General features: G+C 40.9%; 2 protein-coding genes and 1 pseudogene across 2 annotated transcripts; 1 reads left to right on the top strand and 2 right to left on the bottom strand.

Moving 5' to 3' along the window:
• Nucleotides 1-23,344: 23,344 nt before the first annotated feature.
• SPPL2C (signal peptide peptidase like 2C) lies at nt 23,345-25,599 on the bottom strand. Its single transcript, XM_001375969.5, has one exon. It carries the CDS (start codon nt 25,522-25,524, stop codon nt 23,491-23,493), a length of 2,034 nt encoding a protein of 677 aa, XP_001376006.2. The 5' UTR covers nt 25,525-25,599; the 3' UTR covers nt 23,345-23,490.
• Nucleotides 25,600-57,842: 32,243 nt separating this feature from the next.
• LOC130457694 (U6 spliceosomal RNA) lies at nt 57,843-57,956 on the top strand (annotated as a pseudogene).
• Nucleotides 57,957-73,707: 15,751 nt separating this feature from the next.
• CRHR1 (corticotropin releasing hormone receptor 1) lies at nt 73,708-204,861 on the bottom strand. The gene is made up of 13 exons (XM_007482503.3): nt 204,064-204,861; nt 149,759-149,843; nt 133,027-133,146; nt 117,641-117,726; nt 102,984-103,090; nt 97,043-97,163; nt 95,437-95,590; nt 94,740-94,800; nt 80,733-80,805; nt 79,942-80,027; nt 79,535-79,670; nt 77,893-77,934; nt 73,708-77,380 (listed from the first exon to the last, which is right to left on the bottom strand). Exons 1-13 carry the CDS (start codon nt 204,094-204,096, stop codon nt 77,240-77,242), a joined length of 1,245 nt encoding a protein of 414 aa, XP_007482565.1. The 5' UTR covers nt 204,097-204,861; the 3' UTR covers nt 73,708-77,239.
• Nucleotides 204,862-227,500: the final 22,639 nt, after the last annotated feature.

Genomic DNA, 227,500 nt, shown 5'->3' with positions numbered 1-227,500 from the left:
ATCTAGTCCAGGACTTCAAGGACATCCTGTTTAAATGAGGGAGGCAACTTGTACGTATATAAAACTACATAGAATACCTACAAAATTAATACAAGGGAGGGGCAGCTGGGTAGCTGAGTGGATTGAGAGCCAGGCCTAGAGACAGGAGATTCTGGGCTCAAATCTGGCCTCAGACATTTCCTAGCTGTGTGACCCTGGGCAAGTCACTTGACCCCCATTGCCTAGCCCTTACCACTCCTCTGCCTTGGAGCCAATACACAGTATTGACTCCAAGATAGAAGGTGAGGGTTTTAAAAAAATAATGCAAGATATTTTGGGAAGAGAGACCACTAGTTGCTGGGAGAATCAGAATGGCCTTCATGGAAAATATAGAATTTAAGCTGAATTTTGAAGGAAATTAGGAATTCTTAGTGGTAGAGAGAAGAAAGACGTGCATTTCAGGCATGAGGGACAGCCACTGTGAAGGCCTGGAAGCAGGAGATAATGCCCTCATGTTTCAAGAAAAGTAAATAGGCCAGTCTGTCTGTACTGAAGATTTCAGGAAGGGGCAGCTAGGTGGCACCGTGGAGGAAACTGAGGCAAACAGGTGAAGTGATTTGCCCAGGGTCACACAGATAGTCAGTGTCTGAGGCTGGATTTGAACTTACAGAGTTGTCTTCCTGATCCTCTTTGCCTCAGTTTCCTCATCCATAAAATAAGTCAGAGACGGAAATGGCAAAGTACTTTAGGATTTTTGACAAGAAAACCCCAAATAGGGGTATAAAGACTCAGACATGACTTAAAATGACTGAAAACCAAGAAGTAATACATAGGAATACTGGAAAGAGAGGAAGGGGCCAGCATGTGCTGAATTTTCAGTGCTAACCAGAGTAGTTCCTATTTGATCCTAGGGTTCATAGGAAACCTCTGGAGTTTATTGAATAGGAGCGTCATATGATCAGGACTGTCCTTTGGGATAATCACATTAGTGGCTTTCTGGAGAATGGATTGGAGGGGAAAGAGACCAAAAGGCAGGAAGACCAAATAGGAGGCTATTGCTGTAGTCTAGGGAGAAGATCTAACCCTAGGATGATGGATGTGTGGATGGAGATAAGGGGACACACGTGAGAGCTGCTGCCGAGATAGAAACATGATTTGGCAATTAATTGGATATGTGAAGTGGGGAAGAATGAGTTGAGGTCATCTTCTTGGAGCTGGCAAACAAATTTAGGGACTGATTGCCCTGCAAGGCTCATGTCCATATTAACTAGGTACTCCCCTATATATTTGTCTCAATCTCTGTGACCCCATTTGGGGTTTTCTTGGCAAAAATCCTGAAGTAGTTTGCCATTTCCTTCTTCAGCTCATTTGACAGATGTGGAAACTGAGGCAAACAACTGTTACATGAATTGTCCAAGGTTATACAGTCAGTAAGTGTCCAAGGGTGGATTTGAACTCAGGAAGGTGAATTTTCCTAACTATAGGCTCAGTGCTCTATCCACTGTGCCAATGAACTACGGAAAGAAATGGCAAACCATTCCAGACTCATTGCCAAGAAAAACCTAAATGGTGTCATAAAGAGTGGAACAGAGGGGCAGTTGGGGAGCTCAATGGATTGAGAGACGGTCCTAGGTTCAAATCTGGTCTAAGACACTTCCTAGCCCTTGCCACTCTTTTGCCTTGGAACCAATACATATCACTGATTCTAAGGTGGAAGGCAAAGATGAAAAAAAAAAGGGTTGGACAAGCTCAGGATGATTGATCAACAAATCTTGTTTTCTTGGGTAGTTTTATGTAGGCTCAGGCAGTCCCTTGGGCTTTTACTCCTTAAAATAATTGAGACCTTGATCAAAGATACATGTAAAACCCAGTGGAATTGGCTATAGGAGGGGGGAGGGAAAGAATATGAATCATGTAATCATGGAAAAATATTCTAAATTTCTTAAATAAATTAAAAAAAATAAAAGATGAGGAAAAATAATTAAGACCTTTTGTCCCCCCAATTATAACTTTATAAGATTAAGTGACCACCCACTCCCAAATGACCCCATGGTACTTGAGAGGCAAACAAGTGAGATAAAAGAGAATTGAGAACCATGGAGATATCACTGGCTTTAGAACCAGAGAACCTGAGTTCAAATCTTGACTCTATAGTTAAATCCTTCATGACCTTGTATAACCAGTTCAATTTCCTCATCTGTAAAATGGGGTGTGCATGTTGGATTTGATGATTTCTGATGTCCTTTCCAGCTACAAACTGATTCCCTGATCCATTCCATCCTACCTTCTTATCTAACCCCAAGTAGACTGGGAAGCATCTGAATCCCATATTGTCACCTCCTCCAGAAATTTGTTGTCATTCAGTTATGACCAACTCTTTATGATCCTCTTTGGTGTTTTCTTGTCAAAGATACTTGAATGGTTTGCCATTTCCTTTTCCAGTTCATTTGACAGATGAGGAAGCTGAGACAAACAGGTTAAGGGACTTGCCCAAGGTCATACAAATAAGACATGTCAGGCCAGATCTGAACTCAAGTCTTCCTGACTTCAGGCCAGGCATTCTATCCACTGTACCCCCTCACTGCCTAGCAATTTTGGGACTCAAAGAACCCAGCTCTAGAAGCAGAGGTAGTAGATTATAGTTTGTTCCCTCCTATTCTGGAGCCACTGAAAAGGAGGGAGCATCCCCTATACTCATCAAAGAAGGGACTTTCCTTAAATAAAAAGAGAAAGCTGAGAAGACCATATAGTGCAGTACCAGGTCTGATGTAAGAGGACTTGAATAGGAAACTGAATGCCCATTATACTACCTGTATAACCTTGGACAGTCTTCTTAACTTCTCTGAGCCTCAGTTTCTTCTTCTATAAAATGGGATCATTGGACTACATGACCTCTGAAGTTCCTTCCTTGTTTCAATCTATAATCTTTTGAACCCTCTTATGGGAAACTGCCATACCATCACCCCTCTCTGTATGCAGTATCCCCTCTTCACCTTTAGACCTACTGAGGCTTCAGTCATCTGTCCAGGTTATCTTTTAATGAATCTCATTTGGCTATGTAAGTCTTGAATGTGGGTTTTCACCTTTCTTGGAAAGGTTTGCCTTTAAGGAAGTTAAGGAGGCTGCTCTTGGCTTTTAGTGATCTAGAGGGCTAGAAATTAAAAAAAAAACCCTCAGTCAATGATTTAGTATCTCTGATGCTTGGCAGAGTTCCCACTGCCCTGTGTTGTTATTATTACTTTTTTTATCCCGTGTTACCATCCTGGGGTAGGTTGAAAAATAGGGAAGCAGTAGTTTCCCCTCCCCCCCAAATTACATTAATTTGATCATTTGTTACCAGTAATTTGTTGTATTTTTATGGTCTATACATATCTCCTTGCATTCTTTTTAAAAATAGATTTTTGATATCTTTTATTTTTATATCACTTAGCTTTTTTCACCTCTATCCCTCCCCCAACAACTCCTTCCACAATGCCATAGCTTAGAGCTTGGCCAGACACTGAAGTCGCCAAGGTCATCCACTGAAGTTGCCAAGGTCATCCACTGCATCCTGGGCCATCGCCAATTGTCTTGACTCTCATCTAGCCATTGGATTTCGAGGACCCTGGAAGAGAGTGAGGCCAACGATTTCGGGCAACTCAGCTATGCTTAAATCCAATTCGTATGCAAGTCAAGACATCTCCCTGTGATGTCATTGGTCCTTTTTGAAAATGAAGGACCAACAGGGACAGCTTTTCACTGAAGTTACTCATCTTTTTTGTGTCTTGTACCCCTTTGGCAGTTTGGCAAAGCTTATGTACCCTTCCTCAGAATAATATTTGTAGGTGTATAAAGTAAAACACACGGGATTATGAAGAAATTAATTAGATTGAAATAGTCATCAAGATAATTTTGAAAAAAACTAAGTTTATGGATGCAAGGTTAAGAATCTGGCCTTATATAACAAATTGTTTTAATTTAAAAAGGGAAAAGATAGAAGAGAAAAAATTCAGCAAAACTAATCAACAGTGAAAAAAATCTGGCAATATATCATCGTCTGTCATGTTCTCAATACATGGACCTCTCCTTTTCCCCCTCCCCACTTCCATCTTCTGTCTCATTGCAGGTCTAATTTTGTTTGCTCGCTGCAATCTAATCCCAAGCCTGAATCACTGAACTGACCTGAGAAAATCTTGTCTTTCAGAATAGCTGCCAAATGTAGGGTTTGAAATGGATCTGTAAAACTGATCAAGCCACCACATTTAAAAACCCCAACTCACACAGAAAGCTCTGACTGGGACTGTGGCAGTGAGGAGATGATTCACATTTGGTCACAGTGCATTAGCAGCTGTCAGCACCAGAGTCCAGGTCTCTCCTAACTCTGCTCCCAATGATCTTCCTCATACCTTATACCTTACCACAGATCATGGAGAGAGAGAGAGAAATAGAGAGAGACAGACAGACAGACAGACAGAGATAGAGAGACAGAGACAGAGACACAGAAAGAGAGACAGAGAGAGACAGAGAGAGAGACAGGAAGAGACAGAAAGAGAGACAGAGAGAGAGAGAGAGACAGAGAGAGGGGGAGGGGGAGAGGGAGAGGGAAAGAGAGAGACAGAGACAAAGATAGAGAGACAGAGAGAGACAGAGAGAGAGACAGGAAGAGACAGAAAGAGAGACAGAGAGAGAGAGATAGAGAACAAAGATAGAGAGACAGAGAGAGAGATAGAGAGACAGAGAGAGGGGGGAGATGGAGGGAGGGAGGGAGAGAGAGAGGAAGGGAGAGACAGAGACAGAGACAGAGAGAGAGTCAGAGGGGGGCAGGCAGAGAGAGGAAGAGAGGAAGGGGGAGGAAGAGAGAGAGAGAGAAATAGAGAGAGAGAGAGAGAGAGAGAGAGACAGACAGACAGACAGACAGATAGACAGAGACAGAGAGAGACAGAGAGACAGAGACAGAGACACAGAAAGAGAGACAGAGAGACAGAGACAGAGAGAGAGACAGAAAGAGAGACAGAGAGAGAGTCAGAGAGAGGGGGGGAGGGGGAGAGGGAGAGGGAAAGACAGAGAGACAGAGACAAAGATAGAGAGACAGAGAGAGAGATAGAGAGACAGAGAGAGAGGGGGGAGATGGAGGGAGGGAGGGAGAGAGAGAGGAAGGGAGAGACAGAGACAGAGACAGAGAGAGAGTCAGAGGGGGGCAGGCAGAGAGAGGAAGAGAGGAAGGGGGAGGAAGAGAGAGAGAGACAAAGGGAGAGAGGGGAAGAGGTGGAGAACAAGAACAGAAAGACAGAAAGAGAAAGAGAGAGAGTGACAAAAACAGAGAGAAGTAGAGAGACAGAAAAAGAGAGAGAGAGGAAGAAAAAGTGGTCTGAAGATGGTATGAATGTCAACACTGTGATGGAAATCTTTCATTTTATTACATATATCTGGTTATATATCTGGTCATACATATATCTGAATATCTGGTTGACTCCTGAAACTTATTTCCTGTTAATATTAACCTTCCCTCACTACAAAAAAACCTGACTCATGGCACGATAGTATTAAGGAAAGACTTTTAATATTCCAGAGGTAAGAAACTAAATGAGAGGGGGAAAGGAATACAATGTTTTTTAAACATTTAATCTTTTTCCTAATTACATGTAAAATTTTTTTTAACATTAAAAATTTTTTTTGAGTTCCAAATTCCTCCCTCTTTCCCCTCCCCACCTCATAAGGCAAGCAATTTGATACAGGTTATACAAGTCATGCAAAACATTTCCATTTCAGTCATGTAGATACATCATTTAAAAAAAACCCTTCCTCAAAGATTTTAAATGTAGAAGAATTTCCCTGATACCTAGTCTCAGTGACAAATAAATCCCTTTTCTCAATTAGGCCACAATGACTTTTTGAAAATATAATCTTTTAGTTTTGTAAACATATGATTTTGCGATCTCAGTGTTTTATCTGTAACTTGATTTGGTTTATCTATAGAATGAATTTAACTAGGCTTGTTTCCTTAGGGGAAGGCATGAGATTCTGATTTTGTTCTAACTTAGTTTGTCCAAACTTGATTGAAGGAAGCAAAAAAATAATGAATCTTTTTGACTAGACCTGTATAACCTTTATGGCATAGGAGATCATAAAGATTGTTATATGTTTTTTTTTTTTATACCCTTACCTTCCATTTTGGAATCAATACAATATTTTGGTTCCAAGGCAGAAGAGTGGTAAGGGCTAGACCATGGGGGTTAAGTGACTTGCCCAAGGTCACACAGCTGGGACGTGTCTGAAGCTAGATTTGAACCCAGGACCTCTCATCTCTGTACCTGACTCTCCATCCACTGAGCCACCCAGCTTCCCCCAAGATTGTTATATATTAAAAAATTATTTCTTTTATGTTTTTTTTGGAGCATTTTCTTGTATATCTTCTTCTATCTGCTCTGTATTTTGTATTTTGGCTCCATAGAATGTGTCCAAAGTCGCCCCTTTCTTCTTATTTTTCTTGGTATTTTGGGGCTTCTGTGCTTCTGTGGAGTTTGCCATCTCTGAATGTGGAGGATTAGCTTTTCTTATCTCTGTCTGGTGTTCAGAGGCTTTAGTCCTGGGCAGATTGTCGGTTCTATGAGCTTTCCCTGGGTTAAACTGAATATGCCTCACTGGAACTGGAATGGAAGGGTCGGACCACGAGGCCACACTCTCCCCCCGGCTCTCTGGGTCGGTTGCTTTCCGGAAGTTGCCTTCAGAATCGCTGGCCGTGAGGCTGTTTCCTCGGCCTGCGGGGGGATGGGCTGCAGCTTCCCCAAGCTCCGAGGGCAGGGACTTTCACTGAGACTTGGATAGCAGGATCCAGCCCCTGAGGCTGTCTTGCTACAGGCAGTGACTTTCACTGGGACTCGGATAGAAGCCCTGAGGGTTGTTGTTCTGAGGACCCTGCTCTCTGAGCCGGGAGCCTTGGACTCTGCGCTCCTACCCCTTAGGTCCGAGTGTTCTCGGGTTCTTGCTTTTGAGGGGGGCTGTATCTTTTGATCCAGGTCCAGGTCCAGGAGGAGGGTTCCCAGGGTCTGTGCTGTTGATCGGTTTGAATTTCGGCGCCTTAGGAGCTTATGGTTTGAGATCGGTCGGGAAGGGTTTTCCGGAGATCTGAACTTTAGCTTTCTCTAAGCCGCCATCTTAACCGGAAGTCTTTTATGTTTTTTTTTTTTTTGAAACCTGTATCTGTGTTTAAGCATCATGAAACCTAGGGTTTTGCCTCACTAATTTGTCTTGTGCTAGATTTATTTCAGCAGCAGTAACTGAGAGGACACAAGATTTGAAGGGGGCAGACTATCCCGCCAACTCTGCCAATTGTAAGGGGGCAGATTGTGCCAACTGCCAGGGAGGGCCCAGGGTCACCTGCAAGTTCTCCCAAGGGATAGTTGGAGCTTCTTTGCCATTTTCAGGTAGTTTCCATTCTCTGGCTCCCACCATGTGGTAACTAACCAGACAAACTCAACGTGGAGATATTTCTCCCATAAGAGCATACACACAGAGTCCACATAAGGCACAGACCCCGGAGGCCTTTAGAGATCTTTAGAGGCCTTTAGAGAGCCCCACAGGTATGCTCAATGTCCAAAGTTTTCAGGATGAAATAAATCCTTCTCTTGTCTCAGCCCAGTTTTACCTTTCCAAAATGGTAGAGGGAGTACTGTGTTTGGACTGGGGAGAAACCAGGGTTCAAATCTCACCCCTGACTTAACATTTGTGAGACTCAATATGTCACCTCTCAGTTTCTTCTTCATTAAAATGGGGATAATGATACTTTTGTTGGGGTGGCTAGGTGGCTCAGCAGATTGAGAGTCAGAACTGGATATGGCATATGTCCTGGGTTCAAATCTGGCCTCAGACACTTCCCAGCTGTGTGACCCTGGGCAAGTCACTTGACCCCTCTTGCCTAGCCCTTAATGCCCTTCTGCCTTGATTCTAAAATGTTAAAAGAGTTAAAAGAAAACCAAAAACCTTTTACTATCTGCCTCTGAGGGTGGTTATGAGAAAAGGACTTTGCCACGCAATTTGTAAATGTATAAATTATATATAAATGTGTACACTATCATGCAATATATAGGTGTGAAATAATTTTATTTCCCTCTCTGACACATCCTGGCTGTGTGACTGGGTGAGAAACAACCCCTCCATGGTCTAGACAGTCTAAGTTTCAACCTGCTGGAGTGGGAGAGAGAGTTTTCTCATTTGGCAGTTCCCCATACCAAAGAAATCACTGGTTCGCTCCCCATTTCCATCGTTTCTGGTAAATTAATCTCATTTTTTTCACCCATTCGGAAACAATGGGACATTGCATAGTGTCTAGGGCTCTCCCTCCCTCTGTAAGAATATATTCATGTCTTTTGACCCAAACACAGAACAGACTGGGAAAGACTTTCAGATTTTAACATATTAACTTTTATATTTTAACAGAGAATATGGGATTTGCTCCTCTTCCAATCAGCCAATGAATCCTGAGTGAGGACTTCCACAGACAACTATTCACTATGATTGACAAGCAGGATAGGTCCCCAGCTTGTTGCATCTTGGCTTACAAATCCTCTCTCTCTCTCCATGCCTCTACCACAGTGCCAGGTATGGAGTCAGGAACTCCTCTCCCTGAGGTCAAATCTGGCCTCAGACACTTCCTAGCTATGTGACCCTGAGCAAGTTATTTAATTACATTTTATTTATTTATTTACTTATTAATTACATTACAATTTAATTAATTACATATGTAAAAAAGAGCTGGAGAAGGAAATGGCAAAAAATAGAAGTATGCTTACCAAGAAAACCCCAAATGAGGTCACAAAGACTTGGACACAGTTGAAAAAAACAAACTGAACTGAACTCCCCCAAACTCAGTTTTATAATCCAAGTTCCTAAAATCATAGAATGTCCAACTCCTTCATTTTTATAGAAGAGGCAACCGAGGCCCAGAGATGGCTCTGGGGACACTAAATGTTTTATGTAAGGTCACACTCAGTTAACTGAAGAGCATTTATTTATTGATCCATTTACTTATTTATTCTTTAAAACACTGCTTTTCTGTCCTAGAATCTCACTTGGAAGTGTTAGTTCCAAGGCTGAAGAGCGGTAAGGGGTAGGCATTTGGGTTTAAGTGATTTGCCCAGGATCACATAACTAGGAAGTGTCTAAAGTCACATTTGAACAGAAGATCTCCCATCTCCCACCTGGCCCTCTGTTGACTGACCCTGACTTGATTTATTGTTTTGTTGATTGCCTAGATTTAAGAGAACAATAGAGATTAATAATGCAGATTCAATTTAATTAATTAATTAATGTAGATTAAGATAAAGGGTGGGGGAAGGGGATTAAACCTAGAACCTCTGATGTCAAGTGTCAAGTCTTTCTCCACTACAATCACTTCATTTTTCTAGTTCTGGACCAAAAACCCAGTAATGAGATCTCTAGGTAGAGAGTTGGGAACTTCTCTTTCCAGAGTCACTTCCTTCTTTTAAAAACCTCAGCACTGATACAGGACGCTTGGTGGGTATTTCCCACACTCAGGGGTCTGGGATTAGGAAGGAAACTTTCCTCATGCCATCTTGCCCTCTTCTTAGCTGTGCAACCTTAGGCAAATCACTTAAACTCTGCCTGCCTCAGTTTCTTCTTCTGGAAAATGGGGATGATAATAAAAGCACCCACTTACAAAGATTGTCATGAGGATCAAATGAGATAACGATTGTGAAGTGCTCAGCATAGTCCCTGGAACATGCAATAGAAGGTGCAATATAAATGCCAGCTATTATTATGACTCTCCCTATCCCCCTTGACTAAGAATGTCTTCCTCCTTCTCTGCCATGAACACCCCTTCCCTTGACACTCACCTTCTCCATTATCACTCAGAGACTACCCTGTTACTCTGGGTCACCCCAGGGCTCACATGTCAACCCGTGTTTATTTACATCAACTTTTAGCAGCCAAAGGGATCCCGTCTTCTCTGAGACAGGATAAGTGGTATGATTCCTAGTTTACAGAGGGAAGGACTGAAGTCCAGTGAGGTTGTCACACTTAGCTTGTGACAGACTTGGGACTAGAACCCAAATATTTTGTCTCTTGATTTACCAATAGAGATTGCTTCATAAGATCATAGATTTAGAGATAGAAAGGATCTCAGAAGACATTGAGTCTGATCCCTCATTTTACAGATGAGTAAACTGAGGCATAGAGAGGTGAAGAGATTTGCCCAGGGTCATACAAGAGGTAAGTGTCTGGGGCAGGATTTGGTCTCCACTATGACATCTAACTGACTCATTCATTAGCAATGCCTGGCACCTAGTAGGTGCTTAATAATTTCCCATTAGTTCACTTATTGGTGGAAAGCTCTTTCTACTGCCCCAAATGGTTTCTTTCTGCATTGCTTTGTCATAGTTTTCCAGATGATCCATGAGTCTCCAGTAAGACAATGAGTTATTCCAGGAAATTATCCCGATAACTAAGTGACAGTGGATAGAGTACTGGGCCTGGAGTCAGGAAGACTCGCTTTCTCGAGTTCAAATCCAATCTCAGACTCTTCCCAGCTGCTTGCCCCTGGGCAAGTCAAAACCCTGTTTGCCTCCATTTCTTCATCTATAAAATGAGCTGGAGAAGGAAATAGCAAGCCTCTCCAGTAGTTTTTCCAAGAAAACCTCAAGTGGGGTCACAAAGAGTCAAACATGACTGAATAACAACATCCCACACTCAGCTTGGTCCCACAAACTCCCAACATAGCAGATATTCAACATTTGCTTAATGAAGGAATTTTGTACTTGTGTAAAATCTGGTGTGTGTGTGTGTGTGTGTGTGTGTGTGTGTGTGTGTGTGTGTGTGAGAGAGAGAGAGAGAGAGAGAGAGAGAGAGAGACAGACAGAGAGAGAGAGACAGAGAGAGACAGAGAGAGAGATAGAGAGAGACAGAGAGAGACAGAGAGAGACAGAGAGAGAGACAGAGAGAGACAGAGACAGAGAGACAGAGAGACAGAGAGACAGAGACAGAGACAGAGATAGAGATAGGGAGAGGGAGAGTATGTTTGTGTAGCATGTGCTGGGATCAGGGAAAGTGAGACCTAAAACGTCAGGGTCCACAGGGTCCTGAAAAGGAAGCTTACTTCCAAACTGAAGCTCAGTGTACAGGACTTAAGAGTCAGAATTTGCCTCCAACAGTTACCAGTTGTGTGATCCTGGACAAATTATCTAACCTCTCAGCCTCAGCGTCCTCATCTATAAAATGAGGGATTCAATGGCCCCTTAGGGCTCTTCAAGTTCAGCTCCCTGCACCAGGGAAAGGGATTGACACAGAAGATGGGGTAGAGTGGTTTGGGAAAGATAGAAGATACCAGAGACAGAAAGAATTGAACAAGTGGGTGGTGTCATTAATGAGGTCATTGAAGCCACTTCAAAAGAGACCCTACAGGATGGAATATCAATAGTCAAGGGCAAAATGCAGCCCCAAGGGGACAGTAAAATGGTCTTTACACATAGACCAGCGACTATAATGGGAGGAAATGGTCTAAGATTTCATAGAGAAGGATTGAGTTCAGTTCAAGGCAACCTTTCTTTTCTATAGAATTTTAGCTAGAAATTAAGTCAAGAGGGAAGGCACTGTACAGAGGAGAGCTTACTCTAGGTGCAATCAAATTGGAGAAGAGTTGTCTATCTCCTGTTCTCCTTAGAGAGCCTGGCTCATACCCTCATAGTATGGTTGCTAATTCCTGACTCCTATCCACCCGGTCCCCAGTCCACCTGCACAGTGGCAGAGGAAGGCAGTCCAGGAGAGGGGGAGTACAATGAGTGGATCCTTCAGGGAGTGGTTCATGGTTATCAAGAGACCAAGGGTACCAATAGAAGTCTATAAGACACAAGAAGGAAGTGTTTTTAAATTAAAATAAAAAGGTTTTATGTTTTAAAAAAATCAAATTTTAATAAAAAAATCTGTCTTCTGGCATGTCACAACTCTAGGACAAAGTTCTTTGGAAATGATATCTGTTTAAAAATACAGATGTTATCATATGCAAAATCCCTTCATTCAGCAAATGTTGAGTTTCTGTTGTGTTGGGAGTTTGTGGAGTGGGGTAAGTGTGGGATGTTGATATTCAGTGATGTCTGATTCTTCATGGACTCTATTTGAGTTTTCTTGGCAAAGATATTGGAGTGGTTTTTCTTCTCCAGATCATTTTACAGATGAGGAAACGGAGGCAAATAGAATAAAGTAGCTTTCCCAGGGTCACACAGGTAGTAATAAATAAGTAAATTGCCTACCTCTCCTCTTCTTCACCTCCTCATGGGAACCTCAGCTAGCATAGGAATCCCCAGCCCTTAAGCTGGAACACCAGTCTAGCCCATCATAATTCTTGGTTCTGAGGGTTTTTTAGAATCTACTGTCAGTGAGGCTAGACTGTGAATGTGGAAATATTCTGTGAGCCCTCATCTCCTTCACAGATAGATACTAAGACATGGGACTGATGATGACAGAAGGCAAAGCGTTGGTTGCTTAGGGACATTGGTGTGAAGAAATAGTAGAATGTGTACAAGGAAACTTCATAAAGCTGAGAGGCTGGGGCGTTTGGACTCAACCAATGCCCCCTCTCTGGGGAAGGCATGCACCCAGCCGGCAAGAGTCAAAAGCAATAATTAGGTGATGATGTGGATAGCACACCAAGCCTGGAATCAGGTAGACTGGAGTCTGAATCTAGACTCTCAGCACTTACTAGCAGTATGACCCTGAACCAGTGGACAAGCCATTTAAATGTTTATCTGCCTTAGTTTCCTCATCTGAAAATCAAGAAGGAATAATCACTAGCTAAATATATTTTACAATTATTAACTCATTTGATGGAGATAATGATAGCACTGAAGACTTGTCATTCAATCATTTTCAGGCTTGTTCATTTCTTCATGATAGCGGCAGGGGTGTGTGTGGGGGTGTTTCTTGGCAAAAATGCTGGAGATTGCTATTTCCTTCTCCATCTCATTTTACTGATGAGGAGCTGAGGCAAATAGGGTTAAGTGACTTGCCCCCAGGCCACATAGCTAGTAAGTGTCTGAGATCAGATCTGAAATGAGGAAGATGGGTCTTCCTGATTCTAGTCCTTGCTCCTAATTCTTTCCCCTGGGACTTGGGGCTAATGGGGATGGAAATCCCAGTGTACCATATACTTGGCTCCATGCTTATGCAAGATAGGGCCTAGTGATCACTGTGGTGTTGGATCTGAGTTCAAATTTTGGATTTAACAATTATTCTCTGAGTGACCCCAGGCAAATCTCTTAATTTATCTATAGTGCCTCGGCTTCTGTAAAATGGGGATATAATCACCTTCATAGGATTGTTGTGAAGAGAAGGTTTTGTAAGCCTTAAAGTGCTATAGAAATATGCAGTATTATCTAGTGATCTTCTGTCTTAGAGATACAATGATTATCATGGCAAGGATAAGCCTGTAAGAGATGAAAGTTCTATGAAGTAAGAGAACTCTAATCCTTCTACTCCAGCACATTGGATTTTTGTTCTTCCTCGGGGGCCTCCTCCAGGGACTTTGGTGTTTAGGAATGGGGTATCCTATCTATATACCCCCAGGAGAAGAGGAACCTTCCATTTTGGTGTCAGGCTGGGCTAATTAAGCTTGAAGCTGAGAGGATTTCCCTGAGGTTCTTCTTCCTCCTTTTCAGAGGGAACTAATTAACTATATACTCGGGGACTTTTTGAGCCATTTAGGGCAATTGGAGTTTTGCCTCAGGGTGATAAATTTAATGGGAGCTGAGCAATTGTAGAGTTTAAGTGCACTGGGAATGAGCTCTTTTCCCTACCCTCCCATGGCCTCAGGGCAGCCTCTTGAATAGTGGTTTGGCCACAGTATTCTGAGCTTTTTGAGTTCTTCTAGCTAGGTGGTTCAGGGGATAGAGAATCTGTCCTGGAATTAGGAAGACCTGAGTTCAAATTCGGTCTATGATGTACAATCTTGGGCAAAGGCAAGCCTTTTAATGTCTGCCCAATTCAGTGTCTTCTACTGTAAAATGGGGATAATAATATTACCAACCTCCTGTGGGGTGCTTATGATTATCAAATGATGTAATATTTTCAAAGGGTTTAGAAAAAAATTACAGAATGCAAAATAAATACTTTTGATTACATTAAATTAAAAAGCTTTTGTACAAACAAAACCAATGCAATAAAAATTAGAAGGGAAGCAACAAATTGGCACAAACTATAACAAAAACCTCTGGCAAAAATCTAATAACTCAAATTTATAAGCAGCTAAATCAATTGTACAAAAAATCAAGTCATTCCCCAATTGATAAATGGGCAAGGGACATGAAAAGGCAATTTTCAGATAAAGAAATCAAAACTATCAATGAATATATGAAAAAGTATTCTAAATTTCTTATAATCGGGGAAATGCAAATCAGAACAACTCTGAGGTATCACCTCACACCTAGCAGATTGGCTAACATGTCAGCAAAGGAAAGTAATAAATGTTGGAGGGGATGTAGCAAAACAGGGACATTAATGAATTGCTGGTGGAGTTGTGAATTGATCCAACCATTCTGGAAGGCAATTGGGAACTATGCCCAAAGAGTGCTGAAAGACTCTCTTCCCTTTGATCCAGCCATAGCACTGCTGGGTTTGTACCCCAAAGAGATAAGGAAAAATACATGTACAAGAGTATTCATAGCTGCGCTCTTTGTGGTGGCAAAAAAATTGGAAAATGTAGGGATGTCCATCGATTGGGAAATGGCTGAACAAATTGTGGTATATGTTGGTGATGGAATACTATTGTGCTCAAAGGAATAATGAACTGGAAGAATTTCATGTGAACTGGAACAACCACCAGGAATTGATGCAGAGTGAAAGGAGCAGAACCAGGAGAACAATGTACACAGAGACTGATACACTGTGGTACAATAGAATGTAATGGACTTCTCCATTAGTAGCAATGCAGTGATCCTGAACAACTTGGAGGAACTTATGAGAAAGAAAACTATCCACATCCAGAGAAAGAACTGTGAGAGTTCACAGAAGAAAAACATCTGCTTAATCACATGGTTTGATGGAGATATGACTGGGGATGTAGACTCTAAATGAGCACCCTAGTACAAATATCAATAATATGGAAATAAGTCTTGATCAACGACATATGTAAAACCCAGTGGAACTGTGTGTTGGCTATAGGAGAGGGTGTGGGGAGGGGAGGGAAAGAACATGATTTTTGTAACCATGGGAAAATATTCTAAATTAATTAATTTAATAAAATTTTCAAAAAAAAAAATATTTCAAAGGGCCTGGCATATAAAGTAGTCAGTTAATAAACGCTTGTTTCCATCTCCTTACAGTATGGCACCCTTACCTATGACATCAACATGCTAAGGAGGGAGACAATTCCTCTTAATGCCTTGAAATCTTCCATTGGCTCAGGCCCCATTCCAATTTCTTGTCTGACCATGGAATGCCATCATCATTATCTTGGCAATCTGGTATCCTTCTCCTTAGTTTGGGCTCCTCCTCTTTTTTACTATGACCTTTCCCTAAAATGAATTTGCCTTGGGTATAAGAATTTCTAGTTACAGTTCTGTCCCTCTTTTCAGCTCCTCTCTCACTATCCCTACAAACTGCAGCTTTTCTAAGATAGTAGATGGTCTCAGAGAGTTGCTGTGGATGAAAAACTCACCACCCTTTGACCACTCTGATGATAATAATTAGCAACATAAATCTTTGCATAACAGACATGAATTCCATCATAAGGCCCATACTCCCACTGTTCAAGGCTTGACAGGAATTAACAGGACTCACATGTGCATCAATGACATAGCCCCTTCAGAGCTCACTTATAAAAAAATGGGAATGTGCCTGTTTGTAGAAAAATATTTATAGCTGCACTTTTTGTGGCAGCAAAGAGTGGAATCTAAAGGAATGTCCTTCAATTGAAGAATGGCTGAACAAATTGTGGTATGTGGTGGTGATGGAATACCATTGTGCTATAAGAAATGATGAATGGGATGATTTTAGAAAGAGCTGGAAAGACCTATATGAACTGATGCAGAGTGAAATAAGTAGAACCAGAAGAATATTAAACACAATAACTGAAATATTGTGGAACAATCAAATGTGATAGACTTTGCTACTAACATTACAATGATTACTAAGCATTACAATGATCCAGGACAATTATGACAAAGAATGCTATCCACCTCTACAGAAATAATTGTTGGAGTAGAAATGAAGATGAAAATATATGATTTATTACTTGTTTTTGGGGTATATTATTTGAGGTTTTGGTTTTATATGACTATTTACTTACAAAAATGAATAATATGGAAATATATTTTGTATGATGATATATGTATAACCCAGACTGAATTGTTTGTACATTCTGGGAGGGGGAGAGGGAAGAAGGGAAGTAGACAACATGAATCATATAACTTTGGAAAACTTATGTGGTAATTTATTAAAATAAAATAAAAAATAAAGATAAAACATTTAAAAAAGAGCTCACTATCATGATCAGAGTGGTGAGGCATTAGGATTTATTGATGATGACAATATTAAAGGAGCATCAGAATATGAGTGGCGCATGTGTACAAAAATATTTATAACAGTTTCTTTTTGTTGTGGCAAAAAACTTAGGTAGTGCTCATCAATAGTTGTTTAGTTGTTTTACTCATGTTTTACTTATGTCCAATTCTTTGGGACCTCATTTGGAGTTTTCTTGGCAAATGATACTGGAGTGGTTTGCCACTTCCTTCTCCAGATCATTTGACAGATGAGGAAATTGAAACAAACAGGGTGAAGTGACTTGCCCAGGCTTACATAGCTAAACTGTAAGGGTCTGAAGCCAGATTTGAACTCAGAAAGATGAGTCTTCATAACTCCAGGCCTAGCACTCTATCAACTGCATCATCTAGTTGTCAACCAATAAGGGAATGGATAAACAAATTAAGGTGTTAGAATATAATCAAATACTGTTGGATTATAGGAAACCACTAAAGAGAATTTCAGAGAAACCTGGAAAGACTTGAATGAACTGATACAATGAAGTGATCAAAACTAGGAGAACTTTTATACCACAACAATTATATTATACAAAAAAAAATGTTAAAGACCTAGGAATTCAATCAAAATAATGATCAATTATGATTTTAGAGGAGCCATTATGAGGCATATTCCTCACTTCCTTTCAGAAAGGTGATGGACAAATTATATAGAATGAGAAATATATGAGGGTATGGACAACACAGGAATTTGTTTTTCTTGAATCTGCATGTTGGTTACAGGAGTTTTGTTTTACTTTTTTTTTTCCAGTAGGAAAGGAGGTGAGGAGAGGAGGGAAAGTTTTTAAATTAAAAAAATAAAACTTTAATTTAGAAAGAATGAATCCAGTCTTTTTGTTTGGTCTAGCCATGTGATTACACATTGAAATGGATCATTACCAGTGTGGAAGACCTCTCCATCAATGCCGATTCATAGCATCATAGATCAAGAGCTGGAGGGGATCTTAGGGGCCATCTAGGCAACCCTCTCCTTTTATAGATGAAGAAATTAAAGCCCTGAAAATTTGAGTTGGCCAAAGATGTTGTGATTGTTGAGTCATTGTTAAGTCATGTCCATCTCTCCATGATCCCATTTGGGGTTTTCTTAGCAAAGATACTGGAGTGGGTTACCATTGCCTTCTCCAATTCATTTTATAGATGCAGAAACTGAGGCAAACTGGGTAAAGTGTCTTGCCCAGGGTCCCACAATTAGTAAGTTTCTGAGGCTAGATTCAAACTCAGGAAGATGAATCTTCCTGACTTTAGGTCCTGTACCTTACTCAACCAGTTGTGGTAAGGGAGAAAAAGGGGTTATTTTTTAAAGGGTTGGACTTGAATATTTAAAAATGGTAGTTGCCAGGAATTTAATTAATTCAAAAGAGATTTTATTTAAAATTTATTTATAAAATGTAGAAAGAGTGAAGCAAGAAATCAGAGAGAGGATAGGGTAAGATATCTAGCCTGAGCACTAAGTAATTTACTGGTCCCTCCAGGCAGGGAGAATTAGTTTCAGCTGGCCTTGGCAAAGCCGGGGAATCGGGCAGTTTCTCAAGAGGATAGGTCTTTCCTGAGGCCTGTCTCTTCAGAGAAAAGCCAGCAGTTGAGTCAGCTTTTCACTCACCACATGTCAGTCCAGTCAGCAGATCTTTCTGCCCCTCACCACCAGCCTCAAATCAAAAGCATGAAGAATTGAACTCCTGCAGAAGTGGAAGTCCAAGTTGAATTCTGATCCAGGAATTCCCAACTCTGTGTAGCACTCTTTCTTTTAAAGGCATTTTCTCTTGTGTCACTTCCTCTAATTCCACATCTACCAATCACAGCTGATGCACTGCTCTAGGGACTGCCCAGAAGGCAGTTATTTGATTCTGATTCATTACCCACTATCACACAGGTGGGTCACAAACCTCCTACTTCATGATTAAGTGGGATATTTGCACTTTTTGTGATTAAATCTAAAAATAGGCAGGTCTCCATACTTAACTTTTTAAGTAGGGTTTTTACACTTATGGGGATTAAAATCTAAAAATAGACATGAGTTACAATTTAAATCTTCACAATCTGGGAAGAGCTAAGTACCTTCATTGTTACAATCAGGGGAGAATCAAATCCAATCTTCATATCGCGCAAGGTTACACAAGCAGTTAATGACAAGAGTTGGGTTTCAAATTCAGGCCCTTTGACTACATGCTCCAGTCTTTTATCTTTATGCTTCCTTAGTGAGATTGACAACCCATCTGAATATGCCTGTGACCTTACAGAGTAGTGTGGGGCACTAAGAGGTAACTTGGCTGTGGTTATACAACTAGCATGGGTCAGAAGCAGGACTTGGACTCTGAGACTTCCTGACTTTAAAGATAGCACTCTTATAATTTCTAGATCTAGGGGTGGATAGACAGGGCTGGAGATGGGAGGTCCTGGGTTCAAATCTAACCTCAGATACTTACTATCTGTGTGACCCTGGACAAGTCACTTAACTCCCACTGCCTTGGAACTGACACTTAGCATTGACTTATTTTTAATATTGTTTTTAATTTAGAGTATTTTTCAATGGTTCCATGATTCATGATTCCCCTCTCAGAGCTGACAGGCAGTTCCACTGGGTTATTGTTCTTAGCATTGTTCTTAGCATTGACTTTAAGACAGAAGGTAAGGGTTTAAAAAAAAAAGAAAAAAGAATCACTAGTCCTCATAGAATCTCTGTCTTCCTTCAAGGCACAGGTCAAGTATTACCTATTCCATAAAGCCTTTCCTGGTGTCAACTCCTAGCATTCCCCCCTCCAAACTGCCTTATATTTAACTACTTCATATTTCTTTGTATCTCCATCCTTTTATGTATTTTCCGACTCATCAGAATGTAAGCTTCTGGTGATTAGAGACTATGTTATGAAGTGTTTGCATCGCTAGCACCTAGCACCATGTCTGGTATGTAGTAGTTGCTTAATTAATGCTTATCAATTAACTTATTAATTAGACCATCTTGCTTTTTCTATGTGCAAAGAAAGCTGTGATTCAGTGATTAAGAGCATTGGAGTCTGGAGTCAGGAAGACATGAGTTCAAATCCAGCCTCAGGCACTTCCTGACAGGCACTTCTTAGACAAGACATTTAACCTCTGTATGACTAGGAGGCAGTGTGGTGGCTCAGTGGATAGAGTGATGGGTCTGGAGTCAAGAAGATCCAAGTTCAAATCCAGTGTCAGACATTTCCTGGGCAAGTTGCTTGACCTCTGATTGCCTGATAAAAGGATCCACTGAAGAAGGAAATTGTAAACCATTCCTATATCCTTGCCAAGAAGCAATGGTCCATGGGAGCATGAAGAGTAGGACATAACTGAACAATAACAAAAACAATGCCTTTCTAAGTAATTTCTACATGAGAGCTTAATATATAGATATTGAACAAATAAATCAATGAGCCATATAGCCTAGGCTAATAATTAGATTATATCTATTATTTATTTATCATATATTTCCATCAGTTATTACTTTATGCATTATTTTATCATATTATTTATTTATAACATGATCATTAATAATTTATTAGTCAAATAATATATTATTTATCTTCTGACTTAATAATGACAGCTGGAATTTGTATAATAATTTATGGTTTATTACAAGGTAATTTAGATAAAAAAGAGGAGACAAACATTATAGGAAATTGGGCAAACCTTTATCTCAGATGACTTCAAGATGAGACAACAAGATATAATCTCAGTGGGTAGTTTTGGTAAACAGGGTTTGTCTAGGACACAGTCCTTAGGGACTCCCCATTCAGTCTCTAGTAAGTTCCTGTCCTTGGGACCCTTGTATAGATTCATGACTTTTCTATAATAATCCTTTGTTCAAACAGCTAAACCTGCTGCCAGAGCACGGATACAAAGTTGAGAGGAGGCACAAAACCCTACTATCAGATGAATTAATAGCTCGGACCTCTTTGAATAGGGGCCTTGCCAGAGAGATGGGGATGGATTCTTGCAGAGTCAAGAAGGAGGAAGGACAAAAATACATGATGTCAAGAGGACAGGTCTCAAACCTGAAAGCAAGTGAAAATGAAGAGAGCTCACAGGACTGCCACAAGAAAGCAGGCCACCTTTGGATGGAATTGATGGCACATGGTGTAATTCAGAGGCCTGGGCTCCTCTGCCCATTTCTTATGGGGAAAAGGAGCATTCCCTAAGTGGGGTTTTAAGGCTGTGATAGGATATCTTCTTCCCTCTGATGACTCCCCTTTCCTTCCCACTCACAACTCTCATGCAATGTCCTTGGACCCCAGCTTCCTCAGGCAGCTTCCTCTCTACCCCTTCTCTTGTGAAACCTGATTTGCCTCCAATTCCCTAAGAGAGCTTCCTGGTCTAAGGCCTTAAAAATGTCCCAGCCTCAGGGCAATCTAGTCCTCTCAGATTTGGAGGATACCTGAGACCACATGAGTCTCTGTGCCCTGATGACTTATTGACCAGGCTTTTCCAGATAGAGATGAGGGGAGCTGGTCTCAGAGAAGCTCATGCCACCATATCCTTGCTGTATTAGGGCAAAGAAAACCTCCTCTCTTGTTAAATGTTCAGTGACCCACGAGTACCTTTCATCCTAATGTTGAACCGGAAACAAGAGGATGATGGCTTTAGAACCATGCCTATGGCATTTGGCACAGTCCTAGCAGGATAGGATGAGAGGAGATGGCTCATGGCTCACATCATGGCTTACCTGAGGGAAGAACTCTGCAAATTTGGATGGTGGAACCATGCTTGTCTCCCTGTAAGCAGAGCCCTCCTGATCCTATGGGAAATCTTGTTGGGATGGGCAGCAGGCTTCTGGCCAGTATTCCTTGGTTGTTGTTAACTGTGCCTTAAAGTTGGACTACCAGAGCAGTCAGACTGAAAGGATTATGGGAAAATATCCACATATACCAAGGCTAGAAATTCCCAAAGGCCTTTTGACCATTTCCCCCTTCCCACACATACCATGTCATGGTACATAAAGTACCCAGGGTTATTCCTAGAGGGGGAATAGCTGTTTGTACCTGGTCTATAATAGCTAGCATTTATACAGTCTTTTAACATTTACCAAAAAAACCCTTTACAAATATTCTCATTTCAGGTGTCAGCTCAGGAAGATGTTTAGTTATTTCAGTCATGTCTGACTTTTTGTGACCTCATTTGGAGTTTTCTTGGCAAACATACTCAAGTGATTTGCCATTTCCTTCTCCAGCTCATATAATACATGAAGAAACTAAGGCAAAGAGGCAAAGACACTGACTGGCCCAGTGTCTCATAGCTAGGAAGTGTCCAAGGTTAGATTTGAACTTGGGAAGATGAGTCTTCCTGACTACAGGCCTAGCAGGCTATATACTGTGCCACTCAGCTGCCCCACTTTATCCTGGGAAGTAGATGCTATTATTATTCCCCATTTTACAGATGAAGAAATTGAGACTGAGAGAGCTCAAGTGATTAAGCCAGAATCACATAGCTAGAAGTATTGGAGGCTAGATTTGAACTCAGTTCTTCCTGTCTCTGAGCCCAGACTTCTCTCTATCCCACTGCCAAGATGAGGTCCCAACTAGCTATCCCTGTTAGTAGACAAAGTCTTCTGGAGAGCATTTTATCCTGGCCTACTTACATTTAGTGGGCTTAATGTTCCACAGTTAAGATGCTGACCTTATTCTTCAAAAAGGAAGAGGAAGTTGGAGACCCCCAGAGATTCTTCCTTTTATAGGTATTATGGTAGAAGCTGGGAGGGAATTTAGCTCTTATATTTTATAAATGGGAAAACCTGAGACCTCAAAAGATAAAATCAGGTAAAAGATAAAGAAAGAACCTTTCATTTTTTACAGAGATGGAAACTGAGGCCCAGTAACTTCTCTAAGGTCATAAATACAGTGGTAAAACCCAGACCAGAACTTGGGTGTGACTCTGACCCTGTGTTCTTTCCATTGTATACAAAAGGCTTCTTAGTAACATTACATTTATTAGTTGTTTTTCATGACTTTGTGGACCTCATTTGGAGTTTTTTTTTTTTTGGGCAGATACTGGAATAGGTTTGCCATTTCCTTCTTAGAGTCATTTTAAAGATGAGGAAACTGAGGCAAACAGGATTAAGGGACTTGCCCAGGATCACACAGCTGGTGCACGTCCTCCTGATTCCAGATCCAGCACTCTATCCACTGAACTACCTACCTGCCCTTGGGAAGTAAACATTAGAACTGAATTCATTACCCTGATAAATGTGCTAATGATTTGAGTTCAGGAAAACCATATTTCAAATACAAACCCTGCCATTACCTCCTTGAGAATGATCATGGATAAGTTACCATTTGTGAACTGTTTCTCCCCTTATAAAAATGAAGAATTTGGATTAGATTATCTTTGAAGGCTCTTCAACCTCCACCCAAATTTAGGATCCCATGACCTCTAATAAGAGATTGAAGGTGAAAAAGAGGTTTAAAAAAGAGGTCACTATTAAGGGCAGCTACCCACTGGACTTCAAGTCAAGAAGACCTGAGTTCAAATCCTGATTCTAACACTCTTTAGCTACGTGACCCTAGACAAGTAAATCACTTAACTCAGTTTTCTCACTTGTAAATGTTGATCTTCAGTAATTTTTCAGCTATGCCCAACTCTTTGTGACCCCATTTGGGGTTTTCTTGGCAAAGTGGTTTGCCATTTCCTTCATTTTACAGATAAAGAAACTGAGTCAAACAGGGTCCCACAGAATTACAAAGGGCTGTTCAAGGGATCTAAGAAATCTGGGGGACAACGATGGCTTGTCAAGGCCAGTCTTCTTAGAAGGCCACTCTGTGCCAGAACGTTCATGTGGGGGGCCTGTGCAGTTATTTCTGGGTCCTTACAAGAAACCAAAAGCAACAGACTTTCTTGCCAGGTGGGTAATGAACCTTTTTAATGCCCCGATTTCCTGTTGCCATGCATGGCTATTCTCTGTGATATTCTACCATTCCTCTTTAAAGGCAAGGATGAAAGGGAGCCTCTGAGGTGGCAGGGGTGGTCAGTTTCTAATTTAGAGTGAGGCTTGGGCTGATAGGCTTTTCTTGACCTTTAAGCCCTTTCTTTTGTGGAGCCCTGTCCAGGCAACAGTGTCTTCAGGGGCATCGTTCAGTTCCCCCACCTGTGTGCCCGGGGTCCCTGGATTTTCATTTGTCCCAAGTGGAGGGGTGGGCAGCTCTTCTGGATCTAGGTTGGCATCACTCCAGCCCTCAGAGCTATCGGTGAGGCAGCATGGGCTGGTGCCTCCATCCTCAGCAGGCAGGAGAGTCTCCTCTGAGTCCCCCGTAAGGCTGCTTTCCAGGAGGCTGGCCCCCTCCTCATTCAGCTCCTTGGTCTTCACAATGGGCTGGATATCAGTATGTTCTTCTGACTTCTGCTCTGGCGATGGAGATGGCTCTTCAGCCATCATTCTATTGTCAGGGGAAGGAGGTGACTGGATGACGGGGTGCGTGGGTGGCTTAACAAAACCCTGACCAGTCCAAAAGAGGGAGAGCTCTTGGCGACAGACAGCAACACCCAGGCTGGTGATGAGTGTACAGGATACTAAATAGAGCAGTGCTGGCTGGCCCATCTGCATGAGAATCATGGCGAGAAAAGTGACTAACAGGCCAACAGCATAGGCCAAGGTGCAGGTCATGTAGTAGACTCGAGATGAGCGTACCTGGATGTCAAAACGGTGGCAGTAGGCCACCAGAAAGCCAGGCACCACGATGTCCCCAAAGCCAAGGATGGAGAATGGTCGGTCACAGAGAGTCAGTGGGGAGAAGCTGAGGCGAGGCACCTTCAGCACCATGGGCAGCTTCTCATGGCTGGTGGAATCGGAAGGGCCAGAGGCCACTTCCACCATGATGCTCTCGCCAGTCCTAGTGAGAAAAGGGGTGATGAAGACGAAGAAAACATCGAAGGCCAGCAGGGCCAGCAGGAAGGAGGCACAGCTCCGTAGAGTGGGCAGCCTCACTCGCCTGAGCACAAAAAGGCAATAGGCTACACCCAGTGTGTCTTGTAAGAACCAGGCCCAGCGCTCCTCATTGCGGAAGATCATCCAGATGGCTGTGATGGAGGTGCACAGGCCGGCCAGCAGGATCAAGGACAGTTGCAGGTAAGTCTGCAGGCCTGGCAGGATGAGCTGGTAGTGCCCCAGAGGCAGGCGGCGAGCCAGGGGTGACAGGCAGCTGTAGAGGCCGGTGCCGGCGCCCAAACCAAAGACGCCAATCATAATGTAGACAAAACAATCGTAGAAGAAGTAGAGCAATAGCATGATGGAACAGGACATGAGGACCACCGCTCCTGTCATAGCCGGTGTGAAGTCCACTGGCTCCTCCTCCTCTTCTTCCTCTTCCGCCACCCCTTCCGCCTCCTCGCTGATATTGGCAGCTCCTCCTCGACGCTCTCGGCGCCGCTGGAGCCTCTCCGCCTCGCTCATCCCGGCCCAGTAGCCCCCCACAGCCACCGTGCCCACGGCCAGGATGAAGATGATCACCATGTTGTAGTCAAGGACTGGCTCTAGGGGCACGTACATGGCCACCCGGGGAATGGCCCTTCCTCGGGCCTGGTTCAAGATATCCAACATGTCATCGTAGCGGAGTACCGCTACGGGGATGGTCAGGTCAGGGAGCAGCCCTTGGCTCTGGTAGGTCACTGGAAGAGGGGTGGTGTCCGAACACTGGAGGTCGCCAGCACGGCTGACAATGAGAAGACCGTAGGCACCCTGGCCTTGGGCCAGGCGACCCTTGGCGTAGAAGCTGCAGTTGCCCCGGAGCACCATGGCAGTGGTTTTGCTCAGTGGTTTCTGGGGATTGGTGCCTTGTGGGGATGACTGGTAGGTGTTCTCACTGGGGCACCAGGGTGCTTTGGTGCCATCATGCAGGGGCAGCAGAGGGGCATGGTGGAGATCCCGGGGCAAGGTGACATACTCAGAACTGAAGAGGGCGCAGTAGTCTTTGCTGCCCTTCCCTGATACCACGTGGACCACGCCGTACTCTCCGTGGGCTGGAGTAGCCACGAGGAGTAGGAGGACTAAAGGGAGGAGGAGGTCCATCGTTGCCATCCTCCTCAGCCACCTGCTTCAGCGTCCTGCAGGCTTGAGTTGCCTTGTGAATGGGCTTTTACCCCCCAACACATTTTGCTGCCCCTCTGCTGCCCCTCCCTGTCACAGAGCTAGGCCCCTGGAAACCAGGGCCCCGCCCGCTTCATCATAAAACCCTGGGCAGGAGAGTCGGGACCAGCCGGACGGGAGGCCTCTTTCCATTCCCAAGTGCCTGGTAGCCTCCACTCCACAGTTTGCCCCTAATCCGGGCCCTCCTTCGCTCTATCTGGGGGGCTGGTTTAGTCTCCCGTTCTTTGCCTAATACTTTAGGACTGATATGGGACAGGCTGCTGGGTTTGGCCACAGATAGAGCTGACAGAGTACGGCATTATATAAAGAACTCGGGACGGCAAAGGGAAGTCAAGAAACCTGGTTTCTATTTCTGGCTTCCCCATTAAATAATAAGCCCAAATGACCTCAAAAAAATTCACTCCCCTGCTCCAGACTCAAGTAAGAGGAGGGCATTGGACTTGGTGGTCTCCTGGGGTTCCTTCTGGCTCTGACATTCTATGAAATAGCCATGAGTGAGGGTGAGTGAGGGTGGAGACCTTGCGCTGTCCTTGAACCTCAGTTTCCTCATGTGTAGAATGGGCATAATAGGCGAAGGTTGTGGGAATGATGAAATATGTAATACCTTGCATTGAGCGCTTCTAATTATTATAACAATATTTTATGTGTTATATATGATATGACTATTATGATAATGATATCAATAAATGGTCACAGTCTTCATATGGTATCAGACTGATTTTTACCTCTTAAGCATTTATGGTGGCCAGCCCACCCCACCTGTCCTCATTGTTCTTCCCTTGTTTTTGGTCTGCTCCTACTTATCCTAGGCTGACTCCCCATGATTCTCCTTCATCCCTGATGGTTAAGACCAAAGAATTACACCCCTGCAGCACATGTATACAATTTCCCAGGTCTAGTTTGAATCTTGTCTCTGGAAAGCCCAAATCACTTTATGATCTCAAAGATCCCCCTCCCCCTCAACTCCTCTTTGTCTCTGAGAACAACTCCTAGATATAGGAGGAAGGGGAAGTTTAAGCCAGATATAGAAGAGCCAGTTTCTAGAAGGAACTGGTTGAGGATGCCAAAGGACTAAACTTTCCTCAACACAGAGGTGGACTCTTACTTGGGGGAGGAACCCAGGGTCCTTTGAGCTCTCTGTTGCCCTACCCCCATGAGGCAGTGGTTAAAGGGAATTGGAGGAAATTACAGAGAAGCAGATATTAACAACCTCAAGGAATACCTTCCCACAATTAAGTGGGCTCCTCCATTAAGAAGTTATTCTCTGAGTTTGAAAGGAAACTGGATAACTACCTATTAGGGATAGTGGCAAGGAGATTCCTGTTCAAATATGAGTTGGTGATCTAAACCATCCTTACCATAAGGCCATCAAGACCTCTGATGTCCTTGTGGCTTGAAAAATGGAAGTGGTGGAAGAAGGGTGAATGCAAAGGAGTTCTTCTTTGAGGTCCTGGCAATGATGAATTGCAGGAATTTTGAACCTAGTACAACATTTCCACTCAGTTGCAAGCCCCTTCTCTAACCCTTCCTCCCTTTCTCAGCTCCCCAAGGTGTTTTAAAAGAAATGTCAAAACAGTCTTGTTTCAGTTTCCAGTTTAGAATGAAGGTGATCTGGAGCCTTAAAGAGCAGGGGAACCCTGTGTGTTGAATAATAAATATTTGTTGAATATTGAATAGTGAATGCTGAGCACTACCCCCCAGCAAGTCATGCCCTATCAGTGCTGTTATTATATTCACGGCACCAGCCTGATTACATCCTGGAGTTGTCTGATTTCATATCCCTCCCTCCCTTTCCTCTCTCTCTCTCTCTCTCTCTCTCTCTCTCTCTCTCTCTCTCTCTCTCTCTCTCTCTCTCTCTCTGCCTATCTCTTTTTCACTGTTTCTTTTACTCTGTCTTTCTCTGTATCTTTTTATCTGTCTCTCATTCTTTCTCTCATTCTGTCTCTCATACTCTCTCTTCTTTTTTCCTCCTCAATATTGTACCTATTTATCTGAATAAGATTACATTTAAATTAATTTAGATTTGACAATTAAAAAACTTTTCAAAGCCCTACAGCTCATTGTGGATAAAAATATCCTAAGTTGTTTGTTGTGGAATGAAAACACAGAACCCACAAAAGCCTCAACACATGTCTAGTGTTCAGGGAGGAGTGGAGACCCAATCTGCTTTCTTGAGTCCCTTCCCCTTACCACATCCAATATTTGGGAAAGATCTTTTTTTTTAACCCTTACCTCTTGACTTGGAATCAGTTGGTTCCAAGTCAGAAGAGTGGTAAGGGCTCTGCAGTTGATGTCAAGTGACTTGCTCAAGGTCACACAATTAGGACGTGTCTGAGATCAGATCTGAACCCAGGTCTTCCAATATCCAGACCTAGTTGTCTATCCAGACTGAGCCACCTAGTTGCACCTGAGAGCTTTGTTTCTTGAGGAATTAATCATCCTCCTCTCTATCCCAACCCACCTCTCATACACACAAGGGTCAAGGGTAGGACATAGATTGGGGTAGTAACATGGGATTCTGAGAATATTCTAGAGAACTGGGGAATAACCTTGGGGAAGTGGTAAGAAAAAAAGTCTGTGAATATCTTTGATATCATAATGACCCTCATTGGCAGAGGGAGGGAAACTGAGAGTTTAAGAGGAAAGAATGAAGCCTTTAGTAATAATAGCTCATATATACATAATGCTTTTTAGTAGAATATTGCTTCTCAAAAGCAGGGATGACTTTATTTGTGTCTCTATACCTGGCACCTAGCACAGTGCCTACCACACGCTTGAATCAAGGCTTGTTGAGTTGAATTATAATTTACAGAATATTTCTAGAAATAGTATTTCATTTGGGTCAATAACCTTGTGAGGTTGCACAAGTACTGTGGCTACTACTATAGCTATGAATCTGTAGGATTTTTTGTTTAAGGTGGAAAAATTCACTTGCTAGGCCACTAGGAGAAGGGAGAAATGATCACTCTCTCCTTTGACCCCCACCTTTGGAATGTAAACATCCTTATCTAGTCATTCCTCTTCCCTTCCCACTAGGCAGGTTCTACTTCTTAAGGCAGGACACTTAAAGAGAGAGTTCTCTGTGCAAGCAGAAAGGAAACCAATAAAGAAAGCATGATGACTTACCAGTGCCAAGCCATACTCTCCAAAGCTCTTCCTTTCCAAGCAAATTTACTCTATCTGCTTCCTTACTGTCCTCTGAACCTCGTGTCCTGATGCAATCCTTCCCCTTTCAATAGTCTGTTCTTTCAATGCTGTCTCTTTGAGAATTGTATCTCCCAGAAATTCATGTAATAAAAGCACTGGACTCTACCTGCTTTAACTGATCTTCAGATGCTCCATGAGATTATTGTCCAGATTTTTACAGCTTGAGAAACTGAGGCCCAATTTGTGTTAAAGGACTTTAAAGGATATTATCCCGTATACTTATTTCATTTTACAGGTGAGAAAACTGAGTCCCAGAGAGATGAAAAAATATCTTGAGAGAAATCACATAGCTAGTATCTGGGAGAACCAAGACTCCAAACAGTTTATTTGACTCTTTTTTGAGCCATACTGTTGCCTGCCCTAGAATTCAGATTAAGAGAGTGGTGCCATGGTGGTTGTAGGAGGAGGTTACTCTAAGGCTATTTACACTGGGCTTGACTTACCTACCCCATAGGAAGGCGAGGGATTTTTTGGCATCCATTGCAATTTCTTTTTAACCTTACCTTCTGTTTTAGAATTGGTACTAAGTATTGATTCCAATGCAAAAGAGTGATAAGGGCTAGGCAATGGAGCTTAGCTGCTCCCAAACATATGCAATTTCAAAAAAATTATCTTCTGGGGGCAGATGGGTGCCTCAGTGGATTGAGAGCCAAACCTAGAGATGGGAAATCTTGGGTTCAAATCTGGCCTTAGACACTTCTTAGCTGTGTGACCCTGGGCTTAGCCCCCATTGCCTAGCCCTTACTGCCCTTCTGTCTTAGAACCAATGCATAGTATTGATTCTGAAATGGAAGATAAGGGTTAAAAATTATCTTCCCCTCTGTGTCTTCACTCCTGAACAAACTTTGCCCTGTACCCCCAAATTTTACTAACCCACCCTAAAACAGTAATCTCTGCTTACCCTCTCCTCAGAGGACTTTGCTTGGAGATCATGGAGAACATCACTTCCAGTTCCTATTGCCTCCTTTCTTGCTATGGCAGAGATCAAGTTTTCATTCTTTGAAATCCCCCTTTGACACTGTAGGACTCCTTTAAAAGGGATAAAAAGTCTGGGGCGGGGATGGAGTCAAGATGGCAGAGTAGGAAAGAATGCATGCTCTCTTTTCCATAAACTTCTCCAAACAGATTTAGAAAATGCATTAGATTGAATTCTCATGGGGAAATTCAGACGAAGTCATAGTGAATCATTTGTCTAGCCTAGCTTGGCATAGAGAGGCAGATAGAAAGGTCTGTGGACCCTGGGCTTGGGGTTGGGCCAGGATCACACCCAGTGAGCGCTCTCTATGCTAAGGAGAAGCTTATAGCAAGGTAAGAGGAAATCCCACACCTTTAAGGGTAGACCAATAGACTCATAAGGGGGAAGTATAATAGGAACTGGTACAAGCTAGTAGCTTTGTTACTACCCAGATCGGGGTCAATGATCCAGAGTGGAAGGAAAACTAAGAAAGAGACCTGTGTGAAGGGGTAGTGTGATTCTGTAAGATTCCCTCAGGTGGTGTAATGAGAAAGGAAAATGCTCAGAAGCCAGCAACAGTAATGGTGTGGCTCAGATCCCAAACCTAGAGCAGAGTCTCACTTCTAGCATCTAGCTCAACTTGTAGAGGAATAAACAACACAGGAATTTCAGACCAAAAGGGAGCCCACAATTCTGCCATTTTAAACTTAAAGAAGTTTCCAGCTGGCTAATGGGGTAGAATCCAGCAGCAAGTTTACTCTTGCATACACCTAAATCCAGGAGAAGAACTTGCAAAGCTAAGACAAGGTAGGCAGCAGGTAGATTTTGCCTTGGATTAAGTCCTTTTGTGAGCATCGAAAGCTTTCAGGTTTCCAGGATGTCCCTGACATCCTTGAATAACAACACATCACTCAATATTCCAAGAAAGCAGTAAAAAGACCAGCCCGATCTTTCCTTGAAAAGTGCTTCATAGCCCAGCCCTACCATCAAGTCTAAAGTGAGGAAATAGGCAAACTAAAAAAGAACCCCACCATAATGAGCTACTATGGTGGCAAGGACAATCCAGATAAAAACACAAAAGGAGAGAATGACTCTAAAACACCTACAATGCCTCAGAGAAAAGTATAGTTTTGGCACAAACTCAAGTAGAATTTGTGTAAGAAATGAAACAAAAGTTTAAAAAAGTTATGCATTTTTTATACATGGAATTAGAATGCTTAAGAAAAACTTAGAAAAGATATGAGAGATATAAAAGAAAGAATTGGAAAAAGAATTAACAGCTTGGTACAAGGGATATAAAACCTTTACCAAGCAACAAATTATCTGAAAATTAGAATGGGCCACATAGAAGTCAATAAATTCATGAGGCAACAAATAATATTAAAGTTGAAAGGCTGAAAAATAGAAGAAAATTTAATAAATCTGATAGCAAAGGCAATAGACCTGAGAAACAATTGAGGAGAAAAAAATTTAAGAATCATTACACCTTCTGAATTTCATGAGCAAAATAATAACTTGGACATTGTATTTGAAGAAATCATTAAGGAAAATTGCCCAGATCTCTTAGAATCAGAGGGCAAAGGGGAAACAGAAATCCCTGGTTACCTTCAGAAAGAAATCCCCAAATGGAAATTCCCAGGAACACTATCAAAATCCTGAACTTTCAAATAAAAAAAAATAGGGGGCAGCTGGGTAGCTCAGTGTGTTGAGAGCTAGGCCTAGAGACGGGAGATCCTAGGTTCAAATTTGACCTCAGACACTTCCCAGTTGTGTGACCCTGGGCAAGTCACTTGACCCCCATTGCCTAGCCCTTACCACTCTTCTGCCTTGGAGCCAATACACAGTATTGACTCCAAGATGGAAGGTAAGGGTTTTAAAAAAAATACTGTGAGCAGCTAGAAAGAATTCAAATATGGAGGAGCCACAATTAGGATCACACAAGATTTGGCATCCATCACTAGAAAGAAGAGTAGAGGGGGCAGCTGGGTAGCTCAGTGAATTGAGAGCCAGGCCTAGAGATGGGAGGTCCTGGTTTCAGATTTGGCCTCAGACACTTCCTAGCTGTGTGACCCTGGGCAAGTCACTTCACCCCTATTGCCTAGTCCTTACCACTCTTCTGCCTTGGAACCAATACACAGTATTGATTCCAAGACAGAAGGTAAGGGTTTAAAAAAAAAAAAGTAGAACTTGGGATGTGATATTCCAGAAAGCAAAAGATATGGGCTTTCAGCCAAGAAAAATTTACTCAACAAAAAAGTATCAGTTTCCAGGAAGGGAATTCAATTAGATAAAGCCTAAGAGTGATTCTGTTGTGCCTTGATGATTTAAAGAAAAGAATAGAAAAAGAGAAAAATATATGGTAGTGGAGAAGGGAAAAGAAGGTTATGGAAAATTATCTCATGTAATTGGAATCCCTGAGCAGACATACATATAAATGAAGAAGACAGGATTGGTGGATAGAGGGGGAGTGGCTGATGCCTCACCTCACTCTGAATTTGTCAAAATGATTGAAGAACACACACAGAGTTGGGCAAAGAAATAAATTTCAATCAATAAGGAACTAAAAAAAGGAGGACAAAGGGGTGGGGGAATTGGAGGGTACATTAAGAGGATTAATCCTAAGCAAAACAAACTCTAAGAACATGTAAAAATATTTATAGCTGTTTTAAGAGTGACAAAGTATGGGAATCTGAGAGAGTGCCTATAAATTGAAGATTGGATGAGCAGTCATGGTACATAAATGTGTTGGAATATTATTGTGCCAAACTCTAGTCAGCATAATGACCAACCAAGATTCCTTCTTTTAGAGAGGTGAAGAACTCAGAATGTAGAATGGGACAAAATCTTTTGAACATGACCCATCTGGAAATTTGTTTTGATTGACTGTGTTTGTAATGAGTTTTATTTTTCTTGTCTTTTCAGTTGGAAAAGGTTGGGGTGGGATAGGAGGATGCCAAGATGGAACTTTGCTAATTAAAACAAATAAAATATTAAAGAATATAAAAATGGTTTTTAAAAAAGACTATCAATACTCCTAGACTTAATTGAATCAAAATAACTAAATACCCTGCTAGTTATTGAATGTCAGATCTGGAAAGAATATTAGAAAATACCTAGTTCAAAACTCTTATTTTGTAGAGAAGAAAATTGGGTCCCAGAGAGGGAAAGTGATTTTCCCAGGGTCATACAGTACATTAATGTTAGACCCAGGAACAGTAGATAGGAGAGCTATAACTGGAGTGGGGCAGCTAAAATTTTGCTCTAGGGCATCAAAGTAGCCAGTATCTCCCAAGCATGATTCCTTCCAGCACTGGTCATCTGCCTATGCAGCCAATTCCACTCCTTCAATTGCTCACAGATCATTAATCCCAAGAGGGTGCTGTCACCAAGTGTTTCTTCTCCTAGAACTTCCTCCTCCATCTACCACCACCCTTAACCATCTTTATTTACCTAGAAGTTGTTTCTCTTTTGTTTTAGAAGAGGATCAATGCTAACATGGGGTGAGTGACCCTGGTAGTTTCAATGCCTAACTACAGCAGCTGGCCAGCAACCGCTGCACAAAAGAAATTCCTAGTGGGTGTAACTTGAGGAGGAGAAAGAAACCGGGAGAAAGGATTGCTAAATTGAGAGACACAGACAGATTAATTGTTAAAAGGGAAGGCGCTTGCCCCTTTGATATCTTCCTTTATAGGGTATTCAGTGAAGGAAGATATAAATAACAAGGAACACGTGGAATAGGAGATTCCTAGATAGGAATAGAGATCAAGTGTGAGGATAGAAATCAGAGTTACAGGGGAGAAGCTTCCAAGCAGGAGGAAACAAAGGGTAAGGTCTTTAGAGACCATAGTGGGGCTCCAGAGAAGGAGCTATCCAGATGGCAGAAAGCCAGTCAGAGAGAGAAGAGGGAGGAGTCTTGCCCGTTCCTGCCTTTATTAAGGTAATGAGTGGGAGGCACTTAATACATATGTAACAATGCATAGTGGATTTACATTGGCTTGACATGTTAATGACATACAAGCTAGAGGCGTGAGTAAATTCAGCCCAGGCTTTCCAAACTCTTAGAACAAAGACCGTGTGGCCTGATCATAAATCGTGCATTGGAATGCTGTTTGACCAGGCCAGAGCTAAGCCCTCTGTGGCTCAGGTCCAGAGATTCTTCTGGCCTCTGAGCTGTCTCATTAACTGCTCTGATCAAGTATAATATAATATTAATACATCAACCACATTTTCCAGATGTATATGCCTGGAATCCTACACTAACCAAACTATAAGTGCTTGACAACACATGCTTCAGCTGCCTTCATTGCTGTTGGGACAAATTGTTCTTATCAGCTTCTTCTGCCTTGAGACATCTTTTTATGCACTGATGGGTTTGTGGTCCATTGGCTACCCTCAACCATATGTTGAAATGATTTACCAGGGTATGGCCACTGCATATGTTACAGCTTCTTTTTAAAACAATTATTGTATATTTTTTATTTTAATAACAAAGCTATATGATCCAAATTGTCTCTTTCCCTTCTTCCCTCCCCACTTCCTGAGCTGGCAAACAATTCAATCTGGGTTATCATACAAAACATACTTCCATATTATTCATTTTTGTAAGTGAGTAATCTTGTAAAACCAAAATCCCCAAGCATACCCAAATAAATGAAAAATCATAGGCTTTCATCTTCACTCCAACAGTTTTTTTCTTTGGAGGTGGATAGCATTCTTTTTCACAAGTCCCTCAGAATTGTTCTGGATCATTGTATTGCTCATAGTAGCAAAGTCTGTTTGATTACCCCACAATATCACTCTTACTGTGTACAATATTTTCCTGGTTCTGCTTATTTCACTCTGCATTAGTTCATGGAGGTCTTCCTGGCTCTTTCTGAAGTCATCCTGTCCACCCTTCCTTATAGCACAATATCCTTCCTTCATCATTATATACAACAATTTGTTCAGCCATTCCCCAACTGAGGGACATCCCCTTAGTTTACAATTCTTTGCACCACAAAAAGATAATATTTTTGTACAAATTGGCCCTTCCCCAGTTTATTTTTATCTCTTTGGGATACAGACCCAGTACCAGTATTACTGAATCAAAGGGTATGCATTCTTTTATAGTCTTTTTGGCATAATTCCAAATTGTCCTCCAGAATGGTTGGATCAGTTTACAACTCCATCAGCAATGCGTTAGTGTCCCAATTTTGCTGCATCCCCTCCAACCTTTATCATTTTCCTTTACTGTCAAATTGACCAACCATTTCTCTAATCAAGAGGGATTTAGAACATTTTTATATGATTATTGATAACTTTTATTTTTTTCATCTGAAAATTGCCTGTTTATATCCTTTGATCATTTATCAGTTGGAGAATGACTTGGATTCTTATAAATTTGACTTAGTTCTTTTTATTTTTGACAAATGAGACCTTTACCAGAGAAATTTGTTATAAAAATTTTCCCCCAGCTTGTTGTTTCCCTTCTAATCTTGATTAAATTTGTTTTGTTTTCACAAAACCTTTTTAATTTAACATTAAAAAATTGTTCCTTTTACACCTTATAACGTTCCCTGTCTCTTGTTTGGTCATAAAGTCTTCCCTTCTCCATAGATGACAGATAAACTGTTCTATGTTGCCCTAATTTAATTAAAATATCACTCCTTATGGTTTAAATCACATACCCATTTTGATCTTATCTTGTATAAGGTGTGAGATCTAAACCTAATTTTTGTCATATCTTCCAATTTTCCTGGCAGTTTTTGTCAAATAGTGAGTTCTTATCCCCAAAGCTGAGATCTTTGGGTTTATCAAACACTAGATTGCTGAGTTCATTTACCCATAATCTGGGTACCCATAATCTGATCCACCCTTCTATTTCCTAGCCAGTACCAGATTGTTTTGATGATTACTGCTTTATAGTATAGCTTAAGATCTGGTACTGCTAGGCCATATCATCTTTCAAATTTTTCTTCATTAGTTTGCTTGATATTCTTGATCTTTTGTCCTTCCAAATAAATTTTGTTTTTATTTTTTCTAGTACTAGAAAATAGTTTTTGGTAGTTTGATTGGTATGGCACTGAATAAGTAAATTAATTTTGGTAGGATTATAATTTTTTATATTAACATGGCCTACCCATGAGCAATTAATGTTTTCCAATTGTTTAGATACAACTTTATTTGTGTGAAAAGTGTTTTGTAATTGTGCTCGTATAATTTCTGAGTTTGTCTTGACAAATAGATTCCCAGTATTTTGTATTGTCTAGAGGAATTTTAAATGGCGGTTCTCTTTCTACCTCTTGCTGCTGAGCTTTGTTGATAATATATAGAAATACTGATGATTTATGTATATTTATTTTGTATACTGCAACTTTGCTAAAGTTATTATTTCAACTAATTTTCTAGTTGATTTTCTTTTTATCATTACTTTTTTATTTGGTTAATTTCAAACATTATTCCTTGGTTACAAAAATCATTTTCTATTCCTCCCTCTCCTACTCCCACCCCTCCCAAAGCCAAAGCACAATTCCACTGGGTTGTACATGTGTCCTTGATCAGAACCTATTTCCATGTTGTTGGTGTTTGCACTAGGTTGTTCATTTAGAGTCTACATCCCCAATCATATCCCCTCAACCCATGTAATAAAGTAGTTTTTGTTCTTTGGTGTTTTTACTCCCACAGTTTTTCCTCTGAATGTGGATAGCTTTCTTTCTAATAAGTCTCTCAGAATTGCCCTGGATCATTGCATTACTACTAGTAGAGAAGGCCATTACATTTGATTGTACCACAGTGTATCAGTCTCTGTGTACAATGTTCTCCTGGTTCTGCTCCTCTCACTCTGCATCACTTCCTGGAGGTTGTTCCAGTCTCCATGAAATTCCTCCACTTTATTATTCCTTTGAGCACAATAGTATTCCATCACCAACATATACCACAACTTGTTCAGCCATTCCCCAATTGAAGGGTATCCCCTCATTTTCCAATTTTTTGCCATCACAAAGAGTGCAGCTATGAATATTCTTATGTCTTTTTCCTTATTATCTCTTTGGAGTACAAACCCAGCAGTGCTATGGCTGGATCAAAGGGCAGACAGTCTTTTATCGCCCTTTGGGCATAGTTCCAAATTTCCCTCCAGAATGGCTGGATCAATTCACAACTCCACCAGCAATGAATTAGTGTCCCTACTTTGCCACATCCCCTCCAGCATTCATTACTTTGCATAGCTGTCATGTTAGCCAATCTGCTAGGTGTGAGGTGATACCTCAGAGTTGTTTTGATTTGCATTTCTCTGATTATAAGAGATTTAGAACACGTTTTCATGTGCTTATAATGGTTTTGATTTCTTTGACTGAAAATTGCCTATTCATGCCCCTTGCCCATTTATCAATTGGAAAATGGCTTGATTTTTTTGTACAATTGATTTAGCTCTTTGTAAATTTGAGTAATTAGACCGTTGTCAGAGGTTTTTGTTATGAAAATTGTCTCCCAGTTTATTTCCCTTCTAATTTTGGTTACATTGGTTTTGTTTGTACAAAACCTTTTTAATTTGATGTAGTCAAATTTATTTATTTTACAATTTGTGACTCTAAGTCTTGCTTGGTTTTAAAATCTTTCCCTTCCCAAAGGTCTGACATGTATACTATTCTGTGTTCACATAATTTACTTATAGTTTCCTTCTTTATGTTCAAGTCTTTCACCCATTCTGAGTTTATCTTGGTGTGGGGTGTGAGGTGTTGATCCAAACCTAATCTCTCCCACACTGTCTTCCAATTTTCCCAGCAGTTTTTATCAAATAGTGGATTTTTCTCCCCAAAGCTGGAATCTTAAGGCTTTCCATAGACTGTGTTGATGAGGTCATTTACCCCAAGTCTATTCCACTGATCCTCCTTTCTGTCTCTTAGCCAGTACCAAATTATTTTGATGACCACTACTTTATAGTGTAGTTTGAGATCTAGTACTACAAGGTCACCTTCCTTTGCATTTTTTTTCATTATTTCCCTAGGTAAACTTGATCTTTTGCTCTTCCAAATGAACTTTGTTATGGTTTTTTTTTTCTAATCCAGTAAAAAAGTTTTTTGAAAGTTCTATGGGTATAGCACTTAATAAATAGATAAGTTTGGGTAGGATGGTAATTTTTATTATGTTAGCTCGTCCTACCCATGAGCAGTTAATGTTTTTCCAATTGCTCAGATCTAGTTTTAGTTGTGTGGAAAATGTTTTGTAGTTGTGTTCATATAGTTCCTGTGTTTGTCTTAGCAGATAGATTCCTAAGTATTTTATATTGTCTAGGGTGATTTTGAATGGAATTTCTCTTTCTAATTCCTGCTGCTGAGATGGGTTGTAGATATATAGAAATGCTGATAACTTATGTGGGTTTATTTTGCATCCTGCAGCTTTGCTAAAGTTGTTGATTATTTCCACTAGCTTTTTAATTGATTCTCTAGGATTCTTTAAGTAGACCATGATATCATCCGCAAACAGTGATAGCTCAGTCTCTTCATTGCCAATTTTAATACCTTCAATTTCTTTTTCTTCTCTAATTGCTACTGCTAGTGTTTCTAGTACAATGCTAAATAATAAAGGTGATAATGGGCATCCTTGTTTCACTCCTGATCTTATTGGGAATGCATCTAGTTTATCCCCATTGCAGATGATGTTGTCTGATAGTTTTAGATAGATACTGTTTATTATTTTTAGGAAAGACCCTTTTATTTCTATACTTTCTAGTGTTTTCAATAGGAATGAGTGTTGTATTTTGTCAAAGGCTTTTTCTGCGTCTATTGAGATAATCATGTGATTTTTGTTGGTTTGCTTGTTGATATGGTCAATTATGTGGATAGTTTTCCTGATATTGAACTATCCTTGCATTCCTGGTATAAATCCCACCTGATCATAGTGAATAACCCTCCTGATTACTTGCTGGAGTCTTTTTGCTAGTATCTTATTTAAGACTTTTGCATCTATGTTCATTAAGGAGATTGGTCTGTAGTTTTCTTTCTCCATTTTTGACCTGCCTGGCTTTGGAATCAGTACCATATTTGTGTCATAAAAGGAATTTGGTAGAACTCCCTCTTTGCTTATTATGTCAAATAGTTTGTATAGTATTGGGATTAGCTGTTCTTTGAATGTTTGATAGAATTCAACTGTGAATTCATCAGGCCCTGGGGATTTTTTCTTAGGAAGTTCTTTGATGACTTGTTCAATTTCTTTTTCTGATATGAGATTATTTAAGAATTCTATTTCTTCTTCTGTTAATCTAGGCAATTTATATTTTTGTAAATATTCATCCATATCACCTAGATTGGCATGTTTATTGCCATATATTTGGGCAAAATAGTTTTTAATGATTGCCTTAATTTCCTCTTCATTGGAGGTGAGTTCTCCCTTTTTATCTATGATACTGTTAATTTGGTTTTCGTCTTTCCTTTTTTTTATTAGATTGACCAGTACTTTGTCTATTTTGTTTGCTTTATCAAAATACCAGCTTCTAGTCTTATTTATTAGCTCAATAGTTCTATCACTTTTGATTTTATTAATTTCTCCTTTAATTTTTAGGATCTCTAATTTGGTTTTCTTCTGAGGGGTTTTAATTTGTTCACTTTCAAATTTTTTGATTTGCATGTCCAATTCATTGACCTCTTCCCTCCCTGATTTGTTAATATATGAACACAAGGATATAAATTTTCCCCTGAGTACTGCTTTGGCTACATCCCATAGAGTTTGAAAGGATGTCTCATTGTTGTCATTTTCTTCCATGAAATTACTAATTGTTTCTATGATTTGTTCTCTAGCCAATTTTAGAGAATCATATTATTTAATTTCCAATTAATTTTTTATTTGGCTCTCCATGTATCCTTACTGATCATTATTTTTATTGCCTTATGATCTGAAAAAGTTGCATTTATTATTTCTACTTTTCTGCATTTGTTTGCCATGTTTTTATGACCTAGTATATGGTCAATCTTTGTGAATGGACCATGTGCTACTGAAAAGGTGTATTCCTTTTAGTCCCTATTTATTTTTCTCCATATATCTATTAACTCTATTTTTTCTAATATTTCATTCACATCTTTTATCTCTTTCTTATTTATTTTTTTATTTGATTTATCTAAATTTGATAGTGGTAGTTTCAGGTCTCCCACTAGTATAGTTTTACTATATATTTCTTCCTTCAATTCTACTGGTTTCTCCTTTAGAAATTTGGATGCTATGCCATTTGGTGCATACATGTTGATTAGTGATATTTCCTCATTGTCTATATTCCCTTTTATCAGGATATATTTACCTTCCCTATTCCTTTTAATCAGGTATATTTTTACTTTGGCTTTGTCAGATATCATGATTGCAACTCCTTCCTTCTTTCTATCAGTTGAGGCCCAATAGGTCTTGCTCCAACCTTTAATTCTTACCTTGTGAGTATCTGCCCATCTCAGGTGTTTTTCTTGTAGACAACATATGGTAGGATTTTGGATTCTAATCTACTCTCCTATTCGTCTACATTTATGGGGTGAGTTCATCCCATTCATGTTCAAAGTTATGATTGTCACTTGTGAATTTCCTAGCATTTTGATATCATTTCCTAGTTCTGTTCTTTCTTCTTTTGCTATATCCTTTTAAATCAGTGGTTTACTTTTAATCAAACCCCCTAATCCCCTCCCTTGATATGCTTCCTTTTCTGGTCCCTCCCTTTTTGTTCCCTTCTTGGTTTTTTTTTAGGGTCTGTTAAGTTCCCTTCCGCCTCTCCTTCCATCCCTTTTTGTACTCCCCCCCCCTTTGTTTTCCCTTCTCACTTACCCTGTAGGATAAGATAGAATTCAAGATCCCAATGGATCTTGATGCTCTTCCCTCTCAAAATTGATTTCACTGAGAGTAAGGTTTAAGTATTACCTATTAGTACTCTCTTCCTCTCCTTCTTATAAGAGTATTCTTCCCCTCCCCTTCCCATGTGTATCTTTGTGTGAAAAAGATTATCCTATTTATTTTATTTCTTCAAGTATCTCTTGGTACTATCTTTGATTCCCCCCACCACCCTTTTTCTTTTTTTGTATATCATCTTATAGCCCTTAATGCCCCAATATTTTCCTATGAGTGATTCTTCTAATTACTATAATAATGAATAGAATTTTTGAGTTACAAATAACATTTTCTCATATATTAATATATACACTTTGATCTAATTGTATCCCTTAAAGAAGAGAGTTTGAATAAAAAAATTCCTCCTTTTCCCTCTCTTTCTTCTTTACCTTTTCATGTTTCTCTTGATCTTTGTGTTTGGATATCAAGCTTTCCACTTAGTTGTGGTCTTTTCTTTACAAATATTTGGAAATCTTCTATTTTGTTGAATGTCCATACTTTCCCCTGGAAGTAGATAGTCAGTTCTGATGGATAGGTGATTTTTGGTTGAAGACCCAGTTCTCTTGCCTTTCCAAATATCGTGTTCCAGGCCTTGTGGTCCTTTAGTGTGGAAGCTGCCAGGTCTTGTGTGATCCTGATGGGTGCTCCTTGGTATCTGAATCTTGTAGAATTTTCTCCTTAGCTTGAAAGCTCTGGAATTTGCAATTACATTCCTGGGAGTTGTCTTTTGAGGATTTAGTGTAGAGGGTGTTCTATGAACTCTTTCAATGTCTATTTCCCTCCCCCCTCCCCCCCTTGTTCTAGAGCTTCAGGGCAGTTTTCTTGGATGATTTCTTGCAGCATGATGTCAAGATTTCTGTTTATTTCTGGATTTTTAGTAGACCAATGATTCTCACGTTATCTCTCTTTCCTCTGTTTTCCTGATCTGTCACCTTGTCAGTGAGATATTTTACATTTTCTTCTATTTTGTCAGTCTTTTGACTTTGCTTTATTAATTCTTGCTGTTTTGTAAGATCATTGGTTTCCAGTTGCTCAATTCTGGTTCTTAAGGCCTGTTTTTCTGCTTTAATCTTTTGATTTTCTGCTATAATCTTTTGGTTTTGTCCTTGAACCATTTCCCACTTCTCTTGCCAGAAGGCTTCCATCTTTTTGCTAAGCTCCAATTTAAATTCTTCCAGAGATTGTTGACAATTTCCATTTTTAAAGAAGGTTTTGTCTTCGTTTGAATTTCCTCCTGTATTTCCCCTGTAGCCTGGGTTTTTCCTCTGTAAAAATTTTCGAGGGTCACTGCCTTTTTTTGTTTTTCTTGGAGGGTGTTTGCTCCTGTGCACAATTTGCCATCACTGTAGATGTTTTACCTTCCATTTTTAGTCAGAAATCTAAGTGAGATGGGCAGGTTCTCTGTGTATGGAGTTAAGGAGCAAGCATTTTGCCTGAGGCAAGCTCTCAAATCTCCTCAGCCTCAGCATTTTGTGGCTTTTCTGTGTGCTTCCTTCCCAGTCGTGCCCACAGTCTGTGCTCCCCTGCCCACTGGAGTTTCAGGTGTAGCTGCTCTCAGGGGTAGGTCTTTGGTGGTCTTAGTCAGCTCTCAAGGACCTATAGGTGCCCCTTGCTCGCTCTAGAGGTGCCCCTTGCTCACTCTAGAAGTGCCCCTTGCTCACTTGCTGATTCTGGCGCACACTGGCTCTGACTCTGGCTCCATAGGTTGGGTGTGGGAGGGTAGATCAGCTCACATTTGGGTGGGAACTTTTTCACCCCCTTATAGTGTGGAAATGTCCAAATCCCATGTACCTTCAATGCTGCACCCTACTGTAGAGTCCTTTTGTACTTATGAAAATGTTTTTTTTTGTTTTTTTGAGGTAGTCTATGTCGGTGGGGGCTGAGGAGAGGAAGCGTCCTGTGTCTAGACTGCCACCATGCTTACCCGAAAGTCTCTAGTTGATTTTCTAAGTATATTCTCATAGCATCTGCAAACAGTGATAGTTTAGTTTCCTCATAACCTATTTTAATTCCTTCCATTTCTTTTTCTTCTTTAATTGCTAAAGCTAGCATTTCTTGTACAATATTAAATAATAGTAGTGATAATGGGCATCCTTGTTTTACTCCTGATCTTATTAGGAAGGGTTCTAACTCATCCTCATTGCAGATGATACTTGCTGATGTTTTAAAATAAATATTAATTATTTTTAGGAAAGACCCTTTTATTCTTATGCTTTCTAATGTTTTTAATAGGGATGAGTGTTGTATTTTATCAAAGGCTTTTAAAAAATCTATGGAGATAATCATGTGATTTCTGTTTGTTTGATTATTCTTAGGGGAAATTATACTGATAGTTTTCCTGTATTAAACCAGCCTTGCATTCTTGGTATAAATCCCACTTGGTCATAATGAAAAATTCTTATGATATATTGCTGTAGTCTCTTTGCTAGTATTTTATTTAAGATTTTTGCATCAATGTTCATTAAGGAAATTGGTCTGTAATTTTCTTTCTCTGTTTTTGGTCTCCCTGACTTGGTTGTCATTCCCATTTACATTGACAGTTATGATCACCATCTGTGTATTCCCCTCCATCTTGTTTTCCTTTTTTAATCCTGCCCTTCCTCCTTTCATTGTCTTTCCACACAAGCATTTTGCTTTTAATCATTCCCTATCCTTTATATTACTCCCTTTTCCACCATCAACCTTCTTATTCCTCTCCTACTCCACTATAGTCTTTTAATCATGCCCCCCCACAACTTCCCCATGCCTTATATTACTCTCCTCCCCACCACCCCCTTTCTTATTCCCCTTCTACTCTAAAAGTAAGATAGGATTGTATATTCCAATGAATCCGGCTGTTTTCCCTCTCTGAGCCAATTCCAATGAGTTTAAGTATTACTTGTCAATACCCTCATCTTCCCATCTTCCCCTCCACTGTAATATTCACAGTCCCCCAACCCTAGGCCTCTGTGAAAAGGCATTTAAATTCCTTTTGTTCTTTTTAACTTAATCAAGCAGGGCCTTGGACTTCCCCTCCCTCTATTTTAATTAGGGATCTGGGGGCCTTTTTACCATTGAGATGTACAGAGATAAGCCAACTCACAGTGAAAGGAGGTAGAAACCAGAGATAGGAAAGAGAGGTGGGAAAAGAGCTTATAAAAGGTGAGACTGAAGAGCTAAGCATTCATTCTGTGTTGGTGACTTTTGCTGAAAGAGGGATTCTGGGTTGGTGGCTCACTTGGGTTGAAGAGACCCTGGCCAGAGACACTGGCTTTTCAGCTTTTCTCCTGTCTTTGGTGGGATGCTCTCTTTGGTTAGACTCTCCTGCTCTTCTGGCTAGATATTGAAATGTTGTGGGGGGAATGAGCTAGATTTCTTCAGAGCAGACTTAGAGTGGTAGTCTAGATAATTTCCTATCTCCTTCCTACATTTCCCTCTCTCTCTCTCTCTCTCTCTCTCTCTCTCTCTCTCTCTCTCTCTCTCTCTCTTTTAAATAAAAACCCTTACCTTCTGTCTTGGAGTCAATACTATGTATTGGTTCCAAAGCAGAAGAGTGGTAAGGGCTAGGCAATGGGGGTCAAGTGACTTGCCCAGGGTCACACAGCTAGGAAGTGGCTGAGGCCAGATTTGAACCTAGGACCTCCCATCTCTAGGCCTGGCTCTCAATCCACTGAGCTACCCAGCTGCCCCCTCCCTCTCTTTACTACTCTACTTTATTATAATAAAGCTACTAATACACTCATAGTTTAATTTTTAATTATTATAAATGGTATCCACAATTTTTTAAACTCTTACAATTTGGACACCCTTTTAAATTATTTCACCTCTCTGTGTGATATAATTTACCCCATTTTACTTCTCTCTTGACATTTCTTTTAGCATAATCCTCTTTTTTCCCTTGACCTTTTTAAAAAAAATTTTTTTTAAACCCTTACCTTCCATCTTGGAGTCAATACTGTGTATTGGCTCCAAGGCAGAAGAGTGGTAAGGGCTAGGCAATGGGGGTCAAGTGACTTGCCCAGGGTCACACAGCTGGGAAGTGTCTGAGGCCAGATTTGAACCTAGGACCTCCCATCTCTAGGCCTGACACTCAATCCACTGAACCACCCAGCTGCCCCTTGACCTTTTTTTTTGCATATCATCCTAAACAATTTACTACCACACGTCTATGTATACTTCTTCTAACTACTATGATAATAATTAAAATTTTTAAAAGTTACAAATATTATCTTTCCATATATATGAATATGAATATATATGTAGGAATATAAACAATTTGATCTAATTGAGACCCTTAATTTTTTTCTTATTCTTAGATACCTTTTTACACTTCTATTGAATTTTGTATTTAGATATCATATTTTCTGTTTTAGTGTGGTCTTTTCTTCAGGAATGCTTGGAAATTTTCTATTTTATTAAATGACCATATTTTCCCCTGAAAGAATATACTCAGTTTTGGTGGCTATTTGATTCTTGTTTGTAAACCTAGTTCCCTTGCCTTCCGGAATATCACATTCTAAGTCTTCTGGAGCTCTTGAACTTGGCTATAACATTCCTAGGAGTTGTCATTTGGGAATTTATTATAGGAGGTGATCTGTAGATTCTTTCAATTTCTATTTTATCCTCTTGTTCAAGAATATCAGGGAAGTTTTCTGGGAAATTTCTCTTGTAATATGATGTCTAAGCTTTTTTATCATGACTTTCAGGTCATTAAATAATTCTTTCTCTCTTTTTTTAAACCCATACCTTCCATCTTGGAGTCAATACTGTGTATATTGGCTCCAAGGAAGAAGAGTGGTAAGGGCTAGGCAATGGGAGTTAAGTGACTTTCCCAGGGTCACACAGCTGGGAAGTGTCTGAGGCCAGATTTGAACCTAGGACCTCCCATCTCTAGGCCTGGTTCTCAATCCACCAGCTACCTAGCTGTCCCACCCCCTCAATAATTTTTAAATTTTCTCTCGTGGATCTATTTTTCCAGACCAAGTGTTTTTTTAATTAGATATTTCATATTTTTCTTCTATTTTTTTTCATTGTTTTTATTTCATTTTATTGTGGGTTTTTTTGATGTCTCATGAAGTCATTAGCTTATTTTCCCAATCTAATTTTTAAAGACTGATTTTCTTCCATGACCTTTTGATCCTCTTTTTCCATTTGGTCCATTCTACTTTTTCATGGAACTCTTTTTCTTCATTGGATTTTTGTGCCTCTTTTCCCACTTGACAAATTTTGCTTTTAAAGCTGTTATTTTATTTTTGCATTACTTTAATTTTCCCCCATTTTTCTTCTACCTGTCTTATTTGATTTCTTAATTCCTTTTTGAGTTCTTCCAGTACCTGAGACCAACTGACATTTTTCTTTGGAAGTTTGCATGTGGTTGCTTAGATCTTATTGTCCCCTATTGATTTTCTTCCTTGCTTTTTGTCTCCATAGAAATTCTCAGTGGGTAGGTATTTCTTTTGCTATTTGCTCACTTTCCCAGCTTTTTTTTTGTCTGTGGACTGGGAATTCTGAAATGCTAATTCTATCTCCTCTGTTGATAGCTTGGAGGACTCAGCACTCTCAGCTATTTTGCCCTGTGGCTAGGGCTTCACTGTAGCACAGGCTAGAAAGGGCTGAGGGCTATGGGATTATGGGCTTCTCTGTAGGCTGGTGCCAGGACTTGAGACTTCAAGGGGTAGGTTTGGGGTGTGCAGTGCTCTGTTGTTGGTGGAGGCAGTGTCCCAGGATCCCAAAGTTGGCCTATTCTTAGGCTCAGTACCTAGTGCAGTATGTGGGGAATGGTCAGCCAGCACTCTTCTTTGTGCAGTTTCACTTCCAGTTCCCCCTTAACTGGAAATTAACTGTGAAATTCAATTCTCTCTGCCTCCCTTTCGAGTTTTTCCCCCCTGCAGGAGAGCCCCTTCTTTCTGTCTTGCTGTTGGTTTTTGACTCCTATCATTTTGAGGTGCTTTTAGAAGATTGTTTTGGAAGGGTTGTCAGAGGGTTTCAGATTTTGCTACTACTAAGCCACTTCCTATGGCTCCATGCCCTTCATATCTATGCTACAGCTTCTTGAAGCCGATGGTGAGAGCTGGGTGGCAGGTGGACACCAAAGGAGAAAAGTAGCCCTTCACGCCAGAGGTGCTAATTTTTCCTGAACACCCTGTACATCCCATCTAGGGGTAAGATTATGAGTGTGTGTTTGAAGGGATGGGTGAAAGAAAGATTATCATTCAATGTTTGGTAATGCAAAGATAGTGTTGGGCTTGGAAAGTGAAGACTGGATTCTGACACTTGTATCTATATGACCCTGAGCAAATCACTTCTGAGGCTTAATTTCCTTATCCTTAAAAAGAGGTAACAATACTTGCTCTGTCTATCTTACAAGAGCATGGTGAGGGAGAGTATTTGATAAACCTTAAAGAGTCATAGAAATGTTTTCAACAAGGACTTGATGATGAGAAATTAATTCATATAAGATATTAACGGTTAGTTAATGATTTGATGTGTTATCTCTCTTAAAGGGAGACTCATGCTTTAAAATACAATGGCTGGAGGCTAACAGATGAATTGTAGATCAGATACTGGAAGAAATTGGAGTGGAAAAGGAAAGCTATTTGGGGGAGCCAAAGCCTTAGAGGTCCTGCTCTTCCTTAATCCATCCACATGACTGATGCTGTGTGGGCAGAAACATCTTGGAGGGATTCCCATGCTCTGGTGAGAATTTCAAACAGAATGTGATGCTACGTGGGCAAGAACATCTTGGAGGGATTTCTATGCTCTAGTGAAAAGAAGCATGTGGGCTTGTCACCCAGCCAGACACACTAATCCCTCTGAGCAATGGGCCTCATTAACTTCCTGCTTTTCTCATGCTTATTATCTGGGGACATTGCCTAGGAGGTTAGTGGGGCCAGACCAAGGCCCTTGCTGGTCCTGCTTCTATTAGATTGTAAACTCCTTGAGGGAGGGCAGGGATTGCTTTTTGCTTCTTTCTGTATTCCTGTGGCCATGAAGGTGGCTGATGCAGGCTCTGTGGAGTGCTTATAGCTTGGTCAGACATGGAGGATACCAAGGCCATCACTGCATCCTGAGCTATCACCAGTCATCTTGACTTTTGTCCTGCCACTGGACGTCAATGACTCTGGGAGAGAGAGAGAGGGTCTGAAGACTTTGTACAACTCTGCTTTACTTAAATGCAAATCACTGGAAAGTCAAGACATCACCACCATGATCGACACTGGTTCCTTTCTAAACAGGACAAACAACAACAACACTAGGGCTTAGCACAGTGCCTGGCCTAAAATGGGTACTTAGGTGTGCTGTGGATAGAGCACTGTGCTTAGGATCAGGAAAACTCCTTCGTGAGTACAAATTTAGTTTCAGATACCAGCTTTGTAACTCCGGATAAGTCACTTAGCTGAGCCCTTAGCTTCCTCATCTATAAAATGAGCTGGAGAAAGAAATGGCAAGCTATTCCAATATCTTTGCTAAAACAAACAAAACCCAAAAGAGGTCACAAAGTCAGACAACAACAACAACAACAACAACAACAAATGTTTATTGATTAAGTAGTTTTTGCCATTCATTTGGGAATGCAAAATTCTCCTGACAGAAGTTGAGAAGCCAAATAGCATTATGGAGAACATTTTAGTCAGAAGATCCGAGTCTGAATATAACCTTTCTGATTTACCCTCTGTGAGAAGAGAACATAGGCAAGACACTTTCTTTCAGTGCTCAGTTTCCTTATCTGTAAGATGAAGGAGTCAGATAATTTCTGGGATCCCTTCTAACCAATGCTTTATGTGCCAGCCAGGAAACTAGAGTCAGTGATACTGAACTATTCTGGTGGATAATTCTAAATGGGATTTTCTGGCTTGGTTGACTAAAAATAATGCCATTAGACCGGTAGTTTACTTTGTTTCCTGATTTAAGATTCAGTGCTCTAGCTGTACTCCTGTGCAATTAGAATGCTAACAATGAGATATCATTGGAGGTGGATGTTGTACAACCGATCCATAAATTAGCTTAGAGGATCCCAAGTCTGTACTGATTTTACTTCTTATGTGATAGATGCAACTTGCATGTCATACTTACATTTCTATTTTCCAGAAATGGTCTTAGCTCCTACCTAAGATATTTATATTTTGTTTGTCTCATTAGAAGGTGAGCTCCTTGAGGGCAGGGATTCTTTGTTTTGCTTTCATTCCTTTTTTTTTTAAATATTCCCAGGACACATTGTCTGGCACATGGTAAACACTTAATAAATACTTATTGACGGAGTCAACTGACTACCCTTTCTTCCCTCCTGAGATAAGGCAGGCATGTACCATTACTCTCCAGCCTTGTCGTATCACCTTAGAGATACTTTGCAAGGTCATTTCAGAAGAGATAAATTGTGTTCTTAGGCTGGGGAAAGATTTACTATCACTCATGCCCGGCTCTGAAATGGCCAATGAACCCCCTTTGGATCGATGGATGGTACGATACAATATGTTGTTTCTCCTTCTTGGCTACAGTCAACATCCTGTTAATTATAGCACAGATTGTTGATTTATGTGATCATCTGGCTGCCCAGAACAAAGTAAGGAAGGAACTTGCCCTTCCTCGTTGACCTGATGGTTATTCCATGTGCTGGACACACTTCTATAAAGGAGTTAGCCTCAGGGCTTGTAATTATGTTGGAGACTTTAGAGATGGACCAATTGCCATGGTGGCAAGTTGTCTGTATGAGTTGAAGTTGGGCTTTTGGATACTTCTTATTCTAATGAGGTCATAGGAGTTTGTCAGCTCATAGTTGGTGCTGGCTCTTGGCCATTGCTAGAAATATCTTTGTAGTGAGACTCAGAGTGTAAGAATCGGGAGCCTGGGGCAGTTGGTACTAAATATCAGGGCTTCCTCTTTAGGACTAATGGGATTGGACTAAGAGGAAGGGGGTTTGCACCTGACCCAGGGCCACATCAAAGTTGTCTCCGCTGACACAAACTACATCCAGTCTGTTTTCTTAGTAGAGACATCTACAATAGAATTGTCCAAAGATTAGAGAGATATGCCTTTGTTCTCAACACAGCCATAAGTACCAGAGGTGGGCTTTAGTCAGCCAACTTCTACTACTAAGACTCTACTACTACTACTACTACTACTACTACTACCACCATGCCAGAGAATCTTGTATATCCTTCCAAAAAAGTACTTCTTGCCTTATAAACAATAAGTGTCTTTTTTTATTTTTTCTTTTATTTTTTCTATTTCTAGCATCTTAAAATTTGAATCTGAGAACTGATTAATGGTCTGTCAGGCCAACATAGTACCAAGAATGAAACAGGTAAAAATTATAGCAGAATTCAACAAAGAGAAGTCAGTGGGGACTGTAATGATTAAGAAGGCTTCATGAGGGGACAGTTGGTGGCTTAGTGGATAGAGCACCAGGCCCAAAGAAAGGGGGTCCTGGATTCAAAGGTGTTCTCAGACACTTCCCAGCCGTGTGACTCTGGGCAAGTTACTTAACCCCCATTGCCTAGTGTAAAAAATAGACTCGAATACAGGACTACAATCCCCACAAGCCTTTGCTCCACTTCCCCAAAATGCTTTGTAATCTCACGGGAATTCTGAGGTGGGCTGAGATCGAGGAAGGATTTAAGCTGGTGGCAAAGGTTTTTGGGTTCTCTCTTTTTTTGGACTTCCGTTTTGGAGCAGACACGTCTCTTGCGTGATGTGAGGTTATTTTGTCTAGACCTCTGTCCTAGGCACATGTTTCTTACTTGTCTATTCTTTAATCTTTAACCTTTAATAAACCTTTAAAAAATATAATACTCCTTGCAGAGAGAAACTAATTTCTACCTGCCTCAGTCTCCCCATATTCCTAAATTTTAACTGTTACACTAGCCCTTACCACTCTTCTATCTTGGAACCAATACACAGTATTGATTCTAAGATGGAAGGTAAGGGTTTAAAAAAACAACAACAAAAAGATGACTTCATGAACCAAGGAGACTTGAGTTGTTGTTAAGTTGTTTCAGTCATGTCCAACTCCTTCTGACCCCATTTGGGGTTTTCTTGGAACAGATTCAGGAGTGGGTGGCTATTTCCATCTCTAACTCATTTTACACGTGAGGAAACTGAGGCCAGCAGGGTTAAGCAACTTGCCCAGGGTCACATAGCTAGTAAGTTTCTGAGGCCGGATTTCAGCTTGTATCTTCCTGACTCCAGGTCCAGCACTCTATCCTTTGAGCCCTCTAGTTGCCCCTACTCTACTCTATCTCTACTTTACCACAAATGTTTACTATGCAACAGTGAGATGATTTGCAGATAAGGAAGCAGACTCAGAGACTTGTTCAGGACCATGCAGATAAGTGTCAGAAACAGAATCCAAAGCCAGATTTTTCTGACTCTAGGTCCAACACACTGCTCACTATATCCCAAGGGTTCTTTATCTTTTTTTTATGCCATGGATCTTTTTGGCAGTCTCATAAAATCTATGACACCTTCTCAGAATAATATTTTAAATATATAAAAGAATACTATATAATAAAATATCTGTTGTGAAATATATAATATAATGAAATATAATCACATTTTTAATGCATAAAAGAAAATATATGTTAGTTTTTATTGACTAATATTAGTCAGTTTTTAGAGCTCTGGTTAAGGTTTTTACTTCTTGCCAAGAAGAGGAAAAGGAAAAAATGGACAAAAATATAACAAAATTGGAGCTAGAGTAATATAAGGTTGCTCAAGCTATAACCTTCTGAACCCAGAGTTCTTCAGAAGCAGATGAGATTAGCAGTGGAAGGGGTGAGTGGGGGAAAGGGAAAAGAATTTTAAACAATTCACAAAATAATACCATGAACCCAGTTGTTTAAGCAACCCTAGGAATAGGACATGACTCTTGGTCCTGAGGGCACTGACAATACCCATCAGGGTGTCAGGACCTGATATTTCTGTTAGGAAGACATGACACTTTCGGTGGGCCCCATCCAGCTAGAGAAGCCTACAGACCCTACAGACAAAAGAAGACAGCTAAAGGAGCCTCAGAGAAAGTCTTTAGATATGCTAATCACAGACATTTAGGACTTCCAAGATTGGAATCTTTCTATTCAGAGAGACAGCAGGGACCCAGCATCTTTGAACCTTCACTCAATTTCAAGAGAATCACAGAAGCATTGGAGCTGGAAGGAACCTTGGGGACTAATTCACCCCCCCCTCCCACCCCCTTCATTTTACACGTGAGAAAACAAGGCCTAGAAAGGTTATCAAAAAAGTGAGAAAATCAATTTACAACACTAAAAGCCAGGGAAAATCCTCTCCCTTCCTTTCTGTTTATTTTTGTCTCTTTCTCTCTTTTACTTTCTTTCTTTGGACATTTTGTAGACATTTTAGCCCAAGAAGTCTTGGAATGTTAGCAAAGTGCCATTTAATGCAATATAAATGAAAATTCTCAGGTTTAGAGTTGCAAAACTGCAACACCACAGTGAACCCCCAAAGTTTGTTCAAGACTCCAGAGACACTGTCATCTCCCCCCTGCTCAGGAGATTGCAAGACAAGATTTACTAGGCCTCACTCACAGAGGCATTGTCATAAAAACTTCACGTGAATCCCGCACCTCCTCCTCCCATCTGCCCCCCACCCCCATCCCTCCTGCCATGGCTAGGTTAAACTACCAAGAGTTCCCAAGGTTCCTGAGTTCCTTCCTAGCTTTCAAGTTTTCTTACACTTGACTCCCTCCCTATGATTGGGCTCTACTGGCCTCCCTGATATATTAGCTATTTCCCATGCTTGGAATGGACTCTCTCCTTATTCATGCCTCTTGGCATCCTTTGCTTTCTTTAAGACTCAGCTCAAATGCTACTAGGAGGCATTTTCCAGTGTACCCTTCCCCTCAATTTCTACAGTCTTTCCCTTTAAGATTATAATCTGCTCATTCTGGATATATCTTGTATGCACTCATTTATTTGCATATAATCTTCCCACTTATGTGAGTTGATGCAAAGTATAATGAGCAGAATCAGGAGAAAATCATTGTACACAGTAAGCAATATTGTTGGGGAGGGCAGCTGTGAAAGACTCGGCTACTCTGATGAAGACAGTGCTCTAAGACGATTCCAAGGACTCATGATAAAAAATGGTGCCCATCTCCAGGGAGAGAACTGGTCACCTCTGAGTGCACATTGAAGCATATCTTTTAAACTTTATTTTTCTTATTGTGTATGTTTCCTTTTGCAACATGGCTAATATGGAAATTTGTTTTGCATGACATGACAAGTATAATTAATATCATATTGCTAGGCTTCTCAAGGGATAGCACTGTGCTAGGAGGGAGAAAGAATGTGGAACTCAAAAATCTTTAAAAAAGAGTGTGAAAAATTTTCTGGGGGGAATATTTAGTGAAATAAAAAAATTTTTTTAAAAACATATAGCTTTTCTATTAAAATGTGAATTTCTTGAGGGCAGGGCCTGTCATTGTCTTTCTTTTGTAACTTCGCATTTTAGCAAAGAGCCCGACTTGCTTGATAAGTGATTGTAGACTCTTGGGATGACTACATGGACTTTTAAAAATAAGCCATTTGTCATAAAGTCCCTCAACAATTGCTCAATGAGTCCTTATTAACTGCCTACTTTGTGCCCAACATTATAATAGGCACTAGAGTTGGAGAAGGGTTTACAAACTATTATTTTGCAGTCATTTCAGTTGTGTCTGACTCTTCCTGGGCCCATTTGGGGGTTTTTCTTTTTTTTATTCCAAAATATTTTACTTTCCCAATAACTTATAATAACAATTTTCAACATGGGGTTTCTGAAATTATAAGATTCAAATTGTCTTCCTCCCTTCCTTCTCTCCTCTTAGAGATGGTAAGCAATTTGATCTGGATTATACATATATTATCATGCAAAACACATGTCCATATTGGTCATTGAGAATACTTATATAACACCTAAACCTCCAAATAAAACCATAAATGATATAATGTGAAAGATAGTATGCTTTGATCTGCAACTGACTCCAAACAATTCTTTCTTTGGAGGTAAATAGCATTCATCATAAGTCCTTCAAAACTGTCCCAGATCATTGTATTGCTGAGTAGCTAAATCTTTGACAATTGACATTATACAATGCTGCTGGTCAACTGTGTAGAATGTTTTCCCAGTTCTGCTTATTTTGCTCTGCATCAGTTCATATAAATCTTTCCAGCTTTTTCTGAAATCATCCTGCTTATCATTTATTCCTGCACAATAGCTCCATTCCCAATAATCCTGTTATCCTCTCCCCTTGCTCTCCTACTTCCAAATTGGCCCACCCTTATCCTTTGCCCCTTACCTTTATTTCTTATTTTACCCACTTTCCCTAAAATTGTTTCCTTATCCCCCAGCTGTGCCCTTCTACTTTTTGATTCCCCCTATCCCCTCATTTTACCTCCCTACCTCTTTATATCTCCTCTAGGTCTTTCCCTCCCTTTTCTTATACCTTTGTCTTCCTTTCTCTTCCCAGTTCCCTCCTGTATCCCAGTTACCTTCCCTCCTATTTCTCTGTATGTTGAGAAAATGTTTACTCTTTTAATTGTGTATGTTCTCTTTTTATCCCAGGTGTGATGAGTGTTGGGTTTTAGTACTCCCAGCCCTCCACCCTCTCATCCCCTTTTCTGTGGCAGTTCCTCCACTCATTCCTTTTCCATATTAGGTAGCCATTCCACCCTGCCTCCTCTTGCTCTATTCTACTACCATGTTGGCTCATTCCATTATATTCCCTTGAGCTCAAGACTGCCATCCATACCCATCCTTTAAAAACACCCAGGGCAGTGCTGGATCTCTTTTTGGGGGGCAAGGGGTGGTTTTTCCCCCTTAATCTTCTTACAGTGCTCTTATTTTCCCCCCTAATTTTTCTTCCACCTCTCTCATTTGGTTTTTGAGGTATTTTTTTTTCTTTTTTCTTTTTAAAACTCTTGCCTTCCATCTTGGAATCAATACTGTGTATTGTTTCTAAGGCAGAAGAGTGGTAAGGGATAGGCAATGGGGGTTAAGTGACTTGCCCAGGGAAGTGTCTGAGGCCAAATTTGAACCCAGGACCTCCCATCTCTGGACCTGATTCTCAATCCACTGAGCAACCCAGCTGCCCCCTTTAAGGTCTTTTAAAAACTCTTCCAAAAGCTATTTTTGAGCTTGTGGTTCAAAATTGCATTTCTTTGCTATTTTTGAAGTAGGTGTTTTTTTTTCACTGTCCTCTGAATTTGAGCCGAGATCTTCTCTGTCTCCCTAATAGTTATCAACAGTTGGGTTCTTTCTCCTTTGCTTGATCATATCTATTTAATTAAAATTTTTTTAGCAACCAGGCCAATAGGCATAATTATGGCTCCCCCCCCCCCCCCAGCCCCAGGGTTCCTATTTTGTTGATGTATATTATCTAAGGTTTCAGGATTGTGTGTGTGTGTGAGTGTGTGTGTGTGTGTGTATTTTCCTGGATTCTGTTTAGTTATTGCAATTTTTATGGTTCAGAGTCTGGTTATACATACTCTCCATCCCAACTCAAGTAGCAGTGATTGATCTCAGGTGCTCGAGCCAGAGCTCTCAGGCAGTTCAGCTACTGCAACTGCAAGGCAGCCAGTCTGCCTCCTCCTGTGGCAACTACCAGGGACTTCTCTCTCCCGGAAGTAACCATAGCTGATAGGCCCCAGGACCTCAGCAAACATACTCACTGTTGTGCTCCTTCCTCCTCTTTTCGCACAGATGCAGTCCTAGACAGAGCAAGTGTCCAGTCAGTGTTTTTCAGGCCTCCAAAATCCCTTGTTTGTTGACAATGAGATCTGAGTTCCTGCCCTCGGGGCCTGGCATCAGCCCACTTCGAGGTGACCACTCAGTCCCTTCAGTCCCCAGCTTTGGGCCAGCCACAGCAGACATAGCTGCACCCAGGCCCTAAGACTTCTGATTCAGATTCCGGTGTTAGCCTTAGGCTACCCCTGGCTCAGCAAACCAAGAGGAGGCCCCTAATCTTGCCCTCCAGGATTGCCTTGTGGATTCCCTCTGTTTGTTCTGTTCCTTTCCCCAGGACCTATGGATGTGGGACTGAGGGCAAGGAAGTTAGAAACCTTCCTCCCTTGTTCTTTGCTGTTCAGTTTAACTCTGGACTCCTTTTTTTTTTTTGCCACTTTTAATGTTGATTTTATGGAGTTATTTTTGGTTGTTTGTGGGCTTTTTTTTTTTTTAGGAAGGTATAAAGCTTCCCACAATGGTCTTGCTCCTCATTTCTTATGGCACAATAGTATTCCATTACAATCACGTGCCACAACTTGTTTAGCCATTCCTCAACTGATGAACATCCTTTCAGTTTCCAGTTCTTTGCCATCACAGAAAGAGCTGTTATAAATATTTTTGTACATATAGGTCTTTTTTTTTCTTTATCTTTGATCTTTTTGGGATAGAGACCCAGTAGTGGTATTGCTAGGTCAAGGAGTATGCAGTTTTTATGACCCTGTGGGCATGATTCGAAATTGTCCTGCAGAACGATATCAGTTTAAAGCTCTACCAACAGTGTATTAATGTCCCAGTTTTCCTACATCCCCTCCAAAAATGTATCATTTTCCTCTTTTGGATCATATTAGCCAGTCTGATAGGTGTGAAGTGGTACCTCAGAGTTGTTTTAATTTGCATTTCTTTAATAGTGATTTGGAGCATTTTTTTCATATGACTAACGATAGTTTTAAGTTCTTCATCTGAGAATTGTCTGTTCATATCCTTTTACTGTCAGTTGTCAGTTGTCAGTTGAGGAATGCTTTGCATTCTTATAAACCAAAGGATTCTTGATGAAGAAAAAAGTGCTATCCATCTCCAAAGAGAGAACTGATGAACTCTGAGTGAAAATTGAAGCATCATTTTCTCTGTTTCTTTAACTTTTTTGCTTATTTTTGAAATATGGCTAATATGGAAATGTGATTTGCATGATTTCACATGTGTAATTCATATAACAATGCTCACCTTCTCAGTGAGTGAGAGGTAGAAGGAAGAGAATTTGAAACTCAAAATTTAAAAAGAAAAGAATGTTGAAATGTTAAATAATGTTAAATGTTAAATAATATTAAATGTTAAAATGTTAAATGTTTTAAAATATAATGTTAAAAAGGAATAGCTTTTTAAAAAGTAAAAAAAAAAAGACACCAAGAGGTACATTACCCTAGTTAGGAAGAACTCATCAAGTTCTACATAGGATTTCCCTACTTCTTCATTCTTTGCAAAGGGAAGTAAGCTGCATCTTTTTTTCATATGTTCTTTTTAGCTTATGTTCATCTTGAGCAAACAGAGTGAGATTACCCAGGGTCCCATGAAATGGTCATTCTTATGAAAATGATGAAACTGGCTGAGATCTTTTTTATTCACTTCTCTAGGGAGAACCACCCTCCTATTTAGTAGTAACTTCTTTTTAAAAAATATTATTTATTTTTAACATTCTCTTCTTTTAAAATTTTGACTTCCAAATTCTCTCCTTCCCTCTACTTTCTCCTCCATCCACTAAGAAGCAATATGATATCAATTACATATGTGAAATTGTGCAAAACATTTCCAGATTAGCTATGTTTAAAAAAGAACATGAAATATAAAGAAAGTGAGAAGATTATACTTCATTTTTCACTCAGAGTTTATCCATTCTCTTTTTGGAGGTGGATAGCCTTTTTTTTTTCATCATGAGTCTTTTGGAATTGCCTTGGATCACTGTACTCATCACAATAGCCAAGTCATTCATAGTTGGTCATCATTACAACATTGCTGTTATTGCACAATGATCTCCGGGTTCTTCTCATTTCACTTTGCATCAATTCATATAGGTCTTGCCTTTTTTTTTTAAACCATCCCTTAAGAGTAAAGCCCTTACCTTCCATCTTGGAATTGATACTATGTGTTGGTTCTAAGGCAGAAGAGTGGAAAGGGCTAGGCAATGGGGGTTAAGTAATTTACCCAGGGTCACACAGCTAGGAAATGTCTGAGGCCAGATTTGAACCTAGGATCTCCTATATCTAGGCCTGGCTCTCATTCCCCAGAACCATGTGCCTGCCCTACCATCACATAATACTCCATCACAACCATATACCACAATTTATTCAGCCATTCCCCAGTTGATGAGCATCTCCTCAATTGCCAATTCTTTGCCATCCACAAAACAACTATTATAAATAATTTTTGTACAAATAGATCCTTTCCCTCTCTCTTTGATCTCTTTAGGATACAGACCTAGTAGTGGTATTGCTGAATCTACGGGTATATACAATTTTATAGCTCTTTGAGCATAGTTCTGAATTATTCTCCAGAATGGTTGGTGCTTGCTTTGTCAGCATATATACTAAAACTGGAATGGTACAGAGAAGATTAGCATGGCCTCTGCACAAGTATGACATGTAGAATGCTTGGACTAGCTTAGTGGCAACTTCTTTAAGTCTAGACATGTCATTTATAGAGAGACTATCATCCATGCATGAGACTATCAAGTGCTTAATAAATTTTTAAAAATTTAATTGAATGTGTTGAATTATTCACCAATCCTGCCGCTGTCAATGAAGGCTTTCATAAAGAAAACCCAAGGGAAGCCTTGAGTGTTACTTAAATCAGTATCATTCAAAACCTGAGAATACCACTTGACACAGTCTTGCTCCTAAGAGGTGGCACAGACTTAAAATTGACATAGGTTCAAGAAAGATTTACATAAATTAATGAAACCTAGAACTACAATCAGTCAGTCATCCCTCAAGTATTTCTGAGTCTTTGATATGTGGCTAGCACTGTGCTCAGTGCTGTGGGATCCTAAAGCAAAGAACCTATAATAATTTATTCAGGGAAGCTTAGGATAACAGTGGTGGAGGTGGATGGGTGACACCCATAACCTTAAAGGTCTGAGGTGGAAGGTACCTTTTAGAGCATATAGTCCAACCACCTTCTTTATTTTACAAAAGAAATATGAGGCCAAAGGAAGAGAAATATCCAGTTACACAGAATATTACTAAAATAAATATGTTGTTGGACCAACTTTGATCTTCTGATTTTCAATTCTGGTGCTCATTTTCTTCTTTTTTTTAATTGAAAATTTTTAATTAATTTAGAATATTTTTCCATGGTTACATGATTCATGTTCTTTCCTTTCCCTCCCCCTTCATCCAAAGTGCAATTCAACTGGGTTTTACATGTGTCATTGATCAAGAACTATTTCCATATTATTAACATTTGCACCAGGGCGATTGTTTAGAGTCTACATCCCCAGTCATATCCCCATCGACCTATGTGATCAGGCAGTTGTTTTTCTTCTGTGTTTCTGCTCCCACAATTCTTTCTCATAAGTCCCTAAGAATTGTCCTGGATCATTGCATTGCTGCTAGTAGAGAAGTCCATTACATTTGATTGTACCACAGTGTATCAGTCTCTGTGTACAATGTTCTCCTGGTTCTGCTCCTTTCACTCTGCATCAATTCCTGGAAGTTGTTCCAGTTCACATGGAATTCCTCCAGTTCATCATTCCTTTTAGCACAATAGTATTCCATAATTTGGTGCTCATTTTCTTTAGATCATGTTGACAGCCATTCTCATACCATTCTTCTCTGTTACTCATTCTCCAGATTGTTCAGCTCTCTCCTGAGTCCCAGACTGTGCTCAGAGTGGCTTCCTCCTTAATCTTCATCTTACCTTTGTGAGTTAGCTATGTTGTGCAGTAAATAGAGCAATGAGTTTGGAGTTAGGAATACCTGAGTACAAATCCAACCAAATAAAACACTTAGTAACTGTGTGGTCTTGGGCAAGTCACTGCCTGCCTCAGTTTCCTCCATTGTAAAATAAGAATAACAATAGCACCTACCTCCCAGGGTTATTAGGAGGATCAAATGGGAAAATATTTATAAAGGGCTTGGCACAGTCTGTAGCACATAGTAAGCTCTTAATAAATATTTGTTTCTTTCCCTCTTCTGTTCTGAGTCAGTATAATGAAGAGGACTGGCCAGTGAGGGGTCAGTCCTTAGAGCATGCACAATCTTCTGACTGCTGCATACTGACTGAGACTGTTGTAGAGCTTGTTTCCCAAAAGGTATAATGAGGGGTATTGTTCTACAGTTCAGAACTTTCACATATATTCTGTGACTGCTTGATTTGTGTAGGCTTAATCAAGGTGAAGTGGGGCCTCATGGTTGGCCACTGATCAAGAACTAAGAACTAAGAGTTGAATACAAAAGATTCCAGGGGAAAAATTCTCCTTTTCTTCCCATTTGTTTCAGGGTGTAAAGTTGAGTCTCTGAGCTTTAGAGTAATGTGTGAGTGTGTGTGTGTGTGTGTGTGTGTGTGTGTGTGTATGTGTGTGTGTGAGAGAGAGAGAGAGAGAGAGAGAGAGAGAGAGAGAGAGAGAGAGAGAGAGAGAGAGAGAGAGTATATATGGTGAGGAGGAAGGAGGATAAGGGGGTGAAGTTCCTTTCTCTCCCATTGGACCAGCTAGTGAGCACATAGCCTCCTAGATCAGTTATGGGCAACCTTTTGAGCTTGGTGTGTCAAAATTCGCCAAAAAACCAAGCATAACTCAGGTGGTGTGTCACTTCAAGAAAAAATCATAATTTTGCAATATTTATTGTTTAAATATCAAAAATACACAATTGTAATATATAATCATATTTAATAAACCAAAAACTAATTATTTAACTTACCTGCTTAGTGACTTCTTTGTCCATCTGTCAGTTGATTTCTTTTGTTGGTCTTGATATTATTTAATTTGTGTGGGGTGCCATGAGCTAAGATAAATCTAATCTGCCCATTAGTGACTTTTTTTGTTGTTGAATTTCATTGGTTAAATCTTCAATTGAAGATTGGTATTTTGTACACTTCCAGGTCAAGCAAGTGCTACTAACTTCATCTGTCAATCTGTTTCTTTGGTTGGTTTTGATATTATTTAACTGCCTGCATGCGTGTACTCCTTCCCCATGGTTCACTCCTCCTCTCTGCCCCTGTGGGAGTCCCACACACTCCAGATGCCTGGCGCCTGTGGCCCACCACTTACCGTGACACCCACCCCCACCCCCAGCTGGGGCATGGCCACAGCCATGGTGGCTCCCAGGCCCTGAGACTCGCTGAGCCCTTGTTCAGCTGTGTGCCATCAAAAATGGCTATGTGTATTGACACACGTGTCATAGGTTTGCCATCACGGTCCTAGATAATCCCATGTCTGGCTCCTCCCTGTTTGTGGCTTCTTTCTTTTGTTACAAGACCTTACATGCTTCAAAAGGTCAGAAATGGCTTTAGGGATTCAGGAATTGGAGTCCATACTGTTGCTGTTGTTGGTCCTTCATTTTTGAAGATGACCAGTGGGATCAGGATATGATGTGTTCTGCTGTAGCTGATCATCTACCACAAGTTGAGCCCAAGAAGTTCATTAGAACACTTGGGAAGGAGATGTCTCTGGATTTGGGCTGTTCACATTTCCTTTGTAATCCTGTGATTCTATTTTGCTCTTCTATTCCTAGGTACTGAAATAGTAGAAGAGAAAGTGGGCCCCACATAGGGGGAATAGGTTTATGTTCCTGTCCTTGCTATATTTTTCAATAAATATCTCTTTGTAAAAGCTAATTAATGTACATTGGTTATTGTTGACTTGAAGGGATGCAGCACCTTCTTTCATGTGGGTATGCTGTGCTGGCCAGCATCTCCCATGTCTCACAATTGAAACTAAAGTTCTTCAGAGATAGTTTGAGAGTTCTTCTTCTGCCCCTTGTGTGAGCGGTTGACCTGTGTGTGAGTTTTCTATAAAAGCCGTATTTTAGGTAAGCATGTATTTGGCATTTGTACTACATGGCCAGTGAAGTTGTGCTCTCTGAAGTAGTATTTGAATGCTTGGCAGTTCAGCTCAAGAGGGAACACCAATGTCTGGTATCTTGTCTTGCCAGGTGATCTTCAGAGTCTTCCTCAGAGAATTAGAAGCAGTTCAGTTTTCTGGCATGGTGCTGATAGACTGTCCAGGTAGTTTAGCTGAGCCTAGGATAGCAGGAAGTCCTGGGAAACAATCTGTTTAATCTAGTTGAGTAGTGGATTGGCCTGGCAGCCAAGACACCACATACTCCAAGCAAAGGAATTACTTCTCTTCATTGGTAATGCCACATTTAGAAGTGAATTTGGTAGGGCAAATGCTTCACAGAAAAGTGTAAGTCTTTAAGACTGAGGCTACTGTCCCTGGATATCAAAGGAAAGTGTGCCCCAAGTTTGAGGGATGTGTTTCTGCGTCTACTCTTGCTCTTGCAATAAATATGCTCTTATAAAAGCTAATTGATGTTGATTGGTTATTGTTGATATCAAGGATATATCAACTGGTTAAAATGATCCAGGAATATTAATTATGATATTAAGGATATATTATCTGGGTCTGGTGATTGATATTGAGAACACAATGGATTAGGGGCTTGAGCCAGTAACATTAGAAGAAACTCTATAATCCTAGAAATTGCTTTTCCAAGTTTCTCTTGGAAACTTAATTTTTTCAGTGATAGTGGGAGTTGGAATAAGACTATCAAAGTCCATTTATATGATCTACATAAGAATCAGAAATCTTTTCTCTCAGGAGAGAATGGAATTTCAAGTCCTTCCTGAGCCATGGTATTCTCTGGAGACCATTTCTCTACCATTCATTTCCTTTTTATTTCTGTTTAAAACCCATTGTTCTCAGCTATTGGGATGGAACCAAAGGAGAGGAGAAGAGTCAACACCATGCCAAACTGAATCCATGGTGGCAGTGTTGTGCACTGAATTTAGAATAATAGAACTTGAGGTTTTTTAACTAAATTTTTTTAGTCAATGCATACCCCATCCCTCTTTCTCATGTCCCCTTCCCAATTTAGGAAGAAAGAAAAACAAAATCCTAGTCAAGAAAAACAAATTGCCATGTTGGCAATATCCAAAAAAACATGCCTTAATCTGCCCTCTGAGTCCATCACCTCTCTATTAGGAGATGAGTTTTATCATGAGTTTCCTGGAGTTATTATGATTGGTTATTGATCAGAGTTCCTAAGTCTTTCAAAGTAATTTTTCTTTATAATATTGTTACTGTATAAGCCATTGCCCTGATTCTGCTCACCTCATTATGTATCAGCTTACATAGGTATTCAAAAGTTTCTTTGCAACTGTTATCTTCATTTCTTATAGCATGGGAGTATGCTATTACATTTTGTAAGGGTTAAAAATGAAAGGTTGGACAAAATTTATGAGAAACATGGTTGCCAAAATTAATTACTCAAGTCAGAATGACTTTTTATGGTAGTTTATTTACAAAAGGAGAGAGTGAAAGTAAGGGAAATGTGAAAGAGGATAGAGTAAGATATCTAACCTAATGCACTAAGTATTTTGCTCTGGCCCAAGGCTCAACCCAGGAAGGGCTAATTAGTCCTCAGACAGAGGGTCCTTAGCCTTCAGTTGAGGGCCCAGTGATGAATAAAGCAAGGGCTCCAGCCATGAAGCCTCTTCCAAGACGGGCGTCTCTGGAGGCTAGTCCCTCCAGAAAGCCAGGAAAAAGAGTCAGCCTTTTCACTCACCCACATGGTAGTCCTAAGGGAAGATCCAAGAGCTGCCTCACCCATGTCAGCATCTCAAGTCCATGAAATAAATCCTTCACTAGCCTCCAACTCCAACTCCAACTGGAACTCAAACTCTGAACTCCAAAGAAGTCTCCTCATAGGAAGTTACAACTGCTTTTAAAGACACTTCTTTGTGTCACTTCCTGTGCTTTCCTCTACTTTACGTGGACAAATTGCATCTTATAATTTTCTTAGGACTACCCAGGGTCAGTAATTTCTGATTTGTCACCCACTTTTAGCACATATGGGTTATAGACCTCCCCCTACTCAAGCATAAAGTGGGGTAGATATGCTCTGGTGATTAACCCCCCTATGATCCTTTGGGAGACTAGTCTCCCCAATGAATCATTTGACATAATCATCTTGAACCCCTAAAAATCTTCTAACTACAGGTGCATCCAATATTGCACCTTTCTAAGGGAAAACTATAATAGAGATGAGGGAAACAGAAGAGAGAGAGAGTGAAACCAGTGTTTGCTAGGTACAGTGACAAGAAGCCATTTAGGGGACAGTCCCCTTTGGCATAAGAGTGTACATTCAAAATAAAGGTGTTCAACCCCCTTTAGTTCAAACAACTGCACCCCAAAGTTCATTCTGGATCTTCTGATGCAGTGTAGGTTTCTGCAGATATCTTTCTCCAAACAGTTCATTTTCTTGATTCAAGGAGTTAGCAAGCTTCTTTCCCTGAAAATTTTCTTCCAAAAATTTTAAATTGTGAATAAATACAATATTGAGAAGATGGGATTAACTCCCCCCTGCCCATTTTTAGATATATTAATAATAATAATGGCTAGTGAGTAAGATGGGTACCAAGGCCACTGCCAATTATTTTGCATGTTTCAGAAAGAAAATATTATAAGTACTAAAAGCTAATATTTACATAGCACACTTTAAGCCTTGCAAAGTGCTTTATAAACATCTCATTTGATACTCACAACTCTGGGAGGTAGATTCTATTACTACCTCCATTTTACAGATCAGGAAATTCAGAATGCTGGAGGTTAAATAATTTGCTTAAGGTTACACAGCTAGTCTGAAGCTGGATTTGAACTCAGACCTTCCTGATTCCAGGTCAAACTCTCTCTACTATACCATCTGATTGTCATGGTCTTGGGACCTAGTTACAGATTCCTTTACATTTAACTTTACTTTGGCCTATGAGGAAATTCTAGGAAAAATAAGGGTAAAGAAAGAAGCAGTGTGGTATAATAGATATTCTGTTCATGAATCCATGAAGATCTGGGTTCAGATCTTCCTTCTAAAACTAACTTTTGCAGGAGAATAAATATGAAATTACTAAGAAAACAAAGATTCAAATTTCTAAGTATATTGATTAATTAAATGATGCATGCTAATTGCACAACAAATTGAGACCAGGTCTCCTTAGCCTGGCACTGGACCCTGAATACAAGGGAAGAGAGATTTTAATGAATTAAAAGCAATTAATCAAATAAGACCAATTAATTAAAAGAAAATAATTAACCAGGACACAAAATTAGATAATCTTATTTCTAATTGAAGGAAAGATTAAGGATTTTCCAAGGCAGAAAGGGATGAGTGAATAGGGACAATTCCCTGAAATCATAAAAAGAGGTGTCCCATTCTCCCCAAACATTTATACACCATCAAAGAAACATGGAAACAATCACTGGGCATGAGGCCAATTTTCAGGTAAGACATAAGGATTGCTTGAGATATATAATTGTGAGAAGTGTCCTTGCATCATATTTCAGATCTGACCAGGTTATTGGTTAGTATAACTGGGTCCTTAGTTAAGGATTTCTTGGGGCTAGGTTCAAACAATGCCAATAAGGGTTTATTCCAATTTCTACAACTAAAGTAAGTTTTATCCCAAAAAAAAATTTGCATTAGGCTCATAATTGAATAGAAAGGGAACTGAGCCAGAACCAAAATTGAACCACAAGATGGAGACAATGTGGTTCACTCAGTTTCCACAATTCCTTCACTACAGAACCATGGATAAATTACATAACCTTTCTGGGCCTCAGGGAGCTCTATAAGACTATAAATAATAAATCAGTGATGATTTCCATGAACACATAGCTTGGGCGTGATACAGATTTATAACTAAAGGCTCTTCTCCCCATCTCAATAAGTCACAAGCATCATTGGGATGCTCAAAAAGATCTTGTACAGTCTTTTTCAGCTGTACCAGACTCTTTAGGACCCCATTTGGACTTTTTATGGAATAGTTACTGGAGTTGTTTGCCATTTCCTTCTCCAGCTCATTTTACAGTTGAGGAAACTGAGGCCAATAGGGTTAAGTGACTTGCCCAGGATCACACAACCAGGAAGTATCTGAGGCCAGATATGAGCTTATGAATATGAGTCTACCTGACTCCAAGTCTAGCACTCTATCCACTCTACCATTTAGCTGCCCCTAAAAGATCTTAAAGAACATTTAATTCAACCTCCTCATTTAATGGATCAAAAAACTATAAAATCCAGAGACATAAAGTGATTCATCCATATTTAGAGCTGCAAAGGACCTCAGAAACCATCGAATCCAGGGTTTCTTAACCTGTTTTTATTTCATGGGCCTCATTGACAGTCTGGTGAAGCCTAGGAACTCCTTCTTAGAATACTATTTTTGAATTCATATTATAAAATTCATGGGATTGCAAATAAAACAATTATACAGAAATAGCGATCAAAATAATAAAAAAAATTCATAAGCCCATTGAAATATATCTGTGGATCTCTTGGGGGAGGTGGTCTATAGACCCTACATGAAGAACCCCATATCAAATCCAACCCCCTCATTTTGCAGATGAGAGAAGTAAGACCCGGAGAAGTTATGTGTCTTATCTGAGGGCACACACCTGTGCCAAACATGGGGGGAAGATGGCAGCAGGGGAGGGGGGGATTGAAATCAGGGTCTAATTTAAGAGCTGGGGATCTTTTCATCATACCATTGCTGATTCCTACTGGGTCACACAGCAGGCTAGTAAGGGGCAGAGCCAGGGCTAGAATCTACACACAGCTAAGTTATTGATCCAGAGAAAAATGGAAATCTTTAAGACTTTTAATTGAACAGAAAAAAAGACAAAGCAGTCAAGACTTCACTGATAGGAACGCCAATGATTGGGGGGAAAGACTCGGGAAAGATGGGCTTTGTGATTTACTGGAAGGTAATCACACTGTTAAAAAACTATTTTTTCTCCTGCTTTATCAGGAGGCAGGAGAGGACATAAAGACATCAAAGGGAGCGAGCCCAGTAGGTAGTTAGGCATCTAACTAACCAGCAATGCTGGGAAGATCTAGCAAGGTTGTGCCTCTTGTTAGCTCTACTAGACTGCACAGAATGAATAATTGTCTACAGTTATTGAGAAGAGGAGACTCTAGAATCAAAAACAAGATGTGGGAACAGCATATCCAAGACTCCTCCCTGAGTATGGCTGGGAATCCCAATGGTGGTCACATCTGTACTATTTAAGTTATTTTTTTTTCTTGCCTGTGTGAAAGGTTGCACAGGAGAGAGGTTTAGGGAGGACTTCAGAATGGTTTTCAGAAAGGCTTGTCTCTTCCCCTGGCTCACCTGCCTAAACCCCTAATCATTAATAACAACTTGGTAGTCAATACTGATCAGATCTCAGCTCCTCCCCACCCCTTCAATCTTTCCTCCTTTTATTACAATACCGACTTCTTACTTGCTAGCCTTCATTGTGTTTAACTTGACTGTTCAGCGGAATAACTGTACCCTCAGCACTCCTACTCCCCAAACACATCTGTTCTTATTGAATAGAACTTTGAAAGAAGCAGAATTGGGAAGGTTGATGACCTCTTAGATCCAGAGACTTGGGACCTGGAGTCAAGAAGACTCATCTTCATGAGTTCAAATTTGGCCTTCCCAGCCCTAGCTAACCCTCATTGCACAGCTTTTACCATTCTTCTGCCTTGGAATCAATACATACAAAGATGGAAAGTAAGAGTTTAAAAGAAAAAGAAAACAAAGGACAAATAACAAGACAAAGGAATGGGAAACTAAGTGATATGATGGGTCTCTGTGTGGGGTAGGGTGTGAGAATGAATAAATGGTGAGCAATGTCTTTAAAATGTTTTATTTATACCTTCTGTGTATTTATTTAACAGTCACTTCTGGAAAATAAAACTCAACAACAAACCCCCAACTCCTCTAGATTGAACCCCCACATCTAACTAAGGAAATCTATTTAGCAAAAACACCCAAAGCAGTGACTACATTTCTAGCATTTTATACAGCTGTCTGCCCTAATAATCCCTCACTTCTTGATCATGAGGACAGAAGCTCCTGGAGTACCACTGTTTTTTTTTTTAATTACTCAGAGTTTGGCTTACTTTTAGAGGTTGTTCTATATACATTTTTGTAGTCATTGTACATATTGTTCTTTTGGTTTTCATTATTTCACTTTTCATCAGTTTGTACACATTTTCCTCTACTTTCTGAATTTCTTATATTTATCATTTCCTACAGCATGATATTCCATTACATTCATGTGCCATATTTTTTTCATCCATTCTCAAGTCGACAGGTGCCCATTTTATCTCCAGCTCCTTGCTATCACAAAAGCACTGCTGTTATGAATATTTTGGTTTATAATGGACTTTTATTTCAGCCATTGTCTTCCTTGAAGGTATTTCTGAGCATTGGAATTGCAGAGCCAAAGGTTGTTGCATCACTTTTCTTGAAAAATTCCAAATTAGTATTCAAAAGAGTGGTATCAATCTATGGTTCTACCAATCCTTTATTAATATTCCTGTTTTTCCACAAATATGATAATATTTATAAAGTGCTTAGCATGGTATCTGGCATTGATAGTGTGTTTAATAGATATTTATTCCATTTCCACATCTTCTTCAATATGAATTGTTCCAGATTTTTTCATCTTTGCTAATTTTCCGGGTATGGAATGGAACTATAGAATTGTTTCAATTTGCATTTCTCTCCCTGATGGTGATTTGGTGCATATTTTCTCATGACCATTTATTGTTTCTAATTCTTCTTTTAAAAACCATTCATATCCTTTGACCATTTATCCATGTGTCAATTTCTTATATCTCTTTGGAAAAAATATTTTATCAGTGATATTAGTAGAAATACTATCCCATTTGATAGTTTCTTTTGTTAATGTCAGTGATAGTATTTGTGCAAAAACTCGTCAAAAGTTGATATTTTGCCCTTATGATTGCTTATATCCATTTTTTTTTGGTTAAGAATTCTCCCCGTGGACGAATAGGCAATTTTCACATAAAGAAATCAAAACTATCAATAAATATGTGAAAAAATGTTCTAAATTTCTTATAACTAGAGAAATGCAAATCAAAACAACTCTGAGGTACCAACTCACATCTAGAAGATTGGCTAATACGACAGCAAAGGAAAGTAATAAATGTTGGAGGGGATGTGGCAAAAATTGGGACACAAATGCATTGCTGGTGTAGTTGTGAATTGATCCAACTATTCTGGAAGGCAATTTGGAATTATGCCCAAAGGGTGCTAAAAGACTGTCTGCCCTTTGATCCAGCCATAGCACTGCTGGGTTTGTACCTCAAAGAGGTAATAAGGAAAAAGGCTTGTACAAAAATATTTATGTCTGCCCTCCTTGTGGTAGCAAAAATTGGAAAATGAGGGGATACCTTCCAATTGGGGAATGGCTGAACAAATTGTGGTATCTTTTGGTGATGGAATACGATTGTGCCCAAAGGAATAATGAACTGGGAGGAATTTCATGTGAACTGGAACAACCTCCAGGAATTGATGCAGAGTGAAAGGAGCAGAATCAGGAGAACCTTATACACAGAGATGGATATACTGTGGCAAAATCAAATGTAATAGACTACTCTACTAGTAGTAATACAACGATCCAGTACAATTCTGAGGGACTTATGAGAAAGAATGCTATCTACATCCAGAGAAAGAACTGTGGGAGTAGAAACACAGAAGAAAAACAACTGCTTGATCACATGGTTTGATGGGGATATGATTGAAGATGTAGACTTTAAATGATCACTAGTGCAAATATTAATAATATGGAACTAGGTCTTGATCAATGACACAAGTAAAACCTAGTGGAATTGCTCATTGGCTATGGGGGGTTGGGAAGAGGGAGGGAAAGAACATGAATCATGTAACCATGGAAAAATATTCTAAATTAATTAATTAAATCAATAAACTTAATTAAAAATAATTCTCCCCTTGGCCATTGTAATGATAAGCACTTTCATTGTTTTCTTATTTTTAAAAAGGATATCACATTTAGTATTCATGTTGAATATCAATTTTGAGCTTAAAGTATATGCTGTAATTTTTTTAAACCCTTACCTTTCACCTTAGAATCAATACTGTATATTGGTTCCAAGGCAGAAGAAAAATAATGGGGCAATGGAGGTTAAGTGACTTGCCTAGAATCGTACAGCTAGGAAGTGTCTGAGGTCAGATTTGAATCTAGGACCTCGCTCTCAATCAGCTTCCCCCTGTAATGTTTTGAATATAATGTATACCGTACTATGCTTCTCCTTTGAAGAAAAGATTCTCGTTGTTGGGTTGGGTCTTTGGAGACAGGAGCCTAGGTGAAATGACTTCTGGTAGTTCTCTCCTGCTTCTGATGAGGAGCTGCTACCTTTGTTGGGTAGGCTGAGAAATGAGGCAGAGCAGAAAGAAAAATCTTAACTAATTACTAATACTACACTCACTAATACTCACTAATACTACAATTAATATTGTCTCTGTGAATCCAGAGCTCATTCTACAGCCCAGCCATTGCAATTAACCTAGCTCGGTAATTAAAAGCTTTTAATTAATCAATGAGGGCAGTGGGAGTAGGTGCAACCAATGGGAGGTGGTGGGGCAGAGAATTTGGCACAGTGGAGCCAGGAAGATTCATCTTTGTGATGTCAAATATGGCCTCAAACACTTCCTAGCTGTATGATCCTGGGCAAGTAAGTCACTTAATGTGGCTTGCCTGAGTTTTCTCATCTGTAAAATGAGCTGGAGAAGGAAATAGCAAACTGCTCCAGTATCTCTGCTAAAAAAACCCCAAGTAGGGTCTTGGAGAGTCAGGCATGACTAAAGAATGACTTAAAAAAACACAGAGAAAGACAGAGACTAACAGATTTACACCATCCCAACCACACTGCTTTCCTATAGAGAAAGGGCAATAAGTGCTTTTGGTCTTTTGGAGGTCTCTGGCCTCTGCTTGGCCTGTTCTTGAAGCTTTCCCAGAATTAGCTAGAGATTGGTTCTTATGACATAAATGCTAGTTTTGTCCAGAAAAAATCATTGATTCAATCTCAACTCAACTGCTTGAAACCCTCCCTTCCCTACTTATCCCAATCCCCTATGATCTGGCCCTATTACCCCAAGACCTATTTTCCTGGGATCAGTTGTTCTCTAGTCCAGCATGTATTGAGATGCCACCTTGAGGTACCACTGGCAGCTGAAGAGGTCACTTCAGGTATACCAAAGGAGATTCCTCAATGTGCCATCTGAGCATATCATGACCTCGGGGTAAGAAGGGGACAGAACCAGTATTTTCTGTCATGTGTTGCTTGGGACCAAAGGGACTAAAGTGGAAAACCAAAGCCACATCTTGTGTTTTTTTCCCTCTTGAGCCTAGTCTAGTCCATTTCTCTGGATGTGGAAGGACTAGTCCACTTGGAGAAGCTATATTTAACTTCTGTATATACTGAATAATCAATAAGACTAAGATGGTGGTTAATGTGGTAGGACTCCTCCCAGTTTGTTTGGAATGGATTGGAGGATGGAGGAGAGAAAGTATCATTCTGGTTTGATGTGTAGTGAGTTGATATGTAAGTTTGCTGGTGAAAAATTATCTGGGTCACCTAATATAACTGGTGACAATATGGCTAATAGTAGAAGTACTAGGATTATCAGGATGAGGCCAGGGGCATCTTTGATAGTGTAATGTGGATAAAATGGGATTTTGTCTGCATCTGGGTTGATTTCTGATTGGTTGTTACAGACTGTCTCATGAAGGAATAGAAGGTGAATAATGACCAGTGCTTAGGTTAATGAAAGACAGGATGAAGTGAAAAGTGAAAAAAAAATGAGTTAGGGTAGCTTTGTCTACAGAGAATCCTCCTCAGTCATTCTACAAAGATAGTGCCAATATGGAATAGTGGATAGGAGGTTGGTAATTATTGTGGCACTTAAGAAAGATATTTACCCTCATGGGAGTACATCTCCTATGAATGCAGAGGCTATAATGGCTAAAAGGAGGAGGATGCTAATGTGTCATATCTCTTTGTAAAGGTAGGAGCCATAGCAGATGCCTCATCCTACATATAGGAATAAATATATGAAAAATATCGAGGCACCAGTGGCATATATGTTTTGGATTAGTCAGCCATCGTTTATATCATGGCAGATATGGGCTACTTATGAGAAGGTTGTTGGGGGTCTGATGTATAGTGTATGGCTAGGAATAGTCTTGTTAGCATCTGGATTACCAGGCAGATTCCTGATAGGGAACCAAAATTTCATCAGGTAGAAATAAATGTTGGGTGTTGTTGGGATGAAGTGTTGGGTGGTGTTGGGTGGGTTGATGAAGGAATGGTTGAGTATTCTTATAATTGGATTGATTTTGCATAGATTAGTCATTGGGTTTTTATAGTTGAAATACAATGGTTTTTCATGCCATGGTTTGTAGAGTCCATACTAAAAAAGCAAAAAAAATGATTTTCTTATTTTCTTTGTTATTAATTTTTGGGTTTGTAGCTTTTGCTTCTAAACTTTCACCTGTTTATGGTAGATTAAGTTTAGTTGTTAGTGATGGAGTAGGATGAAAAATTATTAGTCTAGAAGATAGTTTTTTAGGTCTGATTTTTAAAAATTTATCTTAGTGAAATGTTAGTAGTTTTTGGTTATTCTGCTGCTCTACACAAAGGAGTATCCAGAAACTTAAGCAGGGAATGTTGTGGCTCTTAGTATGTTGTGATTTGCTTTATCAGTAGAGTTAGTTTAGTATTTAATGTCAGGCAGTGTTGAGTGGGGAGGAAGGGGTAGTATAAAAGAAAGGGGCCAAGTGGGGGGGGGGGAGAGATAGTAGAAGTAGCAGAGTTGAAAGGGACAGGTGGGGAGGAGAGAGGAAGAGAAAGCACTGGTGGGAAGGTTTTTTTTTTTTTGGTTGTTGTTCTTTTTAGTGAGGAACACAACAACCAACTACAGCTTTCTCAGTCCTAAGGTTCCCAGTGGAGGGTGGCAAAAATCAGAAAGGCCAGAAACCCCCATGGGCCCCTTTGGGACCCATGTGTATTCATATTGATATACTGAATCCAGATTGAACCCTCTCCTGGCCTTTCCTATCTCTTCTTCCTCCCCAAACAAGCTTCAACAACATGAAGAACAAAGACCTTCTGAAAACACACATAGAGTATCTGCCCCAGACCAGGTCTGAAGATATTAGAGTATAAAAGACATCAGATAGAGGAATGGATAAAGATTAGATCTGTGAGTTCAATGCTATAGTGGACTGCCAGGTGAGGAAACTCCCTTTACTAATGTGGGTTGGCATCTTCTTTAGAGGGTTCTGGAGGATTGTCTGGATTAGAAGATCCAAAAGTTGATTTGTTTGGGTCCACATAGGCAGTATATGCGAGAGGCAGGACTTGAATCTGCATCTTCCTGGCTTCGGTATCTACTCTCTATCCTCTATCATCATGATGCCTCCCAGATGAGGGGAGAGGTAGGGAAGAAAGGTACGAAAATTAAAATATGGTTCCTAGCATTTATAATGTACATTTCTTTAGGTTATAGGAGTTTTTAATGGATAGGGATATTATCTCTTCTATGGCTCTGGGAGGAGCTTCAGTAAGTACATTATGAATTTGAAATTTTTCAAGACCTTGAATAAACAATTATTCTACTTGCCTTCTTGTCTACATGACTCAGAACTGATGTATGTATTGTTCAGTCACTCTTCAGTCATGCTTGACTCTTCATGATCCCATCTGTGGTTTTCTTAGCTAAAATACTGGAATTGTTTGCCATTTCCTTCTCTAGTTCATTTTGCAGATGAGTAAACAGACCAACAGGGTGAAGTGACTTGCCCAGCGTCACACAACTAGTAAATGTCTGAGGTCAGATTGGAATTCATGAACACGAGTCTTCTTGACTCCAGACCTGGCATTCTATCCACTGTACCCCCTAGGAGCCCTAGCTAGAAGGGACCTCAAAAGTCCCTTCACTTCAGATGGCCCAAAAAGTGATTTATCTAAGGTCACGTAAGTAGTAATTACCAGAGATGGAATTTGAACCCTGGTGCTTTTCAGAGCTAATGCTGTTTCCATTCTACCTCTTCTTTCTCTCCCTACACTCCTTTTTCCACTCTTCTACCTTCTCTCTTCATGCAATAAATCAGAATAATCTAAAAAAGCCATGATTACATGGCCACCTCTGAGCATTTTTTTTTATCATGCTGTCCTCTCCACCTGCAGATAATTCCATTAATCCATAGCCACTTTCTCCTTCAAGCCAGACTGGACTTCATTATTCAAACCTTCCTTTACTTGGGAATCACCTCAGTACTTACTAGTACAATGTGAAAGTATATTGTCTTGTAATAATAACAACAACAAGAATAGCAACAAGAATAGCTAGCATTTATAGAGTGCTTTAAGGTTTGCAAAATGTTTTACAAATATTATCTTCTTTACTCTTCACAACCCTGGGAGATAGGTGCTATTATTATCTCCCTTTTATAGATGAGAAAATTGAGGAAAATGAAGGTTAAGTGACTTATCCAGAATCACACAATAAGTATTTGAGGCAGAATTTGAACTCTGGTCTCCTTAACTCCAGGTCCAGCATTCTATCCACTGTGCCAACTAGCTGCCTTCAGGTGTACTTCTAATACCTTGCACTACTATTGACAGACTTAAAAACTAGAAGGGTTTTCAAAGGTCAATTCAGGCTCCTTGTAGGAATTCTGAAAGACAGGCATCTCAGTAACCTTCGGGATGAATCAATGTACTGTAGAAAGAACATTGAATTTAGAATCTGAGGACCTGAGATAGGATCCTGATCCTGCTACCATATCTTTGGGCAAACTTTTCCTCTCTGGGTTTTTGGTCTCCTCATGAGTAAAGGAAGAGGTAGGGCTAGAAGGTGCCTCCCAGCTCTGTATCTCACTTATGGCTTCCAACAATAGTTGACCACTTCCCAGGGATCCTCCACTGCTTAACAAATAGCCTTAACCTTTCTAAATCCCTTGTTCATGGATTTCACCTAATTACAATGGCTGACATTGATAAAGGGTTTTAGGATTTACAAAGCGTTTTTGAGTCAACAATCTTGTCTCCCTAAACTTTTGTACCCCAAATGGCTGGGAGTCTGGAGAAAGCTTTTACTTCATTTATCCCTTAGCCAGTGATGGCAAATTTTTTAGATACAGAATGCCGGGCTCCACCCCCACCCCTCAGATTGAGTGCCATGCCCCTCCCCCACACCAAGTGATGGGCCTGCCCCACCCATTACCCAACATAGGGGAGGGAGGAAGTACTCCCATTGGGCTGCTGGGCAGAGGGTGAGGAATGTGAAAAAAATGTTCTCAGGCACAATGGAGAGGGGGAATGGAGCAGCTCTGTCTTAGTCCCTCTGCCTTTTTAGTAACACACTGGGGCGGGGTGACTCTGTGCCCACAGAGAACAATCTGTGTGCCATCTTTGGTACCCATGCCCTAGGTTTGCCATCACTGCCTTAGGCCATCCCATGCTTCAGCACTTTGGACAGGGCTGGGATCAATAAATGCTCTTAAAAATGTTTGTCAGTCCAGTTGGCCATGAAGGAGGACCTCCTTTAGGAGCCAATATATAGCTTCTTCCTTAGCCTATCTGTTGTGACAGCCTCTTAGTCTATCTTTTTCTTTAAAATGTGAGCTCCTTTAGGGCAGAGACCATTCTGTTTTTGCTTTTGTCATCTCCAGCACTTTACAAAGTGTCAGGCACACAGAAAGTGCTTAATAAATTTTAGTGACTGGCAAACTCCGTATTGATTGATTCCCATAGGATGAAGCACCTAACCTGCCATAAGCACTTCAAGACCATTGTCCTGGACCTTGGGACCCTGGAGATAGGGGACCTCCTCCTGAGACTCTGATTTGGTAGAGAAATCTCCCTTCTCTGCCTGGCCAGGCAAAGTAGATTTCTCAATAGTTTTCCTACCATTCTTATATCCTCTTTCCACTCCTCTTCCTTTCTGCCTTTTCCTTTGCCTACCCCCCTCTACTTCTTGCCCCTCCCCAACCCAAACCTAATTTTCAAAATTTCCCAGCTCCCTTCCTTTGGTGGAAGGCAAAGCTGAAAATTATTTTACTGCTTTGGCCGTTGAGACTCATTAGTCATTTCATGTTCCTCCTTTGTCAGTAGGGACCCATTATCCAGCTTCTCATTTTCTTCCATCATATTTCTGTGAAGCCCTCTGCCCCAGTTTGAATAAGAGGTTCTCTCATCACTTCTGTTCTTCCCACACACTTACCTCCCACATGTTCCTCCTATTCCTCTGGCCTTTCTACATCTCACCCTATACTTGCAGTGGTTAAACTTCATGGAGTGGGTGGGACAGGCCAGGGTTCAGTGTTCTTTCTGTGATGTGTCTCCCCTCTCCCAAATGCCCCTCATTGGCCTTTCTAGGTGCTGTTCCCTCCTCACATGGTTATTATGTGATAACATTGTTTATTTATTTCCACTTTCAAAGGGAACCATAATTGTGAATAGTTTTTTTAGCCTTTTCTATCTGGACACCTTCCTATCGTTCACACCTATATCTTCTCTGACTCCAACCACCTTTTCCAGGCGGACCCCCCTCGGCCACTGACAGGGAGTCACTGACAGGGAGCCACTGACAGGGACCATTCAGGGAACTCCCTTTCTGCCCATGGCTGTAGTATTCAAAGTTCTCTCCTGTGTACACACACACACACACACACACACACACACACACACACACACACACACGAGCACAAACATATCCACAGGCACACCCTCTTTACTTTTCCTCCTGCCCTTAGAAAATGCCAACAGTTTAAGGTCTTTGTGTTGAATCCAGAGATATCACTAGCAATCTTGATACTCCAGCCATTTTCCCAACTTCATGATACATGTCCACAAAGCGACTCAAAAAGAGATGTCTGAGTGAAAGTTGCATGTGTCGGGGTGAGTCTTTTTGTTACCCTACAGAAATGATCTCTATAGTCATAGATTTCAGGGGTAGCAGAGTCCTCAGGCAGAAAATAGTTTTTCCTTCCCCAGTTAAGGAAGGGTCATACCACTCGAGCCACCTGCCCCTCTTGTTATAGTGAGTCAGAGACAAGTGAGTCATGAGTAAGGAATGATGGCAAAGTAATTTCTGGTGGGGAATGCCTAGGTTCCTGATAAAATTATGGTTTTCAATGACATTGCCTCATTCTTGTTGATGTCATCATGGGTTCTGAAGATGTGGCCATGGTTCATGGTGGACTTTCTAATGATGTAGCTGTGACATCATCACAAAGATAAAATCATTGTGAGGAATTCTATTGACAATATTATGGTTTCTCCATGTGTCCTTATGAGTATGTCACAATTATTTTCATGAAGAAATTCATGTAGATGCGCTAGTACCAACTGGTGACATCTTTAAGGCTGATGCCAACCATCCAGTCCTGTGGTTCCTAAGTGGAGAGCCACATTGTGCTCCAAGATGACAATATAGGCCACTAGTTTTCATTGTCCATGTGCTTTTAATGTTCCATCCTGACCCTCAGGTAGGTTGGTCCAAAGAGCAGACAAGGAGCACAGAAGAGCAAATTAAGTCATTATTCCTGTCTAAGACTCAGCAGCCTTCAGAGTTCCAGGGTCTTCTGGAGGACCCTATTTCCCCATCCACCTCTTATATGCTTTTCACCAGTTTCCCACCTCTGTCTGGGTCTCATGGGTTCAACATTTCCCATGCAAGTACTGGAGTATGCCAAAGTTGGAGGAGGGAACTGTTTTCCTGCACAGGTTAGGAAGAGTCAGACATGAGAGGCAGTAGGGAGAGCATATTGAATGATGCACTCCTCCCAATAACCAAAGTTAGATTCCTTTCTGTTCCTTTTGGCATCTCCATCCTCCACCCCTGTGTTCCCCATTCCACTCAGACAGCTGTTGACTGCTTGATGCTATGGAAACTGACTCGGGTAGGGGAGGTAGGGATGGACATGGCTCGCGCCACTCGAGCACGGATTGAATGTTTATCTTGCCACCGATGCCACCTTTTCCGCACAGCTGAGCGAACCTGCAAGAAAAGAATGAAGGGCATTCAGACTGGGGTAGGAAGACCATCTCCATAAATCCTAGACAAAGCCTTGGCTGCTCACTCATTCTGGATTCCATCATTTCTCTATTTTCCAGACTATGGAAACTAAGACCTGGTTTCACTGATGAAACATCAAACTCATGGCTTCCAACCCTCTGAGCAGTCCTCTAGATTCCCAAGAAAGAAGGTGTAATGGAGTAATTGAGCAGAGTAGTCACTGGGTAAATATTGGTAAGGGGTAAAAAACAGGAGCCCCCAAGACTTACATCTAAGACTTTCACCTTGGCAGAGGAGCCAGAATCAGGCTTCCAGCCACTTCACGTCTCCAAAAATAACTTCAGTCACAGACATAGGAAGAGGGAGGGGAAATACATGGAGGCTATTATACATATATCATTTCTAGCCCTGACATCTTATCCTATCACCCCACAACCAGTCAAGTAGAAACACCCAATTCTTAGCAACCTCAAAGGTTTCCTTCCTTTACTTACCTCACTGTTGAGGAAACAGTAGAAGACAGATACGAAGAAACCCTGGCGGGAGGAAGGATAAGACTATATTATCCTGAATAAGGGAGTAGTCTGATGCTTGTCCTCACTCAGACAGCTTTGCTTATTCCACCTCTCTAGCACTGACCTTGGCCACCCCAACTCCCTCCCCACTCTTTGTGCATCCATCATCCCATTCCTAAACTAGCTAGCATCCAGTGCACGTCTGGGAGCCTTCTCTGACTAAATGTCCCCTCCTCTGCCAGCTCCCTCTGGCACCCATGCTTGTTATAGATTCCTGTAGTAGTTAGTAATTTGCTGTTGCTCGTCCCCTCTAGACTGGCCCTCCGTAAACCCTTCCTCTGTTCTCTGGGGGGAACTACCCTGGGGCTCGTCCACCTTGATTGATGAGTAAGTGAACTCACCAAGCCCAGTCTAGCTGGCCCCATACCAGACTATGTTTCACATCCTATCTAGCCAACACTTGGTCATCTTACTAACAACTCTGCAATAGCCCGACCGTACTTCCTATCCTTTCTATCTAGTGTTCTACAAACAGTGACTACATTAGAATTAATATTGCTTCTAGAATCTGTCAATCATGGACCCACTCACTCTCCCTGTGGCTCACCAGATCTAATCATTCTGTCCCCTGGCCATCATTTTCTTGAATGTGCTAACTCTCCTTATGAGAATGCAAATTCTTCAGAGGCAAGAATGATCTCATTTTTAATTTGTATCTCCAGGGCTTAGCAGAGTTTCTGGCACACAATAAGAAACGCTTAATAAATGCTTAAAAAAAAACCCCTTGCTATCTATCTGAGAATTGATATTAATTATCAGTTCCAGGGCAGATGAGCGGTAAGGGCTGGGCAATTGGGGTTAATTGACTTGCCCAGGGTTACATAGCTAGGATGTGTCTGAGATCTGATTTGAACCCAGGCCTGTCATTCTATCCACTCAGCCATCTAGTTGCCCCAAATAAATCCTTTTTTAATTTCTTTCAGTGGATTTCACATTGTCCATCCTAGATCCATACCATCAGAGCTGAAAGGGGCCTCAGAAACCAAATAACACAGTTCTTTTATAAGGAAAGAGAAGTGGAGAGAGATTAAGGGACTTATCCAAGGTCACACAATTAATATCTGGGCTTGGATTTCAGTTCTGGTCTCCTGTTTGAGATAGCATATTTGGAATTAGAAGACTTGAGTTCCAATGCCAGCTTATTACCTATGCAACCTTGGACAAGTCACTGGGCTTTTTAGTTTCTTCATCTGTAAAATAAAATGGATTGGACTTGCTGACTTCTTTATTTTATTTTATTTTATTTAAAACATTATTCCTTGGTTGAACTTGTTGACTTCTAAAGGTCCCTTCCAGCTCTGATCCCATGACCCTATGATTACTAATCCCCTGCTCCTCTCACTATTCCATAGCTATATCAAAAGTTATTAGAAGGTAAGGACAGAACTTTCTCCTTTTCTGGTGCTATCCAAATGGCGGGCGCCATAGCAGTATTCAAGCCATATGAAATTTTGATAACAGATGGACTGCCTGCTATGCAAAAAAGAAGAGCAGTCACCAACCCCCATGCTTTCTCCTCCCACCTCCATCAAACGAAGAAGGCTGAAGAAAAGAGCGTTACCTGGAAGGACTCCAGGAAGGAGTTGAAGTAGATGAAGACAACTCGAGAGACCTCATCCTCCCCAGGGTTCACAAAGAACAACATGTATGTGATACCCAAAAGAGGTAACAGCACAAGAGTGGCTTTCACAGCTTTCCTGAAAAGAAAGAGGAGAGAAATAGGGATGGAAAACCAGGAGTCTGTGGATAGAAGCCACATTCATGTCCCAGCAGAGCCTTTCTATAAGACCCATTGGAGGGGCAGGTTGGAGGGGAGGTAGTCTTTACTTAGGAGATCTCCTAGTAGGGGATGGGGTCTTGGGATCTGTGGGGAGGAGGAGGAGATCTCAGCATCTTTACATTCAGATCTTGGGAAGAGGAATTTCAGGTCTGATGGGGTGAAACTGGAGGTGCTAGGAAAGCAGTCACCTGTACTGAATGGTCTCTGAAGTGGTTGAAGCCCGGAGCTTAGTCATGAGGATACGGACAATATTGAAGAGGAAGATAAAGTTGATCTGAAACAGACCAGAGTCAATGGGGCTCAGAGCTGGCCATGGCCTTAGGTTAGGGCTCCTCCCCTATAGATCTTTGCCCTCCCCTCTCAGGACATTGGCATCTCTTGGAGACTTAGTATCTGGGGTTTGGTGCTTCAGTGAGATGACCAACCCTTCCAAAAATGGATGAAGATATACCGACTATCTTTCATCTTTTTTTTTTAACCCCTTATCTTCTGTCTTAGTATCAATTCTAAGACAGAAGAAAGGGAAGGGCTAGGCAGTTGAGGTTAAGTAACTTGCCCAGGGTCACACAGCTAGGAAGTATCTGAGGCCAAATTTGAACGCAGGTTCTCCTGACTTCTGACCTGGTGCTCTAACCACTGTACTACCTAGTTGCCCCTGATAATCTTTGTTATGAGAATAGGGCAATGGCATCTTCATTATAGAAAACAATCTACTCCCTGATCTTGGATAGGTACCTCATATTTGGGTATGAGGGCAGCAGGCAATAGACTGTGTTTCAGCCTACTATTGATTGCCCAAGCAGATATAAACACCCTGACTCTTGTCCTGCTCTCATGATAGCCTTCTGCCTGTCCCATGTGGATCCTGCACCCAAATCACTGGAAGGCTTCCTCTAGGTTTCTAGTCCATTCAGTGCTCCATTCCTAAGACAGACGACCTACTAATCCCAAACCAATTATACTCCCACTAAGTTCTTACCAGCAGGACCAAAATCATGGGACCCTGGTAGATGTAGTCAGTGTACACTCCAGCCCTCTTTCCAAACCAGCACCTGGAAGACCAGAGAAGTGATCGTTATCAGGAGGCAGAAGTTATCAATGACCTCAGTTCTCTAGACTTACCCAAGACCTACAAGCCCAGGGAGGTGGGAGAGCATGGCTGACCTTATTCCAGCTCTGCCAAACCGCAACTAAAAATCCTCAAGGAAAGCCTCCATTATTCCATCTGTGAAAGGACTACTAACCTTCCAAGATCACTGGGTCATGGGTCATGGACCCCTATGGCAGTCTGGTGAAACCTATATGATATATGACCACGTAGGAATAATATTTCAAAATAATCAAAGGAAATGCCAAATTTCAGTTTGAAATGAGTAAGAATAAGGGTGCAGTTTTTCCCCCATTCCCATTCAAGTTCACACACCTCCTGAAATCTCTATATGGACCCTGGTTTAGGAGCCTTTGTTCTATTGAGAAAATCAGAGCAGGAAGAGAACAGAGGGTAGGGTATTGTCTGCCTCTGGTGTCATTTATTCATTTCAGTGCAACCTAACAAATGTATATTGATCATTTGCTATGGGCCAGGCACTGAGCAAAGGCACTGAGGATACAGAGAAGGAAATGAGCCTGCCCTCAAGGAGACTACAGCCCATCATGGGTGCTGGGATGTGATATATGTACAAATGAGTAGGATAAAAGATAGAACAAGATAAGGACAAAGGAGAAACTCAAAGTGTTAAGGGAACTTTAAAGAGATTATATCACTTTCATGGCAGGAGTGAAAGAGAGAAAGAGAGAGAGAGAGAGAGAGAGAGAGAGAGAGAGAGAGAGAGAGAGAGAGAGAGAGAGAGAGAGAGAGAGGTTGAAGGACAACTTCAGCAACCATTTTAATTTATTTATTCATTCGTTTGTTTGTTTTAAACCCTTACCTTCCACCTTAGAATCAATACTGCATATTAGTTTTAAGGCAGAAGAGTGATAAGGGCTAGGTAATGGGGTTAAGTGACTTTTCCAGGACCATACAACTAGGAAGTGTCTGAGGACAGATTTGAACCTAGGACCTCCCATCTCCAACCCTGGCTTTCAATTCACTGAGCCACCTAGATGTTCCCCCAGCAACCATTTATTAAGAGAAACTGGATGGTAGAAAGTCCAAGCAGTTGGGGCAGCTAGATGACTTAAAATCTAGCCTCAGACATTTCCTAGCTGTGTGACCCTGGGCAAGTCATGTAACCCTCATTGCCTAGCCCTTACCACTCTTCTGCCTTGGAACTGATACTTAGTATTGATTCTAAGATGGAAAGTAAGAGTTAAAAAAAAATAAACCAAGCAGTGGACCCAGGCAATTTTCCTGGCTGTCCATCCTATAAGTCCTGCATTGCCTGGTCCTTGTCTGTCTAGTAGACTATAAATTCAATAGAATTTAGACTCCTTGCGGGCAGGGGCTGAATTTCATTCTTATCTAATAATACGAATTCATATTTTAATTTAGTGCTTTAAGGTTTGCAAAGTATTTTACAAATATCATCTTCTTTGATCCCTTCACCAAACCCTGGGAAGCAGGTGCTACAATTATCCTGATTTAACAGATGAGGAAACAGTCAGAGGTTAGGTGACTTGCCTAGGCTCACTCCACCAGTAAGTGTTTATGGGGAAATTTTAACTCAGCACTTTCAGTTTCATTGCTCTACTCACTGAGCCACCTGGCTATCTTTCTATCCTCAGTACTTTGTACAAAGCAGATAGCATTAACATCTAATCTGAATCTCTCCTGCCTCAATGGCATTTCTTCATTCTGGTCAGATTTCAGAGAATGTTGTTTTTTCAGTCATACCCAACTCTCTGTGACCTCATCAAGGTTTTCTTGGCAGATACCAGAATGGTTTGCCATTTCATTCTCCAGGTCATTTTCCAGATGAGGGAACTGAAGCAAAAAAGGGGGTAAGTGACTTACCCAGGGACACACAGCTAGTAAGTTTCTGCGTCCAGATTTGTTCTCTGGAAGCTGAGTCTTCCTGACTGCAGCCTCTGAATTCTATCCATTGTGCCACCTAGCTACCCCTCTACTACAACTACCCTGATCTACCTTTGTGCACCTGGGAATGAGGTCATGAGATCCAGTTGAGACACAGAGCTGTTTCCTGTGTGTTTCATTTTAGCTGTACCCTGAACCTTCCCTTCCCAGGGTAAAGAGTGAGAGTGTGGCATAGTAGGAGTCAGGAGACCTGACCCTCCCCAGCTGTGTGACCTTGGACATGTCATTTCCATTTTTTTCCTAGGTGATGAAGGAGATAGAGTGCAGGACCAGGAGTCAAGAAGATCTTATTTCAAATTCAATCTCAGACATTTATAGCTATGTGACACTGGGCGAGCCACTTAACCTCAGTCTGCATCATTTTCCTCATTTGTAAAATGAGTACTGGTTAGGATAAAACGAGATAATATTTGTAAACCACTTTTTTGAAACCTTAAAACATTATATAGATGCTATTCTTCTTAGTGGGGCAGCTCGGTGGTGCAGAGGATAGAGTGCCGGGTCTGGAGTCAGGAAGACTCCTCTTTCTGAATTCAAATCCGACTTCAAACACTTACTTAGCTGTGTGACCCTGGGCAAGTCAGGGAAGATCTGAGCTCAAATCCAGCCTCAGTCTCTTACTAGCTGCATGACCCTGGACTAGTCACTTAACTCTGTTGGTCTCAGTTTCCTCATATGTAAAACGAGCTAGAGAAGGAAATGGCAAACCACTCCAGTATCTGTGCCAAGAAAACACTAAACGGGATCATGAAAAGTCATGAAAAACACCAATTATTGTTATTATTTCTCTTCTCCGAGTCTCAATATCCCCATCTATAAAATGGGGTTAGATTAGAGAAATACTAGAGCCCCTTCCAGTTCCCTTAGTCTGTGATTTCCTTGTCCCCCTGCCTTCCAAATTCAGTAAGCCTCCATCTAGCCCCTGAGAAGTGCCAAGTACTCATGGAAGAAATAGTCAGTTCACAGAAGACAAAACTCTGTCCTCCAGGAACATCCAGCTCTGGGTGTGGGGAAACGGCAAGCCTTTCAGGTGGATCAATGGGGCAGGATTAGCCCTTAGTCCAGAGGCTGGAGCCGCCCGGGCAGTAGGGGGGAGCGAGGCAGTGTTCCCAAGCCTGCCCCCTCCCCAGCCAAGCCAGGCTTCTTGCCTTCCCATCTGGGATCTGATGGAGCTTGTTCTCCCAGGAATGTGCGAGATGCAGAAATCAGCCGGCCGCCTCTGACTCAGACAGGAGTCACCCTGATAAATATGGAACGGATTCAGATTTCTTGTCCCTGCCAATACAGCTGAGGCACCCCCATTGCCCAAGCAGACGGAGGAGGAATGGGAGGGGGGAAGGGCCGGTGGCTGCCATACCAGGGAATCTGGGCCCTATTAGCACATCCAGAGCTGGGGGAAGCCTGTGTTTGTGGGCACACACACCCCTGCAGATGTACACACCTCCCCCCTCCATGCTTACACACAGATAACACAGAGACACCAGCCTTGTATTCCCACAAGAGAACTGTGGCTACTTTCAAATAGATTCTGCTATCTGGTCTGCTGAATATATTGAAAGCAAAAGAAAATATCATCTTGACCCCTGTGAGCACTGACGTGGCCACCCACGTGCATTCAGAGATAAGCACATATAGCCCACCAAATGATGTGCATGAATACGATATGCATATTCCTGAAAAGAGGGGAAGGGGGGCAGCTAGGTAGCCCAGTGGATAGAGAGCCAGGTCTAAAGTTGAGAGATCCTGGGTTCAAATCTGGCTTCAGATACTTCCTGGCTGTGGGACCCTGGGTAAGTTGTTTAACCTTGATTGACAAGCCCTTGCTGCTCTTTGAATTAGAATTGATCCTAAGACAGGAGGAAAAGGGTTTTTTTTTTTTTTAAAGGAGGCAAAGATGGTGGTCCTGGAATTGAGGAGTTGTTGGAAGTAATAATATACGAATTTACAGAACATTTACATCTATCATCTCCTTTGATCTTCACAACATCCTCCTGTGGTACTTTAGAACAAGCATTATTAGCTCCATTTCACAGGCAAGGAAATCAAGACTCAGATAGGTTCAGTGACTTGCTAATAAGTGTTACAGGCAGGATCTGAACTTGGGTCTTGGCTAACTCTAAGACCAGTACACCAACTCTGCATTAACAGTTCAAGTAACTAACTAGCTGGGTAGTCTCTGAACTTCTATATTCTAACATATGGCAGGAAATTGCCCACCAAGAGCCAGCACGGAATAGTGGGAAGAGGATTAGCTATGAAGTTAGGAGATTTCCTTGCATTAGGAGATTTCCTTACATTTGTTAGGAGATTTCCTTACATTTGTAAGCTCTGAAGCTTTGGGTATCTCAACTTCCTCAAGCAATAGAATCTTCAAATGTAAAATGGAGATGATAATATCTTCAGGACCCCCCTTAAAAGGTTGTTGTGAAGAAAGTGTCTTGTAAACCCTAAAATGGGACAGAGGCTTGGAATCAAGAAGACTCATCTTCACGAGTTCATATATGGCCTCAGACACTGACTAGCTGCGTGACCTTGGGCAAGTCACTTAATCCTGCTGGCCTCAGTTTCCCTATCTGTAAAATGAACTGGAGAAGGGAATGGCAAACCACTTCAGTATCTTTGCCAACAAAACCCCAAATAGAGGTCATGGAGAGTCAGAAATGACTGAAACGACTCAATAATGACAACAACCCCCCAAACACTTGATAAATGTGAATTATCATTAAGCTGAATGTTTCAAAGGACAAGTGGGACACACAACTTCATTCTCAGGATCAAAGATCCCCTCCGGAGGTCAATTCTGTCTTTGTCTTAGGCTCTATAGACAGGCTTATCTCCTACCCAGACAGCTTAGCATCTTTTACATGGGACAATTTATCCAGAGAACGAGCTCCATGGCAGCTTACTAACTCAGTCATTAAGATCTAAAACATTTAAATCTCTATTCCTGACCCCAATTAGTGTCTGTGCTCATTCTTTCATCTTCTCTCTAGAGAGGTGAGGCATAGTCAGGTCTTCCTTTGAACAGAACCATGCAATGTCAGGGCTGAAAGGTACCTTAGAGACCATTTAGTCTAACTACCTCATTTTATGGAGATAGAAATGGAATCTCAGAAAGGGAAAATGATATATCCAAGGTCATGCAGCCAGTGAGTGGGAGGGTAATAACGAGAATCTGCATCTCTTTCTGCTTAGCTTAGTGGTCTTTTCATTCACCACCATTGCCTTAGAAGTCAGAGCTTTTGCTATATCTTGAAGTAGCTTCTTCCTGAGCTCATTAAGGTGACTGGGTACCCATTCTTCAGATGGAAAAAACTGAAGCTTGGAGTAGAGGAACTGTCATGTGGGTTGGGAGCACTGGGGAAGGGCATCTATACACATTCATAGAACCACATCTTTCCCAGTTGAGAACTCAGATATTCTGATTCTCAATAATGACAGGGGACTTCCAGTTAAGATGGCGGCTTAGAGAAAGCTGAAGTTCAGATCTCCGGAAAACCCTTCCCGACCGATCTCAAACTAGAAGCTCCTAAGGCGCCGAAATTCAAAACGATCAACAGCACAGACCCTGGGAACCCTCCTCCTGGACCTGGACCCGGTTCAAAAGGTACGGCTCCCCTTAAAAGCCAGAACCCGAGATCCCTCGGACCTCAGGGGTAGGAGCGCAGAGTCCAAGGCTCCCGGAAGCGGCAGCCGCGCCGGGCTCAGAGAGCAGGGTCTGAGGAACAACAACCCTCAGGGTCTTCTACCCAAGTCCCAGTCCGGGTGAAAGTTACTGCCTGGGGCTTCCGCTGCAGAGAGCCGGTCGGTCAAAGAGCCGGTTGGTCCGGGTGAAAGTTACTGCCTGGGGCCTCCGCTGCAAAGAGCTGGTTGGTCCGGGTGAAAGTTACTGCCTGGGGCCTCCGCTGCAGAGAGCTGGTCAAAACAACAGCAACCCTCAGGGCGGGCAAGACAGCCTCACGGGCTGGATCCTGCTATCCAAGTCTCAGTGAAAGTCTGTGCTCTCGGAGCTTGGGGAAGCGGCAGCCCATCCCCCCGCAGGCCGACGAAACAGCCTCACGGCCAGGGATTCTGAAGGCAACTTCCGGAAATCGAGCCAGGGGGAGAGTGTGGCCTCGTGGTCCGACCCTTCCATTCCAGTTCCAGTGAGGCATATTCAGTTTAACCCAGGGAAAGCTCATAGAACCAACATCTGCCCAGGACTAAAGCCTCTGATCACCAGACAAAGACAAGAAAAGCCAATCCTCCACGTTCAGAGATGACAAATTCCACAGAAGCACAGAAGCCCCAAAATACCAAGAAAAATAAGAAGAAAGGGGCGACTCTGGACACATTCTATGGAGCCAAAATACAAAATACAGAGCAGATAGAAGAAGATATACAAGAAAATTCTCCAAAATCTTCCAAAGGAAATAGAAACTCTCCACAAACCCATGAAGAATTTGAATCAGAAAGGACCAAAAAGATGGAAGCCCTCTGGGAGGAAAAGTGGGAAATGATGCAAAAGAAATTCACGCATCTACAAAACCAGTTTGACCAAACTGTAAAAGAAAACCAGGCTTTAAAGCAAGAACTAATAAAGCAAAGCCAAAACACCAAGAAATTAGAAGAGAACATAAAATATCTCACCGACAAGGTGATAGATCTGGAAAACAGGGGGAGAAGAGAAAATTTAAGAATAATTGGACTCCCAGAAAAGCCAGAAATAAACACCAAACTGGACATGGTGATACAAGATATAATCAAAGAAAATTGCCCAGAGATTCTAGAACAAGGGGGCAATACATCCACTGACAGAGCTCACAGAACACCTTCTACACTAAACCCCCAAAAGACAACTCCCAGGAATGTAATTGCCAAATTCCAAAGCTATCAAACAAAAGAAAAAATCCTACAGGAAGCCAGAAAAAGACAATTTAGATATAAAGGAATGCCAATCAGGGTCACACAAGACCTTGCAAGTTCTACGCTGAATGATCGTAAGGCATGGAACATGATCTTCAGAAAGGCAAGAGAGCTGGGTCTCCAACCAAGAATCAGCTACCCAGCAAAACTGACTATATACTTCCAAGGGAAAGTATGGGCATTCAACAAAATAGAAGACTTCCAACTTTTTGCAAAGAAAAGACCAGAGCTCTGTGGAAAGTTTGATACCGAAAATCAAAGAGCAAGGAATACCTGAAAAGGTAAATATTAAGGAAAGGGGAAAAATGTTATCTTCTTTTACTCAAACTCTCTTCTATAAGGACTACATTTATATCAACCTATGTATACTAATATGTGGGGAAAATGTAATGTATAAATAGGGGGTAAAGAAAGACCAAATAGAATAATGGTTCTCACACAAAGATTCACAGGGGAAGGGGAGGGGAAGAAAACTCCTATAAGAAGGAGAGGAAGAGGGGGGGGCGGTTTACTTAAACCTCAATCTCAGGGAAATCAACTCTGAGAGGGAAAAACACCCAGATCCATTGGGATCTTGAATTCTATCTTACCCAACAAGGGTAAGGAGAAGGGAAAACCAAGGGGGGGAGGGGGAGAGGGAGAACAAAAAGGGAGGGAAAGAGAGGGGGGAGGGGGAGGGAACAAAAAGGGAGGGACTAAAAAGGGAAACATCAAGGGAGGGGACAAGGGGGACTGATTCAAAGTAAATCACTGGACTAAAAGGTAGAGCCGAAGAAGAAAAGGTTAGAATTAGGGAAGGCAATCAAAATGCCAGGGAGTCCACAAATGACAATCATAACTTTGAACGTGAATGGGATGAACTCACCCATAAAACGTAGACGAATAGCTGAATGGATTAGAATCCAAAACCCTACCATATGTTGTCTTCAAGAAACACACATGAGGCGGGTTGACACCCACAAGGTCAGAATTAAAGGATGGAGTAAGACCTTCTGGGCCTCAACTGATAGAAAGAAGGCAGGAGTGGTAATCATGATATCTGATAAAGCCAATGCAAAAATAGACCTGATCAAAAGGGATAGGGAAGGTAATTATATTTTGTTAAAAGGGACTCTAGACAATGAGGAAATATCATTAATCAACATGTATGCACCAAATAATATAGCACCCAAATTTCTAATGGAGAAACTAGGAGAATTGAAGGAAGAAATAGACAATAAAACCATACTAGTGGGAGACTTAAACCAACCATTATCAAATTTAGATAAATCAAATCAAAAAATAAATAAGAAAGAGGTAAAAGAAGTGAATGAAATCTTAGAAAAATTAGAATTAATAGACATATGGAGAAAAATAAATAGGGATAAAAAGGAATACACCTTCTTCTCAGCACCACATGGCACATTCACAAAAATTGACCATACATTAGGTCACAGAAACATAGCACACAAATGCAAAAAAGCAGAAATAATGAATGCAGCCTTCTCAGATCACAAGGCAATAAAAATAATGATTAGTAATGGTACATGGAAAACCAAATCTAAAACCAATTGGAAATTAAACAATATGATACTCCAAAACCGTTTAGCTAAAGAAGAAATCATAGAAACAATTAATAATTTCATCAAGGAAAATGACAATGGCGAAACATCCTTTCAAACCTTTTGGGATGCAGCCAAAGCGGTAATCAGAGGCAAATTCATATCCCTGAAAGCTCATATTAACAAACAAGGGAGAGCAGAGATCAATCAATTGGAAATGCAATTGAAAAAACTCGAAAGCGATCAAATTAAAAACCCCCAGCAGAAAACCAAATTAGAAATCCTAAAAATTAAGGGAGAAATTAATAAAATCGAAAGTGATAGAACTATCGATTTAATAAATAAGACAAGAAGCTGGTACTTTGAAAAAACAAACAAAATAGACAAAGTACTGGTCAATCTAATTAAAAAAAGGAAGGAAGAAAAGCAAATTCACAGCATTAAAGATGAAAAGGGGGACAGCACCTCCAATGAGGAGGAAATTAAGGCAATCATTAGAAATTACTTTGCCCAATTATATGGCAATAAATACACCAATTTAGGAGAAATGGATGAATATATACAAAAATACAAACTGCCTAGACTAACAGAAGAGGAAATAGAATTCTTAAATAATCCCATATCAGAAATTGAAATCCATCAAGCCATCAAAGAACTTCCTAAGAAAAAATCCCCAGGGCCTGATGGATTCACCTGTGAATTCTATCAAACATTCAGAGAACAATTAACCCCAATACTATACAAACTATTTGACATAATAAGCAAAGAGGGAGTTCTACCAAACTCCTTTTACGACACAAACATGGTACTGATTCCAAAACCAGGCAGGTCAAAAACAGAGAAAGAAAACTATAGACCAATCTCCCTAATGAATATAGATGCAAAAATTTTAAATAGGATACTAGCAAAAAGACTCCAGCAAGTGATCAGAAGGATCATTCACCATGATCAAGTAGGATTCATACCAGGGATGCAGGGCTGGTTCAACATTAGGAAAACCATCCACATAATTGACCACATCAACAAGCAAACTAGCAAGAACCACATGATTATCTCAATAGATGCAGAAAAAGCCTTTGATAAAATACAACACCCATTCCTATTAAAAACACTAGAAAGCATAGGAATAGAAGGGTCATTCCTAAAAATAATAAACAGTATATATCTAAAACCAACAGCTAATATCATCTGCAATGGGGATAAACTAGATGCATTCCCAATAAGATCAGGAGTGAAACAAGGATGCCCATTATCACCTCTACTATTTGACATTGTACTAGAAACACTAGCAGTAGCAATTAGAGAAGATAAAGAAATTGAAGGCATCAGAATAGGCAAGGAGGAGACCAAGTTATCACTCTTTGCGGATGACATGATGGTCTACTTAAAGAATCCTAGAGATTCAACCAAAAAGCTAATTGAAATAATCAACAACTTTAGCAAAGTTGCAGGATACAAAATAAACCCACATAAATCATCAGCTTTTCTATATATCTCCAACACAGCTCAGCAGCAAGAACTAGAAAGAGAAATCCCATTCAAAATCACCTTAGACAAAATAAAATACCTAGGAATCTATCTCCCAAGACAAACACAGGAACTATATGAACACAACTACAAAACACTCGCCACACAACTAAAACTAGACTTGAACAATTGGAAAAACATTAACTGCTCATGGATAGGACGAGCCAATATAATAAAAATGACCATCCTACCCAAACTTATTTATCTATTTAGTGCCATACCCATTGAACTACCAAAATACTTCTTCACTGATTTAGAAAAAACCATAACAAAGTTCATTTGGAAGAACAAAAGATCAAGGATATCCAGGGAAATAATGAAAAAAAACACATATGATGGGGGCCTTGCAGTCCCAGACCTCAAACTATATTACAAAGCAGCAGTCATCAAAACAATTTGGTACTGGCTAAGAAACAGAAAGGAAGATCAGTGGAATAGACTGGGGGAAAACGACCTCAGCAAGACAGTATACGATAAACCCAAAGATCCCAGCTTTTGGGACAAAAATCCACTATTCGATAAAAACTGCTGGGAAAATTGGAAGACAGTGTGGGAGAGACTAGGAATAGATCAACACCTCACACCCTACACCAAGATAAATTCAAAATGGGTGAGTGACTTAAACATAAAGAAGGAAACCATAAGTAAATTGGGTAAACACAGAATAGTATACATGTCAGACCTTTGGGAGGGGAAAGGCTTTAAAACCAAGCAAGATATAGAAAGAATCACAAAATGTAAAATAAATAATTTTGACTACATCAAACTAAAAAGCTTTTGTACAAACAAAACCAATATAACTAAAATCAGAAGGGAAACAACAAATTGGGAAAAAATCTTCATAGAAACCTCTGACAAAGGTTTAATTACTCATATTTATAATGAGCTAAATCAATTGTACAAAAAATCAAGCCATTCTCCAATTGATAAATGGGCAAGGGAAATGGATAGGCAGTTCTCAGATAAAGAAATCAAAACTATTAACAAGCACATGAAGAAGTGTTCTACATCTCTTATAATCAGAGAGATGCAAATCAAAACAACTCTGAGGTATCACCTCACACCTAGCAGATTGGCTAACATAACAGCAGAGGAAAGTAATGAATGCTGGAGGGGATGTGGCAAAGTAGGGACATTAATTCATTGCTGGTGGAGTTGTGAACTGATCCAACCATTCTGGAGGGCAATTTGGAACTATGCCCAAAGGGCGACAAAAGAATATCTACCCTTTGACCCAGCCATAGCACTGCTGGGTCTGTATCCCAAAGAGATAATGGACACAAAGACTTGTACAAAAATATTCATAGCTGCGCTCTTTGTGGTGGCCCAAAACTGGAAAACGAGGGGATGCCCATCAATTGGGGAATGGCTGAACAAACTGTGGTATATGTTGGTGATGGAATACTATTGTGCTCAAAGGAATAATAAAGTGGAGAAGTTCCATGGAGACTGGAACAACCTCCAGGAAGTGATGCAGAGCGAGAGGAGCAGAACCAGGAGAACATTGTACACAGAGACTAATACACTGTGGTATAATCGAACGTAATGGACTTCTCCATTAGGGGCGGTGTAATGTCCCTGAACAACTTTCAGGGATCCAGGAGAAAAAAAAAACACCATTCATAAGCAAAGGATAAACTATGGGAGTGGAAACACCGAGAAAAAGCAACTGCCTGAATACAGAGGTTGAGGGGACATGACAGAGGATAGACTTTAAATGAACACTCTAATGCAAATACTATCAACAAAGCAATGGGTTCAAATCAAGAAAACATCTAATGCCCAGTGGACTTACGCGTCGGCTATGGGGGGTGGGGGGGAGGAAAAGAAAATGATCTATGTCTTTAACGAATAATGCTTGGAAATGATCAAATAAAATATATTTAAAAAAAAAAATAATGACAGGCAGCTGCGTGTCAGTCGGCACAACTCATCTGTGTTCTGTTCATCTGGAACAAAGTGAAGTCATGTCTGACCCAAGATAGTAGATAATAGATCTGTGTCTGGAAAGCCATAGAGTCTAACCCCCTCACTTTACACAGAGGGAAACTAAGGCATGGAAAGATTAAGTAGTCTGTTCAAGGTCACTTAAATGGCAAATACTGTTAGTTTTGTTATCCTGATTTCTCTTACATCTTGTCCCCTCCTCTTCCCTGAAAATATTTCTATTGAGACCCAGCTCATCCTGCCTGGACAGCAGTAATAGTCTCTTGATTGGTCTTCTTGCTGCCTGCTTCTTTTCCCAGTTATGGAACAAGAAAAAGGATCTGAAGGATCATTTATTCAGTCCAGTCTTCAGCAGAAAGGGGATCCTATCTGTGATTGGGAATTTGCCATGTCCTGGAACAGCCTCTACCAATGATGGCAAACCTTTTAGAGACAGAGTGCCCAAACAACACCCTCACATGGCATGTGAGCCACCCCCTCACCCCAAACAGGGGAGGGAGGAACCACTCCCATTGAGCTGCTGGGCAGAGGGGCTTGGCATGTGAGAAATGTCCTTAGGCATGCATGGAGAGGGGGAGGGGAGCAGTCTCTTCCAGCTTGTGTGCCAGAGGTTCGCCATCATGGCTTTAAACTATCTCTTATCAAGTCACTCCCGGCAAAATATCCCCAGTTTCATCAACTATCCACAGAGTTGAGTGTTCTTTCTTTCTTTTTTTTTACTTTACTTTTTTACTTTCTGTTTTAGAATGGATACTAAGTATGGGTTCCAAGGCAGAAAAGTGGTTAAAGCTAGGTATTTGGGGTTAAGTGACTTGCCCAGGATCACACAGCTAGGAAGTGTCTGAGGCCAGATTTGAACCCCTCTCTAGGACTGGCTCTCTATTCACTGAGCCACCTAGCTGCCCCAAGTGAAGGGTTCTTAATCTTTGTGTGTGTGTGTTGTGTGTCTCATGGATCCCTTTTGGTAGTCTGATAAATCCTATGGCCTTCTAAGAATGATGTTTTTAAGTGCATAAAATTAATGTGTATGCAGGATTATGAAGGAAAACAATTAGACAGAAAGAGTTATCAAAATATTTTTTTAAAACAAGTTCACAGGGGCAACTAGGTGGCACAGTAGATAGAGTGCTGGGCCAGGAGTTGGAAGGACCTGGGTTTCAAATTTGGCCTTAGACACTTCCTATCTGTATGATCCTGGGCAAGTCACTCAACTCCAATTACCTAGCCCTTACCTTTCTGGCTTAGAGTTGGCAGGACAGAAAGTAAGGGTTCAAAAGAAAAGTTCACAGACCCCAAGTTAAGAGCTCTTGCCCTCTTCCTATTGAATTTATTTGTCTATATTCTTCTTAAAAGTTAGTGCTCTGAAATAAACTCAATATTCTAGATATGGTTTAACCAGAGCAGAATTCAACAGGACTCTCATCTTCCTTGTTCTGAACATCAAGATTCTCCATGGCCTGAAAATTTTATCTAACCCTATCACCTAATACACACATATTACAGATGAGACAATTGAGGTTCAGCAAAAGGAAATGACTTGCCCAAGGCAACCTAGATAATTAGTGGTGGTGGTAGTAATGGGATGCATCTTCCTGAGTTCAAATTTTATTAGCTATATGACCCTGGATAAGTCACTTAGCCCTGTTTCTTTCAGTTTCTTCATCTGTAAAATGATCTGGAAAAGAAAATGGAAAATTGCTCCAAAATCTTTGCCAAGAAAACCCCAAATAGGGTCATGTAGAGTTGAATATAACTGAAAAATTACTTAACAACAATAATCCTGATTTTTAGACTAGCGTTAACTCCTTTAGTATCAGAAATCTGATCACTGTTTCTTCCACTTGACTCAGGTAAAACACATTTCCCCACCTTCATACATATTGTTGCTGGGGTCGATGGGGAAGTAGAAGAGATCTCTGCTCATTATGGTGTAGAGCAGCTTTCTGAAGGTGACACCTCTGTTCCAAACCATCAGTGATAAAGGAGAGGGGGATAAAGGGAGAAGAGAGATAAAGATGGGGCATCTACTTACTTCTCATTGTCATAGTACAGTTTCCCGATGGCCCAGGCCACAATGATGGGGAAAGGCACACCTGTAGGGGAGACAGGGTTAGTAACAGGGTAGGATCCAGCCCTTCTGTCTTAGAATTACCCACTTTAGGACATTCATTGTGGGTCTAGGGATTTGATGGCATCCATGCAATCCAGTCCTCTGCCCATAAATAGGACAAGGTGATCCAGGCACCTCGTGATTCCTACTCAGTACACACTAGGTCCTAAATTCATTTGCTGAATTCAGTTGGATGTCAGGCCATAGAGCAGTTTGTTCAGGGACTCAGCTGACTGCTTGCTTTCAGATCCATCAAATAGATGAAGTGCCCCCACTCTCTCCTACCTTGACACATGCCCCACAACCCTCTGAGGTATCCCATCTAGAGTAACCCTCTTCTTCCCTCAGGGCTCCCAGAATGGACCATCCTTCTCTTTGGAGAAGAGGAAAGGGAAAGCCTTAGGGCAGAGGGAGCCTTGGGAAGATGAGAGGAATCATCTCCAGGGAGAACCTCCTGAGGAGAGTGCCAGCTGTTCTTCTCCCTCTGCCCTTCTCCACCCAGCCCATCCAGGGCTATAATTATGCATGTGTGTATATGGTGGTGGGACGAGAAGCCTGGGAGCCTTTGGGCTCTGTGCTGAGGGTCCAGTAAGGCACGATTCTTGACCACCACACTCACACCAGCCAATACAGATAAACATCCACTTTCGAAGCTTGTCAGTAGAGTAGGTGAGCACAATGGCTGTGTGTAGGTAACAGCCTTCTCCAAACATCCAAAAGAAGTTGGTAACATGAAAATAGTTGTAAGCCGCTGTCACGAGCCGGCACCAGCCCTACACAGCAGAGAAAGGAAAGAGGATTAGGCAGCCAGAAGTCAGGGGAGAGAAGTTTAGAAACATCTTTGTTATTGCTCATCTTTAGCCTCTAATCCTGCCTCTGTGTCTGTTGGTCTTAGCTTCCCCAATAGGATTATTTTTTTTTAACATTTTTTTTTATTTGGCCAATGTCAAACATTATTCCTTGGATACAAAAAGCATTTTCTTTTCCGCCCACCCCTCCCACTACCCCTCCCATAGCCGATGCGCAATTCCACTGGGTTTTACACGTGTCCTTCATCCGAACCCATTTCCATGTTGTTGGTGTTTGCACTAGGATGATCATTTAGAGTCTACATCCCCAACCATATCCCCTGGACCCCTGTAGTTAAGCAGTTGTTTTTCTTCTGTGTTTCTACTCCCATAGGTTTTCCTCTGGATGTGGATAGTGTTTTTTCTCATAGATCCCTCCAGATTGTTCAGGATCACTGAATTGCCACTAATGGAGAAGTCCATTACGTTCGATTGTACCACAGTGTATCAGTCTCTGTGTACAATGTTCTCCTGGTTCTGCTCCTCTCGCTCTGCATCACTTCCTGGAGGTTGTTCCAGTCTCCATGGAATTCCTCCACTTTATTATTCCTTTGAGCACAATAGTATTCCATCACCAACATATACCACAATTTGTTCAGCCATTCCCCAACTGAAGGGCATCCCCTCATTTTCCAATTTTTGGCCACCACAAAGAGTGCAGCTATGAATATTCTTGTACATGTCTTTTTCCTTATTATCTCTTTGGGGTACAAACCCAGCAGTGCTCTGGCTGGGTCAAAAGGTAGATAGTCTTTTAGTGGCTCCCCTCCCAATAGGATTATTGATAGAGGAAAGCTAGAGGTGGCAGGGCCATGGGATACTGGGTCCTTGCCCTGTTTTGTCACCACTGTTGACTCCTCTGCACCAGACTTAGCAAGTCTTTTGGAAGAAAGGGCAAACAACAGCCTGGGCTCCCAGTGGGTGTTTAGAGGGAGAGATGGAGTCAATACCAAAACCTCTGCTCTTCTACTGAGTAAGGCTTGGAGAGTACTCAGCAGTCCCCCAAAACCTTGCTTCTAGGTTCATTCCCTAAAATGACTTTTGTGTCAGTGATAGGAACAGGAAAAGGGGGAAAGGAGGAAGACTCTTGGTCTAATCCTTGGGTCCAATTTGTGACAAATTTTCAAGGCTGCTCCTGTATTACGTTAGGAAGGAGGGGGACTAGATGACCTCTTTCAACTAAATTTCTATGACTGTCTTCAAATGAAAAGACTTCGATTTTTGTAGGTCAAATAACACCCCGACTTTATTCTACCTTGAGGGCATCTTTGTGCTGTGTTTCTAGGCCTGTCTCCTCCAACTCCCCCTTCCCACCCCACACCTGGTCCAGACCCTGGCTCCAAGGCTCAAACCATGTCCTGGACAGGATGTACATACCACATTACTCTGGTGTACTTCAGGGCTCATGGTGAGCTGTACCACAAACCAGGTAGCATTGCGTAGGATGAAAGCAGAGATGAGGTTCCAGTGAATGATGTTCCGAAGGCACCGGATGCTCCTTTGTTTGGGTAGAAAGGAGGAGAGATAGACAGTAGTATAGGAAGGTGGAAGAAGAGGGCAAAAAGTAAACCAATCACCCAAAGAAGGCAGTAAACCCCAATCTCACCTGACCAGTCCCTGTCTCTGTCCAGCTTGGCCCCTCAACCCTTCCAGTCCTAGGATAAGTTCCTTTTGGGCAGGGATTACTTTTTGGTTTTTAGCTTAATATCTCTAGCACAGTGCCTTGTACACAGTAGGCACTAAATAAATACTTTGTTGAAAAAAAGACAGAGCTGGAAGATGCTTGTTGTCTTTTCTCCCCTTCACTAGATTTGTCTCTCATAGCCTTGGGCCTTCCTGGCAATGGGGACTGTGTTGGGGAAAGTTGTGGGTATCCATTTCAGATGATCTTCACCTAAGGAGATGTGGCAGAACTAGGATATCAACTGGGTGAAAGATGCCAAAGGGGAGGGTCCATTGAAGGGCTAGGTATACTGGCATAGTTGGGACCTAAAAATTTGTTTATCTGCATTGACCACTAGAAATACTTTGGAATAAGTTAAAGGTTCTATAAACTAATGATTCTACAGAGCAGAATCCAGTTCAGCCTCAATTCCATCTCTTTCTGCTCTGTTCTCTTACAGCCTATATTGCTAGTATTTTCTCAGAGCTGCATAATGTTTGAGAAGAACAGGATGATAAAGGTCAGCTTCCTAATTTGACATCTAAAGAAACAGGACCAGAAAAGTGAAATGATTTTTTGCCCAATGTCCCCCAGCACAACTGACAGCAGGTATGGGATTTGAACCTGAATTTATCTGACTCTCAAGACTAACATATTTTCCAACCCTCCACTATGTCTCAGATTCTGTACTTGTAAATAAGTTTTATCTCCCCAGCTAGAGGGAAGAGACCATGCCTTACAATTCTTTTGTTATCCCAAGACTACTCACACACAATGTTGAGTGCTCAGCATGTGCCCAAGAGTTGTTGAATTGAAAAGAAAAAAGAATACTTTAAATGTGTTCAAGAACTGTTAAAAATTTTAAGTTCCTCAAAAGCATTTGACTGGAAAAAAATCAAATATCTCTAATAAGGGTTTGATATTTGAAACAGATAGACAGAGATAGGTAAAACCAAAAACCCTTCCTCAATAGATAAGTGATCAAAGGATATGAACAAACAGTTTCAAAACATCAATTAGAAACTATTAAAACAATTACAGGAAAGAAGTCTCCAAAACACTAGTAAAAATCTCATCATCCCTAAGATTTCACTTCACATCCATCAAATTGTCAAAGATGACAAAAGATGAAAATAGTCAACAGAGGAAGTGCAGAAAGGCAGGCACACTCACTAATGCATTGTTGGTAGAACTGTGATCTAGTACAACTATTATGGAAAGCAATATGGAATTGTGGAAATAAAGTGGCTAACATATCCATATTCTTTGACCCAGTGATTCTACTGGTCGACCTATATCCCAAGAATATTAGTGGTAAAAAAGAAGGGCTCCATATACACTGAAATATTTGCAGTAGTCCTTTTTTGTAGTAATACAGAACTGGAAACAAAGCAGAGGCTTATTAACTGGGGAATGGCTAAACAATTAGTGGAGAGTAGGAGGAAGGAGAGAAAACAAACACTTGTTAGTTGAAACAAAATAAACATAAAAAACTCCTTGAATTGTAGTACCTGAATGTAATGGAATATTACCATGCTGTGATAGGCAATGAAAGTGATGAATACAGAGAAATGTGGGAAGACCTACATGAACTGATGCTGAGTGAGGTAAGCAAAGATAGGAAAACAATTTACACAATGACTACATCAATGTAAATGGAAAGAACAACCAAGAAACAAATACAAATATTGTGAAATTATAACAAACAGACTTGGCCCCAAATAAGAGCTATTAGGAAATATCTCTCCAACTTCCTTTACAGAAATGAGTGGGTGGGAGGAGTTCATGGTATGGAATATCATAAATAGTAGTAAATTGAAATGACATAAAAACAAAAAATATATTAAAATCTGTCTAAAAATTTTTAAGTACCTTCATATTATCTAAAGTTTTGAATATTCACCGTTTGCTACTGGCATGCCCCTAGACCAAGCTTTATCTTAGAAGGCAGATGTGTACTCCAGGTTTCTTTCCAAAGAAAAAAGGTTACTCTAACCCAAGTGACTACCACAGGAGCAGATCACTTGGCATTCAAGTCTAAAGGATCCTCAACTTTAGTCCCAGTGATTATATATATATATAATCACCCTTTTTTTCCCTCTTCAGCATAGCATTCTCTTTTACTCTTAAGTGTTTGCTGTTGTTTAGTCATTTCCAGTAGTGTCTGACTCTTCATAATCCCATTTGGGGTTTTCTTGGCAAAGATATTGGAATAGTTTGGCATTTTCTTCTCCTGTTTATTTTATAAATGAGGAAACTGAGGTAAACAGGTTTAAGTAACTTGTCCAGGGTCACATAGCTAGTAAGTATATGAGTCCAGGTTTGACCTCAGGAAGATGAGTCTTCCTGATCCCAGGCCTGGAACTCTATCCACTGTACCACCTAGCTGCAAAGGACCTCCTCTCCCCCAGGATTAGAGCAAATAATTTTCCCTCCTTAGTCCAATGGTATCAGACACAAATTGAAACAGGGGCTGCTAGTCCATACATACTGACTCTTGCGGGCTGCATATTGCCTTAGTTTTTAAATACAATATTTATGTTTTTCAGAATTTTTGTTTATTTTGTTAAATATTTCCCAAATACATTTTAAACTGGTTGGGGCCACACTCTAGAGTGCTGTGGTATGCATGTGGTCCCAAGATGGCCTTTTGTTTGACCCCTCTGCTTTAGAACATGAAGGACTTGACTTATTTGTGGCATACTAGGATTCTGGGAACTGGAGAAGAGCTAGAATTCATTCTGTGTCAGAGGAGGACTGGGGTGGCAGCAGTTCTATGGAGAGGCACCCACTAGGGCCAGACCAGACCCCCTAGTGGAATAGGAGAAAGAACCCTGATGGCAGCCCCAATCCAGCCTCTGTAGTTGTCCTTCGCTTCTCAGATAAGATGTCAGTGTAGGCAAATGGTGGCACATGGGAATCTGGCTTTCCTGCCCCCAACATCGACTCTTCTACACCAGGGCTAGCTGGTTCCTTGGGAATAAGGGCGAACAGTCCTCTCTTTTGCCTCCCACCATTGACTCTTTTGCACTAGAATCAGTTGGTTCCTCAGGACTCTGAGCAAACAAGTTCCCCTCCCTCTTCCTAACCCCTACAATTCTTCTGCACCAGAACCAGCTGATTCCTTGGGACTAAGGATAAATCATCTTCCCATCTACTCCCATCACTGACTCCTCTGCACCAGAGCTAGCTGGTTCCTTGTCCCTCAGGGCAAACAGCACCTCAACTGCCCCCCATCATTGATTCTTCTGCACCAGAGCTAGCTGGTTCCTTGTCCCTCAGGGCAAACAGCACCCCAACTGCCCCCCATCATTGATTCTTCTGCACCAGAGCTAGCTGGTTCCTTGTCCCTCAGGGCAAACAGCACCCCAACTGCCCCCCATCATTGATTCTTCTGCACCAGAGCTAGCTGGTTCCTTGTTCCTCAGGGAAAACAGCACCCCAACTGCCCCCCATCATTGATTCTTCTGCACCAAAGCTAGCTGGTTCCTTGTCCCTCAGGGCAAACAGCACCCCAATTGCCCCCCATCATTGATTCTTCTGTACCAGAACTAGCTGGTTCCTTGTCCCTCAGGGCAAACAGCACCCCAACTGCCCCCCATCATTGATTCTTCTGCACCAGAGCTAGCTGGTTCCTTGTTCCTCAGGGAAAACAGCACCCCAACTGCCCCCCATCATTGATTCTTCTGCACCAGAGCTAGCTGGTTCCTTGTCCCTCAGAGCAAACAGCACCCCAACTGCCCCCCATCATTGATTCTTCTGTACCAGAGCTAGCTGGTTCCTTGTCCCTCAGGGCAAACAGCACCCCAACTGCCCCCCATCATTGACTCTTCTGCACCAGAGCTAGCTGGTTCCTTGTCCCTCAGGGCAAGCAGCACCCCAACTGCCCCCCATCATTGACTCTTCTGCACCAGAGCTAGCTGGTTCCTTGGGACTAAGGGAGAACAGTCCTCCCACCTTCCCCCTCTACTGATTCTTTTCACCATAGCTAGCTGATTCCTTGAGACTAAAAGCAAACCCTAGCCCTTGGTTCCCAGGGTCATTTGGAGGCAGGAGGGTCTACGCCCTCTCCCTAGGAGAATCTGTCTTAGCTCTGAGTGACAGTTCCGACATCCTTCTCCAGCCCATTCCAGAGCAGTGTGGTGCTGCCTGGGACTTGGCACAGAAAGGCCTGGCACTGAGGCCTCCGTCCCTGCCAATAGGCGCTGCTGCTGCCACACACACACTCTGAGGGGGGCTGTTGCCAGCTTGCTGGAGGCCCTGCCAGCAGTTCTCACTCTGACCCAGCAGCCTGGCCCTGGTTGCACAGGTAGGAGGTGGAGCAGATGGAGGACTCTCTGGTGTGGGTGACCGTGAAGCGGCACCGTCTCATCCCTTGGGTGTATGACCGCCTCCATATGCTCCTGTCCCCTCCCCCATCCCATAGTGGCATCCGAGCAGCTGAAAAAGGAAGCAAGGGGTTGGGAAAGAGAAGAGTTTTAGCAGAGTGAGAGAGTGAGGTGCCCCAGTAGATAGTAGGTTATTAGATTTAAGTCAGAGAATTCCGAGTTCAAATTCTGCCTCTGATGCTTACTTTACAGATGGGACAATGGGCAAAACTCAATTTCCTCATTTGCCAAATAAGGATAATAATTACACTTAACCTATTGGGCAGATGTGAAATGCACATAAAACTATTTTTAACACTACATAAACCCAGGGGCACCTACCTGGCTCAGTGGGTTGAGAACCAGGCCTAGAGACAACAGGACCTGGGTTCAAATGTGATCTTAGACACTTCCTATCCATGTGACCCTGGGTAAGTCACTTACCTAGCTCTTACTAGCTCTTACCGCTCTTCTGCCTTGGAATTGATACACAATACTGATTCTAAGACAGAAAGTGAGGGTTTTGATGATACAAAAACAAACAAAACTTCATAAACCTTAAAGCACCATAACATAGTTCTTGTTAATGTTGCTGTCATTAATAATAACTAGTATTTACTTTATTTTAATATGTGTGCTGCCAAAGTGAGCATAATAACTGACATTTATATAGCATCTATTATTATCAGCTATATGGTGTCTATTATTATTATTAATATCAGCTAATCCTGAAAAAATCTAAAGTCCAAATATATGTTCCCTCCCCACCTTCCTCATCCATCTTTCTACGGTGAAGGAGGTCAGTCTAACCTCACAAGCCACCACTCCCTACTTCCTTTAGGCTGCTTTTGGGGGATCCCTAGTGGGTTCTTTCTTTTTTGGCCCTTACCTTCTGCCTTACATTGGTTCTAAGGCAGAAGAATGGGGGTGAAGTGACTTACTCAGGGTCATACAGCTAAGAAGTATCTGAGGCCAGATTTGAACCCTGGTTTGATCCATTTTCTAACCTGATTATACCTAGATAAGCATATTGAAGGGAGCAGAGTGGGAGGGATAGAATCATAGCATGTTAGTTCTAGCCCTGGTTGGGGATTGGGCACTAGACTAAGAGTCAGGAAGACCTGGGTTCAAATCCTGATTCTGACACTTCTGAACTATGTGACTTTGGGCATATCATTTGGGCAGGTCTCTGTGCTAAAGTTTCCTCATTGGTAAAAAGAAGGTTTTGGTTTTGATAGGGTCCAAAGTCCCTGGCAGTTCCCATTACTGGGTCTTGGGGTCTTTTTACCTTAGGTGCATGAAGAGGACAAAGGCCATGAGGAGGGCTCCAAGGGAGATACAGTGGCCCAGGTAGTTGATAATGACAGCAATATGGTAGTGCAGCTTACTTTTTCTCTAAACAAAAGAAAAGAGAAGGAATGAGAAAAAGAGGAAAAATATACCCAAGCATTTATCATTTAATCAATCCCCATGTAAAAATACATGTGCATTCTTTTCAATAAAATTTATTTATTAAAAAAACAAACAAACACCTTGTTTTCTTTCTTAGTAACAACTCTAAGGCAAACAGGGTTAAGTGACTTGCCCAGGATCACATGGCTAAGAAGTATCTGAGACCAGATTTGACTCCAGGACATCCTGACTCCAGGTCTGGTTCCCTATCCCTTATGCCACCTAGCTGCACTTCCATGTACAACTTTAATACATCTTTAGCTGTGCATGTTCCCACTCCATGCTAAGAACTATCATGGATATAGTCAAGAAGACACAAGTTCAAATACTGCCTCTGACATCTCCTAGCTGTGTGACTATGGGCCATTAATAACCTTTCTGCATTTCAGTTCTATCATCAATATAATTATTAGAATTCCTGTAAATATCCACAGCCCAGAGATGCTGTGAGGATTAAATGAAACAATCTATAACAGTGGTGGCAAACCTATGGCACAGGTGCCAGAGATGGAAAGCAGAGCATTCTCTGTGGGCACACAACTGCCCCACCATACCCCTCGAGTTTGTTACTAGAAAGGCAGAGGGACTCAGACAGAGCTTCTCCTCTCCCCCTCTCCATTGTGCTTGATGTCATTTTTTCCCATCCCTGCCTCTCTGCCCAGGAGCCAATGGGAGCACATATTCCCTTCCCCTCTCCACTTGGGCTGAAGACATTTCTCATATGACCCACCCTTCTGCCCAGCAGCCAATGGGAGCACACAGGGTGTAAGGTGGGCAGCTCACAGGTGGCAGAGCTGGAGGGATGTGGAGAGCTTGGGCCACTCCCCTCCCCTTCTCTGCACTTGCTGAGGACATTCCTCACTTCACCAGCCTCTCTACTCAGAAGCCCAATGGGAGAGCTTCCTCCCTCCCCTGTGTGAGATAAAGGGGGCTGGGCATGCCCAGCACTTGATGTGGGGGAGGGACATGGTACTCCATTACTGGGGATGGGGTGGGGGAGTGGCCTCTCCATCTCTAAAAGGTTCACCATCACTGCTCCATAACTTTGCAAACTTTAAAGGGCTCCATAAACATTAAGCATTACATGCATAGGACAGCCCCTATCCATGGATAACCTGTGTTTGCACATAGAGAAACACATTATACCACCATCTAACAAGTGCCCATCCCACCCATACATCAACTTCCCGTGGGCACTCATCCACCTTCAGGTGAACATTCCCCAATTCCTGCCCAGCACCACAGAGGCTAATGAGGCCTGAACTGAGGATTGCATTCAATTTGTTGTTTAGTCATTTTTTTCAGTTGTGTTTGACTCAATGACCCCATTGGGGGTTTTCTTGGCACAGATACTGGAGTGGCTTGCCATTTCCTTTTCCGGCTCGTTTGATGGGTGAGGAAACTGAGGCAAACAAGATGAAGTTCCTTGTCTGGGGTCCCATAGTCTGAAGCCAGATTTGAACTCAGGAAAATGAGTCTTCCTGCCTCCAGGACCCACACTCTATCTGCTGTGCCACCTAGCTGTCCTATGGATGACTTTATGATTCCCCCAATTTTGCAAATTTCCCCACTTTGCAAACATGTGTAGTACTAACTCTGGCCTGACATAGTCAGCAGGGAAACTGGGAGAGATGGTGCAGATGATGTCTCTTTACGTCCAAGCCCCACGACTGAGGAAACAACTCCACTGTGGCTCTGGTAGCAGGCATTAACCCCATGTGTCCAGGAAGCCCTGCCTGTTCTTCAGGCCAAGAACCCCAGCAAAAATCACCAGAGGAAAAGTGTTCTACATCTCTTATAATCAGAGAGATGCAAATCAAAACAACTCTTAGGTACTACCTCAAACCCAGCAGATTGACTAACATGATAACAAAGGAAAGTAATGAATGCTGGAGGGGATGTGGCAAAATTGGGAAATTAATGCCTTGCTGGTGGAGTTGTGAATTGATCCAACCATTCTGGAGGGCAATTTGGAACTATGCCCAAAGGGCGATAAAAGACTGTCTGCCCTTTGATCCAGCCATAGCACTGCTAGGTTTGTACCCCAAAGAGATAATAAGGAAAAAGACTTGGACAAGAATATTCATAGCTGCGCTCTCTGAGGTGGCAAAAAATTGGAAAATGAGGGGATGCCCTTCAATTGGGGAATGGCTGAACAAATTGTGGTATATGTTGGTGATGGAATACTTTTGTGCTCAAAGGAATAACAAACTGGAGGAATTCCATGGAGACTGGAACAACCTCCAGGAAGTGATGCAGAGCGAAAGGAGCAGAACCAGGAGAACGTTGTACACAGAGACTGATACACTGTGGTTCAATCGAAGGTGATGGACTTCTCCATTAGTGGCAATGCAGTGATCCTGAACAATCTGCAGGGATCTAAAAAACACTATCCACAAGCAGAAGATAAACTGTGGGAGTAAAAACACTGATGAAAAGCAACTGCTTGACTACAGAGGTGGAGGGGATATGACTGAGGAGAGACTCTAAATGAACATTCTAATGCAAATACCAACAACATGGAAATGGGTTTGAATCAAGAACACATGTGATATCCAGTGGAATTGCGCGTCGGCTGTGGGAGAGGTGGTGGGAGGCGGGGAGGGAAGAAAAGAAAATGGTCTTTGTTTCCAATGAATAATGTTTGGAAATGACCAAATAAAAATTTAAAAAAATACTGTTTTTAAAAAAAAGAAAAATAAATCAATGAAATAAACTAGATATGGGAAATTTTGGAAATCACTGAATGCAATAAACAAAATATAAATTAAAAAAAAATCACCAGAGGACTGCCGGGCAAATGGCAAGAACCCAAAGCATTAGCATTATGGAGAACTGACTGGGTTGGGACCAAGGGGGGGCGTGGGGGGGTGGTGAATGGTGGTAGGAGAGGGAGTGGGAGATGGAATTGCTTAATGTAAATGGAAACCTGAGCCCAGAAAGCAATAGAGTCTGAGCCCAGGAGCATCCGGAAGATACATATCACAGCCTGTCTGGACCTGATTCTTAATTTCCTTTTATTAAATTTTCCAGAAACCCACATCAAGAATCCACTAAATAACAGCATCTGTGGTGCCCTAGCCCACACATGGCCCATCTCTGTCCATCGGGGCAGAGCCTGGCAAGATAAACATTGCTGCACACAAAATGCTCGCTTCCCTGGATTATTCCCCTATCCCACGCTGTCCTGCCCCTGCCCCCTTACATCCTTCCTTGGCTCCCCCCTGCCCCTGGTGATTCCCTGGTGCTAGGGGTCAGCCCTGGTGTGGAGAAAGTGGATTGGGGGTATGGGAGTGCCTGCATAAGTGGCAGAAAATCTCCTCTGGTGGGAAAGCAGTGGGGTAGAATAAATGGGTTTGGAACTAGAGGAGCTGGGTTCAAATCCTGGCTCAGCTAGTCCTTAATTAATCCCTCAATGAACCAACATGGAGTAAATATGTGTTAAGCACGCAACTGAGTAATGGTGATCCAGAGACAAGAATGAAGCAACCTTTGCTCTCAAGGACCTTCTCTATGATGGGGCAGATACAATGGATATATATATATATATATATATATATATATATATATATATATATATGCAGAATAAATATGAAGTAAACAGACAGCTTTGGGGGAAGGAAAGTTGAGGGGATATCAGTAAGGGAAGAACTAAAAAGGGGGGCAGCTGGGTGGCTCAGTGGATGGAGAGCCAGGGCTAGAGATGGGAGGTCCTGGGTTCAATCTGGCCTCAGACACTTCCTAGAACAAGTCACTTAACCCCCACTGCCTAGCCCTTACCACTCTTCTGCCTTGGAACCAATATATAGTATTGATTCTAAAACCAAAGTTAAGGGTTAAAAAGAGACATAAAGAAAAGAAATAAACATGATTAAGCACCTACTATGTGCCAGACATTATGTTAAGTACTTTCTAAATAGAATCTCATTTGATCATTACAATAATCCTGGGAGATAAGTGCTATTATTATTCTCACTTTACAGTTGAGGAAACTGAGGCAGGAAATGATTAAGTGACTTTCACAGGGTCACTCAGATAGAGAGCAATCAGGTTAGAGTAGTACTGGATTTGGTCTTTCCTGTCTCCAGGTCCAGGACTACATCCACCTAGATATGTAGCTACCTCTAGGAAAGATCTTATGTAGAAATAGGAATTTGTAGGGCAGCTGGGTGGCTCGGTGGATGGAGAGCCAGGCCTAGAGATGGGAGGTCCTGAGTGATTTTTGCTGGGATTCCTGGCCTGAAGAGCAGGTGGGGCTTCCTGGACATGTCTGCTGCCAGAGCAGCAGTTGAGTTGTTTTCTCAGTTGTGGGGATTGGACATACTTCCTAATTATGTGACCCTGGGCAAGTCACTGGACCCCCATTGCCCAGCCCTTATTGCTCTTCTGTCTTGGACCCAACACTTAGTATTGATTCTAATGAAGGTAAGAGACAAAGGAAGAAAGGGCTACTGTCCTAGCTATGTGACCCTGGGTAAGTTCCTTATTGCCAGTTGCCTAGCCCTTGCTGCTCTTTTGTCTTAGAATCCGTAGACTTGAGATAAGGAGACCAATTAGGAGACTGTTGAAATAGCCCCGGGGCAAGTAGAATGCCAGGGGTGGAATTAGAAAGACTCTTCTTGAGTTCAAGTCTGACCTCAGATGCTTCCTAGCTGTGTGACCCTAGGCAAGTCACTTCACCCTGTTTGCCTCAGTTTCCTCATCTGTCAAATAAGCTGTAGAAGGACATGGCAAACCATTCTAGTATCTCTGCCAAGAAAACCCCAGATGGAATCACGAAGAGTCAGAAACGACTGAAATGATTGAACAACAGCCCAATAGTCATGTAGGGGTGTAAAGCCCTGAAATCAGGTGATGGCTGGGCAAGTAAAGAGCAGGGTTTGGGTGTGAGGTAGGAATGGCAAGATTCGGCAACTGAACAGATACATGATAGGAGGGGGAATGACGATGTTAAGGATGATGCTAAAGTAGCAAGCTTGGGGAACTGAAAGAAATAATGATAGAAACAGGGATGTTCTAAAGAGATGCAGGCTTTGGGAGGAGGGTGGAAATGATGATGATGATGATAACAACAAATAGCATTTTATAATGCTTTGAGTTTTACAGCCCCATGAAATTATTGTCTCCATTTTACATGTGAGAAAATTGAGGCTTAGAGAATAAGTGGGGTACCCAAGATTGCATAACTAATAAGTGGGCGAGGTGGGATTTGAATTCAGATCTTCCTAACTCCAAGCCCAGTGTTATGCCTACTCTGCTTCTCGGCTTCACACTGAGTTTGAGTCACTTAAAGGCGATTCAGTTTGAAATGTCTACTATGTAGTTGGTGATGTATGCTTTAATCTCTGGAGGGAGACTGGAGTTGAATTTATATAGATTTGTCCTCAGATACTTCCTAGCTGTGTGACCCTGGGCAAGTCACTTAACTCTGTTTGCCTAACTCTGGCCTTTTTGTCTTAGAGTTGTTACTAGGATAGATATAAGGGCTTAAACAAAATGTATATATGTATAATCCAGTGGAATTGCTTATCAACTCTGATAGAGGGGAGAGAAGAGAGGAGGGAGACAAAAAGAATCCTCTAACCTTGGAAAACTATTCTAAAAATAAATAAAAATAATGTATATAGATTTGAGAGGCAGCATGGAGATCTTTAAGCACATTGGGACTGATGAGGTCACTGAGAGAATGTAGATAGAGAAGTGATGAGAAGCCTGGAGAGTTTTCAACTTGCTAACCTAAGGAACTCCAAAAAAATTTATAATATCTAATCTTCAGTTTCCTCATCTATAAAATGAAAGATTTGCAATCATTCCAGTCATGTCTGACTCTTCATGGCCCCATTTGGGATTTTCTTGGCAAAGATACTGGGGGTGGTTTGCCATTTCCTTTTCCAGCTCATTTTATAGAAGAGAAAATGAAGGCAAGCAGGGTTAAATGACTTGCCCAGGGTTAGCTAGCAGGTGTCCAAGGCTGGATTTGAACTCAGGTATTCCTGACTCCAGACTTGGCACTCTACTCACTGCACCACTTAGCTGCCCCAGTGGCTGGACTAGATGATTTCTAAGGTATAAGCGGTCTCTCAATCCTAGAATTCTCCTTCCCTCAGTTTGGAGGACTGGGTTTATGGAAATCCTTTGTGGCTTTACTAAAGTAGGAAAGTTTTTTTTTTCCCCCTTTCCAACCCTCTGAGTTGCTGACAGGCTTCCTTTCCAAGAAACCAGAAGGGAGAATAAGGCTCAACAATAATAGGGAAAAGGATTAGGGTTCGGGAGAAAGAGATTCTTCAGTGTCAGCTTTGGGGTTTGGAAGCTGTGAGCCTGATCAATCTCCCCCGCTTAACATGTTACATTAGGTCTCTGAGCTCAGTCTGGGAAGTGGAGACAGCTGGTGAGACAGCCTGAGAGAGAGGAAAAGAGACAGCTGGAGAGACATAGCCAGTTAAAGAAGGAAATGAGGAGCCAGCCCAAGACAACTAGGGAGGGGGGAGAGAGAGAGAGAGACAGAGAGAGAGAGACAGAGAGAGAGAGAGAGAGAGACAGAGAGAGAGAGACAGAGAGAGAGAGAGAGAGAGAGAGAGAGAGAGAGAGAGAGAGAGAGAGAGAGAGAGAGAGAGAGAGAGAGAGAGAGAGAGAGAGAGAGAGAGCGCAAGCCTGAGCTACAGCTAGAGAAACCAAGCTAGTTAGAGAAACAGCCAAAGCTACAACCAAAGAGCCACTTGGATAAGCTATCTGAGAGATGGGGAACCAGTCCAAGGCAGCTGGAGAGACAGCTTGAGGTATAGCTGGAGAAATATAGCAGAAAGACAAGTGGAGACAGTGTAAGCTACAACAGCATAGACAGCCCCGAGATAGTCCGGGAGATAGCCAGGGAAGAGTAATGATCCAGCTAGAGACAAGTAGAGAGATAGCCAGAAAAATAATGAGAGAGATGGAGATGGAGAAACAGGTGGAGGTGGAGGCAGGTCTCTGGGCTCCTGGATTATGGGACCAAGGAGTAATTGTTGCCCTTTTTCTGGAGTGTCCCAGTCTCTTGTGATGAGAGGGGCTAAAACCTGGCTGGGGGGTCTCTCTTAGCAGGTCAGTACTGGGGTCTAGAACCCCTTAACTGTGTCAGCAACAATAAGAATTCAATAAACAATTAGAGCCTGTCCAATGCAGAGGCAAGCTGCCAGACTTGCTGGGTGACACAAACCTTGTCCTGAAGGATCTGGGAGACCAAATGAACAGCAGAATTAACATTTTACCTATCCACCCCCCAATCAGGGGTTTTGTTGTTGTTCGGCCATTTTTCAGTCATATCTTGACTCTGCAACCCCATGTGGGGTTTTCTTGGCAAAGATGTTTTGCCATTTCCTTCTCCAGTTCATTTGACAGATGAGGAAACTGAGGGAAACAGAGGTAAGTGGCTTGCCCAGGGTCACACAGCTAGTTAAGTGTCAGGCTGGATTTGAACTCAGGAAGATGAATCTTTCTGTCAATGAGGGTTAATAAGGCCATATTGTCCTATATCAAGCATCATAGTCATATCTTGGATTTCTGTCCTATCTGTCCTGGGATCTCTTAAGCATCCCTCACTGACACACTTGATCCCTTTTCACCCGGATCTTTTTCTTCTATTCCTTTTTCACGTCTCTTTCTCTCCCTGCCCCACCCCCAATTCCCATCCCTCCATTTTCAATGAATTTCCTGTTTTTTATTCTCCTATATGTTTTTCCTGCACTGTTTTTACCTTCAATTCTACCATGCAATAGGTGAGGGTTGGGACATGAGCCAAGATTTTCCGCTTAGGTGTTCTCCTTGAGTGTGTTTGGGTAGTGGGTCAGGATTGGGGTGTAGTTAGGTAGCATATGGATAGAGTGCCAGGCCTGGAGTAGGTAAGATTTGACTTCAAATCCAGCCTCAAGACACTTACTTAGGTTTGTGACCCTGCATGAGTCACTTTACCCTGTTTGCCTCAGTTTCCTCATCTGTAAAATGAGTCAGAGAAGGAAATGGCAAACCTCTTCAGTATCTTTGCCAAGAAAACCCCAAATGGGGTCACAAAGAGCCAGACATGATTGAACAACAACAACAAAAAGGGCTGAGGGCCTAGAAAGGAGGTGGGGGAGACAGGAATTGATCTAGGAGAAGGGGAAGATTGGTGTACTATGAGTGGATGACAGTTGCAGTCCCGAGAGGAGGGGTGCTGAACCAGAGAGGCTGGTGCCCTGGTGGTGAGTGGGGTTGGATATCCTCCAGGCTGAGGTCAATGTTTCCCAGTCTCCCTGCATCTTCACAAGTCCCATTTTCACACAAACTTGCCTGTGAATCCATTATCCGAAATGCCCCAGGGGCACTGACACTTAATTAGGGCTTAGCCAAAGTGATCTGGAAGCTGGAGAAACCCATCAGCTCAATTAATTGGGTTCTTTTCCTCCCAGCTCCTGGAGGGGCCTAGGAGTGAAGATCTCAACTGATGGGAGCAAGGGGCTCAAATAGAGGGAATTAGTGTAAGGGGATGGTCCTTCTACTAATTAAATTAATTGATTTTATTGAATGCTAAGCAACTGTGCAGGATGGGAGCGGTTGGCAGAGCAGATGTGGATGGCAACACCTTCGTTGTTTATGATGGAAGGACTGAGAGGCTGAATGGATGGCCAGCAGGGACTGGCTCTGTGTTGGTCCCTGAATTTTGGGGAGAATATGGAGAAATTGGAGAGGGGGCAAAGAAGGGAGACCTATAGGTCCAAAGGGAGAGAGATGGTCTGTCCTTGGGCGGGAGTCTTCAATAATTTGCAAATGACTGATGGGTTAGTCTTAGTCCAATTCACAGAATCACTGAATTTTAGAACAGGGAGATAATCTCATTCAAACTTCTCATTTGTCAGCAGAGAACACTGGAGCTCAGAGAAAGGGAATTAGTCAATAAGCATGTATAGTGCCTATAATGTGCAGGGCACTGCGCTAAGTTCTGGGGACACAGAGGCAAAAAGAGTTCCTGCCCAGAAGGAGATAATAGGAAAGACGTGCAAGATTTGGACATTATAGATAGATGTTGTTCATCCTTCATTTTTTTTTAAACTCTCATCTTTTGTCTTGGAACCAATACTGGGTGTTGGTTCCAAGGCAGAACAGTAAGGGCTAGGCAATGGGGGTCAAGTGACCTGCCCAGAGTCACATAGCTAGGAAATATCTGATGTTGGATTTGAACCCAGAACCTCCCATCTCTGGGCCTGACTCTCAATCCACTGAGCCACCTAGCTGCCCCCTTATTTTCATTTTGAAGACAACCAATGACATCACAAGGGTGATGCTTTGACTTCCTCATGAATTGGATTTAAGAGAGGCAGAGTTGCACAAAGTGGCCAGCCATTCTCTTCCAGTCATCCAAGTCCAGTGGCGAGACAAAAGGCAGGATGACTGGTGATGATCCACGGTGCAGTGGACACCCTTGTCTTCTTCAATGTCTGACCAAGCTCTAAGCACTCCACATAGCCTTCTTCAGCTGCCTTTGTGGCCACTGGAACACATTGTTTTCAACTGCCCATTTCCTGCCCAGAGGAAGTCTTCACATGCTTGGGATAGACATTCCCCTAACCCACCATGAATTTGATGCCTATTGGTTATCTTCAACTTGGTCTAGCCCCTTATTGAGATATAGCCACTGCATGTGTTACAGCTTCTTGGAGCCACACACAGGGAAGAGAATTTGATACAAGATGGAAACAGTGTAAATGGAAGGGGAATGGTTTTCAATCACATAGTAAGTGAGCAGCAGAGCCAGGAAAAGATCCTGGGATTTTCTGGCTACATGACATTATTTCTCTTCTCTATAAACTAGTACTTGCAACCATGGACTCTGCCTTCCCCCTCTCTGCCAGTTCCTTTCTCCCTAAGTTCTGGGTTTGTGGCCACCTAAAACACAGGGAGGAATGTGGTTAGAAGCCACCAACCCAGCACTGTCTTGTCAGGTAGTTGTGCCATTAAGCTTGAGGAGAAAAAAAAAAGGGACCAAAAGATTGAAGCTCTCTTCACTCTGAAGTGGCTTTGGAATTATAGATTGTAAGCTCCTTGGGAGTAAGGACTAAAAACATCTTTGTATCTGCATCCCCCGTGCCTAGTCCACAGTAGGTATTTAATAAATGTTTATTGATTAATTTTTTAATTATAAAGAGATTTTATTTTACAGTTATATGTAATAAATTTCCACATAAGTTTTCTGAAGTTATAGGATCCAAATTGTCTGTCTCCCGCCCTTCCCTTTCCCCTCCTGAAGCTTGTTAATTAATTGATGGGAAGAATCCTGCCCTGGAAGTTGGGAAACAAGGTGTCTCAGCTGTGCTAAAACTCACAATCATTTGACTTCCTTGAATCTTGACTCCTCATTTTTAAAATGATGGGATTGGACTAGAAACTAGTATCAGAGGTGTCAAATTCTTGGCTGACAGGTCACATGTGGCCCCCAATACTCTAGCAAGACCTGAACCAGATTAAAATGTAATTGAGAAATATTTAGCAAAATATAAAATAGATAATAGATATTCAGAATATAGATAACAGCATATTTTGTTCAGTCACCTTTTAGTCATGTTCAACTCCTTGTGATCCCGTTTGAGGTTTTCTTGGCAAAAAATGTTGCAGTAGTTTACCATTTCCTTCTCCAACTCATTTTCCAGATGAGAAAACTGAGGCCAACAGGGTTAAATGATTTGCCCAGGGTCATGCAGCTACTAAGTCTGAGATTGGATTTGAACTTGAATTTTCCTTCCAGGCCTGGCACTCACTCTATCCTCTGTGCCACCTACCTGCCCCCTTGTTGTTCAGTCATTTTTCAGTTGTATCCGATGCTGTGACAGCATTTGAGATTTTCTGGGCAAAGATACTGGAGTGGTTTGCCATTTCCTTCTTCAGTTCATTTTACAGATGAGGAAACCGAGGCAAACAGGGTGAAGTGATTTGTCTTAGGGTCACACAGCATATCAGAACATAGGTAATATTAATATTAATAGGTTTTCTATATCATGTATCCTTATTTATAGTTTGATGGTGCTTGTTTCTATTTGAGTTTGACCCCCTAGACCCCATGGTCTTTAAAGAAGTCTTGTCCAGTTCAGACAGGATATGCTTTATATTTAGGTGAAAATTATATTTTTTTCATGGAAGAGGGTGCTGAAGAGTTAACGGATAAAGGTTTTTTCAGCTTGCAGAAAAGAAGGTTCAGGGGCAATACTTTCTGTTTCCAAGGCAGTGGAGGGTGACTCTGAGCCTGATACTAAACACATGATTTCTATGTCAGTAAAAAACCTAAACAAGATGATAGGGACTTAAATTAGAACAGAATAGATCTAGCTTGGATACAACCAAGAACTCCGACATTACTAGGGGAACAAAAATGAGAAAGGAGGCTGAAGGAAGGCATAAACTCTTTGTCCTTGGACATTAAAATCCTAAAGAGATGACTAGACATAGAGATGACTGTCTGTCCTAAAGGCTGGGTCAGAGAAACTGCTTCTCCATAATTCCCTTCAGTTCTTTTCCCAGAGACATTTGAGTTCCAAATTTGGGCCAAGATCCCTGCTTCCTGATCTCAAAATGTGCCATCTCACCTGTGTCTAAAAGTCAATGTTTTCATGTCTTTCATCAGGCGAAGCATAATTATTTTCTAAACTACAACTTTCCTAAATTCTGCTATTTCCACCATCTAAGAAAAATTCCAACAACTGGCCTCCATCCATCTTTTTTATTGATCCTCCTTTTTGATCAAGTCCATTTTCTCTCTGGCTCCAATCACCTTTCCTGGGAGGAAGCCTCTACCTACATGATGCCATTCCTGTGCATCATTTGAGTCAAATAGAATCATGGAAATGGTGGAGCTAAAGGGGACCTTAGAGACCATTTCCTTCAGTTCTTTCCTTTTACAGACAAAGAAATTTTGAGGCCCAAAGAAGAGAAATTATTTCTTTAAGGTTATGCAGTTAAAAAGTGGTAGAACAAGGAATCAGGCCCAGATTTTCTGACTCTAAAAATTTAATGCTCAGAACTAGGTAACTGACAGAGTAGAGAGAGAGGCAGGCCTGGAGAGAAGAGGTCCTGGGTTCAAATCTAGCCTCAGATACTCCCTACCTGGGTGACCCTGAATAAATCATTTAACCCCATTTGCCTAACCCTTACCATTCTTTCTCCTTAGAATGGATACCAAGTCAGAAGGTAAAGGTTAAAAAAAAATCAATGATCTTTCTCCATAGGAGAGATTTTTCATTTGCATCTCTACCATGACTGGAAAATCACAAGATTTCTGTACTTGGTGCTGATGCTTTGGAGCCTCAGGCACTTTTGACTCTAGGTTCTCCGGCAGCCTCATTCCATTGAGTATACTGTTATGCATTTATTATAATGTTTAAAAGAGGTACTAGGTCACAAGAAATAGAATTCTGTATTTGGGATGTAGTGGATCAGAGTTCAGATTCTGTCACAGACTTTTACTACCTGAGTGATCCCAGAGCTACTTATTTAACATTGTTCAGTCTCCTCAGCATCCTCATCTATAAAATGCAGATAGATAATGACAGCACTTTTCTTGAGGTCTTATGGTGAAAATCAAATGAGACAAATTTTGCATAGCATTTTACAAACTAAGGTAGCTCAAATAAGTTTATAACATATTTTATATAGGTTCATAGTGTAATACATTTAAAATAATTTTATCATATAACATTTATAATAGATCACATTTAAGAAAATTTATAATGTATTTAAATAAGTTCATAATATATTTAAATAATTTAATAATATATTTTAAATTATTTTAAATAAATTTATAATATAACATTTTAACTAGGTTTGTAGTATATTTTAAATACATTTATATTATAATTTTATAAATAAGTTTATCATATACCATATCTTAAATACTCTTATAATATGTTTTTTTTAACTCTTACCTTCTGTTTAGAATCAATACTGGGTATTGGCTCTAAGACAGAAGAGCAATAAGGGCTAGGCAATGGGGGCTAAGTGACTTGCCCAGGGTCACACAGCTAGAAAGTGCTTGAGGCCACATTTGAACCCAGGCCTCCTGTTTCTGGGCCTGACTCTCAATCCACTGAGCCACCCAGCTGCCCCTTATAATATGTTTTAAACAAGTTTATAATATAACATTTTACATAGGTTCATCATGTAAAACATTTAAAATAATTTTATTATGTAATATACTTTGATTTTATAATAGAGCATATTCAAAGTTAATTTATAATGTGATATTTTAAATAAGTTTGTAATATAATATGTGTATTTTTGAACCCATACCTCCTGTCTTATACTGTATATTGATTCTAAGGAAGAAGAGCAGTAAGGGCTAGGCAATGGGAGTGAAGTGACTTGCCTGGGGTCATATAGCTTGGAAGTATCTGAGGCCAAATTTGAATTCAGGATCTTCCTGTCTCTAGGCCTGACTCTCTATCCACTGAGCCACCTAACTTCTCCAACAGAATATATTTTAAATAAGTGCATAATATATTCAAGTAAAGTTATAATATAATATATTTCAAATAAGTGCATAACCTAATATGTTTAAGGACATTTATAATGTATTGTAGATAAGTTTATATTTTATTGTTAAACCCTTACCTTCCATCTTAAAATCCATACTAAATACATATATGTATCATATAATATATTTAAGTAAATTTATAATATAATATAATACATTTCAACTAGGTTTATAACATAGTTTAAGTAATTTAATTATATATAATCTAATATGATTTGTATAATTTCATAATATGGATATTCCTCAAAAGTCTTAATGCAGTTTTGAGTTGCCAAAGCTTAAAAATGCACTGATTTAGGGGGCAGCTGGGTAGTTCAGTGGATTGAGAGCCAGGCCTAGAGACAGGAGATTCTAGGTTCAAATCTGGTCTCAGATACTTCCCAGCTGTGTGACCCTGAGCAAGTCACTTAACCCCCATTGCCTAGCCCTTACACAGTATTGACTCCAAGACCAAAGGTAAGGGTTTTAAAAAAAATGCACTGATTTTTGGACACCCTGCATACCATGAAAATGGTAGCTATTATTTTTGTCACTTAGTTTTGCTGAGCCTCAGTTTTCCCATCTATAAAACTGAGATCATATACTCTACATATAGTACTTACTTCATTGAGCTGTTGGAAGGATCAACTTAGAGATTCATGGGATTTGGGACCTTTGAAGTCATCTAATCCAACTCTTTCCTTTGACAAAGGAGGAATATGGAGTCCCTGGATACTAAGCAACTTACTCAGGGTAACACAGGGAATAAATAAAAGTGGCAACCCTCAACCCAAGTCCTCTGACACCAAGCCCACTGCTCTTTCCACTCTTCGTGCCCTTTACAATAACTCCTTCATTTTCTTCTCCCTGTCTCTATTTTCTAATCATCACCAAACCTCTTCCTTCTCCACTCTCCCTGCCCTCCCAGTGTTCTCTCCACCAGCTCCAGGCCAGGGTACATCCTCCAGAAAATCAGCTGAGGATACCTCCTCATTGAGGATCTCTTGGCACTGGGAATAGTTGACTCGTACCGCCCAGCTCCCGTTGGCGAGGCACTCCCGGTAGCCATTGTCTGGAAAAGAGAAAAAAGAGAGAGATGATGGAATGATCCGTAAGGGGTGTTCTGGGCGAAGCTCATCGCTTAGGGCTAGCCTGCAGAGAAGGGACTGATCAGGAATTTCAAAGTAAGGGACCCATCAGTCTTTCCAAGGTGAGGCATCATCTGCCTTGATGGGAGTCTCCTTTGGGATGTTGCTTTGCTGAATGCAGTTCTGGATTCAGGTCTGACATGGGCTTGGTAGGGGCAGAACAATTGCTGCCATGAATCTTGGTGTCCGCTAGCTAGCCACTAAGTCAGATGCACCGGAGGTATTTGTGTAGCTCTGAGAGACTAAAGCTTCACTTCTCTGCCAGCCTGAGACACAGGGTTCTCTTGGGCCAGCTCCTTCAGAGCTTTTTGAATGGTGGCAGTATATTGGGACAGAAACAGGACCTCTGTTACTTACAAGGAAACTCCAAGGGCTGGAAACTCTCTCTATAGAGTGAGAATATATGTATACATTATATAATATATAACACAATATATTATATATAATATTAAAAATATACAACACAATATATTATATTAATAACATAACACAATACATTATATATCATATTAATAATATATGATATACAGTATATCATATCACATCAATAATATATTATATACTATATATTATATCATATTAATAATATATCATATAATGTATAATATATGATATACCATATTAATAATATATCATATGATACATGGTATGTAATGTTTTATTGTTGTTCGGTCATTTAAGTAATTTCTGACTCTCCATGGCCCCATTTAGGGTTTTCTTTTTTTTTCTTTTAAATTTTCTTTTAAAATTTTTTCCCCATGGTTAGTTACATGATTCATTTTTTCCCCCTCCCCTCCTCCTTGAGCTGGCAAGCAATTCCACTGGGTTATACATGTTATCACTTGGTACCTATTTCCTTATTGTTCATTTTTGTAACAGAGTAATCTCTTAATACCAAAACCCCACATCCTGTACCCATATAAACAAGTGATAAATCATATGCTTTCTTCTGTGTTTCTACTCTCACAGTTCTTTCTCCAGATGTGGATAGAGTTCTTTCTCATGAGTCCCATTTAGGGTTTTCTTGGCAAAGAAACTGGAGTGGTTTGCCAGTTCCTTCTCTAGCTCATTTTATAGATGAGGAAACTGAGGTCAACAGGGTTAAATGACTTGCCCAGGGTCTTTCAGCTAGTAAGTGTCTGAGGCCATATTTGAATTTAGGAAGATGAGTCTTCCTGAATCTAGGCCTTGTGCCACCTAACTGTTAACAGATGATGATGTTGATAGCATTTCTGTAGCACTTTACACAGATTATCTCATTTGATTCATATAACAATCCTAACAGGCAGATACTATTTTAAATCCCATTTTAGGAGAGCAAACAGAGGCAAACAAAGGTTAAATGACTTGTCCAAGCTCACACAGCTACCTAAATGTCTCAGGCAGGATTTGAACTCAAGTCTTTCTGGTTCCAAGTCCAGGGCTCTATCCGCAATGCCACCTGCCTGCATACAAATGCAGTTTGGCACCTTCTTTGCAAATTTAGCATCTCAAAGGACCGCCTCCAGCAGAGAGGTTTAGTGATTTGTCCAGGTTATACAGTGGGGGGGGGGGGGCAGAGGAAGAATTTGAACCCAGACCTTTTGGGATTTGAGGCCATCTCTCTATCTACTATAACATGCTGCTTTTCATATTACAGAGGAAGGACTTTTATGAAGTAGTGCCATGTAGTGAGAGTTTACAGGATGAAGTCTCACATGTTGTGTAGAATGTGAGCTCTCTGAGGCCATGGTTGCGTTCTATCTTGGTCTTTGCATTCCTACAACCCAGCACAGGAACTTGCAAATAGTAGGTGTTTAAACCATGTTTCTTGAATCAAATGGTATGGTAGGAGCACATGTAACAGTATCTCACATGGTAGGAATACATATGATACAGTTTCATATGGTGAAAATATACAAGTTATCTTTTGCAAAGGTATGTCACATAAAAGCTTCTTATTTTTTAGTAAAATATACATAATAGGCTCATGGCAGAAACCTGTCGAAAAGCAGCACTACTAAGATCTGAGTTCAAATCCTGTCTCTGACACTCACTACCCATGTGACCATTTCACTTAACCTCTCTGAGACTCAATTTTGTTGTCTATAAAATGAGCATAATAATACCTTGTGAGGCTGAAATGAGATCATGTACATAAAACATTTTATAAACTTTAAAATGCTGTGTCGGTTATTACTACTATTCATCTCTGCTCCCATAAGAAAAGGTGGGAGAAGCAGTTCTAAATCTCAATCCTGCAATTTTGCTTATAACAGGGTTTCTTATTCTTTTTAGTGTCATGGACCCCTTTTAAGTGTTAGTAGTTTAGTCCCTCCCCTCCCTTCCCCTCCCCTTCCTTAACATCTTTCTTATTAACAACTTTAAGGCAAAAGGGCAAATAAGAGCTAGGCAATGGCAGTTAGATGACTTGCCCATGGTCACACAGCTAGGAAGTGTCTGAGGCTTGATTTGAACTCAGGTTCAACCTAACTCCAGATCCAGAATTCTATCTGTTGTGCTATCTAGCTGCCCTAGACCCCTTTTTCATATGGTAACAACAACAACAACAATATACAGGGTATCTTCTGGCAGAGGCAGATCCCTTTTCAGAATCATTTTTTTTAAATGCATGAAATAAAACTGATAAGATTACCAAGGAAATCAATTATACTACCTGCCTGCCTACCTGTCTGTCTGTCTATCTATCTGTCTGTCTTCTGACTGTCTGTCTTTGTGTCTACCTGTATCCAGGTATCATAACAAATTTATACCACCCAGTATAAGAAACCTACTTTACAGTTTAATTATAAGGGCATTCATTTTATCTTATTTTCCCTAGTTATTGTGAACTATATTAACAAAAGAAGAGAATAAAGGGGAGAAAAGAAAAGGAAAGAGAAAGGACTCTGTTTAAATGCATAATAAAAAAGAAAACATATCTAAGAGCCTATTCCCCCTAAGTTTGGGCTGAAAGGGGGCAAGTGATAAGTTGGTCTCTTGGACTTCACATACCATTTTGCACCTCTGTAATGCATTTCTCCAAGCAGCCTCAGATACCTACTAGCTGTGTGGCTCTGGACAAGTCATTCAAACTCTTGTTTGCTACAAAAAGCCCCTCCAGAATCACTGCCTTCCCAGGGGGCTGGGAGGTAGGAATTTGTGTAGCTAAGTGAAACTATGAACTATGCCATGCAGGGTTACCCATAATGGATGGGTCATTGTAGAGAGCTCTGACTAAAATAAACTAGTAACTTACTGGAGAAGGAAATGGCAAACCACTCCAGTATCTTTGCTAAGAAAACATTACGGAAAAAATAACCTGGGGGGTCACAAAGGCAGCTAGGTAGCACAGTAGCTGGAGCGCCAGTCCTGGACTCAGAACTTGGGATCAAATCTAGCTTTAGATACTTCATGACTGTGTGATGCCAGGCAAGTCATTTAACCCCATTTTCCTGTCCCAGAGTTGTCACTCTGATAGAAAGTAAGGTCTTAAAAAGAGGACCAAGTGCTCTTACTGCTCGCCAGAGCCTGGAGGGTGAAGAAGCAATAGCAGGGTTGGTGCTGTGCTCTCTGCCCTCACTCCATCCCCTTTCCCTTTGAGAAGGAGTTAGTCTGATTTTTCTACAAATTCTTTTGAGCTCACTTTACTCCCAGTCTCCTCCCAGACTCTTTCTGGTTGGTACCAACGTACTCTCCTTTGTATGAAATTCCCAGCCCCCTCCTGGTGCAAAGGGGCCAGAGAGACTGCAGGAAGGTAGGAGAGGGAAACTCAAAATTTTTCCTCCTCCTCCTTCCCCTTCTCCTCTGCCTCCTCCTCTTCTAATTTCCTGTCTTCCTCCTCTTCCTCCTTCTTTCCCCTCCTCCAGCTCCTTCCTCTCCTCTTCTTCCTCTCCTTCTCTTCCTTCTCTTTCTCTTCCTCCTCCTCCTCTCCTGCCCCTCTTCCTCCTCTTCATGTTGCTCTGGCCCACACTTTTCTGGACCCATTAGCAACATTATCAGCTCAAGGAAGGAGGTTTCAGTGAGCTTCACTTTCACAGGTCTGATTCAAGGTGGTGAAGAGTGGATAACAGATGCACCCAGCACTCTTCATCACCTTGTCTCCCTCGATTATGAATTTCCAATGCCCATCTCCGTCATCTCCAGCCCAGGGTGTCAGGGGAAAGAGGATGGGGGGGAGATAGATGAGGAGCCTGAGCATTTCTGCAATCCCAGCTTGGAGTACTGACCTCCAGAGATCAGGAAACCTGTTTTCTAAACTCGGCTCTGCTATTTCATAATGATGGGACCTCAGCTTCCTCAGCAGTAAAATGGCAATTAATGATAACTTTACCTGGCTAATGAAATTGTTGGGTGGATCAAATCAGAAGGGAAATTAAAAATGTCTTTTAATGTTATGAAATCTGCTCTTATTACAGGTACAGGTTGGTATGGAGACAGGAGCACTACTGATTGGTTGTTCAGTCTTTTTCCAGTCATGTCTGACTCTTCATGCCTCCATTCAGAGTTTTCTTGGCAAAGAAACTGGAGTGGTTTGCCATTTCCTTCTCCAGATCATTTCCCATATGAGGAAACTGAGGAGGAAACTGAGGGTGAAGTGACTTGCCCAGGGTCACCCAGCTAGGAAGTATCTGAGGCCAGATTTGAACTCAGGAAGATGAGTCTCACTTGGAACCAAAAGAGCCAAGTTTGGAAGCTCGATCAGATCCATATGACTTCAGACAAGCAATTAAGCCTCTGTCATTCTTAGTTTTCTCATCTACGAAATGAGGAAAACTGCAATGCTTGCTTTACAAAATTGTCCAAAGATCAAAAGAATGTAAATGTTGGTTGGAATCTCAAAGTAGCATATAGCATGGCCCAAAACTCTAAGTGTGCAGTTTTAAACTTTAAGAGCTCTTTAAGCTTTGGGGCTTTGCCAGCTTAAAACTACATTAAGACTAGACAGGAACAGAAATAATATGCAGTGATCAGCTGTGAAGGCCTAAACCATTATTAGCAAGTGTCTAAGAGAGCCACAAGAGGCCCATGAAGAAAATCCTATTCATAGACAAAGAATGAACTGTTGGGGTCTGAGTGCAGATCAAAGCATGCTGCCTTCTACTTTCCTTCCTTCATAAGATTTCTATTGTACGTGTGACATGTGACTTCTAGCATGAGAAATCTGGAAATATGTATTACATGAAAGTATGGGCATAACCTGTAACAGACTATTCATTGATGGAGGGAGAAAATGTCAAAAAAAGGGTAAAAATTTGTTTCTAATCATATAACGAAGACAAATATTTAAAAATAAATAAATAAAAATTTTAAGGAACTGGAATGAAACCTAAAAAAATGAAATAGTTTCAAGAAGAAAGAAACTTGTTTCTAAATGTAACTAAAAAAGAATTGGAAAAACTACATCAAGACTTTTAAAACACCCAATACATAGAAGGTACTGTGATTACTTCAAAGGCATGAGGTAGAATGGATGACAGGCCAGCCTTGGAATCAGAGACCCTGATTCCAGTCCTGCTTTGGACACAAGGCCAGCTGTAACTCCAGGTAGCTTTTCTTTTTTCTGAACCCCTTACCTTCCTTCTTAGAATTAATACTCTGTGTTGGTCCCAAGGTAGAAGAGTGCTAAGGGCTAGGCAATGGGGGTTAAGTGACTTGCCCAGGTTCACAGCTAGGAAATGTCTGAGGTCAAAATTGAACCCAGGACTTCCCACCTCTGGGCCTGACTCTCCATCCACTGAGCCACCTAGCTGCCCCCTGTAACTCCAGGTAGCTTTCAAAGACTCAAATTGTCAGTTTGTGTTGGTGAATAGACTTTCCATAGAGAGAGCTCCCCACATTGATGAAATTGTAGGTCTGGGAAGATAATTTGATTTAACCTAACTGGGCCTCAGTTTCCTCCTCAAAAATGAAGACTTAAAGAATCTCTTTTAGCTTCAAGAAATGTATGATTCTTTGCTCAGATCACAAAGCTTCATAAGGAAGGCTTGTCCCTGAGCCAGGCTGCCTGAGGCTGGTCTCTAAGCCCTCCATGACAGGTCACTCTCTTCACCCTGAGGCATTCTGCAAAGCAGAGCAGGCAGTCCTTAGGAGATGGGCAAGAGGTGGGGTGACCCAACTTCTTCTGCAGCCATAGCAGGGAGGGAACCTGTCAGCTGCAGCTTATGGGGTTCAGGCCCTCTTCCCCAGGTACCAATAATCAGCTCCAAGCGGGGAATTCCTTCAATCTCTCAGTCACAGATTCCTCCCTCCCCTCACCCCCTCTCTCTGCAGGCCAACTGCAATACCCTCCATGAAGGAAGACAGGGGAAATGAATTTTTAATGTTATTTCCTAGTTCCATCAGCAACAGGCCAGGCCCTTGGGCACCACAGAGACTTGTAGCCTTGGCTCATTCCCCAAGGAGATTGGCTTCTAATTGTTAAATCAGGGGGAAGTGACCCAGAGGAATAAGGGCAAAGGAACCAGGTTTTCTGAAAGGCCAGGGCATTTAGAAGTCCGAACGGGGAAATCTAATGCTTGTGGCTGGGGAGGGCCGTCTCCTCTGCACTCTTCCCAATCCAGGGAAGCTGAGACCAGGGACCTTGCTTAAATGAGTGAATTCTTCCTAGAGTCTCAGAATCATGGCTTTGGAGAAGGCTGACCAACCATTCTGAGGTCTCTGGGAGGAGGGTGAAAGAAACCAATTTCAATAAGTTTTGGATTCAAACCCATGAAGAAAATGACCCCCCACACACTCTTCTTCATCAATGGCCCCTACTGGAATCAAGCTGTCTCCTTCTAGGAACCATGGGAAACATATTTTTGGAAATCTTGCCCAAAACTTAGAAGAGCTGATGCCACAGGGAGGAGAGAACTTAGCAACCTTCCCCAGAGGTCCTCTCTCAGTAACTTCATTATTAGAGGAATCTCAGAGTTTCTGGAGGTTGTTAATAGTGGTGGCATGGTCCTAATCACTTCATTTTTTAATTTATTATTTAAATTTTTTCCTAATCACTTTAGCTGCTAATTTTTTTGGAGGGGGGCAGCAATAAAGGGTCATTTTCCAGCTTTCCCTTCAGGTTGACCCTGTATCAGTCCTTCCTACATCCCTGGAATGTCCTGCTTGCTCTTTTCTGAATCCTGAACATCCTTCAGAGTTCAGTTCAAAGCTTCCAATCAGACAAGTTACCTAAACTATAATGAGCTTTTCAAGATTTTTTTAGGTATACAGTCTTCCTTATTATAATTTGATCACATTTCTTTGAGGCTTAAAAAAAAGTCAACAATGGGGGCAACTAGGTGGCTCAGTGGATGTGAATAGAGAGCCAGACCTGGAGAACAGAAGGTTCTGGGTTCAAATATGACCTCAGAAACTTCCTAATCATGTGACTCTGGGAAAGTCACTTAACTCCCATTGCCTACCCCATAACCATTCTTCTGCCTTAGAACTGATCCTTAGTATTGGTTCTGAGATAGAAGGTATGGGTTTAAAAAAAAAAGCAGAATGTAAGTTCTATGAAGGCAACATACTCCTTCTATCCCAAGCACTTAGAACACAGCAAGTAGAATACATTAAGTAGATAATATTTGTTGAATGAATTTTTTAACTCTTGCCTTCCATCATAGAATCAATACTGCGTATTAGTTCCATGGCTAGCTCCACAGCCAATACTAGAACCTAGGTCATTAGATTCAAAATTGAAAACTCTAATTCACCATGTTGCTTCTCTACCCTTTTCTTCCCAGTAAAGTGCTTTATATAGAATGGGAACTCAAAAAATGTTCATTGGTTGACCATCAGACAGTCCTCGTAAATATATATTTTTTTATTTGTTGTTCAGTCATGTCTGGGTGTTCTTCACAAAGATTATGGAGTGGTTTGCCATTTCTTTCTCCAGCCTCTTTTACAGATGAGTAAACTGAAGCCAAAAGGGTTAAGTGACTTGTCCAGAGTCACATAGAATTCAGGTCTTCCTGACTCTAGAGCCGACATTCTATCCCTTGAGCCACTAGTTGGCTTAAATATTACATCTTTTTTTTTTTTCAATTTGAATTAATTTATTTATTTAGGCAGTTTAGGACATTATTCTTTGGTTATAATAATCACAATATTTTCCTCCCTCCCCTCCACCCACCCTTCCCACAGCTGACAAGCAATTTCATTGGGAATTACTTGTGTCCTTGGTCAGAACCTATTTCCATGTTGTTGGTGTTTGCATTAGGATATTCATTTAGAATCTATATCCCCAGTCATATCCCCTCAACCCATGTATCCAAGCAGTTGTTTTTCTTCTGTGTTTCTACTCCCAGTTTTTCCTCTGAATGTGGATAGTGGTTTTTCTCATAGATTCCTCCAAGTTGTTCAGGATCACTGCATTGCCACTAATGGAGAAGTCCATTACATTCGATTGTGCCACAGTGTATCAGTCTCTGTGTACAATGTTCTCCTGGTTCTGCTCCTTCCACTCTGCATCAATTCCTGGAGGTCATTCCAGTTCCCATGGAATCCCTCCACTTTATTATTCCTTTGAGCACAATAGTATTCCATCACCAGCATATACCACAATTTGTTCAGCCATTCCCCAATTGAAGGGCATCCTCTCATTTTCCAAATTTTTGCCACTACAAAGAGCGCCGCTATGAATATTTTTGTACAAGTCTTTTTCCTTATTATCTCTTTGGGGTACAAGCCCAGCAGTGCTATGGCTGAATCAAAGGGCAGATAGTCTTTTAGCGCCCTTTGGGCATACTTCCAAATTGCCCTCCAGAATGGTTGGATCAATTCACAACTCCACCAGCAATGAGTTAATGTCCCAACTTTGCCACATCCTCTCCAACATTCATCACTTCCCTTTGCTGTCATGTTAGCCAATCTGCTAGGTGTGAGGCAATACCTCAGAGTTGTTTTGATTTGCATTTCTCTGATTATAAGAGATTTAGAACACTTTTTCTTATGCTTATTAATAGTTTTTATTCTTTAACTGAAAATTCCCTATTCATATCTCTTGCCCATTTATCAATTGGAGAATGGCTTGATTTTTTGTACAATTGGTTTAGCTCTTTATAAATTTGAGTAATTAGACATTTCTCAACTGTTTTTGTTATGAAGATTGTTTTCCAATTTGTTGCTTCCCTTCTAATTTTGGATGTATAAGTTTTGTTTGTACAAAAGCTTTTTAATTTGATGTAATCAAAATTATTGATTTTATATTTTGTGATTTTTTCTAGCTCTTGCTTGGTTTTAAAGTCTTTCCTTTCCCAAAGATATGACAAGTATACTATTCTGTGTTCACCTAATTTGCTTATAGTTTCCCTCTTTATATTCAGGTCATTCACCCATTCTGAGTTTATCTTGATGTAGGGTGTAAGATGTTGATCCAAACCTAATCTCTCCCATACTGTCTTCCAATTTTCCCAGCAGTTTTTATCAAATAGTGGGTTTTGGTCCCAAAGGCTGGGATCTTTGGGCTTATCATAGACTGTCTTATTGAAGTCATTTACCCCAAGTCTATTCCACTGATCCTCCTTTCTGTCTCTTAGCCAGTACCAAATTGTTTTGATGACCACTGCTTGATAGTATAGTTTGAGATCTGGGACTGCAAGTCCTCCTTCCTTCACATTTTTTTCATGATTTCCCTGGATATCCTTGATCTTTTGTTCTTCCAAATGAACTTTGTTATGGCTTTTTCTAATTCAGTAAAAAAGTTTTTTGGTAGTCCAATGGGTATGGCACTAAATAAGTAAATTAATTTGGGTAGGATTGTCATTTTTATTATGTTAGCTCATCCCACCCATGAGCAATCAATGTTTTTCCAGTTGTTTAGATCTAGTTTTAATTGTGTGGAGAGTGTTTTGTAGTTGTGTTCATATAGTTCCTGTGTTTGTCTCGGCAGATAGATTCCTAAGTATTTTACATTGTCTAGGGTGATTTTAAATGGAGTTTCTCTTTCTAATTCTTGCTGCTGAGATGGGTTGGAGATATACAGAAATGCTGATGATTTATGTGGGTTTATTTTGTATACTGCAACTTTGCTAAAGTTGTTGATTATTTCGACTAGCTTTTTGGTCAATTCTCTAGGATTCTTTAAGTAGACCGTCATATCATCTGCAAAGAGTGATAGCTTGGTCTCCTCATTGCCTATTTTGATGCCTTCAATTTCTTTTTCTTCTCTAATTGCTACTGCTAGTGTTTCTAGTACAATGCTAAATAATAGAGGTGATAATGGGCATCCTTGTTTCACTCCTGATCTTATTGGGAATGCATCTAGTTTATCCCCATTACAGATGATGTTGGCTGATGGTTTTAGATAGATACTGTTTATTCTTTTTAGGAAAGGCCCTTCTATTCCTATACTTTCTAGTGTTTTCAATAGGAATGGGTGTTGTATTTTATCAAAGGCTTTTTCTGCATCTATTGAGATAATCATGTGATTGTTGTAGGTTTGCTTGTTAATATGGTCAATAATGTGATGGTTTTCCTAATATTGAACCAGCCCTGCATTCCTGGTATAAATCCTACTTGATCATTGTGAATGACCCTCTTGATTACTTGCTGGAGTCTTTTTGCTAGTATCCTATTTAAGATTTTTGCATCTATATTCATTAAGGAGATTGGTCTCTAGTTTTCTTTCTCTGTTTTTGACCTGCCTGGCTTTGGAATCAGTACCATATTTGTGTCATAAAAGGAATTCGGTAGAACTCCTTCTTTGCTTATTCTGTCAAATAGTTTGTATAATGTTGGGATTAGTTGTTCTTTGAATGTTTGATAGAATTCATTTGTGAATCCATCTGGACCTGGGGATTTTTTCTTAGGGAGTTCTTTAATGGCTTGTTCAATTTCTTTTTCTGACATGGGTTTTTTTAAGTAGCCTATTTCTTCTTCTCTTAGTCTAGGCAATTTATATTTTTGTAAATATTCATGCATATCACCTAGATTGACATATTTGTTGCCATATAATTGGGCATAATAGTTTTTAATGGGTGCCTTAATTTCCTCTTCATTAGAGGTGAAGTCTCCCTTTTCATCTTGGATACTGTCAATTTCATTTTCTTCTTTCCTTTTTTAAATTAGATTGACAAGTACATTGTCTATTTTATTTATTTTTTTCAAAGTACCAGCTTCTAGTCTTTTTTATTAAATCAATGGTTATTTGACTTTCAATTTTATTAATTTCTCCTTTGATTTTTAGGATCTCTACTTTAGTTTTCATCTGAAGATTTTTAATTTGTTCACTTTCTAGTTTTTTAATTTGCATGCCCAGTTCATTGACTTCTCCCCTGTTTGTTTCTGTTTCCTCTTCTATAAAATAAGCCAGAGAATAAGATGGCAAATCACTCCAGTATCTTTGCTAAGAAAACCCAAAATGGAATCATGAAAAGTCAGATACAACTGAACAACAAGAGATTACATTTACCTAGTTTTTTTATGTTTACAAAACGCCTCCAAAGACATTATCTATTTAAATATTACAACAACTTTTCAAGTGCAAATATTATGTCCACTTTACACATGAGAAAATTAAGACTTAATGTCTCTCTGGTGGTTTCCTTCTTTGTACATACAGTCCAACCTTTACTTGGGTGGTGTAGGAGATAGGGTGCCATGCCTAGAGTCAGGAAGATTTGAATTCAAATCCAGCCTCAGGCACTTCCAAGCTGTGTGATATGAACAAATTATTTAACGACTATTTGTTGCAAAATGAAGATAATAACATTGCCCACTTCCCAGGGAAATGAGATAATCATTAGAAAGCCCTTAGCACAGTGTAACAGCTATATAAACGTTAGCTATTGATATGGTTATTGTTGTTGTTGTTCATTTGTTCAGTTGTTTCTGATCTCATGGGTGTTGTCCATAGGGTTTTCCCATCAAAGATGAATAAATGAAGAAGGAAAGAAAGAGAGAGAGAAAGAAAGAAAAAAGAAAGGGAGGAAGAAAGAAAGAAAGAAAGAAAGAAAGAAAGAAAGAAAGAAAGAAAGAAAGAAAGAAAGGGAAGAAGAAATAAAATAAAATAAAATATCATTACTTAAATTGAAATCCAATCTATGACATTAGCTGCATCACCCTGGACAAGTCATTTAATTTCCTGTTTGTCTCAATTTCCTCATTTGTAAAATGGGGATAATTATAGTACCCATCTCTCAGGGTTTGTTGTGAAGATAAAATAAGATAATTGTAAATCACTTAGGACAGTGGTCAGCACATAGTAGGTCCTATATAAATGCTAGCTATGATGATGTGACCTGTACCTTATTATGACTACTTGTATTAGGAATCTTCACAGTTAAAATGGTCATTTTGTAGGTAACTGAAAAGTGATTTTAAAAAATCCTTACTTTCTGTCTTAGAATCAATATTAAGTATTGGTTCCAAGGCAGAAGAGTGGTAAGGGCTAGGTAATGGGGGTTAAGTGACTTGTCCAGGGTCACATGAGTAGGAGATTGGAACCCAGGACCTCCTGTCTCTAGGTCTGGCTCTCTATCCCCTAGCTTTCCCTGAAAAGTTATTCTTGAATCTTATTTGAAACTCCATTATGGGTCACCCTTCCCCTTTTCTACCTAAAATACTGAAAAATTCGTGAGCAGTTAGAGAAGAGTAACCAAGTGTAGATAGAGGAGAATAGCTCAAATGGTAAAGGACATTGAGTTCATGCCACATGAAGATTGGTTCTAGGGTATCTTTATGCTGGGAAAGAGGAGGCTTAGCAGGGGTATGATAGCTATCTTCAATTATCTGAAGAGCTGTGACATGGAACAGGGATTAGATTCATTCTGTTAGTTTCCCAAAGGCAAATTAGGAGAAATAGCTGGAAGTCAAATGGAGGCCAATAGAAGTTTGTGATAAGAAATAATGGCCTAATAATGAAAGCAAATCAAAAGTGGAATGGGCTGCCTTTGGAGGAAAGGGGTTCTCTCCCACTTAGGGTCTTCAGGCAGAGGCTGGATGCACATTTCCCAATATTATCCAAGGGGATTTGATTGGTTTGAAATGCTTTGGGCTACATGACCTTTGTCCACTCTTCTGACCATGGCATATCGTGATTTCATGACTTGCCCAAGGTTACACGGCTAATAGATGGAGCTGAGACTTGAACTCAGTGTCTTACTTTGATTTGAGGCACAAAGGTTTCCAATCTCTCTCTAGAACAGGGAATCTTAACATAGGACTTTGTTTTTCTAATTCCATAACTATTTCAAAATAATTAGTTTCCTTTGTAATACTAAATATTTTATTGACTATATGGAAATATGTTTTACATGATTACACATGTATAATCTATATCAGATTGTTTTCTGACTTAGAAATGGCAAAAGGAATGGAAGGAGGGAGAGAGTTTGGAACTTAAAATTTTTAAAAAATGAATGTTAAGGAGGCAGTTGGGTGGCTCAGTGGATTGAGAGCCAGGCCTAGAGATGGGAGGCCCTGGCCTTCAAATCTGGCCTCAGACACTTCCTAGCTGTATGACCCTGGACAAGTCACTTGACCTCCATTGCCTAGCCCTTACCTCTCTTCTGCCTTGGAGCCAATACACAGTATTGATTCTAAGACAGAAGGTAAGTGTTAAAAAAAAAAAAGAATGTTAAGGGGGTATGAATATTAATTCATTCTAGACGATGTAATGGATTGAGAACCAGGCCTAGAGATGGGAGATTTGGATTAAAAATCTGGCCTCAGACATTTTCTGGCTATGTGATCCTGGACAAGTCATTTAAACCCCATTACCTATTCCTTATTGCTCTTCTGCTTTAGAAGATGGAAGGTAAGGATTAAAAAAAAAAAGGAATGTTACAAATTGTTTTTACATGTAATTGGGAAAAATCATTATTAAAAAATACTAGTTATTTTCTTTTATGCATTTAAAAACATTATTCTGGGGCCAGTTAGATAGCACAATGGATAGAGTCCCTGGCCTGGAGTCAGGAAGTCCTGGGTTCAAACCTGGCCTCTGACACTTCCTAGCTGTGTGACTCAGGGCAAGTTGCTAAATCCTGATTGCCTAATCCTTGCTGCTCTTCTGTTTTAGAATGGATACTGAGACAGAAGATAAGGGTTCAAAACGAAATAAAACAAAACCTTATTCTGAGAAAGCATCTATAGGTTTTACCCGACTGCCCAAAGGGTCCATGACACAAAAAGGCTCCATGCAATAAACCTAACCCTTGCAGTGATTTATGGGGAAGCTGTGTCCCTTACTACCACCCCAACTAAAGAAGGGCTGGGGGAGCCCAGGCAGAAATCTTATACTTGGGTTAAGGTCCCTCTCCCATGGCAGAGAGGAAACCTAACCCCCAGAACTCTGTGCTCCAGACCCCAGCTCTATCCTTGATGCAGCCTTTACTTTGCTCCCCTGCAGCTACTGCTCTATAGATAGATAAGGACAGAGAGATGCAAGCAAATTAATTCTGAGAGAAACAGGTGGCAAAACAATAGGCCAGCAAGTCCAGCAAGGAGCTGTAAATCCCTGAGGCATGGGGCCAGAGAGGAGAGAGGGAAGGGTCCTCAAGCATCAGGTGTCAGAAGTGGCCCTGTGCCAATCCATCCCTTTCTCTTCACCACCAGATGGAAAAGAATAAAAGCTGACATTAGTAAAGGTCTTGGGGATTTACAGAGTGCCTTCTTCACAAGAAGCCTGTAAGAGAAGGCACTGAGTGTCAGTATTATTATCCTCACTTTACAACTAAGGAAAAAAAGACTGAGAAGTTAAATGAATTCCCCATAACCAGAGGGTCACAGGATTCAGAGACTTTGGAGGTCATCTAGTCCAACTCCTTCATTTTACAGATAAGGAAACTGAGGCCAAGGTAATTTAAGGGGCTTGCCCAAAGTCACAGAGGTATTAAGCACCAAAAGTTGAATTGAGACTCAAATTCTCTGACTCCAAAGTCAATCCTCTTTCTGTTGTTCCATGATGCCTTCCACATTTTAGAATCCCTTCTTTCTTTCTTGCCTCCTTTAATTTCTCTACTCTAACAGTGTCCAGACTTTTGGATATCATGAGACCATGGTCAGGTGGGTAGTAAATTATAAAACTGGCATTTGAATCCAAGGTGAGTAGCTATGGAGGGCAGGATTCAAACCCAGTTCCTCTAAGTCCTAAAAATTACAAAATGGCTTTCCATGAGCTGGTTGGACACATTGAGGTTCCTGATGTGACCGCAAGTCTCTTTTTCAGCATGATACATGATCTGTCCCTCTACTTAGTAAACTACTCCCTGTATTTATCTTCCTACTGCCTCATTTCCCCAATGGTGGGTTCTTCTTACTTGTAGTGTTATAGCGAACTCCATAGAAGTAGGCAGGACAGGGCCGAACCACGAGCTGACCAGCTGCACTCCGAGGCCAGCAGGTCCCAATGAGATCAATGGAGGCATTGCATTGGAGCCCTGGGGGGGGAATGGAGAGAGGGAGAAAGAGAAAGTGAGATAGGTCTAAGCCCTCCCTTCCCCTTCCCCCAGTCCTCTTATCTCTTCAAACAGACTAATAAACAATGGTGACTTTAAAGCTCTTAACTCCCTCATTTCCTCCTCCTCCTCACCAATTAGAAAAGACCCTAAAGGAAAACTCCTTGAAACTAGGACTCTGGTGAAGTTCAATGGCATTCCTTGCCCTAAAATTACTGTCTGCCTTCATGGACCTCCTGTTTAAAATCCAGGGTCTCCCAAAGAGCCTACAAGACAGGGACAGGCAAGAGTTCATGCATTCTTTTCCTAACTCAGTGCTGGCAAACCTTTTAGAGACAGAGTGCCGGGCCCTGCCCTCACCCCCCCCCCCAACCAAGTGCGGTGCTCCTCCCCCACACTGAGTGTTAGGTTTGCCCCATCCCTCTTACCCCACAGAGGGGAGGGAGGAAGTGCTCCTGGGAGCACTTCTGGGAGGAGGGAGGATGAAGTGAGGAATGTCCTCAGTGAGTATAGCAAGGGGGAGAGGAGTAGCCTGAGTGCTCTGCTCCCCTCCAGCTGCTGCTTGTGAGTTGCCCACCTTACCAGCTATGAGCTCCCATTGGCTGCTAGACAGAGGAGAGGGATGGGAAAAATGTCCTCAGGCATGATGGAGAGAGGGGAGGGGAACAGCTCTGCCTGAGTCTCTCTGCCTTTCTAGTAATGAAGGGGGGGGGGTTCATCATCACTGCCCTAACTAATGGGTTTGAAGTCAACTGACCCATGCTCAGGAAATATAGAACAACTGCTGTGTTTCTTAGAAAGTGTTCCTGGGGCAGCAAGGTGGCTCAGTGAATGGAGAACCAGGCCCAGAGACAGGAGGTCCTGTATTCAAACCTGGCCTCAGACACTTCCTAGCTGTGTGACCTTGGGCAAGTCACTTAACACACAACCCCACCCCCACCCCCACCCCATGCCTAGTCCTTACTGTTCTTCTGCCTTAGAACCAATATATAGGATCAATTCTAAGATGGAAGGTAAGGATTAAAAGAAAAAAAGTAATGTTCCTTATGAATGGGTTGGAGGACCACTTTGTCCTTCTGACTTTCCTTTCCCAGAGAAAGATGTGATAACAATCCCTTTAAAAACTCTCAAATTGTAATATGGAATCAGACTGACACATCTACACTGCTGGCAATCAGTCTTGTACTAGTTTATAGTTAATAAATATACTCTAATTTTTGGATTGTGAAAAGAAAGTTGCATTGAAAAATTTTTTAAAAATTCTGATCTAGAAAAGGAAAGGATATGGACCTGGCAAGAACAAGGAGGCTGAGTAGAACAGATTTGGGGGGCCAAGAATGTGGGGGCTGGGGTGGGGTTTTTCATTCAAGGGAGGGACTTAAATGCCAGGTAGAATTTTAACTTGAATGACCATAGGGAGCCATTTGGGCTTTTGAGCAGGGGAGAGACAAGGAAGCCTAGGTAGTAAAACTCTCCAGGTTAAAGGGGAACAATTACAAGTTGTTAAGATCTTCCACTGTCATTTTAGATGAAGGTTGAATATTTCTCCAGGCATCAAGCTTTATAGCCTAAGGCCAATTCCACCCCTCCTCCCTCCAGCCTTCTCAGCTGGTGATTGGAGCCCAGAAGTATATTGGTGAGATTTGTGCTCCTTATAGCCTTATGCAAGTCCAGATCCCCTTGGCTCCAGGCCCAAATTTACATAACCACATTCATGGAGAAAACAACTATGTCTCTGCCAGTACTAAGAATGAATATCTTCATAAAAACGCCTAAATTTTCAGCCAGGCAATGTTCAGTCATTTCAGTTGTATCTGATTCTTCATGACCCCATTTTGAGGTTTTCTTGGCAAAGACACTGGAGTGCTTTGCCATTTTCTTCTCCAGCTATTTTACAGATGAGGAAAATGAAGCCAACAGGGGTAAGTGACTTGCTCAGGGTCACACAGCTAGTAAGTGTCTAAGGCTGGATTTGAACTCAGGAAGATGACTCCAGGCCTGGCCCTTTAGCCATTGTGCCACCTAGCTGTAGTCAGGCAATAGCATTCTTCTAATTTCCAGGGGTATCTTTACAGAGTATTGTATTAGGCACCATAAGAGGACAGAGCACCCAGAAAGTAATACTATCTCACATTTCCTCATTGCTCAAAGGTCTCCTGGCAGTTGGGTAGCACAGTGGGTAGAGCTCCAGGACTGGAATTGGGAGGACCTGGGGTCAAATCTGGACCCTAAGCAAGTCACCTAACCCTTATTGCCTAGCCCTTGCTGCTCTTCTTAGAATTGATACTAAGACAGAAAAGAATATTAAAAAACCAACACCACAAACAATACCCCAAAAATAAAACATGTGCAATGGAGTATTACTATGCCCATTTTTCAGATAAGAATAAAAGCTGAATGCCACCTAAAGGGCAATGGAGAGGCACATGATGGTCACGAATAGACCACAATATTTTCCAAACAAGTAACAATGAAAGAGAATCAGTGTAAAGGGTGTCATCTGAGAAATGTATGTTCAAAAGAAGATGGGATAGGGGCAGCTGAGTGGCTCAGTGGATGGAGTGCCAGGCCCTTGTTGGTCTTCTCTTTTAGAACCAATCAATATACAGTATTGATTCTAAGATGGAAGGTAAAGGTAAAAAAAAAATCGGATTCTCTGGCATGGATTGAGAGTAAGCACTAGCCAGTAGGAAGCCAGTATACTTCCTTGCTATTCTTAAGATATCAAGATTACTTGAGGAAGACCTCCAGGATATTGGGAAGACCTTTTGTGATGAATTTTTGGGAAATCAAATACTAGACTCAGAAATCAAAGACTAGACTCAGACATCATTGGAGGAGATACTCACATCGGGGAGGTCACAGATACATCAGAGAATGAGAATACAAATAGTGAGAAAAAATGTGACTTGTCTAAGGTCATCCAGTTGGTAACTGGTGCAGCTGGGACTTTAAAGTCATTCTTCTGAAAATGGGACAGTCCTTTGACTTAAGTTTCCTTGTAGGAGATGGGGACTGAGAATGGGATTCCAGTGGGAGGCTGGAAATGGGCTAAGAGCTCCTTCCCCATTCTAGCATTGTTCTGGATATAGCTGTACTATTCCAGTTATAACCCAACCTGCCTGGGGGCAGCTGGGTGGCTCAGTGTTTTGAGAGTCAGGCCCAGAGATGGGAGGTCCTGGGTTCATATCTGGCCTCAGACACTTCCTAGCTATGTGACCCTGGACAAATCACTTAACCCCCATTGTCTAGCCCTCTTCTACCTTGCAACCAATACCCAGTACTGATTTTAAGACAAAAAGTAAGGGTTTAAAAAAATAACCCTACTTGCCTAATCTGTAAATATCACCCCACTCAAGCACAGGAGCTTATTTAGTAAAAGGTCAGCTGCTAACACTCAGGGGCTGGCAAAGAGACAGATTACCATGTGCAGAGGAGTCAGGAGTAAATGAGGGGAAAGCAGCTACTTCAGTGCTAATGACCCAGCCTTGCTCTTGGGCTCCATTCAAGGCCATATCACAATCATTTTTCCTAAATTAGCCCTTCCCAACCAGGATCATTTGGGAAACAACACTGGATTAAATTGGCTTCCTTTCTGGGCTGAGCTCTGGACAGCTCTGAGCAATGCTTATACTACATTGGTTTTTCTCTCTATTCAAAGCTATTCATAGGACACTCAGAAAAATCAAGGCTGGAGAGGGGCAGTCCTCTGGGCCAAGAAGTTTCATTAGCAGAAATCATAAGATCATATAAAGAATTCTCAATGCCAGCTTATTGGGAAGAGCATATGAGGCTCTTGCAAAAGAGATTCCTATACTTTCCAAGGATGGGGCTAGGGGAGGCCATCCTTAGCTCTCTCTTGCTTCTTAAAGACAGTATATCTACTTTGGATAGGGGCAGGCTAGTTTGTTATTGTTCCCTAATTTCTGTCATATTGGACTCTTCTGGGCAAAGAGACTGGAATGCTTTGTCATTTCCTTCTCCAGCTCATTTTACAGATGCAGAAATTGAGTCAAAGTAAGTTTCTGAGGCCAGATTTGAACTTCAGAAGCTGTCTCTCCAGGTCTGGCATTCTATCTGCTACACCACCTCGCTGCCCTTCAGTGACTAGTAAATAGTAGGTGCCAAATCAGTGGTGTTAAAGATTAGGTGCAGAGTACAAAAAGCACTGAAAGTGTCTGTAAACAAGCTTCCACTCAGATCCTGGCTCTGACATTTCTTGCCTGTCAGACTGGAATAAGACAGTGACAAAATAGAAGATGGTGGAGAAGAAGTAGGGAAAGCTCGAACCCCCATGAGAATCCTCTCCAACTAACTAACCCTAAAATAATGCCTCAAAACAAAATATATGGAGTGAAGGGAGTAGAACAAATCATTGCACTTTTCTGAGATTCAATTCCTTCATTGATAAAATGAAGACATATGAACTGCTTACCTCATAATGAGTGTGAGGGTCAAATGAGATAACTTAGACTGATAATGAAAGGGATAAATAGGTAGATGGATAGATAGATTGGGTAGATAAATACATATATACACATAGGTGATAGATTGTTCAATCTATCAACAGATAGATTCACAGAGCAATAGTTACATACATATGTACATAGAAAAGTATATAAATATATAGGTGATAGGATCAGTAGCTAGATAAATAACTAGCTAGCTAGATAGATAGATCTAGATAACTAGGAGCCAGACAGGCATGGAAAAATATGTAATACTGGCTTTAATAACCTTTCTAAAAGAAACTATAGAGGTGGTTACTTTATCTTTAAAAGGGAATATACCCTAAAAAGATTAGAGAAAGGAAAGGATCAATATATTAAAAAATGTTTATAGAAGTTCTTTTTTGTGGTGGCAAAGAATGGGAGACTGAGGAGATGGGTGCCCATTAATCGAGGAATGGCTAAACAAGTTATAGTATATGAATGTGAAGGAATACTAACATGCTATAAGAAATAACAAAGAGGATTATTTCAAAAAAACCTAGGAAGACTTGTATGAACTGATGCAGAGCGAAATTAGCAGAACCAGGAGAACAAACTAAATGAAATAGAAAGGACCTCTTTCTTAAGACAATTATTTTAACTCTTTTGCAGAACTACAATGGAGAGAATTCTTGGAAAGAGATTTTATTGGCTTCTTGAGAGAGCTAAATGTTTCCAGAATTGAGAAGTTAGTAGATTATTCTTGCTCTGTGATCCTTCTTAGACCTAACATTGTAAACAATTATTATTATTAGATACAATGTAAACAATTATTATTATTAGATACACTGTAAACAGTTATTTATATCATTATTTTATTGTTTGTTGCAAGTAATAAAAATGTACAACTAGTAATCTTGATGATTCCAGGTATTTAGGTGGGAAGATGTATAGAGATGAACAAAAGTATATGAGAAAGGAGCAGCTAGGTGGCTCCCTAGATAGAGAGCCAGGCCTAGAGATGTGAGGTCCTGGGTTCAAAGCTGTCCTCAGATACTTCTTAGCTGTGTGACCCTGGGCAAGTTACTTAACTTCTATTGCCTAGCTCTTGCTGCTCTTCAGCCTTGGAATCAATACTTAGTAAATATTCTAAGTTGGATGCTAAGAGTTACAAAAAAGAATATTAGAAAGGAGCTGTCTAGTTTATTTGATAAATAATATTTTAAAAAAATAAGGCTACAATTTACTGTGAACCACCATAACCTGTGAATACTAAACTGTGGAAGAGTTGTGACCAAACTGTTGAATTCACATGATTCTCAGTGAATCATGGATCCTGGAAGTAAATAGGATGGTGTCAGTCAGTGAGACATAACATTAATAGCAACATCATACATCTTTAAAAAAAAATAAAATAAGTAAATCAGCACTTATATGCTTCCTTTTTAGTATTAAAGATCACAGGATAGTGCTTAAGGCAAATGATAATTGAACTTTTTTTTAATTATTCATTCTGGAATGACAGGAAATCTGATTTCCTTTTCAGGTGTCTTGAAGATCTGATTTTCCCCGATACACTTTTCAGAAATTTCTGAGATTCTGTATTCTATCTCCCCTTCTTGTGTAAATGCACAACATCCTATGGCTATCATGGAGATTTCCATATGATTATAACAAATAATATTTAATAAGCAGGGTGAGGATTCAGAGCTAGTTGATTAATGAGAAATATCTTTCAGTTTTAGGAATTTATAAGGAAATAAAAGGACGTACCCCTGATTGCCTTTGAACCTGGGGTATGAATGAAAATGTATCAGTAGACAGACAGGCTGGCAGAGAAGAAAATAGTTGGCTTTGATCATTCAGTGTGCTAGGATTTTGGAAAGAGCTAACCACTCTGATACTGCTTGAAGCAAACTTTAGAAACTTCAGATCAGTTGGAAATGGAAAGTAACACTATAAGATATCAGCAAGGTGGGGCCAGTGGAATCTATTAGTATTACTAAACCTCATGATACATACTGCCTTTTCTCTTCACCTGTGTAGTAGGACAGGCTTACATATAATAAAAAAAATCATAGACTCAGAGCTAAGAAAGAATTTAAGAGATCATGAGAAAAGAAGAGTTAATTCACAGCAGACAATTAGTTCTCTGTTGTTGTTTTAGGTGTCTCTAATGCTTTATGTGACCCCATTCAGTTTTCTTGGAAAAGATTCAGGGATGGTTGGCCATCTCCTTGTTCAGCTCATTTTACAGATGAGAAAACAGAAGCCAGCAGAGTTAAGTGACTTGCCCAGGGTCACACTGCTAGTACATATTTAAGGCTAGATTTGAACTCTGGAAGAAGAATATTCCTGACTCCAGCTCTGGCACTTTACCTACTGTGCCATGTAGCTGCCCAAGTAGCTGTCCAGTGTCTTTCTCTAGTCTTCTGTCCAGAGGCTCCACAGCTTCTCTTAGTTGTCCTCTGGACTATGAGATATTTTTCTTTATGTCTGACTACATTTTTTTTTCTGCTTCAACCTAAGTCCATTTCCTTTTATATAGTCCCTTGTGGACATGGAGAACAACTTCTCACAATCTTGTCATAAAAACCCCAAATGCTGACTTGAAGACATTAAGTAAGTCACTCCAGAGCCTTCTTGTTTCCACATTAAACAATCTTCTGTCTCAGTCTGACCTCTGAGTACCATCAGCCTTAGCTGTCTCCAAATCCCCTTCTGGGGCAGCCAAAAAGCAAAGTAGGAACAATCACCAACTTCAATCAAAGTCCCAGGGCTATGGAGCAAGTAGGTCTTGACAAGGCAATTAATAGGCCTTTCTGCCTCTCCATAGTGAGGACACCAGAAAACAATTGGATATCTTGGACAAAATTAAGCCACGAACCGGCTAAAGGTTAGACACATATCCGGGGGGGGGGGGGTGTCCAGGGAGTTGGGAAGGGTGGGTGCAGTTTAGTCAATATTTGCCTTGAGGAAAAAGGGGAATTATAGGCTGATATCTGGCTGATTGGACCTTGACCTCAGACATAGGATCACTGAATCACAGACTAGTAAAGCTAGAAGGGACTTTAGAGAGCAAATAAGTCATTTAAATTTACAGAGATGCAATATCGTTCCTTATTATGCCTATCATCTAGCCCCACCTTTTCTTGTTTTGATCTCTCTTCTGGTTCTTCCCTGGTTTCTCCACAAAGGTCATTTACTTTTGTTCCCTTCCATCCCCATTGCAGACTTGCAAGAAATATGGAGGTGACAAGGGGAAATGAGATGCCAACATTGTTTTTTTGACCTTTACATTCAGATTCTAGAAAATCCTTTAGGGAATGTCTGCATGAGAGATTGGGAGGGTGAGAGGGATGGAGGAATGAATGCTAAATAGAGTCAATGAATAGAAAAATTCATTCTCCCCACCCCAATCTGATAGTGTCCACAATTCCTACTGGAGAGTGCAGGAAGTCACAGGAATGGGCAATAAAAATCTTATATCTGTAAGGGGATTAGAGATTGTCCTTGGCACAAGTCCATATAGGGTGGAAGGTGATGATGTGTGACCTTAGCCATGTCACTTCTCTTTGGGACTCAAGTTCCTTTTCTCTATAATGAATGGGTTGGCCTCAGTGCCCTCAAAGGTCCTTTTCAGCTATAAGTCTGTATGTATGAGACTTAAAAAGAGAAACCATTTATTGAGGAAAGGTGGGTGAAACCAGAAAGGGAATGTATGTGATAACTAGAGAAAAGGGGGTGCCAATCAGGAGTGGCAGCCAGGATTAGCTATGGGAATTCCTTTTGAATGTTAAGAAATATAGGAGTTGTAGTTTAACAGAGAAGAGAGAAAAATAGAGATGGAGAGACAGAAAGCTAAAGAAAGGCAGCAATAATGGAGGTAGCAGTGCAGGGGCACAAAATGGGTCAATAAAGAACATTTTGGATAACATCATCAAGAGGTACAGGAAGTTGAAATCTACCTCTGTCTTACAGGATTCTGATCAGCTTCCCATTGCTGCCCGTCTTCTCACCCCATTCACACCCCACCTCTCAAACATGGTGGGATGCAGCTCCTGATTAGCTCTGCACCTTCCCTTTAATGAGCCCTCTGGGCAAATCACTATAGCTGTTTGCATCTCGTGCACAAGGATTTCAAAATATTGCACATAAGCACATTGGCCATCTCCTGACTTCCTCCCCTCTGGGCAGTCTGAACCTTGTTCCATTGACAGAATAGGGCATTGGGAGAGATGGAGAGACCTTCAGGAGGATGGGTACCTGCTGATTAGGCAATGGCCAGAGCCAGGAGCCAGCTCAGCGGTACCATCTGAATAGAAAAAAACACAGAGCTATCAGAAAGAAAGGAGTTCATAGCTGGGCGGGGACTGAGACTACAGAGGATCAGGTGGAAAGAAGGAAGGAAATAAGAAAGGAAGGATGAAAGGAAGGAAGGAAAGAAAGAAGGAAGGAAAGAAGGAAGGAAGGAGGGAGGGAAGTGAGAAAAGGAGATGGCAAGGAAGGAAGGAAGGAAATAAAAAAGGAAGGAAGGAAGAAAGGAAAGAAAGAAGGAAAGAAGGAAGGAGGGAGGGAAGTGAGAAAAGGAGATGGTAAGGAAGGGAGGAGGGAGGAATGAAAGAAAGAAATGAATGATGATAAAAAAATGAATGAAAGAAATGAAAGAAAAGAGGGAGAGAGGGAAGGAAAGGAAAGAGGGAGGGAGGAAGGGAGGGAGAGAGGAAGGAAGGATAGAGATAGAAGTGAAATGGAGAAAAAGCAGAAGAGAAAGGCTTATAGAAAAAAGAAAGAAGGAAAAGGAGAAAGAAACCAAGGGAGACGGAGACAGAAATGATGAGATGAAAGAACTATAGGGAGACAGATATTTAGGACACCTAGGCCTAGCTCCCAAAACTGCTCTGCCTCCTAGACATAGAGGATATAGGGGGCAGGGCAGGGCAAGCAGGGCACTGATAAGTTAAAACTGAAGATCACAGAGGCAAAGCTAACTCCCCTCTCCCTCCAGAAACTTCAGGGTTCCTCTGTATGGAAGTGCTTTGGAAAACCAGGCAAAATCCTGTTGTGACAAATACAACATTTTTTCCTCCCATTCCCTAAACATTAGGGCTGCGATGGGGACTTCAATTTTTTCCCCATATTGACCTGGTCTTAAAAGAAAGGTTTCAGGAATGAAGCTAAACCAACCTTCCATACTTAACTACTTCCATACTTAGCAACGCACACCACTCAGTAGACAGGAGTCTTCCCCCATACCAAGTCCTTTCCCCCTCCACCACCCCAATTCTTATCCTCTCTAAAGGGCAGCTATATTGAGTCTGATAAAGACTTTCCTGATGGGCCCTGCCGATGTTTCAAAGCAGGTCTGCTCACACTCAATTAGTTCCAGTAAGGTAAGCCTGTGGTGAATAAACTATAGATTTGAATATGATCTTCCTGGATTTCTTCCCCTTTGGTACTCTTAAAAAATGTTCCTTCCATCTTAGAATCAATACTGTGTATGGGTTCCAAGGCAGAAAAGGGGTAAGGACTAGGCAGTTGGGATTAAGTGACTTGCCCAGGGTCACACATCTAGGAAGTGTCTGAGACCAATCTGAACCCAGGAATCCTCTATCTCTAGGCCTGGCTCTTAATCCACTGAGTTACCTAGCTGCATCCTCCCTTTGGTACTCTTTGATCCAGCCTCTTAGAGACTATTCTTCATACACAATTCTCCATCTCCAATCTTCATGACCTTCTACTGGCCATCCCCCATGCTTGGAATGTTCTCTCTCATATATTTGTTTCTTGAAGTCTTTCTCTTCCTTTAAGATGAAGTTCAGACCTTCTTCTACATGAAAGCCTTTCCTTATCCCTCCAACTGAGAATGTCCTCCCTCCCAAACAACTTTGTAGATATTATGAATATTATATTATATGAGAATATATATTACATGCCATACATATGCTATAATTATACAAGTATATTTACATATATTTATTGACTTTATATTTATGCTGAAGGTATTTTAATATGTTTTTGCCCCAGTAATCTCATTGTGACTAGAGACTGTTTCATTCTTGGAACTTGTATTCTCATCATCTAGCACTATATAGCACAATACAAAGTAGATGTAAATAAACACTTGCTGACGCTCTCCCAAATACCTTGGTGTCATATCACAGGTAACAACTGAGAACTTCAGGCATTGAATGCCAAAGTGACTTATAGTCAAACTACCGTATTGTCCATACCAACTTGGGAAGGACCAGACTGAAATGATGAAATGTTCAAATACTTTTTATTTAGAATATTTTTCTATGGTTACATGATTCATGATCCCTCTCCCCACCAGTTTTCTCCTCCCCACTCCCAAAGCAAACAAGCAGTTCCATTGGGTTATACATGTATCATTGTTCAAAACCTATTTCCATGTTATTCATATTTGCAGTAGAATGATTCTTTAACATCAAAATCCTAATCACATCCCTATCATACTATGTGGTTGATCATATATTTTTCTAATGTATTTCTGGTTCCACAGTTCTGAATATTTTTAAAAATTAATTCCATTTTATCAATTTTTGGCACACAGAGTAGCTTAAAGCAACACTTGCCAAAAGTGTCACTAGGGCAGTGAAGAATCAATTGAAAGTGGCCCCTTTCCTACCTGCTATGAAAGTTATAAGAGAGCATTTGGTGAATTATGTCATGCAGTCCCACTTCGATTTTGTTTACAAGTGCAATTTATTAGTGTTCACCCTTTTCTTCATAGGAAAGCTTGAGCCTGCCCCATGTTGTCATGGGTAAGGTAACATTGGTAAGATCAAAATAGTTGAACCTCCTTCTATCCCAAACTCTAAGGTGGGAGATAGGTTTGGTTTAAACATGCAAAAATTTAAAAAATCAGGTAAGCTAAAAGCTTCCCAGAGTATCAGAAAACTTCCAATTAGACCAGCTTTTGTCTTCAAACTCAAGGTTGCCCTAACCCACATAAGTATTTATGTCTTACTTTGAACAATGGACAAGGCAAACAAGATACTTGGTAAACTGGGTGGGGACAGAAGCAACATGGAGGCCAAGAAAGGTTCTAATCCATCTCTTTCTTATTCTTTGCTTGAATTTTCTACAAGACTTACCCAAGTCTTGTCCTTTTTCAGAATCTTAGTGGTTCTTCTGTGAGATTTTTTAAAATTCATTTTTATATTTTAAAAAGTTTATTTATTTCATTTTTTCAAAACTCTTCCCTTCCATTTTAGAATCAATACTGTGTATTGGTTCCAAGGCAGAAGAGCTAGGCAATGGGGGTTAAGTGATTTTCCCAGGGTCACATAATTAGAAGGTCAGATTTGTGTTTGAGGTCAGATTTGTGTTTGAGGTCAGATTTGAACTTGGGACCTCCCATCTCCAGACCTGACTATCCACTGAACCACGTAGCTGTCCTCTTCTGTGAGATTTTTTAAAAACCATTTAATCAGAAACAATGTGGAGAGTCATAAGTAAAGCAGGAAAGGTCCACCATTCATAAGTTGGCCCCCAAACACCCTCAGCAAGGTTTCCTTTACTACTTCAGGCTTCCAACCCTAAGAAAATGGGCCAAAACCAATCTTGCATAAGGTTCAACTCCCTCACAACTGGATACTCAGGAAATGTTATAGATCAGACTAGTAAGTCTGTAAGTAAGTAAGGACTGTTTTGAATTAGTCTTGGAACTTTGGGAAGTCATCTCTACATGATGTGGTTCTGTCAATCTGAGTAATAAGGTGGACCATTCAATTGATTTTCATACGTTTGATTGTTCCTGCCCAAATTTGGGATTTTCTTTGCAATAACCCTAGAGTAGTTTGCCCTTTTCTTCTCCAGTTCATTTTATCAAAGAGGAAACTGAGGCCTACAAGGTGAATGACTTGCCCAGGCCACATAGCTAGTAAGTGTCTGGGGACAAATTTGAACTCAGGAAGATGAGTCTTCCTAAGCCCACTCTATTCACTATACTACCTGGATGTCTTAGGAGGGCAGTAGGGCAGGACCAAGGCACAATTCTTAGACTCCACACAGTGCCCAGAAATTCCAAGTTAGACTTTTATGTGCTCCCTGTGGGCAAGGACGATGTCAACAGTGCCCTATTCCACACATGGCATATGGTCAGAGTGAGCAATCAGAGATGGCCATGAGCACTTGGCAGTATTTAACCACAGTAAAGTGGGAAGGCAATGACTGTGAGAGAGGAGAAGGGGGACAGGTTAATGTCCTATATTCAAATTGCCTCTCATTCATCCTCCCCCAATAGGGAGTATGTTTCAGGTCTTAGAGATCTGATCAAAGCTTGCAGAGAGTAGATGCTAATTCTAGCTCCACATTATTCCTCTTAGCTATCTTCTGTTTCTTTTCCTAGTTATAGGAAAGGCTGGAGGGTACAATGGGTTCAGGAAAGGGAGTTAGAGGGCTAGGTAAGTGACTTTTAACCATGACAAAAAAGTAGTTCGTGGTGGGGATACCCCAGCTCTATCTCCAGGTTCTGTGGGCACAGTGAATATATTTTTCACCATTCTTTGGTGATCAAATTGAACTACTGGTTACTCTAGAAACCATTTCAACCACTACTACTCTTGGGGCTAAGAATTGTCTCATGAATTGGCCAGAGTGTCCTTCTTTCCCTTCATTGACAAGCTTATCATCTCATTAAGGACAAACTGGGTCCTCTGCATATATATGTCCTACAGTTAACATAACTGGATCTGATTAATTTAAACAATTCAGTTGACTGAAGACAGGGAAATGGATCCAATGACCTCCCAAGGTCCCTTCCCAATTCAATGATTCCATAAGTCTATGGTAGGTGCTAATTTGCAGAGGAAGTGTGGAGTAGTGGGTAGATCAGTGTGATTTTGAGTCAGTAAATTTGAGTTCAAATCTTGCCTCTCATTCTCATCTGGCAAAGAGAAAGGGGCACTATAGTTTCCCCTTTCTTGACATGAGTAATTTTCCCTTAAATTAAGCCTTCTTTTCAATGTTAAGCAGAAAGCCATGTCTAACCCCTATATTTTGCCTTCCTTTACCTCAGTTTGTATGCAAGGATGAACAAAACAGAGTACACTCTGTCTTGGACCCTTGAGGCCAACAACAGAATAGCAAATTAGAATCTCCTTTCCTTCCCCTGAAGCACTGTCCCCAACTGTCCCCAAGGCCAGTGGCTGACTAGTTGTAAATGCAGCATGATTATATATGCCTTTCTGTATTCCATAAGTATCAGTGGAAGATAGTCCCTATTTAGAAGCCCACTTGGCCCAGAGAAACATACTTCTCCATGTACCAGCTATATTTTCTCTCCTTTGCTTTTTAACAATGCATGGAATAAAGCTTTTTACTTGATTGTATTTTAAATGATAAATAATGGGTTTTCTTTGCCACACAATATTTCATGCCTGTGTGACCCTGGGCATGTCAACTTCTTTCTCTGTAAAATTGGAATACTAATAGCATCTACCTCACAGATGCTGTGAAGATCAAATGAAAAGAGGGACATAAAATGCTTTGTAAACCTTACAGCACTAGGCAAATGTGAACTTACATAATACACTATGGTTTTGATGCCATTACTCTAAAATTACATGACTTTATAATTTTGTGACCTATCTGGACTGTGCCAGATGGACAGATGAGCTCAAAAATCCAGCCTGTCCCAGTGGTGCTCTCCATGGTTCTGGAATATGCCATGAGAAAAGAGGATGGGGACTCCCCACAGAAAACCAGTCTTAGTGTCACCGGGCAGCCAGACTGACCATCCATCTGTCAATGTCCTTCTCTGCTCCCCACTCTCTCCATCTGTCTCTCCCAGTGCCCATTGGTCTGAGTAGGTCCAGGAAGGAAGAAAAATGGCACTTGATCAGAGGCTTCTGCAGAGGGTGATTGATCAGCACACCATAAAGTCAGATTTGGATTGAGGGAGGGTGGCAGTGGTGGGGGCAAGGTAAGGAAGAGGGAGTAGGGAATATAAATCACAGGGGAATGAATGCCATTTATCACTACCTCCAAGGACAGATGACACCTTCAGCAGTAAGCTATAGAACAGACCTCTTTAGGGAGCAGAACAAATGAGTTAATGAAGCCTGACCAACCATTCCTTCTGTCATGGGTCACCAGGGCCATTCCTGTTAGGAAGCCCCCATTTCCTAGAGGGACTCTTTGCTTCCAGTTCCTTTTCATACATGCCTGCCACACTAATCTTCTTCCAGAGCCATTCTTGTCATGCCTCTCCTTGACTCAAGAACCCCAGCAGCTCCCTGTGACTTGATTATCTAGTCCAAATTCCTCACATATCAGCTGAGCTCCTGATGATTTTCTAGATCCATCTCTTCCTTTTGAAGCCACTTGTCCAATCATGGACCTCTGCTTGTCCAGTTTTATGTGCACAACTTAGTAGGTCATGCCTCCAGATTTTTGCCTATATTATTCCATCTTCCCTGGCCTGGTGAAATGAATTACCAATAACTTAGTTTTTCTGAGCCCACTTTTCTCATCTGTAAAAAAGGTAATGATACTCATACTATTGATCTCACAAGATTCTTGGAAGGATCGAATATAAATTATATGAGGAAATCTTCTGAGATCATTTCCATGCCTATTCTAAGAACTCCCTTATTCTATCCCTATATAGGACTCATCTCTTTGATTAAAAGGAAGGGGTTTTGTATTTATTGACGGGCACTTGGAACTAATTGTTATGAAAGTAAAAGCCCCTTATAGAGATTACCTTCAGAGTATAATCTCCATTATGTCTAAGCTGTTTCAGGTACATATCTTCTTCTTTTCCCTTCCCACCTTGTCTTCCCCTCCCCCGTCAGACTGAGGTCAAATTCTGGGCCTTCTTTCTTCTGTCTCTCTCTCATTATGATGGGGCCAGTACCCATTGTGTAGACATACAACAAAATTTTATTAAATAATTAGCTAGAGCTTAAGCAAATGGCTCAAGATGCAGGGTGCAGGGGAGACTTATTTGTCGCCATTTCTTTATGCCTCTACTGGTCCCCCACCCTCCTTCTTTCTGTCTATAGATGGGGCATCTCTATATTTCTTCTCTCTGATACAAAACCCCACTGCCCACTGTTGGTCATCCTTGTTTGGGGTTGGGCAATCAAAATTAAGCTCTTCTGTGTGACCTTGGGTAAGTCACTTTAATTTGGAAATCGGTACCATTTTGAACATAGTTTTCATAGAATGGAAAAGGAAAGTATTCACTAGGCACTTATTTTGTACCAAATAGGGTAACAAATGCAGGGCATAGAAATAGAAAAATGAGATAATTCTTGATCTTGAGGAGATCATACTATAATTAGGGGAAACAACACATCAAAGCGGGTTCAGTTTCATGGCAGGTAGAAAGGCCAAGTATAACTTTAGGGTCCAGCAGGAGAAGTAGTTTTATGGTAAGGTCCCATGGACTTTGGTTAGCAATGACAAGGCAGGCAGTTTTTGGTCAATGAGTGTTGGGAAGGGAGTAATGGTCGTAAGGGTGAGAATGAAGTGGGACAGCTTTGGGTTACCCTTGGTGATTTAGTGAAGGAAGAAGTCAGCATCCAGATTGGGGTTGGGTTGGGGAAGTGAAAGGTTTCTCTAAGGCCTGTTCCTGTTAGTTGTTAGGATGGGGTACTGAATGAGTATGGGCAAAAAGAAAACATGAACTTAGAGAATTATAAGGACTTATGAAATTGAATTGGTACATTAAATAACAAGGAATAATACTGGAGTTCTTGAGGACATGGAGGGACATGATGAAAATGACACAGAAGGAAGACTTTTCTAGCAGATCTGTATGGGCAACCAGGTGGCACAGTGGATAGAGTGTCAGAATCTTCTTGAGTTCGAATATGGCCTCAGACACTTATTGGTTGTGTAGCTATGGGCAAGTCACTTAACCTAATTTGACTCAGTTTCCTCACCTGTAAAATAAGCTGAAGAAGCAAATGGCAAACAATGCTAAGAAATCTCCAGTGGGATCACATAGAGTCACATAAGACTGAAATGACTGAACAAGTGTATGAAAAGGAACTAGAAGCAGGGCATCTCCTTAGGAAATGGAAGCTTGATGGAAAAGGTTTTTATGTTACTACTTCTCCAACTCTTATGCATGCTGGTTAGAAAGCACTTGGGAAAAAGGGAAGAAGATGAACTTTGGGGGTACTCACCAGTGATGTTGTTGACTAAGGAGAGGCTCTCACAGTACTGATCCTGGAGCGAAGCTGAGACTGGTGTGAGCCACAGAAGAAGGATCTGTAAGAGTCATGGGAAGAAAGAAACAGTTAGGACACTCCACTGTTCTCAGGGATCCCACTCTGGACAAGATTAGGACCTCATTGGATTTAAAACTAGAAGGAACATCAGAGGTCATCTAGTCCAACACTTCCATTTTATAGATGAGGAAACATTTTAGGAGAAGTGATTTACCCAAGTTCACACAGACAGTAGGCAGCAGAACTGGGATTTGAACCTAGTCTTCTGATTCCAAAATCAGGACTCCCTCCACTATAGGACACATTTAAGGTCTATGTACCCAAGCCAAAATGTCACACCTTATCGAGTGGGAAAAGTTAGCTATCCTCCCTCCATTGGAGAAAGCTCCGCCCCCCCCCCCAAAGTCTAGCAGCTACTTGGGCATGAAATTCCCATGAATGGTAAGGAAAGTAAATATCCTGCAATGAGAAGAAAGCACAGCCCTAGACTTCCCTTTCCTTTTGGTCCTATAGCACCTCTAATGGACATATTTGGTTCTTCCAAAAACTGACAACTACGTGTTAACTTAAGGCTCGGCTTGAGATAGAGCTTCTGTTGTTGTTCAGTCATTTCTGTTGTGTTTGATTCTTCATGACCCCATTTGGGGTTTTCTTGGCAAAGATACTGGAGTGGTTTGTCATTTCCTTGTCTAGATCCTTTGACAGATGAAGAATTGAGGCAAACAGGATTAAGTGACTTAAGACATTGCTAGTAAACATCTGAGGCCAGCTTTGAATTTATGAAGAGGAGTCTTCCCGAATACAGGTCATGGGCTCTATCCATTGCACCTTCTAGCTGCTCTGGGAAGGAACAGAGAAAGCCAAACTTGCTGAGAAAGGAAGTTTAGAGATCTTGTGGAGTGTGGAGTGAAAAGGAATTATTTCTAGTTAGAGGGACTGGATTCAAATCCTGAATCTGATAATAATAATAGTAATAACCAGTCTTTACAAAATACTTTAAAGTTTATAAGACCCATTTTGTATATTTTCTCAATTGATTCTCATGGTGATTCTATGAAGCAGGTACTATTATCATCTCCATTTTTACAAATGAGGAAACTGAGACAAACAGATATTAAGTAGCTTGTCTAGGTCACACAGCTAGTAAGTATTTGAGGCAGGATTTTAATTCAGGCCTTTCTGATTCCAAGTCTGGCATTGTATTCTACCACCTCCCAGAGCTATTTTATTAATATCATTATTTATCACCCCCATCCCAAGATTATTCAGATAAGATAATGTTTGTGATGTATTTAGCTCAGTGTCTGGCACAAAGTAGGTACTTAATAAATATTTGTTTCCTTTCCTTTCTATTTACTGTATCATCTAGCTGCACCAAAACCTTCCCTGTTTCTTTTCCTTTTCCTCTTTTTTTCCCTTCAGTATTTTTTGTTCTTCCATCAAAACCTGGCTTCTGTTCTGATAGGGGGTGCTGGGGTGGGGCAGGATGCTACTGCCAAATGGGGAGAGCTAGAACACAGAGATTTTTCTTGTGGGTGGGAAGGGATATGGAACAGTGGAAAGAGCCCTGGACTTGGAGGCAGAAAGCCTTAACGAATCCAGGTGTGACATGGGGCAGATAATTTCACCTCTGAGCCCTAGTTTTCTGATCTGTAAAATGGAGTTCATATCCATACTGTCTGCTTCAGTGTGCTGAGAGAAAGGTGCTTTGTAGCTTGTAGTCTCTGTCTATAAATGTGAACTATTCCTAGCAGGAATAACTAGGAATATTTTCTCTCCATTTCTCTTCTGAGACTTAAGACTAAATCATGATGCTAAAACACCCATTAAATCCCACTTTTCAGAGGAATCATGTTTATTAAATTGAATTTCAGACCCAATCTCATCTAAGTCAAAAGACCAAAGTAATTTCTTCATTCTGACTCTGCTATTAATTAGCTGTGAAATTGGGCAAAGTTTATCTCCTCTCTGGGCCTTAGTTTCTTATTCCAAAATGAGGCCATATGGCCTTTGGAGTTCTTTCCTCTTCTGACTTTCTATAGCTTTTCACCATTTGCACCTAGGCTCATTTACCTTCCTTGTTCTAAGGATCCCTCTCAGCTCTGGACTCACATATGTGCACACTGTGTTAATATCTAGAAATAGATAGCTAACAAGTCCAATTTGCTTATTTTACAAATGAGGAAACTGAGGCCCAGGAAATTCACTGACTTCCCAAGGCCATCTAGCAAATAAATATCAAGGGCTGGGTTTGAAACTATATTTGTCTTCTATCAGGACCAGCAATGATCTTTCTACAGCTAGAATTTTTTTTGTTTGTTTTTATCTCTCTGGATATAACCACGTCTCCTCTCATTATGCTCACATTTCCTTCTCCCCACTCATTTTCAGGGGGAGGGATTTTGACAGCCTTACCCTGTGTTTTCATGTCTGAAATTCTGTCACTTTACAGCACTGGCTTCCCCCCTTCCCAACTATATCCTCTCTCAAAGCAGATCCACTGGGGAAAGGAAGTCTTTCCCTAAAGAGTCAGTCCCCCTGGGATTCCCTCCTTGAAGAGCACAGCAGCTCCACCCAACCAGGCAGGCAGAACTGAATTCCTTCTGCTAATATTAGAGACTCATTACAGCTCAGCCCTGCCCCTTCTCAGCTGCAGTGCCACTGCTCAAAGTCTCTCTCTTTAATTTGGCACTTCCCTGTGTGCTCACACATGCCCACCCTGCTCATTGGTGATAAATAGTGTTGGGGAGCTGGGTCTGTGCTGCCTGCCTGCCAGGAAATAGTTGTGCCATCCAGCTCCTAGAGATCCCCTCACTACCCTGGCTGTTGCTGAGTCCCTGGGGTAAATAAAGGGCATGGAGAAGCCCTAGCTTGTTGCACCATGTTAGGGGGAGATGTGTCCATCAAGGATGCTGAGATAGCTGTGTGGGTCAGGTCAGGGGACATTATGAATTCTAGGAACAATACCAGAATGAAATACCTAGCCATCCTCAATTTAATTTCAATTAAGTTCAACAAGCAAGCAAACCTGTATTAAGTGTCTACTGTGTGCCAGACATTATGTTGGGTGATGGGGATACAGACACAAATGAAACAGTTTTGCCCTCAAGGAGTTGACATTTTAGCCAAAAGGTAACATTGTGTCTGGCACAGTGGATAGAGCCAAGTCCCAGAGTTAGAAAAACCTGAGTACAATTCTGGCCTCAGACACTAACTGTAAGTCACTCTACTCTGTTGACCTCAGTTTCCTCATCTGTAAAACAAACTGGAAAAGAAATGGCAAACTACTCCAGCATCCCTGCCAAGAAAACCCCAAATGGGGTCACAACGAGTTAGACACAATTGAAAATGACTAAACAACAACCATTATGTATAAATGTGTATATATCTATATCTATATATAAAATCTCTATTTATCTCCTGTTGAGATATATGTATATAAATATAGATATAGATATATACATATATCTCAACAGGAGATAAATATCGACCTTCTGAAGAGCTCACCCCCATTGAGTGATAATGGTCTGGATAAAGGCTCAATATTGAAAGGATTTACCATTTTGGTGTGATATGGAAATCTTCTGGATAGTTCCTTAATCCTACTCCCAGGTGTGAACACCATCTGCACACAGGTGGATCCTGAGCTGAGATGCTCCTTAGGGGAGAACAAGGAAAGCCAATGGCTTAGCCCCACTAGGACTGGAATAAAATCTTTTTGTAACATAGATATATAGGTAGCTGGATGACATGGTGGAGGGAGTATTGGGTCTGGAGACAGGAAGACTTGAGTTTAATCAGACATATCTTACTGGTGCGATTTCTGGGTTAGTCACTTAACCTTTGCAGCCTTGATTTCCTCAACTATAATATGGGAATGAAAGCAACAGCTAGCTACCTTGCAGCATTGTTGCGAGAATCAAATGAGATAATTTTGTAAAGTGCTTAGCAGTGGCTGGGACATAGAAGGTACTGTATGAATGCCTTTTTAAATGTAAAAACTGCACTCAGAGTAATTTGTTGTGGGGATCACTAGCAGCTGGGGGAGATTAGGGATGATTTTGTATACTGGTGCTTTAGCTGCATCCAGGGATGCTAAGAAGTAGAGGAGAGGGATCTGTGCATAGCAGGCAGGAGGGACAGCCCATTCAAAGTCATGGAAGGGGGAAATGTAAAATCGGTGTGAGGAAAGCTACAAAGGCAATCTGATTGGATTGTAAAGTGAATGAAAGGAAAGTGTGTGTCTGGAATGGCAGGCTGAAGCTTTGAATGCCAACTGAGGAGTTTTTATTTTATCTTATTCAAGAGGGAGCCTTTAGAGCTTTTTGTACAAGGGAGCTCTGTGATCTGACCTGAACTCTAGAAATATCACTTTGGCTTCTGGGTGGAGGATGAAGCAGAGAGATGAATTAAGGAGCTGTTAAAATGGTCCAGGTGAGAGGTGATGAGCCCATGAACTAGGGTGGTGACCCTGTCATTGGGGAGATGAGAATGGATTTAAGAGATGCTAATGGGTATGGGGTGTGAGAGCTGCTGTGAAGGATGCAATAGCCAGATTGGGCAGTTGATTGGATATGGGAGTTGAGGGAGAATGAAGAGTCAGGAATGACTCTGGAGTCACAAACCAGGGTGATTGGAAGGATGCTGGTGTTCTCAACACAAAATAGGAAGGTTGGGAAGAGAGATAGCTCTTAGGAAAAAGGTAATAAATTCTGTTTTAAAGTTGTTAAGTTTGCCTTTGGGACATCCAGTTGGAACTGTCAACAGGCAGTTGGGGGTATGGGATTAGAGCTCAAGAGAGAGATTAGAATAGTTATTTAGATCTGGGAGTAATATGGGTAGATATGATAACTAAACTTGTAGAAACTAATGAGATCAGCAGAGGATATGTAAAGAGAAAAAAGAGGACACTGATAACACTGTTGGTGGAACTGTGAACTAATCCAGCCACTTTGAAAAGCAATTGGGAATTATGCCCAAAGAGTTATAAACCCGTGTATACCTTTTGATCAAGCAAAACCACTATTAGGTCTGTTATCTAAAGTGAAAAAGGGGGAAAGGGAAAAGAACCTATATATGTTCCAAAATATTTATAGTAGCTCTTTTTTGTGGTGGCAAAGAATTAGACATTGAGGTGATGGCCATCCATCAAGGAATGGCTGAACAATTTATGGTGTATGAATGTAATGGAAAACTACTGTGCTGTAATAAATGATGAGTAGATTGACTTTAGGGAAAAAAAACAGCTATGTAAAGACTTGTAAGAAATGAAGAACAAAACGAGCAGAACCAAGACAACATTGTATACAGCAACAGTAATACTATTTGAAAGATAACTGAATGTCCACCTTCTGTATGAGGAAAGCTACAAAGGCAATCTGATTGGATTGTAAAGTGTATGAAAGACATGTGTCTGGAATGGTAGGTTGAAGCTTTGAATGCCAACTGAGGAGTTTTTATTTTATCTTATTCAAGAGGGAGCCATGGGAGCTTTTTGTTCAAGGGAGCTCTGTGATCTGACCTGAACTCTAGAAATATCACTTTGGCCTCTGGGTGGAGGATGAAGCAGAGAGATGAATTAAGGAGCTGTTAAAATGATCCAAGTGAGTCATGATTGGGGATGTAGACTCTAAATGATCACCCTAGTGCAAATATTAATAATATGGAAATAGGTCTGGATCAATGACACTTGTAAAACCCAGTGGAATTGCACACCAGCTATGGAAGGGGGATTGGGGAGAGGGGAGGGAAAGAACATGAATCTTGCAACCATGAAAAAAATATTCTAAATTAATTAAATAAATACACTTTTAAAAAATGGTCCAGGTAATAGGTGATGAGCCCATGAACTAGGGTGAGAGAAGGATAAATAGAAGCATGGGTGATATAGTTTTACATACATATACATAAATATATGTATACATATAAACATATTTTATATACACAATATAATATATATAATTATATATGTATATAATTATATATATTTTTAATATATTTTGTATGGTCTCTCTGTCTCCCTATTTCTTTCTCTCTTCTCTGCCTTTCTTCTCTACCTGTCTCTCTCCCCCTCCCTCTCTCCCTTCTTCTCTGTCTCTCTCACTCTATCTCTTTCTCTCTCCTCTCTCTTGTTCTTTCCCTCTCTCCCTCTCTTTTTCTCTCTCTCCCATGTCTCTCTGTCTCTCTCTGTCTTTGTCTCGATTTCTCTCCTCCCTCTCTCCTTCCCTCCTTTTCTCCCCCTCCCCATACGTGTGTGCATATATCTTTGTTAAATGGTAACCTTCTCTAGTGCAGGATGGGGAGAGAAGGAGGGAGATAGTTTGGAACTTAAAATGTAGCAAAAAAATAAAATGATTTTTTTTAAATAGAAAGAAAAGAAAAAGGCCTGAGCAGAGCCCTGGGATACCCGAACGTTTGGGGGGCAGAGTAGGGATGATGAACTTGTAAAGAAGACTGAAAAGAAAGTCCCTACTAGGTGTAATGCACCATGCATGGGAAACATTAATCTAGAGCTCCTTTTACCTTAAATTTCCACTTTTAATTTTTGTTCCTCTCTCAAGAAAAGTAATAAAAATGGTCAAATGGTTTCTTGTTGGTTTAATTGGCTGGTCAAATGTTCTGACTAGACTTTGTACCTTCTAATTCTATTACTGAAACAGGATCTGAAGAAATCGTTCTAAGGCACTTCATACATACTGTACTGAGGCAACCTCAGCTATGGAACCAGTAACTTGTGGTCTGAATATTTAAGTAAAGAACCAGGAAAAGGGGCTGGAGTAACTTCTTCCCAAGGAGGAAACAGAATTAGAAAAAAACAATGCAGAGACATTTGATCCTGGGAGGAGTCTATGATAAATGAAGGAGAAAGCATTTATTAAGTGCTAAGCACTGAAAATACAAAAAGAAAAGCCAGCACATTCCCTACTTTCCAGGAGACAGGGAGGATATTTCATAAGTAACATTGGCAATTTCAATTTTTTGTCCTTTTAAAAAAAATCCCACCTTATTTGTCTTGGTAACAACTCTAAGACAGAAAAGCAGTAAGTGAAAGGGCAATTGGGGTTAAGGGACTTGCCCAGGGTCACATAGCTAGGATGTGTGTGAGGTCAAATTTGAACCCAGGACTTCCCATGTCCAGGCCTGACTATCCACTGAGCTCTAACTTTTTATGATGTATCATAGATCCTACATCTAGAGAGGGAAGTGATCTCAAAAGCCCAACTGATTTATTTTACAAATGAGGAAATTGAGGTCTATGGAAGTTAAGTGACTTGCTCAAGATAGTAACAGGTAGGATTTGAACTCAAGTCCTCTGATATCCGAGTTAATGCTTTTTCTATACCACCATATTATTTTTTACATCTCTTTGGACAGACTCAGACCTCCTCTCATTATACTCACATTCTCTGTTCTCTACTCATTTTCAAGAACCAGAAAATAAGATTGTTTTATCCTTTGTTTTCATGGCCTTAGATACAGGATGGCATCTTTTGGTTTGGGGGCAGCTAGTAACACAGTGGATAGAGTTTGGGGTATAGAGGCAGGAAGACTTGAGTTCAAATCCAGTCTCAGATATTTACCAGCTGTATGGCTCTGAACAAGTCACTTAACTTTTTTTCAACCTCAGTGTCCTCATCTGTAAAATGGGATTAATCATTGCAACTATTTTGCAGGGTTGTTGTGAAGATTGAATGAGATAATAGAGTATTTAGCACTGTGCTGGGCACATAGTAGGTCCTACATAAATGTCAGCTACTGCCATTATTATTATTAATCATTAATAGTTATGATTATTATGATTATTACTACTGTTATTATTATGAACTTGACAATACTCATAAAACACTTGAACCATTCACCTGTTGTTTTATTCCCACACAAGGACCAGTTCACCTCTTTTTTTGATCATCCCTATGCACTATATATTAAGGCAGACCCATAAGATTCTCTTGTCCTAAGGAATTTCTAAAATTTTGTTGTTGTTGTTGCTTAGTCATTTTTCAGTTGTGTCTGACACTTTGTGACCCCATTTGGGGTTTTCTTGACAAAGATCCTGGAGTGGTTCACCATTTCCTTCTCCAGCTCATTTTACAGATGAGTAACTGAGGCAAGCAGAGTTAAGTGACTTGCCTAGAGTCACATAGCTATTAAGTTTCTGAGGCTCAATTTGAACTCAGGAAGATGAATCTTCTTGACTCCAGGCCCCAAATTCTATCCACTGTACGATTATTTTATTAACAAGAAATTAAAAATCACGGCCTCTCTGGTTTTCCTCCCTAGGAAATAACTCTACTATTGATTCTCATTTAATAAATGAAAAATGGAGGCAGAAAAAGATTCATTCTTTGACTTCTGAGCAAAGAGAAGGATCTTTCTCAGAGTCTGCCTCCCTAATATCAAGTACCTATTCTCAACCTCCCATCACCTACCACACATTAAAAAATGGTAGATACCTTCAGGGAAGCCATAGCAAATAGGATATCCAGATATAATGAAGACTTCCAGGACTTTGTACAAATTCTTATCCTTTTTCCAGAGCCAGGACTAGGGTTAACTAAGACAAACAGGGGGCCAACTTGAGTGTAACACTTGCCAGGTACAATCAAGGATAACTTTTAATATTCATTTTTATAAAGGCACATTTTTATGGTCAGAAAAATTCACAGTCTGTAATCAATGAAATGACACATGATAAAAATGAAGGACAGAATAGACAGCCTCTTAGAGGAAGAAGGGAAGGTTTCCATTTTGAAATGGTATCACCTGCACACAATTTTTTTGGGGGATCCTCTTATCCTTTTTTCAAACTTCTAAGGATAGAACCAAACCATGAGTAAACCAGATGGAGTCTAGGGCTAGACATTTGTAGGCTGTCTAGATGCCATGATTCCAGAGGTTTTCAGGGTGACACATACTCCAAGAGACCAGTACCACTACCTGGCATCTCACCTGTGTAAAATAAAGCCTTTTCAGTCTCTTGGGCAGGTGGCACTGTGGATAGAGTATTGGGCTTGGATTCAGGAAAACTCCTCTTCCTGAGTTCAATTCTAGCCTCAGACACTTCCTAGTTGCGTGACCCCAGGCATGTCACTTCACCCTATTTGCCTCAGTTTCCTCAACTATAAAACGAGTTGGAGAAGGACATGGCAAACCACTCCAGGATCTTTGCCAAGAAAACGCAGAGTGGGGTGACAAAGAATCAGATGGGATTAAGTAGACAAAACAACAACAAAATGGTGCCTACCACACACCAATGAGATAATGTAGGGAAAGTGCTTTACACACTTAGAGCTATATAAAGAAATGCCAGCTGTTGACATCCATTATTTTGCTTGGTGCTCACAACCATCGTGCACTATAAGTAGTTAAAAGCTTATGCCCATTTTATAGATGAGGAAATCAAGGAACAGAGTAGGGGGCTGATGTCTCCAGAGACAAATAGCTGGTCAGGTGGCAGGGCTGGGACTGGAACTTGGGTCTTAGTTCTCCAAGCCCCTTCCTCCTAAGATACTATGGTGCCTTTAGGTTCCACGGTTCATGGGGCACCTACTGTGTACAGAACATACTGAGTCAAGGGATACAGAAGGAACTGAGGACAGGTCCCTGCACTTTAAAAGGTGAAAGATAGAGGCAGCCAGACCAGACCTAAAGATGAGAGGCCCTGGGTTCAAATTTAACCTCAGACACTTCCCCACACAAGTCACTTAACCTCATTTGCTTTACTTTTGCCTGTCTTAACAGTCTTTAGACAGAAAATAATAAAATTTAAAAATCTAGAAGAGAATAAAGCAAAGGTCAGCATCAACTAGCAAGAGGAGTACCGGAATGGAGACCCAAAAGACTAGGTTTCGAATCCCAGCTCTGTTGTGTGTAGCCTAGGTGACTGCGGGCAAATTAATTGACCTCTCTGGGTCTCGGGTTCCCCAGCTGTGAAATGAAGGCAGGTTAGACCAGATGCTATCTAAGCTCTCTTTGAGCCTGAAATCCTGAGATCCTCTGAAGGATGCCATTGGGTGGGGCGGGGGTGGGGGAGGGGGAGGGGTGGGGGTTGGGAAGCCCTGAGCTGAGACCACCAACCCGCCAGGCTTTCACGGTCTGCAGCTGCCTGAGCTCTGCACCTGCCACTTTCCCCTCAGGCTGTCCCTTAAGCACAGCAAACAAGCTTGGAGCTCGAGATTCCCAACGTGACTTTGGCAGAAAGGTTAATCACTCCCGAAAAATGCTTATTAGACACCATAAATAACCGCGTTGCCAAAGCATGATTTGGTCTTTAAGGCACAGAAAAGAAATTTTGTTGGATGGGCTGATTTGATAATTAACCTTTCAGGGCTGGTCTGAAAGGGCAGAGTGAGGGGGAGGGCAGGGAGAGAACACCTAGGGCTGCCCAGCCCCTCCCCCCAAAGGTTAATTAGAACCAAGGGGAGAGGAGGAGGGGCCGGGGCTAAGGGCCAGGCTGGCTCAGCTCCATTTCTAGCTCTCGCCTCTTTTTCTGTTGTTGTCCTCTCCTTCTAGTGACTTGCTTTGCTTTGGGGTTCTGAGAGACTCCAGATCACCAGTCAGGGCAATCCACCTTGATCATGACAAATAGAGGGCAGATACGAGGCAGCACAGTGGATAGAGAACCTGGGTTCAAATGTGCCCTTGGACATTTCCCAGTTTGAGACCTAGGCAAGTCACTTAGCCCCTATTGCCTAGTTATTGCTACTCTTCTGTCTTAGAATTAATATGCTTCCTAGATGTATGACCCTAGGCAAGTCACTTAACCCCCTTTGCCCAGTCCTTGCCATCTTTTGTCTTAGAATTAATATACTTTCTGGTTGTGTGACCCTAAGCAAGTCACTTAACCCCTATTGCCTAGACCTTGCCACTCTTCTGTCGTAGAATTAATACAAAACAGAAAATAAGAGTTTAAGAAATAGAGGGCAGAATTGTCTCCCCTTCATTATTTATTGTCATTCAATGTGAATTTACTCAGTTTTCTCTCCTGTAAAAATATGTAACATGATAGCATCTATCTCACAGGGTTGTTATGAGGAACTGATGAGATAATCTTTGTACCTGGCACATAGTAGATGCTACATAAATGTCAGTAATGATGATGATGATGATGATGATGTCAGAAACTAGCAAATCACATTTCCCTCTCTGGGTCTCAACTTCCTCCTTTATATAATGGGAATAACTCTTACAAAAATGAATAATATGGAAATATGTTTTGTGTGGTAATACATGTATAACCCAAGTCAAATTGCTTGTCATCTCTCAGATGGGGGAATGGAGGAAGGGAGACATTTTGGATCATATCACTTTGGAAAATTTATGTGGAAATTTGTTATTATGAGAGAAAGGACCAAACATATGGCATGGGAAACATTCAGAAGCCCCTAGTCAATTGAGTTTCCCCTTTCCTAGTTGATGAATTAAGGAAACCAAGGGATAAGTAAGAGAGACAATGAGTTACAAAGGAAGTACAAAACAAATGTCCATTTTCCCTTTAAAATGTATGGAGAAGTTCTTTAGTCAAGGTTGGTGGAAATACAGAGCATCTAGCTATTGGCTCTGATGGCCCTTTGAAAAGCATTTCTAGAGGACAGCTCTGGAGGTATGGCCATTGGCAGCAAAGAAGAGAGCCAGCCAAGGAAGACACTTGAGAGGGAATCAGTCCTCACCTGGTCAGAATGGGGAAGAGGAGGGAGTCTAGAAGAAGGATTTCTCTGAAACAGCTACCTGTACCGGAGGAGATTGTATACATCGTAGTCAAAGCAGGAGTCTGATCTAAGGAGCAGGAGAAGATCTAAGGCTCATGAGCTCTAATGCTACGAGTGTAGATGTCCAGACTTGTAGAATCTAGGAGTAGTAATGCCCCCTGGAGACTCAACCTGCCAGTGTGATTTGGAGGAGAGAAGGAGAATCACATAAGAAAATTTCCAAAATTTAAATAATTTTAAGAGAAAGAGAGACAGACAGACAGACAGAGAGACAGAGACAGACACAGAGAGAGAGAGACAGAGACAGACAGAGACAGAGAGACACAGAGATTGACTGACGTCCAGATCTGAGGATGAACAAGAGGCAGATTAGACACTTTCTTCAGGTCCCACAAATTCTCTCAAGCTTCAGAAATGAAGCATTATTCACCAGATATGGAAGCAATTCTAGCTAAGTCCAAATGGCGAAGGCAGGAGAATCTTCAGAAGGCGAAATCCTTATGAAAGAGTATCTGAAAATTCTAATCCTTTAAAGCACTTTATCCCCTACCAGCCTCCACATATCTGGCATAGTCTCTCAAAAATCCCCAGGCTTGTGCCTAGCATCTACTAAGGAACTATCCTTCCAGTGCACAGAACCAGCCAACACATCCATCTCCACGTGGCCGACATTAACTCTGCCCAAGCATGTGAAGGTGGTAGGGTTTGGGTGAGGACTGAAAACATGCTTTCTTTCTTTCACCTGGGGCCTGGAACTAGTTTCCCAATGTTGCAGAGACTCAGTCCATAGCACCATCCCTGCCCTTCTCCTACTATTCAAAAAAGCACCAGACACTGATTTGGCCCAACTGGAGAAGGAAAGGATGAGAGCAAAAGGAATCAAAGGGAAGCAGGGAAAAAACATCAGAGAATTTAGTTCATGAGCAATAGTAATGTTCAAGGTGATAACTTCTAAATATGAAACAAAAAGGCGCACATTTTCATTTGAACTCAATAGTTCTGATGACATGGTTCAAGCTGATCTGGCTATTTATACCTTTAAACAAATAGTAGTCAGGCTGCATCAGGCATGAAAAAGAGAAAGGGACTGAAACCCACCTGGAGTTAGTCTTGTCCTCCCACAGGCAGCTATTCAGGGCAGGGACCCAAGCCAGACAACCCTAAATCCTCCAATCCTCCAGGCTGATTTGACACTCAACATCAAGGACACAAATGTAAGGGAAACTTGAAGCAGAAATGGAAAGAAAAGTGGAAGATCCAGTGTGAAGCATTGTTGATACTCCCAAATCTACCACAGGGGAATCAGCATATTTTGTGATATGGAGTTTCAGAATAGAAAAATGGGGGGGGGGGGAAGGAGAGTGAGGAAGTAGAGGACACATAGGTGTAACCTAACCAAGTCCTTGGTGAACAACAACAAAACAATTCCCATAGTCTCTTAGCAAGAAGAGAGGCTACTAAAGAATGGGAAAAGAGGCAGAAAGGGAGGAAGGAAATGAATTCATGAAGAATGAAATGGAGGGAATCTCAATCCAACAGAAAAGTGTGTCCTGTTGAAGAGTATTCCTATGGTAAGCTCTTTGTAGGGGAAGAGGTTAGGCTTATGACTGAAGAAGGTAGCACTGAAATCGGGGGGAATTTGATGCTTTGGTTGAGCCCTCTTAATTTTAGTGTCCTCCTTCTTCTGATTATTTCCAATGTAACCTGTACATTTCTTTGGAGATTTTTTCTAAGAACTTTGTTCTTTTTATTAATTCTTTTTCCTTTCAGGTTCTATGGAAATTTTGTTCTCTGATTCATGATTGATATATATGTGTGTGTGTGTGTCTATATATAATAACCTTATTTACTACACATAGTTTATACATAGTTGTTTGCATATTATCTCCTCCATTAGACTGTGAGCTCCTTGAGAATTGGGGCTTTCTTTGAGTCTCCAGTGGTTAGTGCAGACCTGGCACTTAGTAGGCACTTAATAAATGTTTACTGACTGGCTGACCACATTATTTATGTACCTCCATGCATAACATCTTGACCCAGAAGAAAGAAATGTGTGAATTAGTAGGGACTTTTGTCACCTAGAATGGATGTGGAACATGATGCCAAGATGAGATGGCAAGGCCATCAGGAAAAAAGAATAATCATGTGGACTATAGGGAGTAGAACTGGTCCCATGATTTGAGGCAGTATAAGTATTACTAAGTGGTATTGTTTCTAATCATTGTTACACCCCTTACAAATTGTTACTTTTTTTAAAAAAAGGCACATTGGAGGAAAAGGATGATAGGATAAGATCCACAAAGGAAATAGCAGAGAAATTAGTTCTAGGAGGGAGCTCAGTCGGGTAGCTCACAGGGAAGGAAGGAATCAAGGAAGATTTAATTCTATGAGGAACCCAGAGTGATTAATTAAGAAACAAATAAGAGTATAGACCACGAATCAGAGAATAAAATTTCTGAATAGCTTGAAAGGGAAAAGAATTAATAAAGAGAACAAAGTTCTTAGAAAAAGGCTCCAAAAAATAAAACTAGAGGCAGCTAGTGGATAGAATACCAGACCTGGAATGAGAGGACCTGAGTTCAAAATGTGACCTCAGATATTTCCTAGCTCTGACCATTGACAAGTCACTTAGCCCTGTTTGCCTAGCCCTTGCCTCTCTGTCTTAGAATTCTAACTAGGACTGAAAGCAAGGGTTTATAGAAGAAGAAGAAGAAGAAGAAGAAGAAGAAGAAGAAGAAGAAGAAGAAGAAGAAGAAGAAGAAGAAGAAGAAGAAGAAGAAGAAGAAGAAGAAGAAGAAGAAGAAGAAGAAGAAGAAGAAGAAGAAGAAGAAGAAGAAGAAGAAGAAGAAGAAGAAGAAGAAGAAGAAGAAGAAGAAGAAGAAGAAGAAGAAGAAGAAGAAGGAGAAGAAGAAGAAGAAGAAGAAGGAGAAGAAGAAGAAGAAGAAGGAGGAGGAGGAGGAGAAGAAGAAGGAGAAGGAGAAGGAGAAGGAGAAGAAGAAGAAGGAGGAGGAGAAGAAGAAGGAGAAGGAGAAGGAGAAGGAGAAGGAGAAGGAGAAGGAGAAGGAGAAGGAGAAGGAGAAGGAGAAGGAGAAGGAGAAGGAGAAGGAGAAGGAGAAGGAGAAGGAGAAGGAGAAGGAGAAGGAGGAGGAGGAAACATAAGAACCTGGAGGGGAGAAGAAGGAAGTTTTGACTTATCCACTTAACTAAGAGAGGAATGGAAAGGAACAAAGGAAGGGGGGAAAGTAACTAAGTTTAAAAAAATGATTTAAGTAAAATCCCCATACTAGGAGAAGACTGGAACAGCAAAGGAGCATATTGAAAAAGAGTTGCTTAGAGGTAATGTAGACAGAACTGTAGGTACAAAGTATTGACTTAGAAGACGAGAGGAAAAAAATTTAATCCCAATAGTAAAGAAACAAATGAAGGAAAGCACAAACTTAATTTTCATAACTTTAAATATATAGTCCAATAAAAAGGAAAGTAGCAGAAAAATAATATTCTAAAAACTGTTGCTTAAATGAAATACATCTAAAAAGTAAAAATACTCATAGAATTAAAATGAGAGGCTGTAACAAAATTTACCATGCATCAGGTATTTAAAAAAATTGGCATTGCAATTATACAATTAAATGAGACACCTAAAAATGCAAGGTATCAATAAAGATAAACAAGAAGATTATATTGAAAGGAATCATTATAATAAAGAAATCATTAAATTTATATGCATTAAATGGAAGAACATCTAACTTTGAAAAAGAAAAATTAATTGAATAGAAGAAAGAGTAATACAATAAAAATAAAAGATTTAACATTCCCCTTCCAAAGTTAGACAAATCTAATAAGAAATATTTAAAAAGATAAACTATAGAACTAAAAAAATCTACTGAAGACTTCATAGCTAGACAGATCTGTGACATTTCTGAATGAAAACATTAAAGAAATTCCATATTTCTCATTGCAACATGGCACCTTTAAAAATAGACCATGTATAAGATCAAAGAGAAATTGTAAATACAAAAATTTTAAAAACCAGAAATATTAATCATATCTTTTACAGACCACAATGCAACAATAATTAATACAAGAAACTCAAGAAAAAATAATCACAGACTGGAGATCAGTTAGGCTGTTTAGCAAATTCTAGCAATGGGTCCTGAGTTCAAATTCAGCCCCAGATACCTCCTAGCCATGTTACCCTGGAGAAGCCACTTAGCCTCTATTGCCTAGGTCTCACTACTTTTCTGTTTTGAAACCAATACTTAATATCAATTCTAAGACAGAAGGTAAGGGTTTAAAAAAAATAAAAATATATATATTTTAAACCACAGTCTTTGAAAAATAGAGATTTAATGAAACCCTAATCAGCAAATGGTTCAAAGAACAAATTGTAGAAATAATCATCAATTTTGTGAAAGACAATGATAACAATGATAAATATTCCAAAATTCAGAGAATGCAACTAAAGGAGACCTCAGAGAGAAAATTAAGTCCCTAAAACATATATTAAAATAGAAAAATGAAGATTAATCCAATTTCCAAAACTAGAAAATTAACAAACTTAAAATAAGCATAAAAGGAAATCTTGAGGATTAAAGGAGAAATAAAAATATTCATAACAAAAAAACTATAGAATTAATACAACTAAAATCTGGCTCTTAGGAAAGACTAACAAAAGTGATAAACCTTTAGCCAACTTGCTTAAAAAGTAAGTAAATGAAGTGAATGAAAAATAAACAAGATAAAATCACCACAAACCCAGAAGAAATAAAAAGAATTATCAAAATTTACTTAACAATTATATGCCAGCAAAGCTTAGAATTCAACAGAGGACCATCTATAAATATACAGCAAATAATCAAATTAAGAGAATACCAAATAGAGATCTCATATAATCTAATCTCATAAAAAGAAACAGAATTTGCTATTTTTATTTATTTTTAAATCCTTATCTTCTGTTTTAGAATCTATACTAAATATGAATTCTAGGAGGCAGCTGGGTGGCTCAGTGGGTTGAGAGTCAGGCCCAGAGATGGGAGGTCATAGGTTCAAATCTGGCCTCAGACACTTCCTAGCTATATGGTCCTGGGCAAGTCACTTGACCCTCATTGCCTAGCCCTTACTGTTCTTCTGCTTAGAACCAATACACATTATTGATTCTAAGGCAGAAGGTAAGGGTTTAAAACAAATACATACATAAAAATAAATATCAATTCCAAGGCAGAAAAATAATAAGGGCTAGGTTAGGCAATTGGAGTTAAGTGATTTACCCAGAGTCACACAGCTAGGAAGTATCTGGGGTTAGATTTGAATCCAGGACTTCCGAACTTGCCTTTCTGTCCAATGAGTAATCTTAATTGCCCATGAATTGGCTTTAAAGGAACAACCAGGGGGAAAAAGATAATCCCAATCAAATTTATAGGAAAAATTTCTCAAATTCTCAAAAAACAAATAATACCTGTACTATACACATTTTGATACAAAAATCCTTTTATGAGACAAATATAGTCTTAATACCTAAACCAGAGGCAAAAACAAAACAGTTAAGAGCTTAACAAAAAAAGGTTGAGTTTCTGTCTAGAGGTGGCACAGTGGATAAAAGTGCTGAGTCTGAGGTCAGGAAGACCTGACTTCAAGTGTTCCCTTAGACATTGACTAGCTATGTGGCCCCCTGCAAGTCATTTAACCAGTCTGTCTCAGTTTCCTCAACTGTGAAATGGGAATAATAGTAGTCCAATAACCCTTTTGGGGTTGTTGTGGAGATCAAAAGAGATAATAATTGTAAAGAGCTTGTAATTGTGCCTGGAATAAAGCAAGAACTTAATAAATAAATGTTTGTTTCCTTCCTTCCTTTCTTTCTGTAAAGAAACTAGCAAAAACTAGTTTGCCTTGACTAGAGAGGGTAGGAAAGAGGGCTTATGGGAAGTAGTAGAAAGATTGGTGGGAGCTTTCTGAAAGCAGCGGCAGTGGGGGTTGCGGGGAGGGGGTGGAAGAGGAGGGATTATAGGAAATAAATCTGGAGAGGTTGGAGGGCTTAAAATGCCAGTCTGGAGATTTCGTGGCTCACATCAAATGAGACTGTGTATGGAGAAGCCTTTGGACCCATCAAGTGAGTGACATTATCAGCAGCAGCCTCTGTGGTATCTGTTAGCACATTCAGCTCTTAACTGAAAGGCTGATGATTCCAGTTCACTCAGGGCCACTTTTGCTTAGGAAAGACCTAAGATTTGAGAGCAGCGGGGTGGTGGATACGGCCAAGCATGGAAGGTCCCTCATAATTGAAAAGGAATGAGGAGAGTGGGAGAAATTGCCTTGGGTAATTGAACTCTGCTTTTAGCAACCACAGCTTCTTCCAAAAAACACAGGCTGCTGTGTTGGACAGAAAGGTTCTTCTAGGACTCTGTATGGTTACAAAGGATGAGACGGGAAGGGGCTAAACATTGATTAAACAATGACTCTGTGCCAGGCACTGTGATGAGTGCTTTTACAAATATTATGTCCTTTGAGTTTTATAATTGTCTGAGAATTTGAACTCAGTACTTCCTGATAGTCCAGCTGTCTATCTGTCCTACCATTTAGCTGCTCAGATAGGGTAGAGTTAGTTAATCAAAAAGCATCCATTAAGCAAGATGGCGACAGAATGGATTGAACGCTGGACCTGGAATCAGGAAGACTGATCTTTCCAGAGTTCAAATCTGGCCTCAGACACTGACTCACTGTGTGACTTGGGGAAGTTACTTAACCCTTTTTTTGTCTTAGTTTCCTTGTTTGTAAAATGAGCTGGAGAAGGAAATGGTGAACCATTTTGCTAAGAAAACCCCAAATGGAGTCATGAGGAGTTCAGATACAACTGGAAAGAGCTCATCAACACAAGCAAGCACAGTGTTCTAAGTATATACTGGGGATTCAAAGAAAGACAAAAGCTCAGTCCTTGCCCTCAAGGATATGCTCATGTAAGCTCCTTGAGAACAATGATTTTTTTCAAAAATTCTCACCTTCTGTCTTAGCATTGATACTATAAGGATAGCATGTAAACTCCTTGAGGGCAATGATTTTTTTTTATTGTACAACTCCTTGAGGGCAATGATTGTTTTATTGTACAACTGTTACAATAACAACCTTTAGGATGGGCAAACAGGTACAAGGGCCCTCAACTTTTCATTTCCCCTTGTACAACGCTGAATATTTGTAAAACCAATCTATGGCTGATAGATTGGAATCAGGAAGACTGATCGTCCCAGAGTTCAAATCTGGCCTCGAACAAAAATAATCAGAGGCTCTGTGACCCTGGGCAAGTCACTTGACTCCCACTGCCTAGCCCTCACCATTCCTTCTGCCTTGGAACCAATATACAGTATTGATTCTAAGATGAAAGGTAAGACCTTTTTTAAACTAAAAAAGTAATAAATTGGAGAATACTGAAGAAAAGCATTCCCTACATGGTTCCTTTAGAAAGTGAGCTCCCTGCCCTGAATCTAAAATAAGATTCAAATCAGAAAAATTAAACACATGCAAGGAACTCTTCAGGAATGTGCTTGATACCTGAAGGGAGCTGCACCTGTGGTTGACTGCTTGTCTGCCTGCCTTCTTGCTCTCATGGTGTCCCTGGAGAAAATACTTTGCCATCATGGCTGAGCAGCACATAACAGAGAATTCAGTATGCTCAAGGATCATGCTACCCTTTGGGGCAAAGTGCACCAGGCAAGAGAAGCACATGGTCATCTAGCACTGGCCCACAGCTGAGCCCAAGAAACTGTCCTCTGCACACAACTCCCCCTTCCTTGCTCTGTTTTAACAAGTCCTCTCCTTGAGGGCAGCATCCCTCCTCCCTCCATGGGTCTGTTCTTCCTCGAATCAGTGATCGGTGAGAGCTCATTCTGAGGCAGAAGAAGAATAATTTATTGTTACATTTAATTAACTTAAATCGTTGTTGTACAGACTGGAAAAAATGAAAGAAAGAAAATCTAGTGCCTACAATTACAGAATATACTCCCCTCCTCTCCTGCCCTGCAGCTGCCTTCTCACCTGGTAGGTGGGCTGAAAGGAAGGCATTCACCCACCTGGAGCTTGCTGCCTTTTGGAGCACTTCATCCCTTCTCTGCTGCCCAATGCATGGCCCCTCTGCCAGGACTGGCACCACTGAAGTGATTACTGTTTCCAAGGTAGTTTCTAGGGTCCCCTACTCCCACCTTAGTTCCCTTTGTCTCCATTTGCAGGATTTCCTGGAGGAAGTCATTGGCATGGGAATCAAACTTCAGGATCATAGAATGTGAAGGAATCTTAGGAATCACCTACTTTGATCCCCTACCTTTTTTTAATAGATGAGGAGACTGTGTTCCAGAGAGATGGTGGATTGACCAATATCACAGAGCTTATAAATGACAGAGAAGGGCTTGAATCAAGAGACCTCTTGTCTCTAAATTCAAAGCTTTCTCCACTGTATCACATTGGTTTATTTTTTTTAAATTAAATTAAATTTTTATTTTATTTACTTCCTTATTTTTTCACATTGTTTTTTTAACTTAAGAATAGACACTCATTCCTTTTGACTACAGATCCCCCTCTAAAACCTTCTCCCATGATGATGGGAGATGTAGGTGACACAGTGGATCGAGTACCAGGTCTGGAATCAGGAAGACCTGAGTTCAACTTTGACCTCAGATACTTACTAGCTGGATGACCCTGGGCAAGTATTTTAACCTTATTTGCTTCACTTTCCTCATCTGTCAAATGATCTGGAGAAGGAAATGGCAAGTCACTCCAGTATCTTTGCCAAGAAAACCCCGAATGGGGTTTGGTTTTAAAAGAATATTACAAAAATGAATAATATGGAAATCGGTTTTGCATGATAACACATGTATAACCCAGTGGAATTGCTGGTCAGCTTCAGGAGGGGGAGGGAGAGAGCATGAATCATGGAACCATGGAAAAATATTTTAAAAAAGGAAACCCCAAATGGGTTCATGACAAGACTGAACAACAACATGATGGAAGTGTGTGTGCTCTTTACCGAACACTCTTCTTGCATAGAACAGTACTAATCTCATCTCCATGCCCCATGCCTAAACTGTTACCAATAATAGCTACCATTTAAATGGAGCTTTAAGGTATTATCTGCATTTATTGTCTGAACAATCCTATGAGCTAGGTGCTATTATCATCTCCACTTTATTGAAGAAACTGAGGCTGTGGAAGTGACTTACACAGGGTCACATAGCTTGTAGTATTTGAATCTGGATTTGAACTTAGGTCTTTCTGGTTTCAGGTCTCATAGAGTTCCCCTAAATTGCTCTCCCTGCTCCCTCTTGAAATCCCTGGCATCCTTTAGGACTCAACTAAAAAATTACCTTCGACAAGAGGTCTTTCCCAGTCACTCCAGCAGCTAACACTTTCTCTCCCAGGTTCTCTCCCATCTACTTTGATTGTATCTTTTATTTACCTTTTTATTGAAACATTTTCTTTCCCATTATAATGTAAGATCCTTGAAGAGCAGGACTATTTTTGTCTTTATTTGTACCCCCACACACACACACATACCGGTGCTGGGCACCTTGTATAAGCTTAATAAATGCTTGTTGATGGCTCCATCATTTCACTTTCTTTCAGAGGCAGCCTACCTCCATTCATCCCACCTCTGTGTCCTATGTCTGGTCCAGCAGCACTTACTGAGTTCTTAAGACATGGGTCAGCACTCCCAAATAGATCACTTTCTCACCATCTTATTTCATTCTGTGTAATGCTTGTCCCCATCATCTAACTGCCTCTGACTGTGGTGTGGGTGTTTGAACATCTCAGAAACCTTGTCATTAGTGGTTGGTTGCTCAAGGGAGGTACTTCCCTGGGAGTCCCAGGGATGACTACTGTGTGGATAGACAGGGCTTACATGTACAAACACTACTGAATACCATTCACCATTTTGAATTATTCACTTTAGATAAGCTCACTGTCAACAAAAGACTGTTACAAAAGGTTGGCTTTGGGGATAGAAATATCTGTGGGGCAGACAACGTGAGGACATAATGATATTTATCCAAGAGGATCTCCTTTCACTTAGATGCTGTGACTTAAGATGCTGTGACTGTGACCTAGATTATTTCTAGCATAATGTCACTGTATTCTTTCCCACTATTTTCCCCTCTTCCTGTCTCTCAGTTCTCATTCTTTCCCTTTTCTATGCATTTGTCTCAACATCAAATTCTGGTTTCTCCTCTTTCCCATTTCCTCTGTTCCTCTGCTGCCCCTGTTCTCTCTCTCTCTCTCTCTCTCTCTCTCTCTCTCTCTCTCTCTCTCTCTCTCTCTCTCTCTCTCTCTCTCTCTCTCTCTCTCTCTCTCTCTCTCTCTCTCCATTGTCTCTCTGACTTTGTCTCCCTCTCCCTTTCCCTCTCTCTCTCTCTCTTTCTCTCTCTCTGTCCCTCTCCCTCTTCTTCTCTGTCCCTGCCTCCCTCTTGCTTTCATTTTCTTTTTCTCTACCTTCTCTGTCCCTGCTTCCCTCATACCTTTATGACCTTTGCCAAGTCACTTAATTTCTCTCAGACCCATTGTAAAATGAGAGTGGTGGGCTGGATGGCCCTTGGGCAGGTAGGTAGCACAGTGGATAGAGAGCTGAGACTGGAGTCAAAAAAGACTCACTTTCCTGAGTTCAAATCTAGTCTCAGTCATTTACTAGCTGTGTGACCTTGGGCAAGCCTCTTTACCCTAGTTGCCTCCATTTCTTCATCTGTGAAGTGAACTGGAGAAGAAAATGGCAAACCACTCCAGTATCTTTGCCAAGAAAACCAAAATAAAATCACAAAGAGTTGGGCATGACTGAAAACACATGAATAACAAAATTATAATAGTCAAAATGAGAGTAATGAAGGCCTGAACTAGAGTGAAGGATGTGTGAATGAAAGACAGGGACAGGTACAGGATGTATTAAAGATGCAGAATCAATTGTATTGTGTGTTTATTATTGTATATGATGGAGAGGGAAGAGTCCAGGAAAACTTGAAAATTGGAGACCTGTGTGATTGGAGAGACAGTGGTGCTCTCAACAGAAAGAGGAAATTGAGGAAGAGGGGACAATGGATTGGGAAAGGAAAATAATGGTTTGTTTAGGTCTTGCTGCTTTGAGTTATCTTTTGGACATCCAATATGAGATCCTCAATAGGCAGTTGGTGGTGCAGGACTGGAGTTCAGGAGAGAGATTGAGATATATAAATCTGAAAGACCTCTATGTTGAGGTGATTGTTGAACTCATGGAATCAGACATGATAACTGTCTCTCATTTGTCCTGTATCTCTTGTATTTCTCTGTCCCTGGGCTTTATCATTTGGTCTTCCTTCCTTCTTCTCTGTTACAAAAGGTACCCTCATTGGAGGGGGTCTTACTTCCAACTTTTATTTTTATTTAATTTTACTTAATTTAAACTTACTGTATTACAAAACATACTTACATATTGGCCACTGTTGTTTACTTTCAACTTTTAGCCCCTTTCCAATACTATCTCCAGGTAGGGACTGGGGAAACAAAGGAATGATGGGGAGATAAATTGAAGACTGGCCTTTTTCCTTTCCATTTCAACTCAACCTCAGCTTGGTTCTCCAAAAGTAATAAATATACCAATTAACAAACATTTAATTAACCATTTGTAATGTGTTAAGCATTAGGGATACAAATTTGGAGATGGAATAGATGGGACTTAATTCAGTTAGTGGATCTCATTGAGTTCTTATAGAACCACTCACAAGCATTCATTAAAGCAATCTCTATGTGCCAGATACTGTGCTAAGTACTGAGGACACCACCCCCCTCACCAAAAAAGCAAAATCATGATCCCTTTCCTCAAGCAGGTCACCTTGTAGCAAGGAAGATAACATTCAAACAACTCTGTACATAAAAGATGTGAGGATGGTGATGCCTAGGCATTTCAGTCATGCCCAACTCTTTGTGACCCCATTTGAGATTTTCTTGGCAAAGATATTGGAGTGGTTTGCCATTTCCTTCTCCAGCTCATTTGACAGATGAGGAAACCAAGATAAATAGGGTGAAGTGACTTATCCAGGGTCACACAGCTAGTAAGTGTCTGAAACCATATTTCAGCTCAGGAAGAGGATTCTTCCAGACTTCAGATCCAGCATTTTATCCATGGAGCTGTGCTGCACCCAGCATAAAGGAAAGATAATTTCATTGTACGAGCAATGAATAGGGCAGAGGTTGAGGGAGAGGAACAAAGAAAAATCTTTTGATGGTGAGATTTCAGTTTAGTCTTGAAGGAGGTCAGGGAAACTAGAACTGGAAGTGAGAAGGGAGAGAATTGTAGACATGGCGGTAGCCAATATAAAGGTGTGGGGAGGATCATGTGTGAAGAATAGTCAGAAGGCCAGTGTCAGCAGAGATTGACATCCCTTCTTTCCCATGGCTCAGAAGGGAATCTTGGGAAGTTTTTTACAGTCCCCAAGGAATTTTCTCAATTTGGCAAAGGAGGAGATAAGGGCTGAAAGTCTATTAGTGATGGACAGCCCAGGATATCCCTGCTATCCAATTGACATGATCAGCTATGCTATCCTGGAGCTCCCTGACACTAGCCTTTTCTTACTACAAAGAAGTGAAAGAAGGTGTAGGAACAGGTAGAAAAAAGAGGCCACTTCTTGTGTCCAAAGAAGTATGACTAAATATTCAATCTAAATCTTAGGGATAGGTGAAAAGAATTAGAGATATTTGATCTAGAAAAAGAAAGACATATGGAAAATAGCATTTAAAAAAAGAATAATTTAATCCATAATTTAGGTACTTTACAATTGGTCCCCCCACCCCTATGCCACCAGAAAAACAGGTTCATCTTGACCAAAAAAATGGTAGCCAGAATTAGTATTTTTAAAGATTGGAAGGTTTCTGTTCTACCTCCCCTTATTTATCTCAGGATGATGATGCTCTGGGCTCACTCTCCTCATTGCTGAGTCCCTGGTCAGTATCATCATTTCTTGAGGGCACCCCCAGCCATGCTGCCCACTTCATTCTTAGCTCAACTCATTCTCCAGATTGCTCTATCTCCCCACCAGCTGCTTTGCCCCTTCAAGGGTACACTCTTCTTTCTCTTCCTCCTGCTTTTTCCCCCAGCTCTCCTTTATGTTTTATCTGCCTTGATTAGAATATAAGCCTCTTGAAAGTAGGGACAATCTTGTTTTTAAATCCGGAGTGTTTAGCATAGTGCCTCTCCCCACTTTACAGATAAGGAAAGTAAACCTATAAGAAGTGCTTATTAAATGCTTTTTCTTGCTGGCTAGCTAGTCATCTTATCATCATCTTATCCAACCCTCCCTCTTCTAGAGCCCTTGTACAGTCAAGAGATATGAAATGATCAAACTTAGAGACATCTCCATCCCAAATGTTTGTGAGGGCTATTTATGCCTGACCTATATAATAGAGCCTTCAGAGATCATAGCGGTCTGATCAGCCCCAGTTGGATACAAGGCACATTGACCCCAACATAATGATGCTCTTTTGGTCCTCTTTGAGTATGAAGGATAACAACTAGCCCCAGTGTCCATTTTATAGATAAGGAAAATAAGACACCCCCCCCAAAGCCTTGTGAAGGTCATCAGGATCATATTAGCTAAGAAAGTTGGAGAGTCACTGATCCCAGAGACTTTCAGGAAGGAAAAAAGACAGCTCTCCATTTTGAATGGGTAAGATATCCATCTGCCTAAGGCAGAATATTGGACGATCTAATCTTTCACTCTCAGTTCCAGGGTTCTATGATACTGACTTTCTAAACCAGTCTAGCTCCCCTTTTCTTGCCCCAGCTTCACCCATAACAATTTACTCTCTGTTGCACAAATTGGCCAAGTATTTTACAGATAAGGTTTCATTTGGTCCTCCTAATAGCTGTGTGAGAAAGGTACTTATAGGCATTTTTCTACCCCCATTTTATAGATGAAGAAATGGAAACTCAGAGAGATTACGGGATTTTCCCAAAGGCCCACAGTTCATAAGTGTAAGAGGTCAGATTTAAATTCAAATTTAAATTTAAATTCCTCACTCCAGGTCCATCATCCTATTCATTAGGCTATCCATTGATACCTGCTGCTTGTTCCTGTAGGTTCCAGAAATAAAAACTTTCTTCAGTATTGACTTAGACCATTACGTAGGGTAACCCAAAAGTCTTGGTGCATTTTTGAACTATAGACATACTTCATTTTAATGTGCTTTGCAGATTGTTTTTTACAAGTTGAACGTTTATGGCCACCCTTGTTGAGCAAGTCTATCAGGATCATTTTTCCATGAGCGTGTGTCACATTTTGGTAAATCTCATAATATTTCAAACTTTTTCATTATTATTATGATTGCAGCCATTATGGTAACCTCTGATGTTACTATTATAAACTTTTCAGGCACCTTGGACCATACCCATATAAGATAATGAACTTAATTAAGAAATATTGCATGTGTTTTGATTGCTCCATTAACCCGCTATTCCCCGGTCTTTCTCTCTCTCCTTGGGCCTCCCTATTCCCTGAGACCCAACAATATTGAAATTAGGCTAATTCGTAACACTACAATGTCATCTAAGTGTTTCTGTGAAAGAAAGAGTCAATTGATGGGACAAATTTCATTGTCTTATTTTAAGAAATTGCCACTGTCACCCCAACCTCTGGCAACCACCACACTGATCAGTCAATAGCCATCAACATGGAGGTGAGATCCTCAACCAGCAAAAACATTACTACAACTCATTGAAGGCTCAGATGATATTTAACATTTTTTTTAGCAATAAAGTATTTTAATTAAAGTATGTACTTAAAAAAATAATACTATTGCATACTTATAGTCCAAACATAACCTTTATATGCACTGGGAAACCAAAAAATTCAGGTGATTCACTTCATTACAGCAATCTACAATCAAACCCACAGTATCACTGAGGAATGCCTTTATTAGAGTTTAAAACTCTATTTAGAGCTCTAATTAGCTCTATTAGGGTTTCAAGCTCTAATATCTGAAACCTACACTAAGATTTTTTGGGATACTTGATAATTTTGTTTGGGGTTTTATTCTCTATTTTTTTTTTATCGAGACTATCATTAAGGTCATAATTTTTTAAATCTAAGGAAAAAAATAATTAATCAGCAGCAGTGAAATTTCATGGAAAGCCAAGCCGACTTTATAAGGAGGGTGATGGTGGTGATGTTATTGTCATCAATTTAGTTTCCCTTCTTTGGTCCCTTCTGTTGACTTTGGCCTTCTGAATCATCTTTTCCCTATTTCCAGCTCCCTTTTTATCTAAAAATTCTTTCTTTTTTCCTAATATGAACACAAAATGCTCTCACTCTCAAACAATAATGCCTTAAAAAATCATTTTCAATGCATAAGTTTAAAATACTTAGATATTGAAAATAAGCTTTTGTGAGTTGGAAAATAAAATCAAATCTGTACAAAGAGGATAATAATGATAGTGATGATAATAATGACAATAGCAATATTGCTAATGCTTTCAAGTTTTTACCAATTGCTTTCTTCCCAACAACCTTGTGAAAGGGGCAGTAGAAATACGATTGTTCCAGTTTTACAGATGATAAAATTGAGGGTTGGAAAAGCTTAAATGCTTTGTCTATGGTCACACAGCAAGTATATACTAGAACTAGATTTTGAACCCAGTTCTCCTGCCTTCAAGTCCAACACTCTTTTTGTTCCCCTTTATGAAGCAGCTAGTTCAGGAAACAAAACAAAAACAAAAAATTGGAAACTGCCTTTCAAAGGCAAATAGAAATGATTTATTAGTTGTTTGTGGATTGGTATTCTCTGTGCCCCAGTTCTCTTCGACAGGGACCAAGCTTTCAGTAATGAGCCTCTCTCTCCCTCCATTGGATTCTGCTGACCTTGGGGCATCAGATCCATAGTTCATCAGGGAGCCTAGATTTGAAACTTGTTAAATTTGATAAGAACAAACAGTATTTATTGTTCTTTTTAGGATGGCTTTCCAGAGCCCTGGGTCTCCTCCATGACATGACAAGGCATAGGGGAGGTCTCTGTGGCCTTAGATAGTAGAATGCATTCATAGAATTTAAGCTCCTTGAAGGCAGGGACTATCTCGCCTTCATATGTGTGTCTCTAGAGTATAACACAATGCTTGGCATAGAGTGAGAGTTTAAATGCTTATTGGTTGATGGAAAGACTTTGTCTGAGACATGACAAAAGCGGCATTTGAATAAGATTAATCTGATGATGAGTGTTGCCCAGGAGAAAGCTCTGCCCTCCATTTGTAGGAATTTTGGAGAGGGTGAAATAGACGACTAGCCCGGTATCAGGAGAAATGCCTAGTCATCTGATTTATCTTGCAAATAGCAGGTGATTACAAAGGGTCTGGATAATCAACTTGAGATGTCTTCCTAAGAGCTATTAAAATTTCTGCTCCTGGTTGGGCTCCCAGGCCCCCTAGAAGCTGATTCCATTTTCTCTTGCCTGTGTGCTTGCCCTCCAGCTGGGTAGGGAATTGTGACTCCCTGGGCAGAGATGAGATTTAACTAGTCATGAAGTAGCTGAAAGGACATACTTGTGTTTATTTAATCTTCCTCCCCTGCCCCTCAGTGGTCGAGGTGCTGATGGGCAGGGAAATGGTACCCAGTAGGAGGGGAAAGAGGATGAAAAGAAACAGAAACTTTGCAAACTGGAATCAGTTTTGGAAGGAGGGATAAATGTAGCTCTTCCTTCCCCACACCCTACTCTTACCACTCTAAAAAGGTCATTCTCTGGCTGAATGATCCCTCCCTCAACTTAACCAGAGTTTCTATGTGTCTACCCCATTTTTTTCATTTTTATGGTTATGTAAAATGCACTTCCATACTGGTCATTGTTGTAGGAGCACAGTCTCATGCAAAACCCAAGCCCCCAAATAAAGCCAAAGATAGACCTATGTAAAAGACAACTGCCTGTAAAACTTCTGGACCTGAAGTCAAGAAGATTCATCTTTCTGAGTTCAAATCTAGCCTCAGCCACTTAGTACCTGTGTGACCCTGGGCAAGTCACTTAATCCTGTTTGCCTCAGTTTATTCATCAGTCAAATGAGTTGGAGAAGGAAATGGCAAACCAGTCCAGTACCTTTGCCAAGAAAATCTCAAACAGGGTCATGAAGAGTTGGACAAGACTGAAAATAAATGAACAACCAGGCCCTTTGATAGGAACTACAGTGATTACAAAGAAAATTATCATCTCATAATAATGGAAAGAGCAACAGAATTGAAAGCAGACTGGGGCTGAATCCAAATAACTGTGTGCCTCTCCGGACCTAGAGGTGGCACTACATGATCCCCGAGGTCCCTTCTAACTGTAGGTCTTATAATTCTATGTGACATGGTCCGTTGCCCTCAAGAAACTTCTAAGTTGGTTGTGAAGACAGAATGAAGACATGAAAAGTTGGCACCTAGAGATCATGGGATCATGGGATCAAATAATTGATTCCTAAGGAATGAAGGAGAATATGAAGACTTATGAAGTGATCAGAACCTTGAAAAGAAGTTGTTTTCAATGCTGAGTCAGGATTGGTTCTTTATGAACCCATTTGGGATTTTTCTCTCCAAAGATACTGGAGTGGTTTGCCATTTCCTTCTCCAGATCATTTCATAGCTAAGGAACTGAGGCCAACAGGAGTAAGTGACTTACCCAGGGTTGCGCAGCTAGTAAGTATCTGAAACTGGATTTGAACTGGGGGAAAATGAGTCTTCCTGTCTCTATGACTGGTACTCTATCCATGGTGCCACTTAGCTGCCCACAGTGCTATCACCATGCAAATGAAAAGAAAGTTGATATAAATAATACTATAAATAATGATAAATGAACTAAAAATAAAGCTGAATGCTCCACAAAAATAAGGATCACTCTTGACCCAGGGGGAGAAATGAAGGAATTCACCTCTTTCCTTTTCTTGAAGAAGCAATGGACTATGGGGACAAAATGTAGAATATATTGTTAGATGTAACTGCTATCAGTTGTTAGGCTTTAACTATTTTTTCCTTTGTTACAAAAGTAGGCTCCCCAAGCAGCAATATATCCAAAAATGACTGTGATATAAAAACAAAAACTTAATTAACAAGGAAGGTTAACTAGCTGCAGAAAGTTGTGCATGATAAGAACCTAATGATGGTTGCAAAAAATAAGTACTATAGAAATTCAGAGGAAAGAGCAAAGACCTTTTTTTTAATAAAAAAAAGATAATTAAGCTGAAAATGCTGAAAGTATCATTTTACCTATTTTAGCAAAGCATTTAATAAAGTATCTTATAGCATTCTCATGGGAAAGATGGAGTGATATGAATGAGAAGATAATGTGATTTACATGGACCTGGAACTGATAAAATACATAGACACAAGGAGTAATCATTAATAATTCAATAACAGCTTGGCAGGAAGTCTCTAGTGGAGGGCCCTGGGGATCTGTGCTTGGCCCTGTGCTATTTAACATTTTTATTAATGAGTTAGATAAAGGCATAGATAGCATGCTCATCAAATTTTCAGGTGATATAAAGCTTTTATGCAAGGAATAACTAACACAATGGATACTTGAATCAGGGTGCAAAAAGGTCATGATAAGCTACTGATTTGATTCACTTACATTACATAGCTATTCAGTGTCAAAATTCTGATCCCTGTGACTTTTTTGATGAACAAAGGCACTTCTCTGCTATCACATAGACATTCATGTGTTCAAACTTTGCTATTTATACCTTCGTAACTTCTCTTCCCTATATCCCTTTCTCTCCATTCACACAAGGTACCACTACCATTCAGGGGCTCATCCTCTCTTGCTTGGATTATTATAATAGTCTCCTAATTGGGCTCTCTACCTTTAGTTTCTCTCCACTCCAAACCATTCCTCACATGGCTGCCAAACTGATTTTCCTAGTTCTGACCATGCCATTCCCTGTGAAAATCTGACTGCCTATTACCTCTAGGATAAAATAAAACTCTTCTTTGTGGCTTTGAAAGCCTTCACAGCCTCTTTTCAGCCTAACTGCATATTACTCTTCTCCATGAATGCTGTGGTTCAGCCAAAGTGATCTTTTTGCTATTCCTCAAACATTTGATTCTGTTGCCTACCTTCATGCCTTTGTACTGGTTATCCCCCATGCCTGCAATACACCCTTCAAACTTTCATCTCTCAAAGTCTTTTGTTTCCTTTGAGACTTGATTCAAGAGTTGCCTTTGGCATGGAGTTAGTTCTGATCTTCCTAGCTGCTAGTTCTTTTCTTCCAAAATTTTTATCTATTTTATATATCGATTTATATTTATAAAATCTATTCTATTTATATCTATTCTATCTACATCTAATCTATCTATTCTATTTATATATCTAATCTATCAGGTCTATCTATTTTTATATCTGTAATCTATTTATGTATATATAATCTATTATATCTTTTTATATGTAAAACCTACCTATCCTATTTACCTTTTATCTCTTCTATATATCTATATAGCCTAACTGTAGTAAATATTTCCCTACTCCACTTTCTGTCTCTGGGTTGTTTCTCATATTGATAAGCTTGGGCTTCAGAGAAGGGTATATCCATGGTTACCACTCAAACTTTCTTTAGGATTCTAGTGCTAATCCTCATGAGGACAGCATTCTATTTCTTTGCTCTATAGTTCTTTTTTTAAACCCTTACCTTCCATCTTGGAATCAATACTGGGTATTGGTTCCACCTTGGAATCAATACTGGGTATTGGTTCCAAGGCAGAAGAGTGGTAAGGGCCAGGCAATGGGGATTAAGTGACTTGCCCAAGGTCATTCAGTTAGAAAGGGTCTAATGCCAGGTTTTAGTGTAGGACTTCCCCATCTCTGGGACTAGTTCTCAATCCACTGAGCCACTTAGCTGCCCCCACCATTAACTCTTAAATTAAGTCTTTCCCCCCCTAAATGATAAGACAAAAGCAATGATAATTATAGCACTTACTCAATAGAAGAAAAGAATAGGAGTAATCAACACCCCAAAATACCTTCTATCAATACACAGTATCCATGGAGGAGAGTAGGAATACATTTACAAAAACCTAGCAAGGAGCCATATGATGTTAAGGGAATCCTTGCACTTAGGGCAATTCATGACAGCAGACAGTAGGTCTTTTTGTCCTGGGTTTCTCTAATACAGTGTACAACATATATTGCTTGCTGGGCATAATTGCTTCTTTGCTATCTGCTCCACTTCTGACCCTCATGACTTTTTTGATGAACAAAGCCATTTCTCTGCTATTATCTGGCTACTGAAACAATGACACATTTTCTTTTAGCACACGGTCACCCTTAGCAGGGTGCTGAGAAAGTGTTACTCTCAATGACAAATAGTCTCTAAGGCTGTGAAGGCAACTATCAAGCTCCTCAGATCTGCTTTGGGACTAAAAAAGATTTTTCCTTTCAAACAATACTGCCACGCAACCTTTTTCCAGACAGCTCTTCAGATAGCAGAGATTTTGCTTTGTTTTCAAACCTCCCCCCTCCCCCAATAGCAGAGCAGATGCAAACCCTATCTTACCCTCTATATTTCTCTCTCTCAAACTAGAGAGGACAAGAGAAGGCAAAACAGGCACCCCTAAAGGGTATATCCTTTTTCATACACTAGAGAGCAACAAACCCAAATATCTCTACAGAAATGCATAACTCAGCTCTCTTCCAATAGCCAATGAGCTCTCAGTAAAACAATGCCTAACTTCTAGCCAGAATAGCTTCCATCAAAACAGCTGTGAAAATTTCCTATCAGCTCAAGTCCTGCCAGCTTCTGTATTTTGCCTTTTGTAAGCAACTTTTTTCATAATCCCCTACACCTCCTATACAGCTCCTTCTATGCTCAGATGCCTCCTTCCCCCACTTCTTTTGCCCCTCTTCTTTTGCTGGCTTCTTTCAATCATTTCTTCTCTTGCTTAGATGATAGATTCTGAACTAGGAAGAGACTATTCCCCCCTTCACTTTCCCCAAAGTCACAATGGTGGTTTCACTCTTTCCTTGAAAGCAGTTCCCCTCTTTAATTCATGATGTAAAACATAAGTTCCTCCTTTCTGTTGAGCATGACGCTGATGGTTCTTACAGAATCTTCCCATAGTCTGGAGGACCTAGGTTCAAATATGGCCTGATACTTCCTTGCTGTGTGATCCTGGACAAGTATCTTAACCCCCATTGCCAAGCCCTTACTGCTTTTCTGCCTTGAAACCAATACACAGAATTGATTTTAAGACAGAAGGTAAAGTTTTTAAAAAAAAATTTCCCATAGTCTCCAAATGATTATTTTACTTATAATTTCTCAGTTATAATCTTCAAAATTCTAAAAAGTAGGCACATGAGTTGTTAGACCACAGTGCTCTTCAGCCATTGTCCTCCCCATCATTGCTCTGCCTTCAAATAGTTCCTCTCAATACATTCATCTGAGGGATAATTTTCTATCTGTTCTCCAGAATAGCCTGTGCCACTTATCATCATTTTATCAGAGAGGCTGTGTGTCTTCTCAAGTTTGTTTTTAAAAATCAGTTTTTCTTTGCACAAACCCTTCCCATCTGAAAGGGGCAAGTACTGAGGAAATTGAGTGGATTAGGACAAGAAGCAGTTAATTGTGGGAATTGAGTGAACCACATTGACTCCATCTCATGACTCAATTCTGGAACTAGCTTGGTTTCTATTCAACAATGGGTCTAATTCAATTTCTGTCTTGTGGAAAAAAATTTATTCAATTGTGAGAATTGGGAGAAAACCTTATTGCATTGTTTGAACCTAGTTCTGCATGGCTGGGAAACTAGACCACCTCTATCTGTGGCTTAGAGACCCTTAACCAAAGACCTAGGTGATGCTAACCAGAATTCTACCCAGTCAGATCCAAAGACTGATGAAAGGAGTCTTCTCATGATTGCACATCTCAAGCAACTCATATGTCTTCTCTGAAAACTGGTCTGATACCAAACAGTCAGTTATCGTTTCCATGTTCTTTCGATTGTTTACACACACGCTTGAGAGGAGTGGGACACCTCTTTCTGAATTCAGGAAATTCTCCTAATTAGCTTTCCTTCTCCCAACTTGGAAAAATCCTGATATTTCATCCAATTAGAACTGAGATGACCTTAGGTTGTTCTGTTTCCTTTTAATTAATTGGTTTTATTTGATTATTTTTAGTGCATAAAGGTCTGTCTCCCCCTATTTCTGGGGTCTAAGCTGAAGAAAAGACCTCATCCAGATTTGTTGGGCAATTGGCATGCATTGCTTAATAAAGTGAAATTCTCAGAAGTCTGAAACTTTAGCTTTCACGGACATTTCATCTTTTGCTGACCCCAGTATTTGATATATGTATACACATATCAGTCACATCTTTCCCAGATAGGCTTCATATTACTTCAAAGAGGGACTATTTTTGCATTCATCTTTGTCTCTCCTCTTTGGACACAGTAGGTGCTTAATCAAGATTTGTTGATTGATTGGATAACTTTTGCAATGGGGAGCCTTTGAAGATTTGGATAAAAGAGAGTGACATGACAAAAGAGGCATTTTGGAAAGATTAATTTAGTGGCAAAATGTGACCAGGAAGCTACAGGAGTTTCCACTAGTACCCACTACAATCAAATTTATCTTCCTGAATCTGGAATTCAAATCCTTTTACTAAATACCTTCCTTCTCTAACTCCCACAGATGTCACCTATCATAATTTCTCCATCTTGGTCATTCTCCTTCTTTAGTCTGGATGTTTTCCTTATCACCTTTCACCTAGCCTTTGGATCATGTTGGGTACCTTCTCTGCTCCTTTCTGCCAGACCAGGCTCATCACCAGCACCCAACTCACCACCCCTTCTCTAAGAATCTTTCCCTGCTGGCAAAGCCCATTCCCAAATGGCTATTTCCTTGTTCTTCCTTGAAGGAGGGATATGATCTGGTCTACTTGTCTCAGAGGGTGGAATCCAGAGCAAAGGAGGAAATTGCTAGAACTGCTGGGGCCAGAATGCTGACAAAAACATACGATTTTTCACTTGCTTATTTGGATTTTTGTTTTGGGTCTTGGTTTTATGTGTTTGTATATATAATATATATGTCTATATGTAATATAATGTTATATATTATTCACTTACAAAAGTGTACACTATGGAAATATGTTTGGTGTGATAACACATCTATGATCAATATTAAATTGTGTGCCAGCTTTGGGAGGGAGGAGGGAAAGGAGGAAGGCAGGCAATTTGGATCATATAACTTTGGAAAACTTATGTAGAAAGTTGTTAACACATGTAATTGGTAAAAATAAATAAATAATTTTTAAAGGAGGAAATTGCTGCTAAATAGAATCTGTTCTTTTCAGAAAGGCAAACTCAGGAGTTAATCAAATTGCTTTCATCATGGAGAGGTATGGTATATTGGGAGGAAATACACTGGGTCTGAACTCAGAGGTCCTAGGTTCAAATCCTAGCTCTACAACTTACAACCTATCCCCCACCTTGAGCAAATCATTTAACATTTCTAGTCTCCTGCATAAGGATCATTGTTATCATTGTTGTTCAGCTGTTCAGTTGTGTCCAATCTTTGTGACCCCATGGACCATAGCTATCAATGGGGTTTTCATGGCAAGGATATTGGAGTGGCCTGCCAGTTCTTTCTCCAGTTGATGCTTTTGTCAGGCAATCAGGATGAAGTAACATGCCCAGGGTCATACAGCTAGGAAGTATCTGAGGCTGAATTTGAACTCAGATCTTCCTGACTTCAGGCCTAGACACTCTATCCACTGAGCCACCTTGCTGTAAAGCTATACTTTCTTATCAATTTAAAGGGATTCATAATCTGATTTTATACCTCATATCACCTACCCAAGACCTTGATGAAAGCAGACATTTTCCAAATATCCTTTTGTCTGATTCCACAGTATCCCCAAAGGAGAACTCTAGGTGTGGAGTAGACTGGCTAAAGGATATTATTTTAACTATGCAAAAGCCCATCAATCAGGGAAATTTCCTGTGTCTCTAGAGCTGTGCAAAAGCAGCTTGACAATCAATAGATGGAGGAGCTCCAATTTCCATATTCTACAGCAGGAGTCAGGTCTCTGTCAGTCTTTGGATGTCCATGGGCCACTTTTCAGAATAAAAATTTAAAAATTCATAATGAAAGGAAATACTAAATATCAGAGGCTAGAGGAAATACAGATTTCTTTTTTTTCTGATCCAAGTCTATGCATTCCCTTAAGTCTATCTATAGTCATTGGCTCCCAGATTGAGAACCCTTGGACTACATGTTCTCTAAGGTCCTTTCTAGTTGCAATCTCTGCATTGTTTCATGTGCATTTGCCTCTTTGCTCCAATTTGTCTATAAGTTCCCACAGGTAGGGCCTGGGTCTTTTGCTTTTGCTTCCCCTTTGAGAGTCTTGGAGAAGGAAATGGAGAAGCACTCTAGTTCCTTTGCTAAGAAAACCCCATATGGGGTCACAAAGAGTTGGACAGATGAAAACAACTAAACAACAACAACTACAGGGTATAGCCCATTTGGCTCAATCAATACTTATTGACAGAACAAGTTACCCAAGACAATATTGGGGCCATCTTGGATACAGGGTATGTTCTCTCCCTCTTCCTTTTCCCAGACTAACATTGATGTCTGTATATCATGGTAAAGATGTCCTGGTCATCCAATCACAAGAATGATGAGCTCAGTTGTGAATTTTTTCTCTATCCCACTAGTGAATTTGACTCAATGCCTCAAACTATGCAAATCCTAGTGTCTGTTGATGTTCATTTGCCTTTCACAGTCCAGACTCCCACCATTCTCCCAGATTTGGCAGTTTTTGGAGGGGGTTGCCTGAATGTAAACAGGAACAGAGGCTCCCCAATATCAGGAATTCTAGGGTGAGCTGATGAAGAAAAATCTGCCTAGAACGAATGTGGATAAATAGTATACCAAGAGACAGAGATAACTGGTCCTCTTCCAATCCAGAAATGCAGCCCTAGTGGGGATATCAAGGAAGCAATCATCTGAATATGCCATGGAATAGATCCCTTTGCTCTGGCCACAAACACCTCAGCCTGGACTTTGGTGAGCTTTCAGTCCAAATGTGGTCTGGCTGTAACAGAGGCAAAACTAGACAGACAAAGGGGTAGCTAGACCAGGTACTACAGTGAAAGGGGCACTGACCCTTTTTTGGCTTTAGTTGAACCCTTTGGAGCAACTAGATGGTGTTGTGGATAGAATACTGAGCTAACAGTGAGGTAGGTATCATTATTATTCCATTTTATGGATGAGGAGACTGATACTGAGAGAGGTCAAGTGATTTGCCCAGGATCACACATCTGAGGCAGGATTTGAATTTGTCTTCCCTGACTCCAAGTCTAGCATTCTATCTATCATTCCATTTTACTGCCTAAAACTCTATAGAAATGTTTTCATTTTTATCTTTTTGACACTAACCAAATTATTGAGAAAGAGAAGGGAAAGTAATTAAGCAATTCTAGCTCCCAAGCCCCACAAATGAATTGTTTTAAGATTCCCTAGGCAACGCTTCTAAAACATGCCACTGATGAGAAAACTGTGGTGATTCTGTTTCTCCCAAGCTTTTCCTCTGTAAGATGGTACCTAATCCCTAGGATCAGCCCCAGCCTCACCCTTATTCCTAGGTTCCTGCATCACAGGGCTGGGATCAGGATTCATTCTGTGTTCCTCTTCACCATGACTTGTGGACTCTTTCATTCATTCTCCTTTTGTATTAGCAGCATAGCCTGAAAACTCTGAATTTGTTGGAGGGCAAGAGAAGAGAAATTGATCGAGAAAATTTGGGGGTGAGAGATAGAGAATGAGAAAAGAGATATTGAGAAAGAGGAGAGAATGATAAAAGAGGCAGAGATTGAGAGAGAAAGAAAAAGGGAGAAAGAAGAGAAATTGAGAGAGGGAAGAGAAGGAATTAGGAGAGGGAAGGAAGAAAGAGAGAAGAGAAATTGAGAGAGAAAATGGGAGACAGAGAGAATGAGAAAAGAGAGATTGAGAAAGAGAAGAGAATGAGAGAAGTGAGGTAGAGACTGATAGAGAGGAGAGAGAGAAGAGAAATCGAGAAAGGGAAGAGAAAGAATTAGAGGGGGCTCTCCCTCTAAGCGAAAAGAGGAAGAGAGAGGGAAGAGAAGAGAAGAGAAGAGAAGAGAAGAGAAGAGAAGAGAAGAGAAGAGAAGAGAAGAGAAGAGAAGAGAAGAGAAGAGAAGAGAGAAGAAGAAAGGAGAGGAGAAGAGAGGACAAGAAAGGAGAGGAGAAGAGAGGACAAGAAAGGAGAGGAGAGGAAAGGAGAGGAGAGAAAAGGAGAGGAGAGGAGAGGAGAGGAGAGGAGAGGAGAGGAGAGAGATGGCAACTGCCTTCTCTTTAGCTTCTTAGGGAGTCACTAACCAGAAGATGTTATTACTTATTCTGCATGGCTGAGTCACTCCCTAGCATGTGGCCGGGACATTAAAACCCACCCTTGTGCTACTCTCCCTCTCTGCTGCTGACTGGGTATTGGGGAAGCCGAACAGCTGGCTAACTGCTTATAGTATAATGCAGCTGCAGCCTCGGGAGCTGAGTGATGCTCCTCCTTTGGTTCCACCCTTTGGGGGATCACTGGCAGCTGAGACTACAGGAGATACTCAGAAATATGGTAGTTCAGGGGAGGAGAGTTCCTTAAGAGACAATGTGGGTTGGCTGGGTAGTTTTCCTTTTTAGAAAACCTATTTATTCTCTATATTCTTATATTTGTGCACATTACCTCCATTAATAGAATATAAACTCCTTGAGGGTAGAGACTTTAATTTTTGTTTTTGAACCTCCAGAGCCTAACACAGCACATGGCACATGGGAAGCATTTAATAAATGTCTGTCAATTGATTATATCATAGTTATTTGTATACATGTTTTGTTCTCACAATTAGACCATAGGTGTCCTTGAGGGCAGAGATGTGATATTTTCCATCTTTGTATGGAACAGTAATTAGAGATTTTTGAACCCTGGCCAAGAACCAGAAACATAACCTCAGTTAACTTTGGGAAGACCGAGATTTGGGGACAGCATCTTATGGGCTGATCCTGATGTTCATCATGGTCCAGTGGAAAGAGAGAGAGCTCTGGAGAGAGTAGACCTGGGTTCAAATCCTGCCTCTGATGTTTACTTCCTGTGTGACCTTCAGTTGTGATATACATTTTCAGATACTACCACTGTGAAAAATTTATTTTGGAGGACTATGTGTGTTTGTGGTCAGCTAGGTGGTGCAGGAAGGCCTGAATCTAAATCTGGCCTCAGACATTTCTTAGCTGTTTGAGCCTTGGCAAGTCGCTTAAGCCTGCTTGCTTCAGTTTTCTCATCTATAAAATGAATTGGAGAAGGAAATGGCAAACCACTCCATCATCTTTGCCAAGAAAACCCCAAATGGAGCCATGGAGAATCGGACCTGACTGAAATGACTAAATGACAAAAATGCTTATTTGTTACAAGGAGGGGTTTTTATTTAGGGAGGACAATGAGGAGTAATTGGGACAGGTGTTGGAAATAAAAGTGGTATAAAAAAGAAAAGAAAGGGAAAAAATCAGTGAAATTGAAAAAAATACACAGAAAGTTGCTAAAGAAAGTTTAGAAGTTACAGCTTAGCAATTATGTTGCTCTCCAGTATCTTTCTGTTTTAGAAATTGTTGTTGTCCTTTGAACAAGGTAGCACTGTAAACTTCATTCAAAAATGCAGGGCATTGCTTATAGTATGTTAAACTTAAGACATTTTTAATATATATAAAATTGTATGTAAGAGAAGTTCATGGTTTTTTATGTAATCCTCTTTTCCTGTTCTTTGTATATAAAAATATTCATGTTTGTTAAGTTCATAATAAAAAAAAATTTAATGAGAGGATGAAGTCAGATAGCTGGATTACTCCTTCCAGCTCTAAATCTATTATTATCATCCTGGAACAGAATGATCTCTCTGATACTTTTCAGATTTCAACATTATGATGCTTTGAATGATCTCTAAGGTCCCTTAGAGCTCTAAAACTCCTATGACATTGAAAGATAATTTTCTCCCTTCCCCTCTCCCTTGTTCTGCTAAAATGTTCCATTATCAAGAAATGGTGAAGCTTCCTGGGAGGCTTCCATGTTTTTCCCAGCACCCCAGAAAGCCAGCTGGCCCAGCCCTTGGCTCTTGCTTTCCCCAGGAAGCCGTTCACACCTTCTTGACAAGTGGCAAGCTGCTGAATGAAGCTGGGAAAAAAAAACCCAAAGGAAAGGATGAATGGCTTTGTAGACAAACCCCAAATCCCCAACCAAAGGCCCTGATAGAAATAGAAATTTTCCAAACATTCTTTTTGTCCACTCTTAAGCATCCACAAAGGAGAGCATTAGGTTTGGAGAAGGCTGGCTAACTTGTCCAAAAGTCTGTTGTCCATCAGGAAGTTTTCACAACCCTAAGGGCTCAGGAAAACTTCCTGATGGACAACAGACTTTGAAAAAAAACAACAACTGGGTTGTCACTGGTTCAAGCAAAGATAAGCTGATAAATTTTCTGGAGAGGAGGCAAAAGAGTCCTTGGCTTGGTATGAATTAGACTGGGTGGCTACTGAGGTCCTTTTCAACTCCTAAGATCCTGTGATTCTGGCTGAGGAGTCTGAGATTTCTCTGTCTGGGTTATTTGGAAAAGGGGTGATGAATTTAGAGCTAGAAGAAAATAAGCCTTCTCAAACACGGGACCTTGAACGTAGCTGACAATTGACCGTTGGTTGATTTTAATTGAAAGAATTTTGATGATCCTTGAGTCTAGTGATCTCCCAAGTAGGGGCTACAGGGCCTAGGAGGTATATGAGAAAATTAATAGGGAGATAGGAATAAAATAAGAAACTTTAAACCTCTCCACTGACAGAGGATGCTCTGTCCATGCTACTACTGTAGAGGGAGGGCTTTCAGTGCCTCTTCTTTCCCACCTCCTGGCCTGGACAAAAGTAGCATCAGTGACAAATGCAGGACAAACAAGGGTGAGACTCTGGATCAGTTAGGGTGGTGGTCAAGGCCTGGGGTTCTGGCCTGGATGATAGCTCTTAACTAGGATATTTATCACCTATAGTTAGGAAGATCTGAGTTCAAATGTGGCCTCAGCCTCTAGCTGTGTAGCCTGGGTTGGAATGGCTATGGAGATCGAGGAAGTGCTGGGGGGATTGGTGCCCTTAGAGCAGTGGGCTCTTTCCTTTTGCCCTTTACACCTCATTCCAAGGACTGGGAAGGAACAGTTGTGCCAGAACAAGCATGCAGTGGTTCTATCCCTGCTGGGAGCAGGTGCTAGACCAAAGGCAGCAATAATCACAATAGTGATAGATGGAATCCATTGAGGAGGTTACTGGTAGCAGTCTGGCACTGGGGGGAGAAAGTGAGTCAATCAATCAGTAATAAATCAAGAAAACCAATAAGCATTTAATGAAGCACTATTTGGCAGGCACTGCTAAGTACTGTGGATACCAAGAAAAAAAAAAGAACCTGTCCTCAAAGAGTTTACATTTTATTGGGGGAGAAAACAGGATATAAACCAGTACAGGATAAATGCAGGGTGGATGGAAGATAGCCTTGGAGGGGAAGCAGCTGGAAGAACTAAAAAAAGGCCACCTGTAAAAGATGGCATTTGAACATAGTCTTGAAAGACGTCAGTGATACTGAAAAGAAGAAGAGAGGAATTAGAAGATTGGAGGCATGGATGGCCAGAGATATGGGAGAAAAGAATAGAGAAATAGGAGATAGAGTACTGTGTGCTAAGAATTACAAGTAATACAGTAGAGTTGGACCATAGAGTGTATAGAGAAGAATAATGTGTTAAAAGACAATTGGTGCATCCAATTTGAATATGTCCAATAGACAGTTGGTGATGGAAGTGCTCAGAAGAGTCTCAAGGGTTGGTTATATAGATCTGAGAATCATCTGCAAAGCAATGATAAAAAAAAATCATAGGAGCTGATAAAGTCACCAAGTGAAAAGAGAGGTTGGGTCTTGGGAGACATCCACAGTTAATGGGTAATGATGTGGATTAAGTTCTAGAAAAAAATTCTAGAAGAAATGGTCAAAGAGATAGGAGGAAAACCAAGAAATGAGCAATCAATAAAACCCAGAGGAGAGAGATCAGGAGGAAAGGGTGATCCATAATATCAGATGAGGTCAAGGAGGATGAAGACAGAAAATTCCATCAGATTTGTCTGTTAAGAGATCTCTGGTGACTTTTCAGAGAAGAGTTTTAGTTGAATGATGAGGTTAGAAGACAAATTTCAGTGAGTTTAAGAGAGGAAGAAGAGGCACCAAGTGTAGATGACTTTTCTCAGGACTTTTAACTGAGAAGAGAAGAGAATTAGCTGATAGAGCAGGATATAGTGAAACATTTGGGCTTAAGGTAGGGGGTTGCTGTTTTAGGATGGGGAGACTTGGGACTTGTTTGTAGGCAAGGGTCAGGAAAAGCCTCAAGGAGAAGGCTTGAGTTTAGCCTTCAAAGAAATAAGTGATTCATTGGGTTAAAAGCCAGGCCTAGAGAGGGGGAGATCCTAGGTTCAAATCTGATCTCAGACACTTCCTAACTGTGTGACCCTGGACAGGTCACTTAACCCATATTGCTTAGCCCCTTATTGCTCTTCTGCCTTGGAACCAATATATAGTATTAATTCTAAGATGGAAGATAAGGGTTTTTTAGAAGAAAAAAAAAAGAAATAGTATTCTAAGCTGCAGGAGTGAGGAGGGAGAGGTGCATTTTAGAGATGGATAGGCAAAAGCCTAATGTTGAGAGATGGAGAATCACATATAAATAACAAAAGTTTGGCTGAATCTAAGGATGAGTAAGGGCAGTTAGGTGGCACTATAGGTAGAGCACAAGGCCTGGAATAAGAAGACATGAGTTCAAGTCCTTCTTAAGACACTGACTATGTATGACCCTGGACAAATCATTTAACATTTGCTTCAGTTTCCTCATCTGTAAAATGAGCTGAAGAAGGAAATGGAAAATCACGTCTGTATCTTTGCCAAGAAAAACCCAAAATCAAACCACAAAGAGTCAAATAGGACTGAAAAGGCCCAACAACAAAGACTATGAAAGGAGGGGAATTATATATAATATGGTTAAAAAGGTAAATTGGTTGTAAGGAATTTTAAAGACTAAACTGAGGACAATAATGCCGAAATCTAAGATGGAGAAGACAATGAGAGGGAAATTATTACAAAAGGAAGATTGTCTCAGCTTGGTATGTAGATCAAGACACTGAGAAAAAAGGCAGAAAATGAATGTTGTAAATCACAAAGGGGGCCCCATTCCAGTGTCCTGATTAGCTCTGCAGGTAACCCCTTCTCAGTTTCTTTATGTAGATGGAACAAAGAGTGTGATACTGAAGCTTCAATTCCTAAACAGATTTCAGCCTTCTCAAAGGACTGGGAGTCATTGGCCTGAGGCCTTCAAGAACATTCTGGCTAAAGGAGACTGCTGGGTTAGCCTCTTTAGAGATCCTGTAGTAGAAAAGAAAGAAAATGGACAATGGATGGGGCTTGCAGATGAACCAGAGCTTGGTACCCATCATTGATTCAATAGCAGATGCTACCACATCTCTCCATGTCCACAAGTAAAGACAAACTCAGCCCATGATTCTCAAAGACTGGTCAGAAAATCACTGCCCACTGAAGCCCACTATGGGTCATTTGGAGAATACGCTAGATCTCTTGCTAAATTTAAATGACACTCTAATAACTTGGACATCTTGGGATCCCGGATCTAAGAAAAATAAGAAAACAGAGGAGGAAAAAACCTTCCTGCAAAACTCTCTGTGACTGGAGAGTTTGAAATCTGAGCAATCACTAAGGACATCCAAATGTGTGAGAGAGGGAGAGCTTCAAGACTAGATGGACATCTCAAATGGGATGGCAATTGTCTGTGATTCTGGCTACTGGGGAGGCTGAGGCTACTGGGTGGCTTGAACACAGGAGCCCTGGAATGATCGGTTTGGTCCACACAATATCTGGCATCAAAATGGTGAGATCTCAGGAGAAGGAAGCTACCAGACTGCTGAAGTAGAAGCAAATCAGCTTAAATTGGGAAGGGAACCAGTTAAAAAAACTCTCATACTATAGGGCAGCATTAGCAAAGCTGGGGCACTTGTGAAGAGCTGGCACTTGGGGAGCTGCTCTGTTTCCCCTCTTCCCAGCACCAGAGTACATTTTTTCATGCCTCATCCCTCTGTCCAGCCACACAAAGGAAGCACTTTCTTCCTCAACTCTCTCTGGTAATCCTGGGGCTCATAGACAGCTTGAATTTGCCCTCTGGGCACTAGAATTTGCCAAGGAGGCAAGCCTAGAGATTTCAAATCTGGCCTCAGACACTTCCTAGCTGTGTGACCCTGGGCAAGTCACTTAAGCCCCATTACCACCCCTTACCACTCTTCTGCCTTAGAACCAATACCCAGTATTAACTCTAAGAAGGAAGATAAGGGTTTAAAAAAAAACAAACTTTCATGTTACTCATTAGTGACCTAAGACATCAGTAGCTAGGTAGCACTGTGGATGGATCACCCACCCTGGAATCAGGAGGATTTGAGTTCAAATCCAGTCTCAGTCCTATTTGCCTCAGTTTCTTCATCTGTAAAATGAAGGAAATGGCAAACCACTCCAGTATCTTTGCAAAGAAAATCCCAAATAAGGTCTCAAAGAGTTGGACATGACTGAAATGGCAGAACAACAACACTCATTAGTGGGATTAGGTCCATAATAATCTATCATCCTTCCAGCCCCAGGAAAATAGGGAGATCCAGACTAAAAAAATAAAATAAAAATAAAAATAAAATACTGACTGAACATCCTGGTTATCTAAAAGAAAAAAAAACTGTTGGAAGATAATAGTTTTGTAATTTATGACTGGAATAAATGGGGAGTCATATAAAACAAGACAATACTTCAAGAAGGATTATTTAACCAGGACACCCCAAATAGATGACCATCATGGTTATCACAACCATAATATTTCAGACCAAAATGGAAAGAATGAATAATAATAAAGAGGCTCATTTCAGTCATTTGTTCTTTCTAGTCTAGATTTTTTAATAACTTGATTTCTAAAGCAAATGAAATGCTGTCCCACATATCCTGTGCTCCCATCCTCTTGCCTGGAAGAGCAAAGTTCTGTCCAAACTCCTAGTATTTGCTTACAAGTCAGGAATTGTGACAAGAACAAGATATGATTGGCACCAATATACATTTGAAGAAAAATTATAAATCTGGTGGGAAGACATTTTAAATTCAAAAGAACTTAAACTTGATGAATATTTAAGATATGGATTGACACATTGGTCTGTGCAGATGGTCATGCATCATTGTGCTTAGGGGTATCCTGAGGGGAGAGCAGCAGCTCCACACTGTGGAGGGGTTGTCAGTGGTGCCCTCCCTCATTCTGTCCATTTCAACATATGGTGAAGACATATTGCCCTATCTCAAAGAATTAAACCAATGTTGTTAAAAAATAATGAAGCACATTCAATCATATTGCTCTTGCTAAAACATGATTATGAATAATAAACCTTTTGCTCACACTAAAATGATTGCTTTAAATTTATTTTGAAATATGATTAGTAGCAATCACATTTTATCAAGAGCAAAAAGGTCTTTTGAACCACAGATAAAATAAACAATTATTTTTAAAAGATTATTCCATCTTGATCTCTTCTTTTAAATATCTACTTTTATCTTTAAAATGTGTATAATATGTTAGTATAACAGCGAGTGTGCATAATTTATACATAAACATGCATATAGTGGAGATGCATGATAAAAATTTTTATTGATGGGGTAAACAATCAAAGAAGTTTGAAGACTATTCATCTAATTCAGCATCCTTATTTTACAGATGAGGAAGCTGAGATCCAGAGAGAATCTGATTTGCTAAAAGTCACAGAGGGATTTAAGTGCCCAAAATGTGTCTTCTAATTAGAAGTGCTTTATGTCCTACCTTAAACATAAATAGTTTTCTTAAAATAAAACAACAGGAGCAGCTAGGTAGCATAGAGGATAGAATGCCAGGTCCAGCATCAGGAGGATGTGGGTTCAAATCTGTCATCAGACACTTTCTAGCTGTGTGATCCTGAGCAAATGGCATTTGGAAGAGCTTCAAGACTAGATGGACAGCTCAATGTGATGGCAATTGTCTGTAATCCTGGCTACTGGGGAAGCTGAGGCTAGTGGTCTGATCAGATGTCCACACAATATCTAGCATCAAAATGGCAAGATCTTGGGAACAAGGAACTGCCAGGCTGCTGAAGTAGGAACAAATCATCTTAAATTAGGAAGTGAACTAGTTTTAAAAATTCTCATGCCATAGAAGGTACCTAGAAAGCTCAGTAGATTGAGAGTCAAGCCTAGAAACAAGAGGTCCTGGGTTCAAATGTAGCCTCAGACACTTCCTAGTTATGTGTCCCTGAGCAAGTCACTTAACCTCCATTGCCTAGCTTTTACTGCTCTTCTGTCTTAAAACCAATACACGGTATCGATTATTTTTTTAATTTTAATTTTTTCCCAATAACATGTAATACATTTCCTCATAACCAATTGCCTAGCCCTGGCTACTTTTCTGTCTTAGAATTGGTGGTAAGATAGTATGTAAGAGTTAAAAAAAAACAACAAAAATGGTTTTGTGGGGTCACAGAAGGTCAGATAGGTCAAAGGACTCAGATCACAATGGGTTGCCTTAACCTTTTTCCCTACAGAGGATTGCAAAGGGAGTGAAGCTAGCCTCAGATAAGGTAAAATCTAGTCTAGGCTAAAACCTGGCTCTCTCTTATTGTGCTTCACTGTTTCCTTGGATGGTCTTCCTTAAATTGTTTTATAGATTAAAATCTCATTAATTGGTCCTAATTGGGGGGAAAGGATTACCTACCCTAAGGAGAGAGGGAAAGTCTGAGAGACCAGAATGTCGTTTTATTACTTTAAAGTAAGACCAGTTGGGGCAGCTGGATAGCTCAGTCCATAGAGAGCCAGGCCTAGAGATGAGAGGTCCTGGGTTCAAATGTGGCCTCAGACATTTCCTAGCTATGTAATCCTGGGCAAGTCAATTACCCTAGCCTTTGCCACTCTTCTCCTTAGAATCAAGGAGGAAGGTAAAGATTTTAAGAAAGAAAGAAAGAAAGGAAGAAAGGAAGAAAGGAAGGAAGGAAGGAAGAAAAAGAAAGAAAAAAGAAAGAAATGAATGGATAAATAAATGAATGAACAAATAAACAAAAAGAAAACAAATAAGTAAATGAACTAGTGAACAAACAAGCAAACAAACAAACAAATAAATAAAGACCATAGAGGGAAAGGAGTTAGAATACCTTTTTTGGAAAATATAAGAGAGGGAGAGAACTGTTCTAATGGAAATTTAAGAATCGTTTATTGTTTGAATACACATACAATTCAGCTAGGTGGTCTTGTGGATATAGTTCAGGGCATGGAGTCAGAAAAACCTGGGTTCAAATGCTGCCTCAGACAATTACTAGCTAGTTATATGAGTCAGCTAGGAACCAGTCAATTTCCCTGAGCCTCATTTCCTCATTTGTAAAAAAATCAGGGGGTTGCGCTAAGGTCTCTTCCTGGAAGCTAGGTGGTATAATAGATAGAAGGTTGAACCTGAAATTGGGAAGATTCATTTCCCAAGTTCAAATCCAACCCTGGATATTCACTAGCTGTGTGACCCTGGGAAAGTCACTTAACCTCATTTGCTTCAGTTTCCTCATCTGAAAAATAAGCCGGGAAGACAATGGCAAACCAATCCAGTCTCTGCCAAGAAAACCCCCAATGGGATCACAGAGAGACAGAGTCCTGAAACAGCTTCTCTCTGAAGCAAACTAAATCCTCCTAGAGTAAAGGGACGCCTGGACCTGGCCTCTGTCACAATTATTCCATCTCCTGAATCAGCCTCTTCGGAATCAGGGAGGTTTTGACCATGATAAGATTCCTGCTGGTTCTCAGCCTCCAGGAGCCCATTGCCAAGAATGGCTCAGAATATCAATTTCTCTCTTGGGTCAGGGCTGTTTGTGACATCTCATTTTCAGACTGTATGAACAGCCCTCTCAGGCCTGACACTCCTGCATATAGTATTCAGCTACCTGGCTGAGGCAGCCAGAAATCCACGGAGGAGAATCCCAGAAGGTCAGAGCTCAAAGGGACAATAGCCCGGAAGTTCTTAACCCCTTTCCTCCTGATGGTCCCCTTTGGCAGGCTGGGGAAGCCTGGGGACCCCTTCTCTGAATAATATTTGTAAATGACAAAGGAAACTGATTAGACTGACATACAAATATCAAAGGAGTTTTCCCATCAGCTGGGGAGGGGGGATATCCCTGACACCCAACTGCAGGCTAAGAAGGCTGGAAGCAATCCAAGGCCCTCATTTTACATAAGAGGAAACTGAGACCCAGAAAAAAAAGATAAAGAACCAGGACTCTTATTTCGAGATTCTTTCAGGCAGTCAGGCTTGGCTTGCCTCTGTTAAACCAGAGCTCTTGGGAATGGGAAGGGAGTAAACTTTTTTTTTTTTGCCCAGTATATGCTAAGTATTGTGCAAAGGGTCTTGCAAATATTATCTCATTTGAATAAGAAGGGAGGCACATGGTTCATTTCCTTATCATACCCTTTCTTCAGGAGTAACCAACATTCAAAAGGCACTTAATTTTTTTTTTAAACCCTTCCCTTCTGTCTTAGAATCAATACTATGTATTGGCTCCAAGGCAGAAGAGCAGTAAGGGCTAGGCAATGGGGGTGAAGTGACTTGCCCAGGGTCACACAGCCGAGAAGTGTCTGAGACCAGATTTGAACCCAGGACCTACCTAGTCTCTAGGCCTGGCTCTCCATCCACTGAGCACACAGCTGCCCCCCTCCATTGTTTCATTTTTGTCTGGTATTCTCAGTGCTGCTGTTCAGTTTTTGTAGTTGTGACCCCATTTGGGGTTTTCTTAGCAAAGATACTAGAGTGATTTGCCATTTTCTTCTCCAACGCATTTTACAGATGAAGAAATGGAGGCAAACAGGGTTGAGTGACTTGCTCAGGGTCACACAATTAGTAAATGTCTGAGGCGAGATTTGAATTCAGGAAAATGAGTCTCCCTGTCTTCAGGCCTGGCCCTCTATCCACTGTGCCTAGCACTTAATAAGTACCTTTTGAGATTGAGAGCCAGACCCAGAGATAGGAGGTCCTGGGTTCAAATCTGGTCTCAGACACTTCTCGGCTGTGTGACCCTGGGCAAGTCACTTAACCCCTATTGCCTAGCCCTTACCACTCTCCTGCCTTGGAGCCAATACATAGTATTGGTTCTAAGACCAAAGGTAAGGGTTAAAAAAAAAAGAAACAACCCCTGACTTCAAAGGGCTTACGTTCAACTTTGGGAGGGAAGAAGAACATATGTAGGAAAAATATACACAAAGTTGTTTCAGGAGATGTGGAGATCCAGTGCAGAGGGGTTCTGGTTCTATGGCTCCTGTGGGAAGAGATGAGGTCTATGCTGGTAGTAGAGATGAGGAAGGGCATCTGCTTGACTGGATCCACAACGCCCCAAGCTTTTTTGCCTCCTCATCTCCTGCCAGGTGGAGGGTCGGGCCTTTTATCCTCTAATGCTGGGACTTGGGAGCACTGGCTTCAAGCAGGGCTCTGGATAGAAATGTGAACAGGCTGGTGAAGGAACAAGAGGCAAATTGTACTTTGACCCACAGTTCCCTTTTCTTTTTGGCTGGAATGATTTCTTCTGCTTGTTAAATGCTCACAGAAGAGTCAAATATTACTGTGTGTGAGAAATGGCCCTTCCCATGGAGTCCATTTGTCACTCTTGCAATCCAAGTCAGTGTCTTGCCTTTCTATCATCTATAAAGTCCTTTCTAACTAGACTAACCTGGTGTCTTCCTTTGCTCATACTCCTAAGAGTGGCTCCCTGCACTTTGCAGAGAAACCCAAAGCCTTGCCAAAATTAAGACACAATCAATGAGTCAATCAATGGCAGATTTGTACTGCCTGGAATTCAAGGTTTTCCCATCAACCTGATGCACTCACTTCCCATGGAAGGGGGCATCTGGGTAGCTCAGTGGATTGAGAGTCAGGCCTGAAAACGGGAGGTCCTAGGTTCAAATCTGGACTCAGACACTTCCCAGCTGTGTGACCTTGGGCAAGTCACTTGACCCCCATTACCTAGCCCTTACCACTCTTCTGCCTTGGAGCCAATACACAGTATTGACTCTAAGACAGAAGGTAAGGATGAAAAAAAAAGGGAGAGGTAATGATTGTCAAAGTGAGATCTGGGGAACCCTGAGAATCCCCAAGATCCTTGTTGGGGGAGGTTCATAAAGTCGAAAATATGTTCATAGTAATATTAAGATATTTTAATTTCTAACATGGTAAATATCATAAGATATGCCCTACATTTAAAAAGTTCTTTGATTATAATAATAATATGAATAACTTTCCCTTACAGACAACTTAAGTACTTTCTCATATGAGCCTCCCAATAATACAGGAGAAAGGCACTATAGATGTTGTTAACAATATTTTAAAGATAAGGAAATGAAACACAGGTAATGACAAGTTCCTTGTGATTAAAGACTTATTCTTTCTTTGTACTTTTATCCAGAGTCCAACATAGTGCCTGGCACACATTAGCCACTTAATAAATGTTTAAAAATAAAATTTAAAAAGCTCTTTGGAGAGGGAGGAACTCAATACATTGTAAGCATGTAAATGGATCCTGAGACCAGAAAGTTTGAGAACTTCTGGTATAGTAGGAGAAGCAGCAGACATGGAGAATAGAAACTTGTCTGAGCTCTGACATTTACTTGCTGTATGATGAGATAAGTCATCTCTGTTCTATGAGCTGCCTTAAAATGAGGGAAAGAGGTATAAAAGACTTGTGTGACCTTGGGTAAGTCACATCCTCCCCTGGGTAAATTGAAAATGAAATTATGTATAGGTCTAGAAGATCTCAAAGTTTCTTCTAGCTCTAATAGTCTGTGGCTCATTGTCTTCCTTCTTGGTACTTTCCCCCAGTCTTATCTTTTATTCACTCTCTTACCATGAATCTCTTCCCCTATATCTCAGACATTCTAAGTTTGTTTCTGACATTGTGAAGTCAATTATAGCTTCATCTCATACCTTTAATAGGGAAATTAGGTGATGAAATGGATAGGGTCCTGGACTTGCAGTCAGGAAGACACATCTTTATCAGTTCAAATCTAGCCTCAGATACTTTACTAACTGTGAGACCCTGGGCAAATCACTTTACCTTCTTTGCCTCAGTTGCTTACCTGTAGAATGAGCTGAAGAAGGAAATGGCAAACCACTTCAGTATCTTTGCCAAGAAATGCAAAGAGTAGACTTAACTAAACAACAATAAAACCTTTTATCTGCCATCCTCTCTCCCCATTTTACATTTCATTATCATGCCTTTATAATCTGGTTTGTTTATAATCTATTCTGGTTTTCAGTCCTCCAGATAGATTATAAACTCCCAGAGGGAAAAGACATTGTCTCTTTGACATTCCTTTTCCCTTGCACCCTTGAATCTAGTTAAGTAAGTATTATATGCCAGGCACTGTGCTGTGTTTGGCAAATATCATCTCATATGAATGAGGAAGGAGATACATGGTCTGTTTCCAATATTATAAGTAATATTTATATTAACTTCTCTTCTGAAATAAACCATATTTCCCACCCCTTCATTTAAAAAAAAGCAAAACCAAAAACAACCCTTGCAATACAGCTTTCTTTTAACCGAGATATTGAAAAAAATGCTATATTTTGAGCTCTAACTTCAAGTCCAGAACATTGGGCACACAGTAAGTATGTGCTCAAGAAATGTTTTCTGCAGCCTTTACTCATCTGCTTGGGGACTTAGCCTGGGATGGTAGTCTCCTTTGCTTTCCATCTCTGCTTTCCTGTTTTCTTATTCTATTGAGCCAGGCGAAACCAATGTAACTCATGAGGGCTTCAGTATGTTAGAATTCTGGCTCAACCATTATTTATGACCTTGGGTAAGTCACCAACCTCTCTAGATTTCAGTTCCTTCTCCTGGAAAATGAAGAGTTGGACAAGGTCAATTCTAAGGTCTTTGTAGGAGCTAGGGTAATGGGAGGGGGTATAAAGTTTGTATTAGAATAGTTTCAAACAAAAGTTGAAAATAGAAATGAAATTATCTCATTTCCTTACTCAGTTATTCCACCCCATTGCCATTCATTATTTATTATGTTGGGGGTTCTGCCACTATTTATCATAGTTCCCTCATCCCTACTTCCTTGATCAGAAGATTTAGAGCCAAAAGGTCTCTTAGTGATCATCTGGTTCAATACCCCTATTTTACAAATGAAATGCTGAGACTTGGGGAAAGACATTGACCAATTCCCTTCTCTCTACTCACCTGCCACCATAGTTCAGGCCCTCCACTCCTGCCTGTACTTTGCAGTAACCAGATACTTCTTAGCCTCTCTCCTTAAGTCTCTTCCCTTTTGGATCCATTTTTTCACATCACTGTTGCCCAAATGATCTTCCCCTTTGCACAGGTCTCCAAGTCACCCTATAAACTTCTGTGGCTCTCTCTTGATTGTTTCCCATTCCAGGGTCAGATATAAACCCTAGCACTTAAAACCCTTGGCAAAATGGACCTGATCTAGATTCTTTACATATGCTTATTCGTAAACTTTATTTTCTACCCAGATTGGGGTATTTTTATTGTTCCTTATTCACAATTTTCTACCTTCTGTCTCTGGTGCCTTTGCTATGACTGTATACTCCATAGCTGGGGTTTAATCCCTCCTCTTCCCTGTCTCCTCTTTAAAGCCCAACTCATGTCACACTGAAGTTTATCCTGACCTTCCTCAGCTGCCAGTGCCTCCCTCCTCAAAAACATCTTCTATATATTTGGTAAAATTATACTGTAATGGAAGACAAGAACTGTTTGACTTTTGCCCTTTTATCTCAAGGGTCTTTTTACCTTTTTAGCCTATAGTAGATGCTAAATAAGTGCCTATTTCTTTAATGGATTGCCAAAGGTCACACAGGTAGCATAAACCAGGCTAGAACCTAGGTTTTCCTTCCTGATCCAAATCCAGCACTTTTCTCACTGTCTTGATGAAAAGAAAGCTGTATTACACGGTTTGTTTGTTTTGGGGGTGGGTGGGAGTGTGGTTTATTTCAGTCAAACTCGCTATTATTTTTTAAATATTCTGTTACAGAAAGCTTGAATTAAATTGCCAGGTTTCAAAGGAAATGATTTGGCTCACTCATTCCTTTGTGTATACAGAGACACAAAAAGATGAGATAAAGGTTGCACAACAATTTGAAAAGTAAAAAATTCAAATGGGTCATTTGGCATCATGTGACCACTCATTAATCAATTTTGAAAAACTCAGCATTTTCCACCTTTCTCTATCTCCCTCTCTCCTCTCTCTCCCTCTCTCTCTCTCTCTCTCTCTCTCTCTCTCTCTCTCTCTCTCTCTCTCTCTCTCTCTCTCTCTCTCTCTCCTCTCCTCTCTCTCTTCCTCTCTCTCTCTCACACCACACACACACACACACACACACACACACACACACACACACACACACAAATTCCAACAATCCCCAAATCAGTAAAGTCATTTATGTGTGTGTGCATTATAGACCACCACCAGTCCCACGAAAAACAGATGCCCAGAATTCACTCATTGACGGTGTCAGACTCCATCCTGGGCAGAAAAAAAATGGACTATCTCCTCCCTCAGTGAAGACTGGTTCCTGGTTTGGGATGATAAAGTGGTCTGTCTGTCACTGAACTTCTGCAGGCAAAAATTGGTGGGTTACTGGCGACTTTCCTAAACTCTAGGAACTGAAATAGCTTCGCTAGACGCTAGACGCAAGACCGATCGACTTCTGGCGCCCAGTTCCTAGGGAATAATAAATGGGCTCCCACTCTCGGACCCAGTTCAAGCACGGCCCGGCCAGGAGGCTAGCCAGAGAAGAGGACGAAGCATGAGACACCTCATCTCCTCTGGGGAATATTGTTCTATTGATCAAAGGGCTCCGAGGAGCGGGAGAGATTTATCTCCATAGACATGCAGATTTCTGTAAAGGGAAAAAGAGCCACTGGGCGGCCTAAAAGGGGGAAGAAGGAGGTGGAATCTAGGGAAGGTGTTAAAGGGAAAAAAACAGGCGAGAACCTTATCTCTAAAACACTGAACTATAGAAGCCCAACCGAGAATGGTGGGCGGGTTCGGGGGGGAGGCAAGTAGAGGAGGGGAAATAGGGATCCAGCCCCCGATCTAGGAATCACCCAAGCACTCTGAAGCTTGAGAAGGGGATTCCTTGGCACTGCGGATTCCGGGAAGCGTTCTTCTAACCCCAACCTAAGTCCTCCCCACCCATTTTCCCGGAAAACCATCGTTCTGAAGAGTTTGGCTTCCCGAGGGGGCACTAAAGCCCTCTCTTCATCCCTAGTCACTCCCAAACCAACCCTGGCCCGGGGCCCCCCGGGTTGAAGAGGGTCAATCCCGTGCCCCTGTTCCTCTACGCACACAGCTCCCCTTCTCCCCAGCTACCTCTGGGGCTCTTGGGGGGAGGGGTTGGAACAAGTGGAAGGGTCCCTTTAATCCGCCCAGGTTCTTACCTGGACAGTCAAGAGGTGAGGGCGGTGTCCCATCCTTGGGGTTCTCTGGGGGCTCGGGAAACCTGGGTTACTGGCACATCCCCAGAAGGGCACGACTAAGCTTAGGCTCGGGAGCTTGCTTGCTAGCGAGCTGCTGGGGTAAGCCGGAGGTAGCGCGGCTGGCAGGGGAGGCAACCCCAGTCTCCGGGAGTGGGAGACCAGAAGGATGGGGAGAAGAGCGGGCTAAGGAGCCGAAGGGGACCGCGATGCTGGCCGGGAGCGAGCAGGGAAGCGCAGGGAAAGAGAGAGAGTGGAGCGCCAGGTGCCCCTTTAGAAAACGGCAACTGCCCGGGTCCTCCGTTCGGTCCCCAGCGGCAGCCCGCAGCCCGGTCGCGGCTGCTGCCAACAACCGGCTCCTTCTCCCGTCCGCCCCCAGCTCCGTTCCCTGTTCTCTCCGGTAGCGCCACCTCTCTTCCTCCTAAGCCGGGTCCCCGAGGCCGCTTCCCGCCCAGTTCTTAAGGGAGGGCACTCGTCTAGCCTGTGCCTGGCAGCCAGGAACCCCGCATCGCCCCCGCCACCTCTCTCCTCCCCCTCCTCCCTGTCCTTTCTCGCCTCTTCTCCTCCCCGCCTCCTCTTCTCCTCTCCCTTTTCCTCCTCTCTCCTTCCCCCCTTCCCTCCTCCTCCCTCTGCCCCCTTTCCTCCTTCTCCTCCCCACCCTCTCTCTGCCTCCTTTGAGCTTCCCTCCAGTCCCTTTCTAGCGCTTCCCCCCTCACCGGGACTAGTCGCTGACCCCCTTTCCCTGCCCCCCTCTCAGTTTGCAGCAGTCCGCTGAGCGCGGCTCCTGCACCGCGAGCTTCAGGGACCGCAGTCCGAGAAGAACCTAGAAATTGGGACTGGAGCGAGTGTGGGGGGCAAGAGTGGGTTTAGGGGGAAAAGGAGGGGAGAATAAGAATCCCCCTTACACTCGCTCCTGGGAAAGGCTGCAGAAGACTGAGACTTGCGGGACCTAGAGGGGAGATCTGGCAAGACAGACTTATGGGACACAGAGTGGGTCTGATTGGAAAAACAGAGGCCGGAGGGGGGACTGCACTGAAAGGTGCCCCTCCACCACTGCTTCCCCGGCACCCTGCTGGAGAGGGAGGGAAAGCTAGCAGTAGTTTTGGAAGCTCAGAATTACGTTTGGGTGTTTCCCGACCCATCCCCCACATCTCCTCCTCTTCTGCTTCAACCCTTCCATCTCTCCTTTCTTTGCCATTCTCCGCAGGGGGTCCACAGCTCTAGGCCTGGGTAGTAGGGTATAGGCACTACCTACTCTTTCTAGAATCCCTCCTTTACCCCTCCATAACCCTTCTACGTTTCAGAAGCACTCTTCCCTCACGGCAGGACAACCCCCTTACCCCCCACCCCAGCAGGGGTCTGTGCTGCTTTCCTTTAGCCAGTGGGGAAAGAGAGCAACAACCCTGGAATTCAAGTTCCTTAGCCCTTGGCCACCCATCCCTGCTGCCTAGCGCCAGCATGACCGTCTGTCTCCCCAGCCCCCAAAATCCCTCGATATAGCTTTGGTATAAAAGACAGAACTTTGAGCTCACTTCCTGGGGCAGGAGATTTGGTTCCTGGATCCATTTTCAGTTCTATTCAGCAAAAAATCCTTGTGTTTCCCCTAGTGCAGGTGCTGGGGAGAAGTACAAAGACAAATAAGATGGGGTCCCTGCCCTTGGGAAGCTTACCATCTTGTAGGGATGGATAACCATTTTAGAAGGCAAAAAAGGATGCTCCATGAGACAGGTACAGTGCTAAGGGAGTAAAGAAAAAGGGGAGATTACTTCTGGCTGGAGGAAGAGGGAAGCGAATCAGAAAAGGATCCTTGGAGGAGATTAATTTTGGCTTGGCCTCGAAGGACAGATATGAATATGACAGGAGGAGATGGGGGTGAGGGTATGGAAACAATGAGGAGCAGGGATAGGAAGTCATCTGAAACCAGCATGAAGAAACAGTAAAGGATCTTGCAACCTGAATCAATGCTGAATTTTCCTCCATCATTTTTTTAAAAACTCAACTCAGGGGAACACTGAATATGCTGTAGGATCTAATCCTTAAGTCAGTTTTGTTTAACTGTTCCTTGTTACAAGAGAGGGCTCATATGGGGTGAAGATGGTTTATAGCTTTAAAAAAAAAAGGTAAAAAAAATTAGGAAGCCTTTCCTTAAGAAAATCAATTTTTAATAAAAAGATAATCCCAAATCACCTTCCAAATAAACCAATCAATTAAAAGTATTTATTATGTGCCAGGCTCAAGAGTTTATGTGTTAGCTGAGGAGACAAGAAGGACACATGTAAGTATATATAGAATAAATACCCAATAGTTAAATATAAAGACGTTTAGGAGGGAGGGCACTAGTAGTGGTGATGGTAGGGAATTTGGAAAGACTTTGTATTGAAGAAGGAGAGAGACTGTCAGAAAAGGGGAGAGGTCACCCCAGTAATGGGGTGCAATGCAAAGACAAAAAGGAGGAGATACAGAGTTCTGTGGGCAAGAAATACTAAAAAAGTCATTTTGGCTAGATCACAGAGACTGTGGAAAGTAGTATTGTCCAATAAAACTGGAAAGATAGGCTTGGGCCAGATTGTGAAGAATGTTAAAAGTTACACAGTTTGTATTTGATTCAATTAGTACCAGAGGACCACTAGAATTTATTCAGTAGAAGGGTGACACTGTCAGATCTCTGGGGAAATCTGGTGAAGGGAAGAGAAGGAAATAAACATCTATTATCATTTTAAGTGCTTTTTACAAATAACACCTCATTTAATCTTCACAAAAACCTTGCAGGGTAGGTTTTATTGTTATTCTCATTTTACAGATGAAAAAACTGAGGCAAACATAAGTAACTTGCCCAACATCACACAACTAGTAAGTGTCGAAGGATGGGGGCAGTGAGATAGCACAGTTGATAGAGTTCCAGACCTGGAGTTGGGAGGACCTGAATCCAAATCTCACTTCAGACACTTCCTAGTTGTGTGACCCTGGAGAAGTTCCCTAACCCCAACTGCCTAGTTCTTGCCTTTCTGTCTTATAGTTGTTACTAAGATAGAAAGTAAGGTTAAAAAAGAATGCCTTTGACTGGATGTGGGGCTGGAGTAGAGAGTCTTAAGGCAAGGAGACCTGTTAGAAGTTACAATCATCCAGTTGAGAAATTTTGAGGATTTGAAGTAAAGAAATGGTTGTGTGTGAGAAAGGTTTGGATGTGAAATATTTGTGTAGTTATAAATGGCAAGACTTGGCAAATTTGTAAATGTAAGGTGAGGGAAGAATAAGGAGTCAAGGATAATGCCAAAGTTATAAACCTTTTCTAGAATTAGGGAAGTCTGGAAGAAGGGTGGGTTTGAGGGGAAAGATAATGAGTTCTCTTTTGGACATGTCAAACCTGAGCTGCCTTTTGGGGACACCCAGTTTGAAATGTCCAAAAGGCATCTGATGAGGCAAGAAAGATGCTCAGAGGAATGACTGGGGCTCAATATCTGTAAGTCATCAGTAAAGAAACAATAATCCCATGGGAGCTAATAGGATTATTAAGAGAGAGAATACAGAAAGAAAAGACTAGTAGAGGTCTTTTAAAAATATATAATTTTTATTTTATTAAAAATTTTCCCATGATTATGTGATTCATGTTGTCTCCGTCCCCTCTTGTCTCCCCCCTCCCAGAGCTGACAAGCAATTCCACTGGGTTATACATGTGTTATCACTTAAAACCTATTTCCATATTATTCATTTTTGTTATAATCTTTTAAAACCCAAACCCCAAATTTTATATCCATATGAACAAATGATACATCATATGTTTTCTTCTGCATTTCTTCTCCAACCATTCTTTCTCTAGATGTGGATATCGTTCTTTCTCATAAGTCCCTCAGGATTGTCCTAGATCATTGCATTGCCATTAGTAGCAAAAACCAATCACATTTGATTGTCCCACAATGTTTCAGTTACTGTGTATAATAATATAATACTGTATATCCACTGTGCCACCTCACTACCCCAATTCTTATACTGTGTATAATAAATACTGGTTGGGCTCATTCCACTCTCCATCAATTCATGGAGGTCTTTCCAATTTTTATAGAAATCAAGGCATTCATCATTCCTTATAGCACAATAGTATTCCATTATTATCATATACTACAATTTGTTCAGCCATTCCCCAATTGAGGGATACCCCCTCATTTTCCATTTTTTACCACCACAAAAAGCACAGCTATAAATATTTTTGCACAAGTAGAACCTTTCCCATTTTTTTTTTATCTCTTTGGGATACAAACCCAGTAGTGGTATTGCTGGATCAAAGGACATACATTCTTTTAGAGCCCTTTAGGCATAATTCCAAGTTGCTTTCCAGAATGGTTGGATCAATTCACAACTCCACCAGTAACACATTAGTGCAGGAGAGATCTTTGAAGAATTTTCACATTTTAAGGATTCCTTAGGGATAACGAGCCATCAAAAGAGTAAGGATGGTTAGACTAGTAGAAGGAAGATGAGAAGAGTAGCATCATAAAAACTCAGACAACTGGTAGTGTCCAGGAAGAGAGCATATCAATGATGTCAAAGGCAGTGGATAGGTCAAAAGGATGAAAACTAAAAAATGACAATGAAATTTACCAGTAAGAGTTGGTAACTTGGGAGAGTAATTTCAGTAGAGTGATGAAGTCAGAAGCCAGATGGACAGGGCTTGAAGAGTGACTGAGGGAAGTGTAAGGGAAGGCAATGAATGTAGACAACTTTTTTCTAGGGTTTTTACTGAGAAATGGAGGAGATATATAGATGAGAGTTTAAGGGATTGATAGGATCTAAAGAAGGTTTTGTTTTTTTTTTTCTTTGAAGAAAGGGAATCAACCATATTTGAGTGGAGTCAAAAAGGAACCATTAGACAAGGAGAGATTAAAGTTGAAAGATATGAATAATGACTGAATTTGCAATATTTTGGAGAAGATGAGAAATCACAGAAAGGCAGGAGTGTACAGGAACCAGCTCTTACTGGTTTCCAAGACCAATTACTATATTTTCAGTATGAACATTAATACTTTAGAAATGGCTACAAATCAGATCTTCACTTATTGTTTTGTTGATGTCTAGACTTAAGATGGTGATAACGTTAATATGTTAATAATACAGATTTAAAGTGTGTCGCAGGTACATTTATGCTTTGGAGAGCCAGTTTTACCAGAACACTCTTGGGTCAAAGGCAAGGAGAAGAGCCACTTCATTATCAAAGTCTGGGAAAAAGGAAAGATTGGGAAATCTTAACAAGGGATTATGAACTGAAAAGAAGGGGTGAAGAGGGTGCTCAGGTCAAATGGCCTAAATTTTCTTTCTTTTTTCTTTTTTCTTTTTTTAACATTATGTTATTTGGTCATTTAAAAACATTATTCACTGGAAACAAAGATCATTTTCTTTTCCTTCTCCCCTCCCACCACCTCTCCCATAGCTGATGCGCGATTCCACTGGGTATCACATGTGTCCTTGATTCGAACTCATTTCCATGTTGTTGGTATTTGCATTAGAGTGTTCATTTAGAGTCTCTCCTCAGTCATATCCCTTCAACCCCTGTAGTCAAGCAGTAGCTTGTCCTCGGTGTTTTTACTCCCACAGTTTGTCCTCTGCTTGTGGATAGTGTTTTTTCTCCTAGATCCCTGCAGATTGTTCAGGGGCATTGCATTGACACTAATGGAGAAGTCCATCATGTTCGATTGTACCACAGTGTATTAGTCTCTGTGTACAATGTTTTCCTGGTTCTGCTCCTTTCGCTCTGCATCACTTCCTGGAGGTTGTTCCAGTCTCCATGGAATTCCTCTACTTTATTATTCCTTTTAGAACAATAGTATTGCTTTACCAACATATACCACAATTTGTTCAGCCATTCCCCAATTGAAGGGCATACCCTCATTTTCCAATTTTTGACCACCACAAAGAGCGCAGCTATGAAAATTCTTGTACAAGTTTTTTCCTTATTGTCTCTTTGGGGTACAAACCCAGCAGTGCTATAGCTGGATCAAAGGGCAGACAGTCTTTTAGCGCCCTTTGGGCATAGTTCCAAATTGCCCTCCAGAATGGTTGGATCAGTTCACAACTCCACCAGCAATGAATTAATGTTCCAACTTTGCCACATCCACTCCAGCATTCATTACTTTCCTTTGCTGTCATGTTAGCCAATCTGCTAGGTGTGAGGTGATACCTCAAAGTTGTTTTGATTTGCATCTCTCTGATTATAAGAGATTTAGAACACTTCTTCATGTGCTTATTAATAGTTTTGATTTCTTTATCTGAAAACTGCCTATCCATGTCCCTTGCCCATTTATCAATTGGAGAATGGCTTGATTTTTTGTACAATTGATTTAGCTCTTTGTAAATTTGAGTAATTAAACCTCTGTCAGAGGTTTTTATGAAGATTGTTTCCCAATTTGTTGCTTCCCTTCTAATTTTAGTTACATTGGTTTTGTTTGTACAAAAACTTTTTAATTTGATGTAGTCAGAATTATTTATTTTACATTTTGTGATTTTTTTTTCTAGCTCTTGCTTGGTTTTAAAGTCTTTCCCTTCCCAAAGGTCTGACATGTATACTATTCGGTGTTCAACTAATTTATTTATAGTTTCCTTTTTTATGTTCAAGTCATTCACCCATTCTGAGTTTATCTTGGTGTAGGGTGTGAGGTGTTGATCCAAACCTAATCTCTCCCACACTGTCTTCCAATTTTCCCAGCAGTTTTTATCAAAGAGTGGATTTTTGTCCCCAAAGCTAGGATCTTTGGGTTTGTCATAGACTGACTTGCTGAGGTCATTTACCCCAAGTCTATTCCACTGATCCTCCTTTCTGTCTCTTAGCCAGTACCAAATTGTTTTGACGACCACTGCTTTATAGTATAGTTTGCCTCAATTTTCTTAATAAAGGAAGAGGCAATGTTCTGAACTGAAAGAGAAGGGGTTGGAGTAGGGAAAAGTGTGAAAAGCTTGAGATGTATACCAGGCCAGACCTAACTCAGGCTAGTCAGGGTTAGAATACAAGGAAATACTTATAGACCATAAAATGCAGCAAAAATAACTTCAGCAATAACAAATGGCAAAAAGGATATAATTCTTTGGTTTAGAAGAGAATAATTCAGATAAAAGAGGATGTACTCCTTTCCACCCCCATATTTACTATGGCAACTACCATGCCAATTCCTGATAGATCCTAATAGACTAGGTTTTTTGTGCCTAGGGCTGCAAGGAAGCCAAGCTAATGATGACCCTGGGAAGGGCTTCCTAGCTCCCTTGAAGGGAAACCAGACCAAACTAATTAAAAGAAGCACAGCTCCTACCAAATCCCTTTTATGTCAAGGTTCCAAAAATTTTCTAGGACATCTTGTATCACTAAAATAACCTTAAAACAATTATATCATAGCCAGGCTTAGAGAAGAAACAATATAAATAATAAAAATATAATCTCAAAGCTGTAATTCATATATTAGAGGTAATGTTAGGGGAAATCCAGACTAGCTCTCCTGATGTAAAAATAACTCCAATTGCCAGTAGCAGCACAAAGAGCATGTAATCCATAACAGATGATATCTCTTATACTATAACTAAGCCTCATCGCAGGTCCTGTCATTTGTATCATAGTAGCTAAGAGGTCATAGACTTCTTGTATGCAGCCTATTCTGGAGCTTGAATTGATGCTGAGATCTGTAAGATATTACTATCTCTTCAATTAGGAGATAGTAAAAATTTACCCCTCCCTGGGAAACTCAGTGGTGAATGGCACCACATTTTGGTCCCTCCGGGAGCTTTTGCCAAGGGGTTATTCTTGGTTCATTTGTCCAGAGACTCAAGATTACCACTAAGTCAGCTAAAATATCCTCTTTCTCCCATATGAATTCTTATTCATCAGGATTATACTTACTACTATGTTGTTTTATGGTCTCGAAAGAATTTATTTAGTGCTTGTGTCATGTGGGACTGAGAAATATTTCTATTTTAATGGTCCCCTTCTGAAGTCTTTTTGTGCTAAATTCTTCAATGATTCCTTCAAATATCTTTGAGGAAGGATAATGGAGGGACACTGAATGCCACTTCAAACTGGTCCTGACTTGTTTCAGTCACAGGATGGAGAGAAAAGCATTGGTGAGATCACTAACTTGATATCCTCTACCTGGGACCCAGGATACTCAGTTTATCACATCAACAAAGTCAGGAATGACCACAGAAATCAGCATAGCAATTTTATTCATGTCCTAATAATCTGCTTTAGTTTGCCAAGTGCCATCTGGCTTCATTACCAGCCATACTGGGTTATTACAAGGGGAGTTTTTATAGCAAAATACTCCAACCTCCTTCATCTCCATCGTGAGGGAGGAAATATCGTTCACTCTCCAAATCTGGGACCTAATATTACTTTAATATTAACTGCCCAAGATGAGTAGGACAACCTTCAGTTTCCATTCTATTCATAATAATCCACAAAAAAGCCACCATAAAGATCTGCACAAGTACTGATTCTCTAAAGCTCAAAATATTCATCCCTCAACAAGTATTTATTAAGGTCCTACTGTATGCCAGGCACTATGCTGCCCTCTATACACCCCCCTTAATTAGCTCTCACTACTGAGACCACCTCTATTTGAGCAAAGATGCTCTTTCCAGGGGCAGCTGGGTGGCTCAGTGGATTGAGAGTCAGACCTAGATATGGGAGGTCCTGGGTTCATATCTGGCCTCAGATACTTCCTAGCTGTGTGACCCTGGACAAGTCACTTAACCCCCATTGTCTATCCCTTTCCACTCTTCTGCCTTGGAATCAATACATATTAGTGATTCTAAGACAGAAAGTAAAAGTTTAAAAAAATAACCCTACTTGCTTAATCTGTAAATATCACCCCACTCAAGCACAGGAGCTTATTGAGTAAAAGGTCAGCTGCTAACACCCAGGGGCTGGCAAAGAGACAGATTACCATGTGCAGAGGAGTCAGGAGTAAATGAGGGGAAAGCAGCTACTTCAGTGCTAATGACTCAGCCTTGCTCTTGGGCTCCATTCAAGGCCATATCACAATCATTTTTCCTAAATTAGCCCTTCCCAACCAGGATCATTTGGGAAACAACACTGGATTAAATTGGCTTCCTTTCTGGGCTGAGCTCTATTCTGATGGTATTTAGGTGGGACTTTGCCCAAAAGGCAGGACCTAATTTTAGACTCCTTATAGGAAGCCAATAGGTAGGTGACACACTGGGTAGAGTGCTTGGCTTGAATTCAGGAAGACTCATCTTCCTAAATTCAAATCCGGTCTCAGATACTAGCTGGGTGACCCTAAGCAAGTCATTTAAACTTATTAGGCTCAGTTTCCTCATCTGTAAAATGAGCTGGGTAAGGCAATGGCAAACCATGCCAGAAATCTCTGCCATGAAAACCTCAAATGGGGTCACAGGGAGTCGCTGAAAAATAACATAGAAAGTAGGGGATAATGAGATGGTTCCAGTCTAGTCCACCAGATCCATCTCTTTAAAATGTTAATCCCTGGGCAGCTGGGCTCAGTGGATTGAGAGCCAGGCCTAGAGATGGGAGGTCCTGGGTTCAAATCTGACCTCAGCCACTCCCCAGCTGTGTGACCCTGGGCAAGTCACTTGACCCCCATTGCCTAGCCCTTACCACTCTTCTGCCTTGGAGTCAATACACAGTATTGATTCCAAGATGGAAGGTAAGGGTTTAAAAAAAAATGTTAATCCCTTCTTAGCTATCCCTTATCAAAGAATAAGACACATAGGAAATTCATCCTGTAGATCAAATGTGTCTAACTCTCCATATCATGGGACAAAGAGCCACCTCCATCCGGGGCCTCTAACTGGTTCACCTAACTTTGCAGAAGCAAATTCTCCATAGTTCTCTAGGTGGATGGAACTCTTCCACTACTACACCTTCATTTAGCCAGTCTAATGATTCATTAGCTTGCTCTTTAAAGCCCACCCACCCTCTGAGTGCCCTATATTGGAAGACAATTCTGGAAGGTAATATACCCAACATCATAATGACTCCCTTCACACTAATGCTGATTACTAATCTTCACCTTTATTCTTGCTTCTGTTCTCTTCCCTTATAGCCCTAATCTCAGCAGGGTTTAATATATTCTCTAGGGAAACTTCTGAGACAGAGATCATGCTTCTCATCATGGGGAGGGACCCTCCTCCCCATTTTCACTGCCCTTTTCAATCATACTATTACTAAACCTAAAAATTGTTCTACTCTCAAGGAATACCCTTTAAAGATAAAACACACATTCATCTCTACTTCTAATTGTCTAATGTAGTTATTGTTCGGTCATTTCAGTCATGTCTGATTCTTTGTGACCTCGTTCAGAGTTTTCTTGGCAAAGATCCTGAAGTGGTTTGCCATTTCCTTCTCCAAGTGATTTTTATAGGTGAGGAAACTGAGGCAAACAGGGTTAAGTGATTTGCTCAGGGTCACACAGCTAGAATACACAAAGACAATTTATTCTTAACTTTCCTTATGTTATCAATCCAGTTTTTCTAAAGTCACTAATACAGGCCAAGGAATACTTGATTTTGCTCTATTATTATTTTCCTTGTCAAGTTCCTTAAGTATCCATTACTAACCCTTCAAAGTGAAAGAGAGCTTCTGCCCTATCCCTGTAAGAGGACTCCCCGAATATCTCTAAGAACACTGAGTCCACAGGATACCAAAGTCCTTTAAATTGCCCATCTTATCACTTAAAGTTCCATTTCTTTCTTTTTTAACCCTTGCCTTCTGTCTTAGAATGTATACTAAGTATTGGTTCCAAGGCAGGAGAGTGGTGAGGGTCAGACTACTGGGGTTAAGTTACTTGCCCAGGATCACATAGCTAGGAAATGTCTAAGGTCACATTTGAACCTCCCATTTTCAGACCTGGCCCTCTAGTCACTGAGCCACCTACCTGCCCTTTTAAGAGTTCATTTCTTTCACATTACCCTCTGCCCACTTCCACAATGAATTTAACCACAAAGTGAATTTAACTGTAAACTGTAAACTGAACTAAACTGAATTTAACAAAAAATGAATTTCACTGTAAACAACTCCTTAAATATTCTAAATCAGTCCCAACTCAGACCAGTATTGTGATTCAGGTTTGGTGACTTTACTAATAACAAAGATAAAAATGATCCACATTCCCTTTAGCAATTAGCCACTCTAATTTGGAAAGCTATTCCATGGAGCTAAGAGAATTCCTCCTCCTCCTCCTCTTCCTCCTCCTCCTCCTCTACCACCTCCTCTTCCTCTTTCTCCTCCTCTACTACCTCCTCCTTCTCCTCTTCCTCGTCCTTGTCCTCCCCTTCCTCTTCCTCCTCCTCTTCCCCTATCTGGGGTAAGATGGCAAGCCTGGGTGGTGTTGGTGGTGGTGCATCATGGCACACAGTCTCTAAAAGGTTCACCATCACTGGTCTAGGCTTTTTATGCTTTAGCTAGCAAGGAAGCCTTTCCAATGATGGTCTTGAGAACAGTCTCACTAACCTCTTATAGGAAAACCACCTCAGCAGACATAGGATAAGGAGAGATGAGAATGTATGGAATAATTTTCTTGGGTAATGAGGTAGGAGAACCATTATAGAGGAATTAAGGGATTGCCTTGCTGAAGTCAAAGGTGAATAATATGAATTTATAAGGCACAAAGTTAATGTGGTTTGTGTGACTTTCTCCAGTTCTACTCAGCAGCATGTGAGTAGGAATGAAGGAAGTGGTGGGAGTCTTTAAGGATTGAAAATTGACCAGAAATGAGCAGAGATAAGACAAGGTGAGGGGCCAGGGGAAGAGTGAGGGATTCTAGAATATATGTAAGACAGTGTTGGAGCAGAACTAGCTAACCCTTGAGTCATGACTCTCCAGGGATCCCTATTAGATTAACCCATATTGCTGTCTCCAAAGCTTTCATGTCAATACAGGCAGCCTGGTATTCTTTACAGAGCTTCAGATTTGGAGTACAAAGACATGGGTTCAATCCCAGCTTGGATACTATCTGTGGTTTTAGATAAGTGATCTCCTCTCCTGTGAGACTCAGGTTTTCCATCTGTAACATTAGGCTTTTGGGATAGGATGCTCTCCAAGGCATCTTCATGTTCTGAATCCTGTGAAAAAGAATTCAGAATTTAACTTGAATACTTCAAATTATCCAAGATTCATTAGTGTGGACACTCACAACTGCAGACTTTCCCTCCATATCCAAAAAACAAAAGTCATCTGGCATCCAGTCCTCTCATGGTGAATCTCTCAGCACTTGACTAGTTGAATCTTTAATTGAACACAGAAATAATAATAATTAATTTTTTCAGCATTTTAGAAGTTGTGAAACACTTTGTAGATGCATTGAGGTCATCAGTGGAGTTCCTTCTTCCATTTGTTCTTTGGAGCTGAGCAAGGCTCCTTCATGTTTCACGTGTCTTCCAGGTGAAGCATTTTCCATGGAGTGGAGCATGCATCCTCGCTCTGTTTGATGGCCCTACAGTAAGGCCTTGTCTGAAGACACTGACAGTAAAAAGAAACAAACCAAACTCCAAGTAAGAAATTTAGGAACCAACAAGTTGCTTATTTGGTTTGCCAGCAGAGTCTCTGAAGGAATAAAAGGACAAAATTTATATAAATTTCAGCTTAGGTAGGAGGTAAATTGGGTATAGGGTACCTCTGGACAGGTCCTTTTGCTGGGGGCTTACAGGGTAGGAATGGGTGATGGAATATCCTTTGATTAGACATAGCCTGTTACTGGGGCTGTTAACAGGAAAGGACTCTTCTTCAGCTTAGCTGTCTCTACTAAACCTTCCCTAATAGATAGGACTGTCCTTGACTTTTGGGCAGTTCAGGAAGATCAAAGACAAGTTGGGAGTTGTAATAAAAACAGAGTCAAGAGCAAGAGAGAGGAACCACAGTCAAAAGGCAGTTTGCTTTAGTTTTTCTGACTACCCCATAATTCACTGTCCTGTAGCTGAAGGGCATAGTTGATCCTTTGAATCCCATGATGGAGGAACCAAGGCAAAGAGATTGGCCACAGTGCAGGAAGAACAGCTGATGATAGTCTTTACAAGGAAAGATCTTTTCTACTGTATCATTCTCTTTCCCTGTCTCAAGCTTGTTGGGACTGGGACAACCTCTCCCTTGGACTTCCATTGAGACAAGGCAGAGGAGACCTCACTACTTTGGACATTGAATCTAGAAAGAAATCTGCTCCTCTCTTTTGGACATGCCCTAGATCTGAGTCAAACTGGAGTTTTTCTCCAGACCTTTGGGTTGGAGGCATAAAAAAACTACAGAGTCTGAGAAGAACCTGACCTGTTCTTTAAAAGGCCAAGATCCCCCAGGATCAAGCCAGGTTTTTGAGCTTGAGTTGGGGACTCTTGGTTAGAAAAGTCCCCCTTTCTCCCAACCATCTTCTTTCCTCCCTCCAGACCATGAGTTTGCTTACATTGACATTAAGCTCAATTGATCCTCAAAGCAACCTTCTGTAAATGGGGAATAAAAGCCTCAGTTTTATAAGTTTCCAAGAAATTCAAAGGTAGGAATATCAGGAAGGAAGAGAGGCCATGTGTTCAAAGTAAAAGCAGTCTGCCAGAGGTGAGACTTGTGGGTCTCAGAGAGGTTTATAGGCTCCAGAGTTTGGGAAGTATAACATTTGACCAAGATCACACAGGAAGTATCTGAACCAGGATAAGAATTCAGGTCTTTTGACTATTAATTCTTGTATTGTCTGTACTATAAAAATGGTCATTAAGTACCTTAAAATGAACTTTCTCTTCCTTCCTTCCTTCCTTCCTTCCTTCCTTCCTTCCTTCCTTCCTTCCTTCCTTCCTTCCTTCCTTCCTTCCTTCCTTCCTTCCTCCTCCCTCCCTCCCTCCCTCCCTCCCTCCCTCCCTCTCTCTCTCTCTCTCTCTCTCTCTCTCTCTCTCTCTCCCCCTTCCTTTCTTTCTTCCTTTCTTCCTTTCTTCCTTTCTTTCTTTCTTTTTCTTTCTTTCTTTCTTTCTTTCTTTCTTTCTTTCTTTCTTTCTTTCTTTCTTTCTTTCTTTCTTTCTTTCTTTCTTTCTTTCTTTCTTTCTTTCTTTCTTTCTTTCTTTCTTTCTTTCTTTCTTTCTTTCTTTCTTTCTTTCTTTCTTTCTTTCTTTCTTTCTTTCTTTCTTTCTTTCTTTCTTTCTTTCTTTCTTTCTTTCTTCTTTCCTTCCTTCCTTCACAGATATGTATTATATGCATATGCTCATATATGAATATATTTGCATACACATGTAGTTCTGTTTATGCCTTGTGCACATGTATAAATATTTATACACATGTGCACACAGAGATATGTGTGTGTGCACATATGCTTATACATCTATACACTTATATTATAAATGCACAACAAACACAAATGTATTCATACCGACATATGTATACATGTGTATATCTACGTATGTATTCACATGTTTGCATATGTGTTTGTACAAACAGGTAGGCATAATACATGTGTGCATATATATGCATGCATGCACTATAAATACATGCACATATTCATTCCTACACATACACACATGCTTATATATTTATGCAGGTATGAACACACATGTATATCTTTGTCATGTGTGTTCATATAATATATGCATGTATGTTTATGCTTACATGGCTGCAGTGTACATGTATGTTTGTGTGCATGTACTACATGTCCATATATTTATGCACATGTGCTCATATACACACATGCATGGGTATTTTACGTGCATGTGTGCTCGTGTGTGTATCTGCTTGTATATATTTACATGATATTCAATGTACATACATACATATGCACACATGTGAGCTCATTTAGATGCATTTCTGTTTCTGAGACACTTGTGTTTGCCTAGGAGGATGATTATGGCATCTCTGTCTTGTGCAGAATCCACAGTGTCCTCTTCCCTGCACTCCCCACCCATCAGGCCACACTGAAGCAGAGCTAATGTTATCTGGTGCTTCAAAGGGTCAAAGCTACTTCCCAAATCTCTGTCTGCTGCCACCATCACTCACACCAGCTGAGGGTTTAGCAGCCACCTGGTTTTTCGTTGTTGCTTGCAATCAGGCACAGGTCACACATGGAAATATAAGGGGACAAAAATCCAATTGGAATACATCCAAGAGCAAGCCAGCTTTGGCTGCTTTTGGCTAAGGGATGGGATCCGGATCTCTCTTTCTTCTGCTGATTCCTTCCCAAAACGAGGAAGAGGAAGAGTTGCACAGAGAGTGAATGTCCCATGCTTTCCAATGACCGTCCTCCAGCAATGCTACCTGATGAAACTCTCACAGGAAGGGAGACAGGCAAACCACAGGGAGCAAATTCTTCTCTTAACCCTGCCTGTCATTCTTCTCATGTGGCATCCAAGATGGAAGATGAGCTCTTATTTTTCCTGGCTTCTTTCTCTCACAACCAACTCCCAGATATTTAGGTTTTAAAAGCTGTTACCATATTGGGGAATTCTAGGGCAGAGCCTATCTGGCCATTTCTACAATCTGGCTTCTCTTCTAACAATGCTTTCCAGGCACAAGACTGGGAGCCAGGGGGGTCATGCATATATAGCAGTGAATTCAATTAAATTCAGCAAATGATTTTCCTACAAGAAGCCTGGAAAATGAGAAATAGAAATATTATTATACCCATTATACAGATGAGAAAACTGAGCCTCACAAAAAGGTCAGTGACTTGCCAACATCACATAGCTAATCGCTTTAAGAATAAAACTGAAGCCCAGATCTTCTAACTTCCTATCTTGTGCTCCATCCTAGGTTCTAGAGCTGGAGTAAAAGAGCTTGCAAGGAACCCAGGTCTTTGGATTTCCAAATGCAGAGTCAGAGCAGGACTCTGTTTCTCTCTCTCAGTGTTTAGCACAGGGCAGAGTACACAGAAAGCTGTCAGTAAATGCTTATTGCTGGACAACTAGATGCCTCAGTGGACAGAGAGAGCCAGGTCTACAGACAAAAGGACCTGGGTTCAAATCTGTCCTCAGCTACTTCCTTGCTGTGTGACCCTGGATCAGTCACTTAATCCCAAATGCCTAGCACTTACCACTCTTCTGCCTTGGAACTGATACTTAGTTTCAATTCTATGACTAAGAAGGTAACTAATTTAAGTAATTAAGAAGGTAAGTGTTTAAAAAACACTTATTGCATGCAGTTGAATAGGGAACCTGGAATCCTGGTTCTAGATTCAGGCAAACAATCCATGGATGGATGGGGATGGATGGATGACTGAAACCCTAAAAACTCTGGTAGAGTTGCCAGTGGGACAGAATCTTCTTTGACACCTTAGTTGACATCATAGAAGCCCCAGAACGTAATCACAAAGTATAAAGGATGGCAAAGGAGTTTTCTTACAACCCTGCAATATTTGAGGAAGTTCATTAATCAGCTTGGAAAGATCCAAGGGCACTAGCCAATGAATGAAGGCAATAGAAATGGCACAGGAGACATCTTATGATTAGTTGAGAGAAGTAGTTCTGCCCTTTAGGTCTACCTATAAAAAGAAGCAGGCCCAGCAGTGGATGAATTCTAGTCTAAGATGGAGAGTGGGAGGCAATTATGGAGAAGACTCCTTTGTCTATGCCAGAGGGAAGCAAAGTGGGAAGGGATTTTTTTCTCCTCTCTCCCTCACCACCTCCATTGACCATGCCATTGGACGTGCTGGATGTGCTGGAGCCAGGAGCGAAAGCACATACCTGAGGACAGACACAGATATGGAGAGACAATCACTTACTGGAGGGAACAGATTCAAGGAATATGACCCCTTAAAGCAGACATTGAGCTAGACATAGATTCATAAGTAGATTCAGTAAAGATGCTGTAGCCATGGAGGAGTTGTATGAGGACTGTCAAGACCTGAAATATCTGGAGTTTGTTTTTTAAACCCTTACCATCTGACTTAGAATTGATTCTGAGTATTGGTTCCAAAGCAGAAGAGTGATAAGGGTTAGTTAACTGAAGTTAAGTGACTTGCCCAGGGTCACACAGCTAGGAAGTGTCTGAGGTCAGATTTGAACCCAAGACCTCCTGTCTCCAGGCCTGGCTCTCTATCCATGGAGCCACCTAGCTGCACCCCCTTTTCCTTTTGTCTTCAATCTTTCTTAACATCAGGACCTTTTCCAGTGTTTTGTTTTCCCATTATGTAGCCAAAGTATTTAAGCTTCAGCTTCAGTATTTGACCTTCCAGTGAATAGTCTGAATTATTTCTTTAAGTATTGACTGATTTGATTTCCTTGATGTCCAAGGGACTCTCCAAAGTCATTTCCAGCCCCACAATTTGAAAAATTTGGTTCTGGGGTGCTCAACTTTCCTTATAGTCCAACTCTCACAGCCATATATTACTACTAGAAAAGAACCATAGCATTGATCTAAACAGAAAGCTAAAGTAGGATATTAAAAGAAAATTGGAATAATTAGACAAAACAATCCAACTCATCAGCCATATTTGACAACATATGTCTCATCTCATACCTGTAGTTCCTGATCTCTCTGTCCAGGAGAGGTGGGGTAGGCATCACCATCCTCTACTGATTCACTGTAATAATCAGGTGTCTTTCGCTGCCATTTTCATTTGTGTTATTTTGATCATTATATAAATTGTCCTCTTGGTTCTGCTTATTTCACTCTATCAATTCATATAGAATTTCCCAAATTTCTCTGCATTCTTCATAGAACAGTGGATGGAATGCCAGGGCCTGGAGTCAGGAAGACTCATTCTCCTGAGTTCAAATATGACTTCAGAGACTTATTAACTGTGTGCATCCAAGTCATTTAAACCCCGTGTGCCTCAGTTTCCTCACATGTAAAATGAGATGAAAATGACAAACTACTCCAGGGTCTTTGTCAAGAAAACTCCAATTCAAATCTTGCCTTAGACACTTCATAGCTGTGTGACCCTGGGCAACTCATTTAACCCTCATTGCCTAGCCCTTGCCACTCTTCTATTTTAGAATGTATACGAAGGCAGAAGATTAGGGGAGAAAAGTATGAAGGAAGGAAGGAAGGAAGGAAGGAAGGAAGGAAGGAAGGAAAGAAGGAAGGAAGGAGAGAAGAAAGAAAGAAAGGAAGAAAGAAAGAAAGAAAGAAAGAAAGAAAGAAAGAAAGAAAGAAAGAAAGAAAGAAAGAAAGAAAGAAAGAAAGAAAGAAAGAAAGAAAGAAAGAAAGAAAGAAAGAAAGAAAGAAAGAAAGAAAGAAAGAAAGAAAGAAGAGAAAGAAAGAAAGAAAGAAGAAAGAAAGAAAGAAAGAAAGAAAGAAAGAAAGAAAGAAAGAAAGAAAGAAAGAAAGAAAGAAAGAAAGAAAGAAAGAAAGAAAGAAAGAAAGAAAGAAAGAAAGAAAGAAAGAAAGAAAGAAAGAAAGAAAGAAAGAAAGAAAGAGAAAGAAAAGCTCACAAAGAGTTCAACAGCATCAGCAATAATTATGGGCCAGACATGCTAGGTGTTTTACAAATGTTATCTCATTTGATTTTCAAAACAATCTTAGGAAACAGGTACTACACAAATGTGTTATTATTATATTCACCATGTATCTTATCATCCCTCAACCAAAATCTAATTACTGAATGGAAAAGAACCAGTTTTGGAATCAAACAACCTGAGTTCAAATCTCAGATCTGGAAGGAAGCTTTATGTTTAGTCAAGAATATGGTTTTTCCAGTAGTAATGCATAGATGTGTGAGTTGCACTATGAGGGCTATAAATAGCTCTTATTATTCCCATTTACAGTTGAGGAAACTGAGGCAGGCAAAGGTACTTTGATAGAGGGATTTTTCTCATTGGGAAATTTTCTGCATAGATGAAATCATGGTGTGATATGCTGTACTAAATATTAGTTTATAAATACAAACTCAGGGTAATTCCCAGATCTCAAAAAAAGTTACAGTCCTTAAGATTTCACTTGGAGAGGTAGAGTGAAGATGGCAGTGTAGAGGCAGCAAAAGTTCAGATCTCTGAAAACCCTTCTTTACCGAATGAAAAACCAAATGCTCCTAAGGGACTGAAAATCAAACCCAACAACAGGACAGAGCCAAGGAACCCTCCTGCTGGACTCAACTTAAAAGGTACACACCCAAAAAGCCTGAATTCGAGAACACTCGGGTTTAAGAGGAAGGAAGAAGGAAAGTCCCAGGACCCCTCCCCCACCTATAGTATTGAGCCCCCAGCAGTGGCTGGAATCTCTGGGCAGGCAAGGGCGCTAGCCTGGAGGGAGTACCTTGGGGGCAAAGCTGTGCCAGGCTCAGGGCTTTGAACACAGGAGGTTGGGAGGCAGCTGGAGGAGAAGCACAGAGGAGGCAGCCGAGTCACAGCAGCAGAGACACTCCATATTGCCCCCTCCCCTTTCTGAGGTTTTGGCCTCAAGGCACATCCAGCTCAACCCAGCTGGACTTAATCCCATCAAAGCCTTCAGAGGGCAGGGAAGCTCAAGGTCCAACACCCCTCCCCCACAGACTGCACTGAGAGATTTGCTGACTAAGCTCCAAGGGTGAATGCTGACAGAAAAGCCCACAGATCCAACAAAAAAAAATGAGAGGAACAAGAGCACAGGCAACTGCAAGGAGTAAAGAAGGGGTGAATATGAGCAAACAACAGAAGCAGAATACAACAGTTAGAAGCAAGCAACTTTACAAGGCAGTAGGACACTATAAAACAAAATCAAAAGAATGAAAAAATTGAGGAAAATATGAAGCACCTCATTCACAAAACAGAAGATTTAGAAAATCATTCCAGGAGAGATAATTTAAGAATCATTGGTCTACCAGAAGACCATGACAAAAGAAAAAGCCTGGACAACATACTACAGGAAATTATTCAAGAAAACTGCCCCAATATTCTAGAATAACAGGGAAAAGTGGAGATTGAAAGAATCCACAGATCATCTTCTGAATTTAATACCCAACTGACAACACCCAGGAATGTTATAGCCAAATTCAAGAACTATCAGACCAAGGAAAAAAAATATTACAAGCTGCTAAGAAGAGGTCATTCAGATACCATGGAACCAGAGTGAGGATAACACAAGATCTGGCTGTATCTACACTGAAGGACCAAAAAGGCATGGAATATGATATTCTGGAAAGCAAGGGAACTAGGTCTACAACCAAGAATCAACTACCCAGCAAAACTGACTGTATTCTTAGAGGGGAAAGTATGGTCATTTACCAAAATAGAAGAATTCCAAGAATTTGTAAAGAAAAGACCAGACCTGAACAGAAAATTTGATGCCCAAGCACAGAACTCAAGAGAATCATCAAAAGTTACTTAAGAAAGAGGGGGAAAAAGAAAAACAACAACAAAAATGCAACTTTTAAAAAAATACCCAATAAGTTAAAATGATACGTTTCCCTATAAGAAAAGAGGTCATTAGTAACTCTTACAAATTGTTATTATCACCTGGGCAGCTTGAAGAATTATACTTAGAGGGAACAGTGACAAATTGTATAGGATGAAATACCAAGACATAAATATGTATATAGATATATGTATTCATAAATACATATATTTATATATATATATATATATACAACTAGAGATAAAAAAGAGGTTAATACTAAAAGAAGTGGGAAAAGAAACAAAAGGAGGTAAATTTATATTTCACAAAGAAGTGCATGGGGTAGGGGGAGAACATCAATACACTGGAAGGGTTGGAGACAGGAAATACTCAACTCTTATGTGCATTGAAATTGACTCAAAGAGGGAAGAACAATCAAATACATTGGGTTGGAGAATTGATTTGCGCCCTATAGCGAAATAGAAGGGTAACAAATGGATTGGTGGGGAGGGAAGCAGTAAAAGGGAGGGAGAAGGTGGGAGTAGTTTAAAAAGACTGTAAAAGAAAACAAGAGGGGAATAAGAAGGGAGGGGGTAGAAAGGGAAGTAAAATAAGTGAGGTAATTAGGGGCACTGATTAAAAACAAAACATTGGTATAGAAGGAAATAGTGAAAGAAGAAAAGGCAAGACTAGGAGTAGAAATCAAAATGCTGGGAAATACACAGCTGGTAATCATAACTCTGAATGTGAATGGAATGAACTCACCCATAAAATTCAAGCAAATATCAGAGTGGATTAGAAGCCCAAAACCTACCATATGCTATCTACAAGAAACACACATGAGGAAGGTAGACATGCATAGGTAAAAGTAAGAGGATGGAGCCAAATCTATTGGGCATCAACTGAGAAAAATAAGGCAGGAGTTGCAATCATGATATCGAACAAAGCCAAAGTAAAAATAAATCTAGTTAAAATAGATAGGGAAGAGAAATACATCCTGATAAAAGGCAGTATAGACAATGAGGAAATATCAGTACTCAACATTTATGCACCAAATAGCATAGCATCCAAATTTCTAAAGGAGAAACTAGTGGAGCTCAAGGATGAAATAGATAGAAAACCAATACTAATGGGAGACCTGAACCTTCCTCTATCTGAACTAGATAAATCAAACAAAAAAGAAAATAAATAAGAAAGAGGTAAGAAAAGTGAATGAAATCTTAGAAAAATTAGAGTTAGTAGATATGTGGAGAAAAATAAATAGGGACAAAAAGGAATACACCTTCTTCTCAGCAGCATGTGGTAAATTCACAAAGATTGACCATGTACTAGGGCATAAAAACATTGCAAACAAGTACCAAACAGCAGAAATGATAAATACAACCTTTTCAGATCATAATGCAATGAAAATAATAATTAGTAAGGGTACATGGAGAGGCAAATAAAAAATTAATTGGAAATTAAACAATACGATTCTCCAGAATCGATTAAAGAACAAATCATATAAACAATTAATAATTTCATTGAAGAAAATGACAATGATGAGACATCCTTTCAAAATCTATGGGATGCAGCCAAAGCAGTACTCGGGGGAAATTTATATCCTTGAATTCATATATTAACAAATTAGAGAGTGCAGAAGTCAATGAATTGGGCATGCAAATTAAAAAACTAGAAAGTGAAAGAATTAAAAACCCTCAGATGGACTTCCGGTTAAGATGGCGGCTTAGAGAAAGCTGAAGTTCAGATCTCCGGAAAACCCTTCCCAACCGATCTCAAACTAGAAGCTCCTAAGGCGCCGAAATTCAAAACGATCAACAGCACAGACCCTGGGAACCCTCCTCCTGGACCTGGACCCGGTTCAAAAGGTACGGCTCCCCTTAAAAGCCAGAACCCGAGATCCCTCGGACCTCAGGGGTAGGAGCGCAGAGTCCAAGGCTCCCGGAAGCGGCAGCCGCGCCGGGCTCAGAGAGCAGGGTCTGAGGAACAACAACCCTCAGGGTCTTCTACCCAAGTCCCAGTCCAGGTGAAAGTTACTGCCTGGGGCTTCCGCTGGAGAGAGCCTGTCGGTCCGGGTGAAAGTTACTGCCTGGGGCCTCCGCTGCAAAGAGCTGGTTGGTCCGGGTGAAAGTTACTGCCTGGGGCCTCCGCTGCAGAGAGCTGGTCAAAACAACAGCAACCCTCAGGGCGGGCAAGACAGCCTCACGGGCTGGATCCTGCTATCCAAGTCTCAGTGAAAGTCTGTGCTCTCGGAGCTTGGGGAAGCGGCAGCCCATCCCCCCGCAGGCCGACGAAACAGCCTCACGGCCAGGGATTCTGAAGGCAACTTCCGGAAATCGAGCCAGGGGGAGAGTGTGGCCTCGTGGTCCGACCCTTCCATTCCAGTTCCAGTGAGGCATATTCAGTTTAACCCAGGGAACGCTCATAGAACCAACATCTGCCCAGGACTAAAGCCTCTGATCACCAGACAAAGACAAGAAAAGCCAATCCTCCACGTTCAGAGATGACAAACTCCACAGAAGCACAGAAGCCCCAAAATACCAAGAAAAATAAGAAGAAAGGGGCGACTCTGGACACATTCTATGGAGCCAAAATACAAAATACAGAGCAGATAGAAGAAGATATACAAGAAAATTCTCCAAAATCTTCCAAAGGAAATAGAAACTCTCCACAAACCCATGAAGAATTTGAATCAGAAAGGACCAAAAAGATGGAAGCCCTCTGGGAGGAAAAGTGGGAAATGATGCAAAAGAAATTCACGCATCTACAAAACCAGTTTGACCAAACTGTAAAAGAAAACCAGGCTTTAAAGCAAGAACTAATAAAGCAAAGCCAAAACACCAAGAAATTAGAAGAGAACATAAAATATCTCACCGACAAGGTGATAGATCTGGAAAACAGGGGGAGAAGAGAAAATTTAAGAATAATTGGACTCCCAGAAAAGCCAGAAATAAACACCAAACTGGACATGGTGATACAAGATATAATCAAAGAAAATTGCCCAGAGATTCTAGAACAAGGGGGCAATACAGCCACTGACAGAGCTCACAGAACACCTTCTACACTAAACCCCCAAAAGACAACTCCCAGGAATGTAATTGCCAAATTCCAAAGCTATCAAACAAAAGAAAAAATCCTACAGGAAGCCAGAAAAAGACAATTTAGATATAAAGGAATGCC

This window comes from Monodelphis domestica, chromosome 2, assembly GCF_027887165.1.
Source record: "Monodelphis domestica isolate mMonDom1 chromosome 2, mMonDom1.pri, whole genome shotgun sequence".
Lineage (NCBI taxonomy): Eukaryota > Metazoa > Chordata > Mammalia > Didelphimorphia > Didelphidae > Monodelphis > Monodelphis domestica.
Note: the sequence above shows the minus strand (reverse complement) of the source record. Positions and strands in the feature narration are given on the sequence as shown.

Coding starts and splice junctions, on each gene's coding strand:
- CRHR1 (XM_007482503.3), bottom strand. CDS start 204,096: ATGGGACACCGCCCTCACCTCTTGACTGTCCAG. Junction 133,147..149,758: donor CTTAGTCAACAACATCACTG/GTGAGTACCCCC, acceptor TTCCCCCCCCAG/GGCTCCAATGCAATGCCTCC. Junction 77,935..79,534: donor CCTTCCTGGAGTCCTTCCAG/GTAACGCTCTTT, acceptor TCCTCCCGCCAG/GGTTTCTTCGTATCTGTCTT.
- SPPL2C (XM_001375969.5), bottom strand. CDS start 25,524: ATGGCAACGATGGACCTCCTCCTCCCTTTAGTCCTCCTACTCCTCGTG.